Source organism: Uranotaenia lowii, chromosome 2, assembly GCF_029784155.1.
Source record: "Uranotaenia lowii strain MFRU-FL chromosome 2, ASM2978415v1, whole genome shotgun sequence".
Taxonomy (NCBI): domain Eukaryota; kingdom Metazoa; phylum Arthropoda; class Insecta; order Diptera; family Culicidae; genus Uranotaenia; species Uranotaenia lowii.
In genome coordinates, this window is record NC_073692.1 from 388,502,031 (window position 1) to 388,779,789 (window position 277,759).

At 36.3% G+C, this 277,759-nt stretch overlaps 6 protein-coding genes and 2 non-coding genes across 41 annotated transcripts in view; 4 read left to right on the forward strand and 4 right to left on the reverse strand.

Moving 5' to 3' along the window:
• The window catches only part of LOC129750061 (nephrin), a 690,512-nt gene extending 630,899 nt beyond the window's left edge, over positions 1 to 59,613 (forward strand). Inside the window, exons 16-24 of one of the 5 annotated variants that reach the window (XM_055745260.1) lie at positions 21,189 to 21,269; positions 32,683 to 32,883; positions 33,324 to 33,914; positions 37,703 to 37,924; positions 47,946 to 48,092; positions 48,837 to 48,985; positions 49,067 to 49,181; positions 49,272 to 49,447; positions 57,214 to 59,613. In XM_055745260.1, coding sequence (XP_055601235.1) covers positions 21,189 to 21,269; positions 32,683 to 32,883; positions 33,324 to 33,914; positions 37,703 to 37,924; positions 47,946 to 48,092; positions 48,837 to 48,985; positions 49,067 to 49,181; positions 49,272 to 49,447; positions 57,214 to 57,768 — 2,237 coding nt within the window. In that variant the 3' untranslated portion in view covers positions 57,769 to 59,613. The remainder of the gene's footprint in view (positions 1 to 21,188; positions 21,270 to 32,682; positions 32,884 to 33,323; positions 33,915 to 37,702; positions 37,925 to 47,945; positions 48,093 to 48,836; positions 48,986 to 49,066; positions 49,182 to 49,271; positions 49,448 to 57,213) is intronic. The other 4 variants (XM_055745255.1, XM_055745256.1, XM_055745258.1 and 1 more) reach the window with 4 other exon arrangements.
• A 22,257-nt stretch (positions 59,614 to 81,870) lies between these two features.
• On the reverse strand, positions 81,871 to 81,942 carry Trnae-uuc (transfer RNA glutamic acid (anticodon UUC)). The gene has a single exon. It is a non-coding gene; the product is annotated as a tRNA-Glu (tRNA).
• Positions 81,943 to 82,674: 732 nt separating this feature from the next.
• On the reverse strand, positions 82,675 to 82,746 carry Trnae-uuc (transfer RNA glutamic acid (anticodon UUC)). Its single transcript has one exon. It is a non-coding gene; the product is annotated as a tRNA-Glu (tRNA).
• A 14,451-nt stretch (positions 82,747 to 97,197) lies between these two features.
• LOC129746673 (ryanodine receptor) lies at positions 97,198 to 243,236 on the forward strand. Of its 30 annotated transcripts, none has more exons than XM_055740499.1 (31): positions 97,198 to 97,215; positions 149,730 to 150,271; positions 163,429 to 163,632; positions 182,561 to 182,575; positions 193,387 to 193,464; positions 203,861 to 204,049; positions 204,278 to 204,477; positions 204,538 to 205,062; positions 205,122 to 207,192; positions 207,255 to 207,335; positions 208,357 to 208,456; positions 210,412 to 210,521; positions 210,588 to 210,685; positions 210,750 to 210,974; positions 211,070 to 211,831; positions 211,893 to 212,624; positions 212,688 to 212,825; positions 213,141 to 213,350; positions 213,415 to 213,708; positions 213,778 to 216,358; positions 216,420 to 216,557; positions 216,783 to 217,072; positions 217,134 to 217,801; positions 217,861 to 219,041; positions 219,108 to 219,344; positions 219,589 to 219,701; positions 232,479 to 232,572; positions 232,634 to 232,888; positions 232,965 to 232,982; positions 238,802 to 242,305; positions 242,374 to 243,236. In XM_055740499.1, exons 2-31 carry the CDS (start codon positions 150,218 to 150,220, stop codon positions 242,590 to 242,592), a joined length of 15,384 nt encoding a protein of 5,127 aa, XP_055596474.1. In that variant the 5' UTR covers positions 97,198 to 97,215; positions 149,730 to 150,217; the 3' UTR covers positions 242,593 to 243,236. The 30 variants fall into 30 exon arrangements, with proteins under 30 accessions (XP_055596474.1, XP_055596473.1, XP_055596476.1 ...); XM_055740498.1 differs by lacking the exon at positions 97,198 to 97,215 and adding an exon at positions 97,231 to 97,353; XM_055740501.1 differs by lacking the exons at positions 97,198 to 97,215; positions 219,589 to 219,701 and adding exons at positions 97,406 to 97,731; positions 231,995 to 232,104.
• LOC129743257 (uncharacterized) lies at positions 118,890 to 120,944 on the forward strand. Its single transcript, XM_055735241.1, has one exon. It carries the CDS (start codon positions 118,890 to 118,892, stop codon positions 120,942 to 120,944), a length of 2,055 nt encoding a protein of 684 aa, XP_055591216.1.
• A 19,557-nt stretch (positions 243,237 to 262,793) lies between the features above and the next one.
• Positions 262,794 to 263,878, reverse strand: LOC129747355 (39S ribosomal protein L15, mitochondrial). The gene is made up of 2 exons (XM_055741508.1): positions 263,661 to 263,878; positions 262,794 to 263,594 (listed from the first exon to the last, which is right to left on the reverse strand). The coding sequence occupies exons 1-2, from the start codon at positions 263,772 to 263,774 to the stop codon at positions 262,833 to 262,835; spliced, it is 876 nt and encodes a 291-aa protein (XP_055597483.1). The 5' UTR covers positions 263,775 to 263,878; the 3' UTR covers positions 262,794 to 262,832.
• Positions 263,879 to 265,894: 2,016 nt separating this feature from the next.
• LOC129745855 (alsin homolog) overlaps positions 265,895 to 277,759 on the forward strand; it is a 15,470-nt gene continuing 3,605 nt past the window's right edge. Inside the window, exons 1-2 of the mRNA XM_055739216.1 lie at positions 265,895 to 266,923; positions 269,124 to 270,659. Of these exons, the coding sequence (XP_055595191.1) occupies positions 266,206 to 266,923; positions 269,124 to 270,659 (2,254 nt within the window). The 5' untranslated portion in view covers positions 265,895 to 266,205. The remainder of the gene's footprint in view (positions 266,924 to 269,123; positions 270,660 to 277,759) is intronic.
• On the reverse strand, positions 267,262 to 268,003 carry LOC129745856 (ATPase inhibitor mai-2, mitochondrial). Its single transcript, XM_055739217.1, has 2 exons — positions 267,816 to 268,003; positions 267,262 to 267,602 (listed from the first exon to the last, which is right to left on the reverse strand). The coding sequence occupies exons 1-2, from the start codon at positions 267,863 to 267,865 to the stop codon at positions 267,374 to 267,376; spliced, it is 279 nt and encodes a 92-aa protein (XP_055595192.1). The 5' UTR covers positions 267,866 to 268,003; the 3' UTR covers positions 267,262 to 267,373.

Below are 277,759 nucleotides of genomic sequence, written 5' to 3' on the forward strand. Positions count from 1 at the left end.
GAATCTGTTTCCGAATTTCTACACGTTTTCTGAAATGTACAAAAAGATCAAAATATTATGAGCCAAGTTTTAGAGCTCATCATGAATTCATGAATTTCTAATTTCAATTCTGTAGTGCTGGTTTAATCTTAATTCATTATTTCAATTATTTATTTTTAATTTTTTTTGTAAATCTAAATAAGAATTTGAATTTCGAATGATGAATTTGGATCTAAGTTTTCTATTTCAAATCGCCACTTTAGAGCTTTAAATGTTTAAATTTTTTGTTAGAATAAAGTTTTAGAACTTTGAATTTGAATATAAAACAAAATTCTTCTTTTTTTCATATTCGGAAAACTATTATCAAAACATTGAAAATGCATGATTCTAATTTGATATAAAATGCAAAACCGAATTTGAATAATTTCAAAACAGCTTTTCATTCCTAATTTATTATGATTATTCGAACTGAAAATCAAGAATCCTATACTTGATACAGAATCAGAAATACAAAAATATGTATAAATACAATTTTGGTGATGGGAATATGGAACCAGAACCTTCAAAATGGGTTTAATTCAAAATTTAATATTCAGATCTGAGATTCTATGATAAAGTTGCAGATTGCCCGGTTTTAACCGGGTTATCCTGGATAAATAATATAAAATTTGGGAAAAGTCAGGTTTGTCCCGGTGGCCCGGATTTCATTGGAAAAGCCCGAATTTTTCTCGAGTTTATTCTCATTCGCATTCTTAAATCAAATTAAAAAAAAATGTCTTTGAAATATTTTTTATTTATGCGTCCAAAACTTTTGGAGCAAGTTTAAAAAAAGACTCATGAAAGGATTTTTTAAGTTTTTTTTTCTTGATTTTTGATGAGTAATTCCTAGGTTTTGACCAAAATTTCCCGGATGTAGCTTGGATTTTTGACGACAATTTAGAAATCCAATACCCGGAATTTGCAAGGTTTTTAAACAAAACAGTCCGGATTTTTCTGGCCTGGATACGTGACGATAAAATTCTATCAACTTTATTTTATGAACAAATGAGGAAATTTTGAGAGGTTTTTGAGGTTTTGGCATTAGGTTTCAATCTAGATTGTTACTCTTGAATACCTTAGCGCTATTATTATAATTTGATTATGAATTCAAAATTTTGAGTGTAGAGTATAATACTTCACTTGCTGTTTAGGACTCTCATGGGGGGGGGTTTAACCCCCAAAACCCCCCCCGTTCCTACGGCCATGTATCTCCCTCTAACAAGACACACAACATCAGCAACTACCGAGGACATTGTTCGGTATGCGCTAATAACCCGCAGGTTCATAAGTCGCTGCACGCAGTAAAGCTTTTGAAGATTACACTACCTTGACCCTTCTTCAGCTGGAGTTGACCGCTGAGTTGTTCGACAAGGCCCGCGAGAGGGCTGCTGTTATTATCACCCTTTTGCAGGCTTAGTCGACGTTAAACTCAGCTGATCGTCGATCAACACCCCCAGGTACTTGATCACACGCTTGGATTCGATTGCGCACGGTCCAGCTACAATCGTCAGGTTTGTGATCAGCACCATCTCGGTCTGGTGTGGTGAGCCAAATGCAAGCTCTTGGAGCGCATCCAACTTTCCACCTTCTCGATTGCTACTGTGTGGCGAGTAGCTGGACCACTTCGGTTGATGGGCCCGATGCCAGGAGAACCACGTCGTCGGCGAATCCCTAACTTCTCTCCAGTAGGGAGACGCAGTCTCAGCATTTCGTCGTAAACGATGTTTCACAATACCGGGCCAAGTATCGATCCTAGTGGAACCCCTGCCGAGACACTCATTATTTTGAGACCCTCGCTGGTCATATGCTGTAGTTTTCGGTTACGGAATCAACACTCCACCATCCTACAGATATGTGCCGGAATCCTAATACGAATGAGCAACGACACAATCGCTGCTCAACTGACGCTATTGAAGGCGTTCTCCACGTCAAGGGTGACCACTGCGCAAAACCGGTCTCCTCTACTCTTTTTCAGTCTGGCTTCGCCTGCCGCTTCGATGACTAATCGAACGGCATCCACCGCTCACTCCCTCGGTGTATCTTGGTGTATAGTTGTATCCTGCTCTGGACCACCTTCTCTAGCACTTTGACAGCAATATCCAAGAGACATATCGGGCGATATACTGATGGGTCATCTGGAGACTTTCCCGGTTTTGGCAGGAGCACCAATCCCTGCCGCTTCCACACGTCTGGGAAGACCCTCTCATCTACATACTTTTACAGTGATGACCGGAACATTTCAGGGTGTTCCATGTGCGCGGTTGTCACTGCTACTTTAGGGATGCCATCCGGACCCGGAGCTTCGTTCAACTGAAGGGATCAAGCAATATCTCGCAATTAGGATATATTGACAGTTCTACACAAACACCACCTTAGCAGGTGACCTCAGCCCTAACCTCTAACCATGGGAGAACAGAATCGATTTTTGAGAAAGGCGCACGATAAACGCGATTTTTCGGTACTAATATCGACAAATTCACCCTGTGGAAAAGCGATACACAGATGTTCGTGTTTTGATTTTTTTGGGTGTTCAGGGGTGCCAAGTGCATTGAGATTTGGAAAATGTTTATATTTTTTTAATTGCATTGTTATTGAAACACTTTTTCATTAGTACTGAGGATTTGAAACTTCCCGTAGATTTCTATTCGAATGTGAAATTAAAAGCATAATTTATCTGAACGAAATAACAACTTACTGTATCGCACACTTAAACGATGTAGCGAATTATGTGGATATGATTAAAATATTTTCAAAGATTATTTTCAAAGTCAACATAGACGGGACTTTCATTAATTTACTTGTTTGTAACAGTGAATGATTTTGCATTCGTTTAGAAGTTAGAAACAACTCTTTTTTAATCTACCAAGCTGTACATGAAAATATATTTCAGATGTTTTGAATTCACCTTGAAAGTTCATTAGCCGAAGATTGCTTATTTACATCCATTTAGGGACGCCCCGTAATGAATTGAAATTTAGCTATTGATAGTTACAAAATTTAATCTATTCAGAAAAAACATATTATAATTAGTATACTCTATTACTATACAAGCAAATACTGATAAAATAACGCACCTAGCATCACTGGTGAGGCCGCCAGCAAATCCAAATTTGTGGTTTATTTATTTATTGATGATGATCCTAGGCTAAAGCCTTTTATCTGAATTTGAACTTAAAAATTAACATCGATCATAATTTTATGTAAAACACTTCTTAATACTATCTTTGATTTGGTTTCTGGACATATTAAGATTAATTTCTTCTACGTATGCATTGTAAAGTGTCATCATCCTGTACATGGGTTCGTTTCTCGCGTAATTCTGTATTCTGTTTAAAAGCTGGAATGGCCTTACGCTGCGTAGATTACTGCGTCCTTCGTTGGGGGATATTTGCGAAAGCATGTACGGCGAATAAAATCTTCCACTTGTCAAATCCTTGAAAAATAATGCATCGTTTGATTTCCTGAGATTTTCTAACGAATCCAACCCGACCAGCATGCACTGGGCTCGGTAATCCGGCATTTCATCTTGCCATCCAAGATTCTCCAGAGCGTATTTGAGAAATTTCTTTTGAACTCTGGTTATGGCTGAGGCCAATTTTTCGCCAATACTATCGTCCGTATATACCCTTATTCCTTCAGCAAAATCTGCACCTCCTCACGCGTATCCTAGTCATATGGGACCCTCGGCCATGTGACTTCCTTGTGCTCGTCCTCGGCGTGACGGGTGGCAACTAAAATTTTACTGTTTCGAGTTGCGAAAAAACTAAAGTCTACTTGAAGAAAATTTGATTTATTGAAATAACGGCCTTGATATACGGCCGTAGTACGGCCTTCATGTCAACCTTGTGAATACATCTCTTGATTCTACCAATCAATTGTTTGCAGTTCTTGGTTCTCCAAGTATTTTTGAACACCAATGAGCTCAGAGTTACGAAAAAATCTTCGATTGGGCGACACTAAGGTAGATTTGTCGGGTTGTGGTTCTTGGGTACACATGGGATCGAATGATGTACGAATCTGCATGATGTATGTGTAGAAACGGCATCAAAATTTTCTTCAACTATTCATCCTGGTACACATCTTGATTGATTGTAAAACCAGACGGCTTGAAATATGGATTAGAAATACTTTTCTCTGTAGTAAAACTATCCTTGGTTAGTATCGATCGTTTCCAGGGCGTCTTCGAAAGTGGGAAGTAACTTTCGTCGTCCAAAACAAAACAGTTTCCGGAAAATTTTTGTTTTATCATCCAGCAGCATTGGGATTTAAAACGAACACACACATATAGGATCTCAGTGAACTTCATGTTTCTTTGAAGAGATCTAATTTACTTAACTGCAGGAACATCTTTCAAGGATATTATGGCTAGCATCTTACAAATGCTTAAACCACCAGACCACAGAAAGAACACTATATGTACCGTGATCGGGATTCGATATCTTGGACTCTGGCTTAGAAGACTGGAATGCTATACTCTAGGCCACGACCGGTGGCAAATTTCAGAGTCGAAATCAGATTCTCAGTGCATTCTGGGGCTCTTGCTTTCTTCCGGCACTCAATTCCAACTTTTTTCAATGTCAATGTTCAATGGTGAGAGCAATTGAACTTTTTGGCTCAGTGAATCCTTGTTGTTGAAGGCACGAGAAAAACAACGAAGTCCTTTTGCGTCCATAATTTTCGCTGGTCTGCCACTACCTTGTTTGCGAGTAGTTGTTGGGGATTTTAGGATATTGTAACTGTAGTTACTGCAGTTCGTAGAACTGTACAAGGCGCTCGCGAAACGCTTCTTGTATCGACGGCATTTTGAGCGAAACTAGGCAAACAAGAACAAAACAAAAAATACTGACGAAAAGAGGAGAAAAAAAGCTAACACATACACACTCTCGTTTTTCTCTGAGCTCGTTTATGTTTGAGTATTAAGGCCTCGCAAAAATTCCAGAATTCTAGTTGCCACCAGTTAGTTTAGCCGCTGAAATACGCACAGATGACAAGAAACTCAGGCTCATTATGAGAAGCGCAGTGCATATTAGGTGTGTTCAACGGAACTCAATCGAAATCAATTGAAACGGATTGACAGCTGATCAGCTGTTTTTCCAATTGACTTTGATCGATTTCTATCAGGCTGCTGAATGAACAGCCAGACACTTATACTAATGCGCTTAGTTTGTTTTCATTTTTTATTCGGCTGCGCGCTTCAAGCACTCGTCCACAAATTTTGCGGACAGCACACGCTGAGGCTGAGATGCGACGTCGTGATCGCGCAACTGGAATTCATCTAGACGATCGGGAACTTTTCTACGAAAAGTATGACGATGACGATTATGTGCCCCGAGCAGGGACGGAATAATGTCATAGTTATGAGCCAAAAATTGCGACTAGTGACCCATTCTTTTCCTCACATGTCGTTAGTTGAAGATTTTTTTTAAATGAAAGCATGCTATGAATGATTATTTTGGTAAAGAAAGATTTTTCCATTCTGTCATTGATCATTGAAATCTCCAATATATCGGTCATAACATGATAGTTAAAATGGGTCATGAAAAATATCACCAATGCATTTTTTTGCAACTTTGTTTGCCAAGATGATTTTCAAATGATATACTATGACAAATGCTAACTAACAATAGTATAAAAATGAAAATAGAGATATCTAAACGTTTCTAGACGCCTTTTTTTCTTATTCCATTTGGTCCCCAAATTTCATTCATTGCCCACTCTTCTCATACGTGAAATTTATTTACAACACGTGAATATGAATGGTATTTACATTCACATTATCAGAATATTTCTGTCATGACATGACCCATGACCAAGGTTGCCGAAAAAAATTCTGTGTTTTTGAGAAAAAAAATTCTGACTTTCTGTGATTTTACCCAAAAATTCTGTGATGGATTTCTGTGATGCTATTTCCTTGAATTTCATAGAAAGTTCATGATAAATTGGGATCTTTTTCACAATTTAGTTGGGCAAAATCAATTAACATAACCAATCTTATCATATTTTTCTAATTCAAAGTAAGAAATCTAAATTTTATATTGTCAAAAAAATAAGAAATCCATTCAAAATACAAAAATTCTGTAAAATCTGTGAAAATTTCAAAATTCTGTGTTCTGTGACACAGATTCTGTGATGAAAATTTGCTCAAAATTCTGTGGAATTACAGATTTTTCTGTGATTTCGGCAACCTTGCCCATGACTGATCATATTTTCTTGGGTATAGTGATCCAAAATAAATTTAGCCGTCCACGTGAATGAATGAAAACTTTCATGCCTGGCCCCTAGCCAAGCGGCTGAAGGAGTGGCGGAAAACTTGGAAGATACCAAGGGGCAGCATCAAGGAATGGGTTTCTATGTTGGGTTCACGTACCGAAATCGCTAACCGATTTAACAGCAAGGGCCAGTATGTCTACCGCGATAAAGTCCGACGGATGTGCGAACAGAACAAATCGAGTTTTGTTGCTGCTTATCCGGATTTGGCGAACAACCAACATGTTTTGGCCTATTTTCTTCCAGAAACAACTTTTCAAATATTGGAAATTAATGATAAAGTTGTCAGGGAAATGGTGTTGAGCATCTATCCCACATACAAACATAATATTAAATATGGCACGACTCACATCACAACAGAAACTGAAAACAAATCGAACCAGCTGTTTTTGACAGTAAACAACTGCATGTGTTTTAGTGTAATAGAATTCGATAGAAACGAATCCTGCCTCCGAGCTTGATCGATTGGCTTCATTGAACGTCAATTGGATTAGTTTCGACCAAAACATTGGCAGAGTGAACTGTGGCTATTGAACGGGCCTATTACAAGACACTCCTACGCGCAAAAGCACGTGGTCGTTAACTATGGCTAGCGCAATTGACCTCTCAAGTACATATGGATACACCGTGGGCGTATCTATATCGCCACTTTGGCATAAGGTGGTTCCAGCGTTGCCAACCTTCCCGATTTTTCTAAAATCTTCCAGATTTTTATGTGTCATCCAGAAATACAGACCTCATTTCATCCAGATTTTTCATAAATTATCCAGATTTGTCCAGAAATTTCTATAAGCTCAACGTTTCAATAAAAAAAATACTATTGAAATCCAATAGCTCATAACGGCAACACTGAATTTACTGTGAAGCAGAATACAGAAGTTTTTTTTACAGCTGAATGAGTCTAAGCTTTCGGTTGTTCAAACTATCGATCACATAGAATTCGCGCCCGTTCGCCGCTGATTGTGTTAGTGCTATGAATGAATCTTTTTTTAAATAGAGGAAATCACGTGTGGGTGTATAAGTGCTTTTCGCGAGAGTATGGTAGAGGGGTTTGAGGGAAAACAACTTTTCCCCATACAGTCATCCTTCCATGTGAGCCTTTTTAACTATTCAGACAAATCCAGACTTTTTTATTGCCAACTTCCAGAATTTACTAGAAAACACTTGGCAACCCTGGGTGGTTCCCACATTTGGCGATCCTTCCTGGAGCTGATTTTTGGGCCAAATTGAGATATAGAGTTTTCTTTTAAAATTTTTGAATATAAAGTTTTTGTGGGCTGAATATGCTCCACCATACTGCGAGCCTGGTGTTCTGCGCCTGCGCACTAACTGGGTTGCGCTGAATTGCGAGCTAGACTGGAAAGCTGCGCCTGCGAGCCAAGTGTGATGTGCCGAATTACAAGCTGAAAAAACTGTGCCTGCGAGCCGAGTGTGCTGCGCCGAAGGGCGGGAAAAGTGAGTGTGCCTGAATGCAAGCTTTGTGCTGCGCCAAATGCGAGTCGAGTGTGCCGCACCGAATTGCGAGCCGAGTGTGCAGTTTCAAATTGCGAACTTTGTACTGCGCCAAATGCGAGCCAAGTAAGCTGCGCCGAATTGTGAGCTGAAAAAGCTGCGTCGAGCCGAGTGTGCTGCGCAAAAAAAGCTGAAAAAACTACGCCTGTGAGCCGAGTAAGCTGCGCCAAATACAAGCCGAGTGTGTTGCGCCGAATCGCGAGCTGAAAAAACTGTGCCTGCGAGCCGAGTGTGCTGCGCCGAATTGCGAGCTGAAAAAGCTGCGCCTGTGAGCCGAATGTGCTGCACCGAATTGCGAGTCGAGTGGGCAGCGCCCGAATGCGAGCTTTGTGCTGCGCCTATGCCAGCCAAGTAGCTGTGCCTGAATGCGAGCCAAGTAGGATGCGCCTAAATGCAAGTTTTGTGCTGCGCCAAATCAAGCCAAGTGTGATGTGCCAAATTGCGAGCTAGAAATGCTGCGCCAAATGCGATTCAAGTGTGTTACGCCCAAATACGAGCTTTATGCTCTGCCGAATTCCGAGTCGAGCGTGCTGCGCCAAATTGCGAGCTGAAATAACTGCGCTTTCGAGCCAAGTGGCTGCTCCTGAATGCGAGTCAAGTAGGCTGCGCCTGAAAGCAAGCTTTATGAGAGCCAAGTGTGCTGCGCCTGAATGTAAGCTTTGTGCTGCGACTAATGCGAGCCAAATAAGCTGCACCGAAATGCGAGCTGTGTACTACGCTAAATGCGAATCGAATGAGCTACGCCTGAATGCGAATCATGTGCTGCACCTAGTTTATGTGAGCTGTATGGGCTATAAGCTTAGTTGCTCCGAATACGAGGTGGCGGGAATGTGTGAGTCAGGCTCAATATGAGAAGCGCAGTTACACGACACTCCTAAGGGCATAGACTATTGTGATGAGCTAGTCGTTATCTATCGCTAGCGCAATGAAACTCTCTCGTACCTATAAACCGCGGGCGTATGTATACCGCCACTTTGGCATTAGGTGGTTCCCACAGGTAGGTAGTAAGGCCATTATAATGGTTCTCTTGAGTGCAATGAGCTGCTGACATCATCAGTACTAAGTCACTGCAGGAATCAGATGTGCTAGCGATGGCTATCGCTGATATTGAGAGAATGCCTCCTAATATTGTTGTGGCAGTGGAACTCAGAGTCATATCTAGAATGCCACAGCAATCATATTCCAAGAAGTAGCTTGTCAAAATGAAATCCTTAAACAGTTTGGAGCTCCGTGAGCCAGGAATGGCGAAATTAATTGCTATTTTAGTGCTCGTATCTACATCTCTGAGTATCTGAAGTTCAGTGATTTTGGATTTTCTTGAATAGACCTTTCCTACAAAAAAATAAATAGTAGAGCAATGGAAATTCCTTTCCAAAATCCATCGACATAACAGTAAAAATTACTTTTTGTTTCCTCAATCTAAATTGATCAGACAACCACTTTATCAAGTTTAAATTTTAAAATTTTATTCAAGAAAACCGTTTGTTTTTGGAATGTTTTTAGTTTTATTGATGAAAAAAATAGTGGCAAACTTCAAATTAAGAACGGCAGATTACTTCTTTCTAGTAGGTACACGATCATTTTCCCCGTTTCTATCTCTCTCGGTCCATCATCCGTCATCGTCATAGTGACGAATCTCAGTTACGAACGCGACCAGGCCAAACCGGGAGACAATGAACGACTTCCCATTTCGGTGTATCATATTTGCTCTGATTCAAGCCGGGCAGGCTCCTGTGAGACAAATTTGCCATGCCGGTGCCCTCCCAGAGGGCAGCACTTTGGAAATGAATACCGAACGACGTCGTGGTCTGGTCTGGTCTGGTCTGGTCTGGTAGTCCACATGGATGGCCCCGTGGATTCAGATGCCCGGATGCCCGGAATGGATGGATAGATGGATAGATGGATGGATGGTTGGATGGATGAATGGATATGTGTAGGGCCCTGTTTTTTACTTCCGTTTTTCCCGGGTACAAAACGCGATATTCAGGAGGAAAAAACATACATTCAAAACACGCCGGAATGAACAGTTTCTAGGTACAGGCTCACGTATTTGCTGATACAAATACGCAACACACTCGCTAGCGAGCTAGCTGGCTTGTCGGTAATCCATCTTGTTGCGTTACCATGGATTGGATCTTTTTCCACGAACCCACCCTCATCTCATCTGAACCCACCCACACAACAAGTTGCTGTGATGCCTCTGATTGTCTCTATTCGAGCGCTAAGACGGGGAAAAACGGCACAGCGAGCGGAAAATCCCGAAAGGTTTCAATTTCATTAGGCCAAGTGTTGTGGGATCTAAACAGTCACAAATCTGGTCGGGTTTTGCAGCCAATTTGTGAGCTCAGATTTGCTCCGCTTCGAAAAGAAAACCAACTCACATAATACGTACAATCCTTCCACACGAAAATGGGGGTTTTGAAAAAGGTGAAAAGATTCCATTTATAAATTGATCTTTTCGAAAAGTTGAATGGGCGTTCATTTGTCTGACTATTCGGGAGGGAAAGGTTCATGGTTTTTGGGACTCCCAACATTGACCTTTTTTATTTTAACATACTTCTTTGTTTGAGCTCATATTTCATTTTCTGAGAATGGGAACAGTGTTCTTCATTACTTGTTAATATTCTAAAATCAGGTTTATTTTTGAGATAATTTTTCCTTTTTGTGATATATTTTTTAACATAAAGATTATTCAGACATGTGCTCAAACTTGAAACAGAGAGCAATTTTCGTTATCTCAATCACGTGAGTGGTTTTCCACTCATCAATAACCATTACTGATTTTTATAATTTTATTACGTAGACCACTTTTTAGAGTGGTGAAACCATTATTGATAAAAAAAAACCCTTCAGGACTCTACTGGAAAGAAACAATTTTTCCATTGCTATCGGGCAGAGGATGGGAAAAAGTTAACACACTCCCCCGCACAACGACGAATAAAAAACTTCGAAACAACAAAAGCATCAACCATCCAGACAGAAGTCCATTTTCACACAATTGAGTTTGATAAAAATTAAATTGCTGTTCATTCTCAACGTGCCCTCTACTCTCGTCCGATACACTTCGCTTTCATTATAGTGTTTCCGATTCACAAGTTGAGACAAGGAACAAAAAAGTTTGGAACATACCGATCACTATTGAATGTTTGCAAAACTGACCAATGCGATGTTTTTTAGAAATTTTTCAAAAAGTCGGAAGATGAAGCCTGAATTAGGATTTCAAGATAAAAATGAAAGATTTCAGATTCAGATTTCAGATTCAGATTTCAGATTCAGATTTCAGATTCAGATTTCAGATTCAGATTTCAGATTCAGATTTCAGATTCAGATTTCAGATTCAGATTTCAGATTCAGATTTCAGATTCAGATTTCAGATTCAGATTTCAGATTCAGATTTCAGATTCAGATTTCAGATTCAGATTTCAGATTCAGATTTCAGATTCAGATTTCAGATTCAGATTTCAGATTCAGATTTCAGATTCAGATTTCAGATTCAGATTTCAGATTCAGATTTCAGATTCAGATTTCAGATTCAGATTTCAGATTCAGATTTCAGATTCAGATTCAGATTTCAGATTCAGATTTCAGATTCAGATTTCAGATTCAGATTTCAGATTCAGATTTCAGATTCAGATTTCAGATTCAGATTTCAGATTCAGATTTCAGATTCAGATTTCAGATTCAGATTTCAGATTCAGATTTCAGATTCAGATTTCAGATTCAGATTTCAGATTCAGATTTCAGATTCAGATTTCAGATTCAGATTTCAGATTCAGATTTCAGATTCAGATTTCAGATTCAGATTTCAGATTCAGATTTCAGATTCAGATTTCAGATTCAGATTTCAGATTCAGATTTCGGATTTCAGATGTTTATTTAGAATTTTAGTTGGAAATTTCAGGCTTAAAATTCAAGCATATAATTAGCATTCCAAATATCGAATTCTTTATTTAGAATTCACATTAAGATATTTGAGTACTGAAATCTTCTCATTTGTTCGTTCGGTTTGATATGGGACATTTCTTCAAAAAGCTTTTCCAACTTTGTTTGACATCAGTTTTTATCTCGCCTGATTTTTCGAGGACGACTTAAAAACACTGCAAGTGACAATGGCAAAAAGTGCAGCAGCTTCATTTTACCCTTTTTCCGATACACACAAACCGAATTCCATTTGCTCCAACCAGAGAAGGAGATTGATAAAAAAACGAGGTCCGGAAAAAAGAAAAGTACTGCAAATAATATGACAACAAGCGATTTCGTATGTCTGGGAAGAGTTTTTCACCGAACCGAAAGCTGGTGCATTAAGATCTCACAATGCACTAATGTTCTCCCCGGATCTCGATTCCGGGAAGAGGGTCTCCGGGAAAATTGGGCTCTCTTGAAAAACTTCACCTTAAGTATTTGGTTTTTCCAGATAAAAGCAAGAAAAAAAAACTGCTGCTGATTGGGTTTGTCTGGAATAACGAGCAATCGAATTTGCTTGATTGAACATACTTAAGCAATTTGGGAAATCGGTTTAATGTTGAATTTGGCGTGTTGATTTCTTTTTTTTTTGCAAACAAAAAACTTAAAATTATGATTCTTAGATTTTGGAATTTCAGTCTGAATTCAAATTTAGATTTTTTTACCTAACTAAAGGCGTTTTTCTTCTCTTTGAAAAAAATTGCATCTAACTTTAGGCGTTTATTTTTACACTCTAAACTTTTTGACGTATTTTCTATTTAGAAACTTCACTCAAAAACTTTTTCACATAATTTCTAGATGAAAAATGCATTTGCTTTTCAAAACTCCAAAATTTAAAAGAGATGCTGTCCCATTTCGTTTGATCGCTCGGAGTGTCAGCAATTCGAAACAACATGGGATTCCGGTTTCAACTTAATCTTCGCATACCATCAGTCATTTTGCCTGCACCGAGACGTCGATCTTAAAATTCCGAGCATCGTTGGCGTTTCATTTCAATAGAAAACACACATTTAGCATCCATTCGTCCGTCGTCCTAGAACATGAACTTTCAAATCACAGTCAAAGGAACAACGTCGTCGGAATGATTCCGGGCATTCATTCACCTTCCAGTAGGACACTCACACCAAACAAAAGACAAAACCACAATGGCATTTACCCGCATCTTGTAATTTGAACCGACTAACTAGGGGTTTGAGGAAAGCGGAATCTTAGTAGAATTCCCTTCTTAGTGAGTCTCAAGCTCAAAGCGAACGGAAAACGTGTCGCAATGACCGAGTATGTGTCATTTTCTTCTCCCATTCCAAGATGGCGGCCCACTACACATCCCCCCACCAACCTAGCCAGGAGGGACCATAACTTGACTCCGAAATTTGACCCGTTTATTGTTTCTCCGGTTCTGAAGCTCTCTGGTGGTGTCGAAAGCAATTTGGCCCCGAATGTCCTTTCCAGTTTTCAGATGTTCCGAAAGCCAGCATCTTGGTTGGACTTGAATTTGGACAATTGGCATCTTGTGGCATCTTACGACCAAACGATGGAACAACTGAACCTCCCTAAATTTGGATTAAATTCTCCGATTTCCATGCCGCTTTTCGTTGCTGTTATTGTTGTCGTTTGTGTTGTTTTGGATGACTGGAAGGAGTTTGAGATAGAATTTTAGTAGGTTCCTATAGGGATGTTTGCCGCCTGAAGGAGAAAGTTTTCCCTATGCAATCTGTCGGGTTTCTTCTTCTGGGGCAAGACTAATGTTGCGTACAACTACTTTCTTCATACCCTACTACATAAAACTATACCTTCTTAGTGATGTCGATGTGGTGGAAAGATTTCGCTTTGTTTCCCCGGGATAAGCTAAGGAACTGCTGGGGAATGCTAAGGATTCAAAATTTGAGCCTCCGTGTGTGTTTGGCGAAAGTGTGTTTCTGTTCCCCAATGCAAAGAGCTGGTTGGCTGAAATTGTTTCCGACTAGCTATATTAACTAATGCGAGTGTACGTTGAAGTTTAAGTGAGATTTACATTATTCCGAACATCATTTGAACGAAAACCGTTTTGAAAAATAAAAAATGTTTTGAAAAATCTCTTCAATTGAAAAGTAAAAAACTAATAAAAAACATCCAGATCAAGATTTCCGAAATCACAGAAAAATCTATAATTTCACAGGTTTTGAGCAAAATTTGCTCACAGATTCTCTGTCTCAGAAAACTTTGGAAATATTCACAGAGCTTTTATATTTTGTTCGTATTTCTACATTAATTATTTTTATAACAACATAAATTTTGGATTTTTAACTTTTGGAAAATCATGAGAATATTGATGATGATTATTAGTTTTTCACAAGTAAAATGTAATAAAAAACTTAATTTCTCAAAGAATTTTATGCTATTTCCATCACAGAAATCCATCACAGATTTTTTTTAGGTTAAATCACTGAGAGTCAGAATTTATTTCGAATACAAATACAGATACGAATACAGATTTTTTTTCGGCAACCTTAATCCAGAAACCGAAATTACATCTATCAACAATAATTATTCATTGAATAGGTCTAGACGAGGAATCATCAAATAATTTTTAATTGAAAAGTTAAAGTTAAATAGTGTTCATATAAAGACAACAAGTCGTGTTTATCTAGAACAAAATAAATTATCTAAATTTTTGACAATAACAGGCAAACAAATGGAAAATTTTCGAAGAATTATAAGAAATCTAGATTCAAGTGTAAAATTAATTTTCTAAAAACCAACGACTTTTCTGAAACTATATGAAAGACTGTTTAAAATTTCGTGAAATATCACTCAGAGTCATTCAAATTCCAGATATAGATCAATTCTTTATTGGTCTCACACTGGATCATTTTTTTCAAATAGGTGAATATTCCAGGCATCTTCATTTAGAGCCTTTGGATAGATTAAGGTTGCAGATTTTTTCCGCACGTATCTGGGCCGGGAAAATCCTAGCAATTTTATATAAAAACCTAGCAAAATCCAGGCATTCCATTTAAAAATGAATGATAAAAAACCAAGCAATATCCGGGAAAACTTGGTCAAAACCCTGAAATCACTCAACAAAAATCAAGAAAAAAAAATTGAAAATGAATTTTGTCGTCAAAATCCATCGACAGTTTTAAAATCGTATTCAAAGCTTTAGAAAAACTTTTCATGATTATCTTAATGAAACTTGCTTAAGACATTTCCTTAGAAATTTCGGCAAAAATAAAAAAATTAACAACATAATTTCTTTTTATTCTGTTTGATTTGCCAAAAAGTGAATAAATCCGGGCAAAATCCGGGCATTTTTCGATGAAACCCGGGGAACGAAGGATTTTTTTTAACGATTAAAACTCTTTTTTTTTTTAAATCAGCTACGTCTCAATTCGTCAAAAAATTTACCTGTTCCAAGTAAATTCATGGGTACAAGCTATCATCGAAAGGTTTGGATACTTCTAAGTCGAATTCTGGCGAAAATCTGAAGTCCTAATCTTCCATAAATAACCTTAAGGTTCCTTATTTCTTGCACATTTTAAAGTGCTCCTGTTTCAGAAAAGGGTTAGACAAGCTTAATAGCGGCACGTTATTCAATCTTACGGGAAAAATCTGCAAAAAATCTTTTCCTTCAAAAATTCCTAAAAAAATCCCAAATTTTCTGTGAGTGAGGCTAGTCTTAGATGATGAAACTGCAAAAAAAAAATCTTTGGAATGTTAAAATATCTTATTTTTTAGTATATTATCAAAAGATCAAATAAAAATTTAACCATGTCCTTTCATTTTTCTGAATCAAAGTTAAACTGCAAGCCTTAGAATCAAACTCAAATTATTATTTCGACAAAAAGGGAATAAAAAACTATTTCGAAATTCCCAATAATTCTAATTAAAAATTTCAAAACTACCTGAAAATTACCAGAGAAACGCGTTTCAAGCCTACAGGGCAGTTTAACAGCGGTTTTCCTTAGTTCTTTTTCTATACTAAGATCGTCCTGCAATTCCAGCTGTTAAAAGTATAGGACGAAATCGTCCCGACCACAGGAGAAAAAATAAAGTGCGTAGAGGGTAGCTTCAATTTTCTAAAAAAGTTTTACGTACTTTATTCTAGCCTAAGATTGCTTGAATTTTTTCAGCACGTATTCGAGCCGGACAATATCCGGGCAAATTTTGTCGAAACCCAGAATTTACTCGACAAAATTTTAAAAAAATTTAAGAAATATTTTTTTTATCAAAATTCATTGACAAATTTCAAATCGTATTTTAGGATTTCATTCATGATTATTTTTATTAAACCTGCTCAACAAATTTCGTTTTGGAGGCATAAATTTTTTTTTAAGTTTTTACAAATTTTTCGATTTTTTTTTGTTTGATTTGTGAATAAATCCGGGCAAAATCTAGCATTTTTTAAAATATCCGGACAACCGGGCCAGGCCGAACGGTTCGCAAATTTTTAAACAAATCTCCGGGCAAACACAGATAGAACCGGGTAATCTGGCAACCTTATTCTGGCCTAAGGTTGCCAGACTTTTCTCAATCCATCTTCGAGTCAGGAAAATCCGGGCTATTATATCTAAAAACCTGGCAAAATTCTGCCATCTGATTTCCAAATTTTTCAAGCCCAAATCCGGGCAATATCAAAATGATTACAATCAAAATCCAGGAATTAAACATCAAAAATCAAGAAGATGAACGCTTGAAACAATTTTGGTTTTCAACGAAACATATCAGCAGTCGCAACGATATAAACAAATTAAGGACTCGATCTGAGTTTTTTGCCTTATTTTGTAAGTATAGTGAATAAAATAAAATCTGGGCAACCAGGCCGGACCAGACTATTCCTAAATTTTGTTTCAATAATGCAAGCTCGGATTAAACCTGGCAATCTAGAAAGCTCTTTCTAATCGAAATCAACCTTGTTGGCTCTATTTTTTAAGCTCATTGCTCAAAATTGGACTTAATTCCAATAATTTTGTTTGAAGAATGAAGGCTAGGCAAGGCCGTATTAATTGGAGAGCTAAAGGGGGCAATTAAAAAAAAATCTAGAATCAAGAATGAAGCTATGAAGATAGTTGCTAAAAATATGTAAAATTGAAGATTTTTCTGTGATTTCGACAACCTTACTCTACATCTCAATGCAATGATCCAATACATAACATAAATTTTTAAAACGGCTTGTGGGCCATTTGTAGAAAAATAATCCAGGCTTAAAAAACCAGTGTTAAATTTTGGAAAAAAAAAATCACAGAAAGTCAATTTGCTGGTCAACTTCCAACGAAGAAGACGTTGATTTTTTTTTAAATATATTGTTCCCACTCTTAATTATCACTGTAGTAAGCTCCAGAAGATTTTTAAATGGATGTGATTACGAAAAGTACCATCGGTTTGAACAAGAAAGTTGTAAGAATGAATAATCCCAACAATTGAAAAATGACAAACATCTAGTTATGTACTTTTTTCAATATCGGGTATTTAAAAAAATCCTGTTCCTGAATTTCCATCCATATGAATTCGTTTTATTTTTCCTATTTCTGATTTGTTTTCGTCAAAAATTTGTAGTTTTAAAAAATGTCGTGAAGCTCTGCTATTATTTAAAATAAAGTTATTTTAAGAGCGGCCCACCGACAGGATTTCAAATTCAAAATGGCCCGTTGGATCAAAAGGTTGCTAACCCGGACCTAAGCCACTATTCCAAAGTCGCTGGCTTGTCAACATTAGGAATAAATCTGGAGAATCTTGAATGCTTGAATTTAAAAAAAAAATACGGCTTTTACCGCCCTTGCCGCTAGAATAACTTTTTCTTAGCATTGTCTAAATTTGAATTAATTTTAGCAAATATCATTTTTGAACGAAGATTTGCAGCAAAGAAAAGTAGAATAAAGCAAAACATCTCTCATTTTCAATAAGGCCGGAACAAATTAAGTATTTTTTAATCGAAAAAATCAAGAAAATCAATAATACAAATGGTGATAAGACACCCATCTTGCATAATTTGTTTTTTACTTTTGTAATTTTCGGAAATTTGATCAATCCTTCGAAATTTCCATAGGAAAAAACAAACTTTATTAATTCCCCCTTCTGGTTTTTTGAAAATTTCGAAGGGGGGAGGGGGGAGGTTACAAAAGAATAAATTGATATTTGCTCCGGCATAACTATAGTCGTCTTGCACAAACCAATTTTGAAAAAAATATCAAGAATACAAAGAGCTACTGCTTAAATTGAACAAATTTTGAGTTTTTCTATTGAGTTTCTACAAGAATTTTAGTTCAGTTCTTCGGATTAAAAGTTTTGAGTTTCTCTATTGAGGTTACATTAAAATTTCAGCTCAAGAATTGAAAATTTTATTGAAAATTTCCAACTGATTAAACCGAAGTTTCATACTGAAGAATCTGGAGTACATTTTAAAATTATACTCTACTAAAGTTAAATTCCTGAATGTGGCATCATTTTGTTATTAATCGTTTACAAATATTTAATTTTGTTTCGATTATAGTCGTTCTACCATCTTTATAGCATTTGCGACTTTATCAACGTTGCAGTTGGCGGATCGTTATTGAAAAACTTATTCGGTACAACTGCGTTCGATATTTACTCTTGGGCTCGAACTCATGGACATCGGCTCAGGAGATAACAGACTTGCCAACTGAGCTATATCACAAGCCACAAATAATTTTAAATAAAGAAAACATTCTCATAGTTGAATCGCGAATTTCAACGAAAGATTCTCTAAACATAAATATTCCAATGTTTTTAATCTTATCTTCTTTCAACTTTAAGTGTGGAGATTCAAATCATTCAGATGATCAAATTTTGTGTTGTTTTATTTCAGTTTCATGTTTTTTCTGAGTTTTAAGAACTCATCTTATTTTTTAGTGATTACTAACTGTGTGTTTTAAACATATCATCAGGTTACATAACTACTTTCTACATAATGGTTATTTGAAGGCAAAAAATAGAACTTATATTCAGTTAGTTTGTATGGTTGAAATATTGAGTTTTCTCTGGGATGGCATACGAAAAAAAATCGAATAATAGGGCCTCCCGAGAAAAATTTCCCGGGCCTCCATATGGCTCAAAGCGGTCCTGGAGCTAGGACAAAAAAATGAGTGGAATAATGAGAAATCATTTTCATATTAGCAAGAACAAATTATGTCAACATTCTCTACAAATCTTCACGTTCGTTGAGTGACTTCTTGGATTTTTTAAAGTTGATTTTGTAATTTAAAATAATCATCCTTAATATTTTATTGGTGGGAATGAGTTATGTTAAAGGAAAAGGAATCACCCAGCGACAAGACTTCAGCAACAGTTCAGCATTGTAAAAAACTAATTTTTAATCCAATAAAATGGATGTTAGATGTTGAATTATTTGGAACGATTGTATCTAGTTCACCCGAAAACCCCGAATTCGCCTAGAATGACGAATACCTGAAATCAAACCCCATACCTAATGAATCAATTCCCAGAAAAAATATCCCCAGAATGCACCATTTACCAGTTTTTTTTCCCAGAATGGATCATTTCTCAAAAGGTTTTTCCCTGGAATGGAACATTTTCAGGAATGGTACAAATCCCAGTTTTTTCCTCTAGTCAACTTATTTCTAAGACTTCAAAGGATTCGAATTTTTTTTTTTTTAAGATGAATTTAATATGAATCACTTGTTTGAAACCACCAAACTCATATTCTTATATGAATATTGTATTTTGTTTAAGTTTTTTATTGATTTTATGCTAACCAGTTTGCTCTTGAAAAATCGTTTGTATAGCTGACTCCCCTCGCTGCGCGTTCTAATTATGACATAATGGTATTCACGTTAATTGTTTAGGAAACATTTTTTTTTACAAATTCCTGTTTGGATAAATGTATTGAATTCCATGAGAAATGGTTCCTCTGGTAAAAATTTTTTGTAAGTTGTCCTTCTGGCGATAAAATTTTTAGAAACAATTCATTCTGGTGGAAAAAATCTGGTGATTTTCCATTCTGGGAAATTGTTTCCGGGTAAATTGAATACTTTTTTGTTTGACAGTAAAACAAATTTTGAGAATAATTGCATGAAAATCTCATCTTAAATCATCCATCATTCAAATTTGTTATAATTACTTTCAAGTCCAAGCCCGTCTTTCAGTAAAATTTTCGGACTATCCAAATTCGGGAAAATGCGATTCGCGGAGCCGACTAGCTGGCTTGGGCGGAGCGATAAAGCAAATCTGCTGCTCCAGTCAAGAGGGTTTCATATGCTGTGCAGCATCACCTTTCTCGGTGGTGCCCTCTTGAATGGCAACAAACACCACTTAATTTGAGTAATATTGCCGGGGCATCATAGTTCACAGCCAGCCATAAGAAAACTGGTTGAGGGACTTTATGAGACGATCAGTAGACGACACTAAACCAGAAACACCAAAATGGGGCGGAAACTCAGCTGGATACTTTCTGCCTTCCTTATCATATGCACCGGGCCATATGAGTCAACACAAGGGGAGGGTTCAGTTGAGTAGGGGGAGCTGTATTCTTACCCGAAACTATTATTAGTCCACAACAGGAAATTTGGGCCAAAGAGAAACTTTTCCCAAGGATCAAATAGCAAACATACGGATCACAATCCAGGAGTAGAACAACCCACAGATCTCCAGCAACGGGGGGCGGGCGTTCGGTAGTTTTCATTGATCAAATTTCAACATCTGAACAACAACTGGCAAGAAGATCACAGGGAAAGGGGGGATGAACACAAAACCGGCTGCAGTCAGGACCTTTATTGATTTAACTTTATTTGTTTCGGGACCACCTTCCCTGTGGAGCTTCTCGGTGGCCAAGGTGCGGTTAAGGTTTACACATATTCTCGCTTCTCTACGGCCACTTTCTTCCCCAAAACCTTTTACCCCCCTGTAATAAAGCAATATATGTACAAACCTATGCCCAGGAACAGGTTAAACCCGGTGAGTTAGTACCCGGTGGGGGAGAAAGCCAGCTTGTAGGTAGGATGTCTGGTTTTTATTTTATTTTATTAGAGATATCCGCTTGCCGTTGTTGGTCAAGAAAAGCTGGTCTCAGCTTTAGGGAAAGAGGAAAGGTCCCCAGGATGTAAGTGAGTGAGTGTGTGTGTGTGTATGTGGTCAACCAGGACTTTTTGGTTACATTTTTATTGTCGTTTTGGGTTTGGACAGTTGGACATTGTTACTGTTTATGGCAGGGGGAAAATTTATAGCAAACGAAATCGGTACCCAAGTTCAAAACAACTGTTCCCGGGTGTATTGCACAAAAGTGGGGGGAATTTTCGACCACAGTTTGAGTTGAGAATTTTCCCGTTTTTTGGTTGAAAAAACAACATAGGTTAGAATCCGATTCATTCAAAAAGCAAAAATTAAAATTCGCCAAAAAAACCGCACAACTGTCAGCAAACATAAATCATGAAATCTGATCTTCAAAAAATAATTTATATTCTCAAATCTCATTCCAGATGGCGCATCGATAAAATCCATCTCCGAAAACGTGATCGTAAATCCTGGCGAGGATGCGATGCTTTCATGCACTGTTGAAGGTAAGTGTTGTTCTTTACTTTAACCTTCAGGGGGGGATACCCGAAGAAAAAGATGAAAAAAACTCCGTTGTTTGCGAAGGAACAACCGGGGCAAATAAAAATAACTGCGCGAGGAGCCAGCGAAAAATAAAACATGGGGCATGCACTTCCGGGAAAGCTTTTTCCTTCAACCGGAGCCATAAGACGCACTTTTATCCCTCACTTTTTTCTGTTTGCCCTCAAAAAAACCCCATCCGGTGGATGTTGAAAAGTATAAGAAAATCAACCACTTTGTGGGAAATAAAAACAAGATAAGCGAAAGCGTAGGTAACAATGACTGCGGGACTCCGGCAAAAGGGGTTGAAAACGGGTGGAAGTAATGCAGTTATTATATTTTTTGTTCCTCGCAACCGGAACACTTTCCACGAATTTGGTGCTTTCACTGCACTTGTTCAAGAATTTTTGGGAAAATAAAATTCCTTTCCAAGAGAGAAAGGCACAAAAACACACAAGGAAAAAATGTAAATATTCCTTCGGTGGGTAAAAAATTGTTTTGTTTCGAGGGTTTTTCCGCTTTTACACTTCCTTCATTGAAGAGAGAAAAAAAACAACTTTTCGACCAGGGTGAGTAGTTTTTCATAATTTTATTCTTCTCGAATATTTTTTGGGGAAAAAAATAACCAATAAACCACTCCTAGCATGAACAGAGGAAAAAAAACTTTCCCATGAAATTCCTTTAAGGAACCAGTAGCAGAAAGGGGGGATGAATGAGGAATTATAGTCAACGGATTTTAGTTATCATTCATCTCATTTTCCGTTGATTTTTCCTCCAAAGGCAAACAACTCAAAAAATGGATGTAAGCAAAAAGTTTAAAATCTAATAGAAGTGCTTAAATTATTTCGAAGATAATCAAAAACATAAACACCGAATCTCTCATAAGGATTCTGAACCAAAATCAAAATCGAACAAACACGAAAATGACAAAAATGACATGACAAAAATGACAAAAATGACAAAAATGACAAAAATGACAAAAATGACAAAAATGACAAAAATGACAAAAATGACAAAAATGACAAAAATGACAAAAATGACAAAAATGACAAAAATGACAAAAATGACAAAAATGACAAAAATGACAAAAATGACAAAAATGACAAAAATGACAAAAATGACAAAAATGACAAAAATGACAAAAATGACAAAAATGACAAAAATGACAAAAATGACAAAAATGACAAAAATGACAAAAATGACAAAAATGACAAAAATGACAAAAATGACAAAAATGACAAAAATGACAAAAATGACAAAAATGACAAAAATGACAAAAATGACAAAAATGACAAAAATGACAAAAATGACAAAAATGACAAAAATGACAAAAATGACAAAAATGACAAAAATGACAAAAATGACAAAAATGACAAAAATGACAAAAATGACAAAAATGGCAAAAATGACAAAAATGACAAAAATGACAAAAAAATGACACAAAAATGACACAAAAATGACACAAAAATGACACAAAAATGACACAAAAATGACACAAAAATGACACAAAAATGACACAAAAATGACACAAAAATGACACAAAAATGACACAAAAATGACACAAAAATGACACAAAAATGACACAAAAATGACACAAAAATGACACAAAAATGACACAAAAATGACACAAAAATGACACAAAAATGACACAAAAATGACACAAAAATGACACAAAAATGACACAAAAATGACACAAAAATGACACAAAAATGACACAAAAATGACACAAAAATGACACAAAAATAACAAAAAAATGACACAAAAATAAAACAAAAATGGCACAAAAATAACATAAAAAATGACACAGAAATGACACAAAAATGACACAAAAATGGCACAAAAGAGACACAAAAATGACACAAAAATGACACAAAAATGACACAAAACTAACACAAAAATGACATAAAAATGACACAAAAATGACACAAAAATGACACAATAATGCCACAATAATTCCACGAAAATGATACAAAAATGACACAAAAATGACACAAAAATGACTCAAAAATGACACAGTAATAACACAAAAATAACACAAAATTGACACAAAAATGACACAAAAAATGGCCCAATAACGACACTAAAATGACACAAAAATGGCATAAAAAATGACACAGAAATATTACATAACTGACACAATTATAAAAATGAACACCCAAAAATACGCTAAAGTGACCTAAATATGGCAGAAAACTGACACAAAAATGGCACAAAAATGATACAAAAATAACACATAAGTGACACAAAAATGACACAAAAATTACACAGAAATGCCTAACACAAAAATACAAAAATGACACAAAATGACACCAAAATTAAAAAATGACATCAAAATGACACAGTAAAAACACAAAAATGACACAAAAATACACAAAAATGACACAAATATGGATAAAAACTGACACATAAATGGCTCAAAAATGGCACAAAAGTGACACAAAAATGAAACAAAAATGACATAAAAATGAAACAAAAATTACACAAAAAATGATGCATAAAAATACAAAATGATACAAAAATGATAAAAAAATGACACAAAATTGACAAAGATTTGACATCTTTCTTTGTCAATTTTGTGTCAGCCAAAAATGATACAAAAATTGCATTATACTCAAAATTAACTGTACGGACACAAAAATGACTCAGTAAATCATACAGAAATTACACCAACAACCACAAAAATTATACAAAAATGACACAAAAATGGCCAAGGAAGAAAATAATTTAAAAAAATATACATTTAAAATGGCATCAAAATGCCAAAAAACACACAAAAATTATTCAAAAATAAAATTTAAGTGGTTTAAATCTGCCATAAAAAACATCAAAACACGATTTAAAAAAACACATAAACTACATTTAAAAAACGATTTTAAAATGACACCAAATAAAAAATAAAGGTTTAAAATTAAAAAAAAAACTTTAAATCGAAAAAAATATTTGAAAAAATCACATGGGTTTGAGAAAAAAATTACAAAAGTTACACACTAAATTGAAACAAAAATGTCACAAAAATGACTCCAAACTGAAATAATAGATTAAGAATTCAGTTCCAATTTTGTTTAACTTTAGAATTCCTTAAGTTATTTTTTTTCTATAATTTAGGATTGAGGATCTCAAACTTAACTGTTTTTTTTTTTTTTGAAAATTTTGAAGTAAGATTTTAGTTGGTTCATTAGTTTTGCAGAACTTCCCACATTTCAACAAACTACCAAACTAGAACTCAAAAAGTCAAAAATTAAAAAAAAAATCACTGCACAACTTTCGGTGAAAGAAATAATTTTCATTCATATGGTGCCTGCTGAGCCTCTTCTTCGTCTGCCCAATGGATGAAAATCTGCTTTCGGCAAACAATCTAAACCGGAGGAAAAACAAATATCCATTTAAAGAACAGAAGGGGAAAAAATCGCCATTCGCACTCAACTCAACTCCAGCCAGCAGCAGAATCAGGAACCAACAGTCGTACTCTGCTACCATTCTGACTGAACTGAACTGAGTTTTGAGTTATGGAAACCTGAAACGATGGGTGTTGAAAAACAACAGACAGAAAAAAAACTAACCTAAAAAAGAAGTGCATATTTTTCTACCACCGCCACCGCCTGCAAAACTCTTCTGAAACGCAATGGACTCTGAGTCCCATCTATGGACCTGTATCTGTTCAAATCTACAAGCTAGGGCTGGTCAAATTTGGGAAATAAAATTTCTAGCTAGCTGCTGGTGCTGCTGCTGCTAGGAGCAGTAAAAAACTTTGGCAAACTGATGCTTCAAAGCTGTCCAGTTCCGGTTCGTTTGGCTTCTGGCGAAATTCGATTTTTTTTCCCAAGCCTCAAAACCCTCCTCGAGGGGAAAACCCTCCTCGAGAGAGTCTGGAAAAGCTCCAAACACTGCAGCCAGATAAAAAGCAGAAGGGAGTTTTTTTTCGGTGAGACGCAGCATCCTTTGGTATAGATCTGCGTTTGGTTTGGATGTTGTTTTTTTTTGTGTTTTTGCTTTCTCTCTATCTATTGGTTCACTTCAACATAGAAAGATTTCCGGAACTGGATTTAGCTTACCTTCCAGTTGTAGTGCCAAGTTGCGAAATGGCAAAAAAACGGGGTGAGTTGGTCCAAATCCACCCAATTTTTCTCACCGGGCCACTTCATTTTCATTTTCCCTTATTCTGGCTTATTTTTGAGTTGTTTTTGTTATAATTTAACTCTTTAAAAAGACTTTCGATGAATTCTGACTTTTTAAAATTAGATGTTTAATATTTTAAAAACTAACCTGGAAATCTGAACATTAAACAAACAAGGCACAAAAACAAAACCGAAAGCACTCTTAATTTTCTAAAAAATAACCCAAAAATAACAAACAAGACTACACAAAAATGTCACAAAGATGAAACAAAACATGACACAAGACAAGAAAAATGGGACATAAAAAAATGAATCAAAAATGATGTTAAAATGACACAAAATGGAACAAGAACAATATTTTGAAGATAAAAGATGACACATAAGTTACATAAAAATTACACAAAAATTTATTAGAAATATCGCGTTAGTGACAAACAAAAGAGTCACAAAAGTGACAAAAAAATCATACAAATTTACATAAAAATAACACAAATTTGATCGAAATTACTAAATATCACAAAAACGAATTTCCCAAAAAAAGAGTCAAAACATACACGAAAACAACAAAAAAAATGTGTTTATTATGTTTGCAAATTAGCTTATCGGGCTTATCGGTCAAAAGTGATGTCCTTTTTAGTAAAAACATTTCGAGATTATGAAATTTTATAGACGGATAGAAAATAAGACGAAATGAAAGATGATGAAAATGAGGGAGTAGAATTTTATTAACAAGCATCATTTATCATCACATAGCTTACAAATTTTTGTCCAGCATGGTTCAACTTTTATGTATAGGTAAATATATCTTGAAATGTTCTTACTTAAAAGGACATCACTTTTCACCTCACAGTGAGTAAAATTCATCATGTTGAATTTTTATGTATTTTTTATTTTTACATGCACAAATGTTTTGACACATGGTACAAAATGAACACGAAAATAACACAACAATGGAAGAAATATTATGTAAGAACTATTGGATTACATAATAAAAATGCTAAAAAAAACTACAAAAATAATTGTTATTTTGGAGCAACTTAAAGGAAATGAAATAAAAACGAATGATAACTGACATAAAAATGTCCCAAAAATCACAATAAAGAAAACAAAAATACAAAAATCACACATTGTAATAACATATAAATTCTACAAAAATGCCACAAAAATGGCACAAAATAACATAACATAACAAAAATTAATCAAAATTATCTATTAATTTAAAAAAAAATCACAAATGACAAAAAAAAATAACACAGAAACGAGACAAAAGTGAAACTTAAATTGACACAAAAATTACAAAAAATGACACTTAAACGAGTCTAACAGGTACAAAAAATACCCATAAAGGGCTTAAAAATGGCCCATAAAACCCCTAAAAAATATTATTTAGGTATAACACAAAAATGGTGAAATATTGATTCTTGCACAAGAAATAAGTAACATCCGACATAAAAAAAACTTAAAACAGACGCACAAATGACTTAAAAGTAGCACATAAATAAGACAAAACTGAAACCAAATATCACAAAACTTACACTAAATATAAAAAAAACACAAATGGGGCAAAAAATGACAAATCTTCAACGATACAATATAGACAAAAACCAATCCTGAAAATTAAATAAGAAAACCAAAATGGTACAAAATTTCCTCAAAAGTGGCACAATAATTGCAAAAGAATTGAGCCGAAAAAAGTTACAAGGAAAATCAATAAAAATCACAAATTATACAAAATAATAGAAAAATGACACAAACATAACACTAAAACTGTTCAAGAACAACACCAAAATTGACAAAAAATTACAAAAAAACTGTTTGAGACAAAAAAAAATACACAAATGAGACCAGAGCTAAAAAAAAGTGGCAAATAACACTATAAAAAATGTCAAAAATAAGAAACAAAATTCGCAAAAACGTGCTACAAAAATTACTCATAAGTAACACAAAACTTTGTTAAAACTAAACAATACTGAAAAATTTATAACTTGGCACACAAAAACTAAAAGAACAAAAATGGCACAAAATTCACACAAAAATGCACAAGACAAGCTCAAAAATAGTACAAAATGACACACAAAAAAAAATTTTGCAACTTTTTCTTAAAAAAAACACAAATGTGTTAAAAATGACAAATCGCCCACATGACACAAAATTGACAAAAAAAATTTCCAAAAAAGTAATTTTTCAGGATGTTTATCTCTAAGGTTAATTTATCTCTTTAAAGATAACATAAAAAGATCAAAATGTTACAAATTCACACATTTTGTGACACAAAATTAGCATAACCATTGTTAAAAAAAGACAAAAAATTTACAAATATGAAAGAAAAATTTAACAAAAATCAAACGAAATCCAAAATTTTACAAAACAACAGCCAAATAACACAAGTATAGCAAAAAAAATGTTCAAAACTAAAATTGCACGAAAATTACAGAAAACCGATTCAGACAAAACTGAGAAAAAAATACACAAATAAGACCAACGCAACTTAACTAATATCAATTAAAAATGACACAAGAACGATTAAAAAATGACACAAATATTACACAAGACTGACGAATAAAAAAATAAATAACAAAATTCGCTCAAAAGTTACGCAAAAATTACACCTAAGTAGCACAAAACTTTGTAAAATAAAACAAAACTAAAAAAAATCGTTATTTGGCAAAAAAAAACTATAACAACAAAAATGGCACAAAATTTACACAACAAATGCACAAAAAATTGTTCAAAATGACACACAAAAAGCTACATTTTTGCAACTTCGTACTAAAGTTTTTGTTTTTCGTAATAAAAACACAAATGTGTCCAAAAATGACAAAAAATCCCCATGAAACAAAATTGAAAAAAAAAACAAAAAAGGCATTTTTTCAGGATTTCTATCCCTTAGGATGATTCATCTGATCAAAGATAACATTAACTGACCAAAATGTTACAAAATTTACACATAAGAGTCACAAAAATTATGTAAGAATTTAACAAAAAAGGAACAAAAATGTAACAAACATTTTGGAAAAATTAAATAAAACCATAAATTATATACAGCAACAGCGAAATCACACAAGTATAACACAGAACTGTAAAAAATAACACAAAAATTGCACGAAAATTACAGAAAACTAATTCAGACAAAACTGAGAGAAAAAAAACACAAATGAGACCAAAGCCAAACAAAAGCTAAAGCAATATCAATTTAAAAAGACACAAAAACGACTCAAAAATGACACAAATACTACACAAGACCGACGAATTAAAAAATAAAAATTCGCTCAAAAGTTACGCAAAAATTACACCTAAATAACGAAAAACTTTTAAAATTAAACAAAAATAAATAATTTGTTACTTGGCACTTGGAAAATTCACACAACAAATGCACAAAAATTGCCCAAAAATAGTTCAAAATGACACACAAAAAAATTGCATTTTTGCGACTTTCCACTTAAATGTTTGTTTTTTGTAATAAAAACACAAATTTGTCCAAAAATGACAAAAAGCCCACATGACACAGAATTGACAAAAAAAAACAAAAAGAATGCATTTTTTCAAGATTTATATTCCTTAGGATGATAACACAAAATGATTAAAATATTTATTAGTTTATTTATTCAAATCTTCACAAAAGAGTCACGAAAATTATCTAAGAATTTATCAAAAAAAGAACAAAAATGTTGCAAACATCAAAGAAGTATTAAACAAAAATTAAACAAAACCATAAATTATACCAAACAACAGCCAAATATGACAAATATAAAAAAAATTAACACAAAAAAGCACGAAAATTGGCACGACAAAACTGAGGGAAAAAATAATACACAAATGAGGCCAAAGCTAAATAAAAAATTAACCAATATCAATTGAAAAGGACACAGAAATACTCAAAAATGACACAAATATAACACAAGAATTACTAAAAATGTCGAAAGTAAGAAACAAAATTTGCACAAAAGTTAAAAAAAATAACACAAACAAGTAACCCAAAACTTTTAAAGATGAAACAAAAATGAAATATTTGTTACTTGGCACAAAACACCACAAAAATCAAAAATGGTACACAATTCACAATTAAAAATGCACAAGACAAGCGTAAAAATGGTTCAAAATGACACACACAAAAAAATACATTTTTGCAACTTTGCACTAAAATGTTTGTTTTTTGTAACAAAGTTTGGTTCTGAAAAGGCCTATTTTTCCTACCAGTAAAAGAAAATGTCAAAAAGTTGTACTTTTTTGTACAGTTTTTAAAACATTTTAGAAAACTGCTATTTTTCGACACTGTTTCAATTAAGGGGGAAAAACTACAATCTGTTTCTCAAGATTCAAAACTTTGGTTCTGAAGGGTGTTTTGCGGTTTTGCAAGAAATCTGTGTGCAAACTAGTTGCAAAACTCGATTTTTTCAGCACTCGACGAAATTATCCAAATCGCCGAGCATCGTTGGATAAATTTAGGAGTCCTAAATAAGCACACTGCGGTTCTTTAAATTTTCAAAAAATACTGACACCTCTGACGTCTGATTTCCGACGCCTGACTTCTGACGTCTGTCTTTTGATGTTTGACTTGTGATGTCTGACTTCTGATGGCTGACGTTTGACTTCAGACTTTTGATTTCCATCTTTTGACGTCTGACGTCTGACTTCTGACGTTTGACTTCCAACGTTCGCTTTTTTAAGTCTGACTTCTGACGTCTGACTTCCAACATCTGCCTTCTGATGTCTGACTTGTGATGTCTGACTTGAGATGTTTGACTTCTAAAGTCTGACTTCCGACTTTGACGTCTGATGTCTGACGTCTGACTTCTGACGTCTAATGGCTGACCTCTGAGGTCCGATTTCTGACATCTGACTTTTGACGTCTGACTTCTGGCATCTGACTCCTGATATCTGACTTGAAATGTCTGACTTGTGGTTATATCTGACTTCTCATGTCTGACGTCAGACTTCTAACGTCTGATTTCCGACTTTTGACTCCCGGCTTCTGACATTTGACTGACGGGGGATTTCTGACTTCCAATTTCTGACTTCTGACGTTGGACTTTTAACGTCAAACTTTAGATTTCTGATTTCTGGACTCTGATGTCTGACGTCTGACTGCTGACTTCTTACGTCTAGCTTCTGACCTATGACTTCCGACGTTTAACTTCTGACGTCTGACATCTGACATTCGATTTCTGACGTCTGACTTTTGACTGCTGAATTCTGACGTCTGCCTTCTGATGTCTGACTTGTGATGTCTGACTTCTGATGTCTGACTTCTATTGTTCGACTTCTGACGTCTGACTTCTGATGTCTGACTTTTGTTGTTCAATTTTTGACTTCTGACGTCGGACTTTAGGCATCAAACTTTTGATGTTTGATTTCCGATTTCTGCATTCTGACGTCTGACTTCTGACTTCTGACTTCTAACGTCTGACTTCCGACGTTTGACTTCTGACGTTAGATTTTTTCTGAAGGGTGTTTGGTGGTTTTGCGAAAACTTGGGTGACTCGTACATCGGTGAACTGCGGCTCGTTAAATTATTCAAAAATACAAACACCTCTGACGTCTAATTTCTGACGTTCGATTTCTGACGTCTGACTTTTGACGTCTGACTTCTGACGTCTAACTTCCGACGTTTGTCTTCTGACGTCTGACTTCTGGCATCTGCCTTCCGACGGTGCCTTCTAACGTTAAATTTCTGAAATCTGACTTCCGACGTCTTACTTCTGACATCTTACTTTTGATGTCTGACTTCTGACGTCTGACTTCTAATGTCTGACCCCTGTGGTCCGATTTCTGACGTCTGACTTTTGACGTCTGACTTCTGGCATCTACTTTCTGATGTCTGATTTGTGGTGATGTCTGACTTCAGATGTCTGACTTCTAACGTCTGATTTCCGACTTTTGACTCCCGGCTTCCTACTTTTGACTACTGACGCCTGAGTTCTGACGGGGGATTTCTGACCTCCAATTTCTGACTTCTGACGTCGGACTTCTAACGTTAAACTTTAGATTTCTGATTTCTGGACTCTGACGTCTGACTTCTGACTTCTTACGTTTGACTTCTGACGTCTGACTTCCGACGTTTCACTTCTGACTTCTGACGTTCGATTTTTGACGTCTGACTTTTGACGTCTGAATTCTCACATCTGCCTCTGATGTCTGACTTCTGATGTCTGACTTCTGACATCTCACTTCTGACATCTGACTTCTGACGCCTGACTTCCGACGTCGATTTATATAGTTCTTCTGACGTTCGATTTATATAGTTCGACTCGTGCTAAGAAAAACTCACCCTTTGCAACTTGTTGCATAAATTGCATAAATTGCTGACAACCCAGTGTTTTTTGGCCCTCCCAAGCAAAATACCCTATATCTCCTCACGCTTGAGGCTCAAGTAATCCATTGCCATTGTCAGATCTTGCTGTAATTTGGCACGTGGCCTTCAAGTAAGCTTATGATCAATTTAAGCTTGAGCGAGTGAGATTTATCATGTTTAATCTTCCTATACTAAGATTACTACACTGCGTTAAATTATTCGAAAATGCGAACATTACTGTTATTGTAAGATTACCATAACTTCTTCAATTTTCAATCAATTTTGATAAATAACAACTCGAAATGTTAGTTTTAATTTGACATTTAAGACCCATGGAAAATCATATTTTTAAAATATTATCATCGAGTCTAAAGCTGTCGTCAAAAAAAAACTCTATAAATATACATTTTTATCATTCTTCTATCATAAATTAACTAATAACAACAAAACTAATGATCGTACGCAAAAATGTAGTTCAAATATCATTTTAGGGCTCAACGCAGCGTTTTTATATTAAAATTTTTCTTCAGTTTACTAAGCACAAAAATGCTTTAAATTAATGTTATTTTAAAATCTAACACATTTCAAAGTTTTAAAACTTCAATGATTTAAAAGTAAACAAGAAAAATCAAGAATTTTAATAGTTGTGTGAATTTAAAAAATTCTAAATATTTTGTAAATTTCTAAAAGTTTGAAAAACTTAAAAATCTATCAAACATTTGGAGTGTTTCATTTTTTTTTCAAAAATCTAGACTTATCTAAACATCGTACACTGCATTACTCAATCCATTCGTGCTAGAGAGAAACGCACCAAAAAAACAATCACACCGAAAGCTGCAGATGTTGATTCCGAATCGGATTTTTTACCATTTCTTCTTTTTCTCATCTCTTGTTCTCGGTATCTTCCGTTTGCCGATTCCGTTTTTCCGTCTGCTGGATCTGGTCCATTCCTTCTCTGACCCAACAACACAGGCAAACCATTGAACGAGGAGCACATTCGCTGGGAACGCATCGGCTACGACATGACGATAAAAACGTCGACGACCTACGCCAACGGAACCAGCTATCTGCACATCAAGGACGCCCGCCGCGAGGATGTTGGCAATTTCCGGTGCATCGCCGACAATCGCGTTGCCAACCCGACCAGCCGTGATGTTTTATTGATTGTGAAATGTAAGTATCGTAGCCGTATCGTTGCTATCGTTTTTTTTTTGCTCTTTGCTAGGTTCTGCTGCGTTGCAGCTGCTTTCACCTATAGAATGGTGCGCCGGCAATGTTCTGCTCTCTATGGAGCCACCAGCCGCCATTGTGCTTAATGAGTTCGTGGAACTCATTTGTTCCGTCAATGGCGCAGCAGATAGTTTTGTTTTAATGCTAAGATTGACGCGGGAAAAAGTTGAAACCTCCTTCTAGTTGATACAGGGTTATTAAGGAAAACTTCTTTCTGGAACTATACAACACCACTTACTATACAACCTTTACTAGCGGATTTACATTTAATTTCTTCTATCAGATTTAATTTTAGGCTGTTAAAATAATTCATAAACGAGTGATTCCCATCAATTCCCTCAATGCAAAATCAACAACAATTTCTCTTTTTCCCCTCTGGACAGTCATCCCGGAGATCGACAAATCACCTCCGATGCTCCGAGCCGCTGCCAGTGCCGGAGAACGAGGTCGGCTTCCATGCCGGGCCCAATCGGCGCCCCGCCCCCGCTTCCAGTGGTCCCGGGACGGCAAGAACCTCAACGTCAACCAAACTGCCAAATACTACGTAGAAAACAAACAAATCGATTCGCTGACCTATGAATCGATTCTGCTGATCGAGAAGGTCGGATCCTCGGATTACGGTATTTATGAATGTACTGCTCGGAATGAACTTGGGCAGGTTAAGGAAATTGTAAGGTTGGATGTCACTTCGCCTCCGGATTCGCCGCTTAGTTTGAATGTTTTGAACGTTACCCACGATTCGGTGACGGTGGCTTGGACACCCGGATTCGACGGAGGAATGAAGGCCAACTATCGGATTCGGTACCGAGAGGCCAGCAGCGAACACTACCGGTACGAGGACAGTTTGCCGAATTCCCACAAGCTGACGATTGCCGGACTGAGGATGAACACGGTTTACTTGTTCTCGGTGATGGCCTCGAACTCGCTGGGCTCCAGCAAGTACCTTCCGGATCTGACCAGAGCGCAAACCAAAGGTAGGATTTGTACTGTTTTTTTTTGTAGGGTCAGGACAAACGGAGTGACTTTTGAATTGTGGAGTCTGACTTCTGACGTCTAACTTCTGACGTCTGACTTCTGACGTTTGACTTCTGACGTCTGACTTCTGACGTCTGACTTCTGACGACTGACTTCTGACGTCTGACTTCTGACTTCTGACTTCTGACATCTGACGTCTGACTTCTGACTTCTGACGTCTGACTTCTGACGTCTGACTTCTGACGTCTGACTTTTGACTTCTGACGTCTGACTTCTGACGTCAAACTTCTGTCGTCTGACTTCTGACTTCTGACTTCTGACTTCTGACTTCTGACTTCTGCCGTCTGACTTCTGACTTCTGACGTCTAACTTCTGACGTCTGACTTCTGACGTCTGACTTCTGACGTCTGACTTCTGAGGTCTGACATCTGACGTCTGACTTCTGATTTCTGACGTCTGACTTCTGACGTCTGACTTCTGACTTCTGACGTCTGACTTCTGACGTCAAACTTCTGACGTCTGACGTCTGACTTCTAACGTCTGACTTCTGACGTCTGACTTCTGACGTCTGACTTCTGACGTTTGACTTCTGACGTCTGACTTCTGACGTCTGACTTCTGACGTCTAACTTCTGACGTCTGACGTCTGACTTCTGACGTCTGACTTCTGACGTCTGACTTCTGACGTCTGACTTCTGACGTCTGACTTCTGACGTCTGACTTCTGACGTCTGACTTCTGACGTCTGACTTCTGACGTCTGACTTCTGACGTCTGACTTCTGACGTCTGACTTCTGACGTCTCACATCTGACGTCTGACTTCTGACTTCTGACGTCTGACTTCTGACGTCTGACTTCTGACGTCTGACTTCTGACGTCTGACTTCTGACTTCTGACGTCTGACTTCTGACGTCAAACTTCTGACTTCTGACGTCAAACTTCTGACTTCTGACTTCTGACTTCTGACTTCTGACGTCTGACGTCTGACTTCTGACGTCTGACTTCTGACGTCTGCCTTCTGACGTCTGCCTTCTGACGTCTGACTTGTTACTTCTGGCATCTGATGTTTGACTTCTGACGTTTGACTTTTGACGTCTGACTTCTGACGTCTGACTTCTGACGTCTGACTTCTGACGTCTGACTTCTGACGTCTGACATCTGACGTCTGACGTCTGACGTCTGACGTCTGACTTCTAACGTCTGACTTCTGACGTCTGACTTCTGACGTCTGACTTCTGACGTCTGCCGTCTGACGTCTGACTTCTGACGTCTGACTTCTGACGTCTGACTTCTGACGTCTGACTTCTGACGTCTGACTTCTGACGTCTGACTTCTGACGTCTGACTTCTGACGTCTGACTTCTGACGTCTGACATCTGACGTCTGACTTTTGACTTCTGACGTCTGACTTCTGACGTCTGACTTCTGACGTCTGACTTCTGACGTCTTGCTTCTGACGTCTGACTTCTGACGTCTGACTTCTGACTTCTGACTTCTGACTTCTGACTTCTGACTTCTGACGTCTGACTTCTGACTTCTGACGTCTGACTTCTGACGTCTGACTTCTGACGTCTGACTTCTAACGTCTGACTTCTGACGTCTAACTTCTGACGTCTGACTTCTGACGTTTGACTACTGACGTCTGACTTCTGACGTCTGACTTCTGACGTCTGACTTCTGACGTCTGACTTCTGACTTCTGACGTCTTGCTTCTGACGTCTGACTTCTGACGTCTGACTTCTGACTTCTGACTTCTGACTTCTGACTTCTGACGTCTGACTTCTGACTTCTGACGTCTGACTTCTGACGTCTGACTTCTGACGTCTGACTTCTAACGTCTGACTTCTGACGTCTAACTTCTGACGTCTGACTTCTGACGTTTGACTACTGACGTTTGACTTCTGACGTCTGATTTCTGACGTCTGACTTCTGACGTCTGACTTCTGACAACTGACTTCTGACTTCTGACGTCTGACTTCTGTTGTCTGACGTCTGACGTCTGACTTCTGACGTCTGACGTCTGACTTCTGACGTCTGACTTCTGACGTCTGACTTCTGACGTCTGACTTCTGACGTCTGACTTCTGACGTTGGATTTCTGACGTCTGACTTCTGAAGTTGGACTTCTGACGTCTGACTTCTGACGTCTGCATCTGACGTCTGACTTGTGACTTCTGGTTTCTGATGTTTGACTTCTAACGTCCGATTTCTGACGTCTGACTTCTGACGTCTGACTTCTGACGTTTGACTTCTGATTTCTGACTTCTGACGTCTGACTTCTGAAGTCTGACTTCTGACGTCTGACTTCTAACGTCTGACTTCTGATGTCTACCTTCTGATGTCTTCCTTCTGATGTCTGACTTCCGATTTTTGACTTCTGGCATCTGGTTTTTGAATGGTGATTTCTGACGTCATATTTCTGACGCCGACCTTTCAACGTCAAACTTTTGATTTCTGATTTCCAATTTTTGGATTCAGACATCTGACTCCTGACGTTTGACTTCAGGAGTCTGCCTTCTGATTCTATCGTTTGATTTCTGCCGTCTAACTTGTGACGTCTGACTTCTAGCGTCTGACTTCTGTCGGGTGAATTCTGTCTTCTGACGTCGGAATTATGACGTCAATATTTTCATTTCTGATTTCTGCATTCTGACATCTGACTTCTGACGTCTGATTTCCAAGGTTTGACTCCTGATGTCTGACTTCCGACGTCTAACCCCTGACGTCTGACTTTTATCGTCCGGTGTCTGACGTCTGACTTCTGACGTCTGCCTTCTGATGTCTGACTTCTGACGTCCGTTTTCTGACGTCGGACTACTGACGTCCGATTTCTGACTTCTGACGACTGACTTCTGATGTCTGATTTCTGACGTCTGATTTCTGACGTCTGACTTCTGACGTCTGCCATCTGAGACTGACTTCGGATGACTGACTTCTGAATTTTTACTTCTGACGTTTGACTTTTGACGGTTGTTTTTTCTAATGTCCATTTCTGACATCCGACGTCGCACATTCGACGTTAACATTTTGATTCCTGTTTTTCGATTTCTGAATTCTGACATCTGACTTCTGACGTCCGACTTCCAACGTATGACTTCTGACGTTTGATTAAAACATATGACTTCTGAAGTCTGACTTTTGACATAAGGAATTTGATTTCTGATATCTGAGTTCTGATTTCCGATGTCTAACTTCCAACGTCCGACTTCTGACGCCCGACTCATGGTGTCTGACTTCTGACATCTGACTGCTAACATCTTACGTCTGATTACTGACGTTCGATTTATGATTTCTGATTCTTATTTTTTGACTTTCTGACTTGTCATCTGGAGTCTGACTTTTGGTGCCTGAGTTCTAACGACTGACTTCTGACTGATGTAATTTGGCTTCAAACGTCTGATTTCTGTAGTTAAAATTCTGCCGCCTGACATCTTTATTCTGACGCATGACTTCCAACTTCTTTAACCGACTTCTGTCTCTGACCATTTTTTCCGACTTTTCAATTATCAATCTTAAACGACCATCAAAAACTTCCACAAGCCTCAAAGGTCATCCGTTTGCGTCATTGCCCGAATTTTAATTAAAAAAACACAGGAATTAATCATGAATATCTCTCTCCAACACTTTGCCTCGGGAAAAATCTGTGGAAAACCTTCTGTCCCATTTGAAAAAAAAACCTGACCCCTTAAACCTACTATCCAACCCATGGAAACCTTCGTTATCCTAATCTTCCGGTCACCGACGACGACGACGACAAACAAAATTTTTCGTTCGCCAAAAAAAACAAATAGACACCCCTCCGTCCCAGCCATTTTCCTCGCTCGGCAGCAAACCGCCCAACTCGGCCGGCACTGCTGGGGGTTCTCAGGCGGCCACCTCCTCCTCCACGATCGGGGCTTCCGGGCTGTTACTGCTGATCGGGGTCGCGGCCGGCATCTGCCTGGTTCTGCTCAATATCCTGCTCATTGGCTGTTGCATCCACCGGCGAACTAGCCACAAGCGCGTGAAACGTGGTATGAAACCCAAGGAAAAGATGTTTCCGTTTTTCTCTTTTTTTTTTTTGGTTTCGAATTTTTCGTTCATTTTACATGATGATGTTCTCAATTTCCGAGGTGTAACACGTGTGAATTTCTATTAATGTTGTCTGCCAATTTTTAGATTCACCTCGGAAAAAATAACATCCCTTGTTTCGTAAATGATTTGCTCCTGGAAATTTGAACTAAAATTAAAATCATGTTGGAGGCCATAAAATCTCAATTTTATAAAAAAAATAGTCAAATTTTTGAGAAAAATTCAAAATAGGACAGTCCAATTCAACTTCCTCAAATTGACAAAGGCAGCAGATGGCTACAAATTTTGCAATTTTTTTGCAAGTCCGACCTTTGTACACCCGTGAAAGCCTCAAAAATATTCCATACATAGTCCACCGTACGATGAACATTGACAATTAAACTCATGTGTATTTGAGCAGACTTCTCCCCAGAAGAAAAAATAAACCTCCACCAGTTTCGGAGCAGTTTTCGTGGAACCAGTCCAAGCAGCTAATTATCTTTTAATGGTAGGTCCTGTTCAACGTTTTCGTGGAATAACAGCCGCACACATACATACGAAAGGATAACACGCACACATACATTCAGACAGGCGAATTTCGTCGCCGTCCAAAAACGGCAATATTTTCGTCCCGACGACTTTTTTTCGGTCCTCAAAGAGTTGGTCGAGGCCAGATGATGAGGACCGACCCAAACTTTTTAACTGAAAAGGGTGGAATAAAATATTTTATTTATTTTTTTTTTTTGGGAGGATTTTCTGTTCTTCAATTTAGAGTTTGAACTGCGATATGCTCGCAGCAAATTTTTGAGTGGTTTCGAAGAAGACAACGCGCAATTTGCACAAGTACAACTCTCAAGCCCGGGGTTGAAATTTGGTTCTCTCAGCTTAACTGTGAATTTTTAATTGCTCGAAACAATGATCCGGTGCAGTGTGGAATGTGGATTCACTGAACTGTTCAGAGCTGTAGGTCTTGTTATTTGAAAAAAATATAGAGCACACTTTTTCTGGAAGGACTCGTGGAGTTGAGTCTCAATGAATTTTTGTCACATTTGTAACATAAAAGTTCTTAATTGCAAGTAATTTTGAGTGACCCCCGAAGTTAGGCAACATTTCTAAAGCATTTTAAGCTTTAAATTATGTTTTAATAAATTTAATTTTTCGGAAATTTTTAAACCTCAAACATTTTTCATATAACGTTTATAAATTTCTCACATCTATCAAATCTTTGATACCTTTTCAATTCTGAAATCTCTCAAATCTCTGTAATTTGTCAAAACTCTAAAATCTTTTAATTCTCTCAAATCTCTAAAATTTCTCAAATTAATCAAATCCCTCATATCACTTAAATCTCTATTATCTCGAAAGTTCTCAAACCTCCCAAATCGATGAAATTTCCATAATTCTTAAATTCGCTTGGCATTTTCAAATCTCACAAATCCCTTCAATCCCTTCAAATTCCAAATCAGAAATATTCTCACATCTATCAAATCCTTCAAACCTCTGAAATTTTCTGAAATTTACAAATTTTTCCAATCTCTCCAAGAACCAAAATTTTGTAAATCTCCCAAATCTCTGAAATCTATCAAATCGATCAAAACTCTTGTCAAAATTTCTCAAATTTCTAAAATTTCTCATATCTTTCGATTTTTTCTAGTCTCCGCAGTTCATGTGATCTCTCTAATCTATGACAACTTTTCAACCTTTGAAACTCTCCAATTTCCTTACTCTCATGAAATTCTCAATATTTCAAAATTCTCAAGTTTCCCAAATTTATCGTATATCTTAAATTTCCTAATTATATCAATTTCTTAAATCTCTAAAATTATCAAATTTATCAAATTTGACGAATCTTTCAAGTCATTGGAATTTCTTCCGGATCTCAAAAATCTATTCAATGTATTAAACCTTTAAAATTTCATAAAATCTCTAAAATCTCTAATCTAAATTTTGTTTTTTGAAAATCAAATCTCTCAGATTATCAAGCATTAAAATCTGTCACTTCTTTCTAAAATTCGTAAATTTCTAAAATCACTCCAATCTCTCAAACCTTCCAAATATTTCAAATCCTTAAGGCGCTCTCAAATCTTTCTAATTTCTTAAATCTTTCAAATCCCTCAAATCTCTCAATCACTGCAATCCCTCAAAATTCTCAAATCTTTCAAGCATCTAAAATCTGTCGAATCTCTCAAATCTGCCTTACCGAATTAATCAGATCTTTCAAAACTCTCACATCTCTTAAATCCCTCAGAGCTCTCAAATCTCCCCATTCTCAAATCTGTAAACCTCCAAAAAACGTCAAATTTCCCAAACCTCCAATCTCTCCATATCCTAAAATCATCAAATCTCTCGACTTTCACAAATCTCACAATGTGCAATTCTTTTCAATCTCGAAATTTTTATTTCTCCAAATCTGAAACTTTTAAAATCTCCGAATTCTAAATCTTGGGAATTCTCCAGAATCAAATTTTTAACTCTTTGATAACTCCAAATCTTATAAAAACTAAGTAAACAAATTTACAAACATAAAAATCACCAATCCTCAAAATTTGTAAATCTCCTTATCTCTAAAACTTCAAATTTTTAATAACAAACCTTAAAATCTCCATGTACTCAATATTCTCTTGATTCTGAATCCCTTTTCACACAATCTCTCAATCTAAAAATCATCTAAAAATCATGTCAAAGAAATATAACATGTGGACACAAAATTTAAAAAATTGAAAACTTGAAGATTTCAAGAAATCCAAAATTTGAGATTTGAAGATTTGGAATTTTGAAACTTTCAGATATGAATATTTTGAGACATTTGGAGATTTCGGAGGTTTTGCGATATAAGGATTTTAAGGCTTGATTATAAGAAGATATGAAGATTTGTAGCTTTGTAAATTTTAGAATACGGAATTCGAAGATTTGGAGTTATAAATTGGAGCCAAAAAGATTTGGATATTTTGGGACTTTGAGATTTTTCTCTCAAATCTCTCTGACTTCTTAAATTTTCCAAATCCATCAAATCTCCCAAATTCTCAAACCTCTCATGCATCTAAAATCTGTCAAATCTTTTAAATCTATCACATTCATCCCATATTTTACATCTCTTAAATCTCTCCCTTAAATCTCTCCAATCACAAATCTGTCAATCTCTCGAAAACAAATTCTCATTTTGTCATCTCTCAAATCTCCATTCCCAAAAATTAAAAAAAAAACCATAAAATCTCTCAAATTTCGCAAAATTACAGCTTTTCAACTCTCCAAATTTCAAATTTACGATTTTGGAAATCCATCAGAATCAAATTTTCTAATCTTCGATAACAAAAATACTCTTACACACGAATAAAAAAAGTTACAATCTTAAAAATTTTCAACCTTCAAAATTGCAAATATGCTTACCTCTAGCATTTCAAATCTTCAAATCACAAAGAACTAAATCTTAAAATCCATTTTTTTTTTCAATATTCTGAAAAGATTTGAAGATTTGAAGATTTGAAGATTTGAAGATTTGAAGATTTGAAGATTTGAAGATTTGAAGATTTGAAGATTTGAAGATTTGAAGATTTGAAGATTTGAAGATTTGAAGATTTGAAGATTTGAAGATTTGAAGATTTGAAGATTTGAAGATTTGAAGATTTGAAGATTTGAAGATTTGAAGATTTGAAGATTTGAAGATTTGAAGATTTGAAGATTTGAAGATTTGAAGATTTGAAGATTTGAAGATTTGAAGATTTGAGGATTTGAACATTTGAAGATTTTAAGATTTTAGGATTTGAAGATTTGAAGATTTGAAGATTTGAAGATTTGAAGATTTGAAGATTTGAAGATTTGAAGATTTGAAGATTTGAAGATTTGAAGATTTGGAGATTTGAAGATTTGAAGATTTAAAGATTTGAAGATTTGAAGATTTGAAGATTTGAAGATTTGAAGATTTGAAGATTTGAAGATTTGAAGATTTGAAGATTTGAAGATTTGAAGATTTGAAGATTTGAAGATTTGAAGATTTGAAGATTTGAAGATTTGAAGATTTGAAGATTTGAAGATTTGAAGATTTGAAGATTTGAAGATTTGAAGATTTGAAGATTTGAAGATTTGAAGATTTGAAGATTTGAAGATTTGAAGATTTGAAGATTTGAAGATTTGAAGATTTGAAGATTTGAAGATTTGAAGATTTGAAGATTTGAAGATTTGAAGATTTGAAGATTTGAAGATTTGAAGATTTGAAGATTTGAAGATTTGAAGATTTGAAGATTTGAAGATTTGAAGATTTGAAGATTTGAAGATTTGAAGATTTGAAGATTTGAAGATTTGAAGATTTGAAGATTTGAAGATTTGAAGATTTGAAGATTTGAAGATTTGAAGATTTGAAGATTTGAAGATTTGAAGATTTGAAGATTTGAATCTATAGAATTTGATGATTTGAAGATTTGAAGATTTGAAGATTTGAAGATTTGAAGATTTGAAGATTTGAAGATTTGAAGATTTGAAGATTTGAAGATTTGAAGATTTGAAGATTTGAAGATTTGAAGATTTGAAGATTTGAAGATTTGAAGATTTGAAGATTTGAAGATTTGAAGATTTGAAGATTTGAAGATTTGAAGATTTGAAGATTTGAAGATTTGAAGATTTGAAGATTTGAAGATTTGAAGATTTGAAGATTTGAAGATTTGAAGATTTGAAGATTTGAAGATTTGAAGATTTGAAGATTTGAAGATTTGAAGATTTGAAGATTTGAAGATTTGAAGATTTGAAGATTTGAAGATTTGAAGATTTGAAGATTTGAAGATTTGAAGATTTGAAGATTTGAAGATTTGAAGATTTGAAGATTTGAAGATTTGAAGATTTGAAGATTTGAAGATTTGAAGATTTGAAGATTTGAAGATTTGAAGATTTGAAGATTTGAAGATTTGAAGATTTGAAGATTTGAAGATTTGAAGATTTCAAAATTTGAAGATTTGAAGATTTGAAGATTTGAAGATTTGAAGATTTCAAGATTTGAAGATTTGAAGATTTCAAGATTTCAAGATTTCAAGATTTGAAGATTTGAAGATTTGAAGATTTGAAGATTTGAAGATTTGAAGATTTGAAGATTTGAAGATTTGAAGATTTGAAGATTTGAAGATTTGAAGATTTGAAGATTTGAAGATTTGAAGATTTGAAGATTTGAAGATTTGAAGATTTGAAGATTTGAAGATTTGAAGATTTGAAGATTTGAAGATTTGAAGATTTGAAGATTTGAAGATTTGAAGATTTGAAGATTTGAAGATTTGAAGATTTGAAGATTTGAAGATTTGAAGATTTGAAGATTTGAAGATTTGAAGATTTGAAGATTTGAAGATTTGAAGATTTGAAGATTTGAAGATTTGAAGATTTGAAGATTTGAAGATTTGAAGATTTGAAGATTTGAAGATTTGAAGATTTGAAGATTTGAAGATTTGAAGATTTGAAGATTTGAAGATTTGAAGATTTGAAGATTTGAAGATTTGAAGATTTGAAGATTTGAAGATTTGAAGATTTGAAGATTTGAAGATTTGAAGATTTGAAGATTTGAAGATTTGAAGATTTGAAGATTTGAAGATTGGAAGATTTGAAGATTTGAAGATTTGAAGATTTGAAGATTTGAAGATTTGAAGATTTGAAGATTTGAAGATTTGAAGATTTGAAGATTTGAAGATTTGAAGATTTGAAGATTTGAAGATTTGAAGATTTGAAGATTTGAAGATTTGAAGATTTGAAGATTTGAAGATTTGAAGATTTGAAGATTTGAAGATTTGAAGATTTGAAGATTTGAAGATTTGAAGATTTGAAGATTTGAAGATTTGAAGATTTGAAGATTTGAAGATTTGAAGATTTGAAGATTTGAAGATTTGAAGATTTGAAGATTTGAAGATTTGAAGATTTGAAGATTTGAAGATTTGAAGATTTGAAGATTTGAAGATTTGAAGATTTGAAGATTTGAAGATTTGAAGATTTGAAGATTTGAAGATTTGAAGATTTGAAGATTTGAAGATTTGAAGATTTGAAGATTTGAAGATTTGAAGATTTGAAGATTTGAAGATTTGAAGATTTGAAGATTTGAAGATTTGAAGATTTGAATATTTGAAGATTTGAAGATTTGAAGATTTGAAGATTTGACGATTTGAAGATTTGAAGATTTGAAGATTTGAAGATTTGAAGATTTGAAGGCAAGCAGATTCTAGGATTTTGAGCATTTAAAATTGTAGGATTGGAAGTTTTAGAAATTTATTTAAATATTTTTTCATTTGAAAGAAAAATTCAAACTCTCGGAAAATATATGGAAAATTGCTAAACACAACAACTTAAAAGTGTGATTTCTCGAATTAAGCTTTCATGCACTTGAATCCCATGGGCCTCATTTGGAAATTTGAAGGTGTTAAAATTTCAAACTCGTCAAGTCTTCAAGATTCTCAATCTAAAAAGCTGCTTATCGCAAATCTTCTTAATCAAAAATGCCCCAATCTTTTCATTTCTTATTTCCAAATCTCTCAACCTCTTAATATAAAAATATTCAAATCTCAAAATCCCTATCTCATTGAGTGTCCAAATCTCCAAGTCTCCTGAGCTCCTACCTTCAACACATCTTCTTCTTGAATCTTAAGATCTCCATAACTCTAAATCCCCAACTATCTAAATTTGAAAACTTCCAGATCTTCAAATCTTCAAGTATCAGTCTCCATATATCTAAATTTTTAAATATCCAAATCATCAATTCTGGAAAATTGCCTATCTCAAATATCCAATTTTCCAGATCTATGAATTTTCAAATCTTTAAATCATCTTATTATCAAATTTGAGAATCCCCGAATCTTCATATCTCTAACCTCAAATCTGGACTCTGTGAAAAAAAAAATTAGTTTGTTTTCCTTAGTTTCTTCCCAGTTTTTTTAGTCAATAAAAATTTATATAATTTAATTTCAGATTCATAAACCAGACAATTATTTACAAATAGACTAATTCTGTCAATCTAATAACTCTGAAAATGTTTGAAGATCGCAGCGCCATCAGTTCCGCTCCAATTGGTTTAGCTTCAATAATGTCCCCCCAACATGGTCCATAAAAACTTATATTTCCCCATAACTTGGTGTTGATTTCGCTGATGTTGGACTGTTTCTCCATGTACAATGAAGTTCCGAGCCGAAGTTCACCAGTCCACAACAAACTGTGCCCTCGTGAAAGCTCCTGGACTCGACTCGAACTCAAACTGGACCCGTTCCCCACCAGATGAAAAGTCATTTTCATTTTGACATTCCGAGAGAAATTAATTTGAAACTATTTACCATCATCCCCCCTTACCACCTTTTTTGGGGTCGCTTCTTGTCGCGCTTCCTGACTGGCAGCAAACGGCTGGATGGGTGATTTCCCACTTTTTTTTTCTTGTTCCAAATGGACCGCAATTCGTTCGAAGTTAATTTGATAAAAGCGGAATGAAATTTTACCCCGTTAACGGGTTTAAATTTTTTAAATTAAAATAAATTGGGATTATTCTTCCTTCAGTCAGTTTCATCTTCCTAGTTCTCCTGAGAGATACAAGTCATCCGAGTTATTTGAAGTTCAAGCAAAGGACCACATACCCTCAGAAAATACTGTTTCTGTTGACAAATATCACCTAGCACAAGAGCAAACAGCGGGTCGTTTCTTTTTCGTGCTTCCATAAAATATTTTCCCCATTGCAACTTATTGTGCCCCGGCGATGAGTTTTCGCGTTTCTGTTTGCTTTCTCTTTAGTTTTGTTTAATGTTGCCGGCAACAACTTACCCCCATCACACTGGTTTTCCGGAAAACTTTCTGATGAAAAAGATTTTCCCGACCGGTCATTTCCAGACTACATTGTATAAGTCAGAGCTGACAACAAACCGAATTTTGTTGGTGCCCTTTCCGGTTCACCGATTTATTGCTAAACATAAAAATCTGAAAACCGCTGCAAGTCATTTGGAGTTGGTTTCTCTTTTTTCTGACAGTAATTTACGCTGAATTGAAAGAAGGAAATTAAATAAATCATAATTTTGTGTCAGAAGGTAGCAACAAAGTCGCAACAAAGTTTGACAACGTCAAAGGATTACAGAACACAAACAGCTAATATTGAAAAAAGTTAGCGATTTTTTATTTCCATTTTCCAAACTTATAGTTGACGAGTTATGAAGTTTTCACTACATTGTACAAATTGTCGAATTGTCAAAATCGTGAAAATCGTGAAAATTGTCAAAATTGTCAAAATTGTCAAAATTGTCAAAATTGTCAAAATTGTCAAAATTGTTAAAATTGTCAAAATTGTCAAAATTGTCAAAATTGTCAAAATTGTCAAAATTGTCAAAATTGTCAAAATTGTCAAAATTGTCAAAATTGTCAAAATTGTCAAATTGTTAAAATTGTCAAAATTGTCAAAATTGTCAAAATTGTCAAAATTGTGAAAATTGTCAAAATTGTCAAAACTGTCAAAATTGTCAAAATCGTCAAAATTGTCAAAATTGTAAAAATTGTAAAAATTGTCAAAATTGTCAAAATTGTCAAAATTGTCAAAATTGTCAAAATTGTCAAAATTGTCAAAATTGTCAAAATTGTCAAAATTGTCAAAATTGTCAAAATTGCCAAAATTGTCAAAATTGTCAAAACTGTCAAAATTGTCAAAATTGTCAAAATTGTCAAAATTGTCAAAATTGTCAAAATTGTCAAAATTGTCAAAATTGTCAAAATTGTCAAAATTGTCAAAATTGTCAAAATTGTCAAAATTGTCAAAATTGTCAAAATTGTCAAAATTGTCAAAATTGTCAAAATTGTCAAAATTGTCAAAATTGTCAAAATTGTCAAAATTGTCAAAATTGTCAAAATTGTCAAAATTGTCAAAATTGTCAAAATTGTCAAAATTGTCAAAATTGTCAAAATTGTCAAAATTGTCAAAATTGTCAAAATTGTCAAAATTGTCAAAATTGTCAAAATTGTCAAAATTGTCAAAATTCTCAAAATTCTCAAAATTCTCAAAATTCTCAAAATTCTCAAAATTCTCAAAATTCTCAAAATTCTCAAAATTCTCAAAATTGTCAAAATTGTCAAAATTGTAAAAATTGTCAAAATTGTCAAAATTGTCAAAATTGTCAAAGTTGTCAAAATGGTCAAAATGGTCAAAATTGTCAAAACTTTCAAAATTGTCAAAACCTTCAAAAGTGTCAAAATTGTGAAATTTTTTGAGTTTTTCAAAATTGTCAAAATCGTCACTATTGTTTAAATTGTCCAAGATTTTCAAAATTCAAATTCAAAAATTCAAAATTAAAAAAATACCTGTAAATTTGAATTTTCTCAGAATGTGGTCCCAAGACCAATTTCCCGGAAAAGTCTCAAAAAAATTATTTTGCTTTTAATAACTTCCCCTTCTCCTCAAACTTCTTCGCACCGGAGAAGAAAAGCTGTCTCGGCAGCGATATTTAATTCATCCCCCCTTTCCCCATTTCAAAACAATGAATGTTCCCGGGCGTTGGGTTGGTACTTTTCCCGAGTATTTGTCATTGCTTGACTTTCGTCAGCTTCGTCAAACTTCCTCCTTCCGGCACGGCGCAATCCAATTCCTAAAAATTCCCTTGCTACCCGTTTCCCTATTTCCCTTTTTCCCACTAACGCAACCATCGTTTTTTACCCGATTTACCACACTACTGGCACTGCGGAAAATGGGCAGAAGGCAGAGTTTTAAAAATGAAGGCCGAAAAAAGTACCCGGCCTTCGTACCGGATACATTTCTGCCGTCGTGCGTAACTTTTCATTTTAATTTAATTTTCCGTTTTATTTATCTTTTATTTACTTCCATGTTTTAATTTCGTCCTCGACGTCGACGACGACGACGCACCGGTTCATCGTTGGAATTTCCACCGGAATGAATGAAAATCTTGTAAATCCGGCTACCGCTTGTTGGATTGCTTCATTTTGATCCCGATTTGTTTCTTGTTACTCTTGTGTTGCTGTTCTAAAAAATCGGTTTCAATCAACCAGGCCTAGAACCCCAGATGCCCTCGGAGCTGGCGGAAAAGGCGGAACTTCCAAGTTTCGTCATTTTCTGTATCGCCCTAGCTGGGCTATGTCTGCTGGTGGTCAATGCCGGACTCGTGGCCTGGTTCATCATCAAGAAACGCTCCAAAGGTAATTTTATGTTTTTTTTTTCATTTTTTGTGTTTTTTAAGTTGTTTCAAGGTTTGCATATTTTTCTCATTAGTTTATGATTTGCTTCGTTCTTTACGTTTAGGTTTGTAAAAAAAAGAACTTCTTTTCGTTATGTTTGATTAAAGCGGCCACCAACACATGGTGGCCATAAATTTCTATCGTCCAAAGGTGCCAGTCCTGCCTGCCAGGAAACGGTAAAAAAGTAATTATATTAATCTAGATTATTTTTCTGGCTGGCACCCAGCTGAGAGCTTTGGAGGGATCCGGAATCTTATTAACGTTTTTCAGTCACCAAAGCCTGACACAGTTTTTCGTTGCTAATGAAAATTTAATGAATACTTCCAACTGGAAGAGAGCAGGGAATGGAAATGTAGGCAATAGCTTAATGAAATCTACTATTCCTGCGGGATCAATTCCGGGGAAGTTGTTTTTGCGTTTTACTACAGAATACTGATTTCAAGATTCTCAAATTTCTATGAAGTTCTCCAAATTTACAGAACAAACTTTCCCATGCCGAGTTCTGAGAACCATGTTGCTAAAATAGGAACATGTAGTTTGATGTTTAAATCCAAATGTCGATAGTCACATTTCGTGGAACCCAATCGAGGGTGTAGAACAGGAGCAAATCATAGAACTTGGAACTCAACGAACGATTCTGCGGAATCCCTATCCGCAGCCACCAGTTTTAATGTTTAACATTTTCCTTCCTCCTACGCCCAAAAGCAGACTCATCGAACCAGAACAGCAAATCGGCCACCATCGAGATGTACGCGCCAAGTTCGTACAACGACACGGTTACCGGAGAAACTTTGTCCAGCGTTTCGGAGAAGAGTGATTCCTACTCGAACGATGGCAGCCAGCCGGACTACATGGTAAGTTTTTCGAAACGACGAGCTTTTTCCCCTTAAATAAGTTCTACTAACGCCATCTGTTTTTTCCGCCTTCATCAACAGGATGAAACTCGCAAGAAAGCTGCCTCAACATATCTGGTGGAAAATCCGGACATGCCACCGCCTCGTTATCAGAAAGATGGCACCCTGCCCCACTATCCGAACAACATCAATGCAGGTTTGTGTCTCGACTATCCTAGACACTCCCTGAGGCATGCGCACCAACCACCTTTGACGTTTTGTTTTTCTTTTACTCCCGATTTTGCAGCTCACACCCGGACCCTGCCCCATCCGAGGCACCAGAATATGGCCCAGGAACTGCGCAGCCGGGACGATCAGTTGCTGGGGAAGAATCATTATGTGACTGCTCCCTCTCCAGGGCCACCGCTAGATGGCAGCTACTACAACATGAACAGCGACCGGTACCTGTCCTATCCGCCAATGGTGAGTTTTTTTTTAAATTTTGACGAATCGTTGAAAACATGTTTTAAAAACAGCACTTGGACCACCACCTGTATACCTGGGGGAGGAAGACTGAAATTTGCTGTATCGTTTTTTTACTGTTCGTCAAAAAGCCAGCAATTGTTGAAAAGATTTGTAATCGTTCAAATTTTAACTTTAGAAGATCAGTTTCGTGTAGCGAGTCATGTAACTCAGTTGTTTAGGTGCTAAATTTAGATTTGGCTTTATTTTTAGAACAACCATTAATCAAACCATTTTTATTTATCAACTTCAAAACTTTGACGATATTTGAGCGACTCAATACGCCTGATCATGCAAGAATTTGCCAGAGCAAAGCAAAACCTAATTAAATCATTGTTTTATGCAAAACAAGTGCATTTCAGCATAAAAAAAGTTTTATTAAAAATCTCTAAATAAGAAAGTAAAATTTTGAACCTTCGCACTGGTCGGTAGATTGATGAGAGAAATTTGACGTTTGAAACATTTTTTTCTATTTTTATTCAGTCTTCCTCCCCCAGCTGTATACGAATGCCATCTTTCAAAGATTCATAAATCTACCAATCGTTGACAAAAAATAATGTAACACACACAAACCGTTTAAAACAAATTATCATTAAATTCAAGTAGGGTAATTATGATAAAAAAACACTAAGTTTTTTCACTAGCTAATCTACGCTTGCTAAGCCAATCCGTCTTTTTCAACCGGAAGGCCAAATCAATGCAAACAATCAGCTGCAGCAGCTCCAAAAATCAGCGACTTCTAAGCCAATCAATTTTTTCACCGGAAGGCCATTTCAAAACAATCAGCAGCAGCCTTAACAGTCTGCGCTTTTTCATCCAAACCGCCTTTTCCACCGGAAGGCCAAATCATAACTAACAACCGGCACATAGTGGTCCAAAACGATTTTTGTCCAAGCCGATTTTTGAAGCGCTCATAATTATCTATCCAAATATTTTATCGTGTTCCGGCATTTTTAGGCTACATGAAACCATGAAAATGATAGTCATAAGTTTACCCGTATAGCAGTTCTGAAAGAAATGTTAAAAAAAAGTTTGAATATTTTTTGAAAATTTCGCAAAGATTGGCTTACATTTAAATACAAATAGATTTTCAAATCGCGAATATACTTTGCTTTGCAATTATTTTTATATTTTTGTTAGACATATTTTACACCTTATCTTATAAAAACTTGTGTTTTGGAATAAACTTGAAATTTTTTATATGGAATCTAGTTGCAAAAAACGATAAATATCTCGAATTTCATAACTTCAACTAGAGATTTAAAAAAAACTCCACATAACTGCACTCTAATTTTACGTTGGATAGATTCCCACACTTTTGAACTACAAAATATTGCAAAATGGGCTGCTTTTTTTGCCATTTTTGGAGAACGACGTCAAAGAGTGGAATCACTTTTTTCTTCAAATTTGACTTCTAAGCCAATAATCACCCGGAGCACGAACTGAATTGATATTTGATTGGATTTCTAGGTTGAATTTTCTCAAAAATTCATTCATAAAACATCTTTTTCATATTTTGAAGCACTATCGGTATGCATTTCTGTGTTATTTTTTTAATTAGGAATAACTCCCAAAACATAATTTAATTACGGTTTTTCAAACATCCTTCTGATTATTGATCAATTTATAGAACCTTGTTTGCTGTTCAAAATCCATGAGAACTAACTGAAACTTGAAAAGTAGTTAGAAACTTTTATGGTGTTATTTTAAAAATATGAAGTGTGAATTAAAATCAAAAATAAAAATTAAAAGTTAAAAGCTAAATTAAAAAGTAAGAAAATATGAAGTACAAAGTTGTTCTGCTGAAAACTTTTTTGTCCAATAAGATACGAAGTTACAATCTTCGACAAAGTTGCTTAGAGGAAAATTTCCTTTAGGAATTTTATAAATTGGCACATAAACCATGAGCAGGCTTGGTAACATAGAAGAAACAAAACTGATGTTGATTTTTCAGTACAAAATATTTAATTTTCCCATACAAACCTAAATATTCAAATTTACTCATGTAAACGTTACTTAAAAATTCTACAAAAAATCATGGATGAGTTTTGGACCAAAACGAATCTTCTTAGACCCCACGGTTTGAGAAATTCAAAAATGACCCCAAATCGACTCAGCCTACTGTAGCAGTCTCAAAAAATTGCGCTTCCGAAGCTAATCCATCTTTTTCACCGGAAGGTCAAAACAAAACAAACAATCAGCAGCAGCTTGAAAAGTTTGCGCTTTCTCATCCAAACCGCCTTTTCCACCGGAAAGCCAAATCATAATAAACAATTCCGCAGCAGCCAAAAAATCTGTGTTTGAAACCAATCCGTCTTTTTCTACCGGAAGGCCGAATCAAAACCAACAATCAGCAGCAGCCTCAAAAATTTGCGTTTAAAGCCAATCCATCTTTTTCCACCGGAAGGCTAAATCAAATCAATAAATCAGCAGCATTCTTAAAAATCGGCACTTCCTAAGCCAATCCGTCTTACCGGAAGGCCAAATCAAAACAAACAATCGGCAGCAACCTTAGAAATCTGCGCTCCCTATGCCAATCCGTCTTTCTACTGGAGACCGAATCATAAGAAAAAATTCGTGGCAGCAGCCTAAGCCTGCAAAGACTGATAGGGTGATTAATTTGAGTACTTAATCATTGAATTTCAACATACTGAGGACCAAATTGAAGGTTTATCGACTTTTGCTTCACGCTTTTCGCTACACTGCGTCCGCACTACTTTTCTAAAACTTTAAATTTATTTATCAAATAATATTATTAGAAATGAAAAACGACCCTTTTATAAGCTCAGGAATATAAAATCTAAATATTTGGTCCATTTTATATCGGAAAAAGGCACGGCGTACTCCAGAAATCTCTCATTGTGTGTATTTCGCGGTTCTGAATGTGATAAAAAACCTAAGAAAAAAGTTAAATTGAGAATTTTTTTTATAGATCGTGATGTGTTATCATTATAAATCATTTATCCACCCAGTTTTATGTAAATCATCTGATTATTCAGTAAACAAAACAATGGTTGTCAAGAAAAAAAATTGGCTGATTTTTCAGTGTTTTGTATTGGAAACAAAAAACATTTATTACTTTGAATGAATTTTTTATTCAGCTTGATTATAGCTAACAAAGATAAATTTCATTATCCGAATCAGGAAGGTCACGGGCAATGTTAAAAACGCCATCTCTTTTTGGCAATTTCATCATTCGGCTTAATTTTCAGACGACACCAAAATAATAACAATATTTATATTCAGATAGGGAACATGGAGACGATTCCAAAAGGAAATGATAAATGAAAATCAGTTCAGTAGTTTTGAAGATACAAAATAGTTATCCAGGTCTATACGACCCTGACCGACGAATTGTCGATTTTTTACCCGCAAAAGGATAGTTAAGCAACCATTCAGAATCACTACCGAAAACCAATTCTTAATCACCCCAAAATACCGATTTTCATACCGATTTTTCGGATTTCCATACCAAAGAAAGATTTTTTTGAGTTCAAACATAGCGATTTAAGTGTTGCATTACTGGTTGTGATCCTTGTGGCGTTCTGTGTTTGTCTCTAATATTGGAGTCATTAAAGGGCATGAGAGACAACATGAACATTATTATATGATATAAATCGCGGTAACTTTTATGATTATAATTTTAATGGCATGTTCGGCAGAATGAAAAACAAGAGAGAATTTTATTTTATAGAAATTGAAAGAAAGGTGGATAGACAGGCATTAGTGCGCCAATAGGAGAAAGCTCGCTTCGAAAAAAAAGTTAAACGAATTTTTCGTTTTTCTTAGGGTAGTTTTGTCTTTAAAACATGTTGCTTTGACGTCTTCAACAAAGTAAAATGTGATGATCTACAACTTTTTTGAAGAAAGTGATAAAATGATAAATATAAAAAAAAATTATTTCACTTATAGGTGGATTTATCAGGAAAAAAATTACAATAAAATATGCGCATTTTAAAATGATGAAACATTGAAGAACAAATCATAAGGCTTTTTTGACGTTTAAGCCTTCAAAAAGCCCATGACCACGTTTTTTTTAGTTTTAAACCACTGCGCACTGTGCAATCGAAAGATTCCCTTAAATTCCCTTTTTAAGTAAGCATCAAAGGGAATCTTTCGATTGCTTTGATTCAGCCAAAATTTCACTTTTTAACTTCAGCCCTTACTACCTATTAGAGCAAGTTCACTGGTGTTGGGAAAAAGTGGTAGAAATTTTGACATTTTGAAAATTTTACCATGCAAAAATGTTTTCAAGATCTTGGGGCGATGTATTTTTTTACAACACTGTTTCTATTTCAGCCGTATTTGATAGAAAAATTGCTATTTTTGCATCACAGCATGCGAACAAAGCTGGCAAAATCGCTAAAAGTTGCCAAATCAACCGTTAAAAATGTAATTAAAGTGTTTGGGGAACGTTTGTCGACAGCCAGGAAGTCTGGATCGAGGAGAAATCGGAAACCGGAAGCCGCTAAGACGACAAAGAGAGTTGCCGGTAGTTTCAAGTGAAACCCTAACCTCTTGTAAAAAAACTAGAAGTCCACAGATCTTGAAAATGTTTTTGCTTGGAAAAAATTCCAAAATGCGCCGTAAGTGTCAAAATTTCTACCACTTTTTTCCAACACCAATGAACTTGCTCTTATTCATCACATTCGCAAAAAATCAGGCAAAATCAGGCATAAAGGGTGATACGGTCAAAATTTGGTCAATATCAACTTGAAGTATTTCTTTCAATTTTGCATTTAAATAACCTGAACACCCCTCATTTTGAAGGTGTGTGTGTGTGTAGAATGTTGCTCCTATTTTGATTTTGGAATTCACTCTTCAGTTGTCAAAATGCCGTCGAAGAAAGAAGAGCAGCGTATCAAAATTTTGCTCGCACATCGCGAAAATCCGAACTACTCGCACGCAAAGCTGGCAAAATCGCTAAAAGTTGCCAAATCAACCGTTAAAAATGTAATTAAAGTGTTTGGGGAACGTTTGTCGACAGCCAGGAAGTCTGGATCGAGGAGAAATCGGAAACCGGAAGCCGCTAAGACGACAAAGAGAGTTGCCGGTAGTTTCAAGTGAAACCCTAACCTCTCTCTCCGAAATGCCGCAAATAAGCTGAGTGTATTGTCTATGGGGCTGTTCACTAATTACGTAAGCACATAGGGGGGGTGGGAGGGTTTCACATTTGCTTACGATCTCTTACTAGGGGGGTAGGGGGAGTTTCCAAAAATCTTACGTAAGAAATGTTACATTAAAAATTCATCACAGCTGCAGCCATACGAAACCATACTACTCAGGTTTTTTTTACTCAATACCTACATATTTGTTGGTTAATTTTGATGTTATGTTTTTTATCTTTTAATGTCTTTGAACTAATAAAAAAATTGCAGGTTCTATAAAATTCATAGAGAACCAATTCAAACCAACATGCCAACACAACCAGTTATTCACATTATTGAAAAACATCATCAATTATCGCTTTCCATCATAACAATCTTTTTAATTGAGAAATTTATTGAAACAAAAAGGAAAATGGCGCGTTGTGACACCACGATTTGAATCCATCATATTTCGAAAATGACTTCAGCCAGAAAAAATCTTTAAAAATCAATATAAGACGCTTTGAATAATGAATTTCTAGACAGTTTTTTCAGTGATGGACACTACCAACTCTAAATTTTACAAACTATTTTCCAAAAAAATCCTAAAACTTTATCGCTTACCGCTGAATAAGTATGAGCTTTTTGTTTAGTTAACAACGTGATTGTTATTAAACCTTTTTGCCCCAATGCTAGTACTTCGTAAAGAATGATATTACTTTTTAGATTTTTTTGATTTGCAGGTAAAAAACATAACAATTTTTTATGGTACCTTGTGCTAATCTGATCTCTCTTTTTTAAATCGGAATTTAGATTTTATATTGTTTATTCGATTGTGGAATTTTTTTTAAAAATTATTGTTACCCCAAACATGCAAAGTCTTGAATAATGATTTCTATAATCGTTTATGACATTCCATTTGTTGTTTTGTACAGATTTTGCTTTTAAAATACTGTTTTTAAATTTCACTTAAAAAATGCTTTTCTTTGAAGCCTGTATGTCACATTTTTAATATTTTCAAGCTATTTAAAAAAAACGTGTCAATTTCTCAAAGAATAAAAAACGTAAAATCTTACTAGGGGGGGGGGGTTTGAAAAATCTTACTTTGTCTTACCAGGGGGGGAGGGAGGGTTGAAAATTTCCAAAATCGTGCTTACGTAATAAGTGAACGGCCCCTATAACCGTGCATCGAGCCAAAAAACGAGCCGGACTATCGACTAACAAGAAGATAGTGACTCCAAATCGCGATGATAAACAAAAATACGACGCCCAAAGCGCGATCCCGGAGGCTGTACACGACGATGCTGACGAAGTTTGACTGCTTGATAATGGACGACGAAACCTACGTCAAAGCCGACTACAAGCAGCTTCCGGAACAGGAGTTTTACACGGCAAAAGGAAGGGGAAGGTAGCAGATATTTTCAAGCACATGAAACTGTTAAAGTTCGCGAAGAAATATCTGGTTTGGCAAGCCATCTGTACCTGCGGCTTGAAAAGCAGCATTTTCATAGCTTCCGGGACTGTCAACCAAGAAATTTACGTGAAAGAGTGTTTGAATAAACGTCTGCTGCCTTTCTTGAAGAAACACGGTTGTTCCGTACTGTTTTGGCTGGTTTTGGCATCTTGCCATTACGGTAAAAAGGCCATGGAGTGTACGCCGCCAACAACGTGCAGGTGGTTCCCAAGGACAAGAACCCTCCCAACACGCCAGAGCTCCGCCCAATTGAGAAATACTGGGCTATTGGCAAGCGGAACCTAAACAAGACCAAAAAAACTGCTAAGGACGAGCAGCAGTTCAAGGCAAACTGGCTTTCTGCGGCGAAGAAGGTGGACAAGGTGGCAGTACAAAATCTGATGGCAGGGATTAAGCGTAAGGCCCGGCAATTCGGATTTGGAAAAGCGGAAGCTTTACTGAATATTTTTCCTGAATTTTATTCTAATTAAACTTGAAAATGAAATTTAATTCGATTTTTTAAATAAACGATTTCACCGATTTACACGCGTTTTCCCTTGACCAAATTTTGACCGTATCACCCTTTAGTGCGCAGTTAAGTGTAGATTTTCCCAGAATTATAATAACTACGTCGTTTGCAAAGCCAATAACTTCGAATCTCATAGATCGGGTTTGTTCAGGAGGACGGAGGGTTGTTTTTGTTGAGTAGAGTGTTTTTCCGTCTGGATGTGAGCAAAAATTTTCAGCTCACCTGATGAGCTCAACCGACAACATGTAAACAATACACTTCTTACTATTCGAACGCAATATTTCAATTGATTTTATCTACAGTAAAAGCAATATCTGTGTGTACAGATTTGAGAAAAAAAAGATAAATCTGATCACTTAAACGTATTGGAAAATCGCAAAATACCTACACTTTCTTCATTTTGTCATGAACGGAGACAGTTGAAGGTCCTGTATTGAAATGTCTAAAGAAAATCTTAAGAACTACTCAAAATCGGAAGATTTGCGAGGAAATCTTCAGATTTTTAAAACATATGCTCATTGGAAAATCTGTAGATTTGCCAATTATTTTTTAAACAATAATCAACCTATTTTTAACGAAAATTTAACATAATTAGCAAAAAAAATCCGTTTTATGTATGATCTAAATCCCAAACAAATCTTTCCATTTCCATCAACAGGACTACCCGCCAATGGAATTCTCCACCCCGCCTCTCCCGGTGATACCGGCTCTGCCCACGAACGGAACCCTGAGGAGGGGAACCCGCGCTGCCGTCCCACCCCCGGATGTAACGCACCACACGCAGCACACCGTCAAGTCGCTGCACGATTCGTCCGCCTCGTCCGGAGGCCTCATGAACATCAGCCAGGTATCGCAGTCGACTCCGAAGCAACCGCAGAGCATCCTGAAGGACCCGAACAAGCCTCGGAACAACCTGCAACAGCAACAACAGCAACAGCAGCTGCAGCAACAATCCGGGCTTCCGACGGTGAATCACCTGAACAGTATCGGCGGTGGCCTTACGATGCTGGGCGTCACCCAGAACCCATCGCCGGTTCCCATGGTCGGAGGCCTAGTGGTTCCGGTTCCGGGTGGAGGAGGATCCGTGATGGGCCCCGGGCCCGGTAGTTTAGGAAACAATTTACTGATCGGAACGTACGATCCGAGCAGTACCAATCTGAGCTCGTTCAACGCGTCCCTTGGCTATACGGACGCCGACGGACATCTAGTGTAGGACAATTACACGTGTGTACACGAACTTAAGCTAATGCTGGTAGTCTAAAGAAACAAAAAAAAACACGTAGTCTAGGGAGGCAAGCCAAATTTGTGAGCGAGAGAGCGAGAGAGCGTAACCGAATATTCTAACAACCACTCAAAGAAACAAAAAAAACGAATAACGAAAGAGATTTTAAAGAATAAATTAGGCAAAAATCAACAAAACGAAAATGACAAAAAAAAACAAAACTCACACAAGAATAGAGGAAAAAACGCAGCATACTTATGAAGTTGGAAAAGGAAGAGTTCGAAAGGGGAAAATCGCGAAAGCGAACTAGTTAAGTACACGGCTTCCGGGCGAATGAAGCAAAACAGTCGAGAAAACACGAAACACAAAGAGAATTAAGACAAAGATAATTCTATTAATTAAAACAAAAAAAACGCAAGAAACACAAAAACAATCTTTTTAACTTTAATCGTAAATTATCGTAACGGTAAACACAATTTAATTGTTGAGTTTTAAGCAGTTGGGTGAACTAATGGGAGCGATTCGAGTGAGAGAGTCAAACATTTTTGAACGAGAGAATTCGAACGGACGAGTCAAGCGCATGTTACAAAACATATGAATCACAATCTCTTATCGATCATTGCGTCGTCGTTTTGTTAAATGCTAGTGATAATATTAATGTTTTACTTTTAGTTTCCTTTTACTGACAGTTAGTTTTAAACGGAACCGAAAACCACAAAATAAGGTGTGTGAATAACGCGACGGGTTTTTTTAGTGTGAAAAATTAAGCGGAAAACCAAGTCTTCTCAGTTGAAAACAGTTTTTTTAACAAAGGAAATCTATTCTGTTTTAACGTTTTTTTTATTTTTTGCATGTTTTTTTTTTGCTTTTGTTTGTTTTAAAATGAACTCAGTGATAGATTAATTCTACTATACGTACTTTACTTTTGAAAAAAAGTTCGATGTTGGTTTGTGGTTCGAGTTTCAAATTTTATCAAATGAATCGCCTTCCACAAAGAGGAAAAAAATGATTTAAGAATCTAAGAAAAAACTGAAAGATTCAGAAAACCAGCAACAAATTATAAAGAAAACCAAAATGAGAAATCAGGAACACAACTCAGATATTAGACATCAGAATCAACAATTGAAAACCTAAATCAGATATCAGATACAAGAATAAGAAATCAGAAACAATAAGGAACAGAAATTCGAAAAATACGAGAAATCAGAGGAATCAGAGAAATCATAGAAATCAGAAAAATCAAAGAAATCATAAATCAGAGAAATCCGAGGAAACCAAGAAATCCGAGAAAACCAAGAAATACGAGAAATCCGAGGAATCCGAGTAATTTTAGAAATCAGAAAAATCCGAGAGATCCGAGACATCCGAAAAATGAGGGAAATCAATGAAATCAAAGAAATCAGAGAATTCAAAGAAATCGGGAAAATCCAAAAAATCCGAGAAATCTGAAAAAAATAAAAAATCCAAGAAATCAGAGGAATAGGAGAAATCCGAGAAATTCGAGAAAATTTGAAAAATCCGAGCGATCCGAGAAATCCGAGAAATCCGAGAAAACTGAGAAGTTTGAGAAATCCAAGAAATCGAAGAAATCCGAGAAACCCGAAAAATTTAAGAAATCCGAGAAATCAGAGGAATCCGAGATATCCGAAGAATCCGAGAAATCCGAAAAATCTGAAAATCCGAGAAATCCGAGGAATCCAAGAAATCCGGGAAATCCAAGAATTTCAAGAAATCTGTGAAATCCGCAAAATCCGAGAAAACCGAAAAATTGAAGAAATTTGAGAAATCCGGAAAATCCGAGAAATTCAAGAAATTTGAGAAATCCGAGAAATCCGAGCGATCCAAGAAATACCGAGAAATTTGAGAAATTTGAGAAATCCAAGAAATTCGAGAATCCGATAAATCCGAGAAATCCAAGAAATTTAAGAAATCAGAGAAATCAAAGAAATTTAAGAAATCCGAGAAATTTGAGAAATCCGAGAAATCTGAAAAATCCGAGAAATCCGGGAATCCGAGAAAACCGGGAAATCAAAGAAAGTCGAGAAATCAAAAAAATCCTAGAAATTTGAGAAATCAGATAAATCCGAGAAATCCCAAAATACCCAAGAAATAAGAGAAATCCGAGAAATCCAAGAAATCCGAGAAATCCAAGAAATCCGAGAAATCCGAGGAATCCGAGGACTCCGAGAAATACGAGGAACCCGAGAAATCTGAGAAATCCGAGAAAACCGGGAGATCCGAAAAATGCGAGAAAATCGAGAATTTCGGAAAATCCGAGAATACCGAGTAATTCCAGAAATCTGAGAAATCCAAGAAATCCAAGAAATCCGAGAAATCCGAGAGTCCGGGAAATCCAAGAAATCAGAGAAACCCAAGAAATCCTAGAAATCAGAAAAATTTGAAAAATCCGAAAAATCCGATGTATCCGAGAAATCCGAAATCCTGAAAAATCCGAGAAATCAGAGAGATTAGAGAAATTCGAGAAATCCAAGAATTTCAAGAATTTCAAGAAATCTTAGAAATCCGAAAAATCTTAAAAATCCGAGAAATCTGAGAAATAAGAAATCAGAAATCAGAAATCGAAGATCGGAAATCAGAAATCGGTAATCGAAAATCGGAAATCAGCAATCAGAAATCAGAAATCAGAAATCAGAAATCAGAAATCTGAAATCAGAGATCAGAAATCAGAAATCAGAAATCAGAAATCAGAAATCAGAAATCAGAAATCAGAAATCAGAAATCAGAAATCAGAAATCAGAAATCAGAAATCAGAAATCAGAAATCAGAAATCAGAAATCAGAAATCAGAAATCAGAAATCAGAAATCAGAAATCAGAAATCAGAAATCAGAAATCAGAAATCAGAAATCAGAAATCAGAAATCAGAAATCAGAAATCAGAAATCAGAAATCAGAAATCAGAAATCAGAAATCAGAAATCAGAAATCAGAAATCAGAAATCAGAAATCAGAAATCAGAAATCAGAAATCAGAAATCAGAAATCAGAAATCAGAAATCAGAAATCAGAAATCAGAAATCAGAAATCAGAAATCAGAAATCAGAAATCAGAAATCAGAAATCAGAAATCAGAAATCAGAAATCAGAAATCAGAAATCAGAAATCAGAAATCAGAAATCAGAAATCAGAAATCAGAAATCAGAAATCAGAAATCAGAAATCAGAAATCAGAAATCAGAAATCAGAAATCAGAAATCAGAAATCAGAAATCAGAAATCAGAAATCAGAAATCAGAAATCAGAAATCAGAAATCAGAAATCAGAAATCAGAAATCAGAAATCAGAAATCAGAAATCAGAAATCAGAAATCAGAAATCAGAAATCAGAAATCAGAAATCAGAAATCAGAAATCAGAAATCAGAAATCAGAAATCAGAAATCAGAAATCAGAAATCAGAAATCAGAAATCAGAAATCAGAAATCAGAAATCAGAAATCAGAGAAATCAGAGAAATCCGAGAAATCTGAGAAATCTGAGAAATCAGTGCAATCAAAGAAATCAAAGAAATCAAAGAAATCAAAAAAATCAAAAAAATCAAAGAAATCAAAGAAATCAAAGAAATCAAAGATATCAAAGATATCAAAGAAATCAAAGAAATCAAAGAAATCTGAGGAATCAAAAATATCAAAGAAATCAAAGAAATCAAAGAAATCGAAGATATCAAAGAAATCGAAGAAATCAAAGAAATCGAAGAAATCAAAGAAATCTAAGAAATCTAAGAAATCAAAGAAATCGAAGAAATCGAAGAAATCAGAAAAATCTGAGAAATCTGAGAAATCAGAGAAATCAGAAAAATCCGAGAAATCCAAGAAATCAGACAAATCAGAGAAAGGAAAGAAATCAGAGAAATATGAGAAACCCGGGAAATCCGAGAAATCCGAGAAACTCTTGAAATCCGAGAAACCCTAAAAATCCGAGAATTCTGAGAAATACGAAAAATCCGAGAAATTTGTGAAATAAGATAAATCCGAGAAATCGAAGGATTCCAAGAAATCCGAGGAATCCGAGGAATCCGAGGAATCCGAGGAATCCGAAAATCCGAGAATCCGAGGAATCCGAGAAATCCGAGAAATTCGAGAAATCCGATAAATCCGATAAATCAGAGTAATCCGAGAATTCCAAGAAATCTGCGAGATCCGAGAATACCGAGAAATCCGAGAAATATGAGAAATCCGAGCAATCCGAGAAATTCAAAAAATTCGAGAAATCCGAAAAATTTTAAAAATCCGAAAAACCCGAGTAATTTGAGAAATCGGAAAAATCATAGAAATACGGTAATCAGAAAAATCCGAGAATTCCGAAAAATCAGAGAATTTCGAGAAATCCGAGAAATCCGAAGAATCCGAGCAATACGAGAAATCAGATAAATCAGAGAAATTAGAGGAATCCCAAAAATCCAAGAAATTCAAGAAATCAGAGAAATCAGAAAAATCTGAGAAATCTGAAACATCAGAGAAATCTGAGCAATTCGAGAAATCCGAAAAATTCGAGGAACCCTAGAAATCCAAAAAATTCGAGAAATTCGAGAAATCCGAAGAATCCGAGAATCTGAGAATCCGAGAAATCCGAGGAATCCGAGAAATTTTACAAATCCAACAAATCCGAAAAATTTAAGAAATCTTGGACTCCGAGAGGAATCCAAAACATTCCGACAAATCTGGAAAAATCAAGAAATCCGAGGAATTCGATGAATCCGAGAATTCGAAAAATCTGAGAAATCCGAGAAATCCAAAAAATCCGAGGAATCCGAGAAATCAGAGAAATCCGAGAAATTCGAAGAATTCGAGTAATCCGAGAAATTCGAGAAATCCGAGAAATCTGAGCAATCCGAGCTATCAGAAAAATCTGAAAAATCAGAGAAATATCCGAGAAATTCAAGGATTTCAAAAATTTCAAGAAATCTAAGAAATCCGAGAAATCCGACAAATTGGAGAAAGTCGAGAAATCCGAGAAATCCGACATATCAGAGAAATCAGAGAGATCAGAAATCAGAAATCGGAGATCGGATATCAGAAATCAAAAATTGATTGTGATTATCTGAAAATTTGAGTATCTGATGATCTTAAATTCTGAGAATCTAAGATTCTCTGAATCTCTCTGATTCTCTAAGAATCTATAAATTTGAAAATTTGACAATTTGAAAATATCAAATTCTGAAAATCTGAATTCCGTGAATCAAATATCTTGAGAATATGAGAAACTGAAAATTTTAGAATCTGAGAATCAGAAAATCTGATATTCAGTAAATCAAATCATCTGAGAATCATGCAATCACAGAATCTGAGAATCAGAGAAACTGGAAATCGGACAATCTGAGAATCTGATTATCAGAGAATAAAGGATTTTGAGAATCTATGAATCTGAGAATCGGTCAATCTGAAAATCGGTTATTCTGAGAAACTGAGAACCTGAGAATCATAGAATCATAGAGTCTGAGATCTTAGAATTTGAAAATCTTAGAATCTAAGAATCTGAAAATCTGAGAATCTAAGAAACTATGAATCTCAGAAATTGAGATACTGTGGATCTGAAAATCTGAAAATTTGAGAATCTGAGAATCACAAAATTAAAAATCAGAAAATCTGAGAGTCAGAGAATAAAAATCAGAAATCTGAGATGATGAGATTCAGATGTTCCAAAAATCTAAAAATTTGAAAATCTGACAATTTGAAAATATCGAATTCTGAAAATCTGATTTTTAAGAATCAGATAATCTGAGAATCAGAAATTAAGAATTCGAGAATATTTGAACCTGAGAATTTTCTTATCAACGAATCTGAAATTTTTGGAAACTAAGATTTTGAGAACCTGAGAATCAGAAAATCAGATTATCAGAAAATCATAAAATCTGAGTACTAGAAAAACTTAAAATCGCAAAATATGAAAATCTTATTATCTGAAAATATAGGAATCTGAGAATCTAAGAATTTGTAAGAACTAAGAATTTGATAATCTGAAAATCAAAGAATCTGAGAATCTCAGAGACAGTGAATCTGAAAAACTCAGAATCTGAGAATCAGAAAATTTGTGAATCTGAGATCTATAAAATCAAAATAAGGAAACCCGAGCATCAGAGATTCAAAAAAAAATTAAAATTTGAGAGTCACAGAGTTTTAAATTTATTAAATCAGAGATTCGTAATAGTTGTAATAATTTAAAAACAGATAATAATTGAATCAGGAAATCAAAGAACCAGAGAATTAGAGAATCAGAGTATTAGCGAATAAGAACTTAGAATCAGAAATCCGAATTCGAGATTTAATCTGAATTCGAGCTGAAATCCGAATTTAAATTCGAAAATGGAACGAAGAAAAATCTCAATAAGCAAAATATTTTTTTTCAGTTTTTTGAACACAAACCAACACAGCCTTTTCTTAACAAAAATAATTCAACCTATTTTGTTACAAACCTATCGTTAATCTGTTTTTACAATGCTAAGTTTGTTAACCAGTTTGTGGAAAACACTTTTAAGAAACCGTCTGATGGAGTGAAAAACAAAAACAACCAAGGGATATAAGAAGAATATTCGGAAACTGAAAGTGAGAAACGCAGAGAGAACTCAACCATGGAATCAAAAAGTGAACCAGAGCCAGAACGTTGTTGATGAATTTGCGCGTGAGCGTTGCATAGTTAAACTCTAGGAAAAGTGAGAATCACAAATCACGCTCTGTAAGATAGAATCATGTTTTGAAACTTAATGAAAGAAAACAGAAAACGAAAATTAAAAAAAAAACAACATAACTAACATTAAAAAAAGAGAGTCAGAGATTGAAATTTATCAAGTTTAAATTAATATAAAATTAAACGAAAAAAATCAACAGAGCTACGGCATTAAAGTAAAAAAAAAACAAAAACATGCGATTAAAAAGTATCCTTTGGGTTGAACTTGGGGAGACTGGAGTCGTTTAAAACGACTCTAGCAGAGGCTTTCACAAAAAGCGTGAAAGCAGCGAGGAAGGTGAGAATCGAAAGAAAGAAGCTCACTCACATTATGCCAATTATTAAGTTTAAATCAAAAAAAGAAGTTTAAGATGATGGAAAATCAATCACTCACGTGTGATGCAAGTGAAACTTTACTTGAAGTGAAACAACAAAACACAACACTGTGTAAATATAGACTCTAAGCTTGGAGGTTATGAAGTTGGCGACACAACAGGAAAACAGGTGAAGCGAAGGTGGAGAAATCTTTTATTTATAGATAAAGTCATTAAACAAAAAAGTATAAATAAAATTGATTTTTTAAATCTTCTAATAACTTAGGGAATAACAGAATAGCGAAATATAAACTCAAAGGTAAAAGAAGACAGACACGAGAGAATAAGAACTGTACATATTTCTTGTATTATATTATTGACTCTATAAATATAACAAAACGAAAATACTTTCAAAAAGTTTTTTAAGAAGAGAAACACGAAAACAAAATTTATATACATGTAATATACTGAGAGTAAAGAAAAAAGAGAGCGAGAGAGCGCGAAAAACCAACACACAGGAGAACATTAAGCGTTTGATTTTTTCCTTCAGGCTATCAAAACAAAAACAAAAATCATCTCGTAGAATCGGAGCAGAAAATTAAAAAGAAAATCAGGGATTATTCACTTAACAGGAGAGAAAAAACCAACAGACAAGAACGAAAGTATAACAGCAGCTCATCATCAATATGTATTTCGAGAATAACGGCAGAAGAGAAAAGTCAATTTGTTTGATCCATATTTTTTCGGTATGTTTTATTTACCTTCGGCTTCGTGCATGAAGAGGCGTGTCCAAAAAAGTTATTTCAAAATCTCACGAAACGAGAAGAGAAGATAAAGCTGGAAATTGAACTCAAACATACTAACAACAAAGTTTTAGCGAATTTCTTAACTTCTTAGACAATAATCAATTAACCAAGAGAACGAAAGTTGAAAAATAACACAGGAAAAATACAAAACACAAATACCAACAGCGAAATGTTTGAAAAAAAAAATAAACAAACGATAAGCAAGCGGTGATCACACACAAACACAATTGCAGAAATAAGCAGGCCAAACGATTTTCGAAAAAAATTCCGTTTTAAGTGGTCACGACTAGTTTTACACTCAAAAATAAGAATACCTCAATTTGACAGAATTGCTAACCGAAATGTGTTCGAGTTTTTCGAGAAACATACTGGACTAAATGGATTGATGATGATCACTACCACTTCATAACCGTTTCACTCTGCATTTTCCTGGTCATTTTAGCGATTTTTTTTTGTTTTGTGTATACAGGTATAAAGTTTATTATTTAACTTTCTTTTTTTAAGGACGACCGCAACAGCAAAACAGCAAAGCCACTCCATCAAATTGTTTGCCAAAGAAAAACACTGACAAATGTTGTCGTTTATTATTTAAACTTATTTAATCAAACCTTTCGAATGTAAGTCACACAATTACATAGCGTCACAAGTCCTCGGCTCGTAAGATTAGCTTCGATTTTATTTCTTGATAAGTATTACCTGTTAGTCACTACCTTTTAAGTTACTCTACATTTATCCATGTAAAATTTGGATTGAGTTGCCGCAACCGAGAGCTTAACCGTACTAAAAATACTCTTACAAAACCACGCAACCCGTTGTCACGATTGCGTTTTAATATTAGTAAATTTTAAGAACTCATCTAACCAATCTCAAACCGATACATACAATCGCTCGTAAGCAGTAGTCGATTAATTTATTATTTTTTTATAAAATAAAACCCAACCCCAATGCAAGCCCCGATTAAGTTTTTCTTAAAGTATGATCTCATTAAAGGAAGCAAATAAAAACAAATCAAAGTCAACTGCACAGAAACGTAAACAAAATCATCACCTTTATCCTACCTTAGTTTCGGCTGACATCCCAGAGGCAGCACCACTTTCGAACAGCCTACCTTGATTTTACCTGACACCGACAACACACACACCCAATATAAATTAGCAGAACAAAAACGAAACTAAACTCAACAAATCTCCTTAGATAGTCAAATAATAAGAAAGTAAAAAAAATCGAAAATCAATACTCCACTCCAGAAGGTGAATTCACTCAAGACACATGAAACTTTACAATCATGACGAAACGAAAAGCCAAATTGTAGAACAGCGAGCAGAAAGAGAGAGAGTCACATTAGGCAAAACGGTTTGTTATTGTTTACATGTTAAACGGAACCATTTTTTCAGTTTTTTTGCTCAGTTTTGAATCCTAAACCTTAATCAACCAACGACTAATTTTGAATCATACTGATCGTTCAAACACTTTGGAAGTGTTCCCAGAAATGAAAATCAAATTTAATTTCAGCCCTGCAGCTAGACAGGCTTAAACGTGAGCAAAAACAGAACAAAAAAGTTGTACTTGTTGTGAAACATAGAAAAAAAAACGTAAGAACAAGAACAAAAAGCCGTTGGTAGGATAAAATGATGTGAAGGTGAAAACATCCAAACACTCAAACACAGCAAAAAAAACGAAACCTGAACATACGAAATGCATGGCAAATCCGATGTAAAACCGATGATTGGAGAGCAAGGAAATACAAACCGATTAGGAAAATGAAAACAAAAGAAAACAATGGAACCGCGAGAAAGAGAGAGGAAAAGAGAGGAAGGAAGGAGAGAACAAATTTTCTGTCAAGTATATATATATACATTGAATAATTTTTAATAAATTTAATTATTTTTCATTACAAATTAATCGATTTGTGGGTGAGTAGTCTATTTAATTCTGAACGTGAATATCACAGTTCCTTGAAATATTCATTGGCTTTAGAGCACCTGTATCCGTGGTCCACACAGCCGGTTTAGACCCAAATTCCGACCCGAGCAACCGCACTGGTGATCCATTATACCAGTTTCAACTCAACTTTTTTTAGAGCTGGTATAAGGATTGATCCAAAACTGATGAGATTTGGATCCAATTTGACGCAGTTCTAAATCGTTTGACAATTAATGTTAATGAACACGAGTGCAGTTGCCCTCCCGCATAAACCAGGATTGTAACCAAACGTTTTCTAAAACAATCGCAAACGATTTGATGAGGCGTAGCTAGAACTTTAGGCAAACTATTAAAGAAATTGTTAAATACATTACATGAATCGTGAATTCCGAATTGATTGTATTTTTAATATGTTGTTAGGTTATGTAACTGTTAAAAACTGTTCAAACTCTTATATGGGAGAACTGTTCTCCAAACAGTTACGATAACGTTCGAAAACCACTCATGAATAACGTTTTTGTGCATCGAACTGTTGTTGTTACAGTTATTCTTAAAATTTACTTGTAACTGCACATTAACAGTAATAGTTGTAGAACGATTCGAAATGACGTTCTTCCAACGTTATGCGTAACGTATTCTGAATAGTAAGGGAAAGTAACACGCACACATACAAAAGAAAATTTTCTTATTTTATTAAAAAAATAAACTCAATTTGAAATTTTATGAAATTCTATTTTATTCACTATAGTACAATATTATTTATTTTCACATTAGCTCCTCCATCAGGAGGTGGTTTAATTTCTCTGTGGTTTAATTTCCATCACACGGGCGGGATGTTGGCGTAGCTTCTCCAGCTCCTTGCTCCTCCAGCTCCCGGCGCTGCAATGAAAATAAACCTTTTTAGTATATTTGGATCGATACATTTCTAATGTTAAATAAACTTACCTGTTGCGAACATCGCTGGTGTCCTTCTTCCAGTTTGATTTAAAAACTGTGTGACCGTATGTCGGACCCTGATCGAAGAGGACATTTTTGTTGCTGCTGGGAGTTGAACTTCATGGGGAAACACGAAAAACGAAAAGTTTTTGTTTTTTTTTCTCTTCCAGTTGTCGGCCTGTCCAGTGGTGCCGCCTAGAGCGATTTTTCAAAATTGTACCAACATGAAATCAAAAAGTTAAAACAAAAAAGATTTATAACTTTGATGTTTCTATGTCGCCTGTTTGCATGTATGCTAGCCTACACATCAAATTTGCTGGTTACTTTTTAACATGCATTTTATTCAATGACAAATGATTGACAAATGATGTAATAAGTGACATGGAGTCGTAAAGAAACATTCATATTTATATTGTAAATTGAAGAGCTATAAGCGGCCAGATACCACGTGTACAACAAAATGAGATTTTCAACCCCCTCCTCCCCCTCCGTGGACAAGCGTGGACATTTGGCAAACCCCTACCCCCCTCCCCGGATGTCCACGTGGACAGATTTGAAATTTGTTTTATTTTAAAAAACAAATTTGACAGTTAGAAAACACCACTTATTGCCTTTTTGTTATTGAAATGGCTTATTTAGAAAAAAAAAACGAATAAGCATTTCCTGAAATAAAGTAACTTTAAAAATTTTTAATTTTCAAATAATCATATTAATCACTTGCTTTCAAGTGGCTACTAATTGTTTAAACTTAAACTGGAAAGCTTTGAAATTTTAAGATTTTGATTGTAACATTTTAATATTTATTCACCTTTAGAAAATATTTTGAAAGTAAGTGTGTCCACGTGGACATTACCCAAACCCCTATCCCCCTCTCCGCGGACAAGTGTGGACATTTTCATAACCCCCTCCCCCCCCCCCCCTAAGTTGTCCACGTGGTAACTGAACGGCCCCATATGACCCTCTCTTAGTATCATGAAAATAATAAAAACTAAAACTTTTTTCGTAAATTTGAACTAAGATGTTTTTAAAAACCATCTGGCATCTCTGACAGGGCGTTTCGTTCATTTTTATGACAGAAAGGATGAACGGTATGTGTAACGGTTCGAGTTTGGTTTTACGATTAAAGAAAAATTGACGGTAATCGTTCATATCATTCTATGACCTTTCCAGATACCATCACGTTTTCACATAAACGTTCATGTTTCGTTCTTATCGTTTGCAAAGTAAAGTTTGGAAGAACAGCTACGTTAACACATAAAATCACTTTTTCTGAAACCGTAGATGTATCGTATAGACTGTTTGAGATATGGTTTTTTAGTATGCGGGCTTTTTTTCATTGGATCGGATCTAATTTCCTTGGTTCAGTTATTGTATAAATTAGATCCAAGAATAGACCACGAATACAGATGCTCTTAGAGCATTGGTATCCGTGGTCCAAACAGCCGGTATTGACCCAAATTCCGACCCAAGCAACCGCATCCGTGTTCCATTATACCAGTTTCAGCTCAACATTTTTTAGAACCGGTATAAGGATTGATCCAAAACTGGTGAGATTTGGATCCAATTTGACTCAGTTCTAATCCATTTGACAGTTAGTGGGGTTGCAGTTTTTTCACTGGATTGGATCTAATTTTTTGGTTCAATTCTTCTTTCAATTAGACCCAAAAATAGACCACGGATACAGGTGCTCTTATAGCTTGATCAGAGACTTCATTTGTTGAAGTAATCAGCGGACTACGGCAAGACCGTATTAGCGCTAAGAAGGGCTTTCCTAGAGAATTAGAGACTTAGAAAAACATGAGGTTCCGAGAGATGGGCCTTCTTTAGAGCACCTGTATCCGTGGTCCAAACAGACCCAAATTCCGACCCGAGCAACCGCACTGGTGTTCCATTATACCAGTTTCAACCCAACTTTGTTTACAGCTGGTATAAGATCCAAAACTGATGAGATTTTAATCCAATTTGATGCAGTTATTAACTGTTTGTCAGTTAATGGAGCACGAGTGGGGTTGCCAGTTTCTTTACTGGATTGGATCCTAGATATTATCCAAACAGTAGCGCTACAAAGTGCTCCATACAAGAGTTTAGAGAATTTGGGAAGCTTTTAGGAACAGGCATATGAATAAAAGGGAATTAGCTCCTAACGTTATTTTTTTTAAAATTATTGGGCAAAATTTTGTCATGAAAAGGTACTTACAAGACACGCCGACAGAAATACATTCGATTTTTTACAAAAATTTCCGAAAATGTGCAAACAGCTCTTATATAAGAGCAGACATTCCAGAAGTGCGTTTTTCGTAAATGAAATATCACTCTTAAATAAATTTATAAAAAATCTAAATCATTTTAAATCTTCTTCCAGTACAAAAAAAACAACTCGAACACTCCATTGATTCGAGAAAAAACCATCAAATTTGTTACTTTGGTTAACAGAAAACAGGATCAAATGCCAGTTTTTTGAACCAGGTTTTTTCCTTGTTAGAATGCTTTCCAAAACAGAACTTTCGTAAACTTAGCTTACAAATATCTCCAACAATATATTTTTTTTTTTATTTCATATCTACATTTATTTGGCCTTTTGCTATAGCCCTATTCGCCAAGCTTCGTAAGAAAATACAGGTTAAATATCAATATTATTTAACATTATAAAGCTACAAAGTTTTTTCAAGATCACTATGTTGAATGGATGGAAGTCTGGAGTGGTTACTAAACAGTTTGCTAAGTATCACAATTTCACGTCTGTTTAGATTAGGTGTACTGAACCAGGCAACCGGGTTGACCTGTGGGATCAAGTAATAGCAGTACCGGCCCATGGTACCGTCGTTCCATTGCTGTTGCCAGTTTTGTATAGCTCGCTGTTTGCTGGGATAGACGATGTCGTGGTATGTAAGCTGAAAGTTAATTTCTTCACCATACACTGTTGATTGTTTGGCATGCCTATCAGCTTCCTCATTCCAAAAAACATTTTTGTGCGCTGGAACCCACATAAAAACGACGGTGTAGCTTGTTGTTTTTAAAATCCGGTTTTTCCGGTAAAGCGGATCGGGGTTTGATGTTGAGTAAACTCTCTAGGACACTTCTGCTGTCTGTTAGGACTAAGTATGCTCCTTGGGGCATGGTGCGGATAGCGTTTGTAGCTTCGAGCAACGCAAACATTTCTGCCATGTAAACAGAACATTCAGTAGGGAGTTTTTTCCTGGAAACCATAGAATCGACAGTAGAAACTACAGCATATCCCACGCCTTCTTGCGTTTTCGATCTATCCGTAGCCAAAATGTTGAAATCTCGATATTTCCGGTCGATGATTTGTTGTACACAATCAGATGCAGTTAACAATCGGTTTTGTTGTAACTCAGTTGTCACTGAAAGATCAAAATCAATTGATCCATGTTGTATTTCTAACGGGTACTTGAAACATGGCAAAACACTGTGCTGGTTTGTAAAAGGAGCATATAGAGAGAGCCTAGCTATGCATTTTTCTAAATTTGTTATCGGAGCTCGTTGTTGTAGACCAGCTGCATAGAGATCAAACCAACTTCGAAGAGCAATTTTGCGATTTACATATTTTTCAGTGATCATCGTTCTTCTTATGTTCATCGGCATAATCCCACAGAGAACCTCGAGTGATCCTGTGTGGCAAGTTTTAGTTGCACCAACACAAATTCTTAGGCATCTCCATTGTAAGCGTTCTAACTGAATGAGTACACTTTGTGCGCCGTCAGCGAAAAATATTCCTGCGTATTCCATTATTGGACGAATACACGATTTGTAAATGGTCAACAATGCCGATGGATGTGCCCCCAACCTTGCGAAGCAACACTTTTCATCAAATTAATGTATGGTAAAGCTTTACGTTTGATTTCATTCACATGCGGGCCAAGACAGCTTCGGTGTCATGTGTAAACCGAGTAATCTAATACGCTTGTCGAAAGGAATTTCCACTCCTTCTATTTGTAGTCTATCCAACCTGTTGATCCAACGTCTGGTAAACACGATTGCGTTACATTTCGTCGGTGATAACGAAAGCCCTAGTTGAAACATACTGCTAGAGATGATGTTTACTCCTGCTTGAACGCGAGCTACAGCTGTGTTTCCGTCTTTGTTCCGACACAACAATGATATGTCGTCTGCATATCCCACCAACTTTACTGTAGATTTAGCTTCCCGAATAGCTCGTGTTAAGTAGATGTTAAAACACAAGGGGCTAAGCGGGGAACCTTGAGGTAGACCACGCCACGTTGTTCTCTGAGTAAGATTTTGACCATCCATACATATGCAAATATTTCTCTCTCGAAACAGCATATACACAGCACGTATCCAATACATATCTACGCCTAGCATTTTCATTTCTTCAACCAAGAGATGAATGTTGACGTTATCATATGCACCCTCGATATCCAAATTACACATCACGGCATACTCTGCTTGATTAATTGCATGTTGAGCTTCACGGATTACAACATGCAGAGCATCAACAGTTCCGCAGTTTTTTCGAAATCCGAACATCTCCTGTGGGAACGAACTTGATGACTCCAAAAACCACTGGACCTTATTTTTGATGATGATCTCCAACAGTTTTCGGAAGCACGATGCCAGCGCAATAGGGCGGTAAGACAACACCTCAGACGGTGATTTGCCCGGTTTCAAGATAGGAAAAATTTGAAATGTTTTCCACTCTTGGGGTATGAGCTTGATTTCCAAAATCTGGTTATAAATTCTCGTTAGGCATAGCTTCGCGTTCAACGGTAGATTTTTTATCGCAACATACGGAACAAGGTCTGTGCCAGGAGATGAATTCGAAACTCCCCCCAAGGCAGCCTGAAGATCGAAGATAGTTATATTCGGCTTGTCAATCCTATCTGCTCGTTCGAAGTAAGGTGTAGTGATTTCTTTCTCCGGACATGATTTCGGAGCTAAGCGATCCAAAATACCTTCCAACACCTCTTGATCTCTTAGTTGAGTCGATGTTTTTCTGCTTCCTTTGTATCGTTTCGCCATATTCCAGAGTGTCGTAACTGATGTTTGACTGTCCAGAGAATCGCAAAAAGATTGCCAGCTTTGTCTCTTCTTTTCTCTTAGTAGTTGTTTAAACTTTTTTTCCGCATCCATGTATTTGAGATATAGACTGTACTAAAAGTGTCCACGTTTCCATGCTTTGAAGTGTGCAGATTTGAGTTCCACAGCCTCGGTGAGCTCATGATCCCAAAAAGGCTGTGAGACTTTTTGTTCTTGTCGAGGTCTGTGTTGTATAGAATTCTCTATAGCTGCCCAGAGAGTTTGGATGAATTCGTCGTACGACATATTGCTGTTTCTACTGATCATTTCTTCCCAATAGTCGTTATATTGCTGTCAGTTAACACGGTTTATATTTAGCTTTGGTGCGGCTGTTTCTGTTCGACGACAGTTGAGATTAAACAATATTGGAAGATGGTCGCTTAGATGTGGACAATCTAACGTCTCCCAAACAGCGGATAAACTTAATTCTGGTGACACTATAGTTAAATCGATAGCAGTTGGAGTACGGTTGCTATCGAATCTTGTGAAATGGCCGTTCTTTATGACTACTAATTCAGTTTCATTAAGAGCTTCAGCCAAAGAATTTCCCAGATTGTTAGTGGTGCAGTCACCCCACAAAGGATTACGTGCATTCCAATCTCCCGCAATCACACACGGAGAAGGTATGCTTTCTAGGAAGTATTCGAATGCATGCTTGGATACTCTGCACTGTGAATTTATGTACAAGGACACGATTGTAGTTAGGCTATCTAGGAATTGCACCTCACAAGCTACTGTTTGAATTTCTGGCGGACTATTTATTCGTTTTATTTTGGGTTTCAGATTTTTGTTGATTACGATTGCTACTCCTCCAGAGCTACGACTTCTGTCTGCTCTGAAGAGGAAGTGGTTAGGAATATCAAAACGAACTGATTCATCGAAATGTGTTTCGGAGAGAAGGGCAATTTCTACGTCGTGAGTTGTGATTAAGTTGATGAGTTCTGATTTTTTTCTCATGGCCCCTCGACAATTCCACTGCAAGAATTGCAAGGGATTCCCATTTCCCGGAGAGCCCGATGCAGATTATTATAACCGCTTACTCAGGTACTTTCTGACCCGAGATGAAATAACGGTTTTTGCACACTCTTGCATTTGATCGTAGATTTTTTTCCGCGAACTCTATATGTTCATCAGGTAGCTGGGAGACTTTTTCTAGAATGCTTCCTGTGAACTCTTCAGAAACGATGGACTTCTCGATAATATCACACACAACGTTGGCAAGAGAATCATCAGATTCTTCAACGTCTGCATCACTTTCAGGTTTCATTTTCTTTGGAGGACATTCAAGGCGTTCCGCTGTTGTGTTAGACTCTTCTACAGAGACAAGAGTTGGAGGTGTTGTAGTTTCGACCGCGTCCACAGCAGCCAACGCAGTGAACCAGTCGGTTGTTCCTTGTGAGAAGGTTGTTTGGCGCGATTTTTCTTCAGCTTTACGCTTTATTATTTGCGGGCAGCTCTTATCATCCGATTGGTGAGGACCTGCGCAGTTTGCACACTTGATCACCGAATTTTCACATACATGTTCATCGTTTATATTTTTCTCTGAGCACATTCGACACCTTTTAACACTTTTACAGTTTTGAGTACCATGACCCAATTTCCAGCAGTTACGACACTGCCGTATTGGGTACACATACTGTTTCACAGAGTACAAAACATTTCCAAACTCCACGTGGGATGGCAGAACAGTGCCTTCGAATGTGAAGACGACTGTCCATAGCGGATTGTCAATTTCATCGACTTTTTTTGTCATACGACGCACTTCGAGAATCTCGGGATTATTGGATTGAACCAAGCTTTGTTTGTTGAAGGCACGGGCCAACATTAATTCTTCGTCAATAATTTCAATGTCCATGTAAGCTATTCCCAGACATTCAGTAAGCCTTTGTGGGATAGAAAACTTCCTTTTTTTCTCAGGGATTTTAAACCAAGTAGGTTTATTCATCCCAATAGAAAACTTCACATTTTCAATTTCCATAGAAATTAAAGCATTCGCCGCCATACGATTGCCCATAAGCACTTTAACTTTGCGCTTGGACAGAGAAACAGCTTTTAAATACTCAGGACCAAATTTTTCGATGATTTTGTTAGACAACTTAATGGCCGAGATATTTCCACTAACGGCCTCAGCAATCACGATAAATGGTCCATTGTACCTTGAACCATAGGTTCTGGTACGTTTGGCCGGCTTCGACATTCCGAAAGTTTTATCACACGACGATAGACTCAAATAACGATGCGTTCTATACGAAGGCTGTGAGTAAACTGTCCAACAATATTTTTGAATGAATGTTTTTGTAAAAATATCACTTTTTCATTCAAAAACTTTTAAAATACTTAAGTGTGTTTTCAATCGCAAGAAAAACACCAGTTTTTGAAACTCAATTTATCGCTTAGTAGCTATCAATATTATTTTCAAAAAATATTTAAAACACTAGAAGAAGACATAAAAGTTGATTCTACTTACTTTTTAAGAGATCTCTGAAGTAATAAACCGTTGTAAAATGAGTTTTAAATTCATCGAAAATGTACACTCTTTTGTTTACCTTTTTCCCTAACTACAAAACGTCAAACATTTACCTGGCATCGCGTATCTAATTTCTTTGGTCCAATTGATTCACCGCATGCTTTGGGAAATTCTCAATTGGTGATTGCCAAATAATAGAATAGTGAATAAACAATAGACAGCACATTTTTTTCAACTTATGCTATTAAAATATGTTTCAAATATCTTTAATCAAGTAAAATAAAAAAAAAGCATTTAAAAGTTGTAAAGTTCCAGAGTTTGAAAAGAATTGACTTATGGTATTTCTAATACTTTATTTCAATATGTAAAACAACTCTAATCGAAACAATAAAAAGATTTAGAGTTGCTTGCGATTTTTCCTTTTGAAATTCCCAAGTTTTTCTCGGTTTTTCTTGGTAAAAAATTATAATTATTCTGACTTTTATTTCATTAGTCTTTAATATGAAAACATGATTTATCAAAAATTTAAACAATTTTAAGAAAACGAGATTCGACTCAAACGTATATTGAAATTTTAATAATTTTAGATTTCTTTCGAGTCACATAACAAAAGTAAAAATTAAGGCATCTGAAAATTTTTCAGAGCTGACCTAAAAAAGTAATTAGCTGAAAATATTCGAAAATGTATCACGTGAAGGAAAGACTTCTTCAGAAAATCATGATGGCCTATCGTTATATTAAAAACACATGAAGTGAATATTATCTAAAACAGGAAAGGAAATAAAAAATCGCGAAAATTCTAAAATAAATCATTCATAAGCATAGTAATTCGAATGGAATAAGCGTAAAATCAAATTTAAATAATTCCAACAATACAATAAATCCTCCTCACACTTTTATTTTACAAAATTTATCTTGAAGATTTATCTTCGGAAGTACATACCAACGTATAAATAGAAACTTAAAAAAATAATATTTTTGTTAAAATTTTCTTCCAAAACTTAAAATTTTCAGATAATATGAAATAAAGCAATTTTAGAGCGACGAATGAAGATATCTAAAATTATTCTTTTGCGAAATTTGTTTCCTTTTCGATAGAAAATATCATAACCTTAAAAACTATGCAGGATAAAAGTCTTTGAGTGAGAATTATTTCTCCAAAGATGTGAAAATGTTCTCATGTTTTTTAAGGAAAAATTAAACCTGGATGATTTTAAGCCGAATTTCGTACAAATCAGTTTATTCACACGTCAGAAGTTGAATTCTGTAAACTTTCAAAAATTCTGATGAAAAATATTTCTTTGCTATTGAAGGAGCTTTGTTTTTATCACATTTAGTTAAACCTTCTAACTTTCTACATTCTTCATAGGAAATATTTTTTAAATTTCTAGTAAAATTCCCTAAAAATGTCAATTTTTCTGGTTTTGTGCTGAAATTTTCAGTTTTTATGGTTTCCTGGTGAAGGAATGACATTCAAAACTTTTTCCAAATTCGCTAGCAACCCATCATCAACAAACCAAGTTTATAAAATGATGCTTCACCTCATACAAATTTGTATTACGAAGCCGTTCCAGACCAAACTGATGACATTTTTTCTTCAACTGGGTTTCACAGCACATTTTGCGGTGCTCCATGTGTAATAATTCTGGAAATTAGCTTACGTTAACGGAAAATTGTTTTCTAAATGCACAGAAAAACACACAATGCTTTCTGTTGTCAAATTCAAGTCGAAAACCCAGTGTATATTGGCAGTTTGGTTATGCTTGACTTTAAATTCAAGCTTTTAAATTAATTTATGCGTTGAAAGTTCGCTTGGATTTTCAAGTCTAATGAAACTTTTTACTGCCGGCTACGAAATTATTTGATTCAAATTCTTAAGAGCGAAAATTAGAAATAAATTGGAAGATTTTACTAATGTTATGATCTTGCTCTGTTTTATACATAAGTATAATTCTTTTTTTTATAACATTGAAACTTGTTAAAGCTCCGCGGGCCGAATGTGGCTGCGGGCCACGGTTTAGCCACCCATGCAATAGACAGTATAAATGTTTACATCGTCACGCGGTTAAGCGAGACTACTCAAATTACGTTCACTACTCAAATCAACAGTGTTGCCAGATATTCTGGGTAAATGTATCATTTTACTCATTAAGAAATGAGTACTTTCCCGCCAGGGAACCCAAGTGTGAATAGTGAAAAAAAAGTTATAGCTTATAATACAAGTAACATTGTAACAAGTAGACGAAGAATGAGAATAAAGGTTAACTCTATTCCACCACTCAAACCTGCGTTTTGAACAAACTCATTTAGGCGCATTATTTCTCCTTGCATGCAGCCTACAAGCATTCGGTCTTCCAAATAGTCTTGGTTGCAGACTTGCTGACCAAAATACCACATGCCCAATTGAAATCTAACAACAATTGTATTAGTTAAAAACTATTTTATAAACGTTTATTCGACTGACCAGTCTTGTGAAAGGGTTTGACGAAAATTAGTGTCACGAATTCGCTAGTAAAAGATACTTGTGTTTGTACCGGTAGATAGTAGTTAAGCTCCGATTTCAACTTGCGACCCGACTAGTGAAAGGGTTGACTTGAAGGTGAACAAAATTAGTGCCGTGAGTTCGCTAGAACAAGGTACTTTTATTTGTGACGGTTGATATTAGTTTAGCTCCGATTTCGTCTGGTGACCCCTCTAGTGAAAGTGTTTGATTTATAGGTGACAAAAATAAGTGTCGTGAGTTCGTTTATACAAGCTACTAGTATAAGTACCGGTTTAGCGAACTCGCGGCACTAATTTTCGTAACCTTCAGGTCAAACCCTTTCACTAGTCGTGTCGCAAGTTCAAACACAGCTTAAATTATTTGTAGTGGTACTAACACTAGTAGATTGTACTAGCGAACTCACGACACTAATTTTTGCCACCTTCAAGTCAAACAAGCTATTGGTGTTAGTACTGGTAAATATTAGTTTAGCTCCGATTTCAATCAGCGACCCCTCGAAATGGTTTGACTTGTTGGTAACAAAAATTAGTGTTGCGATCTCGCTAGTACAAGTTATATGTGTTTATAACAATAGATATTAGTTTAGCACCGATTTCAACTTGCGACCCTTCTAGTGAAAGGGTTTGACGTGTAGATGACAAAAATTAGTGCCGTGAGTTCGCTAGTATAGACTACTAGTGTAAATAGTTTCTTGTAAACATCATATGCGAGCCAAAATTCTCCGAAAGTAACGAATTGATTTTTGTCATTGTTTTCATTTTTGTCTTTTTTGTCATTTTTGTCCTTTTTGTCATTTTTGTCATTTTTGTCATTTTTGTCATTTTTGTCATTTTTGTCATTTTTGTCATTTTTGTCATTTTTGTCATTTTTGTCATTTTTGTCATTTTTGTCATTTTTGTCATTTTTGTCATTTTTGTCATTTTTGTCATTATTGTCATTTTTGTCATTTTTGTCATTTTTGTCATTTTTGTCATTTTTGTCATTTTTGTCATTTTTGTCATTTTTGTCATTTTTGTCATTTTTGTCATTTTTGTCATTTTTGTCATTTTTGTCATTTTTGTCATTTTTGTCATTTTTGTCATTTTTGTCATTTTTGTCATTTTTGTCATTTTTGTCATTTTTGTCATTTTTGTCAGTTTTGTCATTTTTGTCATTTTTGTCATTTTTGTCATTTTTGTCATTTTTGTCATTTTTGTCATTTTTGTCATTTTTGTCATTTTTGAAATTTTTGTCATTTTTGTCATTTTTGTCATTTTTGTCATTTTTGTCATTTTTGTCATTTTTGTCATTTTTGTCATTTTTGTCCTTTTTGTCATTTTTGTCATTTTTGTCATTTTTGTCATTTTTGTCATTTTTGTCATTTTTGTCATTTTTGTCATTTTTGTCATTTTTGTCATTTTTGTCATTTTTGTCATTTTTGTCATTTTTGTCATTTTTGTCATTTTTGTCATTTTTGTCATTTTTGTCATTTTTGTCATTTTTGTCATTTTTGTCATTTTTGTCATTTTTGTCATTTTTGTCATTTTTGTCATTTTTGTCATTTTTGTCATTTTTGTCATTTTTGTCATTTTTGTCATTTTTGTCATTTTTGTCATTTTTGTCATTTTTGTCATTTTTGTCATTTTTGTCATTTTTGTCATTTTTGTCATTTTTGTCATTTTTGTCATTTTTGTCATTTTTGTCATTTTTGTCATTTTTGTCATTTTTGTAATTTTTGTAATTTTTGTAATTTTTGTAATTTTTGTAATTTTTGTAATTTTTGTCATTTTTGTCATTTTTGTCATTTTTGTCATTTTTGTCATTTTTGTCATTTTTGTCATTTTTGTCATTTTTGTCATTTTTGTCATTTTTGTCATTTTTGTCATTTTTGTCATTTTTGTCATTTTTGTCATTTTTGTCATTTTTGTCATTTTTGTCATTTTTGTCATTTTTGTCATTTTTGTCATTTTTGTCATTTTTGTCATTTTTGTCATTTTTGTCATTTTTGTCATTTTTGTCATTTTTGTCATTTTTGTCATTTTTGTCATTTTTGTCATTTTTGTCATTTTTGTCATTTTTGTCATTTTTGTCATTTTTGTCATTTTTGTCATTTTTGTCATTTTTGTCATTTTTGTCATTTTTGTCATTTTTGTCATTTTTGTCATTTTTGTCATTTTTGTCATTTTTGTCATTTTTGTCATTTTTGTCATTTTTGTCATTTTTGTCATTTTTGTCATTTTTGTCATTTTTGTCATTTTTGTCATTTTTGTCATTTTTGTCATTTGTTTCATTTTTGTCATTTGTTTCATTTTTGTCATTTTTGTCATTTTTGTCATTTTTGTCATTTTTGTCATTTTTGTCATTTTTGTCATTTTTGTCATTTTTGTCATTTTTGTCATTTTTGTCATTTTTGTCATTTTTGTCATTTTTGTTATTTTTGTCATTTTTGTCATTTTTATCATTTTTGTCAATTTTGTTATTTTTGTCATTTTTGTCATTTTTGTTAATTTTGTCATTTTTGTCATTTTTGTCATTTTTGTCATTTTTGTCATTTTTGTCATTTTTGTCATTTTTGTCATTTTTGTCATTTTTGTCATTTTTGTCATTTTTGTCATTTTTGTCATTTTTGTCATTTTTGTCATTTTTGTCATTTTTGTCATTTTTGTCATTTTTGTCATTTTTGTCATTTTTGTCATTTTTGTCATTTTTGTCATTTTTGTCATTTTTGTCATTTTTGTCATTTTTGTCATTTTTGTCATTTTTGTCATTTTTGTCATTTTTGTCATTTTTGTCATTTTTGTCATTTTTGTCATTTTTGTCATTTTTGTCATTTTTGTCATTTTTGTCATTTTTGTATTTTTTGTAATTTTTGTAGCTTTTGTAATTTTTGTAGTTTTTGTATTTTTTTTAATTTCTTTAATTTTGTTATTTTTGTAATTTTTGTCATTTTTGTAATTTTTGTAATTTTTGTAATTTTTTTAATTTTGGTAATTTTTGTAAGTTTTGTAATTTTTGTCATTATTGTAATTTTCGTTATTTTTGTTTTTTTTTTACTTTGTCATTGTTGTCATTTTTGTCACTTCTGTATTTTTTCCCCTTTTTTGTCATTTTTGTGTCATTTTTGTGTCACTTTTGTGTAAATTTTTTGCCATTTTTGTGTCATTTTTTTTGTCATTTGTGTGTTTTTGTGTCGTTTTTGTGTCATTTTTGTGTCATTTTTGTATGATTTTTATGTCATTTTCGTGTCATTTGTGTGTTATTTTTGTGTCATTTTTTTATAATTTTTGTCATTTTTGTCATTTTTGCCGTTCAAAGTTGAATTTTCAAACTAAAACATTCCTTGAGATGGTGTTGATCAACTCCGAAATGATAGACATTGGAACATGGAAAGTAAGTTGAAAATATCTATTAATTACGATCAAATTATTCCAAAAAACTTTCCCATACCGGGAATCGAACCCGGGCCTTCTGGGTGAAAGCCAGATATCCTAGCCACTAGACCATATGGGATGCTGTGTAGACCTGAGTAGTCTCACATATGTGAACCTTTATCGATTTTATATCATCATCTTGATGATTTCTCCCACAGCGCATGTGCTCAAACGGTTAGCCTGTTGATTCACTCGGGCCCGGCGTTTTTTTTTTCGACTACCCGGCAACACGACTTGTTGAATTTTGCCGGACATCATAACCACCTACTCAACCAAAACCACCTACTCAACCAAAACACGGCTGAAAGGCAGAAGAAGGTCAGCTACATTTACATTTTACAGCTTCTGCAACACTCGAGTCAGTGAGATATAATTGGAATGGTAGAAAATGGAAAATTTTTTTTGTTGCTTACGATGGTAAATGGAAAACTAAAAAAATGAAAGAAATTTAATGAGTGAATGGATTGTCTCTTTATAACCTAAGAAATGCATTCAATTATCCAGTATCTCAGTCAAATAATGAAAAACACATTCAAATTCGAATTACATTTTTTTAAATACAACTTTGTATATTATTTAAAAAACTCAAACTTAAAACTATGTAGTATTCTGAATCAATATGTTATAGTCAAATAAGATTACCCATTTCCGATTTTTAAACATATCCCTAGTGCGTAACTTATAATTTAAATCATTTTAATATGAAATTTAAAATCTGTCATGAAAAGGGAAGTTTTTTTTTGCATTTTATTTAGATTGATCAGATTATTTCCTATTTTCCAGTAAATACTATTATGAACAGTAAAATATTTTCCCATACCAGGAATCGAACCCGGGCCTTCTGGGTGAAAGCCAGATATCCTAGCCACTAGACCATATGGGAGACGTTAGGAATATCAATAAGTTATTTTCATTTCAAACTTTTCATACAGTGAAATTCTTTAGCTTTAAAAAAAACTGCGGTTATTCGACCTTCACCGAGAAATACCCCATATCAAACATTCATATGTGTTTATAGATCGTTAAAAATCAGTGAGTTACTCGGTGTCACTATTAATTTGTCATTTGAGTCTCGCCGACAGAAAATTAAGGACATATTATTGTTTGACGATATGACAAAACCGTCCAAGTCGGGCGATCGAACGCTGAAATGAGCAAAATATTTGGCCCAAAATTACAGCAACATCGTTCGAAGCGAAGTTCATCTGTTGGTGCTGACAGTCTGAGATTAAAGAGGACAACAGTAAAATAAACCTGAATTGAGAGCTGAAAGAATACGACAAGAAACATCGGAAAGAGACATTTATGAAGGTTGTTGGTGTTCAAAACATTTTTATCAGTTTCGTTAACTGAAAAAAGTTGATCTGCAAAATAGAAAAATGAACATGAATTGAATTACTAACGCAAGCAAACGAAATCAACAGATTAGGCGTGTTTGATATACAAAACAAAAATATACTACTGAAATCAGTTGGACACTTGTAGATTTTTCAGCTTCATAAAACAGGCTCTTTTAAACACATTTTTTGTAATTAAATAAAACTTGATTTTATGAATAGCTTTCCAAGGCTATCAATCTAAGTCCATCATAAAAATACTAATTAAAACGTTCAGCATTCGAATTTGTTGCTTTGCTGCAATGCAAAATATTTTCGCATGCGCTTCCCCCGAAGAAAAACGGTGGAAAGCTACCAATACAGAGGCAAAGCATAACGAATCAACCATCACCGCATAGCATAGATTTGAAAACAAAGAGGGTCCACATGAGATTTTCGATGCAGCATGTTGCTGGCAGCTTCTAAAAAACAGCTGTTTTCCTCACAACTTCGGTTGGCCGATGTTTGTGTTCGAAAGCGTACACGGAAAATTTCAATCCGAGTGTTGTTCGAAAAAACACAAAATCTAATGCTTGGTAAAACGATTGAAAGTAGGGTAGGTGTACCCTCCTCCGTCGTATCCCTCTGATTCGTCGCAATTCAAGAATGCATGTTTTAGAGCCGAAAAATCACTTTCCACTTTAATTGGCTACTTCACATGATAAACTTAAGCTTGTGAATTTATTTTCTATCACAAATTTGTCACTTTTAAAACTATTTCTTAATTTATTTCATATTGAAATCGCGAAGTGAATTGAATTATTGACGCACTCCGCCATATTGTAAAACGAACTTAGTGATCCCCCCAACGTGTTTCTTTGTTTTATCGCTTCCTGTCAATGCATATAACGATCAAAACCATAAAATTTGACAGAAAAGTGTTGAAATAAAATTAGAAAAATGATTTCAAACTAATCTAAACTATATAAATTTGTCAATATTCGATTGAAATCGAATCACTCGGGCCCCATAATTCGTCGTAATTTTGCGACAGGAATAGGAAACCGTTTTGCAAGAATTGGAATTAGACCGGTTCATTTTTACTATTTTTTGCTGAACACAATCAGACTCATAGAGAATGAACATAATGGATTTCCAAGTAATCACAACACAATACAGTAATTTTGTTTATTTTGAAGCTAGGAACTTGATGTGCTGGGAGATAAGTGCAAAAAGTCTATTTATATTAATAAATTAATTGAATGTATTCAGCATTGCTTATAATGCATGGTTTCAAATGAACAAAGAATTTATGGATTTTTTAGTTTAGTGGTTGATGTTTTACAAATTATTTACTAACAGTATCGTGCATAATTTAATAAACGTTTGAATGCACGCAAGAATATCTCCAACTTTACACATTTCTAACGTTCAATTCCAATGAAATTGTTTCTTCAAAATTATTTCATATTTTAATATTTGATTATTTTCGGTTCTATTATCTGATGACACTAAACCTTTCTCAAGTGTTTGAAACTTGAGATACATCAATTATTTGAAAAGACGTTTTAAGCTTCTTGCATTCAAACTGCAATATCGCACATACGACCAAACGCTTTGCTCTACTGAATGGTCACTGAGAGATCCTTGAAAACTAAAACTAAAACTTCTCCAGTTTTCAGAAATTCTCTAAATGGGGATCAACTCGAGGAAAAAATTTCAATTCCTGGACCGAAAACCTCGATTTTTATTGAATCTTTACGATGCATGGAAAAACGATGAAAAAAATCCCGTTGAAGGTCAAAATGACAAGAGAATTTGGATCATTTTAACTTTGAAATAAGAGTTCATGAGTCTCTGGTTTGGATCTCAATACAAGTTTGGATAAAAAATCGGTAGATATGATTTTTTGTACATATAGTCGTTTAAAATTCAACAAAATCAAACCCGCTTATATTCTGATTTCAACCATATAAGTTTTAATACTTGACTCGTGTTTGCTGCATTTTTATAAATTCTCAGTGAATTTTCAACAAAAGATGTCGTTTTTGACATATTACAATTTGAATGAAAAAAGTCGAATATTGAAGCGTCAATTTCCGAAAAAAAAACATTTTTGCAAAAACTTTTATCGCTCGCAAAAAAAACCTGAATAGATGAGCTGAACCAGTCTAATGCGCATTACACCCATCAACGTGGAGTTGCTTTGTGTCGATATCCTTCGCCAGGGTTCCCACATGTATAAGAATACACATGTTGACAAAACTCAAGTGTGATTTTGCCTCTCCTCAAATGTCTTACTATTCAGTCTCATTGCGTAGAAAACTGTTAAAAATGTTGATGTTCTTTAAATATATGCAGTTACTTTGTAAATTTGTGCCATGTAATTTGTGAAAAATGTCTGTTTGAATGTTATAAAATTTTATTTTACAGACAAATCCTGGATCATGGCAGCCCAGTCCGTTGGAGAGTGTGTTGGTACAAAATACATTTGCAGGGTGGATTCAATTTGTAAGGTCTAATATTGTGCTGCATGCAATTGCCTTAGCCAAGCAATGGTAGGGGAGATGAGGGCATAACGAGCACCCGAGGCATAATGAGAACTACGCTTTTCTACGAAAGTGCGTATTTTCTTAAATAAATTTTCATGGGGATTTGTTTCATACTTCCTATAGTATTAATTTTTCACAAAAAAAGGAATCTCCTTATCATCTTTACAGAGATATTTAAAAAAAACTAGCTTGGTTCTCAAGTTACGAAAATATTATAATTTTTGAGCACCACGAAATAAGCTCTTATGATCTTAAAATAACCTTGATCTATAATGTACGCACTGCAACATGATGTACACATTGTTTCTCAATTTTTACCATCATAAAATTTTTGATTTTTCACTTTTATCAATTTTAAAACACGTTTTTACTTAAATTTGTTGACTAGGGGCATATAGAGCACCATATTATCGAGGCATAATGAGCATTTTCTGCCGTAGAATCTAGCAGCGAATTAAAATTGATTTATAGCGCCACACCTAGACTAGTTTTCATCCGACAATTTAGCCTATTGGTAAGGTGTCGGAGAGGTAATCAAAAGACTAGAGTTAGATTTCTGTTCGAGGTGATTTTTTCCCATTCACAATTCATGATCGATTTTTTTTATTGTTACATTATACGGCTAGTAGCATCATCCTCCGAACAAAGCACTTAATGTATGAGCGTGCGTGAATTGACAAACAGACCTAGATTATTTTGTTATTGCTTCCCGCATACTAAAAAACCATATCTCAAACAGTCTATACGATACATCTACGGTTTCAGAAAAAGTGATTTTATGTGTTAACGTAGCTGTTCTTCCAAACTTTACTTTGCAAACGATAAGAACGAAACATGAACGTTTATGTGAAAACGTGATGGTATCTGGAAAGGTCATAGAATGATATGAACGATTACCGTCAATTTTTCTTTAATCGTAAAACCAAACTCGAACCGTTACACATACCGTTCATCCTTTCTGTCATAAAAATGAACGAAACGCCCTGTCAGAGATGCCAGATGGTTTTTAAAAACATCTTAGTTCAAATTTACGAAAAAAGTTTTAGTTTTTATTATTTTCATGATACTAAGAGAGGGTCATATGGGGCCGTTCAGTTACCACGTGGACAACTTAGGGGGGGGGGGGGAGGGGGTTATGAAAATGTCCACACTTGTCCGCGGAGAGGGGGATAGGGGTTTGGGTAATGTCCACGTGGACACACTTACTTTCAAAATATTTTCTAAAGGTGAATAAATATTAAAATGTTACAATCAAAATCTTAAAATTTCAAAGCTTTCCAGTTTAAGTTTAAACAATTAGTAGCCACTTGAAAGCAAGTGATTAATATGATTATTTGAAAATTAAAAATTTTTAAAGTTACTTTATTTCAGGAAATGCTTATTCGTTTTTTTTTTCTAAATAAGCCATTTCAATAACAAAAAGGCAATAAGTGGTGTTTTCTAACTGTCAAATTTGTTTTTTAAAATAAAACAAATTTCAAATCTGTCCACGTGGACATCCGGGGAGGGGGGTAGGGGTTTGCCAAATGTCCACGCTTGTCCACGGAGGGGGAGGAGGGGGTTGAAAATCTCATTTTGTTGTACACGTGGTATCTGGCCGCTTATAGCTCTTCAATTTACAATATAAATATGAATGTTTCTTTACGACTCCATGTCACTTATTACATCATTTGTCAATCATTTGTCATTGAATAAAATGCATGTTAAAAAGTAACCAGCAAATTTGATGTGTAGGCTAGCATACATGCAAACAGGCGACATAGAAACATCAAAGTTATAAATCTTTTTTGTTTTAACTTTTTGATTTCATGTTGGTACAATTTTGAAAAATCGCTCTAGGCGGCACCACTGGACAGGCCGACAACTGGAAGAGAAAAAAAAACAAAAACTTTTCGTTTTTCGTGTTTCCCCATGAAGTTCAACTCCCAGCAGCAACAAAAATGTCCTCTTCGATCAGGGTCCGACATACGGTCACACAGTTTTTAAATCAAACTGGAAGAAGGACACCAGCGATGTTCGCAACAGGTAAGTTTATTTAACATTAGAAATGTATCGATCCAAATATACTAAAAAGGTTTATTTTCATTGCAGCGCCGGGAGCTGGAGGAGCAAGGAGCTGGAGAAGCTACGCCAACATCCCGCCCGTGTGATGGAAATTAAACCACAGAGAAATTAAACCACCTCCTGATGGAGGAGCTAATGTGAAAATAAATAATATTGTACTATAGTGAATAAAATAGAATTTCATAAAATTTCAAATTGAGTTTATTTTTTTAATAAAATAAGAAAATTTTCTTTTGTATGTGTGCGTGTTACTTTCCCTTACTATTCAGAATACGGTACGCATAACGTTGGAAGAACGTCATTTCGAATCGTTCTACAACTATTACTGTTAATGTGCAGTTACAAGTAAATTTTAAGAATAACTGTAACAACAACAGTTCGATGCACAAAAACGTTATTCATGAGTGGTTTTCGAACGTTATCGTAACTGTTTGGAGAACAGTTCTCCCATATAAGAGTTTGAACAGTTTTTAACAGTTACATAACCTAACAACATATTAAAAATACAATCAATTCGGAATTCACGATTCATGTAATGTATTTAACAATTTCTTTAATAGTTTGCCTAAAGTTCTAGCTACGCCTCATCAAATCGTTTGCGATTGTTTTAGAAAACGTTTGGTTACAATCCTGGTTTATGCGGGTTTGTTTGATGAATCTACGACTCACCTGACTTCATCGAATTGAATTCGCTGCTAGATTCCCCGGCAAAAAAGCACATCTTGCTCTGATTAATGGTGCTCATACTGCCTCAGGGGGGGTTCTCATTATGCCTCCACAGTGGCTGGTTTTCAGCTTTTGGCAAAATTTTTTAAAATGCATTTTTTAACGTTTTCATCTAGTTTTTCACGTTTCAGCCCGTTAGGGAATAGGCTTTTCAAGTGTCTGAACACGAAACAATAATGTAACCTCCATATTATAGCTATTTTCTATGGTTAAATAACCGTTTTCCTTAAGGTGGCCATTATGCCCCCATCTCCCCTACCTAGCTACAAAATCGCTACCTTGGGATTTCTTGGCAAGTCCATTTTATTGCGACTTAGATCTCATTCGAACTTTGCAGTTATCCTGCGCGGTTGATCCGTGCGAAGTAAATAATCGCATTTGTATGAACCGCAACCGCAAAATTTCAAATCTATCCCTCATGAGGGAGGAATAGTTTGAGACAATTTCGGTAGAGTTGAATAGAAGGTATAATACTTTGTTGCCTGCAGGTGCATTAGCCAAGCAATGGTAGACCTGTTTAGAATAAAGCTATCCTAGTTTCATAGCTTATTGCGACTGGTTACTCGAGAGAACTCCTGCTGTTATCCTGCGCGGTTGATCCGTTCGATGTAAGCTGATGCTAATTGCATGAACCGCAACCGCAAAATTTTAAGTGTATTTCTGAAGAGGGTGGAATAAATTGAGACAATTCCGGTCTCCTTGTACGACGGAATTAGGGACCTGGTACGACAATGGAGGAACTTGAATGAGAAAAATAAATCATTAATTGACTCAAAAGTACGTAATGGTTTGATCTAATCCCTACATAGTTTCATAAAACAGTATTCGAAATAAAGTTTAATGAATAAATATCAGTTTCAAATCAACATGCAAGGCAATTCTATTGAATTAATGAAAAAAGCTTCCTTAAGCCGTTGTCTTAGGTACACTCACCCTACTACTTATGATTAGAATCATAAATATTATTATATATTACTGAATATTTACAATAATAATAACACTAGTAAACAGCAATTTTTAACTAACTGAACTGAAGATCACTTTCAATGTGAAATCGGGCGCTGAGTCCGAAAATGACAATCAAAAAAATCTCAGTAGAACAGGTTCCAAGCTCTGGTTAAATATCTTTTTTACATAACGAAGGTGAATAAATTAACTATCGATTATCTGAACTTAACTTTTTCGTAAGCTCAACAGTATTGTTGATATTAGGGAATAAATGATCGAAAAAACAATAAAAACGCATTTTTAGAGAAAATATTGTTTCATCGACGGATTTAAACTTGATGGTAACACTGGTTCGCACTGGTTCGATTTTTGCAAAAAAAAGGCCCTTTCTACATATTTTCCTAAAAAAATTCTCAGGTATTCAAAAGGTTACAAAAATGTGTCTCATGAATTGTTTGAATTGTTTTGCCTTTCTTTCAGAAAGGTGTAGTTACCGGTCGATTTGGGAGATAATTAATTATGGTTCTTAGATATACCTGTATAGGTACCTATCGAATCAGCTCGACGAGTTCAGACGATGTCTGTGTGTTTGTGTGTATTAGTGTGATTTTTTGTAAACTTTGTTCTCCACTTTTTTGCGAAACTGGACAGTACAATAAAAATGATTTTTATCTTAAAAAAATTGAAATTTTTCCCTCTTCAATCTATAAAAGAACGAAAAAATAACAAAATAGTTAAAAAAAAATTTCATAGTAAATTTCATAAAATGTTCGCTCCAAAAAACGTATCCAGTTGGGTTGCCAACAACATCCAGCAATCACTAATCAAGATGATCAAAACTATGACGTCATTTTTTTATGCCGTCATAGATAAAGCGTCATAGACAGGCGACGGGTGCGCTCGCTCTCAATTTCCCGAGAGGGGGCGTCAAATACAATATGATAAACATGGCATATATTTGGCAATGTTGTCTACATTATTTTTATTTTATTTTATTTATTTACATAGTATTCCGTCTTACGACATAACTTGACGAACATAATTCCTAAAATTCACTCGGTCCATGGCAACCGTTCTCCAATTCCTCGGTCACCCCACGTTCGCCAGATCACGCTCCACTTGGTCTAACCACCTCGCTCGTTGCGCCCCCGCTCGTCTTGTTCCTACCGGATTCGTGGCGAACACCTGTTTTGCAGGACAGTCATCCGGCATTCTCGCAACATGTCCCGCCCAGCGTATCCGGCCAGCCTTCACCACCTTCTGGATACTGGGTTCGCCGTAGAGTCGCGCGAGCTCGTGGTTCATCCTTCGCCTCCACACTCCGTTCTCCTGTACGCCGCCAAAGATGGTTCTTAACACTCGTCGCTCGAATACTCCGAGTGTACGCGGGTCCTCCTCGAGCAATATCCATGTCTCGTGCCCGTAGAGAACAACCGGTCTAATAAGCGTCGTATACAGGTTACACTTCGTGCGAGGGCTAAGTCTTCTCGACCGCAGTTGCTTGTGGAGTCCATAGTAGGCACGACTTCCGCTGATAATTCGCCTCCGGATCTCACGGCTGGTGTCATTGTCTGCGGTCACCAGTGAGCCGAGATAGACAAAGTCTTCGACTATCTCCAGCTCGTCGCCGTCGATCGTGACCTTGTTATTACTGACCTTGTTGTCTACATAGCACATTTGATTTCATAACCAGATAAAAGTTTTGGATTCGAATTATTTACCGGTTCAGCTTTTGGGCCGAACCGGTTCAAAAATATCGGAATTGAATTCCCGATACACTTTAGCTCGTTATGGATTGCATCGAAGGGTACAACCAGGGGTGTCAGGTGTCCTGATTTATCAGGATTTGTCCTGATTCTCGAGAGACCGTCCTGATTTTTCAAAAACGCTTGAATTGTCCTGATTTTTGAAAAATGGCCCTTAAAATGTCCTGATTTGTCCTGATTTTTAAAAAATATCCTAAATATAACTAAATTTATTGTTAAATGATGAGAACATCAAACAAATCTTAAATAAAATAGTTAAACCAGTTAAACTAATGAGATTCTTCGATTCAAATGACATTTAAATGAGGTTTTTTGATATTAACTGCAGTCCAGCCCAGGTTATTCTCGCTTCAGTTGCATAATTCGAGTCGTCTTCAGCACCTATATTTCGCCTCAGTTATGCAATCTAAGCAAAACTGCATTTTGTTTTCACCAATTTGGTGGTGTCCTGAAAAATCCTGATTTTTTCTTCGCGGTGTCCTGATTTTTGACAAAACGACCTGGCACCTTTGGGTACAACCACGAAATTCGGCGTGTCCATCGTAGGGACTTGACTCTCATAAGGTAGACAACGATAGCGATTGTAAGTCCCATCCCCATCCTTCGCCCAACGCTATATTCTCAAGCACAGATTAATCTGAGAAGGGGAAAACGACATGGCGTCGCGGCGAAGGATAGTTTACGGTATGAGAGCCAAGTCCCTATGTTAAACCTTTGTTAGATATTAGACTATTAGCACAGCTATGAAACGGAAGTTTTTCCTAATATGAACAATAATATGTCTGATGTATGCTTGCTAATCGGGAACTTAATCCTGTAACTTTTGATCCGATACGGCCAAAAGCTGAATTGGAATTTAAATCTAGCTAGTATGCGAACAAATGGCGCACCATGTGAGATGGGAAGAGGTTAAAAGGTGGAAGAAAGATGTCACATTAGGATCGTGCATGGATGATTTTGAAAAACGAAAATTATGATTTTTGATAATAATTCGCCCGCTTGCAATTCCTGTATATGACTTCTCATGTGTTGAACAGATTTTTGAAAAATACCATAAATGACATAAATAACTTAAATGACAAAATTTACTACAATAACAAAATTGACAGAATTCATTAAACTGACAAAACTAATAAAATTAATGAATTTTGTTATGTAAATAATGCTTTTTTTTCAATTTTGTAATTTTGTCCGTTTTGAAAATTTCGCCATTCTGGTCAATTTTGTTAATTTTATCACTTTATTGCATTTCATTAATTTGATCAATTTTGCCAATATTGTAAATTTGGTCAGTTTTGTCAATTTTGTCGAAAAAGGCAATTTTTAAAATTTTATTAAATTTGGTAAATTTTATCATTTTGTAATTTTTTTCATTTTTGTGAATTTCTTGATAATATTGCAGCATGACCCGGCATGACCCTCTCAATTGCAAAATGATCAATTGCTTCTTAGTTTAGAAAATTAAATGATAGTTTTGAGACAATTTTAAAAAAAATTGACACAAATAACAAAAATGATAAAAATGACTAATTTGACAAAAATGAGAAAATAAATGGATTGACATGAATGATAACATTTACAAAATTGGCAAAACTGAATAGATCAAATTAATATAAATCATATCACTGAAAAAATATGCAAAATTGACTGAACAGTGAAAAAAATTAAAGAATTTAAACAAATTTACAAAACCGACATAATTGACAAAAATGTCAAAATAGTCAATTATTACAAAAATGACATAATTGTTTAAATTTTCTTAAATTACAAAGTGGACCAAATTTGCATAATTGACAAAATTGATAAAAATTACAAAATAGACAACTTTTACAAACTTTTATCAAGTTTTAACAAACCTGACAAATTTCGCAAATATGGCAAAAATTGACAAAAATTTTCCAAAATTGACCAATTTTGAATGCATTGACATAAATATTAACATTTAGAAAATTGGCTAAACTGGATAGATGAAATGAATATAAATAATAGATAAAATGAATATATTAACTGAAAAAATTGTCAAAATATGTAAAATTAACAGAATCAATATAGAAAAAAAATAAACAAATTTACAAAACTAACATAATTTACAAAAATTTCAAAATAGTCAATAATTACAAAAATGACATAATTATTAAAATTGTCAAAAATTACAAAGTGGAACAAATTTGCATAGTTGACAAAATTGATAAAAAATACAAAAAAAAACAAAATGACAACATTCACAAACTTGATAAATTTTACAAACCTGACAAATTTTGCAAACATGGCAAACATTGTGCCCTTTTCAAAAATCGACCTCACGTTGCTCGTCATTCGTTGGCATTCGCATTGTTATACATTTACGTACATAAGGGGTGCCAGATAGTATTGTCATAAATCAGGACGTAACAGATTTGTTCGTTGTTTTCATATTTCAGTTACAAATTCGATTGTGATTTGAGATTTTTTTGACAATCAGGACAATTCAGAAAATTTTGAAAACAATTTTTCAAAAATCAGGACAATTCGAAAGTTTTAGAAAAATCAGGACAACCTCTCGAAAGTCAAGACAAGTCCTGACAAATCAAGACACCTGGCACCTCTGACGTGCAATATAATTGTTCAGTTGTTGTTGTTGTTTCTCTTGTGCTCAGAGGTGCCAAGTAACCTGATTTATCAAGATTTGTCCTGATTTTCGAGAGACCGTCCTAATTTTTTTTAAACTCTCGAGTTGTCCTGATTTTTAAAAATTTGTGCCTAAATGTCCTGAATTGTTCCGGTTTTTATGAAAACCTCTAAAATTTAATCAAATTTTTAGTTAAACTATGAGAAAATCTAATAAATCTATTATAAAATGGTTAAACCTTTTTAACAGATGGTAATCTTCGGTTCAGATGATATTTAAATGGTGTTTTTTTCATTATGAACTGCAGGCCAGCCAAAAAGCTGCGTACTGTTGTTGCATAAATCAAGGCGTTTACAGCACCTGTATTATGTCTTTTTTTAATGCAATTTAAGCAGAGCTGCTTATTATTTTTATGAATCAAGAGGTGTCCTGAAAAATCCTGATTTTTAGCTTCACGTTATCCTGATTCTTGACGAAAATACCTGGCTTGTGCTAAGCTTGAAGATAATTCCCTCTATATCCATTTTAACTGGATGCTAGGTATACTATTCCGTAAATGAGAAGGGCTCAAATTCACCAGATGTGCAGCAAAATTCATCAGATTGCGGCAGAATTCATCAAGTGTCACCAAGTGTGCAGAAAAGTTCAGCAGATGTGCGTTCCAGCATTGATTTTCGATTTACAGGGGATTCGATGAATACTTTATACCTCTGATAAAAATAAATACATACCTAATAAACATGTAGTCGAGATACATATATGATAAGATTTTTTCGTAAATAATATCAGCATATTCCATAAACACATAATTTGTTATTTTTCATCTAAAACCAGATAAAAACAAACGAAAATGCAATAACTCAAATGGCACAATTAAAAAATTTGTAAAAAAAAAAGTTGACAAAACATAAAGAAAATGAACTGAGATGACTAAAATTATTAAATTGACAAAAATGACTATATTGACAAAAAGTCAAATAATAGTGAAAATGAATACATATGACAGCAATGTCAAAAATGTGAATAAATACGAAAATGAATGACATGATCAAAATACCAAATGACGAAAGTGCCAAAAATGATGAACATGTAAATAGTAAAAAGGACAAAGATGACAAAAAGTGAGAAAATCAACATAATTGAATTAATTAACAAAATTGACATTATTGACAAAGGTTACAAAATACCTAGATAAATTTGACAAGAACCCGCAGCGAGAAAAAAATTTCAAGACAAATTAATTTTCCTTTGTTTAGTCGCCAAAAAAAGGATTTTTTTTTATTCTGGGACAAACTTAAATTCCTTTGTTTCTAATCGGTTTTCTTTTACTTCAAAAAATTTTTCTTCTTTGAAATTAAAACAAATTCTTTGATTTAAAGTTTTTTTTTGTTCAAAAAATAAATCCTTTGTTTGAAAATTTTTTCTTCAGAATCAAACTCATAATACATTGTTTCAAATAAAAAGAAGTTTGTTTCAATAGAACTTTTTTTTTAATCAAAATTAATTTTTTTTGGTTCAAACACCAAGTTTTCTCTGAGTGAATGAAAAATCTTTGAATATGTTTCAACTAACAAAATTGACAAATTCTTAAACTTGACAAATTATACCAAAATGACAAATATGACAAATTTGAAAAAGAAATGAAAAATATAACCAAAATGGCGAAATTGACAAAACGACAAATTTCACATAATTGACCAAATTCGCAAATTTGACCAAAATGCAAAATCTGTTAAATTTTCTAAATTTGACAAAACTGACCAAAATCGCAATCGCATTACTTTTTTTTATAAAAATCAATCAAATAACAGATCTTACAGAACTGACTGCGTTCTTCTAAAACAAATCTTGGGGGCGGGGACTACAGGGACTTGCATAGTGAGTTAGTTTTATATTCGGCAATAACATCTCGAGATCAATCGATCCTAACCCTTCGGTTATCGTAAGTTACTCTACTTACGAATCCAGCTGTCGTCAGCGAACGTCTCATCCAGCTGTTATTAAATGGATATATGGTAGTTTACGGTGACTTGTTGAAGAAGCCTTAGCCACAACTGCACCCACCGTGCACCCAAGGTGGCTACCATACATACATACATACATAAAAACAAAATTAACCAAAATTACATTAATTGTCAATATTCACAAATCTGACAAATTGGGTAACAATGACAAAAATGACCAAAACTATACAAACTTAATTTACACAATTGACAAACTTTTCAATATGCCTTACTTGACAAAACTGACACAATTATGACTAATAGATATATCATGATTGAGAGTAAGTGAGATGCACATATGCTTCCACCCAACTAATGTTTGCAAATCCCCGTATCCTGCACTCCAGAGGATTCTCAGAATAAACATTGAATTGTTTGAAACACATGGCTGGCCATCCTTTTTTTTAAACAGTATTCTTTAATATTTTTTCCTGTTTATATTAGGAATTATTTTGTGTCTTGCATATGCATCCAGAGATAATTTACACTCTGTAAGAAAGGCTACAATCCACTGTCAAGTGTATTAAATCGGGTTGTCGAACGAAAAAACATGTTTTTATCAAATTCAATGTTTTAACCAGTTTTTAGAAAAAAAAAGTTATTGCCATGTATCGAAGTAGAACTATCATTTACCTAGCTCAATCTGATCCATTCTTGCAATTTAGATCGTGTAAAATTTTAGTAATTTAGCATTTTTGATTGACGTCGGGAATTGCCGGAGTTTTCAGTGTTTCCCGGGATTCGGGAATTCACGATTTTTTTTAATTCCCGGTCAAGAAATCCCAGGGAGAACAATTTAAATGCGACGAAACTTAGTAGCCAATAAAAATTTATTTTGCATTTGTTCCTTATAAAGTGGATGTTTAATGAAAAAATCTATATCACTGACTACTAAAAAAAGAACGAACCTTTATAAATGGTTAATTTACCTGGCCATGCAACCAACAGCTCCACAACGAAAATCTAAAGCTTTTTCTGCCAAAAACTGTTTTATGAAAGCATCCGAGGTTCAAATATCTGCCTCACCAACTACATCCCTGCTGCTGTTCGAAACATACACGTCAAAAACATTTCCCGCCAACATTTTCCACCGCCGACAAAGCGTTCTGTACAGGAACGCGCAACTGTTGCCCCAGTAGTCGGATTCCTGTACAAGTATGAGTGAACTGGCAGGCTCGGAAAATTCGCTTTCCCACTTCGGGAAAATCAGCCGGTGTGGCTGGCATTCCACCAAACACAAACCGTCAGTCGGATCAGTCGAGTACAAACCACGGTGGTGTGAAGAAAACCAACGACCACGTTTCTTCTTAACCTCTTCGATTGAGAGAAAGCAGCAACAATTTTCCCGCGTTGTTGCACACACACACAGGTGCACATAGGATTTATTTTTCAGTAACCGGCTCTCGAGACGAGGGATTTTCCTGTTACTTTTGGGGTTTTCCTCGTTTCCTTTTTGAATCGTCCGTCGGTGACCACTTGATGAAAAGTGATTAAAACGGCGTGATCGGTGAGTCGAGGGGTTGTTAGTGTTGTTGTGAGGAAAAGCGCGATCTTACTTTTTGCTGTTAGTCTGATGGTGAATGTTGCATTTGTTCCTCGCCTTAAGGAAAGTCGTGTTTGTGTTTGAGTTCGTGTTAAATTTAGCCACTTTTCCGAGCGGACAGGCGACAGAACCGTCGAAACCGTCGCCTCGAAACGAACGTTTTTCCGCTGTAGTGTCCGAGTCCCGAGTTTTAGTTCTTCTTCGGTTCAAAGAAGATTTCCTTTGCCTGCGGTGTGGATTTTCTTTTTTTTTTTTTTCTTGTGTGGATTGAATTTTCCATCTGATCGATTAGTGATAGTGATTGGTTTTATTTTTTCTGCTCTCGATCGTGCTCTCTCTGGTGTAAGTAGTTGGGAATGGAGTTTTGGGGTTGTGGGGCAGTTGATTTGGGGAATATTTTCCGGAAAAGGTGAACAAGTTGCAGTTTGTCAGTCGATTGAAAGCGTGCAAGAAGAATCGAGAAGAATGTCGAATTTGCCATTTGCCCGGGTCGCTAAGTGATATTTCTGGTGTGTCTGCGCTTCGAACTGTTAGGGGCGAACTGATTCGCTCGGATCTTAAAATATCTTCAGTTGTTTGCAGTGGGACCAGCCGTTAGGATCGTTTCGAAGATCGTCTCGGGTTGTTCAATTTCGGAGCAAAAACCGGGCCGTGGATTACGGTTTTTGCTTTGGGGACAGTGCTCCGTTTGAAACTTCCAAATTGCTGGAGAAATCCGTTCGGACGCCATTTTTGTTCGAGTCAAGGTGAAGTTCTATTACAGTGTGGAAAAGCTCCAAAGTCACGTTTTTCACCAGAAGAAAATTTCTTGCGGATTAGGTAATCCATGAGCTCCAAAACTCGTTAAACTGAAGAGTTCCAGAGACCACCAGCTACTGGAAGTGTTAGTTATCAAAAATTCAACGTCAAACAACTCCCGGAAGCAAGATTAACAGGAAAAATCAAAATTTTCCAACCATCCCGGGCCAACAATTTCCTTAAACAGCTGAAATCCGCCATTATAGGAAAACCAGAAAAAGTTTTTCATTTCAAGAAAAATCTCGTTCGAAAAAACGACTGATGTGGAAAAGTGCGAGAAGAATTGCAAAAGCGACGCGCGCACCTTTCGACCCTTAACATAGCTTTCGGATCGTGGTATGAGTGTCGCTTTTTTGTCCGATTGACTTCGGCTCGAATCAAACAAACGAAGTGGGATCAACAAAAGATCGATCGGCTCTGAATCGTGAATAAGTGAAACCGAAGTCATTCGCCGATCGGTGAGAAACCCGAAGCCGAAAGAGAAAAACAGTGCTCAAAACATAAACAGCAAAAGGAAAAACAAGCTGTTTTTGATAAACAAACCAGTGTTTAGGGAAAAAACAGTGAGAAAATTTTCAAACTCACCGAACTCATTCAATCGAGTGTAAGTGAGAAAACCAATTCACTAAAGATCACTAAGTCACTGTCAGACTTCCGATCGAATGTTTACTTGTAGTGGTGTCTTCCGATGTTTTAAAAATACACGCACTTGTTTCGCGAAGTTTGGCCATCAACGATCACGATTGTTGCTTGCGCGAAATTGATCAAAAGAAATCGAAAAAAAGAAGAGGAACGACAAACCGCCGACAAAGTAATGTCACCAAGTTGCGAAATTTCAAACACGGAGGCGGATTAAGTGAATAATTGATTTTATTTTTACTGGGACTGCGCCTTGGGTTGGCAAAATAAGTCGTTGCAAATTAATGAAGATAAATCTGTTCTCATGTCAAAGTTAGCAAATAAAAACAGGTAAGTGAATTACACAAAAAAAACATTCCATTTTGAAAAAAAAAACTACACAATAAACCAATTCAAATTTTGGAAAATATCTCTTTAGAAAATATCAGTCTTTAGAAAAAATAAAATTGAAACTCTCTAAAAGTGATTTAAAAACCCCCAAAACAAGTCTCATTTTAAAAAAACTCAATCTTATTGTTAGTAATTAATAATTCTGAATCTGAATCTGAAATCTGAATCTGAAATCTGAATCTGAAATCTGAATCTGAATCTGAAATCTGAAATCTGAATCTGAATCTGAAATCTGAATTCCGAAATCTGAAATCTGAAATCTGAAATCTGAAATCTGAAATCTGAAATCTGAAATCTGAAATCTGAATCTGAAATCTGAATCAGAAATCTGAATCTGAAATCTGAATCTGAAATCTGAATCTGAAATATGAATCTGAAATCTGAATCTGAAATCTGAATCTGAAATCTGAATCTGAAATCTGAATCTGAAATCTGAATCTGAAATCTGAATCTGAAATCTGAATCTGAAATCTGAATCTGAAATCTGAATCTGAAATCTGAATCTGAAATCTGAATCTGAAATCTGAATCTGAAATCTGAATCTGAAATCTGAATCTGAAATCTGAATCTGAAATCTGAATCTGAAATCTGAATCTGAAATCTGAATCTGAAATCTGAATCTGAAATCTGAATCTGAAATCTGAATCTGAAATCTGAATCTGAAATCTGAATCTGAAATCTGAATCTGAAATCTGAATCTGAAATCTGAATCTGAAATCTGAATCTGAAATCTGAATCTGAAATCTGAATCTGAAATCTGAATCTGAAATCTGAATCTGAAATCTGAATCTGAAATCTGAATCTGAAATCTGAATCTGAAATCTGAATCTGAAATCTGAATCTGAAATCTGAATCTGAAATCTGAATCTGAAATCTGAATCTGAAATCTGAATCTGAAATCTGAATCTGAAATCTGAATCTGAAATCTGAATCAGAAATCTGAATCAGAAATCTGAATCTGAAATCTGAATCTGAAATCTGAATCTGAACTCTGAATATCAATGATGTATCTTTATTGGAGAGTTTTTGAACAGATTCTGCTTTACTCTTTTAGCAGTAAAAACGCCATGAAACAAAATTAACAATTTGTTATTCTAATCTTTTAGTAGTCTAGCGTCTCGCTTACAAATCGTTTAATCTTATCTTCTTCTAGCCCTCAAGAAGCTCGGTACTAAACCACTGAAAAGGCGACGTAGATTTTTCTTGGTCGCTTTTCCTTTTTCAGTCCAACAGCTTTCGTTTGCCTTTGTCCAATTTGGCCTAAAGCAAATTTTCCTATATTTAACCAAATGAACGTTTGTGAGAATCGACAAGAAAAATAACTATAGTCGAGCACCAAGTTTTTCACCATCACTGCTTGTGAATTATGATAGACTGACTGGCTGGGTCCGCTTATTTTATTTCTTCCAACTGAGAAAGTGAAAAAAAAAAATTACAACGAAATGCAAACCAACCACCAGCTCCATTTTCATTTCATGCATAGGCAAGTTTTATGATCTCTGTTCTTTCTCAATTTTACTGGCGGCAGCTGAAATTGAGCAGTGTTCTTGGTAATCTCCTAAATGGCGATTAAGTTAAGCTCGGCCATACTTACTGGTTGAATTAAATATAAAAAAAAATGTTCAACCGATTTTTCAACCTTTTTCCGTCAATAAAATAATAGAAAGACAAAATTAAAAACGAACTTTTTACTGATCCCTTAGCTTATGGACTTTGAACAGGTTCTAAGGTCAAAGCAAAAGTCGGTCCAAAAAGTTCCCCTTTTATGTCATTGACAAAGTTTTCCGAAATAGGGAAACTTTTTTTCGGAACAGGTAGCAACAGGCTTTTGTGATTATTTACCCAAGTTGAAACAAAAAGTCTTCCGCAGCTCACAGGTCAGATGCAGTTGATTTTCGGACATAACCGGAAAAGTTTTTCTTCTTTCCGTTTCCGGTCAAGGGAACAATTTTCACATGGCTCAACTATTCGAAGAGAGAGTTTTTGTAGAAATTGCACAAAAGGAGTTAATGATAGCAACAAATTTTTCAATCAAAATGCCAACAATATCGACAATTTTTTCTCATTTAGAAGCGAAAACTCTTAAAAAATTTGAAAAATTATGGTCTGTCTCGGACCAAATAAATTGTTCTGTCTGGATGAAGTGACTTGTCACCAAGAGAAAAGCCACACACCAAAAGAGACATTACGTTTTGCATCAATCTTCATTTATCAACACATTTGGAGTGGACCGCATTTGTGGGTGGAAGAAGCAGCTGGAAACTTTGGGAGCTTTCAGCGAGTTGCTCTGTTTTCCCCTACATCATCATTATCAACGCCGTTTTCGACGACGGCTTGTGGTTGGTAATTCGATTTTTCAGAAAAAAAAACTTTTGATTATGACTGCCTTTTTCAGCTTTCAGGGATAAAAAGCCAAAAAATATCATCAAACTTTGAGTAACATCGCCAAATTAAAAATCAACTGCCAAAAAATTTGTTAACTTTTTCAACCGAAAAAGCATAATATACGCTAATTCATGTTATGCGTTGCCTAAAGCAATTTTAATAAAGGGAAATTCCGCCCAAAGTTATGCTCCAAGCAAAGCACCATAAAAAGCGTACATAAATGCCGTAATGGAAAATGCTAAAGAGCCCTGATATATCCCCAGACAAGAACCACCGTGCCGGAACAACAAAATCATCTCCATCAGCTGAGCTGAGCTGAACCGAGCTAAGCAGAAAAGCGGAAGGTAGTGGCCAGACCTTTGGCTCTGTCGAAAATGTCGCAACATAATGTTCCCGGCTCACGATATTTACTGAGTGTGAAACAGGCCGCCAATGCTAAACAGAAAAAGCGGATGTGTGCCGAATCCCTCCCCTTTCCGGTGCCAAATGTGTTGCACACCGCATTGCGAGCCATTTTTCCGACTTCTCACACTAACACTTCAACCAATACACACAGAAACATTTGCGTGTTCCTCGACACCATGCGTAAAAACTAGCACAGCCCCGAGAAGATCAATTTTGCTTCCCAGCTCAGCCAGTCGTCTGGCTATCCGGGTGTATGTTGGGAAAAATTTATACCTGCCGAAAAAGCGTGACCACCGAGTCCGCTTAACGTTTTTCCTAAACGTGTGCGAGAGGAAAAACTCATCGACCATCGGCATCGGTTGGGGAAAACCCCAGGGCACACCTGTGTAGTTGATTGGAGCAGTTTTTAGTGTTTGGGATTACACGTGGTGGCTTTCGTGAGGAACAGTTGGTAAATAGTTTTGTAAATTATTAATTTGCCTTTGAAAAGACTAAATCTGAACTTTTATCAGACAACGAAAATGTAACCATACTGTCATTAGGCAGCCAAATCGATCATGGCGAACTTTGAAGTCCAACCATAAATATATTGTAGATTAGTCTAAAAAACTGACCTGTGCGAAATTTCAGCTCAATCGGACTTGATTTAGGAGTGCCTCAAAAGGCCCTAAATTTCGTTTTTAACCCTAAAAAATCACCGAAGGAATTCGAAAAAATCTTCATTTTATCAAATGACTTGAAAATGCGTAAAACGTCGACATCTGGTGTTATTAAAAAAAATGTTTGGCCGAAAAAACAACTTTCTGGAAATTGACCGTATTTCGGAAAACCGATTGAGACTTAGAAATTCGATTTTCGGCAAAATATTTAAACGAGATAACACTTTTGCATTTGCTCTTCGCGAATGGATAATGGGTCGATTCACGCTCTGGCTGACCTCACTGTTTTTGACACTTCGCAGTTTCTATTTTGATTCCTCATTTTGCAATTCTACACGCTGTGTGAACAACGCAAACATTTGGGTCCTCATTTAATATTCACTAACACGTTTTAATAAAAGGATCTCAGCTCAATTATGGAATGGAAAAAAATTTGAAAAGGCAATTCGTTGTTAAGAAATTAGATATTTTGTTTGTTAATCCTTCTGAAAACAGAAACATTGGAATAAATGGATTTAAACTTAGGAGTTAAACTATCCGACGTTATTTTTATTTCTCGGAAATATCATACCGCACAAATTTAGAATAGTTTAGCCTTTTCTTTCAGTACGTTTATCGAACGATTTTTTCTATTGAATCTCCTGCTCCTGAATAGTGTCGTCATACAATTAAAGGGTGATACGGTCAAAATATGATAAAAGGAAAACGCCTATAAATCGGTGAAATCGTTTATTTTAAAAATCAAATTAAATTTATTTTTCAAGTTCAACTAGTATAAAATTCAGGAAAAATATTCAGTTAGGCTTCCGCATTTCAAATCCGATTTGCCGGGCCTTACGCTTAACCCCTGCCATCAGATTTTGTACAGTACCTTGTCCACCTTCTTCGCCGCAGAAAGCCAGTTTGCCTTCAAATGCTGCTTTTCAAGCCACAGGTACAGATGGCATGCCAAACCAGATATTTCTTCGCGAACTTTGACAGTTTCATGTGCTTGAAAATATCTGCTACCTTTCCCCTTCCTTTTGCCGTATAAAACTCCTGTCCCGGAAGCTGCTTGTAGTCGGCTTTGACGTAGGTTTCGTCGTCCATTATCACGCAGTCAAACTTCGTCAGCATCGTCGTATACAGCCTCCGGGATCGTGCTTTGGCCGTCGTATTTGATTTATCATCGCGATTTGGAGTCACTACCTTCTTGTAAGTCGAAAGTCCGGCTCGTTTTTTGGCTCGATGCACGGTTGTAGACGATACATCCAGCTTATTTGCGGCATCTCGGAGCAAGAGGTTAGGGTTTCGCTTGAAACTACCGGCAACTCTCTTTGTCGTCTCAGCGGCTTCCGGTTTTCGATTTCCCTCCGATCCAGACTTCCTGGCTGTCGACAAACGTTCCCCAAACACTTTAATTACATTTGCTATATGATTTTAATCGCCGTAATTTGTATGATTGTAATTTTAATGGCATGTGCGGCGGAATGAAAACTAGAGAGAATTTATTGTATAGAAATTTGAAAGAAAGGTGGATAGACAGGCATTAGTGCGCCAATAGGAAAAAGCTTGATAGGTGTTGAAATTTTAGGCTAGAGGGCATGTTGATGAAAAGCTCCCATGAATTGCTCCCGCCTTTACTCTACACTAGCTAATTATACATGAGAAACTCAGAAAGAGAATTCCCATGTATAGCGAGCCCAGTGGTTTGAGAGCGTGTCTTACTTTTTGGCCAAGTGTCAATTTTTGAACCGTATTTTCTTGCTGTATTTTTTCTTTTTGCCAATGAATGTTTGTTATATGATTTTAATCGCCGTAATTTGTATGATTATAATTTTAATGGCATGTGCGGCGGAATGAAAACTAGAGAGAATTTATTGTATAGAAATTTGAAAGAAAGGTGGATAGACAGGCAAATTACGGCGATTAAAATCATATAACAAACAATCATTGGCAAAAAGAAAAAATACAACAAGAAAATACGGTTCAAAAATTGACACTTGGCCAAAAAGTAAGAACGCGGAATAGATAAAATGTGAAATGCGAAAAAATCGACAAGTAGCAACTATTCGCAGCGAATCTGAAGAGATGGCAACGTCGCTAGAACTGTTCTCGCATAAGGAAAGCTCAGAAGGCCCATGGGTTGCTACGTTTTTGCTCGTATGAAATGTGGGATTCTCTTACATGGGAATTCTCTTTCTGAGTTTCTCATGTATAGTTAGCTAGTGTAGAGTTAAGGCGGGAGCAATTCATGGGAGCTTTTCATCAACATGCCCTCTAGCCTAAAATTTCAACACCTATCAAGCTTTCTCCTATCGGCGCACTAATGCCTGTCTATCCACCTTTCTTTCAAATTTCTATACAATAAATTCTCTCTAGTTTTCATTCCGCCGCACATGCCATTAAAATTATAATCATTTAATTACATTTGTAACGGTTGATTTGGCAACTTCTAGCGATTTTGCCAGCTTTGCGTGCGAGTAGCTCGGATTTTCGCGATGCGCGAGCAAAATTTTGATACGCTGCTCTTCTTCCTTGGACGACATTTTGACAACATCAGTTGTGCGGCGGTCTGGAATATAACCTAAAAAGGGATGAATACTGGGACTCCACATTGGCGAACCTTGCGAGTGTCTTTTTGGCATTTCCCCTCCCTCAGGGAGAAGGGAGGAATGAGGCCAGTGCTTGCGCGAAACATACCAAGCCTTTGAGGCAAGAGGTATTCGACCGCCCGTCAGGGCATGGTGTTCGACCGCCCATTAGGGCAAAGAGGAATCCGACCGCCCACCAGAGCAAATGTGTTTTGTATTTAAGATTTTTATAGGTTTAAATCAATCCGCCAGCCTATTAGGGCATCAGAGGGATTCGACCGCCTAATAAGGCAAATGTGTTTTAATTTTGAGATTATAATAGGTTTTGTAGAACCATCAGCCTGCAATGGTCAAGCTCTGCATTTGTGTTTTTAATTTTAGAAGAAAATTGTATTATAATTTGAAATTCAAATTTGTGTTTTTGAGATTAAAATAAATACAGAATTGACAGTTGCCGGGTTTCAGCCCAAGGTCATCGAGAATAAACGAGAAATATAACAGTTAGCAACATAGCCGAGCCCATGGCCATCAGCAAAAGATTATAGCCGGGTTTGTGCTCATGGCAACCGATAGTAAGACGGGTTTTATCCCGTGGCCATCGATAGTAGATTGTTGCCGGGTTTAAACTATGGTTGCAGAATTTTTTCAGCACGTATCCGGGCCGGACAAACCGGGCAATTTTTATATAAAAACCTGGCAAAATCCGGGCATCCGATTTTAAATTGACGACCATAAATCCGGGCAATATCCGGGCAAATTTTGTCAAAACTCAGAAATTTCTCAAAAAAAATCAAGAAAAAAAATTAAAAAAAATTTTTTTTCATCATAACTTTTCGATAAATTTTGAACAATATTTCAGGCTTCCAAAAAACCTTTCATGATTAATTTTATAAAACTTGCTCAAAAAATTTCGTTTTGAAGGTGTTTGTTGTTTTTTTTTTTTGTTTAATTTTCCAAATAAAGTGAATAAATCCGGGCATTTTTAAATAAAATTCGGGCAACAGGGCCGGGCCGGACTGTTCTTAAATTTAGTATTGAATTTCCGGGCACACCCGGATAAAACCGGGCAATCTGGCAACCTTAGTTTAAATCCATGGCAATATAAAAATTAGAAAACTAATAATAATAACGAAGCAATTATTGAAAAGGGTAGAATGTGATATATGCACTCTTTGCGCTCCCTCATTACAGAGAACGTGTGAGAGTAAAACTCAACCAAAGGTGTTAAGCAATTGCTAGCCCAACTGACCTTTTCAGAGTCTAGCCAGCTATCAGGTCAGTTGTACGGCAGTCTGGAATATAACCTAAAAAGGGTTAAAGTCCGGGATTCCACAACAACTACCTCTTGGGGTGATACGCCTTCACATGATGGTTGCTTTGTTTCCAACAATTTATTTCCATTGGAAGATTGCATAAATGGTTATTCTTATCGAAGGATCCATTCCATCCTCGTTGCCAGATGTAAGGATCCGGATTCCCGGATCACAATATATTTCACTTCGCCATTTGGCCTACGTATCTATTGCACTTTTTCCTCCACGCTAGCTTAAACCGGGGGCGTGAGATAAAGAGAGAGAAGATACGTCAATGATCACACAAATTGTACAGCCAATGATTGAAATTGTGGCAAATTTTGGCCATTGGGTGGGAAAATGAGTAAATTTGAGTTAAAATTAGAGAAACTATTGTGTAGAGAGTGAGAGAGAAAATGTGCGAATTGCTGCAAAACGTTGCAAATTGTGAAGCAATTGTGCAATTTTGATCATTACCAAAGAACTCTCTACCTATTGAGATTCCCCGGACGTATCCAGATAAGCGACATGTCTAAAGAAGGTTGGTCCACGATTGAAGTAAACAACAGGCCGGTTTACTCCACTTACGAGTGTGTAGCACGATATCCACGAGGAAACCACCCATCATAATAGCTGACGACACTTCGCCTTAGCAGCCTGTTCCCTAGGCTGACCTGACGCGTTCCTGCTGACGCGGACACTCAAGCAAACTCTGCGTGTGACGCTTACCCACACAGCCGTATAATATGCGTCGACTACCAAACACACTGCGTCACCAACACCAAGCTGAAGCCTACCGGTTGCGCTATCACTTTCATACTGGAGGAGCTTGAGCGCCGCTCGGGAGAGCTTCATAGTTGTGCTGACTAAACGGGACATTGGCGCCCCACACAACGAGAAAATCCGAGTAGTGTAGTTACCTACATGTGATTGAAGCTAACGGAGATAAAAGTAAATTTTCTCGACAATTGAAATTTTAAAGGGTCCGGCAATTGAACGAAGCATGAAAAAGCGAATTTGATAACACCTTGTAGCTTGGTTTCTGCACTAGTTCCAATTGCAGAATGTAGTCCACCGTCTACTAATATCCACGTGCCTACATTTCTTCAAGGGTCTTCGATGAGAAACCTTGTAAAGTACCATGAGCTTTTTGCATTTTATAGAAATTGCTAGGCCTGAAGCAATAAAAAAAAAGTTTCAAGAGGTTGTCATAGATGGAACATTTAGGGTGTACAATTATGTCTAAGCATGATTAAAAATTAACAGTGCAAGCAGAATTTAGGAGAAAATATAATTTTGTTTTCACTTTTTTTATCTCCATAGTCTTCTTAGATTCCAGTCTATTGTAGGTCAGTGATCTAATTTTTGATCGAAACTGCTCATTGCTTTATCACGGGCTGATTTGGGATGATTTTGACCACTTTTCTCAGTCTTTTTCAAAGTTTTCATCTCATGGTGGTGGATTCATCTCATTCGGGACGATCTGGACTTTGTTGGATTTTTTCGGTAAAAATTAAAGTCTCCGTGTCGTTACCACTTTGGTCATCTCTAACAGTGTAACACTGGTCACCCGGAAGCGTTTTGTAATCAAACTTGCAATAGGTTTTGTCACCGATTTTACACAAAGCAGTTGAGCTCACGCGCTCTTGGTTTTACAGAAACAGCTTGTTGTTGACTCCGCTTCGGCTTATGCTGCTTCTCAGTCGTTAGACGCAATCTTACCTTGTTACGATGGACGGTACGGAGAGGAGATCCTACTTTTGTGGCCACATCCCGAATTGGGGCAGTCTTCCTACTGGCGTAAATGCGCATGATTTCCCGGTCCAAAGTTTTGTTCACCTGACCTGGGTTCATTTCAGATATTTTTGGTCCACGAAACTGCTTTCCTCCCCATACTTCCAAATTGCATTTCTACCACCTTCTTCCTTCTACCATTTCCGCCAACTGACTCAGTGAAATGTTGGAGAAAGTGCACCATTTTTGCACGATAGTTTTGCGGTTTCACGAGAATTATGAAAACTGGAGCTCACGATACACAGAGTATTAAGTTGAACTTTATACAACAACACACAACAGAAATAAGCTGTTGTAACGTCATCCGGAATGAGCAGGGATGTATAAAAATCGTGCTTAGACTTAATGGGACACCCTTTATTATCGATAGCTTTAAATTTTGTCCACTGCTTTCCAACTATCAACTCACTGTGCTCAATTATATTGTGCACACCTGGCCAATGTTTTAGGACCAGGTCTGAGCGCTAGCCAAGTTGGATTATCCGTCCAGTATTCGACCTTCATATTTACCTTGCAGCTTTACAGTCCCAGCCAGCAGGCAGACCCAGCAGTAGTGGGACAACAAGTGGAAATTCGCATTTTCTTGAATGGTAGCTAGGTAGTTTTTCTTCTAGAAGCCGAACAAAAAACCCCCAAGAAAAACACAACCAAATCGTTTTGACTTTTCCACCGGCACAGCACAAACACGAAGGTGAAAACAAAAGGATTCATAAAAGGTTAGAGACTGGGAACCTGGAAAAGGCGTGAGACCTTTCCAGGTTTTATCTTAATATCCGTGACCGTAGTTTGATTGTTACGGTTTTCGGTGTGCCGCCATCATCGCTTTAAGTGGTTTACGCGAGCTTTTGACAAATGGACGACGTCCTCTCCTAGCTTTGTGTCAAGCGTCGCCGTCGTCGTTTCCCGAAAGTGGTGCAGCATTTGTCATTCCAGATGATACTTTATGAATACTGGTTTTTTTACCTTTTTTTTGGCTTGTGGTATAAAAAATAGCTGTGAAAGGACTAAAGTGTGTATCGTAAATTATGAGCTGAAAAGGGGGTTTAAATCATGATGACAATCTCGCAAATTGGCTGACTTTTTAACCGGAAGTGTAGTGGTGGAATTTACTTTATGGGAAAAAGGATTAACTAGAGATATGCTACTAAATTCCAACAGAACACATAGGATTACGCAATGAAAAATATCAATGAAACCTACTTTTTCGATCGAAAACCAAAATGATAAAAAAAATAAAAATAACCAAAATGTTAACAAGGAAAAAGGTTAAATATGCCAAAAAAAAACAAAAATCGCAAAATGACAAAAATGACTGAAGCGACAAAATGAAAAAAACAGACAAAAAAATGGAACAAATGAATAAGTTCATAAAAATGGCCAAAACGACAAAAATGATAAAAATAACAAAAAAAAATGACAAAAATAACACAAATGGAAAAATGACAAAAATGAAAGAATTGACACGAATGACAAAAATAAACGAATATGCTAAAAACCAACGAAATAACAATAATGACAAAAATGACATAATTTACAAAAAAATACAAAAATAACAAAAAATTACAAAAATGACAAAAAAAACGAAAACGATCAAAAAGATAAATATGATAGAAATGACAAAAACGATGAAATGACAAAAATGACACAAACAACAAAAATGACAAAAAATGGCAAAAATGACAAAAAATATAAAAAATTGCAAAAGTGACAAAACTGACAAATATGACAAAAATGAATATTATTATGTACTAAAAACAACCATATGACAAAAATGATGAAAACTACCAAAATGATCAAACGATAAAAATGACAATAAATGACAAAAATGACAAATATGACAAAAATGAAAATAATGACAAAAAAAAAACGACCTGACCAAAATCATGAAAACCAACAAAATGATAAATATGATAAAAATAACAGAAATGACAAAGTTGACAAAAATAACAAAAATGACCAAAAAAATGACAAAAATGAAAAAAATTACAAAAATAAAAATAAAAAACCACGTTATTACAAAAATAACAAAAATAAAATAAAACGGCAAAAATGGAACAAATGACAAAAGTAATAAAAATGACAAAAAAGATAAAAATGACCAAAAACGCCAAAATAAACAAAAAATAAAAAAATAAAAAAAACCGACAAAATTGACAAGGAATATGCTTAAAACCACGGAAATAACAGTAATGACAAAAATAGCAAAAATGACAAAAATGACAAAAATGACAAAAACGACAAAAACGGCAAAAATGAGACAAATGACAAAAACGACAATCATGATAAAAATGACAAAAATGACAAAAATTGCAAAATCGACAAAATATGGCATAAATGACAAAAATGTCAAAAATGATAGAAATAACAAAAAATGACAAAAATGACATAATTGACAAAAATTACAAAACTGACAAAAATTACAAAATTGACAAAAATTACAAAAATTAAAAAACTACAAAAATAATAAAAATGACAAAAGTAACAAAATGGCAAAAATGACCAAAATGATGAAAATGATAAAAATAACAAAAATAATAAAATGAGAAAATTTAAAAAAAAATGATAAAAATAACAAAAATGATAAAAATGGAAAAATGTAAAGGAAAAACGAAAATTATTGAAATAATTGGAATAACAAAAATGAAAAAATAAAATATAATATCAAACAAACAAAAAATACAAAAATGACAAATTTAATTAAATGAAAGAAATTTCAAATGTGTACAACAGACATAGAAATCACCAAAACAAAATGATAAAAATGTCAAAAATACAACGATGACAACAATATCAAAAATGATAAAAATGATAAAAATTACAAAAATGACGAAAATAACAATAATGATTAAAATGACAAAAATGCCAAAAATAACAAAACTAACAAGAATGACAAAAATTATAAAAATGGCAGAAATGTCAATAAAAGTAAAAATGACAAAGATGACAAAAATGACATTAACAACATAAATGACAAAAATGACAAAACTGGTAAAACTCATGAAAATGACAAAAATGATAAAAATGACCAATGTCAAATTAAAAAAAAAAACAAATTAAAAATATTTACCATATTGGAAGATTGAAAAAAATTGACCCAATTTAAAAATAAAAAAAAATAGACCAAATTGACAATATTGGCTATTTTTACTGCATGTATAGTTCGGAATTTGTGAATAAAATTGAAAAAAAAAATGACAAAATTTAAAAAAATCGAATAAATTGACATAATTTATAAACCTTGATTACAAAACTGACAAAATTGAAAAAAGATACAAAATTCCTAAAATTTTATCAATTTTGTCCATCTTATTAATTCGTAATTTTCAACAATTTTAGTCATTTTTGTCAGTTTGGTCATTTTTTCATTTGTCAATTTGATCAAAATTATCGGCTTTGTCATTTTTGTTCATTTGGCAAATCTTGTAAATTTCGTCAAGATTTTAAATTTTGCCAGTTCTGTCAATGTTGTAAATTTACGAAATTTGGTAGTTTTTGACAATTTGCAGTTACTCTAAACAAACATTGAATTATTCAAAACACATGGTTGGTAATCTGTTTTTAAATTTTATTCTTTATTTTTTATGTATCTTCTTTATTTTGAACATATCGTATGTTGTAACTCCAAAAAGAAAACCTTGAGATTAAATTTATTTCACCAAATTTCATATTTCAGGACCCAGTCATTCAAAAACCACCAATTTGTTACGAACTATGTAAATATGAAAATTATGATAAGTTTAAAATATTACCTATTAACAATTTCACTCATATTCACTCATTCAATTTTTTTTTTTTCATATCATTCTGGATCTACTGCATTTGAAATTTTTTAATCATAATTTAATGATTCAGAATATAAAAATCTATAACTTGTTTATTATTTTGAGTCATATGTATTCATACATAATTAACAGCCTGGTTAGAAAAGCTACAATCCACTGTCAAGTGTATTAAATCGGGTTTTGAAAACTGATTTTGGAAGATTTCAAACATTTGTCAGAGGTGATTGACCTCTGGTTTTGGTGATATGGCGTGTGGAAATTTTAAAATTTGTCAGTTAAGGTAAAAATTGACCTAAGTTAACTGATAAACTAATAAACCTACATGAAAACTGTAGTGAATATAATTTAGCCAATAGATAAATTGAAATGATTCACAAAGAAATTATTCTCAAAATGGAAAAAATAGAAGATTTCTTGCTTATCTTGCTGCGTTTATCGAAACTAAAGTTAAAAATTTCAAAAAAAAAATCAGAAAACATTTTTTTTTGTCCAAAAATGAATGAAAAATCGTTAGCGTGCAAGCGTCGCACGAAACACACACTTAAAATGAAAAAAATCATTCTGTGGATTAAATTCTAAAAGTTGATTTTGAATCAATGTATTTTCTTGAATATCCAGGAAATAAAACATGCCGAAATATTTTTGTTTCAGAGATACAACGCTTTAAAAAAATAAATTCTACAATTTTGGAAAATTTGAATAGATATGATTACAACTAATTCTAACATATTTAAAGAAAGTCATTGAGCATTTGATGTTTAAGATTTGAACTCATTTTACAACCTTGTTGGAGACTGCAAACCGGTTTAACTAGGGGCTTTAAAAATATCGAAGATTTGTCTTCTTTAAAATTTAGTCAAAATTTTAATAACTTTTTTTTCAGAAGTCAAACTTATTCGCGGTCTTCGAGAAAGTTGATAATTAAGTTAAAACCTTTATTTTCAAAATAATTGTAATGTCTTACAGTTTTGCCAAAAAAGTGCACAAATTTGTTCAGCTAAATTTTACCAATTTTCAAAAGTTATCTGAAAAACAAGAGCTTATGGAAATAAAATGAATATTTCTAATCAGTGCCCCCAAGTTGGTCAAAATGAGTTATTATATTCTTTGCGCCTTGGAAAAATGTTTATTTTGTTGCCTTTTGCTATCAAAGATAAACAAAACAAACATTTCTCGAACTGACAATCCAAACTCTTCAATAAATAGTTATATAATACTAAAAGATTGTATGATATGCCCGCTAACTTATAAGTGTACCTTAGAAAGCATACATTTGACGCCATTCTTCTATAAATCACTTTTAATTAAGATAACGAATATAAAACGCTTAATTCGCTGTTTCGAATATGCTTTCGCTTTTACTTGATCCTAATGCAAAGAAGGGCCTATTCTGCTTTTAGTAGACCGGTGGGTGTAATTTGGTCGGGTGGTTTATTTCCATTTGAAGCCATAAATTGAGCCTGCATTAATGGCGGAACAACAATTAATTGCTTCATGGCGCCCGGTCTGATTCAGCGAAATCGTTCTGTATTCGCGTATTAAGATTAGTGCTGGTGTTTTATGGAAAATGCTTTCATCCTGTTTTTTTGAAACTATAAGCTTAGTGAAATTTTTTAACTATTAAAACTTTTTGGAACCCCAAAAGTCAGATTTAGAATCAGAATTCAAGCTAAGGGCTCAGAATTCAAAGTATTCACATTCTCCACTTAGGTTCGATCTAGAACGAAAAATATAGGAACAAAACCACAAACGATGAGAACGTGAGCTCGGAACAGAAAAAATTGATTCAACTAGATTCCAAATCCCTGAGGCTGTTAAAATCCGAAAACAGCCATTCCGCCATCAAATTCACTCACCAGAATACTCCGAGAAAAGCCACTAAAGCCGGGGAGCATCAATTCAGGGCACGTTTCATGACAATGACTAGGATTTCCCCCAGATACCTGCTTTTTCCTGTGCAAACATTTTAGGTGAGCTGAATTTTGAAGATGGCCCTCAACTTTAAAGAGTAATGAAAGATTTAATAATAAAATTTTGACGAAAATAATTAAATCATTCATGACGGTTAGGCTGTTGATGTCGTTGGCCCGAAAAGTTCGTTCAAACATCAAAACAGTAACGTTCCGTGAAACAGTCTGTGTCAGCAAGTTCAAAAACTCTAAAAATAATTTCAACCGTAAGACAAACGGTCATCCTCTCAACAATAGAGAAAAATCGAAACGATAAAAAAAACATTAAACCACCATTACTTTTCCGAACACCGCCGATGTCCATCTTTTGAAAAATGGCTGGTGCCGCCCGAAATGTGGATGGTGCCAAATTCGAGGAACATTTTTTCCTCGCGACGCCCCGTCGTCGCTATTTTCATTTTTTTTTTTTTTTCATATTCCAACTTGGTACTGGATGGGTCTAAAAACGAATAACAGGTAGGTAGGTTGCAATAACCTCAAACTGAATCATTTCGACCGGATGATGGTCATGCATATTTAAACGGATTGGCAGGTTCCCCAAAAAGTCGGACACACGAGGAACCTGACTGGTCTAATCAACTACAATAAGGTAATTTATTTGATGAATATTCAACCGTGACCTCGGTTGGCGGATGACGAATTTTGATGATCGAAGGCTTTTTTAAACTTTTGAGTATCTAATTAAAAGAAATAAATGAAAAAATAAAAATAAAGAGTACATACTTCAAAGGAAACTTCCTCACAGAGAATATCCTCACAAAATGTCATATCCAGAAATAAAATTGCGGACAGGGAATATTCTCAAAGAATTTTTAGTTTAGGGTTGTTCTTATTTCTAGTTTAATATCAAGTTCAGCAACAGTTGTAGAGTTGCAGTAGGAGAGTTGCTCACATGGAAAAACCCGTCAACAAGTGACCGAAATTACTCACGAAATTTATATTCGCATCGGTACTTGCACACAAACAACTTTCTCACTCAGCGCATCAAATCTGTCCCTGAATCAAATCTGTTTCAACGAGATATATGAAATCTTTTAAAATACAGTTCACCATAATAAGAACAACACAATTTCTTAAACAGCTTTGTTGCGCTTTACAGGGAATCTTATCCTTCAAATATGTTTTTCCATTTTAATTCAGCTTTTTAGAACAGATTGCTTGCTGCTGTATTATTTGAAATGTCGTTACGGCGAACATCCTTACATTGAAATAGCATTAATGAAAATTCCTCACAGGGAAAGTTTGATCATGAAATTTACATACAGTGAATGACAGTGGTCGCAGCTTGTGACGTAGAGGGTAGCCTTGAAGTCTTATAAGCTAACAGTCATGAGATCGAATCTCGGTCACGTGCATACATTGTACACTTTCTGTAATTTGTTTGTTTAGCTTTTGTAAGATGCGAGCCATCATATCCTCGAAAGATATACGTTCAAAGTTAAAAAGAATCTCTTTGGGATAACATCAAGTTTCATTGAGATACTGTATGTGTTTGTGTTCTCACACTGGATGGCAATACAGGAAATATGTCCTTAAAGAAAATGCCTTCTTAGCAGAGAACAACCTCTCAGAGATTTACCTCATAAGCGGAGATGCCAGCTGTTTTTTCAAAAATTCTGGAATATTTTGAAAAAATATCTGGAAAAGTCCTAATAACGAACTTTGTAGGTGGCGGTCTTTTTTTGGTCAGCAGATCATAATTTTGCGGATTGACGGTATACTGCTCTACGCTCGTACAATAATCAAGTATTGATGACAAACACTATCCTTGCCTTGGACTTTTTGATAGTAGGGTTAGTTACACATACATCTACGCAGCATTTCCCATTATAAACAGTCTGTAAACACTTCTCAATAACGAATTCGGGTCATTCAAGGCCATTTTGCCAAGAACATTGAAAAAAATTCATTATTTTGTAGTACAATTTTCGTTCTAAAATTCTGGAATTGTCTGGAAGAAATGTCAAAAGTCTAGAAGTCTGGAAACCTGTAAAAATGTCTGACGAAAGTATAAAAAGTTGGGAAAATCCAGACAAAATCTGGAAGGTTGACATCACTACTTACTAGTAATGTTCTCTCAAGGAAAGCCCCCAAAAGAAACGTCCTATCAAGAAGTTCCTCACAGAGAATCCTTTTAGGAAATGTCGCACGAAAAAAGTTCCTACAATATTTATCATAAGAAGCCGTACCAGAATAAAATATCGAAAAAAATTAAGGACATTTGGTACTACAAACTATCAAAAATTAAGGCACTTTTTAATCAAAAGAAGAACTAAGAGTAGGAAGATATTTATCACTTTTTCACACTTCGTTACTATATTAACTTTTTTCGTGGATCCAAGAGTTTCAGAGAACATTTTGGTTAATTTGGAGGGGTCCTGATTTCAGAAGTGCAATCAGTTTTTTCTATCAGCTTTAATTATTGATATTTTTTTCTTGTTTCGATCATAGTCGTTTTACTATCTTTATGGCATTCGTGACTTTATATCCGGTCAACTGTTGGCCTCGAACTCGCGAACATCTGCTTAGCAGAGAAAACTAACTTGCAAGCTGAGCTATATCACAAGCTCACTTTAGATAGTGTATTTTGTCGACATTCACAAATCTCATTCAAAGCTCAAATGCTAAGTTGGTCTAGCGGATAGGCTGGCACGAGTCTGGTAAGCCAAGAGTACTGGGTTCGATTCCTGGTATCGGCGATAAAACTTTTCGGTTCGAATCCCATCTCAAGTAACACAGATTTAGCCTATTTGCTTTTTTGAGTATTTTCATTGTTTTATGAAGACTTTTGAATGGCATCCAATTTTCAAAACGATTTTATTGTAACACAGGAAATGCTTCTATAACGTGTGTTTTAAAAAAGCCCGGAAAGTTTTGCTAAAATTTGAATCAAACACTATCTTAAGAGTATTGTAAAAAGGTTGCAAAAGTATTGCTAAAGCTTCAATAAAACAAATACTTTCCTGTTTTTATAAGTGCTTTGGGACCTGTTTTAATAAGGCACTCAATGCGCTTTCAAAACTAGCGTTCAAGCCAAGTTGAAAAACTGTTTCATTAATTAGAACAGTGTATGTAGGCATGATAAAACTAAGTGACAGGTAATTTGACAGTCGAGAAGAACATATACATGCTTAAACTTTTTTACCTCTTTTCGAGATAGCATAACCTGTTTTGAAAGGATTTTGAGTGATGGCTTTGAGAAAAACGGGCTCTCAAAATGATATAAATTAACACAGCTAAATTTATCTGAATAATTTAAACAACTTTGTTGTATCCGCATTCATATTTAGAAAGACCGTAAATCAGTCCACATCATTAATCGCTGAATTCTTATGGTTCGAATAAAAGCACTAGCTGTGAATAAACTTTTTTTTTGTGATTCGATAAGAATAAATGTATAAGACAATTGAATAATATTTAAACTCTTTTTATGCTTTGAATAATAGTATACTCTTTCAGTTAAATAAAAAAACAGTATTTGTAGTATCCATAGACTAGAATCCAGTGCGAAGGGAGTTTAATCCTGAAGACACAATCTGTTCTGAAATGAAACTTGATTCCGTTGTTTGTGGAACCCCCAGCAGTGAGACGTGCTAACAGGCATAACTACTCAATTTCTCACGTCTCACTGCTACACCGCCTAGCAAAAGAAGAGAACCAGAGAGCCGAACTGGTAATGAAAAACAAACGGCAATAAAAGCATAAGTTCGTACCCAACCACAACCGAGAGTAGTCGCGATTTTTTAACTCGTCCGAAAAACCATCATAATTGGGCAAACTAAATTGGTCCCCCAGCGTCGGAACGGGGTGAAGTTTTGGTGTCGTGTTTGCTGAAAGCCTATGAAAGAGTGTTTACAGTCCACTCTAGTGCATTATAAAACATTTCTGGTCCTTCGAACCGGATCGAACAGTGAATTTGTTGAACATTTTGGACAGTTCAGCGGTGGTTTTGTGTTGCCATTTCGTACCGGACATTTTGTGCTTGCTGTGGGACGCTCCAATTGTTTAAGGAGCCGTCATTTTGGACGCGCACAAGACAAAAAAAGCGCTATTCTCGAGGAGGATCGCCATCGCGGATTCCTGATTACATCGGACGCTAGTGATTGGGCCTAGCAAAGAGGACGGTGCCAGTGGATCCCAAGCAGAATTGCCGTTTTGGAGTTTTTTGGTCGAACCTTTGGATAATCGGACGGATTATTGGACAGTTTTGGCTGGATATTGGAAAACAAGGATAAGTAGCGCATGTCTGTGGTTGTTGGTGTGTGATTTTTGGTTTTGAGATAGTGGCTAAAAATAAAATTTGGAATTTTCATTGTATTTGGGTAGTTGATTTATACTTTGTGCACTTCCCTGAGGTATTCGATACTCTTGTTTTCGAATTGTTGATTCCGCTTTGGCTGTCAAGTCGCGATTCCCAGTCAAGGTCGGTTTTGTGAAACGTCGAGCGATTGTGAGTCAGTTTTAGTCTGAATATTGGTTGGATTTTGAGAAAATCCATTGAAGTTTGAGTCAGATCGGTTATCTGAAATTGGTCAAAGATTGTGTTTGGATTCAAGTGAATCAAATAAGTCAGATTGTGTTAGATCCTAAGTGAATCAAATTGGTGATTCAGTCAGTTTTTGTGTCGGATCGGAATTATTGGTAGAATTCATTTTGATTCAGATCCAATAAAGTGATATCACAGACGGATCGATTAGTGCTGTGATTGTGTGAAATTTATTGTGGATTTTCACTCACGTTGTGGGCTGTGAATTATTGAATTCTTCAGCAAATCTTGAATTACTTTACTATTAAGTGAAAAGTGTGAGTGGAAATGGAGGATTTCAGCATCTTGAAGAAACAAGAGCGTCAGTTGCGAGCCTCCATTAAGGGAGTTGCTAATTTTGTCAGTAATTTCAATCTTGAGCTGCATGAGAGCCAGATTGAAGTCAGATTGAGTCTGCTTGAGTCGGTAATAAAGAGATACTATTTGGTAAGGCAAAAACTGGAAGTAATTTTGGATGCAGCTGATAGTGACGGGGAGAAGGACGATGCCAAGGAGTCAGATGCAGCTAGGAAACGGCGATTGCAGAGGCAGGCTGCTGAGCGCGAAGCAAAATTCGACGAGGAAACGCTGGAGGTCGAAGAGCAGTACTGTACCGTAAAAGCAGCACTCCTTGCCCTCCGTCCGAAGAAGATCGAATCGTCAAGTTCTTCTGGATCTGCAGGAAGAGCTGACACTATGTCGCGTGTTAAGCTGCCGGACATCAAGTTGCCAGTTTTCGACGGAAAACTGAGGGATTGGATCCCATTCCGGGATATGTTTGATAGTTTGATCCACAACAATGAACACCTCTCCGAAGTCGACAAATTCACATACCTGCGATCAGCGTTAAGCGGAGAGGCACATCAGGAAATCAGCTCCATCGAACTGTCTGCCGATAATTACCAGATAGCCTGCCATATGCTAGAGAAGAGGTACGAAAATAAGAAGCTAATCGTGAAGGCGTATTTGGACGCACTTTTTGCCATCGAACCTCTTAAGAAAGAAAGCGGAGAAGCTTTGAATCGCTTGGTCAGTGATTTCGACAGAAATATTCAGATGCTGGGCAAGATAGGCGAAGACACAGAGAAGTGGTCGACGATTCTGGCATACATGGTTTGCGCTCGCCTAGATTCGGTCACCCTTCGTCAGTGGGAGAGTCATCATAACTCTAAAGACGTGCCGACATTCCGGAAAGTGATGGACTTTCTGAGAGATCAAGCGTTGGTTCTGCAATCGATTGTGCCGAGTAGGCATGAAGACACCGAGATTCGTCGACAGCGGACAACAGTACATACTTCGTCAAGATTCCAGAACAACTGTGTGTTCTGTGAAAATTCGTTTCATTCAGCTTCTGCGTGCAGCAAATTTAGAGCTATGTCGGTGCCTCAGCGTTTTGAAGTGGTTAAGATGAAGCGACTCTGCATCAATTGTTTGGGTTCCGGTCACTTTGCGGATCGTTGTAGCAAAGGACCATGTCGTGAGTGCAACAGAAAGCACCATTCGATGTTGCACAAAAATTTGAACAGTTTTTCGAGTCAGAGCTCCGTTTCACAAAACCAGTCGACAGTCAACAGTCAATCATATCGTAATAATAATCGCTCAGGACCTTCTGGTCAAGGTCAAGAACAAGAGTTGATTAGACAGGATCAACAAAGTCAGGCTTCGTACACAAATCCTCAAGCACAAGAGAATTCCACTAATTCCTACCCCATAATACAAACACGCATTCGCCACACTCAACCACAACACACCACAGACAATTCTTTTACTTTTAATGCGGCACCAAGGCCGAAAAGCGCTAAATTTCGTTCGCCTCGAGTTTTGATGTCAACCGCTGTAGTGCGTGTTGAAGATCGTTTTGGTAATCATTCGTTTGCGAGAACACTGTTGGATTCGTGTTCTGAATATTGCTATGTTACGAAAAGCTTTGCGAAAAGATTGAATCTCCGAAGAAGTCGGAATGTTTTGAGAGTCCAAGGCATTGGAAATGAGTCAGCTAAATCGATTGAGTCAGTTGAGGCGAGAGTTCGGCCTCGTGTGTCAGAAATTTCTTCGTTTTCGGAAGATATAAGTTTCCATGTGTTGCCTAAGATCACGAGTAATCTGCCCACCACCAAAGTATCGCTTAGTGGGATCAAGATTCCTCATGATTTGGTATTGGCGGACCCTGAATTTTGGAACCCGGGTCCGATAGATATGATTATTGGGGCAGAATACTTCTACAATTTGTTGCGTTCAGGCAAATGTAAATTTTTGGACGATGGTCCAACCCTGCAAGAAACTGAGTTTGGATGGGTTGTTTCCGGGAGAGTTCCGGATAGTTCCTTTGAAACTGTTGCGTAGACAAAAATGTTATTTGTACTGAGAATTTGGAAGACATTGGACAAATTATGGGAGTTAGAACTGTGTAGTATTTTGTCAGTTTTTGAAAAGAGATTCGAAGGAATCACAGTGAGAAATTCGGAAGGTAAATTCGTCGTCACCTTACCGAAAAACAACCTGAACCAATTTAGTAAATCTGCCGGAAAAGCGACAAGTCGGTTCCTCAGTTTGGAAGAAAGGCAATCTGCAAAGGGCAGAACTTAAGTCCTTGTTTTGAAAGTTTTTTCAATGAGAATTTGTCGATGGGAAATATGAGCGGATGCTCAGAAGATGTGTCAGTTGATATTTGTCAGAATGGTCCTATCTAAGTAGGAAAAGTCGGAAAACGATTCATTATGTGTCAGAAATTCGAATTTGGTCATTATCTTCCTCATCACGAAGTGTTGAAACCGGAAAGTATATCTACAATGCTACCAGTAGTGTTTGATGCGTCGTGTCGCACCTCAACGGTCGTTTCGATAAACGATGTTTTGATGGTGGGGCCTACTGTGCAGAACGATTTGTTGTCGATCATCATGCACTTCCGTTTGCACCGATATGTCATCAGTGCCGATGTCGAGAAGGTGTACAGCATGGTACAAGTTCAGCAACCGGATCAACAGCTTCCACGGATTTGGTGACGAGAGGCATTAGATGAATCATTAAAGACCTACGAATTAATGACGGTTACATACGGAGCTGGGTGTTTTCCGTATTTGGCGGAAAAGTGTCTGAAACAGCTGACTAAAGACGGAAAAGTAAGTGTTGGAAAGATTTTCTGAAAATGATAAAGATTTTGAGTCAGGCTTTGAGTACGATTTGTCAGATGTTCAGATTTTTGGTGTTGGTCATTGGCTCATTTGAAAATTTTAAAGCGGCAGACATCTGCTGAGCAATATTGGCCTCATCGAACTACAGAAGGCCAAGAAAAAAATTTCAATGACTATGAACTAAGAGCAAAATGTAAACCCCGAATGAAAATAATGGTCTTACGAGTTTGGTCGGTAATATCGCATTGACTCTTCACTTCAGATTAAACGTTCAGCATGTCAATCAGCTGTGTCGACGAGATGGTCCGTTGACACCTCAGGAATTTGCTATTGTAAATTTGATTCGCACTTTTTAGAGTTAGTCGTTTGAATCAGCGTTTCTAAGATCTGAGAGAGTATGTTCATCCTCTGCCGGTCTGTTGTTGATGATTGCCACGTGCGTTAGCTTGATGCAAGACAGCAGTCACTTATCGCCTTCTACTTTACTCTAGATCCCTAGATAAAGCTACATTCACCCAGAGCCCAGAGCCTCCAATAACGACAGCATGATTGGAGTAAATACAGCATTTCTGGAGGTCGGTTTGTTCGGCTACCTTTGTCGACTAACAACACCCGTTTGGACAATCGAGGAAAGGAAAGACGTGCGAGTAGTTAGTGTTCACAATACAGTTCAAATTTTTATCACATATAGTTTAAAAAATTACCTCTGCCTGATCAAACCAACGAGTAGCATGGAACATGAAAAATAGATAAATGGAGAAGTCGGACTTTAAAATTGCGAAGTCTAGAGTCAGAATAATTGGTTTTGCTATTTAATAGCCTCTGAATATTGTCGGAAATGGTCAATGCGGGCCTAAATTGAAATTGTGTCAGTAAGTCGGAGTCAGATAAGTTTCCGGACTATCAAAATTATTCGCGGTGAATTTTTGTACGATATATAAGTTTAAATTTTGGCAAAACTCCCTAAATTAGTCGACATATTGTGGAAGCCGTTTACAATTACAATCGGTTTTTGTCATGCCACATATTTTCCTGTGAGCTGTTGAGTTCATATTAATTCATAGTTGATCGTTTCACCGTTTTGCATGAATGAAAAATTGGGTTAAAATGGTCTGTCCTGGTGATGTTGCAAATAACCGTTTGATATGGTCATTGACGTTTATTTATTTCGTTTCATGCGAGCCTTAAAGTAACGTGAACTACACTTCAAAAGACCTCTGCATTGGATCGGTCTCCCTTGGATTGATCTCCCAAGGCGGATCTGAGCTGTTTGACCCATGTAGCTCCGTTTGGCAGCAAAGATGTTTGTGGCCACGACATCTGAAACGAATGGTTTCCGGTCAACATTGAGCACTATGCACATCACTGAATCCAAAACAACCTACCTGAAGGACATCGTAGCAGACCAATTTTCAATATTTGGTGTCTGATTCACACATTGCATCGCATCGTAACCCACAGTATCGCATTGGCTGGGACAGGTGTACCGAACGCTGGAAAAATAAGGTGACATTATCACCACACCGGTCTCTGTATGTGGATCCAACTAACTCACCTGAACATCATTGTGTGACGCGGCTTCAGTTACCACTGATTTCCAAGTCCGGGAACCTCACAAAACAGCTGAAAATCAAAGTTTTCAGCAAAAAAGGTTGCAAAAAGTGAAGAAAACCTCAACATGCAACCAACACGAAGTTGCAAAGCAAAACAAAAAACATAAAACGGTATTGAAATTGGGAGAGAGAAGTTCCCCATGGGCGTACGGGAATGGGAAATAGATGGGTTCATCACCCTTAAAAGATGTAGAATTTTTTAGCAACAAAGTTGCATTGGCATTGTATAGAGTAGCTTAGTAGGATAATTTGTTGATATTGATGAATTGTAATAGTTTGTAAGAATTTAAATTGAAATCCGGCTGGTTTCAAGGGGGCCGGAATGTTCTGAAATGAAACTTGATTCCGTTGTTTGTGGAACCCCCAGCAGTGAGACGTGCTAACAGGCATAACTACTCAATTTCTCACGTCTCACTGCTACACCGCCTAGCAAAAGAAGAGAACCAGAGAGCCGAACTGGTAATGAAAAACAAACGGCAATAAAAGCATAAGTTCGTACCCAACCACAACCGAGAGTAGTCGCGATTTTTTAACTCGTCCGTCCCAGCGTCGGAACGGGGTGAAGTTTTGGTGTCGTGTTTGCTGAAAGCCTATGAAAGAGTGTTTACAGTCCACTCTAGTGCATTATAAAACACAATCCTCAGAAAACGCTTCATTCAACGTCGAATAAAATACCGTTAACTGGGGGAACTTTGATCACCGGGGTAACTTGGATCAACATGAAATTTTTGCAGATAATCATCATCAACTAAGTCTGGAGCCAAAATATCTGAAAACTGTTTTCTACGTTTGAATAAATTAAGTTTTAAATAGGCTTTATTTTGGTTTGTAGTTGGAGATTTTTTATATAACTTAAAATGTAGTTTTAAAGTTTTAAAATATCTGTTTTTTCGAAGACTCACAAACAAACACCTCTCCTGATAAATTGATAGCATTTAGAAGCAAATGGGTTGTTTTATATGAAAGTTTAACTTTTTTCCTTTGTAGGGCTAGGTGGGGTAATTATGAACAAAATTACTCAGTTTTGCATACTATCAGCTCAAACAAGTAGCTCTTTAAAGTTGAAATTCTGGAAAGTAACAAAAAATGAATGACTGGTTCCCTTCTTCATTTTAAGAATTTTATTCTGTTTTTAAAGTTGTAGCTTGTGGGCGTGAAACGCTTGTTCATAATTACCCCGTTTGTTCATAATTACCCCCTTGTCTATGGTGTAATTATGAACACTGTAACAATTCTTGTTATGTTAGGACTTTTGATATTGGCTTTATTCCTAGATTGCACCACATCTACTAAACAGTGCGTTGTTGTGAGATTTGTTGATTTTTTTAATTTACTGTTGAGAAGTTATAGGTTATTTTCAGTTTTACATAACTGGAAGGCATCTTTTCGTATATGTAATCACAGATCCAAAATTCTAAAAAAAATATAAAGTAATATTTTAGGCTTATTTTCAAGATTTGAATGGTTACCGTGATTTTGAAGGTAAAAAGTAAATTTTAATCATAAACCAATACTGAGAAAACAAGTGTTCAAAATTACCCCGCATCTTGAAAAGTATGGGGTAAATATGAACACTTCTTTGTGCGTGGGTGGAAATTTTTTTCAACATAAAATCATATCACACCGCTAGGAGCATCAATTATCAACCGTAAAACTTTCAAAAATAACATTTTATTTCCATTCACATTGACGAGGGAGTCAATTGATGAGACACGTCTCAAAACGATTTTCGTTTCTCAGAGACATAAATTTTGTTAATAACTGTAACTACAAAATTTATACAGTTAGGTTTGCAAGTTATAACTGTAACTTATCAATGGAATGACATACTATCACATTTGATCAGTTTTGAAACCCTACTATGATTCTAACGGCGCTTACGACGTTTGTTCGGAATAACCCCTTGTTCATAATTACCCCACTCAACCCCTATAGGTATAGTTTTAGCACTGACAATACTGACTGGACAGTCGATTTCGTTTTTTGGATAATTTTTCCAACAGTACGCAATATCGATTCCAGAGTGCGCATCGATTGATTTGAAGAAATGCTATCCCAGTTAGAAAGTGCCACCCGACTTTCGCAAAAAAAACAGGCAATTCTGTCGATAAAATCGTGCAAAACAGGTACATTTTTCCTACTGGGCATTTCTATCGGAAAAATTGTAGGTTCGCCACCTGCCGTCGGTATTGCGAACCTGCTAAATTAGACGAAAAAAAATAGGCACAAAATGATCGAATTTTTGTTCTAAGTGTCCTGTCAATATTATCAGTGGTTTTAGAGTTATTTTTATGGTCATTCTATGATAATTTTCGGATATGAAAAAAACGGACATTTTCTATGAGAAAGCCTGTATAGAACAAATGGCTAAGTTTGAATAAAAAAAAGAACACAGGAATACTGGGAGGACTTGGGAATTGCATGACGGTAAAGTTTCATGTGTTTTTGAGACCAAAAAATATTTAGAAATGTTTATAATTTTTGCCCCTAAATATATGCAGCAACATTGTCCATCTTTTGATTCTGTATCAAAAATTTGGATGTTATAAACCATTAAAATCAAAGATCTTGATTGAACTAACCGTTCATGAACCGTTGATTGAACTAACAGTTCACCATTAGTTTGATCTAAATATTTTTTATGGAGAAAATAAAAGTTATGATTAGATATACATAAAAAAAATTAATTATCAGTTTTTGAAAGAAATTTTTCTACTTTAATCTTGGTATCTCCCATCGGCCGGCGCACACTTTTTCAGTCATGTTATTGATCAGTTTTTTCCACTTATAGGGGGAAGTGTTCCTAAATGCGCATGTTGGGTAATATGCGCATACAGCCTATTGCCGATATGGCTAGAGATTCATCATATCTAATCAGTGCAGTTTGAGGGTAATACGCTTTTAGCACATGGCATGAAAAAAATAAATTGTTATATAAAGTCGAAAAAATTTAAAAATTCAAACAAGATTTTTGTCAGTTTTGTTATAATATATTGAACTTTAATTATTGTGCGTACAGATTCTGCGAACAAAAATTTTAATGGTTTTTCTTTCTTATTCATCTGGAAATCGGAAATTCAACAAATTCAAGCTTTTGGCAAAGTTGTAGATGATAAGATATTGGAATAAGAGACAGGTTCTGAATGCCCATATCAAGGCAGGTTAAATGCCTATATCATGAAAAATAGATTATTCTTATAAATTTTTTACTTTCTATCATTTAAACATTAAATCTACGCTCAAATCACGATCTTACAGCGAAAAAAGAAAAACTTCATACTGATCGGATAGAAATACAATATGAACAAAATATTACCACGAAATATGGCCATATGGCATACTTAACTATGTTTCATGCAAAAGAACTAGTGATGTAAAAAATTTCACCAAAATTTCAGCCTTGACGTATGCTTAACATCCGTTTCTACCCTTTTTAATTAAATAATTTCAAAATATTGCAAGTGTAAATGAAATATAGCTTAAAACATAAATATGCGCATTTAGCCCGCCGGTTTAGGAAATCGGCTATTTTGACTTCTTTTACTATAAAATTAATTTCACAAAAACTGTAAGAGATTTTAACAGGAAAATTGCTCTTACGTATAGAAAACAGATGTCCGCTCATGTGCATATAGTTTTCAGGCTCCTATCTATCGGAATATGGGAGAAAATGAGTGTTTTCCTTAATATGCGCATATAGCCCGCTTCTCCCCTACTTCGTCAAATCTGTATTTTGGGTGGCTTCATTCTCTTCCTTCGTTTTCCGTTACTTTTCGGCCAAATTCCAGTCTTTGAAAGAAAATGAGGACAATTTGGTGGATTCAGCTATTTCGAAATTATAAAACTTGATTATTTTTGTGCCACAAAACACGTTTTTACTGGTATGTCTGATGGAAAAATCTGCCACAACCGAAGAAAAACCATTATGAGATTGAACTTCAAGTACATATAATCGGTTAGTTAACATCGTAGGTTGCGAAATATAGATAAACAAGAGTTCTTTTTTAAACTTTTAAAACAGTGAAAACCAAAGTTTGGTTTTGAAAATTGTTGTTTTTTCCACAGGAGCAGAGTCTTGGCAAATATTTATATTTTTAACCAAACAACCAGCAAATATGTACTTCAATCTGAGAGGGACCTTGCCACGATTAGAAATGTTATAAGATTCAACCACTGAAATTTGTTTAAATAGGGTTTTTCACAAATTTTGTCGTCCATCAGAAATCACCTGTGTCAAGCTAAAATAGCTAAAATTTTTTGTTTGAGGTTGGGTTTTAATAGTTATAGCTAGGCAAACTTGAAAACTTTGCAGGACATTTCAGCGATCTACACTTAGTTTTTCACTCATTAAAAATTAAAAAAAAATCTGGTATGACTTCTCTGATGACCCTTAACCGTAGTTGCCGATCATGTGCTTCACTCCAACGCATGATTCGAGCTTTATGGACTTTTTTCACAGTGTTTGCATACATTTCCACCACTCACGCACAGACATTTTATGAATAATCAACGGGTTTATCAGCTATCCATTTGATAATGATGGATTTTGAAGTAAACTATGCAACTCTTTTTTTCTTTTTCTCTTGCGTAAATATCTTGGAACCACGTAAATTCTTAAATTTGAAAAAGATGGGTCTGATAGTATTTTTTACAGGCAACAAATTGCTGTCAAAATTGTTTATGTCTGATAACTAGTAAATTCACAACCAGCAAATGAAAGTGTCCCATTTCTAAAAGAGCTAAGTTTTATATTAATTATACTTAAATGTGTTTTTTTTTGCAATGAATCAGGGACTTATTAGTCTAAAACAAAAATGAAAATATTTGTATTTGGTTATCAGATAATTGAATCATAACAACTTTCCCATCATCTGTCCCAATTTATCTCCATATTCCTATTCCGCTCATTTTACGATATGATCAAATTGATGGCTTAAAATCTATAATCAAGTTTCTCGGACACCGCAGGTAAATTTGACTACTGAGAAAAAAGCTAAAAATGTTTTATTTTCGTTTTTTTCCTTTTGAATTAAAAATGAGAATTTTAAGAAAAATTGAAAGGCCTTTGAAAGTTCTTCAAAGTGATCTTCAAAAAACTTGTTACATGAATTCAAGCTTTTAAGATCAAAAGCTTAGAAAAATAATACCAGAAATAATTTAATTTTTTTTAAGATTATAAAATTTTTGCTCAAAAAGCCTTACCCATATCTCTGAAGCCACAATATTTAAGGTAAATTTCAACCCTGTTTTAAATAAGGTTTGTTCGTTTATCAGTTATCAAATATTGTTTATTCTAACAGAAAAAATGTGTCTGTCACACACGACATTCTAAGGAGAAGTTTCTTGGTTTAACCTCCATGCAAAAGCTAGACAAGTTTCTAAAGTTCGTATCGCGATTTCGTCTTTTTTATTATTGGTTATTCTCAAGATGTGTCAAACGTCTTATTGTAGTTTCATGTACCTCACATGTCGCAGTATGCTTCTTTTTTTTGTTTCAATCAGGCTCTTTAACACATTTTTTTCAATCTCTCGTGAATATAATTTGGTGATGAATTAGCGTTGCAATTTTCTAACCTGTTCTTTTTATCAAAAAACTTTTCTCATCTGTACCATTTCAGCACCAACATGTGAAAAGGGTATAAAAGAAAAAGGTAAACAAAATCCGTTTTTAGAAAAAGTAAACAAAATCCGTTTTTAGTGGATTCGAATAGCCCAACATAAGCTCTACTTAACACAAAAACCGTTCTTAGTTTTTCAGTTTTCGTAAGATTTATAATGCAGCTTGAGCAAACAATCTAAAAAATTTAGAGCCATAAAATGGCATTATCCCCACACAGATTGTTTTATACACCCTTTACTCCACAACAAAGCAAACGGTCTAGATGCTAAACATTATAGTGAGAATCATAAGCATTTGTCAAAAAATAGGGGAAATTTTATCTCCATCTCGCTCACACATATGAGGCATACAGTACAAAGCAAAGGGTGTATAAAACATTTAGACGAATTTCATACTCCAGCTAGGGTCTATAAACAATTGCTAGCTGTTTTTCCATGATAACACCGTCGTATCGATAAAAACATATTTAGAATTATCCTACGCACTGTTTTGACCATAAAGACTTGCAAGATTACTCGTGAAATTTAATTAGCGATTTAAAAAAGATTGCAAAATTTTCAAACGCATTTTTCTCGAAACGTCATAAATGAACATAGACCCTTTTCACGTGTTGGTGCTGATTTGAACACAAATCCGTGTCAAAAACGACGAAGATCTCAATTGAAAAGTTATAGAAACATCTATTTTTCCTTGGTTTTTGAGCAGAATTTGTGTTCTCGAAACGTATAAATCAACAGACTCATCATCCAAAAACACTTGAAGAAGTTTTTCATAGTTAATTGAAACTCTGTAACTTTATCAATGACCTTAGGTCATGATATGAATACCTATACTATTTTTATTTAGGACTTTTCGGCTTCTCAGTCAGTTGAAATATTATTAAAAACAGCACATTTACTCAATGTCCAACGTTTCGGCTATGATCTTGGCCATCGTCAGGGAAAATAGAGTGTGTACTGTTTGTGGCTCTTGGATTTTTAATGGCTGGGTTGAGGTTGGATTTTTACGAACCAGAATGATTAATAATTTAAACACTGGATTAATCTAATCTAACCACTTTTTGTGTCTATTTTAAAATGTCTGTCTCCTAGCGATCACTTCTTATTATTATTATTCTTATTATTATTCTTATTATTAATCATTCTGGTTCGGAAAAATCCAACATCAACCCAGCCATTAAAAATCCAACAGACACAAACAATACACACTCTATTTTCCCTGATGATGGCCAAGATCATAGCCGAAACGTTGGACATTGAGTAAATGTGCTGTTTTAAATAATATTTCAACTGACTGAGAAGCCGAAACGTCCTAAATTAGACTACATTCATCAGTCGCAGATCCAACAATATACTATTCTACATGGTTGACAATTTTATTTTGAATCATAATCCTTATCTTTTTTCATACAACATTCGTTTTTTTTTATTTATTAGCTATGAAATCAAGTTTTTTAACTATTTTTTTTCTGAAAAGTGTCTGTACTCTTCGAATAAATCGAGATATTTTACCAATCGGAATAAATATTCTATGCGTTAAATGTAAATCTAATACGCAATACCAATGATTTCAGATAAAGGTTATGAATTAGGACATGGTTGAGGGAGGGTTTTCGTCTGTCAAAATAAATTGGCAACACATAAATACAATTTATAAATCAATTTATAACAGTTGGACAGACATCGACATAGAATATCGTTCAAAGGACTAAAAAAATTTAAAAAATTATGATTTTACTTCCACGAAACAGGAACATAGTGGAATCAATATTGTGACCAATTTATTTAATTTTTGTTCGTGGTAATTCGATGGGGTGTGTGTTTGTTCAAGTGTACATGTTCGTGTGCCCGAAAACGCCATGAAATTAGTTAGTTCATCATCACGCCAGATGCCATAAATGTGTCGTAAGATCCCATAAAGTAATTCGTCAAACGAGCCAGTAGGTCTCCACTTTTTGGCTTTTTACTGAGTAGCACCATCTCCTTCAGCGGCAACTTCGTAAACAATTTCTTTTTTTTTTTGGGTTAATAAATGTTGCGAAGTATGTTTTCATTAGGGTGTAAATCTAGCATTGACTTCTGTCTAACTTTATTTTCAATTCAAGATTTCAAAGTAGAATAACAAATTTTCACTGGACCCTTTTTGAACTAAGTCAAAGTAAAAATACAAGGTTCTGTTCGAAAAAAAAATTATACTCTTTCAGGAACATTTACAGGACAAAAATCAATATATTCGCAAAATCCCATGAACCACTCTATAGAAGAACCCTTTCATACATTATGAATTAGAGGCAACACTACCCCCGATGATGGGCGGAAGGCCTAATGCTTGATGGGATGGGTGCTTTTCGGTTGTTATCCATCTGGAGCCGGAATTTATCAAGCCGAAATCAAACAGATCCGAAAAAGGTGGTTGAATTTAGGGGTAGGGAGACAGCTGGGATTACAAAGGTGTTGGCGCGGTTTGTTGATTAGCATTTCGGTTACGGCGAAACACTAACGAGCTCGCGCGGTGTTGCCGTTGATGCGGGAAGTTGCCCTTCTGTCAGAAATGATTCATCTTTTAATCCGGGGAATGCCGAATGTGTGGCACCGAAAATCTGATAAGGGCCGGGTTTTTGGTTGGTTTAATTTGATTCGATAATCAACACCAGTCCTTTTTAACCGTCAAGCTTCAGAAAGAGGTCTGAGTATTTGTATTGGCATACAAATCAATCCATCCAAGTTTGAGAACTTGAGTCACAGAGAACAGACGTACAAGCTCGAACAAAAAATCGTCAAAAAAGTGTGTAAAATTTCAAATGCTTTCACCAAAAAAATACGTTAGAAATCGACTACAAACAGTGCCATCTATTGCGCCGTTCAAAAGTCACAATTCAACTTTAAAGTGCCCAGTTTTCGAAAAAGCGTAATCATATATCAACTCACAAAAAATCAAAAAGGGTCTTGGGATTTTTACACAAGTTTCGTGGGCTAGCTTGTACGTCTGTTCTCTATGCTTGAGTAGCCTTCATAATCAATTTAAATGGATTCATAGTTCAAAGTGCATTGATAAGGAATGTATATACCTGTGAGAAGATTGAACAGATATGTTTTTTTTTGTGGGAAATGCAAGCTTATATCAACCAGGTGATTTACTAGTATTCAATCTGAAATCTATTTAAATTAGCAATCGAGTCAAGTGTTACAAAATTCTGAGAAGTTTAGTCAACCTGACCTGAAAGCTGGTTCGTTCGAAAATTTGACTAAACAAAATTTATGTTCAAATCAAAAATTACTGACACGGTTGCACCCACTTGATGATTTTTTATTAAATCAACCATAATTACGAGGCCAATTTAACCTATAATCAGCTGTTGACTGTTGAAAAACCCTGCATTTTCCAATCGAATTCACATGCATTTTTAGAACAACTTTGAAGTATTTTCTGTATCTGAAGAAACCTCCCATAAATAAAAAGCCCGAAATGGATTTTTGTCATGTTTGTTATTTTTTGTCATTTTTATTTTTTTTTGTCAATTTCGTATTTTTTTTATCATTTTCGTCATTTTTGTCATTTTTGTTATTTTTGTCATTTTTGTCATTTTTGTCATTTTTGTCATTTTTGTCATTTTTGTCATTTTTGTCATTTTTGTCATTTTTGTCATTTTTGTCATTTTTATCATTTTTATCATTTATGTCATTTTTGTCATTTTTGTCCTTTTTGTCATTTTTGTCATTTTTGTCATTTTTGTCTTTTTTGTCATTTTTGTCATTTTTGTCATTTAGTCATTTAGTCATTTAGTCATTTTCGTCATTTTGGTCATTTTTGTCATATTTGTCATTTTTATCATTTTTGTCATTTCTGTCATTTTTGTCATTTTTGTCATTTTTGTCATTCCTGTCATTCCTGGCATTTTTGTCATTTTTGTCATTTTTGTCCTTTTTGTCGTTTTTTGTCATTTTTGTCATTTTGTCATTTTTGTCATTTTTGTCATTTTTGTCATTTTTGTCATTTTTGTCATTTTTGTCATTTTTGTCATTTTTGTCATTTTTGTCATTTTTGTTATTTTTGTCATTTGAAGCTTTGAAGAAAAATACCAATGAATTTCTGGATAGAATAGCATTTGTCTGATCAAATCAAATCGTGTTGATGAATATCTCAAAAACTTGGTAAGTCAGTGGACATAGGACTTCAAAGATATATCCACTGCATTTCAATCCAAAAAAAAACCTCCATCGTCTGAAAAGGGAACAGCTTATAGTCGTGGTAAAATACACAGCGATGTAAAATTTTAGATTTTTTTTCAGAATATTTGCAGTTTTTATAAAATACCGAGATATTGTGAGTTTTTTTTTTTTTTAAACCTACGCTAGTTAACATTTATTATTAAAAATTCGTAAATATTCAAAGAATTGCTTTGAAACATCAGGATTTACCGGTCCGTGTCACCTTGACTTGAATTGTTCTGGCGAGAGTTTTTCCGGATAATCACTGTCTGAGTTGAAAATTTCATCTTTATTTGAATTACATTTGAGAAATTAAAGATCCCTCTTGTTTAAGATGCCGTATACCTACATCGAGAAATTTTTTACTGTGTGTATGGAATCCTCCCTTATAGAGGTGGAGAGTAATTTTTTTGTAAATATTTACACTATTTGAATTAATCTAAACTTGTAGGCGTTTCAAAGCTTGTTTTAAAGTGGGAGAATTTTCCAAATATTTTGAAAAATCTCGTTAAATTGCTTGAATCATGTCATGTCTTATTGTTTTTTTTTTTAATTTGGTCCCAAAATAAAGTATGATAGCACGATTAGGTGTTGATTTTCCAACAAAAGCTAAACCAGGCATCATTAAGGTCTCGATCATTTTAAAGGTCAGAAAAATGAGATGGTAGCATGAATTAATACCTAATCGTATTTTTTCTCCGACGAAAAATCAAGGTTATTCAGGTGTTTGAATTTCAATCGAACTGAAAGCAAATAATGCCAAATTTTGCTATCAAGTCGTTTGAGCAAAATTTGGTGTCTTTATGCTAGAATAAAAGTGGTGAAATGCCAAAATTTGGCCCACATTTTGTATAAGCAGGTAGCACAGTTCTGCTAAATATTGGTTTCACTAAAAGTGTTTTGGCAAAATTTTCCCGTTTGTTTGGATAACGTGCCGCTATTAAGCCTATCTCTTTTCTGAACCTGCACTTTGCACTATTGAGATATACGTGTATAAGGAATTTGACATCCAATTTTTGGCTTTGTACTACCTTAATCGGACAAAATGATACCAAATTTTACTTTCAAGGCATGATAGCAAAATTAAGTATAAGTATTTCCTGCTTGAGTAGGGTTAGGCACAATTTTCCCGTATGTTTGGATAACGTGCCGCTATTAAGCCTACCCCCATTCTGAGGGTCGTATTTCATATTGATTTTGTATGGAAGCACTTCAAATTTCGTTCAAATTAGTGTTTCAAATTTGAAATAAATCACTTGAAAACAATTACAATTTTACCCAAGCTCGCATTACATTGTACGAGACAATTTCGTTTTGGAAAAAGGAAGGATCTCTAAGCATAATATATTATCTCGTTATGTACAAACCTTTTTTTGTTCCACTTGTGTTCAAAGTCATTTGAAAACAACTCGATTTATGGAGTATTTCATTTTCTTTGGAATGGAAAGTTAGTTGAGTCATGCGGTGGGATGCATCTTCTTGATATGTCAAATCATACATGTTTACTAAAGTTCATCATCAAAGTGTTATCTCGTTATGTCGCTTTTCCTCTGAATTCTTTATAATGTAGTTTATACGAGTTGGTGTAACTAAGAAAATGCCGCCATTTTTGTTCAGGAAATCACTGTTGTTGAATAATTTTTAATTTTATTCGCAACCTTAGAATTGCTTCTTTATTAAAAACAAAAAAGAAAACTATTGTTCACCGTTATATCGAAGAAAACTTTGATAAATCTACTCAGTTATTTACATCCTGCTCATCTGTTAGTTTCAATTTCGATTTTTCACTAGATGCTATGCTATACGTTTAGATATATAATTTCGATAACTAATATGGTTTTTTTCTATCTACTTACAGGTATGTGTAATTTTGCCTCTAATAATTTTTGTAAGTTCAAACGTCAGTCAGTTAATTGATTTAGAAAAGAATCGTAGTTGATTCATATCAATTCTTTACCAGAACAAACTTAAATTGAACTAATAGTAGATCATCGTCCCTATTAGCTTGATGTCAAAAACAAATCAGACGCATCATTTCATTTTGCGGGTTCTTAACTGGCTAAAAGCTGGTCCCGCTTAAATCTCGTGATAAAAACCCGAAACATTTATATCCCAGATAAGCTTCCAGGGGCAGCGGCAGAGCAAAACATTTCGCCGGCCAAATGGACACCCCACTCATTTGTATTCACAGCAGAAAGCTTCGGAAGTTGGAAGTCAAAGTTTGTTTGGATTCGATACGGACCGGCAACGATCCCTCCCATAAGTATAACAAAGTGCGGTCAAACCCCTTAAAATTCCTTTGACCGGGTCATTATAGTTTTTTTTTGGGTTTAGCAGCTGTAAGCTGCCGATTGATATAAACTTTGTTTTGTTGTGAATCGGATTGGCTGTCAGCAGCAGCCAGCAGTAGAAGCAAATATCTTACGACTTATTGTTTGGTTCGTTTCATTTATAGAGGTCAGGGAAACTTTGCCACTATCGTAACTTATTGAAAGTTTTGTAAAATGTAGTAAATTAGTGCCTTATAATCCTCAAGAATGTTCCATAAAAACGTACATCCTGATATGCGATATGTTTAAAAGTTCAAGCGAAAAAGGATAAAATTTGCATTTAGTAACTAATGTAATTAAAAGAAAAAAAACAGACATTTTCAAAGCTTCATCTTCAATTTCTTCCCTACCATTTTACGTGTTTCACAAAAAGTAGGTACAATGTGAAATGCATACCCACGATATCTGTTGCCTAAATGCAAATTTCATGTTAATCCTTCAACACAAAGTCCTCTAGGCTCTTTTTACCTTCATCTCCCACTACCAGATGATGTAGGTCAACATCGTAAAACAAAGTTGACAACCTACTCAGTCAAACCAAGCCAGAGTATGGAAATCGTCATTTCCAAAACTGCAACTGTCGAAAACTGTTTCCATTCATGAATAATTTCATGGAATATTTATGCCTGGAAAACAAAAAAAACAAATGTTATGACTATGAATTATTTATCTTATCATCTGCTGACCAATGGTGGTTTCAAACGATATGAGTTCGCTTATGTTTCACTAAGAGTTATGAATTGCATCTATTTAATTGTTTCAGATTTTATAATACAAAAAAAGTTTCAAGACAGAATATGAATAATAGGGTGACAGCAATATGCATTTTGCAGAATGGCCCAAAAAACTGATCTGTATAAAATTTCAGCTCAATCGGACTTGATTTAGGATTGCCTCAAACCGCTCATTGCCACCCTAGTGTGAACATACATAACTGAAATTTGAATTCAAAGATTCAGTTAACAGTAAAGTTCAATCAAAATTGAAAAAAAGTTTTCTTAATGCCTTCAATAAAAACCAAAGGTTTCAAATTTTCAATTCCGATCGGAGCTAACTAAAGCTATGGTCATTTAGTATTCGGACACTTTATTTCGGTGATGGCTACGTTACTAGAGCTCGGATATGCAAAATTTTAGTAGCGTTGAGTTGGTTATGAAAAGGACTATCTTGCCTATTTTTTTTTCAGATTTTTAGAATAACGTGTGGTTGAGATATTTACGGTGCAAAAAGACATGGTAAAAATAATTTTGCACAATCGCCTCGGAAATTCTTCATTTGTCGACTTGAAAACTCATGACAATGACAACTAATGACAATTCAAACTGTTGATTTTTTCTGATTTTCTTTTGGCCCCAAATGGTTTGAATTAAACTAAAAACAGATCTAAAAAATTTCAAATTGATTCAAATTTCAACAGAGTAGGGGAGATAATGGCATAACGAGCACCCAGGGCATAATCAGCACTCCTTTTTCTACAAAAGTACGTATTTTCTTAAACAAATTTTCATGAGGATTTGTTTCAAACTACCTATAGTATTCATTTTTCACCAAAAAATAAATACCCTTTTGCATTCTTTACAGAAATATTAAATAATAACCAGCTAGGTTCGCAAGTGACGAAAATATTATAACTTTTGAGCCCCACCAAATAAGCTTTTAAGACCTTTAAATCATCTTGATCTGAATTGTATGTACTGCAACATGATTTACACATTATTTTACAATTTTCACCATCATAAAATTTTTGATTTTTCACTTTAATCAATTTTATAACGCGTTTTTACTTAAATTTGTTGACCTGGGGCGAACAGAGCACTTTTAATCAGGGCAGGATGAGCGTTTTCTGCCGTATATTTAATCTAATCTGAATTCAACTCGATGAAGTCAACTGAATAATAGAACTACAGCTTGACTTGTTTCAGGACATCTTGTGCCTCTCCGGGGCCCATGTATTAACATTCTACTAGGAGACAACCTGGCGTATGAACATTATACTGGTCGAGTGTCGAGGTCTATCGGAATGAAGGGAATGGTTCTCCCGCGGCCCCGGAGAGGCGCAAGATGTGGATTCAAGTCCTACCGGGAGACAAGGCGAATTTTTTTCGCATGTTTTTGACATAAATTTTCATCTTAGCTAGTCCCTGAAATTTCAACTTACACAGTTGGATTCGTTTCTCTACAAAAAAGTTTCGCTGACTGAATGTTTGAATCAAGACCCATCTCTGGGTCGCAGTTTAAAAATTATTCGGAATTTTCATTCAGATCGACTAGTTAAATTATGAATAAATAATTGAAAAAAGAATTCAAACAGAAAATCCAAGATTTAAATTCAAATAAGAGATTTCTGGTTCAGGATTCTTTTATAAAATGCCTTTTTGGTTAATAATTATTGGGAATTTTGGTGTGCAATTTAGATTCAAAAATTGATTTCAAATAAGAAAAATTTTAAATTTTTATTCAGTTTAAAATGCAGAATTCAGAATCGGAATTAAAATTCACAACAGCCCAAAAAACACACCACACTGCACTATGGGTCAGGTCCATACAAAGAGTTGTAAAAAAATATTATTTGATGTTTTGGACTCTTTGGTAAATTTTGAATAATTATTTAAATTAATTTTATATAAATTCATACAAAAATTGTTTTAAAACAACTTTTAAAGTTCTTTTAAAAGCCGTTTATTGAACTAATCGATAGGTAAATGATAAATATTATAAATTTTTTTTTTAACAAATCAGCAAAAACTTTGCTGAATTTATACTCATTAATGGGTAAACATTACCTATTTGCATGATATTTTCAGCTTTATTTGACTATAACTCTAAAAACGGTACTTTAGAAACCTGGAAACTCTTTTATTATATTTTTATGACCTTGAACTAGAACTTGAAAATGAAAAGAATATACGGCAATGCGGAACTTTTTTGGCAAAGCTTTAATGTTTATGACTTTTGAAAAAATTGTTTATTTACTAATATTTATCATAATTCATTTTAGTGTGTAAAAACTTTGAATGGTTCAATTAAAAGCTTTTTATATAAGCTTTCATATGGTGTACTTCAAATTTAAGAAAAAATATTTCCCATAGAAATATATGTAATTTAATTTTTTTTCCTTCATCATATATATTTTTCAATTTTTCAAAGTCTGATGTCTGTAGTGCTATTAGTATCCAAGATAATGAGTTGAAAAACTGGGGATATCTTAGTCAAATATTAAGTTCAACCAGTAAAAATAAAGAAGCCATCCGATTAAGTTCAGTTTTTGACTTTTTGCCGCCTCAAACCCTATAGTGCACAGGTGAAAACCATCTTTTTTAAAATAAGATCTGAATTCTAAATAATCTAAAATTTAATTTTATTCATAGAGTATTAATAATGAAATGAATTATTAAAGATAATTAGGTGTTGATAAAATAAACTTGAACTTAATCTAGAGCTTCAGAAAAAATTAAGATGGAAATATATTTTATTGGTTTGTTGTTTAACATAATTTATACTGTAGATATTTCAAAAAGAAAGATTTTAACTAAAATTTGAATGTATCGAGTTTTAAGAGTTGAAAAAAAAATTAGATTTGAACCTCATACTTTTACTTTTGTTCCATAATAATGGATAAATTTTCACCAAAGTTTTTCTTTCAAATGAAGCCTTCAAGATCCCTCATTTATATTTTAAGGCTTCAAAATTTTAAGAATTATTTTCGAAAGTAATAATTTTAAATGAATAACTATTATTATTTTTTCTAAAAGCCATTAATCTGAGTCTATAATTCTTTTCATATTTTCCTATCTATTTCCTGTTACCTTCAAAAAGTTATAATCTAGACCTAAGCAAACAATTGTAAACATCAATTGTAAACAGCCGCAAGGTATGAGCCGTTTAAAATAAAGAAATAACAAAAAAAACTATTATTATAAAAGAACTTGAACCCAAATAATGAGATACTCTTAGTATTTTTTTTAATCTATTCTTCCAACGGCCCTGACCACAACAATACATTTATTGAAGAATGAGTTTTGAAATCAAACATTTGAGAGATTTAAAGAATAGTTTGAAAAACTTAAGAGAATTAGACTTACAAAATTTCTTTTTATGTTCATTTCGCAAAAGTGAAGAACAATTAATTGATCAATATAATCAATACCGAAACAAAAAAAGAAGGAATTTCGAATTTGAAATGAACCAAATTATGAAACGTTACAGAATACATTGTGAAAATAACTGCATTTATTTTGAACAAATTGTACATTCAAAAAAAATTAATGGATTTATCAAGTAACTCGTTTGTAAGAATATGAAAAGTAAAATACGGGAAATAATTCATATGAAAATGGACAAAGATTGTAAAAAAGTATTAATAAAAATACAAACTACAAATCAACATTTACCAACAAAGAAAATCGCAACAAACAAGGTGAACCCAGTGATTCGAATGCGAACAAAACAATAAGTCTTTCAAGAAATCAGAACTCAGATTGAGAAAGATATCACATGTAGAATTTAGATTAAGATTTCAGATCCCGATTCAGATTTCAGATACAAAATTCCGATTCGCAGTTCACAACCAAATTTCAGATTTATGAAGATTTTGCAGTTCAGTTTTTCTTAAATTCTACAGTTTTGCAGTCTTGAATTTTGCATTTCCCAATCCAATCTCCAATCGTTACTATAACCAAACTAAAACCAAAATTCTTTGACAATTTTTTTTCATTATTCTGTGAAATTATAGTTTTTATTGGATATCGACAGCTCTTGCTCATCATCTTATTACGAGATTCATGACAAATAAATGTTTCTTTCATCGTTTAAAGGAAAAAAAACCAGGGCTTAGATAGATTTATTTATTTTTTAAACCACGAGCTATAAATAAAGACAGCGGTTTCGGAAAAAAATTACCTTGGAAAATTTCCGGTTTTGAGAAAGAAAAATTAGCGAATGATATTTACGATTAAAAAGACGACAAAAAATAACCTTTCTGAAAAAAAATATTTTAAAATGACCACCAAAACTGAGTTTAATTTAGTGATCTTACCAATCTCGGCTGATATTGGCTGTTAAATTTGTTATATTATGTGTTATTCTTTTGATTTTTCCTTTTTTTTTCCTTTTTTTCCTTTTTTTTTATAGATACCGTGAAAGCAACAATGGCCGCGCACTTTCAACATTAATCTTTATTTTCTCCGGAATTGAACACGAAAATTTCTATGTTTCGCATTTTCTGATACCTACGCTAGGTATCTTTCACTTGCCGTACTAGAAATAAATTTATTCTGCTTCTTGAGGTCATAAAAAAATCAAAACAAACATCGTTTTTGTCGGATGCCATTTTTTCTGTAGTCCTCAACAAGTAAGCTAAGTGGGTCCCTTTTTGATCGTAAGTTATTTGTAGATTTACAATGAATCATTTATGAAGAAAAGTGAACAGTTTGAAGATTGTGTGGCGGAAAAAATGACAATTTTGTTGGGATTTTTGAATGTTTCTATCGCCGCGCACGGAAAGTCTTCTAGTATTTATCAGCAGTTAAACGTAGAAAAGTTCTTCGAGAAGTTCACAAAGGTTACATAAGATTAACAGACAGGCTTTCCAATCTATATTTTCCATCATATAACGGACTTAAAAAAAACCCGTTTTAGAAACAATATCACAAGAAACGATTATCTAATGAAAATTGCTACAAACTTGAGGTTAGATAGCAATTCGGACTTGTTTAGTTTTAGTTGGTCAGTTTTGTCGTAGATTTTTAAGACAGCTCGCCGAATGTGTGATGATTTATCCAAATCGAGACCGAAAACATTGTTCCAAAATATCTTCCGGCAAAATAATGCTTTGTAAAAATGGCGTCTCATACTAATTCAGCATCAGACTAGTTTCACAAACAATGGAGACAAATCGGTGTTTGATGTATGAATCATAAAAATCCTTACCTATGAATATGCCTGAGAGCCATGTAAACAACTGTTTCAATACCTTATATACTGTTAAATCCTAATTAAAAAATGCGCGTCCATTGGTACACTTGTGAGCGGCGATTGGAACAAGCACCATATGCGTATGCGGCCATTGGCACACCGGCACTTTTTACAAATTCCCGTTTTTTGTGGCGATGCAATGAAAAATTTCTCGCTTTTAAATTTTTCCCTTAAAGTACGTAAGTTTAACTGCGTGTCAGTGCCTATCTTTTAAGAATCGCACAAAAAAATTATATTTGTACGGCACATAGAACATTCATCATAGTTTAAATGCGCGGCCATTGGTGCCTTCACGGTATTTGTAGTTATAAAAATAAATGATCTTATGTTCACACGAACTACTGATTATCTGCAGTGTTATTTCAAATGGACCGCATTATAAAATTTCGAACCCACATTGGCCCGTACGCTCAAAAGGTTGCTCACCCCTGTTCTAAATGATTAATGTATGAAAAGAGCAATCAAATGTTTGAAACCAAACATAAGACTTTAAGCAGAACATTGTTGTTCTCAAAGAAAAGGGTTAACGATAAATGAGTAAGAAAGCACTTAAATCGAAATTAAGTCACAAGTTCCCGAATCAACATAACATTAATGCTTTTTGAGATACTCGAACGGATACAGTAAGCCATTTAACGTGCCAAATCCAAGTCGTTAACTTAGAGCACTTGTACACCCCTTCTAGCTGCAGCCAGAACCAAGGCCAAACGACGAAATAAACTTGGTCTCTAATTATGAAACTTTTGCCACTTCTTCAGTTACTTGCATACGGATGTCCTAGTTAGGAGTTTTCCTTCAACACAATAATGACAGCCCAGCCAGGACCCCTTCTAAGGAGAGAAAAAAGGCCCTGGGCACGATAAAAAGATCGACAATAACCGGCGATAATTAAGCGTGCTTCGGTCGGGAACGTGATTATCCTTTTTCGTTGAGAAGGCAATGGTAAATAAGGACTTTGTCGTGACGAAAACAAAGTTCGCTGTCATCCTGCGACCAACTTTTTCATGGCTCTCCGCACCCCCTAAGAGAAGAAAACAAATTTGGGCTTCAAGTGTTTCGTTTTGGTGACTTGACTTAAAGAATCTTTATGCCATTCTCTGATTCTTTTTTTTAAATTTTAATATTTTAAGCTATTGGAAAAAAGAGGCTCAAGAAAAAAAACATCAGGTTTTTCCAGTCATAATTATGAAAACTTAATTTTCGAAAATATCAGATCTAAAAGCACTCGTAAGTAGATTGAACCGTCTTCGTACAAAATCAAAATCAACGATGGTGGCAACTTTCCGGTAAGCGGTAATAAAGCAAATTGAAATCTGTTTCCTGTTTTCGACGTTCCCTACTTTTGGGCGTCTTCAGCAGGATCTGCCTTCAGCAAATTTAGGGAGACATGTCACAGCGATCTAAAATTGGTCCTCGAAAATAGAGCTTCATAAGTTATCAAGGATGCCAAGGATATTGAAAGTTTATTAAATTTTCTTGGAAAAGCCTGAAGGCATGACTGATATTGATTCTGCTGGTTTCAAATTTGACAACCAAAACAGTTTATCTCACAAGTGGGGAATTATTGTAGCAAAATTTTTGGAACTCATGTTGATTCTTGCTTGAATGAAATCTATCCACAGGTACGGAAATCACTCAATTCAAACAGGGAAATTTTTGACAAATGAGGTGCCTTTATGGTTCCGGCTAGTTTTCCACCTTTATTCAGATGAATAAAAGGTCTCTTAAACTAGGGTGGTTTTAATTTGGCGATAGTGAAATTCTTTTTCAAATTCAGCAAAAATCCAAACAAAAATAAAACAAAAATTTCGAATATAATATTTGAATCTGAATTCTGATTCAGATTTATTTCCCCTAAAAACATAAATTTAAGTCAGCTTAAGCTTACACATATTTTCAATGAAACCACCTACTTCATGCAATAATTTACGACCCACCGACGAAAGTCCTTTTCGGATTTTCTTCCGTAAAAATTTTCCGGGTTGTTCATTGAGCATCAGCCTTGTCGGAATGTATAGCACAAGCCATAGAAAATAAACTGGAGCCGGTAAGCACCATCTGGTTTGGCCAGTAACTGTTGCTCTTTGGTGGGTGGACGTGAATGGATTTTTTATGTTTTGTGTTCACGTCTCCCAAGCACCTTGTATAGGGGGTACCCGCAACAAGAAAGGAAAAAGTTGCAAATATTGAATCAACAGCTTGAATTTGTTGATGGAAAATCAGTACTGAAGAAGATCTTCCGAAGCCTTTGTTGAGGCCATTAACTCATTTTTGTTTTCATTCGAATAAACTTTTTTTACAGATTTTTTAATTTGGAGTTGAATATTTCATTATATTAAGCATTGAAGCTGAATTCAGATTTCTTGAATTTACAATATTTATTGTTCAACCTAATGAATTGATGAATTCATAAATCAATGTAAAAACAGAGCAGGCTTATATCGTCCAAAACTATCATTCATCAGGGAAAGAGATTCATAATTCATGAAATTTGAATTTTGCTTTCCAGTCATAAATATTCAACGTTGTGATTCATAAATAGAAACATTTTTTGGGAGTTTGCAGCGTCAAAAACTGGAGATTCGCAAATCTTGGCCTGATTTTGCTCTTCCTTGTCAACATGATTGTTTTTAAGCAGCCCTGTCATTTGTGAGTGGATGAGAAAAGGTAGAAAAAACCCTGAAGGACTATGTTTATGAGGTAACATTAAATTATCATTTGGGAAACAGATAAAATTGGTGTGCATTTGACATTTTACTCCACCTGTTCCACGAAACGTAATTGAAGGAACCAACTGATCTTGAATTTTTGAAAAAAATGTTATGGTATACTCCAGTTTTCAAAAAAATTTTGATAGTGGCTAATTTTTTCCAAACCTCGATAAACGAAACGAACCAAATAAAATGTTCTGACGACGAAATCTCTTTACCCAAATTTTGTCATGTGCAACTCTTGAAATTGTTTGCGATATGATGAAAATTACTTGAGGAAAATTCAAATTCGTGAGAACAACTTTTTTTTATTTTCTTGAAAAACTAGAATTTTACAGTGTTGACTGATTTTATCTACGTTCGATTTCTGACTGACAATCTACAATCTGAGTCTTATTATGGTTTTTTTTATTCTAAGGCCAAAAGTACAAGAGGACATCTAGAGACAAAAGTGTGAAATTTCACATTACACTTTATGAGAACCCTTTTAGCCAACATCGACCCATTTCGAATGCAATACACTTTTTCATCCTTCCCCAGAGTTTTGCACTGACCTGTCATACATGAACGACGATATCATATAAAATTTGAATTTTGAAATGACGGTGAAATGGTTATATACAGTCGACTTCTTCTCCCATTTATAGACCTGATACTCAACACTAAAAATCAATCAAGACTGTTACGAAGTTTTGCTTTGATGATTCTCACATCGATTCTGTGTGCCTACCGACCTTTGACCATCGAGTTCTGGTTTGCTACCAAATTTGAAAAAAAATATGAACCGATAAAAAACAACAACCGTCAAAGTCATACACGCAAAGAAAATTTTACCAATAGTCGGAAAAATATTAAAAAGTTTTAAAATAATTAAATTATGATAAAAAGCGAAGAGTAAATTAGGCCTCATTTTAAATGTAATGGAATGCTATTCTGGATGAAAAATATAAAGAACAGAAAAATAAACATAACAACAGGTAAAATAATTTAAAATAGAATCACCAGAGCGAGTTAAGAAGACAGCTTAGTGCCAGAAAAATATTCAAGCGAATTGTGAGTAGAGCTTGTTATAGACGAAAAAGTACCGAAAATCGAGTTGAGAGGACAGCTTGGTGATGAAGCGGGTTTGGAGAACAACTTGACACCTATAAGCGAGATGAGATGACAGTTCGGTAATCAAGTGGGTTAAGTGAACAGCTTAATATAAATTAAAAGAAAAAAAACGAGTTGAGAGGACAGCTTGGTAATCAAGCAGGTTGAGAGGACAGAAATGAAAAAAAAAATCACCGGTAAGTGAGTTGAAAGGACGGCTTGATGATCAAGCGGGTTGAAAAGTCAACTTGGTATAAATGAAAAAGCACCTATAAGCAAGTTGAGAGGACAGCTTGGTGATCAAGCTGGTTGAGAGGACAGCTTGAAATAAATGAAAAATAAATCACCCATGTGCGAGTTGAGAGGACAGCTTGGTGATCAAGCGGGTTGAGAGGACAGCTTGACAGAAATGGAAAAAAAAATCACTGATAAGCTAGTTGAGAGGACAATTTGGGGATTAAGCGGGTTGAGAGAACAGCTTAGTACAAATTTAAAAAAAAAAATCACCAATTATTGAGTTGAGAGGACAGCTTGGTGATCAAGCGGGTTGAGATAACACATAACATAAATGAAAAAAATCACTGATTGACGAGCTGAGAAGACAGCTTGGTGATCAAGCGGGTTGAGAGGACAGCTGGACGGAAATGAAAATAAAATGATCGACATACGAATTGAGACGACAGCTTGAGGATCAAGTGGGTTGAAAGGACACTTGACAGAAACTTTTAAAAAAAAACACCAAAAAGCGAATTGAGATCAAGTGCTTGGTGATCAAACAGGTTGAGAGGACAGCTGTAATGATAAATAAAAAATCATCGAAAAGCGAGTTGATCAAGCGGGTTCAGAGAACAGCTTGATATAAATTTAAAAAAAATATCACCGAAAAGCGAGTGGAGAGGACAGCTTGACGTAAATGAAAAAAAATCCCCGATAACCGAGTTGAGAGGACGGCTTGGTGATCAAACGGGTTGTGAGGACAGTTTGACATAAATGAAGGAATAATCACCGATAAGCGAGTTGAGAGGGCAGCTTGGTCATCAAGTGGGTTGAGAGAACCGCATGATATATATTAAAAAGCACCAACAAGCGAGTTTAAAGGACAGCTTGGTGATCAAGTGGGTAGAGGACAGCTTGATGAATTAAAAAAAACACCCAAAAGCAAGTTGAGAGAACTGCTTGGTGATCAGGGGAGTTGAGAGGACAGATTGACCAAAATGGAAAAAAAATCACCGATAAGCGAGTTGAGGGGACAGCAAGGTGATCAAGCGAGCAGAGAGGACAGCTTTATATAAATTTAAAAAAAAATCACCGATGTGCTAGTTGAGAGGGCAGCTTGGTGGTCCAGCGGGTTGAGAGAAAGCTTGATATAAGTTTTAAAAAATTACCAATAAGCTAGTTGAGAGGACAGCTTGGTGATCAAGCGAATTGAGAGGACAGCTTGATGTAAATGAAAAAATCACCAATTAACGAGCTGAGAAAACAGTTTGGACAGGACAGAGGACAGTTTGACGCAAATGATAAAAAATCACCAATAAGTGAGTTGAGAGGACATCTTGAAGATCAAGCGAGTTGAGAGGACAGCTTGATATAATTGAAAAAAAAATCATCAATAAGCAAGTTGAGAGGACAGCTAGGTGATCTAGCGGGTTGAGAGAACAGCTTGATATAAATGAAAAATATTACCGATGAGCGAGTTGGAAGGACAGCCTGATGATCGGGCGGGTTTAGAGGTCAGCTTGACAGAAATGGAAAAAAACCATCAATAAGTGAGTTGAGAGGACAGCTTGGAGATCAAGTTGGTCGAGAGGACAGCTTGATAGAAATGAAAAAAAACCATCGATAAGCGAGTTTAGCGGACAGCTTGATTTAAATGGAAAAAAAAATCACCGATATGCGAGTTGAGAGGACAGCCTAAAAAAAATTTAAAATAAATTACCGATAAGCGAGTTGAGAGGACAGCTTGATATAACTAAATGAAAAAATCACCGATAAGCGAGTTGAGAGAACAGCTTGATATGAATTTTAAACAAATTACAGATAAGCGAGTTGAGAGGGAAGTTTGATATAAATTTAAAAAAATCAAAACAAACAGAATTTCAAACTCCGTGTAGGGTGAAGTCTCAAATTGCCTCAAAACTGTCAAAAAAATAAAATTACTCAATCTGCAGTCAAAGTCAATTCATTAGCAGAATTCGCAGTCAGCTTGAAATTCTTCATCAGCAGACATCTTAATCTGCTTCAACAGGTACTCCCACGGCGAAAGAACTGAAGTCTCAACCTACTGTTACAATTAATTCGCAAGCAGAAGTCCCAATCTCCTTGAGCAGTCTCTGATAAGCAGAAGTATGAAACCACTGATAGCAGAAGTCTCAATTCACTTCAAAATTATAAGCATATGCAGCAGTCGCAATCCGTTAATATCATCAGCAGTAGTTTTAATCGACCTCGATAGTTACATCCTGCATAAGTCTCAATCCACTTTAAAACATTCATCATATGGAGGAGTATCAATCCATTTAAAACAGTTATTTCACAGTGAATGAAGTCTCAATCAGATGAAATCACTTTTAACATCAGCAGAAAACACAATCTTCTTTAACAGTAAAAGTCTTAATTCGTTTATACATCAGTAGCAGAAGTCTCAAGTCACTGTCACACTGTGATAGTGTAACAGTTTGTCATAAGTAGAAGTCTCAATCAGCTGAAAAATCTTAAGGAAGGTTAGCGTGGCATCTAAGCACTCCTAATCTACTGAAACGATTATTCGATCAACAAAAATCTCAGTCCGATGTAGCATTTATTTATTACATAAATAATTTTAAGTAATTTTAAACAATATTCAATCTTAAATTAAATGAGAATTTGACATTTTGTTGGAAGAACTGCTATCTCTAGAAAAAAAATGCAAATTTCTGTTATTAAGTCATGTGTTCAGTAGTTGTGTTATTTCCATGAAAAATGTGAAAAATTTTGTATAATTTTGTTTTAAATTTTAAAACAAAATTATAGAAAAAGTACCATCTTTAAGAGGCGCGAAACTGACCAATAACTCTTAATTCACCGGTGCTGATAGGATTTTTCCTTCCCATTTCCGAGATATTACCAAAAACACAATTTCCTCAAACGATGGAAGATATTCTTTATCGGCCCAGCCATATCTCGAAATAGTGTCAAGAGTATGATGCTCTCAAGAAGTCTGCTTAGCTTCATCGCATCATCACGTCTCGTAGAAAGCAGCAGTAGCTGTGAAAATGTCCCCAGAAAAAGGGCTTTCTCGAAGACGATAAATAAATTATTCATCTGCTATGTGTTGTATAGGCGAGGCCGAATGCGCTAGGGATGGCTTCCTTCAGCTTTTTAGGGGGACGTTTTAGCCTCTAGTTAACATATAGTGTTCCGGAGATATAGAAGATGATCGAAATGTGACAAAAATCTTCTTTCCGCACCGGTGAAACAGGTGTGCAAGGCTATTTATGTTTCTTCACACTTACATATGTGTCTTCTGAGCCTGTCAATATGTGGAAAATGTAAGCCTCCTGTAGAATGAAGCGGTTGAAGAAATTCTGATTTTTGGCTTTCTTTCAACGGAATTTTAAATCGAGAAACTTTATCAAAAAGAATTTTCGATGAATTCCTAAGTCGGTTTAAAAACACGTTCAACTTTCCCAGATGCCAAGATTTTTTTGTTCCGAGAAGACAAATCAAGGTCGTTCCCGGGAAAAGAACATCCCAAACCACTGGCAGCATCACAACCAAACCAATGCAAATGGCTTAGTGGCTCCAGAGAGTAGATATGTTCCAAGAAAATCCCTTCCAACAGTCTTCAAAGCAAAAGGTGACACCAGCAGAGTGTTGAACGAAACACTGTCTTTATGGCCTGAAGAAACAGATAGGTATCGTATTTTGGGGACGACGAAACAACAGCAAAATATTAGCGCTGTTTATTTGTTTTTTTTTTCTAAGAGATGGTGTTGAGCCGATCTGATGAGATGGTTTGTATCCAATAAAGGTGACTCTTTCGAAGGACGATGAAAACCAACATGATGGAAGATTTTCAAGGTTGATAATCGGATTAGCCGGCTTTTCCGGAAGACTGGAAGTGAACAACAGCTATACGTGAGGGCAAATGCTCTTTGGTCGAAGTGCCTCTTGATGGCGGATTTTCAGCACGTTTTGAATTCTTTGGCGTCTCAAAATGGATAAATGTAGTATTAGGAATAAGAGGATTTTTGACAAGATATAGGTATACAATCATTTTTGTGCTTAAATTTAAAATCAATGCACAAACTTCTCATATTTAAACTACACTTAAAATTTAAAATTTTAATAAATTTCCCTTCTCTCTTTTTTTTTCAGATCTAACCTCATCAACTGCGACCTTATTAGCGGGATATTATGCGACTACACTTATGTCTACTTTTTCCATAATTTATGTCTTTTCATCTTTCAGGTTACATAAATATTAGCACAAGAAGCACGAATTAAAATATTTGTCTGGGTACAAGGCAGAACCAAATTTTCAGATCACACATTTTTCATGGTTTATTGTTTGTTGGTGTGATATTATTCAAACGAGACGACTTAGTAGAAAGCAAAAAGACTGCATCGAATATTAGGAAGTAAAAAAAAGTGAAAGGAAATTTATTCCTCCAAAGTGATTTCAAACGTATGTGAATTGTGTCACCTGTGAGAAACACCATCAGCCAAATTGTAGGAGCAGGGAGGCTAGAAAGTAGCTTTCTTCCATTATTTACAAACCACCGAGAGCAGAAGAAGAAGTGGAAGCAAACAGGTACCGCGCACCGATGAAGTAACCACACGACAATCCGGGGCAGCCTCTTAAGTTTTTTTTTCGGCTAGTGGTATGTTGAAATAAGTAAAGTGCTTTGAAGGAAACGAAAATTTTGCCGCTGAAGGAGCGGAACAACAGAAGCAATCATGGCGGAAGCGGAAGGAGGGTCGGAGCAGGATGATGTTTCATTTCTGCGGACGGTAAGTTTTTCACGGGGTTTTTGGGAATCAGTTCCATACCGAGAGAGAGAAAAAAAAAAGTTCACCGTCACTTGATCATCAAAACATGCCGAACAATAATGAACTTTTACGAAAGAAGAAAAGCTCATTTGGAATAATTTTGTGGGAACAAAACAACAAAGGAAGAAAATGAAATAATCAAAAAACTTTGAACTAAGCTAAATCTCTGTAAATATAAAAGATCAAAGTAAGAAAACATTCAAAAATTCCATCTTATTTACAGTCATATGTCACGTTTGAAATTTTTTTCTCATTTCTGTCTCATTTTTATCTTATTTAAAATCATTTTTTTCTCAAATTTTGGACTATTTTTAAATAAAAGAAAAATAAAAAAATATAACATTTTTTTGGATTTTTGTCACCTTCAGAATGACAAAAAAATCATTATCATTAAAGAATATATTTTGCTATTTTTTTTTCTTTTTGCCAAATTTGATAACTCAATCTATTTTGAATATTTTCACAACTTTTAGAGTTTTAAAAGTTTTGTCAATTCCGAAAATATTGAAAATTTCGGAAAGATGGACCATTTTGACCATTTTAACAACAATGATCTTTTGAAATATCTAAAAAAATAGTGACTATTAGACAATGTTAAAAATTTTCAAATTAAAAAAAATAAGATCCTTCTATATTTATGTAATTTCCATCATTTTTTTAACAGTATTTTTGTTGTAATCATTTGTCGTTTAAGTAATTTTTGAAAATCATATTGACAGAGAAACTTTTTTGTATTTTTCGTCATCTTTATTCCTTTTATATAAATAACAAATATCTAAAAAAAAAAACAAATCAAAAAAATTACAAAAATTACAAGAATGACAAAAAATAAAAAAAAAAATGACAAAAATGACAAAAATGATAAAAATAAAGAAAATGACAAAAATAACATAAACAACATAAATCAATTGAATGACAAAAATGACTAACAAAAATGACGAAAATGACAAAAATGGCAAAAATGGCAAAAATGAAAAAAATGACACAAATGACACAAATGACAAAAATGACAAAATGGCAAAAATGACAAAAATGACAAAAATGACATAAATGACAAAAAATGACAAAAATGACGAAAATGACAAAAATGACAAAAATGACAAAAATGACAAAAATGACAAAAATGACAAAAATGACAAAAATGACGAAAATGACAAAAATGATAAAAATGACAAAAATGAAAAAAATGACGAAAATGACAAAAATGACAAAAATGACAAAAATGAAAAACACAACAAAAACCACAAAAATGACAAAAATGAAAAACACAACAAAAACCACAAAAATGACAAAAATTACAAAAATACTTAAAATGACAAAAATGGCAAAAATGACAGAAATGACAAAAATGACAAAAATGACAAAATGGCAAAAATGACAAAAACGAAAAAATTGACAAAAATGACAAAAATGACAAAAATGACAAAAATGACAAAAATTACAAAAATGACAAAAATGACAAAAAATGACAAAAATGACAAAAATGCAGGGTGGCCAGCGAGTTTCCATTTTTAAATTCCCGGTTTCCCGAATGAAATTTTATGGTTTTCCTCGTTTTAAAATGCGCGAATAAATATGTCCATTTGACCAAAACAGAAGATATGTTTATGCAAGTTGAATGTAAAAGAGTGAGAGGACTTTGTAATACGGGAAAAAAATCTAGGTGTCCGAACCTTAACCGAAAATTTTTACTTTCTTTTCAGTCTTTCATACCATCTTCGTTTTTTATAAGAGAAACTGCTATATTTTCATTATTCGCATAGATAAATCATAGTTTTGATATGATGCCATATAATACTTTTAAAATTTCAAGTTGAAATTCAAAATTTTTCTATTGAAAACTACTGACTGACATTCTGATATTTTTTTCTTCTAAAGCTCTTAAAACAGATTCAGATGAACCTTATTCATGATAAGCTATCTGATATTTTATTTCGGTTCTCATATTGAATACTGAATCAATTGGATACCTTTAACATTTTTATTAGAATGTGCTGAGTTCTAGATTATTTGTCCTATCTCAAAAATGCATGTTTTTATTCGATTTTTTTACGTAATGTTAACAAGAATCACACAAAAACTTGTTCTCGTGTTACATCTTCCGTCTTCTGTGCATTTATCAATAAACCGAATAAAATGGTGGCATCTTTTTACTTGGGTTTTCCCGCATGGGACAATTCCCAATTTTCAAAAGTTAAAATTGAGCTAAATATTAAAACAAAATTGAAATTGAAAACAGCCGAAAATAAGTAATAACGTCAAGTCACGTAAAAAAAATCTCATTGTTCAATCTATTTAAAAACTACCATTTATCATCAGATTTTTGTAAAAAAAGCTTTTCAGTAAATTTGTAGACCGAGGTAAGACTTCATGGCTGAATAACTGAATTCATATCTCTCGTTTAACGTTCTATTAAAATTAAATTTAAATAATCATAATAATTTAAATAATAATAAAAATTGAATAATCCGATATTTTAGTCGGACTCTTCAAAATAACTCCCCCAGTGTGTGATTGATGTGTTTGATGATGTGTTTGATAGATTTCTGCTAATTTTTCCAAGTTTCTTTTCAGAATAACGTGTTTTTCTGAAAAAAAAATTAGCTCCTTATGCCGATTCGAACTTCATCAATTCTGGACTAGTGTACAATTCGCTAAGAAAGTGCACAATGGTAAAAATCTTAAATAAATTAAAGCTATAAAAATTAACTACCAAGACTTAACGTATTAAATCTTCACAGTTGTGAAACTTTTATTTAATTTAAAAACATTTTGATATTCTCTGCAATGCACAATATGCTTGAGCAAAGAAATTAGCTAAGTTTGTGGTCGAGACATCTCGATTTTTCAAATATTCTCGACTTCTCCCGGCATTTTACTCATTTATATAAAATCCCGACATTTTCATGCTCCTCCCAAATAATTAACAATCCTGGAATAAAGGATTATAGATTTTAAATTTTCTGAGAGAAAGTTCTGTCATGATGAAATAAGTATATGTTAGGATTTCATAGTATTTAGTAATCCATAAATTTTTTTCCCGGTTTTGATTTGAAATTCCCGGTTTTTTCCCGGTTTTCCCGGTCTCATTTTAAATTCCCGGTATTTTCCCGGTTTTCCCGGTTTTCCCGGTTCGCTGGCCACCCTGCAAAAATGACAAAAATGACAAAAATTACAAAAATGACAAAAATGACAAAATTGACAAAAATGACATAAATGACAAAAATGGGTTTTTTGTCATTTAAGTCTTCCTGTCAATTTGGTCATTTATGTCATTTTTGTCATTTTTGTCATTTTTGTCATTTTTGTCATTTTTGTCATTTTTGTCATTTTTGTCATTTCTGCCATTTTTATCATATTTGTCATTTGTATCATTTTTGTCATATCTGTCATTTTTGTAATTTTTGTAAGTTTTGCCAGTTTTGCCATTTTTGCCATTTTTGCCATTTGTGTATTTTTTGTCATTTTTGTCATTTTTGTTATTTATGTCATTTATGTCATTTTTTCATCTTTGTTTTTTTTTGTCATTTTTGTCATTTTTGTCATTTCTGCCATTTTTGTCATATTTGTCATTTGTATCATTTTTGTCATATCTGTCATTTTTGTCATTTTTGTAAGTTTTGCCAGTTTTGCCATTTTTGTCATTTGTGTATTTTTTGTCATTTTTGTCATTTATGTCATTTTTGTCATTTTTGTCATTTTTGTCATTTTGGTCATTTTTGTCGTTTTGATCATTTTTGTCATTTTTGTCATTTTTGTCATTTTTGTTATTTTTGTAATTTTGGTCATTTTTGTCATTTTTGTCATTTTTGTCATTTTTGTCATATTTGTCATTTTTGTCATTTTTGTCATTTTTGCCATTTTTGTCATTTTTGCCATTTTTTTCATTTCGTCATTTTTGTCATTTTTGGCATTTTTGTCATTTTTATCTTTTTTTTTTATTTTTGTGAGATTAAACGTTTTACGCTACTGTTTAATTTTCACTGTTTTGACAATTTTGACTGTTCGGCTTCTATGACAATTATGTGTTTGATATAATTTGGAATATAATAAATGTGTAAAAATAAAGAAATTTCAAAGATTTGGAGATTTCCAAAATTGGTAGAATTTTAACAATTTTTCTGATCTTCAAATTTTAAATTTTTTTGACTATTTTCAAAGTTTTTTTTCTTTTGAAAACAGATATGATATTGTCTTGTTATCAAGTCTCCATTTTCATTGTATTGCTTTTTTACGGAAAATTTTTTTAGTGCAAGCAAATACCTTCAAACGGAACAGAATCGACTTGTGAAAGGTGACTCAGAAAAAGGTGAACTTAAATTTTTCAACAAAATGTCATAAAAAAGCCATAAAAACCGGCTGCCCCAATTCAATCATACATATCGTAACCGAGAACCCTTGAAATCAAATTTAGGTCAAAGTTCTAAGCTGCAAACACAAGCGTGGATCAAGCACGAGACCCATAAAGCACCGGGAGAAAACGAAAAACAGCTGCAGTAAATCTCCCAAGATGAACGGAAAAGTGACGAAAATTCATTAAATATCCGGTCCGGAAACGGACCGAAAATAGAGAAGATGTGCTTGATAATTTCCTGACAGCGTCTTTTTTCGGAAGATGGAAAAAAAACGTCACTTGAACCAAATACAAGTAGGAACACAACAAATATCAACACAACTCAAGAACTACCGTCGAATTCAGATTAAAAATGTGGTGGAGACGAGCAGGTTTTGGGGGATCAAAATAATTCGACCGGTCTGGAGGAGATTGTTAATATTTGATTCGCGTACCTACGTAAGTAAATGTGTTTGTGTCTGCGTGCTTCCGGAGGATTTTCACTCCGGTTGATGGCTGCTGCGGAAAAGCCATTAATCTCATTGGATTACCCCCGGGGATTAGGATCGTCAGATTCAATTTCGTGGCAATCATTTTGTAACGCGATTATTGTCTGTGTATACCTACATACTTTGAAGTGGGCCATAAGCATTGGGTTCCAATGAATTTTAAATGCTGATGACGTTTGTAAATCGTTATGGCTTCTGTTGCGGCGCCACGTGAATTGAATTTTATACAAATTTGAGAACCTAAGTTAACGTGTTTTTCGTTTTTTTGTTTGAGTTGCTTTAAAATTAAAAATTACAGATTCACCTCAATTGAAAGAAACCTCCAATCAGTTCAATGCCGATTCAAAATAATTCGCCTGATTTAAAAAATAAAATAAAAACAAGTGCTAGAACCATTACCATAACGTTAAGTTTCCTGTGAGCACACAAGATAATGCCGAATAATGATCACGATTACGCACAAGATAATGGAGGAAGCTGCAAACATAGGGGCTCCTGTAACATTTACACACCATTTCCATCGTTAAGGATTATTGTTGTGATTACTGTCGAGGGAACGAATAAATATCGTTCTTTTTTCTTGCAATTTGACTAATGCTGGCAATAAAGTATCAAAGCGAAGAGTCTTAGAGTACTGAATTAATTTGCAGCTAGTAATCAAGTATTTTTTGTGACAGCATCACTTAAAAACAGGTGGTTAGAATGACGTGAATTTTGATACCCGTAGGGTTTTTTGGGCAAGGATAGTTTGTCTAATAGTTTCAAGACTCAAACTTTATAGAAAGGAGGCTCCCATACAAATGTAACTTGAAATATGAAACATCTCGAACGATTTTCTGGTCATTTTTATAAAAAGTGTTTCACAAGTATGGTTTTACGCAAGAAGTTGAATTATTTTGAAGAACAACTCTTATCGATTACGAAACGGGGAGCTCACATATAAATTTCACAAAAAAAAAACTACATAATTCATGTAATTTTAAATTGATATCCATGTAATTTGGTACACGTGCAAGTTTAGGCAAGACAAGATATTTAATTGTAATGTGTGACCTTTTATTTTTTTTAATAACGGGGTGGTCCCATACAAAATCCACATGTAACATAAAATAACTATCACAAGTGTTGAGCGATTTTGACGCTAGAAAATTATTGTAATGAATGCCCTCTCCACTTTTGAAGTGAAGGTAGGGGTGCATACAAATTTTAATGTTAAAAAATGTAATTATTTCAACGGGACAACCAGAATGACGTGAAATCTGGTACCCGATGGTTTTTGGATCTATTATAGCCTTAAAATTTTGAGGAGGGCCTTCCATACAAATAAATGTAATTTGACACAAATTTAAAAATATTCAGTTGATTTTCATTTAAAAAAAAATTCACAGTCATAATTTGACACAACAAGGTGATTTAATATACAAAATGAACTCTCTCGCTTTTGAAACATGGAGCTCCCATACAAATTCACATTCATCAGAAGTTACATGTACAACGTTATTCATTATTCGTTATTCATTTAAAAAAGACATAAAACGATGATTTATTTCACTTTTGATAGAGGGGATCTCATACAAAATCGATTAATCAAATCAATTAAAATACTTTAAAATAGATGATTCACTGTATTTAAAAAAAAACTCCTTTCCCTTTGCAACCAGAACCAATTAAAATTATGACACATCTCGATTTTTTTTATTTTTTTCATCTAATTTCCTAAATAGCCAAGTTTTGACCTAGCCTACATATTACTTTCAGGAGGACAATTCTTACACATCTACTCTTTTTCGAGGGCTTTGCAGTAAATTGGCTCAACACTCACCGCCACGCCCCCTGTCTCGATGTTTAAGAGCTCATCGCCCCACTTAAGGCATTTTGAAACAAATTTGTTCCGAAATACAACGAAAATTGGCAATTCTTAGCTCTTAAATCGCTACCTTGAAGGCTTCCAACGCCCCCTGGGAGGGGTAGGGACCACTTTAAAAACCACTCATTTACCTCAACCGCCTTACAAATCTGCGCTCCCTCAGCCAATCCGCCTTTCCATCGGTGGCCAAATCATAAGCAAACAATCTCAGTAGCAGTCTTAAAAATCTGCGCTCCCTTTGCCAATAAACAAACAACCGTAGCAGCAGCTTAAAAAATCTGCGCTCTCTGAGCTTAACCGGTGGCCGAACCAGAAACAATTTTTTCGTAGCAGCAGCCTTACAAACCTGCGCACCCTCAGCCAGTCGGTCTTTTCACCGCAGGCCAAATCATAAACAAACAATCGTAGCAGCAGCCTTAGAAATCTACGCTCCTTTTGCTAATCTGCTTTTCATGGGTGGCCGAATCATAAACAACAAACAATCGTTGCAAGCCTTGAAAATCTGCGCTCTTTGTGCTTACTCTACAAACTACGCCAATGTAGTGATTTTATGATTCTTATGAATCTCAATTCAGAGATTCGTTCAGACACGTCTGTTAATCACAAGAATAGATACTGACTTTGACTGACTTTGTTTTGTTTGTTATGCATGTTTTTGTTAGTGATATAATAATACCGAAGCATGAATTTTCAGCGGGCTGTTCAAAAATATATAATAATAATCAATTAAGGATAATCCAAAGACATGCTTAATTATACTTGCTGTGAGAATGTTAAGCAAGTTTCCACAAAGTGAAGTTTTAGAAATTCTGGCGATTTCTAAGACATGTTGGATTTAAAAAAAACTGTGTCCTTATGAAGATGTTATCGTTTGCCTAGGTCATGATTTTTCAATAGACACTCGATAATATTTCTGAGCATGAGGCCGGAACAAATGTCAATTTCTTCTTTTGTCTTCCCCCCCCCCCCCCTTCGAAATTGCCAAAAAATCCGAAGGGGGGAATAAATAAAGTTATAGGTATTTTACGGAAACTTCGAAAAATTTATCAAATATTTGAAAGATTTCAAGAGCAAAAATCAAATTCTGGAAGATGGGAGTTTTATCACCTTTTATATTATTGGTTTTAATAAATTTTCCGATAAAAAATTACTCGATTTATAGGTTTTGTGCGATGATATAGTATGCAATTTTGTTGCATACAAGCTTTCGTGCAATTTATTCCAATTTATTAGTTTTTTTCATTATTTTTTATTATCCCACCCCCCCTCGCGATGTTTCAACTCCGGGTGACAAAAGAAGGATTTGAAATTTGTTACGGCCTAACAGATAAGTCTACATAAGTCTATGCTTTCTTCAACTACATACATATATATTTTTTTTTTTTTTTTTTTTTTTTTTTTTTTTTTTTTTCTGTGATGGTCCCTTAGGCCCATTTGGGTCCTTCCTCCACCCCATACGCATCTTTAGAAGTGGGAGGGACTGTTTATCCTATGGATAATTTTGTTTGCATTAGTTTATTCAATTTCAGTACGACTTGTTCGTCTAACTCCCGCGTATGTCCATCACCGTACAATTTTATATCTGATGTATCCTCAGATCTTCATCACTTTTATATGATCCTTTTTAGGATTTGTCATTATTTCAAAATATCTGCTTAACGTGTTGTATCGCCTGTTTCTTGAAAGTATTTATGTTTGCACTATCTTTGATGCTCTGTGGTAAGCTGTTAAACATTTTCAGTCCGTTGTAGAAAATTGATCGTTTAGTCATATCCTTTCTCGCACTTGGAAGTCTGAAATCTTGAGCTCTTCTTGTATTGTAGCTATGTACATCATTGCCATACTGCAAACCGTCTAGTAGATAGGATGGTAACATTCCGCTCTTCATTTTATAAATAAAAATCAAACTGTTATATGCAATCCTCTGTTTGACTGACAACCATTGGAGAATATCGAGCATTAGTGCACTTGGGGTGTATCGGTTGCATCGTATCACTACTCGCATTATCTTATTTTGAATTCTCTGCAGCCGTTTCGTTTGTGTATCTGATGCATGAAGTAATATTGTAGCACAGTAATCGAAGTGCGGCATAATAACAGATTTCACGTAGATTATTTTTGACCAGAAAGTCATATATCTGTTTATTCTACAAAGTACGCCATATTTCACAGCAATTTTCTTGATTATGTAGTCTATGTGGGCTATGAAGTTCAATTTTTCATCAACTTGTATTCCTAGGTACTTGACTTGACGAACTCTTTCGATCTCACATCCATCAATGAGCAACTTTGGACTAACTCCTATTTTGCGATTCCCAATAATCATCCAACAGGTTTTATCGAGATTCAGGCACAATTTTCTTTGTTTCAAAAAATCAGCTATATTTTTCAAATCTGCATTTGCTTCTTGAATAACGAGTCCTATGTCCTTTCCACTCCAATAGGAGACTGAATCATCTGCAAAAAGTTTTAGATGTCCGTGATGTAAACACCTTTTCATGTCATTGATGTATAGGATGAATAACAAAGGGCCTAATACGCTTCCTTGGGGAACTCCCAAATTGTTTTCCCTGTATCGTGAGTACGATGAACCATATTTTGTTCGTTGCATTCTGTTATCCAAATAACTCTTGAACCAATTTAAAACCGTACCATTGATGCCAATTCTAACCAAAACTTCTAAGAGTTGTAGCCGATCAATTGTTTCAAATGCTCTCTTGAAGTCTAGAATATATATGGGAGATGCAATAATGTAGCTATTCGGACTAAAATATATCGTAATGTAGAATAATAAAGGTGTTGTTTCTTGAAGTTTGAGAAAATTTAATAGTTTGACGAATATATAAATTTAGCTCCGTTATTTAAATGACCTTAAAGTAGATAAAAAGGAAATGGGTACATTGATAATCTATTTTGATATCGGTTGAATTGCCTGAACATCTGCCAATAAATATATCGCATATTTAAAAAAAATCTTTTATATGTAGAAGTTTTCATAAGTAAAAGAAGTGTCCATGAAAAAATGATGAGACAATGTCTATTTCAGATTTATTGGCTTACTTATAACGGAGATTTTCTAAAACTCCGATAATGCTTGCTGAACAGAGAGAGAGTGTAGGGCTAAGTGGGGTAATTCCGAACAAACGCCGTAAGCGCGGTAAGAGTCATAGTAGGGTTTTTAAAACTGATCAAATGTGATAGTCTATCATTCTATTGATAAATTACAGTTAAAACTTGCAAACCTAACTTTATAAATTTTGTAGTTACAGTTATTAACAAAATTCATGTCTCTGAGAAAGGAAAATCGCTTTGAGACGTCAATTTGAATGGAGATAAAATGTTGATTTTGAAAGTTTTACGTTTAGTGCTCCATGAGGTGTGACATGATTTTCTGTTGAAGAAAATTTCCACCCACGCATAAAGAAGTGTTCATATTCATCCCATATTTTTCAAAAACATAAACGGGGTAATTATGAACATGATTTTTCTGAGCAATGGTTGAAAGTCAAAATTACGATATCTAACCATAAAAATCTTCAAAATAAGTCTAAAACATTTCTTTAAAAGCTTTTTAGAATTGTGTATCTGTGATTATATGAAAAGATGCCTATGTAAAACTGAAAATTACCCATTACTTTTTAACAGTGAGTTTTAAAAATCAACAAATCTCACTAAAATGCACTGTTTAGATGTGGTTTGAATCCAGGAATATAGCCAATATAAAAAGTCGTCACATAACGAAAATCGTAAAAGTGTTCATACCTACCCCATAGACAAGGGGGTAATTATGAACAAATGTGGGAAATTATGAACAAGCGCTTTACGCCCACAAGCTGCGACTTAAAAATAACCAAAAAAGCTTAAAATGAAGCAGAGAACCATTTATTTTGGGAATACTTTTCAGAATTTGAAAGTAAGAGAGCTGATAGTATAAAAAACTGACTGATTATGTTCATAATTACCTCACTTAGCCCTACTCGGGGAATGTACTGGGAGAATGTATCATCTCAGCAATTGTTCTGCTGGCGTAAAACTAGTATAAAGTTTTGAAACTTGTTTTGTAGCTAGCTTAAAACTATTAGTTGCTGGCCAAATAACGCCTTGTTGGTGGCCGTATGAAATCGAAATTTATGACGTGCTGGATTCACCACTTTAAATAATTCAATCGATATCTCAAAGTTTTTATGTCTTTCTGTGGCTTTTTTCCAGGGAAGCCCTTTTATTTTCTATCTGTCTGCCTATCTTTCTGTCTGTCTGTCTGTTCCCTGTTGAATCGGAAACTACTAGACCAATTTGCTTGAAAGTTAGCAGGTGAGGGTATTGGAGGCCGGGGAAGATTTCTATAATAGTTTGAGACCCTTCCCCCTCTCTAGAAGGAGATAGGGGATCTCAGAAACAAACGAAACATGTTTGAATAACTCGAGAACTGATCATGCAAATCGAACCAAATTTAGAACGCAAGGTTATTTGGATAGGTAAAAGATTTAAGCAATGGTTCAAGGCCCTTCCCTTTCTTCAGTGTGGAGATAGAAAGGAGATGGGGAACCCATACATTTTTTTTGCACAATTCGAGAACTTATCAAGCAAATGGAAGCAAATTTGACATGGGTGGTTATTTCAGGACGAGAAATGTTTTTATGATTATTTCAGATCCCTTCCTTTTTCGTTTGGAAAGATAGGAAGAGGGGACCCCCACAGAATATTTTTTTTTTTTTCAATATTTCAAAAGCTTATCAAGCTAAAGGTATCTAATTTGACATGGCTAGGCAAGTGGGTACGAGAAATTTTTCCAGTATTATCTGGAACTACTCTTTTCTTCCGTTGAGCAGATAGGAAAGGGAGGGGGGGGCGGTCACTTATTCATTTTTTGCATATTTTGAGAACTAATTAAGTTAATGAAACCAACTGTGACATAGGAAGGTATTTATGAAATAAAAAATTTTTTACGATGTTTTCAGACCCTCCTTTCCTATCACTAGGGAGATAAGAAGGGGAAAGAGATCTCCCATACATTTTCCCATAAATCGAGAACTATTCGAGAATCAATCGAGTAAAAGAAACCTTATTTAGCATGGGAGTATATTTGAGTTCGAGAAATCTTTTTCTAAATGTTTTGAGATCCCATTCTCTCTCCAAAGGGGAAAGGGGAAGAGGGAGACTTCCATACAACTGGAAATGGAACAGAACTATACAGCCAAGAGTACTTGAGAACCAATTATATTCCAAATGATTATTTGGGGCTTCTCTCTCCTTTCACTGGGGTAAAAGGAAGGGGAAGGGAGCTCCAATCCGAATTTTGGCATAACTCGAGAACGTATCGAGCAGATGGATATAAATACGAAAAAAGAGAGTATTCAGGTACAAGACATATTTCTTTGAAGATTTGGTCCCCTCACGGATAGGAAGGAAGAGGAAGGTGTTCATACATTTAGTTTGTATAACTCAAAAGCTTATCAAATAACTGAAACCAAATTTTATAGGAGAGAGTACACGGGTACAAGAAATGATTCTATGGTTATTTGAAAACCCTTCCCTCCTCCCAATACCACGCATTATCAAGCAAATGGATCAAGACTTTACAGGAAAAAGTATTTGAGTTCAAAGAATGTACTAATTCTTTTCGAGATACCTGCTTGGAAGGTGATGATCTTTTTTCGCATTGTCTGAGAACTGTTCAAGCAATCCATTTTTGAATCCATCGAATTTTAAGTCGCAGCTTTCATTGTAAAGATATCGAAAATAAATTAAAAATTAAAATCATTTTCCTAAATTTCATTACTTTTTGGAAAGTGGAGCATTTAGCCGCAGCCCGTGGCGTAGAGGACAGCCTTCAAGTCTTCTAAGCTAGTGGGTATGAGATCGAATCTCGGTCACGGCATGCATAGTACACTTTCTGTAAGTTGGTGGTTTTAGCATTTGTAAGATGCTGTTTGCTAAAGCAAACAATGCACTTTGGCTTTCAAAATAGTTTAAAGCGCTTGTTTTAAGGGAGTTGTGCAAGCTGGGATAAAGTTCAAATTATGAGAGGGATGTCCTTTTCGCCCTAGGTGCTTGTTATGGTCTTATTTCCTCTACAGTTTGAGTAATATAGATCGTAACCCAAAAGAAATATAGGGTTCTGAAAGGATTAACGATAGTATACAATGGTAGGGATTTTAAGTATTTACTATTGTGCTGTCACTTTCGTTTGATAAACCTGGGTTGTGATTCAAACAGTTTTGTGACTTTATTGATTTCGGTAGGCATACTGCTAATTTATGAACCGAATTAGGAAAGTTACGAACCAAATGAATACCAGAAACCGCACTCAACAGCCATAAAACCTCCACGGATTTTTATGACCACCTCGCAGCGTTAGAAACTCATTTGTTTATTTTTTTGTTTCTTTCCCATCTCGTTCCCCAAACAGGAAGACATGGTCTGTCTGTCCTGCACCGCGACCGGGGAGCGTGTCTGCCTGGCGGCCGAGGGATTCGGCAATCGGCACTGCTTCCTCGAGAACATCGCTGACAAGAACATCCCGCCGGACCTTTCGCAGTGCGTGTTCGTCATCGAGCAGGCGCTCTCGGTTCGGGCCCTGCAGGAGCTGGTCACGGCCGCCGGTTCCGAAACGGTAAGTGTTGCTGCCTTTCCAGGGGCGGGGAGGGGGGGGGAGTCTCTGACTGGGGATACACACTTTTACACAAACACACACACGCACACACACACACACACACTAGGGGTGGCCAACCAAGTGCCAACGTGACACGAGTTTTGCACTGCAAAAAGTACGATACCACTCCGTGTTAAGACTGTGCAAACAAAACAGTTCGAAATAGCTACAGGTTGGGAGGTGAAAATGAGCACTCTGCACCATTGTTGATGCTGATGATGTTGTTAATGCACACAAGTTGTGTTAATTTTTTTTTTTGTTGGATGCGTATGAGTAGCTCGAAACGACAGCAGAATGCTAAAATACACATAGACTTTAAGGATCGTACTTTGAAAAAAAAAATCATTTTAAATGTCATTTCTACAGACCAATATGGAATTCTACTCCAAACAATACCTACATATAAACAGCGAATTGAATAAAACTTCTTTTCGAGGATTCTATCTTTGAACAATATGGATTTTGTCAGCAGAATCCTGAAAAAAGTTGTCTTAGTTTAAATATTCAATTTTAAAATAAACAACAAAATTCTTCGATTCGTAAGCAGAGATAAAAAAAAAATATTTAGTATACCAACCCCTTAAATCAGTTGCCATTCAGGATTAACTTTTTGGAAACATAAAACAAATGAAAACTGCATAAACCGCAACTTTTAAGAGAACGCCCTTCACAGTTTCCAGGTTACGAAATTTCGTATATTTGTATTGAAGAGTCTAAAGATTTATTCAGTCAGAAAAATTGTAAGAATAAATTCTACTCACCTGAAAATAACGACTAGATTTAGTTATGAATTTTTACTTCTCTCCAGTGGACCTTGAGTTAAATTCCATTTAACAAGTCTATTTAGAACTCTACTACTTACAAGGGTGTCCCATAATTGCATAATGTCTGGAAGTCTAGAGGCTCACCCTTCAAATGGTAGATTTGCATGTGAAGATCGAACTTTTGTATGAGGGGTTAGCTAAAAAAATCATGTTTAGAGGATCCGCAAACGTGATCTTTGAAAAATGTCCACTTTTTAAAGAATTGATTGTAAATAAATTCTGGGTCAAAAAATTTTTACAAAATTTGTGAATTTCATATTTTTTAATTTTTTTTTTGTATTAAATGTTACACGTAAAAAATAAAAAATGAATCAAACTTGTATCAAAATTAAAAATTAGCAAGCGATTTTCCAGGAAAAAAAAATTTTTTGTTCAAACATTTTGTATTCAACTGACCAAATGTCTACCTAGCGTAAAATTTAATTAGCATCAATGCCATCAAAAAATGCGCAAAGAAAAGACTAAGATGATTTAAGGGCATCACCAGAAGGCCGTATGCCAAATTTGAGCTGAATTTGATAACGGGATGGGGCTGCACTGAATCTCAAGTGTGAAAGGGATTCTGAGACAACGTGCTCTGAAGAAGCATAACAAACTAGGTTTTCATCAAATACTTTTTTTCTTTACCAATCGATTGCTTATTTTATAAGAATTTCAACTAAGACTAACATGCATTCTCTCTCCAGACTGCAACACGATTGGACTTAAAACAAAAAAGTTATTGCGGTTCAAAGATTGTGTTTTGGTCGCAAATTGTCGTTTAACACGCAATGAGTACATTTTACTCATTACTTTTCATATGACAATTTGCGACCAAAACACAATCTTTTAACCGCCATAACGTTTTTGTTTTAAGTCCAGTCGAATTGCAGTCTTCGACTGAAATGTTAGTCTTAATAAAATTTTAATAAAATCAACATAAATAAGCAATCGATTGGCAAAGAAAAAAGTATTTGATGAAAACACAGTTTTTTATGCTTCATCAGAGCACATCGTCTCAGAATCCCTTTCATTCTTGAGATTCAGTGCAACCCCTTTTTGTTATCAGATTCAGCTCAAATTTTTACTATGGCCTTCTTATAATTCCCTTAAAACATCTATGTCTTATCTTTGCAAGTTGTTTGATTCTAAAGTAGGTATTTATTAAGACAAATTTGATAAATTAAATAAAAAATATCCTAAATTATGATTTTTAATAGGGGTTGAACCGTAAATACCTCTTCAAACAATAATACAAACAACATACTTTGTTCAGCAAAGTTTAATCTGCATCTTTTGAATTACGCTAGGCACACATTTTGGTCAGTTGAATACAACATTTTTGAACAAAAAAAATTTCTGGAAAAAGCTTGCTGATTTTAAATTTCGATACAAATTTGGATAATTCTTTTTTTTTTATTTTTTAAGTGTAGTATTTAGTTCAAACAGAATTTAAAAAACTAAAAAATTTATTAATATTGTGAACATTTTTGGACCCAGACCCAAATCAAATCTTTAAAAAGTGGACATTTTTCAAAGATCACGTTTGCGGAGCCTCTAAACATGATTTTTTTTTAGTTAAACCAAACAAAAGTTGATTCTCCACATCCAAATCTACCATTTGGAGGGTGTGCCCCCAGATTTCTAGATATTATGCAATTTTGGGACACCCTACTGCCTGTTCACTGTTCACTATTGATATTTTGTTTACATTTCTCTGTCAGTGTATTGATCTTAGAGGTTTATTGTTGGCAATATAGCAACACTGCTTTGCCATCCCCGTTAAGTCGATTGGCAAATAGCAAAGCAGAAGAAGATTGATCTTAGGTAAAATGAAGTTGTAGGCTTATTTAAAATTAGTAGATTCTTTCTATTTGCTGACATCGTCGTTGTCGTCTCTTTAATTTTAGTACTATTTGATTATACATTTGTAAATTTGAAAAGTTATTTTCAACTAGAATAGATATTTTACAACCTGTTAATGAAGCATTTCGAGTTCAATGATTTAAGGTGGATATGAGTAGTCAATCAAGCTAAGCTAAGCTATTTGATTTACATTTGTAAGTTTGTTTGAATAAATTGATTTTCGTATTAAATAGTAACTTTTGAAAATATATCCATGAATCTGGAAAATTTGAAGCTTAATTTGCATAATGAAGTCTTCAGTAGCAAAAATAAGGAACTTTCATCGATGATAAAATCTTTGAACTTGCTCAAGAGTCTGGTCGATTAAGATTATTTTATTTAAGCATAGAATAAGTTTAAATATTTTGAAAATGCCTCCAATTTGAAAAAAAGTTTTATGCTCAAATTCAAATAAACCTAAATCTTGAGAAAATTTTAAAGATTTGAATTATCGACCAGAATAAATCAAATTTTCAAAAGTAAAAGTAAGCAATTAAAATTTTGCGGAAAAAAGTCTTTTTCGTACAATTCTAAACGAAATTTAAGTTTATAAATTAAAGAAAGGTTCTTGAAAAAAATTCAATATTAAACCTCTAGAACCTATTTTTTTCGCTTCAAAATTTACTGAAGTTGCATTTTGTGATTATAAACAACTTTTATTTAAAAAAAAAACTGTATTGCTGGAAAATATTGGATTCATCAAACAAAATATTTTGGGCAACTTTTTCAATTCATCATTTTTAACTAAGTTCGGGCATTTTTTTTATTACAACAATATGAAATTATGATTTCTGAGGCCTCGAAAAATAATAATTTATGGTAAAATGGGCCATTTTTTCGTTTTTATTTGTTTTTAAGCTTCTCTTAGCTATAGCGAATATCATGCACATTCCAAAAAGCCGTATGAATTATTACGGAATCCTAAAATAACATCTTTTAAGTCTTGTAACGAAAAAATACTGCAAAAATAACTATTCGATGCAGTTTTATGACAATTTCGGTAAAGGCTTAAGAGGGTTAATAATGTTAAACTATACACTAAAAAATGTGAAATTTCGTGCAATTTTTTTTTTGTTTCTTCATCTCCAATTATTTTGCACTAAAAATCAATTCCACGATTAAAATCCTGTTAATGATTAACAAAAAACATTTTTTTTTCTTATTTAACAAAACTTTTAAAATTAAATTAAAAATTTCTTTATATTTGTTATAAGTATGCAATCTCTTGCGATTTAAATTCCTTAGCTTGTTTATACAACTCATTTACGAGCTAAATCTGAATTTGGAATATTAATTCTGTTTCCAAATTTTGCATTTCCGATTTCCTCAATTCAATACGATTTCTGAAATTTAAAAAAAAAAAAAAAGATGTATGAATCTTAATTCCAGATCAGATTATAAAATGTGAGCTGAAGAGTGAGTTTTATTTCATGAATCTATTATTCAAATTCTAATGTTTAGGATTTCAATCTGAATTTATTTTTAATCCGACTTGTAAATCTAAATAAATATATAAGTTTCGTTTAATGAATCTGATTGTGAGTTTTCAAATCTGTATCACCATTTTAAATCTTCTTTATGTTTGAATTCGGCATAAAATTAAGTTCAAGAACTTCGAATCTAAATATAAAATAAAAACTCAGGATTGTTTCTGTTTTTCTATTTTATCTTAATATTGATAATATCTATTAGTTTCAAAAATCTTGAATCAAATTTTAAACGATATGCGAAACTAAATTTGAACTAGCTTTTTATATCTAATTTCTATTGATGTTTCGAAATGGAAATCAAGAATCTTAAACTGGATTTAAATTTAAAATTTTACAACAGTAATACAATGAGTTAAATCTTTTTTTGAAAAGTAGTATTCTGAACTGAATTTCTTACAACAAGTGAGAGTCGCAGTTGAAGGCTTAAATCCTCTTCAAATAAACTTTCAACAACATCAACAAATGAGAACATTTTAAAAATCTGTGACAAAATTCAGAACTTGGGATTAGGTTTAGGCTTCAGCTCTGAATCAATATTGTTACTCTTGAATAACCTTATTCAATCATGAATTCAAATATGATAAGGATTTAAAAATTTAGAGTGTAGAGTAGAATACCCCAGCAAACATTTCTGTAGCTATATTTTATTGCTGTTTTGATATACGTTCCATTATAGAATGATCGTATGAATGTTGAAACACAGCATTTACCAACCAAAGTGGAGAGTTTCACTTTTTTCTAAAACGATGAAAACTACACCAATTGGGCATTATCTGACACCTTATTCGTACCTATCGGAAGAATGCAAGATTTTGCTATCATAGCCAGAGATGCCAATGTGCCTGATTTTTGAGGATTTGCCTGATTTTTCGAGACTCAGCCTGACATCCTGATTAGCCATTGAATTTCCCTGATTTTTTTAAAATATGCCTGACTTTGCCTGATATTTGCGAATATGATGGAAAAGGGTTGGATTAGGTACCATTGCTGAAGTGAAAAAGTGGCTGAATCAAAGCAATCGAAAGATTCCCTTTAATTCTTATTAAAAAAAAAAAAGGAATTAAAGAGAATCTTTCGATTGCTTTGATTCAGTAGAATTATTCAACCAAGTAGGCTCACAACACATATTAGAGTGAAAATGTGGAGCGATGACCAAAAAAAAAAGGTCATAACTACCCTGATCTAAAAAAAAAGATGGCAACGATTTTCTCACTTGAAGCCAAAGTAGTTTCAAAACTATTATTTAGATATATGACATCATAAATTTTAGATTTGTTTTTAGTTGGTAAAGTTTGGTAAAGTTTTATGGTTTTTCTCAAAGTAAAAGACTCAATTTTTCAAAGAAATTTATGCTATTTCCATCAAAGAACTTTTGGGTAAAATCACAGAAAGTCAGAATTTCTATTCGCAAAAACACAAATTTTTTTTCGGCAACCTTGCTTGAAGCCCGCGCGGGAGCAAAATCATTTCAAAATTTACAAACATAGCGGACTTTCTATCATATCCGATTTAAACTAACTTCAAACAACATTTTATACGAACTTTATACTATGAAGTTGGAATTGCGATTTGCAATACCATTGTAAATGACTTAAGTTATCATTCTTTATACAATTTCTTGTATGCTGGGACCTCCCTTGCTTTTTCTGGTCTCTCAAAGCCCGGATTATGCCGGATTTATTCACTTTATTTGCAAAATGTTATAAAAAAAAAGACTCAAATTGAGTACTATTTTTGCATCCTAAGACGAATTTTTTTTGAGCAAGTTTTATCTGAATAATCAAGATCGGTTCCTTGGAAGCCTATGCTTGTGAAATGTTCTGTATCTAAGTGCATGGAATTTTCTAAGCTCTACTCTATTTTCTAACAAGGGGAGAATATGATAAAGCAACGAAAACTTCAACAGAACACTAAGAATGTCGAATACTTATGTCCATCAATGCATTTTGTTGTTAAAAAAAAACAATATTTGAAGTGTTGATTTTATTGTATCTCGCGTGAGCTTTCATTGCGTCGTATGAAACAAAATGTAATCAAACAGTTTTATTACAAAAAAAATACAAAAGCTGACATAAACTAGCCGCAACTTTTGTCCATTAGAATATTTGTAGTCTGGACAACATATTCTATATGTGAGATACAAATTTTAAAGTTGTTTTGATAACTATTGCAGCAGTTTTCTCTGAATTCCTAATATGTTTCATACGACCTGATGAAAGCTCACGCGAGGTATGATTTTGAGTTTTGAAATCAATAGCCCGGATATTGCCTGGTTTTTAGCTAAAATTGCCCGGATTTGGCCGGTCCGTATACGTCCGGGAAAAAATTCGGGCAACCTTACCTTAACTTACCTTTGATGTTTTACTGAAACCATAAGTTTTGGATTATTTTGTAGCCTTTTCAAAATTTCTTTCGAATGTTTTATAGTTTATCCAACGAATTTGTTGAATAAATTTAAAAAATAAATATTCACCCTATTCGGCCAAACGTTTTTCGGGCAGAAATTCGATACATATCTAGTTTTTTTACAAAATAGATTAAAAAACAATGTAAGAAACAAGAAGATCAAAACACGTTTTTGACACAACAAAAACTGAAACAAAATCCCAATATACAGTGAGCGAAATAAGAATAGCACCACTATATGTTTTGCTTGTTAAAATATGAATGATTGAAAATTACGAAAATTTGCTTCCACAGTTTGTTCTGAATTGCTTAACGGATAAATCCAGCATAAGTTTACCTTTTTTGGACGAAGCAATTGGCGTTGAGGACCAAAAATGTGAAAAAAGGGGTGCGAAATAAGAATAGCAACACTTGAGTTTTTCGACAAAAAACAGATTATTTTTGAAAATTTACTGTGTAAAAGTGAATAATTATGCTTCTACGAATTATTTAAATAGATAACTGCATTTTAAGGAGTTTTCCAAAATGCCAAAGGCTTTCAAAGGTTTACAAAGGGGGTTTTAAGAGATGCTCCTCTAGCGTTAAGGAATCTGATATTTGAACTGTAATTCTTTACCATTACCAAACTACTTATTTTCTTCAATAAAATGACGTGAAATGATGATACAAACATTCGGGATTAATTTTGAATTAGAAAAAAGTTGGAAATCAAAAACTTTGATTTTGTTCAGTAAACCACACTTTTTCCAGTTTCAAGTCGTAGATGGCAGCACTATCTTGCAGTTAACACCAAATTTAGTCTCAATATTGATTTTTCAGGTTTATTTAGGCCCATATTCATCATTTTGAGGTATTTTCCCATCACAGTTTTGTGGAAGTTCACGCTGCAGAAAGCTTTTCCGGATTTGCAAAAAAATCACCAGCACAAAAATGTACAACCGCCAGAATTCCTGCTCATCTCAACTTCCGATTCAATTGCAAATCATGTCAATAATAGTGCTAGCCGTCTGGTCCATGAAGCTCCATCTCAAAGTATAGCTTTATTCTGATAATCGTTACAAAAAATTCACTTTTAGTGACCTTAATGCAATTCTAATTTTTTTTGGATTTAGTGAATTCCCAAAGCGTTCACACGGTACATGCATTTATTTCTTGACCAAAATCATCCAGCACTCCATAATTATTCCCGGATATTCGAAAATGGGCATGAATTTAGTTAAATGGCAAGAAAGTGCTGCGATCTATGACTTAAAACTAGAGAAATAGTGTTTGACTATTAAAAAACATTAGTATTTTTGAATTCCAACCTGCTTTTTGGATTCAAACTCAGCCTTAAATCTATGTTTCATCATTTTGCATCATACTTATAAATGTTAATGAAGAAATCAAGCAGTTTGATAAAGTTTTATAACTCAAATTTCAAATTCCTTAACGCTAGAGGAGCATCTCTTAAAACCCCCTTTTTAAACCTTTGAAAACCTTTGGAATTCTGGAAAACTCCTTAAAATGCAGTTATCTATTCAAATGATTCGTAGAAGCATTATTATTCACTTTTACACAGTAAATTTTCAAAAATAATGTTGTTAATGTTGAAAAACTCTAGTGGTGCTATTCTTATTTCGCACCCCTTTTTCACATTTTTGGTCCTCAACGCCAATTGCTACGTCCAAAAAAAGTAAACTTATGCTTGATTTATCCGTTAAGCAATTCAGAACAAACTGTGGAAGAAAATTTTCGTAATTTTCAATCATTCAAATTTGAACAAGCAAAACACATAGTGGTGCCATTCTTATTTAGCTCACTGTAACACAAAAATTTGTGCAGAAATGTTCCACATTAAAAAAAATATTTATTTGGAGTCTTTAACTACTATCATACAGACTTAATATTAAAACTAACTTATCTATAAGATTACAATTAAAGTAAAAGACGACAACGATGTTGCCAACAATTTTTCATTTAAATCAACCTAAAACTTCTTTTTACCTAAGATTTTGACACTGACATAATAAAAATACTTAAATTTAATTTAAATACAACTGAAGAGGATTGGAAAGCCAAAAGTAATTCGAAACGTTTCAACCAACTGGCAAGTAATTCTGTTGTTATTTATTTGCAAAAAAAAACCTATAGAAACCAAACATATTTGGATTCAGCGCCTCCAATTTAGTACAAACAAGCTCGGCAACTGATTTTAAGTCTCTTTTTCTTACGAATTCCAGGCACTAATCGTAAATAAACCATAAATTGTATTTTGTTTTTCTCAGAAAACCATGGTTTTCGTAACAATTTTGATTACCAAGGTTCAGCACATACAAGGAAACGTTAAATGACGAAATTCGGGATCAATTACAAATGTATTTGTGATTTAATCGAAAATGGTGTGAATATCCTAATTCCTCGCGTTTATTTTACGTAAAACATATGGTTTGCTCGAAATTCTTCTATGTGGTAGTTCAAATTTCCAAAAAAAAACCAATAACAACTTGTACTTCCGAAAGATAACATTTTACAGTCAATTTGCCCAGTTCAAATTTGTGGAGGGCGTATTGAACAGTATACAAAAAAAATCCATTCATGGCCAATCTTACCGTAGGTTATCTTTGCCAAAAAACCACCTTTCAGCCCGAACTCGTTTCTTGCCCACATTTTATGGTGATGAAATTGCCCCCAACACACCAGCCAATCGGAACTTTTGCCAATGCAGCTTTAAAGAAGCTAGCCACAACAAGTCTTTTGGCATTTTGGCATCACCATCGCAGAGAGAGTGAAATTCAGTATCAAATGCTTTTCAACCTGTTGAGTTCAAAGTTGCTCCATTATGCTGGATTCCGAATCGAGGGATGGTGCAAGAAAAATGCAAGAAAATAACTTTGGAGTGAACCAATTCGGGCTGAAAGGAGGGCTGCAGAATCATCCCCCCATTCCTTCATTTCTTACTTTTACTCAGTTCAACATTAACAGAGCACAGTCGTTTACACTTCTTCATTCGCCTTTTTTCCTTGATTGGGAAATGTTCTTTGCTCACTGCCTCTAGAACTGGTAGAACAAAGAAAGAATATTCCACAGGTTCACACTTTGAAGTTTCTTTGGACTTCCTTTTTAATCGAAGCTTTTTTTCCGTTGTTATAATTTTTAACGACCTGTTCAATGCCGTTATTGCTTTTTGGTTTTTGTTTTTTGACGGCAATTCAATTGGTGGAGCGAGAATATAAACTTTTAAAATAACCGAATTGTTAAAATTATTTTGGATTTTTGGATTTATATTCTCGACTCGAACCAAGCACCTACAAGACCAGATTCAAGACTGAGCATTTTTGAAAACGCAAAAACCGTTCCCTTTTTTGTTTGTGTTATGTTGCTTTGAATTGAAGAAGTCTTTGGATCCACCCTCGTTCTCAGAGACCCATAAAAGCCACAATAACCATTTACGATCCTTCAGCACCGAAACCACTGCTTGGAAATTTTTGCGATACTCTATATTCACAACACAAAAACCACATCATAACGGGGGAGAAACAAAGTGGGAAAAAAGAACCAACAACATGCAATCAGGCGTATTTTAACGATCCAAAAAGAATACTGTTTACAAAATATCTTTTAAGTTTATTGGTATGAAGGACATAAACAAAGATTACTTTTCACTGTACTGTTATTAAAAATCAATCATCTACGAAGATAATTCAAACGGTTATAGGTACTCGATTTCAAATCTGGAACGGAATTCAAAATTGGGAATTTCATTTTCAATTACAATGTTCTCAAACCAAGCGATTGTGAATTCTCAGAAAAAGTCAAGAATTACTAAACTCTACACTCAAAAAATTTGCGCTATTCTCCAAAAATAATAATTTTAGCAATTGGACTTCAAAGCTTGATAATCCAACATTTATTTCGAAATCCAAATTTTGTTCAGTAATTTCAAAATTCTGAACTTCTGATTTTCCCATCCCGAAACATTGAAAAAATCAAACTCTAATCTTGCGATTCTAAAGTTTTAAAAATATTTAATCAAGACTCAAATTCTTTAGTTTTTAGTTTATTTATCACTCAAGATATTTCCAAGGTTCAAAAATTAAAAAAAAAACCCCTAAATATAAATAAATTTTGCTCTTTCTGATTTTTTTTATTTGGAAGAATTCTGGATTTTTTACTTCCGGTAATTCAATTAAAAAAAGCTCTAAATTTTGGAATTTTGACTTCAAATTTCGAGTTTCAGATTTTGGTGCAAAAATTTCGATATTCTGGATCCGATTAATTAGGGTTTTTAATTTCAAAGTTATGGAATGAATAATTTTTAAATTCAAAAAGACCGAACTTCTCAATATTTTCAAATATTAGAATTTCCAAACATTATTTTATGAAACTCACAACATTAAATCATCAAAGTTTTTAAAATAATTCATCATCAAGCTTTCGATATTCGGAAATCAAATCCAATAAAATCGAAAATTTCAATTTTTTTTCCAATCAACTAAAACAATGGATTTCGGTTTGAATTTTGATTTGAAAAATTTCAAATTTCAGATTCCTTGACATTTAAATATTGGAATTTCGAAATTTTATTTTTCAAAAGTTTACGATTTGTAGTTGTAGTTGTAGTTTATTTGGGAGAAAATTTGTAAATAACGTTAAACATAAGTAGACAATTACTTATTCATCAATTGTTGTTATTAAATTTAAAAAGTTCAAATTTTTTTTTCACATTTAAAAATTGAATCATTTAGAAATTTTTATTTGAAAATATAAAACTGTGGAAATGTTCATCTTCATAGTTTTTTATTATGAATTTCATGTTTGAAACATGATTAAACTTAAATTTAAAAAAAACTCATTTCCAGGAGTTTTAATAAATAACAAAAAAATCCAAATTGAAATTTGAAAATAATTTTCGGTCGGTTTCGCAGTTCAAATTTTCCAAGTTTATATATTACACCAGTGAATATTTTTGATAACGAAATCGATTTTTTTTAATTCTAAATAATATTTATTGATAAGTTAGATGATTTCCGAGTTATGAGTGCATTAAGCTATTCAAAAATTTTGAATCTAAAAAAATGTGATTTTGAAGTTTTGATTTATTTTTAATATAAATTGGCACTTATTTGTTTATTAACAATCTGCAATTCTTAATAGCAATTTTCTTAAATTAAAAAAAAAATCACACTATATTTCAAAACAGCGAAACCCAAAATTTATTTTTTAAATACAAATAAAAGAATAACAATTTGAACAAAAATTTATTAAATTGGAGATTCGAAAAACCGAGTTAAAATTAAAGACTTCAGAACTCACATTTCTTATGATTTTTAAGATAAGTTAAGCACCGTTCAGTTGATTTCGTAAATTTTAGTATTGAATTCTCATCTGAAATTTTAAGTTCAGTATTTTGAATCTGATTTCAAAATCTTGATTCCGAATTTTGACCCTGATTTCTAAAATTCTAGTATAACATTGATTCTGAATCTAAGTTTTTTATTTTGGATTCTGAAATTTCAAAATCTGAATTTTTAAAATTGAAATTAGAATTTTAGCTTATTTATTTGAATTTAAAATGTGGATTAGAACTTTTTGTTTATAAAAATTTTAAATCTTCAATCGATTTCTAAAATTGAAGATGAGGAGATAGAGATATTTTTAAGCATGAAACTTGGAAATTTTAAATTTAAAAATCCCGCCCGATATTGAGAAACTTAAGAGATTTCAATTTTTCTTTTTAATAAATATCATCCTACTCAAATTTAAAAAAATACTTGAAATTTTGAACTAAGAATTTTAGTTTATTTTCCAAAATTTGAAGCCTAAATTAGAAATTTCTGTTTTGAAAAATTTTAAATCTTCATTCGAAATCTGAAATTGAAGATGGAAGAAAGATAGAGATTTTTGCATAAAACTTGAAAATTTTTAATTGAAAAATCCCGTTTTTAAGGAACTTAAGAGATTTCAATCTTTCGTATTGTCAAATTCCATACTACTCAAATTAAAAAAAAAATGATATTTTGAAATTGATTTTCTCTTATTCTGTGCGTCCAAATTCCAAATTGAGAAAACTTGTTTTTGATTTTAGATGTACGAGTTTCGGGTTGAAAATTCTTCATTCCAACATCCCGAATTCTGAATTTAAAATGCCAAATCTTATATCACTAATCAAAATCTAAATTTAAAAAATTCAAATTTTAAAAATTAAACATTTACAGCATGGGTGGCCAAACCATGGCCCGCGTCTTTCTTTTTGTGGCCCGCGAAGTTTTTTTTTCAGAATTATCATTTTAAAATCCCGACAATATCAAGCAAATGAGAAACATTTTTATACTCTTAATTTTTATAACATTTTACATATTGTTTGTACTTTACAATCACGTATTATGCAATAAATATTTGTTAATTATTAAATTATTAATATTTAGTTACTTCATACAAGTGGTATTGAAAGTCTTCAAGCGAAAACTAGTATAATTTTGAAGAGTTTGGAAGGCGTCAGGGAGATGTGCTTATAAATTATGAAAAAACTCGAATAACTCTGTACACTAAAATGATAATGAGAAAGTAAAAAAATATTTATGATTATTTTGAGCTGAAATTTCACCGTACTCACAATCACTCACAAGATAAATCTAAATTTAAAACATAAATTTATTATTTTTTAGACTTTGTAGTCCGAAATTTCATTTGTCAGCTTCGAATGAAACAAATCAAACAGGAAAACAGAAGCTCGAAATAATAAAAATCTAGTTTGTAAAATTATTATTATCATATTGTTATCACACCATTATCAGAGTTATATTGGTACAAAATTGTTAAAATTGATTTAAAAATTGAAAAAAAACTCTGCACTTTTTTTTAAATCAACTTCAACAGAAAAAGATAACATTTTTTTAAATTAAATCGAAATGATGTATCATAGTATCTATAACGTATATTCAGTTTATGTACCATGATATATAAACTAATAGATAGCGTTGGGCATTAAAACACTGATCGTGCATTGTTTTTGTTAGAAAATTCATTTTCAAACCAAATTTGTGCCAAACATAAGCTCCACCAAAGACAATTTGACAAGCGAGATGACTGATTTGAAGTTTCCCTCAGATTGTGAAGATTTTTTTTTATCTGTATGTTCAGCAAAAATTAAGAGAGAAAATAATTTAGAAAATATAAAATTAGCGGTCTAGTAAGTGATCAAATTTTTAAAGCCAGACTCTGCAATAAAACTTTCCAGTTAAGTAAAATGAATCTAAATTTTAACTTGAACTAATTACTTACAAATTACGGAGAACAGGGACTTTATTAAAAATATATTTTTCCATAGTAACTTGATTTTTATTTTCTTTTTTTTTCAAAAAGTTAAAATAACTATGATAATTTGAAAAAAAAATCAAATTATTTTAATTCTTTTCATGAACGCCTTTCCCGCCAATTGAATTTAAATTTGATCAAATGGAAAATTTAAAAAAAAACGATCATTAAAATTTTAAACTTTTAGATAAGGTATGAGCAAATTTTGAAAGTTTCCCAAAGGACAACACGAAAACATAACACGGAAGAGCTCTTTTTTGTATATTTTTTTGTATTGTAATCAAAGAGCGTAAGAACATTTCATCTGAAATGCTAAACGCTTAGGAAAGGTATTTTGTTTTCAACAATCCCGTCCTGCAGAGTGATCCTTATGGGATGAATAAACCCAGAAAGTTTAAAATCTCTTCAAAACGCTATGTGTGTGTGAAGTATTGTCGAGGAAATTAAATTTTATTCATAACCCATGTATTGAATCTGAGTTGAAAGGCATAAACTTGTCTGTTAGCCCGTTAAAAGTATATTAAACACTTTTAAATTTTTGTTTTGATCAAATGAAACAACTGGTATAAATCTGTACTGGATTTCTTAAATCTTTATTTTTAAAATAGGTAAAAAAAATATTTGGCGTTATTTATTCTTAAGGTAACCCACTGAAATTCTTTTGCATTTTGCATACTTTGGAAAAAAATGCTGTGCGGCCCGCAAGCAAGTCTCAGTACTAAAATTTGGCCCGCCTGTTGAAAATCTTGGCCACCCCTGATTTACAGTTTCGTTAAACAATCAATGCCAAAACTTTGACGATTTGATTTTCAGAAAAACATTGAATTTTAATTTGAAACATTTTAGATCTCAGTTCTTGGAATTCTCGAAATATTTTTGTTTTCTATTCGCAATTTTAGAATTTTGAAATCTGATGAATTTTTAAGTTAAGGTTCTTTAAAATATACCGAAAGTCTCTTCAAATCTAAAAAGTTTCAAAATTGAGTCTTGATTTTCAAAATATTAAATTTTTACGCTTGATAAATTCCAAAAGAAAACATTGTTTAATCACATATTTCAAAATAAAATTCTCAAAGTTTCAAAATATCAAAATTTATAAATTCAGTTTCAACGATGTTCAGAAGTTTAATATTTTCAAACTCTAAAGAAATACGAAAACTTTTGAAAAACTTCCAACCCTAAAACTCTAAAATTTGGATGACTCCCGAAATTCATCTTTTTATTTTGTTTTTAAAATAAAAATATGAAATTCCGCAGTTTTGTAATTCCGAAACTCTAGAACATTGTATTTTTTATAACGTTAAGTCCGAAATTCTTGAATAATGAAATCGTAAATCTATTAAGTATAGAATTTTAAAATATCCAATTTCCAAACCCATTCCAAAAGTCCCAGTATTTTAAATTTTATTCAAAATACTGAAAATTCACAATAGTCGTTTTTCCTTTTTTTTATAATCAAGTTTTCTGTTGCAGATATTATCATCAACAAAGATTTATATTTTTTTTTTGTATTCTGATCTTCGTTTTCTGGATTCTGAGTTCCGAATCTGAATCCCTTATCTAATTTCTAAATTCTATATTAAAAAATTCGAATCTGGATTTTGAACTCCAAGTTCTTTATGAATGGAACGACTGTTTTGGTTGAATTTTTTTAAGGATTTTTAACGGCTATCAGTCTTGGATTTTTAAGTAAAAACAACTGTGGTTTACTCCAACGTTTTAGAAGCTTAAATTTATTGCTAATTTAGTGAAAATCGACAAATTTCGTTGATTCTTACCAATAAAGCATCGTTTTCTTGTTAAGTTTGATTCCACTTATCTTGAACTGCTGTCATTGGTTTTATGTGTTGGATTATGCTGGCTATAATATTGAGTTTTATGAATTTTAGAGTTTTAAATTAATGACCATCTCCCAAAATAGATATCAATTTTGAGGCAGCAAACAGCAATATTAGAACATGAAGCAGCTATGCACCACCTGTTTAATATCATCAAAATTTTAAGTCAATTTTCAGTAAATTTGCAATAAATTCAATCCCTTGATGAAGATCCAATGTGGATCGAAACGTTTAAGTATGAAACAGTCGTTTTTACTTGAAAATCCGAGACTGACAGCCGATTAAATCCATTTAAAAAAAGACTCTAATTTCAAAATCTGTTTTTTGATTCCATTCTTTGTTGCCTGGTTGACAAATTGCCTGATTTTATCCGGGTTTGCCCGAATATTAATATGAAATTTAGGAACAGTCCACCCCGGCCCGGTTTCCCGGATTTATTCCCTTTATTTGGCAAATCAAACAAAAAAAAAACTAATTGTGTTGTTTTTTTTTTATTTATGCATAAAAACGAAATATTTTGAGCAAGTTTTATAGAAACAACCATGAAAATTTTTTGGAAGGCTTAACACTAGAAAGACCGCACCAGTCAAAATGACTGGTTGGACACTTTGTTTGTTGAATATCTTTTGAATGCTTCGCTTTAAAAATTCGCAAAAAATATGACTTTTCATGAATTTTGAATCTCTACAAAACTGTGTATTTTTTATTTCACTAGCTCTTTAAATAAGCGAGATAAATTTCGCCATGGACACTCGGACCGTGACCAGTCAAAATGACTGGTAAAATTCACAACCCCATAACTCAAACTAGATAAATTTTTTTCGCTTGCTTTTGGTTTCATTTGCAATCTACATTCAAGACAATGAGCCCTAGTTGATTTATGGTGGGCAGAAGTATGTCATTCGTTATGAAATTATTGATTTTCGATGCAAAGTCATGAAAATTTGTAGAAAAAGTTCTCGGATTGGCCACTGTGTGGCGCTTCAAGCACTCGACTCCCATTTTTTTTGGTCTGTTTTGTTGCCTAACTTTATTCGAACTTTCTGTCAAAATTTGACGAAATTTCATCAAGATTTGTAAAAGTTATGTTAGATTTAATACATGTACATTCGAGTAATCGAGTAGTTTAGGTGATAAATATGTTTTATACTAAACCAGAATGAGTAAAATAATTATGAATTGTGTGCTCATTTATTCAAATTTGAAGACAACAGCTATAAAACTGAATAATTTAAATGATATTTCAACATGAGTGCACGGAATATTTTTTATATGTTGGTTATCCACCATGGGTGCACGAATTCACCGCAGTTTCTGCCCAAGTATGTATTCACATGCCTTCTTAGATTATTAGGCTCGACAAATTTCCAATGCAAGTTCACTTACAGGTATTCCGGCACCCGGCCCCTGGGCAGTTGGCAACTGATTGGACATTTTTATTATAAGAGGAAACACATCTTACCTGTCGGCAACTTATGGGCTTTGAACCCAAGAGTTTTCTTGCCGATACCGGGAATCGAACCCAGTACGCCTGGCATACCTAGACCAGACTCGCGCAAGCCTATCTGATACACCACAACGGCGCTAAGATATTTCAACATGGGTGCACAGAAAGGCAGTAAATTCGCCGTTGTAAATTATATAGAAATAAATTGTTCTCAACTTGCTTCAGAACACAAAATATTTTTGAGTTAAATAGATATGATAGGTATTTAAAATGCAATATTGGTCAATCGAAAAACTTATCAACGTGTACATTTGACAATGTTGATTCATTATTTTTATTTTCACTGCTTTCCGTCACACGACATAACTTGATGCATATAATTCTCAAAATTCACTCGGTCCATGGTAACCGTTTTCCAATTTCTTGGATGTTGATCAGATCTTATCAGATAAATATACGATTGAAAAAACCTTTTTTTTAGTAATAATTAAATAAATTTATTATTTCAAGATATTTTTAAAATATTTCTTTTCCAGGAATGAAAAAAACGGAACTTAAAATAAAAATCATTATTTAAATGTTTATATCTCAACATGAAAGACATAGTTTCGACTTTGGTTTAGTTCAGATTTGTAAAAATGCTTTTTCATAATTTCCAAAAAGTCCAATATTTGATAAAAACGTGGTGAATCCGTGCACCCATAGCGAAAACCCATGTCTATAACACAATTTTCATTTGAATCTATAAAAGTTTTTATTCATGCTAAAGGCATGCTAAAAAAATTGATTTTGGATAAATGGCGGTGAATCCGTGCACCCATGGTAAATTGCTCTACTTATAGATAAAATATGCTTCAAAACCTACAATATCAGGTATAATTTATAGGAAACGTGTTGAAAAATTTCAGAGTGATGGATGCTTGAAAATATCTACTAAAACAAAATTGAAGTGAAACCGTGCACCCATGGTCAATACCCATAGCCATCTAACATGATTTTATAATTAGATTGATAATGTGTTTTAATTTTTTGATAATTAATTGAAATATTCATGTTATGACATACACGCATTCGTCAACTATGCCAAAGTGAGGTGATTCCGTGCACCCATGGTGAAAAAATATTTCCATTTTATAACAAAAATGTTATCGAATTAATAACAAAATAATGTCAAAAGAAAAAAATTGAAAATATCGTGATATAAAGAATTTCCCCTTTACCAGTCATTTTGACTGGTCACGGTCCGAATAGGTATATTCAATTTGCCGGTCCTTCTAGTGTTAAATTCTATTTTAAATCTGTCGATAAATTTTGATGAAAAAATTTTCTTTCCAATTTTTAATTTTTGAAATTTTTGTTGAGAAATTTCTGGGTTTGACCAAATTAGCCAGTATATTGCCCGGATTTTGCTGTGCTGATAAATTATGGCAACCTTAGATTTGACCAATGAGCGCTATAGAGCTCTAATCATTTAGGTTTCTATCAAATATTTGCTGCTATGGTGAAAAGGAAGCGAAAGTGACTTACTGGTACTTTGCAAGACAAATCTCATAAATAGTCGTAAAAATTAGGTTAAAAATAGCTTACATCAACAAGATCTGCGCCTTATTAAAAAAAAAAACAAAAACCAACAAACTTCGAAATTCGGAACAACCGGCATTCATCCAACGACACATTTCTCTTTTTGGCTTCTCTCCATTTCAGGGCAATGAATCGGTAGTAAGTACATACACAGATATGATGCAGATTTCATCCCGCAACAGCGATCGAGTTCGACTCTCCGTTTCATTCTGTGATCTAATAACGTTTCTCATTAATTTGTATCTTCATTTTTCTTTTATTTTATTTTTTCGTTGACTGTACTCATTTTGGATCAATTGGATGTTTCTACTTTTAATTTCTGATGTAATAATTCAAATTTGTGTAATGATTTCACTTTTTATTTTGGTCTTTTCGTTTTTTTTGTCGGTTTTCTCTTTCATTTGGCTTGGATTTGTCAAAATTTATTATTTGTTCGGCATTCGTTTTTCTCGTTGTCATTTTCTAAAATTACTCATTTGTCTGTTGTGGTGGATGTAAACGCGGAATGAATAAAACCAAACCCAATCAACACAGAACAAACTACAGCAAAACCAATTTTGAATCGAATGTTGCCAATTGAGAACAAGAGAATGCTCCAACTGCTTCTGGATGAAATCTAATACCCGAATGGAAATCGTTAACAGCTAAACCAAAAAAAACTCCAAAAACAAATCAGTAACATGATGTCGAAACAAATTTGGCATTGATTTTCATTCAACCTTTTTTGCATAAAACACGCTGATGTTACAGCAACCTTGAGCGAGAAAATCTCTTAACTAACAATAAAGACGTCTGGGAGGGAAACATTACATTTTTTTCCAAACATTTTACTGTTAAGCAAACAAAGTGGCACTATTTATGGCCCTGGGATAGTTATACAGAAAACAAAAGCAGCGCTGGTCATGACACATTGAACCAAAACAAAGAGGATCGAAACAACTCTCAAGGGTGCACTAAAAGCGTGTCCCTAAACGTGTTGTAACGAAAAAGCTGTCACAAAACAGTAGCGACGAGAAAGCACTGACACCGAGGCCGGCAAAAGCGAAAAAATACTGCATTTCGTTTCAGTTTAGGTGGTCCAGCTGCTATAGATACACAATTTAACTTTCCAGTCAGGCGAAACCACTTTAAGCGCTAACTTTTCTCATTTCAATTTCAAGTTTATTCTTTCCACTAACCGTTGAGCATGCACCGGTGTACTCACTAATATTTGTAACTTCTTAAAATTTACGCTCTTGCTAACTTTTCGTCTTCCATATGTTGGATTTAGGTTCGAAAATAACGTATTCGGTTAATTTTTGACGGAAAGCGGAAAATTTGTTCCGAATCTAATCGTTATTTTACACTTAAGTTTAAAGTTAAGCTAGAGAAACTTGTCTCCGTTGATATCTTAGTGTTTTTCTTTATAAAGACATAGTTTTCAGTATAACGACACAATTTGATGAACATAATTCCTGGACATGAACACGGTCCATGGCAACAGTTCTCCAATTTCTCGGGCTTCCTGCCCAGCGTATCCGTCCAGCCTTCACCACCTTCTGGATACTAGGTTCGCCGTAAAGTCGCGCGAGCTCGTGGTTCATCTTTTTCCTCCCCACTCTGTTCTCCTGCACGCCGCCAAAGATGATTCTTAACACTCGTCGCTCGAATACTCTGAGTGTACCCAGGTCCTCCCCCAGCAATATCCATGTCTCGTGTCCGTAGAGGACAACCAGTCTTATGAGCGTTGTGTACAGGTTACACTTTGTGTGAGCAGTAGGCACAACTTCCGCCGATCATTCGCAGCCGGAACTCACGGCTGGTGTCATTGTCTGCGGTCACCAGTGAGCCGAGATAGACAAAGTCTTCGACTATATCGTCGATTGTTACCTTGTTATGACTGGATAAGCGGGTTCGGTCGGTCGCGGATCCGCAGGCTAGCATATACTTCGTCTTGGACGTATTAATCATTAATCCAATTCTTCCTACTTCGCGTTTTAGTATGCGGTAGATCTCCTTCAACGCCGCAGATGATCTGCCGGCTATATCAATGTCGTCGGTAAAGCAGAAAAGTTGACAGGACCTGTTGAAAATCGTGCCCCACTGTTCAGGTGTTCATCGAAGTGCTGTTTCCAATTTTTTTTTCACCTCACGATTGTTCGTCAGGATACCTCCGTTCTTATCCCAGCCCATTTCGGCTTGCAGCACGAAGCCTTTACGAGATAGGTTTAGTTTCTGATAGAACTTTCGTGTTTCTTGGAAACGAAGCAGCTGCTCCAGCTCCTCGAGCTCCTCCTTCTCCAGGTGGCACTTTTTCCGTGGAAAATTCAGACTCGACGGGTTCTTCTTTACACTACTGCTACCCATGCGGCATTCTTTTCGTCCACCATACTCCTCGTTGAACCAGTCGTTCCGTTCAATTCATTCCACATGCCCGATGACGTTTTCCGCAACGCTGTTGATGGCTGTCTTGATTCTGTACCTATAGTCATCGAGAGGAGCTTCGTTCGGCTCGCCCTCTACCGGCAGCGCTGCCTCGAGCGATTGCGCGTAGTCCGCTGCGATCTTAGTATCTTATAGATTATTTTAGTGCTATAGAGTGTCCCACTATGTCCAAGCAAGATTTAAAATTAACGGTATAAACACAATTCAGAAGCAAATCCATTTTTTCTTTTCACTTTTATGCTCTCTATTGTCTTCTTTACAGTGAATCAATAAAAACAAATGATTCCAGTCATTCGTAGGACCTTGAACGAATTTTTGATAGAAGACTAGTCATTAGCTCTACCACAGACTGATTTGCAATGATTTGACTACTTTTTCATTATTTTAGTAAGTTTTCGATGGAATCTGCAGGCTTCACATGTTTCCTCAACTACGATTTGGTATGGGTTCAAACCGATCTCGCTTGAGGTCAATTTGACGAATTCATCTCATTCGGTACGATCTGGACTTTGTTGTGCCATCGTGTCATTTGAGTAGTGAACTGATGGAAAATCAGGCCAAAACTGTACTGGATGATCATGGACAGCAGGCGACGGTTTTTTTAGTTGGTAAACACAGGTGGAAAATCCAGGTTTACGGATTGTATTCCAAGGCACAGCGAGCCACCGCGTCCCCCCAGTTTGCTACTCTGGGTCCATGGGTATAATGGGAAGACACATGATATACTCCGTGTATACCCCCTACTCTCTAAACCCAATCTGGGGCCGCAGACCTAGTTTCCACCTCGAACTGTTTAACACACTATACTTCAATCGCCGCGTACCTGGTTCCCACCTCGAACTGTTTAGCACACTATACTTCAATAGTGGGAGGTCTATTCGCTAGTGCGCTCCATGGCAATACACGTCAACGAGACTACTTTCAGCAAAATTTCTTATCCTTACGACTCGACGCCTAATTCTCCTCCAACGACTTGAGAACTGACATCTCCTCACAATTACTCGAGATTCCCACACAAACCTCTCCTCTTTGAGACTTGAGGCCTGGTCTCCTCTAACGACTCGAGATCCGACCCCTCCTCGCATCGACTCGAGGTCGACCTCTCCTCTGCCCGATTTAAGACCCGATCTCTCCTCTAACAACTTGAGATCTGACCTCTTCTCGTAATGACTCGAGGTGATCACTTGTACCCCTCCTCTTGTTGATTAAGAGCCTGATCCCTCCTCTTACGACTCGAGACCCGACCCCTTTTCATAAAGACTCGGGGTTGACCACACAAACCTCTCCTCCTGGAGGTTCGAGGCCTGACCTCTCCTCTAACGACTCGAAGCCCGACCTCTTTATCTCCAGAATTCGAGTTTTGCCACATTGACCGTCGTGTGCCAGATCGAGAGAAGCTTATCCTAGACTCGCGCCTGTCACGGCACACGCGCCTGACTTAACGCAACGACTCATATGATTCCCGACGAGTACGTCATCCTACTCCGACTCGAATGGCTCAGCCGGCGTCGAGGCCACTCTATCCGTGGGTATTCTCCAATCGTGGAATAACCCTTTCCCAACGACTTCCTCTGCGAAGAAGGTATAGTCTTATTCCCGCAGCTTCGATTGTTGGGAACCGCCCTACTCGGATACTCCCCAAAGACGGCGCACCCACGGCACCCGCTACGCAGAAGGTGTTGCCTTATCTTTGTAGCTTCAAATTGGGGATCGGACGCACTCTACTCGACAGCCCCTCGTCGATGGAGTCAGTCTACTCCGACCGTTGTCCGGTCTTCTTTATCCCCTTTGGCTGGCCAGATCGAGAGCAGCTTGTCCTGGACTCGCACCTGTCACGGCACACATTCGGGACTTTGAACGCTACGACTCGGATGTTTCCCGACGGTGACGATATCCTACACCGACTCGAGAGACTCGCCCGGCATCGAGAGCCTCTCTACCTCTAGGAGTCCCCCGAAATTGGTTAATTCTCTTCCTTCGAGATTTGCTACGACAACGGTAAAGTCTTATCCCCGAAGTTTCCCCCTTAGGGAGCGGCACTACTCGGATAACCCCCGACATTGGGGTATCCTACAGACATTCGCGGCGCACCCCTGACCTCCGCTACGCAGAAGATGATGTCTTATCTTTGTAGCTTCGATCAAGGGATCGGACGCACACTACTCAGATGCTCCATGACAGTTCGCGGACTGCCGTTGGTTTCAGCTCCTCTGCAGGGCAGTCATGATCCGGATAACCACGTTGTCTGCTGTGTCGGGCCCATAGGCGGCAAATATGGAAGTACGTATCGCCGCAAACCTCGGACAGACACGCACCACATATTCGGGTGTTTCCTCTACGTCTCCACAAACTGGGCAATATGGCGAAGCCACATGTCCAAACAGGTAGTGGTACTTCATGACATCAGTACATCAGACAGGAATTGCGTCATACGGAAGTCCACTTCACCGTGTCTTTCTCCGATCCAACTCCCGATGTGCGGAATCAGACGATGGGTCCACTTTGCTCTCGCTAAGCTGTTCCATAGCTGCTGCCAGTCAAACATGGAGTCCTCATTGGCGAGATCTCGTACGTTGGGCGTGTCCTTGTTGTCGTAGCAATAGACATCCTCCTCTAGCAAGATGGGAATGACGCCCGCCCCTACACAAGCTGCTTCGGACATCATGGTCCGGTATCCGCTGATAACCCGCAGGTTCATCAGCCGCTGGACGCTGCTAAGTCGCTGCAGGTTACAGTGTCTTCCCAGGGCCTGCCTCCAGGCCGCTGCTCCGTACCGCAAGATTGACGTGGTCGCATTTGCCAGTATCCTCCTTTTCCTACTGCGGATTGCCGAGGAGTTCGGCATCATCCGTGAGAGTGCGGCCGTGGCTATTGCCGCTCTCTTGCACACGTAGTCGACATGACTCGTAAAGCTGAGTCTGTCATCTATCATCACCCCTAAGTACTTGATTGCGCGTTTGGACACGATATTGCACGGTCCAACTGCAATGGTACCCGTTTGGGGTTAGATCAGGTTGGTGATTAGCACCATTTCGGATTTGTGGTGGGCTAGATGCAGGCACTTGGAGTGCATTCTGCTTTCCACTAACTGGATAGCTACCGTGGCCCCAGTAGCTCAACCTCCGCTGTTGAGGAGCCTCTCGACAAGAGGACTACATCGTCCGCAAATCCTACGAGTTCAGCTCCCGATGGCAGGCTCGTTCGTAGGAGCTCATCGTATGTGATGTTCCACAGGACCGGGCCGAGTATTGACCCCTGTGAAACACCCGCCGAAACCTCTTGTGTTCGTAATCCCTCACCGGTCATATACTGTAGTTGGAGATTGTGGAAGTAACTTTCCACAAGCCTATACAGATATGCCGGGATCCTCATCTGGATGAGCGACAACGCAATCGCTGTCCAACTGACACTGTTGAAGGCGTTCTTCATATCTAGAGAGCAGGCGACGGTTTAGGCACTCTCGGACGTAAACAGCTGTATTCATTGCATGCCACACTGGATTGACAAACCATTGCACTTTCACCATATTTTTCTGTAAAAATTGATTACTTCATCTCGTCAACACTGTGGTCATCCCGAACAGCGACAATAGGTTTTATCGACGATGATAAGGTACACCAATTTTCCACACAGCAATTGATCATATTATTTACGAGCTCTTGGTTTGACAGAAGTCTTTGAACGCAATCTTACCTTGGCATGATGGTTGGTGCTGAGAGGGGATCCCATATTTTTGGCCACACCTCGACTGAGGCAGTCTTCTTACTGACGAAAACACGCATGACTTTCCTGTACAAAGTTTTGTCCACCGGGCCCGGTTTCTGAAGCTGTTTTCCTCTCCATACTTCCGAAACGCATTTATACCGCCAACATGCTTAATTCTTCCATTTTCGCCAACTTGGGAACAAATGGCTCGTTCCGCCTGGCTTAAGGTAAAATTTTCAAAATGTGCAACAAGAGTCAAAATTTCTACCACTCTCTTCCAACACGAGCGAACTTGCTCTAAAGGTTCCTAAAGGTTCTTACGGTGAGCTAGTGAACCTGCATACAAGAGAAGCGACATCTGTTTCCTTTTGAAATAAAACATCTGGCCACATCGCCGAAAGCTTGGACAGACAAATTTTCAGCACTGTTTTGTGGCTCAATGATCAAGCTCTAAAGTGAACGCTTAGTAAATCCAACAAAACAATATTGAATTTGATGCCCGGTGGATTGCGATAAACGGTATGAAAGACTCGAATTTTGTTAAAAATCACATAGTTTTCTCACTTCGAACATGAACCACCAGAGTAGTGAAAAAAATTGCTTCTCATCATACATTCATATCACAAGCTTTAAAATTATTTGCTTGAACTACAACAGCAACAAAAGCTCGAATCGATTGCAATGAACTTTGACAGTTCTTTTGCATCGATTGGAATTTTGTGTTTCAGACGTCGCTTCTCTTACATGTAGGGAAAAACTGTACAAGACGCACCAGTTAAGCATAATCGCTGTTTACGGCGATACCCATCATCTATGAACCAAATTGAAAGTTCACGACGATTCAGGGATCACATTTACATCTTATCAAAAAGAAATAATACCCAGCACTGGTCATACAAAGCCGTATTGGCAAGAGGGATTCGACCGCCCGCCAGGGCATTAGCGGTGTACGACTGCCCATTAGGGCAAAGAGGGATCCGACCGCCGAAAAGGGCAATTGTGTTTTGTATTTGAGAGTAATATAGGTTTAAAACAAACCGCCAGCCCATTAGGGCATCAGAGGGATTCGATCGCCTAATAAGGCGAATATGTTATAAATTTGAGATTGTAATATGCTTGGTAGAACCACCAGCCCGCAATGGTTAAGCCTTGCATTTGTGTTGTTTATTTGAAAGTTAAATTGTGTTTAATTTGAGAGGAAAATTGTGTTTTAATTTGAGATTATAAATTGTGTTTTAATTTGAGATTAATATAAATACTAAATCGATAGTGAGCCGGGTTTCAACCCATGGCCGTCGAATTATTAATAGCCGGGTTTCAGCCCATGGCAACCGATAGTAAGCCGGGTATTAGCCCATGGCCATCGGTAAAGGATGAATAGCCGGGTTTCAGCCCATGGCAACTAATAGTAAGCCGGGTATTAGCCCATGGTCATCGGTAGAAGAATAATAGCCGGGTTTCAGCCCATGGCAACCGATAGTTAGCCGGGTTTTAGCCCATGGCAACCGATAGTTAGCCGGGTTTTAGCCCATGGCCGTCGGTATAATGTTAAGAGCCGGGTTCAGCCCATGGCAATATAAAAATAACATAATGATAATAATAATGAAGCAATTATTAAGAACGGGGAGAATGTGGTATCTTGATATAAATCGTCTTTGCGCTCCCACCATACAGACCATACAGACAATATATGAGAGCCCAACTCAACCGACGATGTTTAGCAATCGGTAGCACAACTGACCTTTGTAGAGTGTAGCAAGCAATCAAGTCAGTTGTGCGGCAGTCTCGGGATGAATCATCCAAACGGATGAAAATCCTTGCAAAAAAAAAAAAAAAAAAAGTTGTGTGGCAGTCTGGATTTGGATCTTAATAAGGTCTAGACCCGGGACTCCACAGGCGGCAGATAATTTTTTCGAGTCAAATATTGGTGCTTCTTTTTTACTCAAACAAGGACGAAATTTGTTATAATTATGCATTCTTATCGTAATTTGGGAGTCAGCAAATAAAAAGAAAGACATTTTGTTTTGACATTTCATTTTTCTCAAAATTTAACAGCATTCAAAATTTGAGCCTAAAACACGTGGTTTTGCGGGCATTCTGCCCCAGTTTTGATAGGATTAATTTCAGTTAAAATTTGCGGAAAGTTAGTGAAATATAATAAAATATTAATAGTCATCCGAAAGTGCGTACGAGTGTTATAACGAAAAGCTGCAGTTGGATCAGATAGCGCAGTCTGGCATACCATAAAACCTTATATGTTAACCATAAAAAATAACAAGTTTTAAGCAGAATCCATTAATCCTTCTGCTCGTTTGCTACAATTAAAATTAAGAAAAACACCATTCGGAGCCAAAGGTTAGTGTATTTTTTAGAAAGAATGGCATGGGTCATTTTACCTCGCTGGTGCGTCTTGTACAGTTCTCCCCTAGGTTCATTACTGTGAGCTAAAATTTGAATTAAAATTAAGGTGATTGAATTCGATGAATGCAAGGAATGTGAAAGTTTTGACCAAGCGCAACCCGGGATTTCGATTGAAAAAGTAGTAAAGAAGTTGAATTTTCTGTCTGGTCCTTCCCGCCGATAAAAACAGGCCGGACTTCATGTCTACATGTAAAAAAAGCTGTGCACCAATAATGTAAACAAATACGGTGGTCAAATCGTGCGGTAAATAGTTGACCCGCTCTAGCTAGGTGAAGTTTGGAAGAATTTTGTAATGCACTTCAAAACGAACTTTTGCGCAGACATCTGGCAGACTTTTGAACAAAAAGTGGGGGCGGTCCGGTGGAGGACAACGGAAAAAAATAAAAATGTCATGAACTTGAAGAGGCTGCCGATCTGTGGAAGCAGGAAATTAATTTTGAAGGTGCATAACGATTGGCACAAACCATATTATTTTAATGTCAAAGGTGGGAAAATCACCTAAACTTGTCATAAACTTCGATCTCATGTAAAGTTTTAAGTAGTTTTGAAGATAAAGCTCCAGGAAATAGCGCCTTGATTTTGAAAAACCGTTATTAAAGTGTGCCACAGAGATGTCCTCAAATTCTACTCGCTTCCGGTGGTTCGAACCACATTGCCCGGAGGTAAATAAATCATTTTCATCAGGCTCTTCCTTCGAAAGTCAAAGGACGTCTCCTGACCAAAATAGCCCCTCGCATCTCACCCTGACGAAGGGCGCAAAGTCCAACAAAATCCACTCGTGACCGTCGAACCGGACCAAAGGCAATCAATAGGTTTTCATCACTTTTTCGCAATTTTGAAATTCCCTGGAGCCGCAGAAGAAAAATCCACAAATCACACCTCAGCTCAGCAGCTTTGATGATTTTTCTCAACCTATCTGACACTCAAGTCTAGCTGCCGTTTGAAAAATCGATCATCCTCTCACTAAACAAATCCATATGTGTAGATATGCAGTGCAGTAAGGCAACCTTGACTTGACGACGGAAGTAGCACCAGCAAAAGGTTCTACTTTACTGGTACATAACATCCGAATGGCAGAGCACAAAACTGCACAATCATGAATGCACTTCATCTTTTCAATTACGACTTCCGCGGGACTAGAGCAATGGAGAGAAATTGTGCCACCCCGACCGGTTGAATGATTTATTCATGTATACGCTTTGTTATGGTTTTGCATCGGAGAAACCATCTGGGTTTACTGACTTAGTTGATGGCTACTGCAAAATATTTAGGGACAAACGTCAAAATAGTTGAGAAAATAAAAATGTAGAAGTAATAAGCAAATGTCTAAATTTGAAAATCAGTACTTTTCATTCAAAAATCACCTAGAAGACGGTGATCCTCAAGTAATACAGTCCAAGTTTCGTGGGTGATCAAATGTTCTTCTTATTTTATAGCTTTATAATTCTTAAAATTTTGTATGAAAACAAAAGCTTACACAATATTTGCTCATCATACCCTATCTTCCTATGGCTATATCACATTCATGTAATAAATGTCCCAGGGTACTGACAACCGAAAAACAACCCCCTACTGTATGTGGATTGCATGTAACAGAAGCTTAAAAAATCTGTTGTTCTTGTGAAACCTTCGAGATTGACGAAAACTAACTGAAAGCATGCGACTGCCAATCTCAATCTTTTTCACCCAGACTGCAACAACAAAAACCTTTAAAAAAATAACACTTTTCCACCGTCTATGCACGAAGCCTCAAATCTCAGTTGAGTTGAGCTACACTAGTTTCAACCGAAAACAGAACACAAATGGAGCAAAAGCAAAATATACACTGTCAGATGATGGACACGCTACGATCACGAATACATGATGAGAGTTTGAAAAAAAAAAATTTGATTATTTTTTGTTCTCTATTCCGTCCTCGAATGTCGAGAGTTTTACTTTGTTTCGATAGTGTTGATACCAGTTAATGGATAATCCTCCCGAATACCAACACCGGAATGTATATTAAAATTTGAGTAAAAACCAGTAGAATAGTAAACGTGCTGTGTATTGGAATGCGTTAACCCCCGAAAATGCATAAATTTAAAAAAACAAAAAAACTTTAAACCAAAAGAATATTTTGTTGTGCGGAATGTTTACCAAACCATCGATTTGATTTTTTTTTTATGATTTCGATAAAATCTAAACCCCTGTTATGATAAATGAAGTGAAAAAAAAACAAATGACAAGTTTTAACAGCTTTTCCTAAAATTTTACCGTGTGCTGCAGCAAGATTGTAAGAATATCGTACTAATTCATGACTTTATTTTTTTCTCTTACCCACTTCTACTTTCACCAAACTTTACCTCATTTTTCCCTTCCGATTGCATTGTGATGCAAAACTGGGAAACATAAAAATCTAGGGCAAAGGAACGGGATCCGGACACCGAACGTTGCTGTACGGCAATGCCATCCTGCTGCGTCACAACAACAGTGATATGGTGAGTTCTTAGAGCACTTTCATGCATATATATTTCAGGACTTCGGGGTGCAGGAAAAGAGCGATGGGAAAGTACCTTAGCCGTGGTCTAGATTCTATTCATAAAAAAGGAAGTGGAGAGAAAACAGTTATCCTTTTATGCGGAAGAACATATCAGTGACAGAAGCTGGAGCAAAAGCAATGAAAATAATTGCGTTGGGAATATATCGAGTATGAAACAAAAGCCAATAAAAGATGCAAAATTGACTGAAAAGAATCTACATTCGATTAGATAAAAATTCCTATAGGTAACCCTTCATGAAAATTTAGGATGTTTTCGTTTGAAATAATGGGAATTCTAAAGTTGAAAACTATATAACATGAAAGTTCAATTGATTTTTGTATCCCAAATTTGAATTTTACATTCCCAAAGAAAAATTAAAAATCACAGTTCAATATGTGGAACTGTGAATTTTGTTAGAAATCATGCATTTATAGTAAAATCTGTCTTATTCAAAGTTTCAAAAAGAATATTAATTTATATGTCGAGAATTAAAAATAGGCTTGAAGGAATTAGAGAAAAAAAATTAATAAGAAAGGGATTCTTAAAGAGTTCTTATGTTACTTTTAGTTCTTAAAAAAATAAGTAAAATTTTAAAGAATGGATAAACTAGGAGATGATTAAAAAATTATTAAGATATATAGAAATTTAGTAAATAAAGAAGTTCAAAAATAACCCAATTTGATATTCTAAATATCAACACTTGAAATCATGAATACGAAATCTGCTTCATGAGCCGTTTCTCGAGGTTAGAGGGTTTGGAGTGTTAATTTGACACTCCTGACTACCACTATATATCTCTTGTTTCTCAACCGATTTTTACCAAATTTATAATTTTGAAACCTAGTAATGTAACTCAGATGTTTTTTTCAGACAATATTCAGCTACAACACTTCAGTTTTCCGTTACTCAATGTCTAAAAACAAAAATCAAAGAAATCAGCTAGGGAATGTTTAAAAAAAATAACTTTGTGTCCAAAAAAGCTGAAGTTAGAAAGCTATACGCTGCGCCCAAGGATATATTTTTTTGAACATTCTAAGATCATGGTCACAAAAATGCAAAAAAATAGTTTAAACCCCTACTTTTTAATCAATGAACCATCAAAATTGTGTGAGTCACACCAGATAAATTTTGAAAAAAAGTTGAGAAGGTAGTTATTTAGCTTAAACCACTAAACGTAAAATTACGCTTTTTTCATGTCAATGTATAGCTTGTTTAGAATAGGTGAACTTATGGTCTATTCTCGTCAAGATCAACACGTGACAATGTCAAAATGGCAATATCTGACTGTATGACAAATTTTAACCATATAACAGAATTCAACAATGTGACATAATCTAATCATAAGACATAATCTGAGCATGCAACATTATCAGTCCATGTGACATAATCGAAAAATGTAACATAATCAGCCCATGTGACATAATCTGACCATGCAAGAATATCAACCGTGTGACATATTTCGACCATGCAACATAATCCGACTAGGTAATATAATCAGACCGTGCAACATAATCGACCTTGTAGCAGAATCAGACCATGCAATATAATCGACCATGCTACATAATCCGACCTTGTGACATAATCAGACCATGCAACATATTCAACCACGTGACAAAATCAGACCATGCAACATAATCTTACCATGCAACATAATCGGATCATGTAACCTAATTTGATTATGCAACATAATCTGACCATGTGACATAATCAGACCATGCAACATAATCCGACCGCGTGATATAATCAGACTATGTAACATAATCGACATGCAATACAAGCCGACCATGTGACATAATCTGACCACGAAACATAATCGTAACATTCGATGACATGTAAAAAACTCCCTGTCACTACATGGGGTCCCTCGCCACTGAAGCCCTCTGACATTGGCCTGTGTACGCTGCTGGCCGTCATCGCTGCTCGCTGTCTCTTCAACTGAACTAAAGCAAACCGATATCTGAGTTGGATTACCAGTCCTGGTGGGGTCCAAACTCAGATCGACGCGGAGCAAAGTCTGTTTAATTCGACGGCAAACAGAGAATGAAACCGAGTCGACCGACGAGCCCTTTCTTTTATACCCTAAGCAGGCAGGGAAAATCAAAATCCATCAAGAGACGGAGCTTCCGTGTTTTCTTTCTTTTTCTTTTTTTTTATTTTGGCTTGTCGATGCGTCATAATTCTTTAGATATGATGTCCATTAATGAGTCTATTTTCGTGACGCGAGATTCGTTTTGCAAATTTCAATTTGTCCCCCTATAGTGTTGCCGTACGTCTACGTCAGAAAAATTAGAAAGATGACGTTATTTGGCACATTTTCGCATCTTCAGATTTTTAAAATACGAAACACACTTTTTTTATTGATATCACCGCACGTACCGTAAACTGGGGGAACTTGGATCAGCGGCGTAACTTTGATCAACATGATATTTTTGCAGGTAATGGTAAAGGTATTACAAAAAAGCCACCCCTTCAAAAATAATTAAAAAATTAATGAAAAAAGTGATCAAAGTTCCCCCAGTTTACGATGCTTATAATCTTTTTTGATTGTTATTTTTCGGTGAGCGTGAGACGAAATTAAAATTCTGTTTTTAACGATTTCGGCCTACTTATCTTTCGGCCATCCTCAGAAACACAGAATTTCTGACGAAATTTCATAGGCAGCAATTTTTTTTTGTCAATTTGCAATTTGTCAAATTTTCTAACGCTTAAATTCAACTTTGCATTTTGAGTATGTTTTTTCGGATATTTTTCTTAGGCTTTGAATGACGGAAAACTGAAGAATTATAGCTAAATATTGCTTGAAACAGTTAAACACTTATTGGTGGACCGCAGGAAGTACGACATCCAAAGATCTAATCTTTTTCCAGAAGCCGAAGGAGGACTTGTAAATATGTTAAAAAACAACGAAGAATTTTAAAAAATAGTGATAAAATTCCTTAATCAAAGTGCATTGTATGACCAAATTTAAAAAACTGTAACGTCCTGTATTTATATATATAAATCCAGAGAGTGAAAACTAAAGGTTAATCTCTCATTAAAAAAAAGCGTAAAAATGGGTTTTTTTTGTCTGGGCTTTCAGGTTGCGTCCATAAAAAAAGTAATGTTGCAAAATTAAAGATTTCAGTTTAAAATTGATTGAGAGTCCACATTATTTTTTTATTTGCATGCACTCGAATAAAGTTACAAGCCGCCGAACTTTCAATAGTGAAATAATGACACTCAAGAGTGTATAAGGGTATAAAGGAAATTGAAATTTTTATTTTAATTCAATTTAATTGAAATTTAAATTTTTAAGAGGAGAAATCACCGTGAATTTGTTTTATGAAATGAATTTGCGGCCTTATCGGTGAGGGTTAAAGAGTTGAAATGAAAGACGGATAGAAGATCAGAAGAAAATTCTAAAGTGGTGAAAAGAGCGAAGAGCATTTGAAATAGAAGCTTGACCACATGCTAAATTCTTTGTCCCGCATCAATTAACTGTATTGAAGAAGTAGTACCCAATAGAGAAGGCACTACATTTTTCGATGCCTAAAAATGTAGTGCCTTCTCTATTGGGTACTACTTCTTCAATACAGTTAATTGATGCGGGACAAAGAATTTAGCATGTGGTCAAGCTTCTATTTCAAATGCTCTTCGCTCTTTTCACCACCTTAGAATTTTCTTCTGATCTTCTATCCGTCTTTCATTTCAACTCTTTAACCCTCACCGATAAAGCCGCAAATTCATTTCATGAAATTTAAATTTGAAATTATTTTGTGCCCCCGACCGTGTTCTAGAGGATAGCGTTGAAGTTTTCTTAGCCAGAGGTCATGAGACCGAGAAAAAGCTATTCTTATATATTCTCATTTTTTTTTCTTCAAAATAAGACAGTCTAGAACACAGCTTTAACAAAAAAAAGAAATATTAGAAAGTAGAGAAAAAAAATGAAAAAAACTTATTTACTTATTTGAAATTTAATCGAAAAAAAAACAGACGTAGAACAAAAAGCACCTGAAAAAGTCGAAATTAGTGATCCATTACTCTTTAATATAAAAATTGAAGAAAAACCGAATGATATCCAAATTCGAAAATTTAAACAGTCTACTTATTCTAACACCAATAAAACTATTATTTCTGAAATTTCCAAATTCCTTTCCAAGTTATCAAAAGGAGAAGAACTCATCCGATGATGATACTCCAAATAACGAGCTTTTTTTATTTTTTTTATAATCACGAGCATCCATTTTAATGCAAAAATGAGTAAAACTTGTAAAAATTTATATTTTACATCTTGACGAAAGTTTCAATTATATTTTAAGAAAAAAAGTGTAAACAAGAAAAAAACCCAGAGAGTTTCATAACTTCCAGAACATATGAGGAAGCATTGATAAAACATGATAATCTTATTTCACTTTTTCATTTTATTTTCAAGATGGTTAAAGTAAAATTTAAAAAATAATAAAAGGGCCAGATGGTATACCCACAATAGTGCTAAAAAACTGCGCCCATGTTCTCTGTAAACCATTGACGATTCTTTTCAACCGTTCGCTGCAGACATCTACGTTTCCTTCACGATGGAAAAATTCGACAATGTTTCCCGCATTTAAAAAAGGAGATAAACAGGACGTTCGGAACTACAGAGGCGTTACCTCACTCTGTGCATGTTCTAAGCTCTTGGAAATACTGATATCAACGACAATTCTCACAAATGTCAAAGTATACATATCATTAGACCAACACGGATTCTACCCAGGACGCTCAACAACTACGAATCTTCTGCTGTTTACTTCGACCTGTCTGAAAGCAATTGAGGATGGGTTTCAGATCGACACAATATATACAGATCTGAAAGCCGCCTTTGATAGAGTCAACCATCATCTTCTACTAGCCAAGCTACAACGACTGGGATTCCTACCTGGACTGGACGACTGGAAATCCTACCTAACAGACAGGAAAATGACCGTTAAATTAGGCAGCTGTGAGTCCAGTGAATTCACCAACTTTTCTGGAGTCCCACAAGGCAGCAACCTAGGTCCTCTGTTGTTCTCATTTTTTTTTTTCAATGATGTACACTTGCTGCTCCCACAAGAATGCAGGATGTCTTACGCAGATGATCTTAAAATTTTTGCTAAAATCAGATCTGATGCTGACTGCTTCACATTACAAACTCTCATTGATAAATTCATCAAATGGTGTGAAACAAACTGTCTCTGCGTTAGTGTTAACAAATGCGCTATTATATCGTTCAACCGAAGAGTCGATCCGATACAGTTTCCTTATCATATTTGTAATACACAAATCGAAAGAGTGGTTGCTTTTAAGGACCTCGGAGTGCTTCTAGACTCGAAATTGACCTTTCGCGATCACTATTCTCATATAATCTCCAGAGCAAATCGCAATCTCGGATGCCTCAAAAGAGTATCGAAAGAGTTCCGAGACCCTTACTGCCTTCGATCCTTATACTGCTCCCTAGTGTGCTCATTACTAGAGTATGCCTCGGAAGTTTGGTCTCCTTATACGATGGTTTGGTCCAAAAGACTTGAAGCTGTTCAATCGAGATTTGTGAAGTACGCACTCAGATTCCTGCCGTGGAACCACCCCAGGAGCTCACTGACTACAGCGAACGTTGCAGACTGCTTGGTCTAGACACTCTTCTGGAGAGAAAAGTCACAGCACGAGTTTTACTTGTGAACAAGATCTTCACGGGCACTATCGACTGCCCGGAATTACTCAGCTCCTTTAATATCAACGTTCCGGTAAGAACATTAAGGCAACGAGTTTTCCTTCAAATCGACTTCCGACGAACTAATTACGGACAACATGAACCAATAAGAAGCATGAGTCGGATCTTCAACTGGTTTTTTGAACTTTACGAATTTGGCATTACAACTAACTGTTTTAGATCTAGAATAAGAAATTCGCCACAACTTAGAAATCTGATTGTCTCGATAGAAAATTATACATTTTAGTGAATTATATTTGTAATGTTTCCGTTAAACTTAGATTTAATCTTTCATGTAGACTATTCAGTCAGATGAAATGTGATAATAAATGTAAATGTAAATGTAAATGTAAAGCTTAGTTAGTATTTAAAACCAGACATTGATAGTAAAGGAATGAAAAAAATTGTTTGAGAAAGAGCTTCATAAAAAAAGTTTGAAAAAAAGTACTGAAAATTCACATTAGAAGATGAAAATATCAAAATCAAACTTAGTAAAATTCAGAAGTTTAAGAAATCACGATTCATCTTGTTAGAAATCTAACACATATGCAAAACTAGATTCCAAAACATAGGTATAACAAGGAAGGTTATTCTCTTTTACTTTTCAATTTGGTTTAAACAATTTCGAGAAAAGTTTTAAGAAAAAAATTAATGAAAAAATAACAATCGAATATGTTGGCAATCCAGAAAACTGAAAATGTGAAAAAAGAATTAAATAAACAGAAATGGCAAAAATCGCGAAACACTGGAAATCTTTAGAGTTAAAACAGTAAAACATTGACAAGAAAAGTCAAAGCGAACCCATGATATAAATTAATCCTTTAATGCATAGTGTTGTTTCAAAACAAAACTAATTTAAATCCAAATATCTCGGAAACGCGTGAGAATTTTTTAGTAACGATTTCACAAAAAACATTTTCGAGATCAAAAGAAGTTCACCCATGATATTTTTATCACTGCTGTTAGCTGTTATTTCTTCAAATTTGGAAATTCTAACAAATGTTTTAATCTCAATCTCAAACATCTTGCTGCACCTAATGAACAATGTTTAACAGAAATTTGCAAAATCGTATCAAAATAAATCAACAATTTCAAACATTATTTTCCATCTTTGATGAGTCATAGCTAAGGATGCCAGATTGCCCGGTTTTATCCGGGTTTGCCCGGATATTTAATATTAAATTTGGGAAAAGTCCGGTCCGTCGCGGTTGCCCGGATTTCATTGGAAAAGTCAGGATTTTGCCCAGGTTTATTCTCATTCTCAAATCAATCTAAAAAACAAATTCTGTTGTTAAATGCGCAAAAAAACGAAATTTTCCGAGCAAACTTCATAAAAATAAAAATTAAAGGTTTTTTGAAAGCCTGAAATACGATATAATTCTGCTGTTAAACTTTAATAAAAACAATTTAAAAAAAAAAAATTTATTTATTTTCGATGAGTAATTTCTACGTTTTGAACAAATTTGCCCGGATACTGCCCGGATTTTTATCGACAATTTTGAAATAAAATGCCCGGATTTTGCCAGGTTTTAAGACAAAATAGCCCGGATTGTCCGGCCCGGATACGTGCTGAAAAAATTCTGGCAACCTTAGCCATAGCTCTTATAAGACTCACTAAACTATTTCAAAAGCTTGAAATAAATTATATGATTTAAAATTGTGAATTTTTCGTTTGAAATATATTATATGATTTAAAATTGTGAATTCTTCGTTTCTTTAAAATCCAGAATAAAGAATAAATTGAAAACAATTGAAGTAAAATTTAAGCGCTTTTATTACTTCAGAGTTTTTTTTAAGTTTTTATAAAATATGGCGAGGAAGTTAAAAAAAGCCAGTGAATAAACAGCTATTTTAATTCAAAGTTGCAAATTTTTCAGGTAAAAATCTTGAGGTTTCGAAAACACTCAATGACTGCTGTGAACTTCTAAAATAAATTAAAATTTAGGAACATTACCATCGTGATTTCAATCAAACCAAATTGAAATATGAAAATAAAAAAAATAAAATTGTGGGAGCAAGTGAAAAATGTGAAAAAAAGTCATAGAAAACAACCAAATAATCCAAACTTAAAAATAGTTCAAAATTAAAAATTCATGAAAATAAAGAATATAAAGCAATGATATTTGGAAAAAAAATCAAAATCAAGCCGTTTCAAATAAACGAATTGTTGAAAAAAGAAAATAGATTTCAAATATATACCTTAATAAATTAACCAACGTTTTCGAAGCCACATTTTCAAACATAGGCAGGTATTCAAGTCATGTATTCAAAGGAAGTGAATAAACAAATCACTAAATAGGTATAAGTATAAGTAGGCATAAGTAGGTAAGAGTAAAACATAGGAATCAAACGCAAGAAGTGAGATTCCTCGTTTTAAGTCCCGAATTCTCGGGATTCTTGAACTGTGAAGCAAGGTTATCGAGACCACAGAAAAATCTATAATTTCACAGAATTTTAGGCAAATTTTTATCACAGATTCTGTGTCACTGAACCCAGATTTTTGGAAATATTCACAGATTTCACAGATTTTTAATTTAAACTTGTTATTTCAAAAACTATTATCTTTCCCAACTTAAATTTTGGATGTTTAACTTTGTTTTGGGAAAACTTGATAATACTGGAAATGTTTACTGAATTTTCTCAAGTAAAATGTAAAAAAAGATTCAATTTTTCATGATTGAATCATGAATCAATGTATGCTATTTTCATCACAGAAATCCATGATTAGGTAAAATTTAAGAAAATCAGAATTTTTCTTGAAAATGTTTCACGGTTATTTCAGTCTCGAAAAATCATAAAACGATGATCATTTACTACATCCGACGTTTCGGCATGTTAATTTTACCTTTATCAAGGAATCTAGCGAGTTGGAAAAAGTTTACAATTTTTTTTTCGATTAATTATATTATTATATCAGCTAATCTGATTCCTTACTTCTAATTGTCTTAATATTATGAGGACAAGCCAAATAAATATTATTTAATTAAATGTTGAGGACTGTACAAATCAAACGAGGAAAAGTTGATATAATAGAAAGCTGTATGTTAAAAATTGTTAATTCTACTTACAGTAATTTTTCGTTTTAATTGTTCAGAATGATTTTTTGATTCTATGAAACTGTCAAGAAGAAAAAGTAGTCTCATCTTTTTACACCACCGGCAACGAGACGACTTTTTCTTCAAGACAGTTTCATAAATTTAAAAAAACATTCTGGACAATTAAAACCAAAAAATGACTGTATGTAGAATTAACAATTTTTAACATACTCATTGCCTTACATTATATAATTTTTTACTAATTTGATTTGTATTGTTCTCAACATTTTGTTGTATAATATTTATTTTGTCTTGTCCTTTTAATATTAAAACAATTAGAAGTAAGGAGTCAGATTAGCTGATTTGATAATTAATCATTTTTTGTAAACTTTTTCCAACTCGCCATATTCCTTGAAAAAGACTAAATAAACATGCCGAAACGTCGGATTTAGTAAATAAACATCGATTTGTTAATTTCGAGACTGAAATCGCCAAGAAACTTTTTCAACATTTTTGAATCAGTCGTTAGGAATTTTAAATAGTCAGAATTATCGAAAACACAGAATATTTTTTTCGATAACCTTGCTCTGAGGTCAGAATTTGAATGTATCTTTAATTCTGAATCTTGAATTCTGGATCCTAAATGTTGTACTGTTGTACTTTCTTATACTTTGGAAAATATTCTTCTAAATAATTTCAAGCACTCAATTTAAAACCTGAGTTCAGAATTTCAAATCCATGAGTTTTAAATCCTGACCCTAGAATTCTGATTACTGAATCCTGTGTTCTGAATCCTGAAATTCAGTATCCTCAATTATGGATCCTGGTACTGTCCTGAATCCGGACTTCTGATACCTAAATCTTGTATTCTTGCTACTAATTAAATTCATGGTTTTAAAAATTTGAAATTTTTAACCCTGGTTCTTGAATTTTGAATTCTGAATTCAGAATCTTGTGTTCAGAACTCTTGATCCTTTCTTTCGATTTTTATATTCTGTGTTCTTAATTTTGAATTCTCAATTCTAAATTCTCACTCTCAATTCTGATTCATGAATCCTGATTCCTTATTCTGACTTATTCGTACTCAATCTCTAATGGTGAACTCTAAATTTTGAATAATTTTCCTATGGAAATTTCAATGTTCAAATCAGTTAAATCAACAAGCCAAGAATCCTAAAAAATTAAATGTTTCCAAAAACTTGGATCAGAAAAAAAATGATAAATTAAAAAGTTAGAATACAGTATTTAAATAATAAATTTCAGAACTGAAAATTTACCATCCAAATTAATCTTATCGCAAATAAGAAATTCAGGATAAACTCTGAGGAGCATGAATTTGGATTGATTAAATGCAGTCCTAAATAAGTATAACGTGTTCAAGCGTCATAAAACTAAATTCTTCCATCACCGATAGTGCGGAAAAACAAACGACGACGACGACGATGCCGACGCGGCGGAAAGAAAAATAGAACCTAAATATCCGCATCTTATCTCATAATTGAAATCGCTTCACCCCACCCCCACCTCAATAATAATAACAACAACGACACTAATCGATTGTATCGTTTCGCTTCACCGTTTATCGTTTGTCGTAATCTTCCGGCTGCTACTACTACAGTACCTAGCGTGCCTTTCAACCTCGTCCTCGAACGATAAGTTGTCCTTTGATGTCGGTCTGCAGGAGCACAGCCAGGGCGAGGCCTGCTGGTGGACGGTACATCCGGCGAGCAAACAGCGTTCCGAGGGTGAGAAGGTTCGCGTCGGTGACGATTTGATTCTGGTATCGGTTGCCACTGAGCGGTATCTGGTAAGTGTGATGTCTTACTCCGGAGGTTGGGTTCTGAGAGATTGATCTTTTTATTAGGAAATATTAAGCAAAAAAACTTTGGACAACCCCGTCTTGAAACCTTGTCTGGAAATCTCACATTCAGATTTGTCAACCATAAATTTTTGTCTCGGGAGTTGTCCAGAGCCACCTTTGAACTTGTCTATCTAAATAACGATTATAACGCTAATCGACCTTCTCCATCGCTAGCATACCACCAAGGAGAACGACCTCTCGGTTGTGAACGCGAGCTTCCACGTCACCCACTGGAGCGTTCAGCCGTACGGCACTGGCATTTCCCGTATGAAGTATGTAGGTTACGTATTCGGAGGCGACGTACTTCGGTTCTACCACGGAGGCGACGAATGTCTTACGATACCCAGTACATGGAGTCAGGAGGAAGGGCAGAAGTAAGATCACCATAACCTTTGAACCCTAGCAGAAGTCCTTAAAACTTAGTATCTTTGCAGTATGGTGGTTTACGAGGGTGGTTCGGTAATGTCCCAGGCGCGATCACTGTGGCGGTTGGAGTTAGCCCGGACAAAGTGGGCCGGAGGCTTCATCAACTGGTCCCACCCGATGAGGATTCGTCACTTGACCACCGGTCGCTATTTGGGTGTTAATGAGAACAACGAGTTGATACTGATGCCAAGGGACCAAGCGACGACCACCACTACGGCGTTCGTGTTGCGATCGGAGAAAGACGATCAGAAGGTGGTTCTTGAGGACAAGGATTTGGAAATTATCGGTGCTCCAATCGTCAAATACGGTGACTCTACGGTCATCATGCAGCACCACGAATCGGGACTCTGGGTCAGCTACAAGAGCTACGAAACCAAGAAGAAGGGCGTCGGCAAGGTCGAGGAGAAGCAGGCCATCTTACACGAGGAAGGAAAGATGGACGACGGCTTGGACTTCTCTCGATCCCAGGAGGAAGAGTCCAGGACGGCTCGGGTTATTCGCAAGTGTAGCTCGCTGTTCACCAAGTTCATTAGGTAAGAACAACCATGGTTTTGGTCAAACAGGTGTTAAAATCGGTTTCTAATTTTTTTAGCGGCCTCGAAACCCTGCAGCAGAACCGTCGTCACTCGATTTTCCTGCAGACAGTCAACCTAGGAGAAGTCGTTATGTGCCTGGAGGATTTGATCAACTACTTCGCGCAACCGGAAGATGACATGGAACATGAAGAACGACAGAACAGGCTTCGTGCCTTGCGTAACCGACAGGACTTGTTCCAGGAGGAAGGTGTTCTTAACCTGATCCTGGAGGCAATCGACAAAATGAACGTCATATCCTCGCAAGGCTTCTTGACATCCTTCCTGGCCAGTGAAGATACCGGTCAAAGCTGGGAAATGATCTCCGGCTATCTGTACCAACTGTTGGCAGCCATCATCAAGGGCAACCATACCAATTGTGCCCAATTCGCTAACGCTAATCGTTTGAACTGGCTTTTCTCCCGTTTGGGGTCCCAAGCCTCAAGTGAAGGTTCCGGTATGTTGGATGTACTCCACTGCGTTCTGATAGATTCGCCAGAGGCCTTGAACATGATGCGTGACGAACACATCAAGGTCATCATTTCTCTGCTCGAAAAGCACGGTCGCGATCCGAAAGTATTGGATGTGCTTTGTTCGCTTTGCGTCGGTAACGGAGTAGCTGTACGTTCTTCGCAGAACAACATTTGCGACTTCCTGCTTCCGGGCAAAAATCTGCTGCTACAAACGAGTTTGGTCGACCACGTAGCTAGCATCCGTCCAAATATTTTTGTTGGACGCGTCGAAGGATCTGCCGTGTATCAGAAGTGGTACTTTGAAGTCACCATGGACCATATCGAACAAACTACGCACATGTTCCCGCATCTAAGGATTGGTTGGGCTAACACCTCGGGCTACGTACCATATCCAGGTGGCGGTGAAAAGTGGGGTGGTAACGGAGTCGGTGATGATCTGTACTCGTATGGCTTCGATGGTGTATACTTTTGGTCCGCTGGACGAAAAACTCGCATTGCCAACGGGGAAATCACCGAACCTTTTATCAAAAAGAATGATGTTATTGGCTGTACTCTGGATTTGAGCGTACCGGTAATCCGTTTCACCTTTAACGGAGAACCTGTCCAGGGTTGCTTTACCGATTTCAACCTCAATGGAATGTTCTTCCCGGTCATGAGCTGTTCGTCAAAGCTGAGTTGTCGCTTCCTATTTGGAGGTGATCACGGAAGGCTGAAATACACTCCACCGGTAGGATTCTCCCCCCTAGTTCAATCCCTGATGCCTACCCAGAACCTCAGCTTGGATCCTTGTTTTTATTTTGGAAATCTGAGCAAGAACGTTTTGGCTGGACCATGGATGATTGAAGACGATTCGGCTTTCGTCCCGAAGCCGGTAGACACTTCAAGCGTTACGCTTCCGGCTTCGGTTGAAACCATCAAGGATAAGCTGGCCGAAAACATCCACGAAATGTGGGCCCTCAACAAAATTGAAGCCGGCTGGACTTGGGGTGAACGTCGCGACGACATGTACAGAATCCACCCATGTCTCACGTCGTTCGAAAAGTTACCAGCAGCCGAAAAACGTTACGACTGTCAACTGGCAGTTCAGACCCTAAAAACCATCCTATCCCTCGGATACTACATTTCTCTCGACAAACCACCGGCACGTATTCGTCCAATTCGACTGCCCAACGACCCATACATGCAGGGCAACGGCTACAAACCGGCGCCATTAGATTTGACAGCAGCCGTTCTAAACCCGAAAATGGAAGAACTCATCGATCTGCTGGCAGAAAATACCCACAACCTGTGGGCCAAGGAACGTATCCAGCAGGGTTGGACGTACGGCCTCAACGAAGACGGCGAAAATCGTCGCAGTCCGCATCTGGTACCGTACAGCAAGGTCGACGAAGCGATCAAGAAGGCTAACCGCGATACGGCCTCGGAAACCGTTCGCACTCTACTGATCTACGGCTACAACCTGGATCCACCGACTGGTGAAGCGAACGAAGCCCTGGCCGCGGAAGCTCTACGCCAGAAGTTTGCCGCCTTCAGAACCTACCGAGCGGAGAAGACCTACGCCGTAACTTCCGGGAAGTGGTACTTTGAGTTCGAAGTGCTGACTGCTGGACCAATGAGGGTTTGTTGAATACCTTAATCCTCTTTATCTTCAAGAAGTAATTCTTCTAACTTTGGTTTTAGGTCGGTTGGGCTCGGGCCGATTGTAATCCAGGTACCATGTTGGGAAGTGACGAATGTTCTTGGGCATTCGACGGCTACAATGTAAGTATAGAGCTAGCTTTTGCCGCAAAACTCTCCCTAGTCCTTCACACAATGACGCACACACACTTCTTTTATCGCAAAACACGGACACATATCACCTAAAGCCATAATTTAAACGATTTCGGATACCGTTAACAGAACAAAGCTCCCTTCACATTAAAAACATTTAATAAAAAAAACCACTTGATTGATGATCGAAGAACTAGAATAAATCTCAAATGGAAGTTTGTTTGACAATCCTCACCAACCCGAACCCTCAACAACTTGTAACTTCTGTTTCCCGTGCTTGGGTCCTTCTTTGGCCTCTTCGCACCACCAAAACAAACGCGCGCGCGCCCTGTCGAACGCAAGAGTAGGCACGTAAGCTACACCTGCACACGGTCGAAGACTTCGGTAGGCACTACCTGGTCGGAGACATCATCGGTTGCTTCATAGACGTCCATAATAAGAGCATGAGTAAGCACACAAACCCCCACAGATCATATCAGCTTCCAAGGGCTGAATGTTCTACGTTAATTTTGGTTTTTGTAACAGCTGTTTTGTAACGATTCGTTCGCGTTTATTTTTGTTCACCAACAACTCTGGTAATCATCCGACTGTGCCGTGAAACTCTCTCATCCACCTTTGTTTTTTGTATTTTGATCAATGACCTGGGTTTAGCAAATCAAACTTTGGACGTCCTATTTGAATTTTAAAAAAATGAGACACCCGGTCCCAAATCCTTCGATGTTCTTCGTTTAGCTACAATCTCCTCATCTCGATCAACTCACTACTGTTCTCTTTATCTCTTCTTCTCTTTTCTCACTTCACTCTATGTCTACAAACTATCAAAAACCTTAAACGACAACAACCAATTACAACCGAACCTATCAAACCTATACTCAAGCACAACTCTTTCACTCTCTCGAAAAAAAACCAACAACCAAAACCACATCCGCAAACGATTGGCTAATCCATGTTTTCCAAAATCGTTTCCCCCCGAAAAAAAAATTGTCCTAACCCTACGTCTAAAAATTTATAGGAAGAAAAAGTGTCTGGAGGTGCGACGGAATCATTCGGCAAACAGTGGGTACCAGGCGATATCGTTGGTGTATTTCTTGACTTAGTGGATCATACGATCAGTAAGAAATTTTGATCAAATTTTCCGAACCAAAACAAACAGCAAAACGAGCAAGCAAGCTAGCAAACAAGCAAACGCAAAATTTGTACTAAAACATTTTTCTGTTTCGGTTTTTTTTTAAATAATAATATATCGCAAACCTATAAGCAACTTTTCGTTTTTGGTATGGCAAAATCAGAACTACGGCTGCCTTACTACTACATATTTTTGTATAGATTTACTAGTTTATTCGACAAGCTCCATTTTTTTAAGATAAACAGTTTATCTTGCTTTGAACGATTATTGTAGTTAATACGTACGACAAAATCTTGGATAAGATGTTGTTCAACGATAGAAACAACGTTTGGATTTTTTTTTCAGACTGAGACCGGTTATCTTTTCGTCAATTTTCGCAAGGTCCGATTCAATTTTTCTCCTACTGACTGAAGACTGATTTTTGTCAAATTTTCTTCGAATACTTTTATTACACTTTTATATTCCGCAGTTTTTATGGTGCTGCAGAATCCGGTTCGAAGGACTAGTGCTAATACACCCCGAACATTGATTTTTCTCATTTCGAGGCATTTTAACCAATAATGGATGGCAAGATAAGGTTGAGAGTGTACTTTTTTCCACGTGAGCTAGTGGCCATGTAAAAATCGACCATACACATTTTGTTGGTTGGTCGGACTTGATTTATGGCTGCCTCAAAGTGCTTAAAATTTCAATTTTTACCCTTAAAAATAACCTATGGGGAAAGTGATGGAAACCGAAGATTGATTTTATTGCCAACTGGCTTGAAAATGCATAAACTTCAGCCGCAGCCCGTGGCATAGAGGATTGCCTTCAAGTCTTCTAAGCCAGCGGGCATGAGATCGAATCCCGGTCACTAAACTTTGTACGTTTTGAGGCACCTCTAAATCAAGTCTGATAGATGCAAATTTTGCACAGGTCAGTCTTCCCACTCCTTCTAAAAACTAGAATAACTTTTATGGAATTTAAAAAAAATAATAACTTATCAAATACAATAATCAGGCTTTATCTAAGCAAGATAAACTTATTTTCAAACATTAAACTGAGGCTAGCGAAATATCATCAAACTCAAATGGAGCACTTCATTGTAAAGTTTGAACCACAAACCTTTTGAGTAGTTGCCGATTGTTTTTTTCTGTTCAATTGCTCTGATTGGTCAGCGCTTTTTCTGATTTCTGATGGATTGAAACACCTTCACCCTTTCTTTCTCTATTGAATTTCGGCTCCCTCTAATTTGGCTAATTTTGTTTTGTATGGGTTTTCTCTTCAATTTTGGCATTATACTTTGATTTTATTTTTACCGTTTTCACCACCCGTTACCCTTGCACTCTAGCAACATATGTATACTTCCTTCTTCGCGCGGATAAACGCTGCAACTCTCAACTCAGTTCTGCTGTACCGAGAAAAGTAGAAGAGATTGTGATTGAATGAAATGCAAAAATATAGTGCCAATTGTGCATGCTATTTAGGCAATTTGGTTTGAAATTATCCACCTCATCTGCGACATGTACTTGAAAATTCACTTTAATCACTGTGTATTGTTAATCATTCATTCAGTATAATCTTGCTAACATTCGGTAATGATTGTAAATATTAACATTCCAGCTAACCATGATGCTTTGGGTAGTTTAATCCGCATTTTCGAATGATAGTTTTAATAATTTTACTAGAGTTTTTCCAAGGATTACATGATTTATTCGCTTGTAAAAAGTTTTGTTGGGATTTAAAACTCGCGTTTCTAATCAGTTCAAAAGTTTACTAGAAAGCTAAACCATAGTTTAAATCGATGCTACCTTATGCGCATGTCAGTAGAAAAGCTTCCAACTAACCAACTAACATCGTTATCTCAGAAGCTTCTCAGTGCTGCTAATGTGTGCCCAAAACTAACCGAACAGTTAAATCGTGTTAGCAGATCATTTACAAAATTTTCTCGAACTACTCCAGGTTTTTCACTGAATGGCGAACTGTTGATGGATGCCCTCGGTGGTGAAACCACTTTTGCCGATGTGAATGCTCCGGAAGGGGTTGGTTTTGTACCGGCCTGCACCATCGGAGTAAGTTCATGCGACCCGTTGAAAAAAAAAAATGACGCCTAAAGTTATGTTTCCGTCCTATTTTAGATTGGCCAGAAAGCCCGCGTCGTCTACGGTCAGGACGTCGATTCGCTAAAGTGGTTCACCACTTGCGGTCTGCAAGAAGGTTACGAACCGTTCTGTGTGTAAGTTTAACCTTTTCATGATGTTCTTGAAAGCTGTCTTCAATCCGACTTTTTCCTCATCCAGTAACATGAAACGTGCCGTCACGCACTGGTACACCAAGGACCAGCCGATCTTCGAGAACACCGAAGATATTCCGGACTGCAAGATCGATGTCACGCGTATACCAGGCGGTGCCGATCAGCCGCCGTGCATGAAGATCTCCCACAACACCTTCGAAACGATGGAGAAGGCGAACTGGGAGTTCCTGAGACTGTCTTTGCCGGTGACCTGCGATGCGAGCTTCATTGAGTAAGTAGAACTAAATTTGGGAAAAGGAATTTGCAAATTGTGATGAACAAAAACTAGCTTGTACCGATTGACCATTTTCCACCCTACCATTCCAGTGAACACGAAAAAATGCGCCGCTGGGAGGAGATCCGCATCCGGCAGCATCGGTTGTTGGCCGAAATTGACCACCAGCAGCCGGCTCACTTCGACCATATCATGAAGAGTGGATTCACCATGAACGATTTGAAGGGTCTGCAACGCAACTACTCGGACGATGCCGCCGAAGCCGACGAGGCGATGCGCAATGGACCCCAACGTCCTACACGGGTCACCCGCCGTGGAGTCGGCCTCAGCCCACCGGGTATCGAGATTAACGGCGAAACGCAACTATCCGACGGAGAAAACGCATACTCCGACAACGAACTGGAAGGCGACGAGCGCAAGAAGCGCGGCCGTAGTCCATTCCGACTGTTCAGCAAAAAACGCGACGCCAGCAAGGATAAGCCGAAGGATCGGCGAACCCCGGAACCGGATCCACGTAGAGCAGCTGCCCAGCCACGGGCCGTAGCTCGTAATGCTACTGGTCGTGCTTCGACGGCGGATATACGTGGCCAGCAGACTCCGACAGATCCTCGCAAGGCGATGACAAGCCCGCAAGGCGTCGAAACATCTGGTAGCGAAATCTACGACTCCGAGTGCTTGAAGCTTATCAACGAATACTTCTACGGTGTTCGTATCTTCCCTGGTCAAGATCCAACACACGTTTACGTCGGTTGGGTCACTACCCAGTACCATGTTCATAGCAAAGACTTCAGCAGGGATAAGGTTCGCCATGCGTCGATTTTTGTTGAAGACATCAATGGAAAAACCACCGAAGTGTAAGATTTCATTTATCATTTCTAAATGTAACCTTATATTAATCCAAATCTTCACTCACAGGGTGAATCGCCAATCCTGCTACATGGTTCGTGCCGATGAGCTCTTCAACGAAGTTTCTCAAGATGCATCAGGAAAGGGAGCTTCGCAAGGCATGTTCGTCGGTTGTTTCGTCGATACAGCCACTGGAACCATTCGGTTCACCTGTGAAGGAAAGGAAACCTCTCATGTTTTCCTTATGGAGCCAGAAACTAAACTCTTCCCTGCCATCTTTGTGGAAGCCACTAGTAAAGAAATTCTGCAAATTGAGCTTGGTAGAACACCGACCACTTTGCCTCTGTCGGCAGCTGTTCTTCCGACCAGCGATAAACATATCAATCCACAGTTCCCACCAAGATTGAAGGTCCAATGCCTTAAACCACATCAATGGGCTCGTGTACCGAACACTGCCCTGCAAGTGCATGCGCTGAAACTGTCCGACATCCGTGGATGGTCAATGCTTTGCGAAGATCCGTTATCGATGCTGGCTCTGCATATTCCTGAAGAAGATCGTTGCATCGACATCCTTGAGTTGATCGAAATGGATCGATTACTGTCTTTCCACGCGCATTCTCTTACGTTGTATTCGGCCTTGTGCTTCCAATCCAATTATAGAGCAGCGCACGCCTTATGCTCACACGTAGACCAAAAACAACTGCTGTACGCCATCCAATCGGAGTACATGAGCGGTCCACTACGTTTAGGTTTCTACGACCTGCTGATCTCGTTGCATCTCGAATCTCACGCTACCACAATGTAAAACGAATGCCTACTTAATCTTCCTAAATATTTCTAACGCATTTCTTTTTCATAATACAGGGAAGCCTGCAAGAACGAATTCATCATCCCGCTTGGCCCGGACCTCAAGGAACTGTACGCTGATCCGGAAATGTGCCACTCGCTACGTTCCCTTCAAACCCTTTCCGTTCAACCGGAACTGCACATGACTGAGATAGCGTAAGTTACTTCTGAACCAAGATAACGTATTAATCTGTCAACTTCCAACTCGACCCTAGCCCGATTGTGTCACGTGTGAACACTAGGGTCTTTTTTCATAGTAGAGCACTAAAGCAAGCACTTACCAATAATGCTTTTCATACTCTCGGAGTACTAAAAGTTCCCGCTCGTATACCTCGCTTATAGTTATTGTACATTTGCTTGAAACAATTTTTCAGTTGCGTTTGCCGATTGTGAAACAATAAAAATGTCTTTAGTTCGCCACCCTGTCCTATATCTCTTCTCTTGATGGGCATGCACTTCTCTCCCCTCCAGATCATCCAATACCCCACAATCGCATTGTACAACCTTAGTAGCACCAGATTCTTCCAGTGAACCGATCCCGGCGATTGATTCGCTCTATTCGCCGAAATTCCCATTGGAGGTGGTTCGAGAGTTTGTGATGGCCGCCCTCGACGAGGCGGTCCAGATCAATCAGGTACACAATCGCGATCCTATCGGTGGATCGAACGAAAATCTGTTCCTGTAAGTATTCCACTATACCTCACTAGCTTAGAACTAACTCTAAACGAAAATCTCTCAATCAAAGGCCGCTTATCAAGCTGACCGATCGTCTGCTTCTGGTGGGCACCATCACAAACGAAGACGTCGAGAAGCTGCTCATTATGATAGATCCGGAAACGTGGGATTCAAACTTTGAGAAGGAGGGCAAAGACGAACATCGCAAGGGTCTGCTGACGATGAAGATGGCTGAGGGAGCCAAGCTCCAAATGTGCTACCTTTTGCACCATCTATACGATGTACAGCTACGTCACAGAACCGAAAGTATCGTGGCTTTTGCTCACGATTACGTTTTCGATCTACAGCAGGATCAGCTGAGACGGTATGTTTGGTTATCTAACAGAATAAAAATTTAACATCAAATATAATTCCCGCGTTTTCTCCCGTACAGTTACATCGAAATCAAGCACTCCGATATGCCTAGTGCTGTGGCAGCGAAGAAGACTCGAGAGTTCCGTTGTCCACCACGAGAGCAGATGAATGCTATTTTGAACTTCAAGAACCTGGAAGGCGAAGACTTGGAGAATTGTTCCATTGGAAATGAGCTCCGTAGTACGCTGGGAGATTTTCATGATTCACTGATGGGCAAAGTATCTCTGAACGCCTTACAGGAGCCGGAAGAAGAGTCAAGCGATGCTCTCGACGATTCCAAGCCAGGTGCTCTGAAGAAATTGTACAGCTTTATCAATACCGTCAAGGAGCTGGAGGAAGATCCTAAAGAACCAGAAGAGGTTGAAAAGAAGACTCCAGAAGAAGTGTTTAGAAAGGTTCTTATCAAGCAACTGGTGTCCTGGGCCGAGGAATCCCAAATCGAAAATCCCAAATTGGTTAGGGAAATGTTCAGCTTGCTCGTTCGTCAATACGACACCATTGGTGAGATGATCAGCGCTTTGAACAAAACGTACGTCATTAATTCGAAAACTAAGGGCGACGTAGCGAACATGTGGATTGGTTTGAGCCAGATCCGTGCCCTTCTGCCTGTTCAGATGAGTCAAGAAGAGGAAGAGCTTATGCGAAAACGATTGTGGAAGCTGGTAAACAACCACACATTCTTCCAGCATCCTGATCTTATCAGAATTCTCAGAGTTCACGAAAACGTTATGGCAGTAATGATGAACACTCTAGGTCGTCGAGCTCAAGCACAAAGTGATGCTCCGGTGCAATCGTCCGAAGGTGAGGAAGCTCCTCCTAAGGAAAAGGACACATCACATCAGATGGTAGTAGCTTGCTGTCGTTTCCTGTGTTACTTCTGTCGCACAGGTCGTCAGAATCAGCGGGCTATGTTTGATCACTTCGACTTTTTGTTGGAGAACTCTAACATTTTACTGTCGCGTCCAAGCCTTCGAGGCTCTACACCACTTGATGTAGCCTATTCAAGTTTGATGGACAATACGGAGCTGGCATTGGCTCTTCGTGAGCATTACCTGGAAAAAATTGCAGTATACCTATCTCGTTGTGGCCTGCAGAGCAATTCTGAGCTGGTAGAACGTGGATATCCTGACTTGGGTTGGGATCCGGTGGAAGGTGAACGTTATCTTGATTTCCTGCGGTTCTGCGTCTGGGTCAATGGTGAAAGCGTCGAAGAAAATGCTAACCTGGTAATTCGCTTGTTGATTCGTCGTCCGGAGTGTTTGGGACCCGCGCTGCGTGGTGAAGGTGAAGGTCTTCTGAAGGCCATCACCGATGCCAACAAAATGTCTGAGAAGATCTCCGAGCGTAGAAAGATGCATGATGAGGCCGAAGGAACGATTTCTGGCTTGGGTTTCTCGCATCCTCTTCCAGAGGGAGACGATGATGAGGACTATATCGATACTGGAGCCGCAATTCTTAGCTTCTATTGTACGCTGGTTGATCTGTTGGGACGATGCGCTCCGGACGCATCCGTCATTGAGCTGGGTAAAAACGAATCGCTCAGAGCACGTGCCATTTTGCGTTCTCTTGTACCATTGGAAGATCTACAAGGAGTGCTGAGTCTCAAGTTCACCCTTAAAAACCCAGCCGCTGGTGAAGAACGACCCAAGTCTGATGTGCCATCTGGATTGGTGCCTGGACATAAGCAGAGTGTCGTCTTATTCTTAGAACGTGTCTATGGAATCGAAACGCATGAACTCTTCTTCCGTCTGCTAGAAGACTCCTTCTTGCCAGATCTTCGTACTGCCACAATGCTGGATCGTAGCGACGGTTCTGAAAGTGACATGGCTTTGTCCATGAATCGTTACATTGGTAACTCTATTCTTCCACTACTGATCAAGCACAGCAAATTCTACAACGAGGCAGAAAACTACGCCAGTCTGTTAGACGCAACTTTACATACAGTGTACCGCATGTCTAAGAACCGTATGCTCACTAAAGGTCAACGTGAGGCTGTATCGGACTTCTTGGTGGCCCTTACTTCGGCTATGCATCCAGCTATGTTGCTGAAGCTTTTGCGTAAACTTACCGTTGATGTATCCAAACTATCAGAGTATACAACTGTCGCACTGCGTTTGTTGACTTTACACTACGATCGCTGTGCCAAGTACTACGGCACTACTGGAAGTGGACAGGCTACTCAATTCGGAGCATCATCTGATGAGGAAAAACGCCTTACCATGCTGTTGTTCTCCAACATCTTCGATTCTCTCAGCAATATGGATTATGATCCAGAGTTGTTCGGTAAGGCCTTACCTTGTCTCATTGCAATCGGATGTGCTCTGCCTCCAGATTACAGTTTGTCCAAGACTTCGGATGACGACTTGTATGGAAAACCTACGAGCAACCCCGATCAACCACACTACAATCCGCAACCAATTGACACCAGCATTGTGCAGTTGACAAACGACCTTAACTCAATCGTTCAGAAGTTCAGCGAACACTATCATGATGCCTGGGCCAGCAGAAAATTGGAGAATGGATGGAGCTACGGCGATCAGTGGTCTGATTCTAACAAGACCCACCCGCGTTTGAAGCCGTATAACATGCTTAGCGAATACGTAAGACTATCATTTGCTCGAAATCCAAAATCTTAACATTATTCTTGCTTTACTTTGATAGGAAAAAGAACGCTACAAGGAACCGGTACGTGAAAGTCTCAAGGCACTTTTGGCTCTCAATTGGCGCGTTGAACACTCCGAAGGAGACGTTCCACTTTCGAACCGTGGATCCATGCGTAGGCAATCCAAACCAAATCTTGTAAGTTTACTTTTCTCCCCAACCCCACAAACCTTAATATCTAACACGAAACCCTCATTCTTGAAATTCAAAATTCTGATTCACCACTATTTGGAATATGCGTTACCCTCGAAAAAACCACAATCACACCTGCCGTCCTATTTGGAATACTGGGCGATACTGAACTCCAAACACCACGGTATCCTCTGTGTGTCCCCTGTAAACGTACACTGCTAACACCCATAGGAATTACAGCTGGATACTTCTGGTTCTCCGTTCAACTACAACCCGCATCCGGTTGACATGACCAACTTGACGCTGAGCAGAGAGATGCAAAACATGGCCGAACGTCTGGCAGAAAATGCACATGACATCTGGGCCAAGAAGAAGTTCGAAGAGTTGAACAAATGTGGAGGAGCGGTTCATGCCCAACTGGTTCCCTACGATCTGCTTACGGACAAAGAGAAGCGTAAGGATCGCGAACGTTCTCAGGAATTCCTGAAGTATCTGCAGTACCAGGGATTGAAGCTACACAAGTAAGAGGTGCAACAAGTTCACCCGTATATTTAGTCATTCACATTCTTCTCTCTTCAACAGGCCAACTCGTGGTATGACCGAGGAGCCGGGTATCACTGCTGCCGCCATCGAAGCTCGCTTTGCCTACTCACTGTTGGAGAAATTGATTTCGTACATTGATCGTGCAACGATCAACATGAAACTGCTGAAACCATCGACCACCTTCAGCAGACGGTCGTCATTTAAGACCTGCACCAGAGATATCAAATTCTTCTCGAAGGTGGTGCTACCTTTAATTGAGAAATATTTCTCGAGCAATCGTAACTACTTCATTGCGATTGCTACCGCTACCAATAACATTGGCGCTGCGTCCCTCAAGGAGAAGGAAATGGTTGCGGCACTGTTCTGTAAACTGGCTAACTTGCTGCGTAACCGCATGGCAGCTTTCGGTGCCGACGTTAGGATCACTGTCCGGTGTTTGCAAGTCCTCGTTAAGAGCATTGACGCAAAAACTTTGGTCAAGAACTGTCCCGAGTTTATTCGTACTTCTATGTTGACGTTCTTCAACAACACGGCCGATGACTTGGGTCAAACGATAGTGAATCTGACTGATGGTAAATATGATCGACTTCGTGGTACGCACTTGAAAACGTCGACTTCGTTAGCCTACGTTAATCAGGTAATATTACCGGTGTTGACGGCTCTGTTCGATCATCTAGCAGCGTGCGAGTACGGCAGCGATCTTCTTCGTAAGTACCTTCTAGTAAAATAATGATATCCTAATTCTAAGGTTTTTTTTTTAATTCAGTGGATGAAATCCAGGTAGCGTCTTATAAGATCTTATCCGCCTTGTACACATTAGGAACGGATGGCACACTTACGCGTGATCGTAAATATTTGAAAACCGAGATTGAACGCCACAAACCAGCGTTGGGATCATGTTTAGGAGCCTTCAGTTCCTGTTTCCCGGTGGCTTTCCTCGAACCACATGCCAACAAGCACAATCCATTCTCGCTGTTGAATCGTATCGCGGATACATCACTGGAAGCGCAAGATATCATGACCAAAATGGAAGGTTCTATGCCTACTCTGGAGGCCATTCTGACCGAGGTGGATCATTTCGTGAACTCTGAAAAGACCTATCATGATGCGCAATATATTATCGACGTTATTTTGCCGCTACTTTGTTCGTATCTTCCGTTCTGGTGGAACCAAGGACCCGATAATGTGAGTCCACAGTCTGGTAATCACGTCACCATGGTTACAGCGGAGCACATGAATCTTCTGCTGAAGAACGTGTTGAAGATGATCAGAAAGGCTATCGCCAACGAGAACGCTCCGTGGATGACCCGTATTGCAAGCTTCACACAACAGATCATCATCAACAGTTCCGAAGAGTTGCTGAAGGATGTGTTCCTACCCCTTGCAGAACGCGTCAAAAAGCGTGTGGACAGTTTGTTCCACAAAGAGGAGAGCTTGCGAGGCTTCCTCAAGTCTTCCACGGACGATACATCACAAATCGAGGCTCAAATTCAAGAGGATTGGCAACTGTTGGTTCGTGATATCTACTCGTTCTATCCGCTGCTGATCAAGTACGTCGATCTTCAACGTAATCACTGGCTGAAGGATAACATTTCCGAGGCCGAAGAGCTCTACAACTACGTTGCGGAGATCTTCAATGTGTGGTCCAAGAGCCAATACTTCCTCAAGGAAGAACAGAACTTCATTTCGGCCAACGAAATTGACAACATGGCGTTGATCATGCCTACGGCCACCCGAAGATCTGCCAATGTTTCCGGAGATGTTCCTGCAGCTGGAGGTAAAATTAAGAAGAAGAAACGATCGCGCGATAAAAAACGCGACAAGGATAAGGAGATCCAGTCCAGCTTGATGGTAGCCTGCTTGAAGCGTCTGCTTCCAGTTGGGTTGAACTTGTTTGCCGGTAAGGAGCAGGAATTGGTGCAGCATTGCAAGGATCGTTACCTCAAGGTATGGTTGTCCCTCAGCTTGAAATAAAGTTTTGAAAACTATTAAGTTGAGTAATCGCTATTTTAGAAAATGCAAGAATACGAGGTGATCGAGTTTGCCCGGACACAGCTGACTCTTCCGGATAAACTTGATCCAGCTGACGAAATGTCCTGGCAGCACTATCTGTACTCGAAGCTAGGCAAGAAGGAAGAAGTGGTCGTGCAGGAATCGTTGGAGAAGGTAGACAAGAAACAGGGCAACAAGATTGAGGATACCGTCGAACGGATCGTCGCCATGGCCAAGGTTCTATACGGATTGCATATGGTAAGTGTTCCGATTGTCCAATTTGATCCCCCATGCGCGCCCCATCTTCTTGTGTCGTACTACATCCACTCTACCTCTCGAGATCAGCCCCAAATCATTCCAGTACATTTAAAAAAAAAAGTTGATCTGTTCAACATCCACATCCTCGTAGATCGCCAATGTTTAAAAATCCAAAATGTTAAGCCATTCAAGAAGTTACATATTGTTTTCTAAAATACACTATTATTTCCGGTATATATCGTAGATCGACCATCCACAACAGCAAAGTAAAAATGTTTATAGAAGTTGTGTCTCGATACAGAGAAAGCGAGCGGTTATTGCTTGTTTCAGACATGTCTCCTTACATTCACTGCCAAGGTTTATAGTTTATATTTTGTTGCTCGAAAAAATCTTAATTCTATTTGTTTTTTTTTTAATTTTTGTGAGTTATTGTTTTTTACTTCACTGCCGTAATAGTTGTTGTACTGCCAAAACGAGAATTGTTAAAAACTATAATCTTCTCGAATTTACCATATTAATGCATACAATCAATTAGTTTTGTTTCTCTCACATTTCTTTTCCAAAACTAACAAATACTGAAGCCAAGCCAGCGCAAAATTTCACCATTACACCAGATCATCCATCCGACCGTTGGAATTCATCCGTTGAAAGATTCTGTAGAAGAACCCTTTCCACATCCTGATCATTGCATTAACACGCATAGAAAGGACATTCCATTTCCTTTCCTGTATTTTACAAAAACAGATATTCCCAGAAAAAATATCCTTAAAAAATTATCTTGCCTATGGATAATCACAAGCTAGCTAGTCAGCTCTTTGGTTTATTTCCCAAAAACTGTCAAAACTTCAGCAAAAAATAATAAAACAATCAATTCACTAGTTACCGATTCTACTAGCACTTCTACTAGATAATAAATACATTGTAGAACTACCGTTGCAACCTTGGTTGGAATTTCATATTAATCCAAAGCTAATCCAATTCAGGATCAATGGTTCAGTTTCAAAACCAATCACACACAAGCCGACTGCACGTTGCATTCCAGAAGTTAATCGTTCAAATTACAATATTGTTCTCGACGCAAAACAGTCTCTGTCTATCTGTCTATTTTAAAATGAAAACCGAGTAAATGTAAATGAGATCTAACTTCGCACTTTTTGTCCATTAATCTCGATCCAATCTTTTACGTACCGCCATCATTGATTCATTTCTCTACTATTTTCCCATCCAGATAATTTGCATTTGTTCTAGTTTGAATGTTTCCTTTGTTGATAATTTTTTTTTCAACTAATTGTTTTTGAATGTTTAAATGGTTTAAAAAAACTGCATTTAAAATTGAAGTATTTCTGATACATTTTTTTGAAATCATAAGTTCCGAAGACTCTTGAGTCTCAAAAAGATAGCCAGTAATCATTGTTTAATTCTTCATTGCGTTCTAAGGGTATGTATTCAAAGGAGGTAATCATATTGAAAATACCAGCACCTATTCCTATCAAGGTGCGAACAGGTTCCATATTGGTCGCATAGGGAACAAAAATTTTGACTTAAGGTTCATTCAGAAACACGTCGATCTTCTACCAATGTGAAATTGATTCATAAAACAAACATACGTTGCTAGATTTTTTATGAAATTTTCAAAACCTTGAGGGCTGAAATAGTCCCTTAGCTTGCGAAAAGGCCCTATGCCAAATTTCAGCTCATTTTAATTATTCTAAGCGGTCGCTCAACGCTCAACTTCAATTAGTTTTGCTAAATTACCCAGCAAACATTTTTGTAGGTATATTATTCTGCTGTTTTGATATACGTTCCATATACATTATTATATGTAGAATGATCGTATGAAAGTTGAAAAAATAACATTTACCTACCAAAGTGGAGACAATATACATACATACATAAATTTCATTCCTTTCTAGAGCGACGAAAACTATACCAATTAGGCGTTATCCGACATCTTATTCGTACCTATCCGAAGTTAGCAAGAGAGCGCAAGATTTTGCTCTCATAGCCTTCAAATTGTTTTTTTTTTTTTTTTTAATTAATTTATTAACTAAATCTGACCTTTACGTGTACCGCCTTATTTGGTCAAGCGTTGTTTGTTTGTTTTTTTTTGTGTTACATATCAATATTACAATTCATTATTATTTGACACACACTTTTATAGAGATTGTAATTCTTCTGTTGTAAAATACTTTTTATATCTGGAGGAACACCGAATTTCCTCAATTCAATCCAAAGAAGTCGCCTGTCCCTCGATTCAAAGTTACAGCATTCGAAGATCATGTGATTCGGTGTTGCCTCTGCACTCCCACACGAACAAGATGCTGAAGTAACAATGTTGTTCCTGTACAGGTGTGCTGGTAGTTTCGAGTGATTGGAGATTAGTTTCGATAGGATGATAACTTCTCGTCTGGTAAGATCATACGTCACGAACCATGGATTATCTTGCACTTCAGGAATGATGTCATAGCAGAATCTTCCTTTACTTCCAGTACTCCACTGATGTTGCCACTCATGCAGTGCATTCCGTTTAGATGGAAAATGGAAATCGAACTTTGACAATTCCGCTGTGTTGGGAGTTCCATGCTCAGCTGCGTATTTCGCAGCCGTATCAGCCGATTCGTTTAAAGTAATTCCTTTATGTGCTGGAACCCACAATAGAACAATTTCGTATCCCAGGTCTGACAGATTAGCAATACATTTTCTTATGCGAAACCACATTTCGCCCATAGCACTAACAACCTTATTATTCTGTAGGTACATTAAACTGCTTTTACTATCTGACATAATCAGATATTTGCTTTGAGGCTGGGTTGCAATTATTTCAAGAGCGCATTGAAGCGCAAACAACTCAGCGTTGAAGACTGAAACCACTTTTGGAAGTTTGTAGTGTATGGGATGAATACCAAAATTTGTCACTAATCCTGCTCCGACATTCTCTCCGCTCTTAGATCCATCTGTTGCAATCTGCCTAAAATTTTCGTATTTTGAAAGCACCAACTGGCTCAAAACACGATTCCACTCATCGCTGCGTAACACTCGTTTTTTAGTAAGTGTAAGGTCGATGGTCGGGGTACAATTACTAATTTCTCTCTCGTAGATGAAACAGGGTAATGTCGGTAGTATATTTGCATTAGGTTCGTGGTTATTTATTTCCAGTATGCTACGTTGTATTTGTGTAACAGGCGTTGTTCCCAGTACAACAGGTCTGACATACTCGTTATGCCAGTTTTCAAAAGAAAATCTTTTGTTTACGAATTTGTCCGAGGTAATGATTCGCCTATGCCTAAGAGGCATCAAACCAGCGATAACCTCTAGAGATGAAGTGTGTGTAGTTTTGGTAGCACCTATGCACACTCTTATACACTTCCATTGGATACGGTCAAGTTGAATAGCAATCCATTCCGGGCAGTCTCCCAGTAAGAGGCCTCCGTACTCTAGAATTGCTCGGATATTTGATTTATAGACCTTCAGAAGCACAGATGGATGGGAACCCCATTTCTGACCAGCCACACTTCGCAGAAAATTTATGTAAGGAGCTGTGCGTTTTTTTAAATAGCAAACATGTCGATTCCACGATAAAGTTGTAGTTAAATACATTCCAAGAAATTTGGCAGATACGTCATACTGTGCAACATATGCATTGATTCTCAACACAGGGAGGTGGCGTGGTTTTCTACTTGCAAACATCAATGCTTTGCATTTCTGAGGAGAAAGCGCTAAGCCCAGATCGTCTATCAGATTGGAGAAACATGAAATTCCGTTTTGAACAGTCGATCCGATTTGTTCAATATCAGTTCCCTTTGCAATGAGCGAAACATCGTCGGCATAGTTCACCACAATGAGTCCAGGAATAGCAGCGGTTGTCCGGATTGCATTGTTGATGAAAATGTTGAAGCATATTGGGCTCAACGGAGAACCTTGTGGAAGTCCAACCCAAGTAGTCCTGTGTATCACTGTTGAAGCATCCAAAGTGACTGCCAGACGCCTTTCACGAAACAGTTCGTAAACCGCTCTGACGATTTGTGGAGGAATCTCCCACCTTAAGAGCTCATCGACTAGTTTGTTTATGTTCACACAATCGTACGCACTTTTGATATCGAGCATACAGAAAAGAGATCGTTGTCTGGTAGTGAGAGCTTGTTTGGCAGTATTTACAACCACATGTAAAGCATCTTGAGTCCCCCGCCCCTTTCGAAAGCCATACATCTCGTTAGCAAAAAGACCCCTTGATTCCATATGCCACTCCAGACGAGATTTTAGCATACCTTCGTATAGTTTCCGCAAACATGAAGCTAAAGCTATAGGTCTGTACGATTTAGCTTCAGTAGACGGCTGATCGGGCTTTAAAATAGTCACTATGCGAAACGTTTTCCATTCTTCCGGAATAAATCCAGAGTTGAAAATTGCGTTGAACGTTTGCAGCAATATTTTCTTAGCAGCATATGGCAATTTCCGAATGGCGATGTATGGGACTAAGTCAAGACCAGGAGAAGTATTTTTGGTTTGGTCTATAGTATTCGTAAGATCACTCATCGAGAATATGTCAGATGTTGAGGCTCGTTGTCCAATACACGACATGTGGTAGGGTTCAAGAACTGAGGGGGGAGCAAGGTTATTTACTATTTGTTCTACTAGTAGAGGATCTCTTAGTTTATTGGATTCTCCAGTTCTCCCTTTGAAACGTTTTGCCATTCTCCAAAGACTCGATAGAGAGGTTTCGCCTGTGAGAGAATCACAAAAACTTTCCCACGAAGCTCTTTTCTTTTTCTTGGTGAGGATTTTCAGCTCCTTTTCTTCCTTTTTATAACTTTCGTATAAACTGTATGTGTATCCGTTTTCTCTCCATCTCCTGAACTTCGATTTCACTATCACTACTTTGGATTCCAACTCTGAATCCCACCATGGTTGGAGTTTTCTCCGAGTATTGTTTTGAGTTGGGGAGATGGAAGAACCCATCATAGCGTCAGTGATCACACCCCTAAAGCCCTCGTAGGTCAGTTCACTGTTTTCACTCACTTTATCGTTCACTATTTCACTGTATTTGTTCCAGTCAATCTTCTTGAAACTGTTCACATAGCTCATTCCAACTAAAGTGTCAGTTTCGATCAGGATAGGGATGTGATCACTACCATATGGAGAATCCAGAGTATTCCAGGTAAACTGCAAGCTAATTTCCGGCGACACCACCGTTATATCGATAGCGCTGGGTAGATGTGATCGGTCGAATCGGGTGAAGTTTCCATTATTCAGCACCACAAGGCCTACGTCGTCTACAGCCTCATGCATGATTTCACCCCTCCTGTTGTTCTCTCTGTTGCCCCAAACCGTGTGTTTCGCATTCCAATCACCACCAATGATACATGGCTTAGGTACAGTAGTTAGAAATTCGGTCATTTCATGGCTGCTAACAGTCGCTTGTGGGTGGATGTACAATGACACAACATATAATTTCCCAATGGAAGTAGTTATACTACAGCAGACAGCTTGTATTGTTCTTGGACTAGGGATGGTCAACGCAATTGGAGATAAATTGTTTCTTGCAGCGATAAGAACTCCCATCGAGTTTCTTCGGTTGTCCAATCTGAAAACGCAGTGATCTTTGATGTTAAAATTTGTGGTGGTGTCAAGGTGTGTTTCCGAAAGAAGAAGTAAGTTTGATTGCTGATCGTTGATGAGACTTTCAATAGCGTTTTTCTTGGTTAATGCTCCCCTACAATTCCATTGAATGCACCGTATAGGAACAGAAACAGCTAGGGTGCCTTGCGTGACCATTATAACCTATTGGGGATTGTTTTAGGATCAGTTCTCTCCTCGTTCTCTGTTTCAACCAGCCACGTCTCCACCACCGGCCGTGGACCGTCGTTATCGTTGAGCTCCTGAGCATCGAATTCTACTTCGTTCTCTTCTACAATCATCTCCTTTTCTGTGGAGTTGGTAGGAAACGACGTTCCACCACTACACGCATTTGCCTCACCAGCATTAGTATTGACATCGGAGCTTACACTGATGGTATCTTCGTCTACTGTACGTATCTTTATCGGCGGGAATTCCTCATCATAGTCACTTATATCTTCAGTGCGATCAGCGCTCTTCCTTTTACTTGCGGGCTCGATAGACACGGTTGTTACAAGAGAATGTTGTTGAGAAGTGGGAGTTAGCGCTGCAAACCAGTCAGTTTTTCCTTGGGAAAAACTGCTCTCACGCTTTTTCTCTTCTTCTTTCTTTTGTGCAAAAAGAGGGCATTTACTCCGATCGTTGGCTCTGTGGTTACCAGAGCAGTTGATACAAATCGGATTACCACCGCACTCATGTGTTTCAGCAACTTCTTTTTCTTTGCAGGAACTGCATCTTTTGTTACTCTTGCACTGATTTGTCACGTGACCGAACCGCCAACATTTTTGGCATTGTCGCACAGCAAAAATATATTTTCTTACTGGATATAGAACATTATCCAGTTCAACATGGGATGGTAGTTCATTGCCCAGGAAAGTAAATACAATCAGGGAAAGAGGCTTGAACCCCGATTCTTCTTTTTTCTTCATCCGCCTTGTTTCGACAATTGGTGGATTGTAGAGTTGCATTGATTTTGATTTTTCGAAAACTTTTACACGATCCATATCCGCGTCATCTACGCCTTCCATGGACACTACCCCAAGACATTCGACAAGTCTTTGAGGGATGTTGAAGGTAACGTTCGGATACACTTTTTTAACCAGTTCATTTGCAGCAGAAGCCGATGCCATGAGCACTTTCATCTTTTTCCGCGACATACTAATAGCTTTCACATATGAGTTATTAAAGTCTTTTATGATACGTTTCGAGATCTTAGATTTTTCTAGATTGTCCTTAGTAGATTCCGCGATTACTATAAACGGTCCAGTATGCAACTGGCCGTATTGACGAATCCGGCGGGGCTTTTCTCTTTCGACGCTAGACATTATCTCAAGGTCACCGATTGGAAACGAATGTAAAAACACGTCTGTCTCCTAAGAAGGTTCGATAGAAACTCAGCCTTCAAATTGTTGCCAGCAACAATATTTTCCAGTTCCATCATTGATCAATATTACTCAATGTCCATCTGATTTTAGCCATCTGGATGCACTGCTGGTTGCAGAGAGAACAGGACGTTGATTTTCTCTCTCGAAGACCAAGCGGGAGCAAAATCATTTGAAAATTTACAAACATGACGGACTTTCTGTCATATGCGATTTAAACTGACTTCAGACGACATTTTATACGAGTTACGATTCCCAACACTATCGTAAACGACTTAAGTTATCATTTCTGATACGATTTCATGTTTGCTGGGTACATTATCCACATTTTTTATGTTAACACGTGTCCAACTCACTCTTTAAACTCTATCTTTGGGCACATGCATCGATTGCTCTAAAAATTTGTTTTCCTGCCTCAAAACATAATTTCACATAAGAACGATTCCAGTCCCAAATGTTCAGAATTTTGGACCATTAGGATGGTCCTTTTTAGTGCCCAAATAATGATATTAATTTCCAGAGCATCCCGTTGGGGTGAAATTTAACACCCAACACTTTTCAACGAAGAATGTTGTGTAGCCGTCTGAAAAAACAACAGAACTAAGACTGAATGTCAACAAAACTGCCTTTTCGCAACTTTCTAGGAAACATTCTTCAAAAATATTGGTTCTTCGAGTTTTATTCGAAACTATAAAGATTTATCATCGTTAACTCATTTTGAATACTTTTCAGTTTTCACAATTTTTACAAGAAAACTTAAGTTTAGCAATGATAATTTAAAAAAAACTTTCACTTATAGAGGTTTTTCATTCCTATTTACAGAGGTTCGATACAAATCATGAAATATGGCGTTTTCATTTACTTATAGAGGTTTCTTGCTTGACCAGATCTCGCTTATCCAGGTTAAACTGTATTTTTAATATGGAAAAATGTGTGGCAGCAAATGACTCTGTTCAACCCAAAACTTCCAGCAAAGTCTATTTATACAAATCTTTGAAAGTTTTGACCTAAGGGATATGATGGTTCTTTGGGATGTTGCCGATCATTTTTCAAGCAAAAATTTTCTTCTGAGAGGCTGTTAAAGTTTGTACTAACTGGTGTATGTATGCAAATACACCCACGGAGGAGGTTGCAAAATTTTAATGCCGCCTGGCACAAACTCTATGCCAAAAATGCACTGAAACATGCATCGTACCCATGATGATATGATTGAAAAAGCACGACTGGCATGAAGACTCGAGCTCCCGTGCAAAATGGTGTAAAAAATAAAAGTGCCCTCGGGAAGTGAGAATTTAACTTAGAAAACCATTTATATATCATCTTGCCAATCCGACATTTTAACCAGTCTCACTGGTTCTTGGGGATGCATTCCAAGTTGCATCCACGATCTCTCCTCTAGCGACTCGAGATCTGACCTCTCCTCGTAATGACTCGAGGTAACCATCCTCCTCTTGTTGATTAAAAACCTCATTTCTCCTCTTGCGACTCGAGACCCGATTTCTTATCGTAAACGACTCGGAGTAGACCGCACAAACCTCTCCTCCTGAATACTCGAGGCCTGACCTCTCCTCTAACGACACGAAGCCCGACCTCTTATCTCCAGGATTCGAGGTTTAACAATTTTATGCCCGTGGTGTGCCGATCGAGAGTAGCTTATCCTAGACTCGCTCCTGTCCCAACACACGCGAGGGACTTAACGCAACTACTCGGATTATTCCCGATGAAGACGTCATCCTACTCCGAATCGAATGGCTCACCCGGCATCGAGAGCCAATCTACCCGTGGGTATTCCCACCGATTTCCACTGCGAAGAAATTTGAGTCTTCTCCCCGCAGCTTGGGTCGTTGAGAACCGCACTTCTCGTAGGTGGAGCATTCTACGCATGAACGCGGCGTACCTATAACCTCCACTACGCAGAAGCTGATGCCTTATCTTTGAAGCTTCGATCAAGCGACCGAACGCACGCTACTCAGATGCTCCCCGTCGATGGAATCATCCTACACCGTTCGCGGACTGCCGTTGACTCCAGCTCCTCTGCAGGGCAGTCATGATGCGGGTGAACTCATCGCTGATCGCATGCTAAGTGTTGGAGTCCGTACACATCCTCTGCAACACGTTGTCTGCTGTCGTGTCGGGCCCACAGATGGCAAGTATGACGCAAACCACGGACAGACAAACGCCACGTGCTCGAGTCTTTCCTCTTCGTCACCACGATCTGGGCAATATGGCGAAGCCACATGTCCAAACCGGTAGTGGTACTTCATGAAGCATCCATGACCAGTCAGGAATTGCGTCATACGAAATTCTCTCGCTGAGCTGTCCCACAGCTGCTGCCAGTTGGACATCGAATCCTCATTGGAGAGATCTAGTACGCTGGGCGTGTCTTTATTGTCGTAACAGTAGACATCCCCCTCTAACAAAATGGAGATGGGCATGACCAAAGCGCCATGTTTGTAGTTTTGCAATCAGTTGTTCTTAATTCGACAGCCGCCAAGTACCTGAAGGCAATATAATCGTTAAATTTAATTATAAATTACTAAAATGAAAATGAAAAATGGAGAATTACATGGAGAACGTGTCTACACAGACTAAAACCTCACCAGATTTGCAGCATTTGTCATGGCCCATCTGGTAATTCTCGACAGGTCAATAGGATTTGAGGGTTCTGCTTGGAGACTACTATGCAAGTCTTACACAAATAACTCGATGTTTTTTCCCATTTCCGGCCACCAAAAATACTCCCTCAAGACCCGTTTCATGGCCGCACAACCTATGTGGCCTTGATGCGCTGTATCCAAAGCCCTTACACGAAGTCGCACAAGGAGCACTATTCTTTTGACGTTGAAGACAATGGGTCCTAACTATGTCAGATGTTTAGCTTGTGCTTCGTATTGACGGAGATATTTGGAACATACTCTAGAGCTCATAGAAGCTTTGATTTCAAGTAAATCCGGGTCACATTCTGAAGCAGCTTCGACGTCTTTCCAAGTGATATTCATGAATCTTCCGTCGATGGCATAGAGGAGATGCCTGTCGTTGTGTTCGTCGAAGGGTTCATCAGGCTGCGTTCCTATCAACCGACATAGAGCGTCGCCCATATTTAAATGGCTTGGAGCTTTTGAGGCGCAGGATATTATCCTCGGAATTCTAGCTTGGTTAAATTGGATAAGCACTGCGCCCAAATCAATGGGCGAAGCATCCACGTAGAACTCCGTTTCATCTGATACACTAAAATAACCCTAGTGAAGAAATTGACGTGAGGGATTCGTGCTTTAGGAAAAGAAATTCTTTTTCTTCGTCTTCCGTCCAGTAAAAGGTGTCCGATTTTGACAGTAACCGGTGAAGTTCATCAATCCCAAAAAACTCTTAACTTTGAGCTGAGTAACTGGCCTACGGAACTCCTTTATAGCTCTTAGCTTCTCTTCTTCGACTCGCATACTGTCGTGAGTCAGCGAAAAACCGCGAAACTTCACTGACTGTTGTCGTATTACGCTTTATTCTTCGTTGATACTAACATTATAATTTCGTTGCGGGAAAGTACCTCCTGCCAATTTTGATCGTGCTCTGCTTTCGTCCTTCCGTGCACGATTATGTCATCTAAGCAGTTGCGAACGCCTCGACAACATGCAAGAACCTTAGTCTGAAGCGTTTCCTGGAATATGTCGGGTGCATTGCAAAGCCCGAACGGAAGTCTTCTGAAGCGGAAGATAGCATTTCCCGCGTAGAAGTTTGTAAGGTGTCTCGACTCTTCAGCGAGTTCCACGTGGAAGAACATGCTTCTCAAATCAATGGTAGAGAACCACTTCGAGTCGTGTAAGTCTGTCAATATCTCCTCTAAAGTTGGCATTCGAAATGGAGTCCTTATTATTGACTTGTTCGGACCTCTCAGATCCACAACTAGACGTATATCGTCCTTCCCTTTGAGGACGACCAAGAGCGACCAACAAAACGATCTATCTATCGAATCTATTACTTCTTCAATAAAACTCATCCAACTCATGTATTCGGAAATATTCAAGAAAATTAACTGTTTTTTACAAAAGCTCATTGCGTAGAACAAAGATAAGTTCAAAAAATCTCAAACTTGGTAAAAATACTTGGAAATACATGAGAAACAACCCATTTGAGTCCGGTTTTGATCTGCGAAAAAAGCCGAAAAGTAAACTAGTCTAATAAACAATAATTAAGAGATTTCGAGCTTGGGATTTGGAAACGATGTTCATTTTTTTCATTTATTTTCAAGTATTTATTTATAGAACATTGTACAGTAAAGCCAAGAGCACAAAATGCAATTAAATCAATGATTGTTTTCTTTTTGTTCCTTGTATTACGAACTTTCACCATAAGTGCCCATATCTTCAAACCTGGAGATCTGACGCTGAATTAGAAAACAGTACAATGCATTTATTTTAAAATCATGTTTTATTTCACCTCAAATATGTAAATCAAACGCTTTTACTCATTATTTTTGTTGTTTTAGTTTGTTGAAAATGTTGATTCAGTTTTTTTATCACAATGTCAAAATATTGTTAAAATGTCAAATCATTCCAAGGAAACTTTTAACAGCAAATTTTCATATTTATTATCACCCGTGATGGAATTTTAAAGCCACGTTTAAACTACTGAATTGAACCTTATAAAGTTCAAAGCTTCAAATCACATTTAACTATTATTAACCACAAAAACACCAAGTGCGAAGTTAGATCCATCTGTTCAAAAATAAAACCTATTGATAGACAAATTTAACCATCCATAACTGCATTTCTAACTCCGTTTCAGACATTGTTAGTTTTGGAAAATTTTATCTTTTGATTTGTTTTGATTCGTTTGAATTTTGCTCGTCTACTCTTAAAAAAAACAAAATCTAACGTCTTCCAGTATGTAAATGTTGTTCCGATTTTTAGGATTTCAAACCGCAGGGCGCAGTCTGAAACAAAACATCCGGTAGCCTCTATTACTTTGACTTAACCCCTTCTTAGTACAGTTCCGATTGAGGATTCTCGATTCGAGCTTTTTGTTAAGAGGAAATCGGAAATTGTCTTTCGCGAATGACTTACGGCTGTAATCTTGCAAGCAAGTGCAACAAGTTTTTGAGAAATAAACCATAGCCAAAACTTTTAAAACCAAATTAAACAAAAATAAACTACACTCAAACCAAATTTCCCAGTAAAACAGCAACCAATTCCGACTAAGCATCAATACTGCTGCTCGCAAATCTATTCAATATGTACTACACGAATTATTAAACTTAGAAAACTATAAATCTATGTTTTCACACGAGAAAAAAATGGCACGTATTTACGAATGCTCAAGGTAGTCGTATACTCACACATTTAGATCTACTAACAGATGACGCAACAGCACAGAGAACATACGCTCATCTAACAGACACCGAGAACGCCTACCCGAACTTCCTTCCCACTGTCCTAACGGCCACTAGGCATAAACTAGGTATCATTTCCGGACCTAACGCTTGCCAGCCACCCCCAACCGATTCATGTTGTCACGCACACCAGCATCTCCACCTTCATCTATTGGCTCCCGAAAAAAAATAGAAAAAAAACCGTACTGATAATGTGAACTGAAAACAATGATGATGTACTAACCGCATTCTAATCCACTAACCTGGAACTACCATCGGTCTCTTATAAATAGGCATGCCGACCGAATCACCACGGTCTAAATGTGAAACAAGTTTTGTCACAAGCACGGCGTAAAATGGCTGTTGCATGCATAAGATCCACACCAATGTATAAAATGAGCAGGTGACTTGTCTCTACTTCTATTCTCTACTGTAATAATATCCTGAACAAACTGTCTTTGTACAAGCTGATTTACTTACTTTTCTGTTTAAGTTCAACCTTTATTTTCGTTCGCTGTGTTCGTGCGTTTTCTCCCTTGTTTTTGGTAGCAATCCCAAAATTACGTTTGGAGTTTTACTTTTGAGTTTTCTGAACTTTTACGTTTATGTTTCCTTTTTTTCTACTATCTCTGTTAGTTTAACATTTTCTTAAATAATGGTTGCATTTTGATTACTGAGATTTTATTGTTTTTACGAATTTTGTGTGCTCTTGAGGAACCCATAATAATATTTTATTCTTTCCTTTCCACGGGGATTCTTGGGTACCAAACCTTACAGACATAAAGCGTGTAACATCTTCGCTAGGACTTACTCTGAACTATGGCTCGGGGAAGAAAACGTAGGCCAAGAGGTCATGATTGAAGACCTGACTGTAAGTTCCCCCTTTCTACAATTAATTTGGAACGAATCATAACCACGCTCTTTCCTTGTAGCAAACCTTTGAAGACGCGGAAAAGAAGAAGAAGGAGGAGGAAGAGGAAGAGGGTAAGCCGGATCCGTTGACGCAGATGGTGACCACGTTCTGCCGGGGGGCGATGACCGAAAGGAGCGGCGCCCTGCAGGAAGATCCACTGTACATGTCCTACGCGAGCATCATGGCTCGATCCTGCGGTGAAGAGGAAGAGGAAGGCGGCGAAGAGGAGGAAGGTGGCGGAGGAGGCGAGGATGAGGGTGGAGCCAGTATTCATGTGAGTATAGATAAGTCTTGGAAGGAAAAAAGACTCAAATCTAACAAACTTAATCATACGCACGCTAACCTCAAAGAAAATGGACAAACTCATGGTAAGATCTGGGAAGTAACTCGAATGAACTATCAACCAATTTAATCAATACATTAAACGATCGAAAATAAGTACGATTTGCTCACCAAATAAACTTTACTCTGAATGTCGAAAGGCCACATCAGGTCGAATAGATTCTTAGTCGATTATACATTAGAAGGAAGCAGCAGAAGCTCAAGCGCCAGTGACTGAGTTAATCCATCAAGATTACGAGCAAATGATATTGTTTTGGAAGCCATAAGAACCTAAATAAGACTGAATGGACAATAACAAAGGTTCTTCAGTCAAATAAGATAGAACAAGTCCATAAGGATTGTTATGCATTTTTTTTTGCGATTGCGATTATAGTCGTTTTACCATTATTTTATTCATTTATTACTTAGTCTTTGGATAAGGAATTACTCCATACAGATAAATTTCTTAAAAACTAAGTTATTTTACTTATTTCTAGTTTAAATCTACGTTTACACACATTGAAATCAAACAGATGGTACACTACATTGAAACGTTCACATCATTTGTCGATCGAGTGGTTTCGACCATACGCAGTGTAAGGTTTCTAGAGAAACTGGCGTTTTCGGAGTGTCCTCGTGGATACGAATAAATTGACACGCTGGTATATGTAAGAGGAGTCCACACGATAAGTCAGGGTGTCAAAAAACAGTTTGCTGAAGTTCGGTACAACGTTTTTCAAGCGTGGCAAGATTTACAAGGGCGCATCTTTGTTCGTAAGACGAAGCGGTTCAGTCCAGGGAAGGCTTCGTAAAGCATACCTTACAAAACTACGTTGAACTCGTTCAGGCGGTAACACTGTGTGCTCGGAAAGGGAACCCATATCTGATGCGCAGTTTTTTTTTATAAGTTGTTAACCCAGGTGGTAAATCCAATTTACGGATTGCATTCCAAGGCGCGGCGAGCCACCGCGTCCCCCCAGTTTGCTACTCTGGATCCATGGGTGCAATTGGAAGACTCATGATACAATGCTTAGGAACACTGTACCCCCTACGCCATAAAGTCCACCTGGGGCCACTGACCTTTGTTCCCACCTCGAACTGTTTGACACACTTTGCTTCAATAGTGGGAGGTCAATTCGCGCTAGTGCGCTCCAAGGCAATACTCGTTTCCGAATCCTCTATAAGCAATACCTCATTCTAACACAACTCGATGCGCAACCCCTCCTCTGACGAGTTAGGACCCCTCATCGTGTGAATGAGGTCCCCACGCAGCGCAACTACTAGCTTTGTGAATCCAGTCCAAGATCCAGAAACACAAAGCGAGTTGTCGACGACACTTTCTCTGTTCAAACACGCGGGTAGGAGGGGTAAGCCCCCTAAGCCACGTGTAGGACTCAGACTCCTCCGAACTCACAAATAGTGTTGACTTAAGTCACTACTCAGCGCAACAACTCAATCTTCAAGTCGGGCGCTTGACCACCCGAAGCGCAGATCGAGCTATAGACCGCCCTCATCAGGTCACACTCGCAGTTCAGGAGCAACAATTCCCGAAACGCGTGTCGAACCCTGACACCTCCGGCAAACTGTGCCTCTCAGATACTGACGTGTTAACACGTCCCTAAGTGATCGGCCCACCATTGGCCACCACTTTGCGCATCTACTCATTTTGCGAATCGGGTCTATACCCACCGAAGCGCAAAACGAGTTGGCGATCGCTCTCCCTCCGGTCACGTCCGCATATCAGGGCCATGACCCCCCGAAAGCGTGTTGGACCATCACGCACACACCCAAGTACTGGTACCTAAGTACCCGGATGCACCACTTCTTCCGCGCTGGTTTGGCAGACCCGTCGACAGCCTCTAGTGGGTTTGGTGTAGTTCTCTTGGCCGTACATCTGCAATACGCCGGACTTGCAGACACGTTTCCACTCTGCGCCACGGAGAGGTGGAACTACGTCGCAGAGCCGATGATGCGCAGTAAACAGCTTTCAACGTATAGATGTCGTCAAAATTCTCGGTATTTCGACGCAGAAATCATAATGCAGAAAACCTTTTGAGGAAGTAATTGCAACGTGTTCAGCAAATGTGAACCAGTTATCAATCTTTACTCCGATATCTAATATGGACTTCACGTTTTCTAGATAGCTACCAGATATGCGGTAATCAAAATTGACGATGTTTTGTGTGCGGGTAAAATTCACTACCTTACTTTTTTTGCATTAGCCTGCATCCCGTTCAAGCGGCAACAGCTTTCAAACTAGCGATATCAGCTTGCTGTGCCATACAATCTATACTTCTTTGAATCCTCCTAAAAAGCTTCAGATCGTCAGCATAGATGAACTTGTCAGAGTGGAGTGTTTCACATAGAACATTCACAAATGTAATGAAAAATAGCGGGCCGAGGTGGATTCCTTGGGGTACTTCTGAGGGGGTTTCGAATATACCAGATCGTGAAAGCGCAGCGATTTGTAGGATACGACTTGATCCACTCGAGCGACCAAGTTAGAAAACCAAGTCGGTCAAACTTTCCGATAAGTATATCGTGCGGGACTCAGTCGAAAGCTTTTGCAAAATCTAGTCAACCAGACAACCTTTTTCTATGCTATTACTGATAGAGCTCACGTTGCACAACAAGTTGCTAACAGTCGATCTTTTCTTCGCAAAGCCTTGTTGTGATTCGGTTCGACATTGTGCGCATTTCCCGATTTGTGTATTGGAGAACCGACCGAGCCCGCAGACAATGACACCAGCCGTGAGATCCGGCGGCGAATTATCAGCGGAAGTCGTGCCTACTATGGACTCCACAAACGACTGCGGTCGAGAAGACTTAGCCCCCGCAAAAAGTGTTACTTGTACACAACGCTCATTAGACCGGTTGTCCTCGACGGGCACGAGACGTGGATATTTCTCGATGAGGACCTGCGCACACTCGGAGTATTCGAGCGACGAGTGTTAAGAACCATGTTTGACAACGTGCAGGAGAACGGAGTGTGGAGGCGAAGGATGAACCACGAGCTCTCGCGACTCTACGACGAACCCAGTATCCAGAAGGTGAAGGATACGCTGGGCAGGACATGTTGCAAGAATGCTGGACGACCGTCCTGCAAAACAGGTGTTCGCTACCAATCCGGTAGGAACGAGACGAGCAGGGGCGCAACGAGCGAGGTGGTTAGACCAAATGGAGCGTGATCTGGCGAATGTGGGATGTCCGAGAAGTCGGAGAACAGTCGCCATGAACCGAGTAAATTGAAGGAATATTGTTCATCAGGTTATGTCATAAGACGGAATACCAAATAAATAAAATAAAAATATTGGAGAAATAGCCGCAATTTTCCACGTGCTAGGGAACGATCATTCATTAAGTGACCAGCAGAACAATATTTGAAAATCGATGGCGGTATGTAGTCAGGACCTGAACCTTTAGTTGGGTCAACAGTAGACAACCTTTTGTAAACATATTGTTCAAAGAAGCGCGGTAAGGGCAAATAATGTAATAGGACGGCAAAGAGTCTAGGTAGTTGTTGTCTTGGCATATATCAGCAGGGCAATACACACTTCGGGAATAGTCTGATTACTAGCAGTGCTACCAACAAAAAAACGCTTATACGATATGTAATGGTTGATTACATTGTTGGACAAGTTTTGATACATTCAAATGATTTATTGTATAGAAACCTCCCGGCCATTGTTGAAAAGGAGGGGGTTCCAATATAAAATCCCATTACCAGGTGGAAGAACTCGAAGAATTTTTAAAATATTTTGGTAAAATTAGGCACATATTGAATTTAAAAAATGATAAGATAAATTAATATGTCATATGAAGGCATGGCCGTAGGAACGAAGGGAGGGGAAGTTTGGCGGTCAAACCCCCATCCCCCCTCCATGAGGATTCAAAAATGTTACGCAAAATGTCTTTTTCAAAATTTAAAATTCTTTATCAAATTTTATTGATCGACTAAATTGAATCAAGAGTAACAATCTCAGAACCAAGAAAAAACTTCGAAATCTTATCCCAGGTCCATAATTCTACTGTAGTATTAAAAATGTTCTCACTTGTTGATAGATATGTAAACACTGTACTCAACCATTGCTATCAAAAGTTACTCGCAAAAGACGTTGGTGAATGAAATTTGGTTACAGTACTTATCCCAAATATCGAATTTCCAAAAAGATTGCCATTAACAATTGTAAACAACCAAAATCGATTTTGGCTTTTTAAAACCTAAAGGCATCGTTCCATCGCTAAAACGTTGGGAATCGCGAATTCACGGTGTTGCGAGTGATTAAGCGATTCGAGGAACGATTGGTCACCGATCGGAAGCCCAGAAGTGAAGGAAAAAGTACAACACCAAAAATCACAAGCGCGTATTTGGTGCTTTCAACCGAAACCCTAACGCCTCCGTTCGGGATGTGGCTAATAAGCTGCACCTAAGCCGAAGTTTTGTCCAGAAGGCCGAAACTAAGGCTGGGCTTCGAACGTTTAAGGTACAAAAGGCCACTAATCGCGACGAGAAGCAGAACAAGTCCGCCAAAACCCGTGCCAAGAAGTTATACCTCAACATGCTGACGAAAGTTGAAAGCTGCATCATGGACGACGAAACATATGTGAAGGCCGATGTCAAACAGATCCCTGGCAAGGGTAAGTTCAGCGTTCCGGAGCATGTCCGCACTCAGAAGATGTTCAAATTTGCGAATAAATTCCTGGTTTGGCAAGCTATCTGCACGTGCGGGAAGAGGACCCAGGACACGATGAACGGACAGACGGACAAGTGTACATGAAAGTGCGGCTGCTTCCTCCTCTGAAGGCCCACAACGTCCCAACAATCTTCTGGCCGAATTTAGCCTCATGCCACTACTCCAAGGATGTGCTGAAGTAGTATACAAACCATGAGGTCAATTTTGTGCCAAAAATCTTAAACCCTCCCAACACTCCGGAGCTCCACCCATCGAGAAGTACTGGGCGATTATGATGCAGCACCTTCTTAAACGACCTAAGGTAGTGAAGACTGTCGAAGAACTGAAGAAAGTTTGAGTTTACATGCTAAAAACGGTTGATTCACAGGTTGTGCAGAATCTTGTTAAGTTAAGTTCAAGGTGCGGAATTTTTCGTATGGACTGTATATAAAATACGAGTAAAATGGTAATAAATGAAGTTTACTAGTTATTTTTTAATCCCGAAAATTTGATGACAATCGGATAAAAACTCAAATTTTGCGAATCAATTTTGTGTGTGGCAATTTCAACGTAACGAAAAAAATGACAGAAATTACACAAATGACAAAATTGACAAAACTGACAAAAATGACGAAAATTGCAAAAATGACAAGAATTACAAAAATGACAATCATCATAAAAAACAGTCTTTATGCTTAATTTTATGTTAATTTTGTAAGAAAGCCCTCATTGTGTAAGTGATAAAAAATTGTCAATGAAACAAATAATTCTGATGCATGAAAACTTCGAAAAAAAAATCACTCAAAGATTGTCCATGCTATGTGATACTTTTTAGCTTTTTTTGTATGGGAAATCCCGCTCTTTGCACAAAATAATCTCCGTTTGTCTAAATTTTCTTAAGTTGATAACAATCTCTTTAAAGTAGTTCGAGTGATTTCGAGTTGATTTTGTATGCCCTCTCTGCCTCAACTGAAACTCAACTCAACTAAATTTTCGTTGTTATGAACAAGAAACTTCAGCTGAGTAATCCATCAAAGTTTAGTTGGTTCTGCAAATTGCAAATCGTACTTATACTTAATGGAGTACCTCAAATTTAATCTCGTAATTATTCAAGAATGCATTCAATCTTTTCATTTTTTTTTAACAATACCACCAAAAACTAATATTCGTTTTTTCATCCCCTCGTGGTGCAGGAGCAAGAAATGGAGAAGCAGAAGCTGCTGTTCCACCAGGCGCGTCTATCGAACCGAGGCGTGGCCGAAATGGTACTGCTGCACATTTCCGCCTCCAAGGGTATCCCGTCGGACATGGTGATGCACACCCTGCAGCTCGGAATCGCGATCTTGCGCGGTGGTAACATCGACATCCAGATGGGAATGTTGAACCATTTGAAGGAGAAGAAGGATGTCGGGTTCTTCACTTCGATTGCCGGGCTGATGAATTCCTGCAGTGTGCTGGATTTGGACGCCTTCGAACGTAACACCAAAGCCGAAGGTCTGGGAGTGGGAGCGGATGGAGCGGCAGGCGAGAAAAATATGCACGATGCGGAGTTCACATGTGCTCTGTTCCGATTTATCCAACTGACTTGTGAAGGTCACAATCTCGATTGGCAGAACTACCTTAGAACGCAGGCCGGAAACACCACCACCGTCAACGTAGTCATTTGTACCGTCGATTACCTGCTTCGACTTCAGGAATCCATCATGGACTTCTACTGGCATTACTCGAGCAAGGAGCTGATCGATCCGGCTGGTAAAGCCAATTTCTTCAAAGCCATCGGAGTCGCCAGTCAAGTATTTAACACACTCACTGAAGTTATTCAGGGTCCTTGTACGCAGAATCAGCAAGCTTTGGCTCACTCCCGTCTGTGGGATGCCGTCGGTGGTTTCCTGTTCCTGTTCTCACATATGCAAGACAAACTGTCCAAGCATTCGAGCCAGGTAGATCTGTTGAAGGAATTGTTGAATCTCCAAAAGGACATGATCACCATGATGTTGTCCATGCTTGAAGGTAACGTTGTCAACGGTACGATCGGTAAACAGATGGTTGACACCCTGGTAGAATCGGCTTCCAATGTGGAACTTATTCTGAAGTACTTCGACATGTTCTTGAAGCTCAAGGATCTCACTTCATCGGCAAGCTTTACCGAAATCGATCCCAATGGAGATGGTTGGATCCTGCCGAAGGACTTCCGCGATAAGATGGAGCAGCAGAAGAGTTACACACCAGAAGAGATCGACTTCCTACTGGCATGTTGTGAAATGAACCATGATGGTAAAATCGATTACATTGGTTTTGTGGACCGTTTCCATGAACCAGCCAAAGAAATTGGTTTCAATTTGGCTGTACTGTTAACGAACCTTTCCGAGCACATGCCAAACGAACCTCGATTGGCGCGTTTCCTCGAAACTGCCGGTTCGGTATTGAACTATTTCGAAGCGTTCCTGGGACGTATCGAAATTCTGGGATCCTCGAAGAAAATTGAACGAGTATACTTCGAAATCAAGGAAGCTAACATCGAGCAATGGGAAAAGCCACAGATTAAAGAATCCAAGCGAGCGTTCTTCTATTCGATCGTAACGGAAGGTGGTGATAAGGAGAAGCTGGAAGCATTCGTTAACTTCTGCGAAGACGCCATCTTTGAAATGACTCATGCTTCCGGACTTATGGCTAGTGACGACGACGGTGGCAATGTGAGACGTGAGGCTTCGTTCACCTACATCAGTGAAGAGGAGGAAGAGCAACGAGCACGGGATCCAGTCAAGCGAACAATCCAGGCTGTCAAGGACGGTCTAGCGTACTCGGTCTATATGATCTCACCGTCGAACATCAAACACCAGATTGCGGTGCTGCAAACGAAATCATTCCCTGAACTCATCGTCGGCTTTTTCAAGATGATCTTCTATGCATTCTACTATTCTGGCTTCGGAGTGTCGATAATTTTCAAGTACTTGATCAATGTGCTAATGTCGTTGATGCGTGGATCGACGCAGGAAGAGGAAGAAGTTATCCCGGAAAGCGAACCTATGCGAGCACTACCTGCATTACCTGCCGAACAACCTACGGGAACGGTGCAAGCATTCGGACTCGATATAAGCAAGGAAGAAAATGGTCAATTCCGTGTGGCACCTCACGAGTCTCCTGGTTTGAGTCCATCTTCGTCGCTGGATGAAACCGGTGAAAGCAGCCCGGAGGAAGGTGGTGCTGAACCGACTGCCGATGCATCTAGCACTGAGCCTCCAATGACACTGGTAGACTTACTTGGCGGCGAAGCAGCTAAACGTGCTGCCCAGGAACGATCAGAAGCACAGAAGGCACAAGAAGCTACCCTTGCCAGTATAGAGGCTGAATCGAAGAAGACATCTAGCGAACCAAAGGATCCGGCTGCCGTCAATCAGATTGATTTCTCCAAGTACACGAAGAAGGCCGTCAGCTATCTGGCAAGAAATTTCTACAATCTAAAGTACGTGGCATTGGTTTTGGCATTCGGCATCAACTTCATGCTTCTGTTCTACAAGGTAACGACATTCGGAGACGATGAGGAATCAGCAGAAGGATCTGGCGGAGATGATATGATGGAACTGGCTTCGGGTCTAATGGAAGCGGCAATGGACGGCGGAAGCGGCGGTGAAGGAGGAAGCGGAGAAGGTGGAGAGGAAGGCGAAGGCGAAGATCCGTTGGAAAAGGTTGAAGTGGATGAAGACTTCTTCTACATGGAACACGTTATGCGAGTAGCTGCCTGTCTGCATAGTTTGGTTTCGCTTTGCATGTTGATCGCTTACTACCACCTCAAGGTTCCACTGGCTATCTTCAAGCGCGAAAAGGAAATTGCCCGACGTCTGGAATTTGACGGTTTGTTCATCGCTGAACAACCTGAGGATGATGATATCAAATCGCACTGGGACAAGCTAGTTATTTCTGCCAAGACCTTCCCCGTCAACTACTGGGACAAATTCGTTAAGAAGAAGGTCCGTCAAAAGTACAGCGAAACCTATGATTTCGATTCCATTTCGAACCTGCTAGGCATGGAGAAGAATGCATTCGCTGCCCAGGAAGGTGCGGAAGGTGGTGGATTCTTCCATTTCATAGCTAACATCGACTGGCGCTACCAGATCTGGAAGGCCGGTGTTACCATCACAGACAATGCCTTCTTGTACTCGCTGTGGTATTTCATTTTCTCGGTCATGGGTAACTTCAACAACTTCTTCTTCGCGGCTCATTTGCTTGATGTGGCCGTCGGTTTCAAAACTCTGCGTACCATCTTGCAGTCCGTAACGCACAACGGCAAACAGCTGGTGCTCACGGTGATGTTGCTCACAATTATCGTATACATCTACACGGTCATTGCGTTCAACTTCTTCCGTAAGTTCTACATACAGGAGGACGACGAAGGCGAAGAAGGAGACCGGAAGTGTCACGACATGGGCACCTGCTTCGTGTTCCATCTGTACAAGGGTGTAAGAGCTGGTGGCGGTATCGGTGACGAAATTGGGGATCCAGATGGCGACGAGTACGAGGTCTATCGTATCCTGTTCGACATCTCGTTCTTCTTCTTCGTTATTGTCATCCTGTTGGCCATCATCCAAGGTTTGATCATTGACGCTTTCGGTGAGCTTCGTGATCAGTTGGAGTCGGTCAAAGAAGACATGGAGTCTAATTGCTTCATTTGCGGTATAGGCAAGGACTACTTTGATAAAGTAAGTTTGCGTTTTAAGTGGTTGACGTCCAGCTAAGGAATTCAAAAATTTTCATCTTTTTTCCACAGGTACCCCACGGGTTCGATACGCACGTGGCACAAGAACATAATTTGGCCAACTACATGTTCTTCCTTATGCATTTAATCAACAAACCGGACACGGAGTACACCGGTCAGGAAACGTACGTGTGGAATATGTACCAACAGCGATGCTGGGACTTCTTCCCAGTGGGTGACTGCTTCAGGAAGCAATATGAGGACGAATTAGGCGGCGGCGGAGGCAGCTAATCTGCAACGTCGTTGTGATTAAATATCGCACAAACTCAAACGAACAGATATCAAAAGCAACAAACAATCATCGGACGATTTATAAAGACATTTTCCCCGAAACCATCAATATTGAAACAGTAGTAAATATTCCAGAATAAATCCTTAACATCGCTGAAACAATCCAACTAAAGTTAAAAAATCAAGAAATCTTTTTGGAGAAAAAAGAAAGAACAAAATACTACGACTCGAGACCAAAAACCTAATCAAGTGGACATATTCATAACATAACAAAACAGTTCGCAAAATCAACAGTAGGTTAACCGCAGGAAAATACCAATCGGAGAAACCCCAATCCCGGGTAGAAGATACAAGAAAACAAAACTCCTACGAATGTAACATATTGGCGAAACGATTGAAAGAATGACTTCCGGCGTGAAGTATTGCGAACGAAGAATTGAAGATACAAGCTATTTACATATGCTACAACACAAACAATGAAAGACACCAAATGCGGTCAGAAACTGATTTTAGTTCATTTCTCGTTTGCCTAATTTTATGGGATGAGCAAAAAAAACGGGCGTGAACGTTTTATTTCTCTTTAATTTATTTTGTTGTGAAACAAACTTTTTTGATTAAAAACGAAAATTAAAAAATGTATAAAACTTAAAAAAAGAAGAAAAAAACATGTAAACATTTAGACATAACGCTAGTTAATATCTTACACATTTTACCTAGTTGAGAAGATTTTATTAATTAAACAGATCGATTACTTATGAGAAAACAAGCTGACGCTTCGCCCTCTTTATCTGTATTGCGTCCGAAAATCCTTCAGAACCATGCTCCGTAGTTTTACGTGTAATACCACCCCTGACTACAATGACGTGACAATTCGAACAAAAATCCGATCATTATCTGGCTAATTTAGTCATCTGCGAACCGACAAAATTTGACAAAAAAAAAGCGGTTGAAAAAAATCTGATGTACCTGTTAAAATAGCACGATTGTATTGGCCATTTTTCCTTGAAAGTTAGGTAATACGTTCCAACTGGAATAAATAGCATTTTATCAAAAACGATCGATGCGCACTCTGGAATCGATATTATGTACTGCTGGAAAAATTATCCAACAAACGAAATCGAGTTTCCCGTCAGTGTAGTCAGTGCTAAAACTCCAACTTTGAACTTATACACGCAAAATAATTTAGAAATTATTTTTACGGGATTTTTCACGTTAACTAAAACTGTGTTGCATCATATCGATTCTACGTGAATCTTGTAGTTACAACAGTGTTTCAAGTGCGCCCTGGTAGTAACTTCTTTACTGCCACATTATTTCCTCATAATTTCATGTAAAATCTTCCACTTAGATCGGTTTGGAGTAAATTTTTGTTCGTTGATTTTGTTCGTTCTCGTTGTTTGTTTGTTGATTTTGTTCGTTCTGGGATAAATGTTTCAGAAAGTTTTGTTTAGTTTTCGCTAGGATTACACCGAAAACTGCGACTTCTGTCAGTTGCCTCAGGATCTTTTGGAAGGTGAGTTTTCACAATATTCGGGTTTCGTGGCCGAATAGATTTACCGAATCAAACAGGTTGTTGCAGATTTTTTTTGTGATATAATGTTTGGGTAAAATTCTGTTTGTGTTGCGCAAAATAAAATTTTGAATAAACTTTCTTTACATTTTTTTTTTTGTTTTAATTTAAATCAAAATGAAAAGAAAAACAAAATCAACGAGCAAATCCATTAAAATTACATTTCAAAACTATATGAATTTCACGAATCTTTTTTGTTCACATCATGTAGAACTCACTAAAAAATCACGTAAATTCTAGTTGATATTTATCATGCACCGATTCTTATAGGAGCGCGTTTACATATTTATTCTGTAGCATCTATGGCCCTCTACGTAAAAATCAATTAGGTAAAAATTATGTTAATTTCCACGTAGCCGCTACGTGCACATTATTTTACATGCATAATTTTACACTCTGGCAGTATTTTTTGTTCAAACTGTCTTTTCGAAACAGAATAACTTCTATAAGAGCAAGTTCACTGGTGTTGGGAAAAGTGGTAGAAATTTTGACATATTGGAAATTTTGCCATGCAAAAATGTTTTCAAGATATTTGGGCGTTATATTTTTTAACAGCACTGTTTCTATTTCAGCCGTATGTGATAGAAATATTGCTATTTTTGCATCACAGCATGCGAAACTACAACACTTGTTGTTGAAAAACTTTAAAGCCACAGATCTTGAAAATGTTTTTGCATGGTAAAGTTTTCAAAATGTGCTAAATGTGTCAAAATTCCTACCACTTTTTTCCAAACACGGGCGAACTTGCTCTAATAGTTTTATCTGACGAAACTGTAAGTTTCTAAAATATTAATGAAATTGTATTAACGATTGCCAAACACCTTCTTTTTTTTACTTTTCTGGGATTTTCAACTTGTGCGGATGATTCATCCCTAGAATTTGCCAACCAACAAGAACTTTCATGAATATTTAACAAAAATGACCTGTACATTGCTTCAAAAATTATAGAAACGACCAGCTGATCCCATACGAACTCCGTTTCGCTTTCAATTTAGAATATGTCATGAACAGTTTGAATGAATGTCAATTGTCAAGCATCTGTGTTCAATCACTTTGACCTTGCCAAAAAAAACCCGTATATGAATTTTCGTCTTGATGCGATGCAAACTCACGTAATTTTTGCTGAAACAAATTTAACATTTAATATGGAATACCCTCTTTTTTATCCTTTGATATAAATATTGAAATCAGAAATAAATTGACCGTTCCAACCCCCGTGCATAAATTTCGACGCGATCAATGCAGATCGGTAGCCTCTTTTACGAAATTTGATTTCAGAAATCTATTGCACTGACCAAAAATTGGATAATTAAAATAATTGTTCGTCCTTCATAATTCCTATGTACAAATTTTCACCTCAATCCGATGTATAATAATGTAAATATCACAAAAAATAAATTGAAAAGGTAATATGGATGACCCCTTTTGCCGATCACTTACACTGAATTTGATACCTGAAATCGTTTGCACGTCATTAAAAATTCTCTTCCAGTTTTCTCCAATTTTCATCTGAATCCGATTCATAATAACGTCAATATCGCAAAAATAGTGAACAGTCAATATGGACAACCCCTTTGGCTGGTAATTTACACAAAATTTGATACCAGCAATCAATTGCATGTCCCTAAAAACTAGGGGAGATGAGGGCATAACGAGCACCCAGGGCATAATGAGCACTACTCTTTTCTACGAAAATACGTATTTTCTTAAATAAATTTTCATGAGGATTTGTTTCGTACTTCCTATAGTATTATTTTTTCGCAAAAAAAGGAATCTCCTTATCATCTTTACAGAGATATTTAAAAAAAACTAGCTTGGTTCTCAAGTTACGAAAATATTATAATTTTTGAGCACCACGAAATAAGCTCTTATGATCTTAAAATAACCTTGATCTATAATGTACGCACTGCAACATGATGTACACATTGTTTCTCAATTTCTACCATCATAAAATTTTTGATTTTTCACTTTTATCAATTTTAAAACACGTTTTTAGTTAAATTTGTTGACTAGGGGCATATAGAGCACCATATTATCGAGGCATAATGAGCATTTTCTGCCGTTGAATCTAGTAGCGAATTAAAATTGATTTATAGCGCCACACCTTGACTAGTTTTCATCCGACGATTTAGCCTATTGGTAAGGTGTCGGAGAGGTAATCAAAAGACTAGCGTTAGATTTCTGTTCGAGGTGATTTTTTTCCATTTACAATTCATGATCGATTTTTTTATTGTTACATTATACGGCTAGTAGCATCATCCTCCGAACAAAGCACATAATGTATGAGCGTGCGTGAATTGTTTGTATTCTACAAACAGACCTAGATTATTTTGTTATTGCTTTTTTTGATGAATCTACGACTCACCTGACTTCATCGAATTGAATTCGCTGCTAGATTCCCCGGCAGAAAACGCACATCTTGCCCTGATTAATGGTGCTCATACTGCCTCAGGGGGGGTTCTCATCATGCCTCCACAGTGGCTGGTTTTAAGCTTTTGGCAAAAATTTTTTAAAATGCATTTTTTAACGTTTTCATCTAGTTTTTCACGTTTCAGCCCATTAGGGAATAGGCTTTTCAAGTGTCTGAACACGAAACAATAATGTAACCTCCATATTATAGCTATTTTCTATGGTTAAATAACCGTTTTCCTTAAGGTGGCCATTATGCCCCCATCTCCCCTACCAACGCAAATTTTCTTCTCAATCCGATGAATAATAACGTCAATATTACAAAAATATTGAAAAGTTAATATGGACGAACCCTTTTGCCGACCCCTTACACTAAATTCGATACCTGAAATCGATTGCTTGCCATTCAAAACTCTCGTGTACCAATTTTCATCTGAATCCGATGTATAATAACGTCAATATCGCAAAAATAGCGAACAGTTTATATGGACGACCCCCTTGGTTGGTCCCTCATACGAAATTTGATACCGGCAATCAATTGCATGTTCCTCAAAAATATCCGAGTACAAATTTTCTTCTCAATCCGATGAATAATAACGTCAATATCACAAAAATATTGAAAAGTTAATATGGACGACCCCTTTTGCCGACCCCTGACGCTAAATTCAATACCTGAAATCGATTTTTTATCTTTCAAAACCCCTATGTGCAAATTTTCATCACGATCCGACGAAAAATAACGTCAATAATGCGAAAACAATATTTGTCTTGTATGGACGACCCCCTTCAGAAGGGGTCAACAGAAATTCTGAAAACATTTTTCATCATTCCTGGTCCTAATGAGCATCCATGCCAAATTTCAGCTTTCTAGCTCTTAAGACGGCTGAGTCTATAGAGGACAAACAAACAAACAAACAAACCCACAGAAATTGCTTTTTATATATATAGACTAGCTGATCCCGTACGAACTTCGTTTCGTTTTTAAGTTTAAAGCTGATGATTTTATATTTGGTTGGTAATTTGGACGCATTTTCACCAAAAAATTTCTTAAAATACTAAACTAAATTCGCAAGCGACCTATTCGCTTGTCTACCAAAAGGAAATTTGAAATAAGAAATTGATTGACCGTCGAAAAGAACACCCGTGTACGAGTTTTTGTCTTTTTTGGATGCATAACAACGAAATTATGATCTGATTATCGTCTGATTAAAAATTTTTATTCATAAATCAATTGTCCGTTTTGTCAAACACCCGTGATTGAATTTTTGTCTGGATCTCATGCATAATTATTGCAAAAACATTTAACAATAAATGTGGACGACCACTTTTTCTGTCGTCTAATAAAAAGTTTGTTATCAGGAATCGATTACGCGTCCTGCAAAACTCTCGTGTTTAAATTTTTGCCTCGGTTTGATGCCTAACTACGTAATTATTACACAAAACAAAAATCGAATATATTACGACCCTTTTACTGATTCCTTGTCAAAATTTGACACGTGAAATCAATTACATGTGTTGTAAAACCCCCATGTGCAAATTTTCATTATAATCTGATGTATAATCAAGACAGTGGGGCTTTTTCTGAGAGTCACGTCACGTGATGTGTAAATAGTCACATCGTTGTGCCGACTCCAGAAAACACTCTAGGCTAGAAGTTTCCGCTCAAATGTTCTGTGATCGATTTTTGGACCTCATTCCTACTAACGTTTCTTCTCTGAAACATTTCCTGAAGTCAGGATAAAGAAGTGAAATTTTATGAGTCACGTCACTCGACTCGCAGATTAACCCCCAATATAGCAAAAACAGTGAACAAATAATATGGACGACCAATTTTGCGACCCCTGACCCGAGATTTGAAATCCGAAACAACTGAGCGTCCCTCAAAACATCTATGTGGAAATTTTCATCTCAATCCAATGCATAAAAACGTCAATACCGCAAAAACATTGAACAGTTTATATGGACGACCCCTTTCGCAGACCTCTGAATAAAAATTTGACTCCTGAAATCAATTACTCGTTCCTTGGAACTCCCAGGCACCAAGTTTCCATCTTAATCCAATGTATTTAAGCATTAATATCGCAAAAACAGTGTTAATATGGAAGACCCCTTTGGCCGATCTTTGACCCTGAGTTTGAAACCTGGAATCGATTGATCGTTCCTCAAAATACTCTTATGCAAATTTTCATCAAGAACAAATCTATAATAACGCCAATATCGCAAAAACATTGAACAGTTGATATGGACAACCCATTTTGCCGACCCCTTCTACAAAATTTGATAACTGGAATCGATTGTCCGTTCCTTAAAACCCCCGTCTGCAAATTTCCATCTCAATACAATGCATAAGTACGCCAATATCGTAAAAACATTAAAAAGTTGATATGGATGACCCCTTTGGTCGACCCCTGTCCCTGAATTTAATACCTGTAATCGATTGCTCGTCCCTAAAAACACTCATGTGCAAATTTTCATATCAATCCAATGCATAATAACGTCAATATAGTAAAAACACTGAACAGTTCATATGGACGACCCCTTTGGCCGACCCCTGACACGAAATTCAATACCCGGAATCAATTTCTCATCTCTCAAAACCCCAATGTGCAAATTTTTGTCACAATCAGACGATAAATAACGTCAATATCGCGAAAACAATATTTGTCTTGTATGGACGACCCCCTTTAGAAGGGGTCATCCAAAAATCTGAAAACATTTTTCATCATTCCTGGTCCTAATGAGTATCCATGCCAAATTTCAGCGCTCTAGCTCTTAAGATGGCTGCGCCTATAGTGGACAAACAAACAAACAAACAAACCCACAGAAATTGCTTTTTATATATATAGACTAGCTGATCCCGTACGAACTTCGTTTCGCTTTAAATCATTGGTACGTCAAAATGAGTTTAGAAAATGAATTTGAAACTTTTTTTCGACAATTTTGGGGAAAAAATTCAACATTGTTTAAAGTCGCTACTGTTACTATTACTTGAAATTCAAATTAAACGGTTGATTGGCTTTTTATTAAAATTTATGTGAGAGTGTTTTCTTCTCGATCGGTTGCAAAATCTAGACATTATAGCAGAAACATGTACTATTTGTTTATGTGCACGACTCTTTTGCTTGACCTTCACACTTAAATTGGTATCAATTAACTGCCTCCAACAAAATTATTGCACAAAACACTGAACTTTCAATGAAACCCTCTTTTTCTGTCCCATGGCCCGAAATTCGATAATTGAAACCAATTTTACGTTCCTCAAAACTCCCTTTTGCCATATTTTCTTTTCAATTTATATGTAAAATAACGTCAGGAACTTGAAAACAGTGAACAGTGAATATAGACGCCCCTTTCGCCGACCCTTGACACGGAACATGCTACCTGGAGTCAATTGCTTATAGTTTATAACCCTTATCTGAACATTTTCATCTCAATCCGATGCAGGATCACGGCAATATAGCGAAAACAGTGAGCAACTAACATGGACGGCCTTGTTTTGACCACGATTCAAAACTTGACACCTGAAATCAATTATCTTTTCTGTTAACCTCCCATGAGTCAATTTTCATTACAATTCTATGCTCATTCAAGAGAATATCGTAAAATCAGTGAACAGATAATAACCCCTTTTGCCGACCCCTGAGTCAAGATTTGAAACCTGAAAGCAAAAGAACGTCCCTCAAAACTCCTAAGCGGAAATTTTCATTTCAATCCAATGTAGAATAACGTCAAAATCGCAAAAACATTAAAGTTGGGTATGGACGACTCCTTCAGCCAACTTCTGATCCGCAATTCGAAACTTGAAATCGATTGCTGGTCCCTCAAAACACTCATGTGCTAATTTTCATCACATTACGATCTATAATAACGCCAATATCACAAAAAATTAATCAGTGAATATGGACGACCCCTTTGGCCGACCCCTGTCCCTAAATTTGATAACTGTAATCGTCTCTGTTCGTCTCTCAAAACACTCATGTGCAAATTTTCATCACAATCCAATATAAAATAAAGCCAATATCGCAAAAACATTAATCAGTGGATATGGACGACCCCTTTTGCCGACCCTAACCCTAAATTTGATAACTGTAATCCATTGCTCGTCTCTCAAAACACGCATGTGCAAATTTTCATCACAAACCGATGTATAATAACGCCAATATCGCAAAAACATTAATCAGTGGATATGGACGACCCCTTTGGCCGACCCCTGATCCTAAATTTGATAACTGTAATCGATTGTTCGTCTCTCAAAACACTCATGTGCAAAATGTCATCACAATCCAATGTAAAATAAATCCAATATCGCAAAAACATTAATCAGTGGATATGGACGACCCATTTTGCCGACCCTAACCCTAAATTTGATAACTGTAATCCATTGCTCGTCTCTCAAAACACTCATGTGCAAATTTTCATCACAATCCGATGTTTAATAACGCCAATATCGCAAAAACATTAATCAGTGGATATGGACGACCCCTGATCCTAAATTTGATAACTGTAATCGATTGTTCGTCTCTCAAAACACTCATGTGCAAATTGTCATCACAATCCAATGTAAAATAAATCCAATATCGCAAAAACATTGATCAGTGGATATGGACGACCCCTTTTGCCGACCCCTAACCCTAAATTTGATAACTGTAATCCATTGCTCGTCTCTCAAAACACTCATGTGCAAATTTCCATCACAATCCGGTGTACAATAACGCCAATATCGCAAAAACATTAATCAGTGGATATGGACGACCCCTTTGGCCGACCCCTAACTCTAAATTTGATAACTGTAATCGATTGCTCGTCCCTAAAAACACTCATGTGCAAATTTTCATCACAATCCGATGTATAATAACGCCAATATCGCAAAAACATTAATCAGTGAATATGGAAGACCCCTTTGGCCGACCCCTAACCCTAAATTTGATAACTGTAATCGATTGCTCGTCTCTCTAAACACTCATGTGCAAATTTTCATCACAATCCGATGTATAATAACGCCAATATCACAAAAACATTAATCAGTGGATATGGACGACCCCTTTGGCCGATCCCTGATCCTAAATTTGATAACTGTAATCGATTGCTCGTCTCACCAAACACTCATGTGCAAATTTTCATCACAATCCGGCGGAAAATAACGTCAATAACGTGAAAACAATATTTGTCTGGTATGGACGACCCCCTTCAGAAGGGGTCGTCCAAAAATCAAAAAACATTTTTCATCATTCCTAGTCCTAATGAGCATCCATGCCAAATTTCAGATCTCTAGCTCTTAAGACGGCTGAGTCTATAGAGGACAAACAAACAAACAAACAAACAAACAAACAGAGAATTGCTTTATATATATATATATATATATATATATATATATATATATATATATATATATATATATATATATATATATATATATATGTATATATATATATATATATATATATATATATATATATATATTTATATATATATATATATATATATATATATATATTTATATATATATATATATATATATATATATATATATATATATATATATATATATATATATATATATATATATATATATATATATATTTATATATATATATATATATATATATATATATATATATATATATATATATATATATATATTTATATATATATATATATATATATATATATATATATATATATATATATATAATATATATATATATATATATATATATATATATATATATATATATATATATATATATATATATATATATATGATATATATATATATATATATATATATATATATATATATATATATTATATATATATATATATATATATATATATATATATATATATATATATATATATATATATATATATATATATATATATATATATATATATATATATATATATATATATATATATATATATATATATATATATATATATATATATATATATATATATATATATATATATATATATATATATATATATATATATATATATATATATATATATATATAGATAAATGAAATCCCATAATAATCAAGATTTTCGAACTTAAACGAATTAACATTTGACTTAGTTATCCTTTTTGGATTTTTTATATTGGTTTGCAATTTATGTTTTCGCGGACGTTTTAGTAATATTTGTCAATTTAGCAAATTTGGTTATATTTACAGTGACCGAAACAAGAATAGTACTATCATTTGTTGTTGAGATTTGTCTCAGATCGTAGCAATCGATGGGACAAATAACAACATACACACAATTAATAAACAACTAAATATGTAACCAAAGAAACGGTTTTCCAATAAATACGATGTTAAGATAGAAAATAAAGTATTATAGGGAAGAATGCCACCTAGTGGTAAATTTCTGGAAATATAAAAAATAAAAATAAAGTATTCCAAGTTCTATCTCCTCCAAACAGAAAAGTCTCTCCTTCCCACTGCCCAAGGGCTGCTACAACAGGTTATGAGCCCGGCACTAGTAGAAAGGAGGAGAATCAGAATCTCTAGGAATCAATAGTGGCAAGGGGAGCCAGCGTCGAAGGAAGGACAACAAGCCAAAAACCATTGGGAGGTCATCGAGACAGAAACCAGAACCACTGGAAGGTCATCGGTGCAGAGCCATTGGGAGTTCGTTGTGCCATTGGAAAGTCGGCGAGTCGGGAATCATGGAAAGTTGTCGAAACAGGAGCCAACTGGAAGGTCTCCGGATCGGGAAGCCAGGTGAAAATCGACAAGCCAGGAAACACGGAAGGTCGTCGGACAGGTGCCCTGGAAGGTCGTTTGGTCGGATCATTAGAAGGTTGACCAAAATAAGGCCGTCGGGCCAAAATAAGAGCGTCGAGCCGGAACCAAACAAGGTCGTCGGAACGGAGCCACTGGGAGGTCATCGAACCAGTGTCATGGAAGGTCGTTGCGTTGGAGCCATGAGGAGCGGCACAGAATCACTGGTAGGTCGATGAACCGGAAGCCATGGAAGGTTTGCGGGCCGGTATCATGAAAGATCGTTAAGTCAGGAACCAGGAGGAGGTCGTCGGGCCAAAAGCCACTGGAGGACTTACGAGCGGGGTACCACGAAAGGTCGTCAGGTCGGTGCCATGGATGGTCGTCGGACTGGAAAGCCAAGTAAAAGTCGTCAAGCTAGACCGCTAGAGGCGCCAGGCATCTGGAAAGGCATGGAGGCGAAAGCGAAGCTTCGAGCCGCAGGAAGAGCTCCGAGACCAGAGCCATGGAAGGTCGTCGGGCCAGAGCGATTGGGAGGTCGTCGCACCGGAATCCACTAGAGATCGTCGTGCTAGACCCCGGTTGAGGTCGACGTGCCAGATCCCGGTGGAGGTCGTCAACTGGTGCCATGGAAGGTCATCGAGTTGCAACAGGGGCTAGAGCGTGTTCTACACACAACGAAAAAAATCTGTAAAATCACATCACATGTGATGTAAATAAAAAGAAGCATCATATATGACGGAATTTTCAGTGCTAGTTGGAAATTACACGCCAGTGAAATTTAGCAACGTGTAAAATAGAAATGATGTAAAATTTTGCAACGTGTAAAATGAAAATGATGTAAATTATAATCTCACTGAATATTGGAAGAGATACTTTCCAATTGGAATTAGTTTTGTTTTATTTTTGTTTATATGATTCAATAATAAAATTTTCTCATCTCTTCATAAAAATTAAACTTTTTTATAACTAATTGAATTTATTTTATTTTTTTATTTACAACTAGTTTATTAAAGGCCTTTTACTTTTATAAAGTTTAAATGTGCCGAGGGTATCTGTTTCACTGGTTAGTAGGGAAGGGGGCCGTAATAGTCGCGGCGACTCAACTGTTAAAAAAAAAAAACTTTAAATAATGGAAAAGGAAGGGGTTTATAGGGTTTATTCTCCAATATCAGTTTTCCATTAGGGTCCGGTGGTGGCCTCCTGTAGCTGTGGTTTCGGGAGCTACGGTTTGGTATCGGTTTCCGATTTTCTGGCCAACCTTCTTCAGGAATGTGTCGGACCCGTTGGATGAGAGGTGGTACTAATAAATAAACAACAAAACAGACATTAAATGAAGAACACACAAGGGGAAAGTTTACGTGGGTAAGCGGACTAAACGACCGAATCAGACAGCTTGAGATATTTGTAAATTGGGAACAAATATCCAAAATCTAAGTTTGCCAAAATGTCTCGAATTGGAACACCAGGTAGTCTACCTCGGGCCCTAAGGGTATCCAGTAGCCAAGCCCTCGTTTGACCATACCTTTCACACGTCCATACAACATGATCGATGTCGTGGTAGCCATCCCCACAAACGCAAACATTGGTTGCAGCGAGATTAATACGAAACAAGTGCGCGTCAAGCCAGCAGTGATTTGACATGAGCCGAGAAATCACGCGAATGAAGTCGCGACTCAAGTTAAAATGCTTAAACCATGCCTTCGTCGGAACCTTAGGGATAATCGTATGGAGCCAACGTCCCTTTGTGCCATTATCCCAGCTAGACTGCCAAGCGTTAATCGCTAAATTGCGAGGTATTGAAAAGTATTCATTGTAAGTTATAATCCTCTCAAAGATTTCACCTTGTAACGCGCCCACCTTAGCCAATGAGTCCGCCTTCTCATTGCCTTGTATAAGACAATGAGACGGGATCCAAGCTAAGGTAATCCTATACGAATTTTCGATCAGAGCGCCCAATATCCCAGAAATTTCCAGCAAGAAATGGGAAGAGCGCTTCATCAGTTTCATCGATCGAATCGCCTCAACGGAGCTGAGACTATCCGAGTAAATGAAATAGTGGTCTATGGGCAGTGTGCGAATGTGTTCCAAGGTGCAGTAAATAGCGGCTAGCTCAGCAGTGTAAACAGAGCATGGCTCTCGAAGCTTGAACGAAGCTTCAAAGCCCTCATTATACACTGCGAAGCCAGTCGCGTTGTCGATTCTAGAACCATCAGTAAAGAACATTTTTATAGGATCAATTTCACGTACTTTTGAAGCAAAGATTGAAGGAATAATGTTGGGTCGGACGTGATCTGGTATTCCACGGATGTCAGCGGTCATGGACAGATCGAATCTTATCAAGGAACTGCTACTCGGGTAAAAGTGACTCGTGTCCGAATTTATTAAAGAAGGATTTATTTCTAATTGACTAAAAGTTTTATAATCATTTACATATTTTACTTGCGGATTAATATTCATAAGCCTTTCCAAATTTTCTATCACCAAAGGATTCATAGTTTCACTTCGAATTAGGAAACGTAGCGATAAATCGAAGAACCGATTTTTCAACGGCATTACTCCCGCCAGTACTTCGAGACCCATCGTATGTGTCGATTGCATACAACCCATGGCAATACGCAAACAACGATACTGTATTCGTTCTAGTTTAATCAAGTGGGTATCCGCGGCTGACCCAAAGCAAAAGCTTCCGTATTCTATGACCGACAGTATCGTTGTTTGGTATAACCTGATGAGGTCCTGTGGATGAGCACCCCACCAGGTTCCAGTAATCGTTCGAAGAAAATTGATTCTCTTTTGGCATTTTTGTGTCAAGTACCTAATATGTTTTCCCCAGAGGCATTTAGAGTCGAACCAGACACCCAAATATTTAAAACTAAGAGATTGAGTTAGAGTTCTACCCATCATAAGGAGCTCTATTTGAGGAGGGGAATGCTTCCTTGAAAAAACTACTAACTCGGTTTTACTAGGTGAAAACTCGATACCTAGATTCCTGGCCCAATGTGATAAGTTATTTAGAGTTTCTTGCAAAGGAGGTTTTATTTGAGTGTCTGTTTTACCTGTGATATGAACAACACAGTCATCCGCAAGCTGTCGTAGCGTGCAATTTTGTGCCATACAACTATCGATTTCTCGGACATAAAAGTTGTATAGCAGGGGGCTTAAACATGAGCCTTGGGGTAGACCCATGTAACTTATTCGTTCAACTTTGGTTTCTCCATGGCTAAAATGCATGATTTTTTCAGACAACAGGTTATATAGAAAATTGTTCAAAATTGGTGAAAGTCCGCAAGAGTTAAGATTACTAGATAGCACTTCTATGGACACCGAGAATTTATTTTATTTAGCGACAAAAATTTGTTTAGCATTAGCACGCAATTTTTTTTTATTAGGATTCACTTCACTCTTTCATTTTCTTCCCCGGATCCTAAGTTCAGTAACGTGGAGCCGCTTATGGAACCGCATCCCTGCTTTACGAAGATCTCCGGGAACCTCACTCGCGGGAAAACTGCTTAAAACAAATACTTTGGTGCACAACTTGACTTGACACTTTGTTTACAGTTTATAATTTTACATGACATTATCATGTTCAGGGTATGTAATATTGATTAAACACAAATTCAATGTCGTTATCACATTCCATGACGTGTAATTTTAATAAACTTCTTATTCAGTGTTGTTAAGAATTGTGTGCGACCAAAAACATTTGTAAAATTACATCACATATGATGTAACGAAAAAGAAGCAACACATATGATGGAATTTTCTGAGCGAGTTGAATATCACACGTCTATGAATTTCAAAAGACGTGTAAAATTTGAAAGACATGTAAATATTTAAAACGTGTAATATTTAATTCGCACTGAAAATTCCGTCATATGTGATGCTTCTTTTTATTTGCATCATATGTGATGTAAATTTACATCAAGTAATCGCGTTCCGTGTCAAGTAAAATTCATGTCATTCGAATTCAGTGCTATTATGGTTTCAACTTTTTTCAATCTATAAATTTACATCAATAAATTGCGTTCAACGTCATGTAATGTTAAAGGTTTTTCAATTTCAGTGTTGTTAAGGATTCAGATTTTTTTGCTGTGTAGTATGTGCGTTGAAGAAGAGAAGCCCCATCTTCAGGAGGAGCCGCCGAAGGCAGTGAGGAAACTGCGAACGTGTATGTTGAGGAGGAGAGTTGAGATTTGTCTCATCGCAGCAATCGATGGGACAAATAACACCATACACATAAAATATAAACATTTAGTAAAGTAACCATGTGTAGTATTCGACCAAATTGCTATTCGACCTGTAGATAGAATTCCATTCAGGAAATCCTCGCTGGCGAGTCTCTGCGTAACACTCAATAAAAGAATCAGGTCTTCTACTCCTGACTTGCAACCAAACAAGACGTGTGTCCGTTGTTTTATTTTTATTAGAAGAAACCCAAGTTAATAATAATGTATAAATATAATATCTATGTTAAACTATTACTCCTTTAAACTTTTACCGGTTACTTCAAGTGGCGACGAGGATGCAGGAGCGACTAGTTCAAAGTTAATTTTTACTTTCGAACTGTCGCATTGTAAGTAGGTTTGGTACTATTGAGAATTTGAAAGCGTTGCTACTATTACTGGCTTTTAAATAGTGGTTTTATTCCTTTCCTATTACAATGTACCATTTTTTACAGCGTTTTTCTTTTCTACGCTTAGACGTTTTGATGGTGACTTTCCATTTGGTTTTTTTAAATAACTAACAGAAGTTTTTTTTTAGGAAAGCACATTTTTGGCTGTTGAGAGCCATTTTGTTTTTTCTTTCTCTATTTTTTATGATTTTCGTTTTGTTCTTCTATTTTTTTTTTCCAACAGCTTTGTGTCAAGTGATGAGTTCTCCACTTATAGCTTTTTTACCAAATTCCTGGGAGCACTGCCATTGAGTGCTGTTTACATCGCCGGCACTCAACTTCCGAAGAAATGTCACGTCAACGATGATGAGTTTTCTGGACCGCAAAATGCATGTGATTGCATCGACGGCAACAGTTTTGTTGAAATGTATCGTGGCAGTTTTCTGTTTAGAATTTCTTCGATCAGAAAAGCTTGCTTTTAAAAGCCGAAGTCGAGTGTGATTTTGCGGTTTGATGTGCCAGGAGGTGTTTTGCCGTTGTGCCCGGAGTTTTGCTTTGCTGCTGTTGTGTTTTGAAGAAGTGGTTTTTGGTTTTCGGAGCAGAATTTTGCCGCACATTTACGTTTGCTCAGCGAATAAATTTTATTTTTCGTTTGACGATTTTGGAACACCAGTCGAATATCCTGGTGAGTGGTATGTAATTTTGTTACCCTTTCTGTTGTTTTTATACTCAAACTTTTGATATTTTTGAGATTATTTTCAAATACACTATGGAATTATTCTTATCACCCTATTTTCAAATTGATTATTAAATTCCGTTCATTGATATTTTTATTTAAAAAAAAAAAAACAAATCAGTGAATCCGTTTTGTCTTGCTCAAAGTTTTTTCTTATCTTGTGTGATATTTCAATAACATCAAAATACAGTTGATCAGCGATTTATAACCAAAAAGTAACATAACTCGAAGCTTCATAGTTTTTGTTTCTGGAAAGAAGATTCAAAGAAAAGCGGATCCTTTAGAGTACAAGTTTCGTTTTTTTAACAAGATTGAAGTGAAATTTTTCACCAATTTCATTGATTCATGAAATTTGTAGGTTTTGCGAAAAAGTTTATTGATTTTGATTTTCCATATTGGTGATTTTGGTTATATTTGTAAATCGTTTCACAAGATGTTTAACTTTATCATTGACAAGATTATTGACATCACGATATTTCGAAGTTTCGGGTGTGATTTTTATTTGATTGTTTTAACTGGATTTATCACTGATAGTATTTCTAACCTCATTGAAAGGGGAAAATTCATATGAACGTGTTTTACATACCTATACTGACGTTGGAAGCATAAATGTAACATGCTACATTTTGACATACGTGATATTTTGGTTTGTATTGTAATAAAAAAAAAATCAATAAGAGCATTATTTAACAAGATATGAGTTGAATTTAAAAAAAAAAAATTATGCTATATTATTCCAAAACTGGCAGTTAAGCTTAACGTTATTTCATAGATTTATTCTGAATGTAAGGGAAAGACGTACAAAATCATTTAACTTTAATTTTGAAGATGTTATGCAGTTTTTGTTTGATAAGCTCGGTTTTCTACAAATATTTTCCAGGTGTTTTTGGAGCAAAAAAAAAAAACACTGTGAACAAAGCATCGGCGTCGCAGGGACGCTGCGTGAAGTGTTAAAGATTCAAGAAAACAAGGACATTTCCCATTCTCCACGATGAGAACTTTTGTAGTTGCAGGAGCAACCTCATGATCTTTTCCAGTACCGTGATTTTTTACTCTCTGGACATTTTGGTACTCGCTACGGTCGGAATGAAGATGGAGGAAATAGATTTCATTTCAAAGATGATTTTGCCATTTTGTAGCTGTTTTGTTTCACCTTTCGGGAGGAGGATAGCTGTCGGTGAAAACCTTGGAGCAGTGAAAATTAAAAAAAAAAATACATAAAAGAATTTCTTTAATATTGTATAACCTTTAGATAGGTATCGAATTGAATAGAAGAATTTCGTTAATATTGTATAACCTTTAGATAGGTATCAAATTGAATAGTTTGTCAAGTGAATTTTGTATTAGAAAAATATGTTCGAAGAAAAGTTTAAAACTAGATAGTTTTTTTTAGATTTATTTTCGAATGTTTAGTTAAGGTAGAAACCTTCTATTAAAGGGTGGAGGAATTGTAGTATTCGACCAAATTGCTATTCGACCTGTAGATAGAATTCCATTCAGGAAAATACTAAAATGAGATCCTCGCTGGCGAGTCTCTGCGTAACACTCAATAAAAGAATCAGGTCTTCTACTCCTGACTTGCAACCAAACAAGACGTGTGTCCGTTGTTTTATTTTTATTAGAAGAAACCCAAGTTAATAATAATGTATAAATATAATATGTTAAACTATTACTCCTTTAAACTTTTACCGGTTACTTCACCATGGAGATGGTTTTTGTAGAAAAGACAGTTAGGTGAAGTGCAATAAATTCCAGCTTCTACTATCAAGAACAGAACAGAAGAATCTCTCCTTTCCACTGTCCAAAGTGCTTCCAACCCCAAGCAACCAAAAGTCGCTTTTTTTTTTCAAAGATGGAACTCCGAAGTTCACATTTGGCTGAAAAAATGTTTTACGGGAACTTCAGGTGACTCTTGTCGCGTAAAAGTTACTCAGGAACTTCCATCGCCCTTTGAAAGACTAAACTATCGATAACAGAACTTCTAAGCGCTTTAAATGGAACTTCTTTTAAGAAGGTCGATAACATTCGCGTAACATTTTAAAATGCACCATTAAGATACTTGAAGGTGTTTAAAAGAACCTATATGGGAATTCTAAGCGACATGTCAAAAATGTCTGTCAATTTCTTGTCATGGTATTTGTTTTGTTTATATCTGTACTGATATTTACAAATGGAATTCAACATTTTTTCGAATATTTCTCATACATGTTATTCGAATAAATTTTCGATGATGCGAATTTTTGTTATTATTCATATTGTGTACTGAAAATCCTTTAAACGAAATAAGGTACAATCTTTTGACCAATCTATTCAATCATCTCAAATGACATTAAGTTTAAATACTTATTATTACAGTGGCAATGAACTATTGCTGGGTTGGTCGAGCAGCTGTAGGTTTCATTGCAACCTAGAGAGCAGCGGTTCAATTCTCTAGGCGTAAGCAGCTTTTGTAATCAAAACAATATAATTAAAACCTATGAGATAGACCAGGATAGACCGGCAACCTAAGAATCTGGCATCTGGTTGTCAGAGCAATCTGTCAATCGGATTTTTTTTCGGCGCGTAGAAGTTTTTGACATTCTCTTAGAAGCTAAATAGCGTTCTCTACAGCCACCTAAACTAACTTGAAAGTAGCTTCAAGAACTTAAATTTTGAACTGATTAGCATTCTCTTCAGATACAAACGAGAGCAGATTAAGCTTCTATGGAATCTTTTTGAGAGAATTCTGGTTGATTGGGACAACATGTGTTTTTACTTGTTAAAATATGAATGATTGAAAATCATTTTAGGTTATTTTTGCTATTTTCATTAAATTTGTAACTTTTTATAATTTTGTTATTTTTAACGTTATTTTTTATATTTTTTGTCATAGTTGTCTTTTTTATATTTGTTATTTTTGATTTTTTTTTGTCTTTTTTTTTTGCAATATTTGTCATTTTTGTCAGTTCTGTCATTTTTGTTATTTTGTACTTTTTATATTTTTTGTAATTTTCGTTATTTTTGTAATAAAACTTAAAAAGCTTAAATATCAGTTAAAAGGATCAGTTATCTTTACGTATTCAGTAAGCGCCTTGAAAGCACTCGAAACCGGTCGATCAAAACATGCTTGGATAAAAACACTAGATTCGAAAAACCTCTCAAAAATCACCTTTTTTTGGGTCCCGGGACATAACGGTATAACAGGTAACGAGGAAGCCGACAAATCAGCCGGCGCCGGATATAACAACAATTTTTGGAAAACAGACGTCCCTGGGGATGATCTTAAGAAATGGATTGACAACGTAGCAAAGCATTCATGGGAATCGTCATGGAATCTGGAGAGGAACCTATTTACAAGGAAGATCAAGGGAACTATTTCGAGTTGGATAGACCGTGACAGTCGAAGAGAGCAACGAGTACTTTCGAGAATGCGTGTGGGTCATACCAGAGTCACCCATAGTCACTACACAGGAGCAGCAAACCAACAACCAATATGCGATATCTGCAACATTTAGCTGACGGTCGAGCACATCCTTACAGACTGTACTGCTTATGAAAATCAGCGTTCTGTGAATTAACTACCAAAGGAATACGAAACATCCTGGCCAACGACAAGAAAACCTAAGAAAAATTACTAATATTTTTAAGAGCAACAGACTTATTGAGTAAAATTTGATTTACATTAGTATTACCAAATCTTGTAATGAGATTATCTTTCTCATTCAAAAGAGGCGAATGAATTCAAAATTTAAAGTCTCTATAAAAATAAACAAAACAAACAAATAAATAGCTTAAGTGAACCCGATTGATAAAAAAAGGTCCTTAATTAAAAAATAGCTTAAGTAACTTAAATATTGACATCAGCTCAATTTATTACTTAGAAATTCATAATGAAAATATACAAAAATAACCGATTTTGTTTAAAAATAAACAAAAGTTGAATGAACTCATAAGCAGTGGTTTAAAATCCAGTTGGCAGAGAAATGAGCCTTTTCTGTAATGTGCCGAATACTTTGGTCCAACGAAAAATGGAGATTTTCATCTTCTTTTAACCTTCTTGTAATGGAAGCAGAGTAGTAATTTTTATGTAGGAGGTATTTTGAAAACATGAAGATAGCAAACAAGGCATTCTTTCATCAGTTATTGAAAAAAAAACCATAGTTAAACGTAGAACAAAATCTATTACCTTCAAAATCCACCTCATGAGCTAGCCTTCTGCTTGATGATGGCTTGATCTTTCAAACTCACGACCCAGCCCGGATGCAAACCCAGGAAGATCTGCCTCGGATCTTTGGTTTGAGATAGCATCTCGAAATCGGGATCCTTCTCGATCTGTGGCAACTCGTAACCGTACTTCTGTGCCAACGCCAACCTTTCCCGGCTAATTTCTTCCGGATCGGCCAAATAGCCGCGGTTCTTTGCATCGGTATAATACTCCACGGCATCCTGAGGAGGCAGCATCCGTCTTGGAATCGGAACTCCCTTCTCGAACCACTTTTTCGGATTAACCACCGCAAACAAACTGTGCGGGTCGTAATATGCCGTTCGGATGACACCTCCGTTACGTTCCACAGCCGCAATCACCAACTCCGAAGCGTGCTGAACCTCCAAGTTAACTTTCGCTCGAAATTCATCCGCTCCTTCGTCTGTCAGCTGAACTCCGTAATGCAAACGTTCCGGTTGGATCTGGAACAGTCCGGTGTTGCAGATTGTGGTCAGATCGATCGGTTGGGTCTTATCGATCCGGTTCGTGTCAATCAGTTTCTGAAGCTTGTGCAAACTTATCGGCGGATATTCACGCTTCAGATGGTGGCCCTTATAGTACGGTTCGTAGCCAAACCGGAGATAGAACGGGGTGTTTCCGGTTTCGTAGCCGAGACGCATATAATTTTGACGTTGGCCCGAACCCTTGTTTCCGGCACCGTGTTTGTCTCCCCCGTGTTGAGCACGGCCTCGTTTAGTCTATGAAAAAAAAATTAAGGGAAGATCTAGATTATGTAAACATTGTGTATATTTTTCCAAGCTTACCGGCTGTTTCGAGTTTGGGTTGTCCCGTATGTTGGCCAGAGAAACACGTGGGAGGGTTCTGAGCATTTGCAATGCTTTCTCGGTGGTATGCTTCACTGGTCCAGCCATTTTCATGGGTTTTTTGTAATGAGCTAGTTTAAATAATAAAACACCAAAGTTTTCAGAAAACCATTGCGGATCACACGCGACGGACGACTTTTGAATAAATCGAATGCGAATGTGGGAGAATGGAAGATTTGGCTGACAATTTCAATTGCAGCGATGACACTTCCTAATACAACACGATCAGATGAAAATAATAAAGAAGCGCACATAAACTAAATTTATTATGCACAGCAAGAAAAATTCGTGTAATTTTAGATTGAAAACGATGCACGAAAACGGAACATCGTTTATAATCTAAAATTACATCATCATTACATTGAGGCGTGTAAATTTAGACCAAAAACGATGCACGGAAAGAAAACAGCTTATTGTCGTGTAAAAATACACAGCGATGTAGATTTTGTTTCGGAATATAATAGCGCCAGCACTAAATTTTACTTAGGAAGTCCGGACTTCCGACTTCCGAAAGACTTCCGACAAAGAAAAGTGAAGTACTAGATTGTCGGAAGTCTGTGTTTTGTTGCTAGTTCACCAGCGACGTTTCTAAAATTTTTATTTAAATTCACAATACTTGCACTTTTATGGAATAATGAGATATGATGAGCCTTTTGAAAAGAAAAATTACACTAGTTTACTACTATTAAACATTTATTTAAAAAAAAAACATGAATAGTGAAAAAAAACAAAGTACATCCACCATCACGAGCACCGCCATGCTGTGGCATTCTGCTGATATTCTATCCGGTCAGCGTCACTGGGGGACCAAAGGGAATCCGTTCCGGACTGTCATGGTCCTGATTCATACGTCACTGTCGGATGGATTTTGCTCAAAAATGCCTCGGATTGTTCAGGAAAATTCCTCTCCTGGCAATCAAATTCCGGATCCCTGCCAATGCCTTGCCGTCGCTGTAACCGAGAAACAAATAATTAATTTCAATAACATCATTTGTTTGTTTATTAATTAAAAAACCTACCACTTTTATCATAGAGATGATGGAGCTTCGTCGTGGAACGACACTCGGTTTCCGAAAAATGACTCGACTGGCAAATGGCACGAACAAACAGTTTCTGTCAATTTTAAATCAAACAGATATAATTTTACACTGCTTGTGATATAAATTTCATTGGATGCTTTATTTTTACATCACGGAATGTAAAATTATACCGAAACAATTTATCTTTATTCGCTTTTTGAAAAAAGACTAAAATTACATCGAAAGGAGTGGAAAACTGGGAAAACTACATCATTTTTTAATTACACTTGTGAAAAAATAGATCACTTGCGTTTTAGATTCCGTATACTTTTAGAATTTTTTTGCTGTGTGGTTAAAACGAAGCACCCAAAAGCAGCAAAAACGTAATTTTTCCGCCGATCGATAGCGATGCAAATGTATATCAAAAAGCTTAACAAACGTGTTAATAAGGATATGCCAATCAGTTAAATTTTAGTTACATTGAAAATTTAGAGAAAAATAAAAACATTTATTGCGACAAACGGTTAAAATATTTAATATCCGAATGCAATTTACAGCGAACTTCACTTTTATTTATATCGAATAAATCTTATACCTTAAATGTATAAATTTAAAACTATTCCCATTTTTTAAGGCGACAGCAAAAATTTGCACAAAATGCCTAAAGCCCCTTGTAATTTTAAAATTCTTAAGATTCACTTTTTTCTAGCTATTTTCGTCATTACAAAGGCAGCCAAAATATTTAAGCGATGGAAGATTTTTATACTTCTCCAACGAAAAGTGGCGCCTCAGGTTGTGGCCAGAAATGTCCAGGTGGATTCCAAGTGGTCCCTCCCAGAAAGCAATAATTCCAGATTTCTAATTTCCGTGGATAGGATGGATAGGATTTTCATACATAAACTAGGAATTAAAAAAGTGATTCGTAATTCCAACATCGATTTTTTCAAAACATGCCGAGTAACATGACCTTTAATCAAAAAAAACTCTAGAATTTATCAAAAAAAGATTTGGGGGTTTATCGCTTGATCGGGTTGATCACTTTAAATTTTATGTGTAGACCTGTAAGTGTATAAGTGAAAGTATTTCACAAACACAACTTTCGCTCGTAATTTTTCGAAGGAGATCAAAAGAAAATCAACGATAACACCAAGTCACAAATCAAAACAATTTTGCTGCGGGTTGCTTTCGATTTTCTCGTATTTTTGCACTTTGCGTATAGATAACAGCGTAATATTTTGTGATTTTGCAGAGTTTTCATTGTGTGCTTATCGGAGTTAAAATCTTATCTTCCGAAAGAGTGTGAAAAAGTTACAAGAAAACCAGCTTGTCCGTAATAATAAAACAAGAAAGGTATCCATAAAGATGTGATATCATGTACAGGAGTTTTCCCGGAAGTGAAATAACATTTTCATAATGGTTTAGAAGATAAATTAAAATAGGTGATTCTCATAAATTTGACTACAAAGATGTCCGAGATCTCTTGGTTTTCAGCTTTCGCAGAGCTGAACGAAGAGGGCAGGCTCCGAGTTGTTCCGGACGTAGATCATCCCCTTCGATATGCTACCAAGCTAAAGACATCCGGAGAGTATCAATTGTTGCTAACCGTAGACGGAAATTTATTTATCGGGGAGCATCACGTTCGCGAGAAAAGCATTCAATTCGTCCTGCTCCGGTCAGACGTGTCCGACTTCGATACCGAAGGCAACTGGATCTATGTGGTAGATCGAGCGGAAGGAAAAGTGTTCCAGGGAAAAAATGACTCGATTGGCGAATGGACTCCCCTTTTCGAAGAGTGCAATGAGAAGTTCAATCATATTTGCTGCAACAACAATGGGCTGCTGCTGACAACATCCGTATCCGGTCAGCTCTGCGCCATGGGAGATTTCGGGAATGTGTTCCAGCATGAGGCACTTGCTCCGGTCAAAGAAACCTCCAACATGACGGTGGTTCAGATGTCCGCCGGAATTGATTTCGTTGTACTCTGCCATCGGAATCGGTCCAAAACGCAGGACAGTCGCAGCCCTTCTATCGCAGAAAAGAAACAGATTGGGTGTATGGATTGGAGAAATATTTACGAAGATCGTCAGTTTGGCAAACCGTCAGCCGGATATGACGAATCGGGCAGTGCCTTTGGCCGGATGATTCACGAAACAGGTGTGGCGAGCTTCGGTAAAGTTAATAAAGGTGAGTAATTTTACATCTGTTTTGCACAATCATTTCAACATCTTTTAAAAAAGTTCCTTATTTAATGTTCTCAAATGAACTTCAACATTTGAGTTCTGATAAAATACAATCACAGGGAAATACAACGAAGATCTAAATTTATGGTCTGAAAAGTAAGTTCACGTTTAAAGGCTGAGTCGTTCCTTTTATTTCTTTTTTGACCGTTCGAATATTTCAGCACAAGCCCAACATTAATGAATTTATTTTTAAGAACATCTTTTTTATGACAGGTCTTTTATTTAAGTGTTTATATGACCTGATGACTTCGAATATTTAAAAAAAATAACTACACAGCTGGATTTTTTTTAATGAGATTGATTCAATTTTGATTTAATGTATCATAATAACCTAAAAAGAAGGATTCAATTCGACAAACGATAATGCACCCACATTCGGCCAAACTAGCATCATCTACTTCTTAGCTCCGGCTCCGGACTTTCCGTCAGCACCAGCGCTTCCGCTGTCAGTCTTCGTTTTTAGCTGCTGTAGCTGTTCCCTCTGCTGTTTGTAGAAGTATTCCTCCTCGTGGGCCGCTTCCATTTTGCCGAAAGATCCTCCCGCTTCACGGATCGATCCGCCACCGCCACCTCCCTTGCCGGCACCGGCACCCAAATCTCCGACCTGGCTCATTTTAGCAATCCTGAATCGGTAAAATGTGTTGATTCCGGGTTATTTCAAAATAATATTGTAAAAAGCTACAATCTTTGGTCTTAGGGAAACTTTTTTGGATTTAGTAGACTTTCTTAAAGTTAGTAAACACTGATGGGTATCACCTAAAGCCCTACATTTTAGGGCTTTAGTATCACCGGGTTATGTAATTCCGAAGAAGCAACACTCGACAAATAAGATGTACCTTAATGCACTTGGATAGAGACGAGTTGTATTCCGTTGGATTGAAAACATTATCTGATGCAACAAGGTCGGCAAACGTTAATATTTATACGTAGAAAGAATAATTTTCCAGAATACACGATGGATGACAAAGTGCGACTTGTCCTGATTGTTTTTCTCAGAGCCCCTTCGAACCGGGACAAATTTACCGTGACTCACTTAAATTTTTCTCACTTGCATCATGTTCTCTCACTAACGGTGTTCTATTTTTATTTTCGTTTCATTTTGATAAGGAACATTGGGATAGGAAGAGAGACAGGTGTCAGAGTCAAGTACTATAAAGAAGTTGTCAGTTTAACCTAACACAAAAATTGCTCAAACTTGTTGAAAAAATAATATCGCACAGTTTTTACCTTTACCTTTACTTTATAAATTTTAACTCCTCATTTTACCCTAACATGTTCTTAACACTATACACAAAATGTGAGAGAAAGGTGAAATTTAGGGGTGGTTTGTTTTGGTTTTTTACGCGACTTTGCTTTTGAGTTGCATCAAAATTGCGATACTCACTTTTTGAGAGAGAAAAAGTGAGAAAGATATTGTTGGTGAGAAGAGACATTCTAATTTCAATATGATAGGGTAAATCAACCAGATTTTGACAGTCATTGAAATATGATTAGACCAAAAAATAAAGTAAAATCAATTTTAATTTATGCAAAATTTGGAGTTCAGATTCAGACATCTGATTAAGATTTCAGATTCAGACATCTGATTAAGATTTCAGATTTAGATTTCAGATTCAGATTTCAGATTCAGATTTAAGATTCAGATTTCAGGTTCAGATTCAGATTTCAGATTCAAATTCAGATCTCAGATATCTTATTCAAATTTCAGAATTTTGGAGAAGAGAGACATACTTGAGACCTGAGACATGACATGAGACCTGAGAACTGGAAGGGGTTCTTAAACTTGGGACATGAGACTTGAGACATGGAACCTGAAACACGGGTCACAAGACTTGATACCTACCTGAAACTTCAGTTCTCAGATCTCATGTTTCATGTTTCAGGTCTCAGTTTCTAGGTGCCAGGTCTCAGGTTTCGGATTTCAGGTCTCGTGTCTCAGGTTTCAATTACAGGCCTCAGGTGTCAGGTCTCATGTCCAAGCTCATATCCCTAATTAAAAAAAACTGAAACAGATATTGGAAGTAGCACGTTTCTCAACACGCAAGGTGTATCATTCATTTAAAAAAAACCTAGTGTTTCTCTGTTTTGAATTTGAACTTAGTTATGTATGTAGCTAATTTCCTTCCATTCTTATCTTTCAACAGGACAACTAGGCACTGGAGACCACATACGCCGGGACAAAATCGTCCACCTGAAACTGAACAACGTTGCCAAGCTGGTAACCGGTTGTGTCCACTCGGCGGCTCTCACCGTCGAAGGATCTCTCTACCTCTGGGGTGATTCCGAAATAAACCAAGCCACCCCGGCTCCAGATTCCAGCAGCGCATCCTCGCTAACCAGTGGCAGCACCCCATCCATGTTCGGAAAGTCCAAGCAAATGCTCGACGTGGCATGTGCCAACTTTCAAACCTGTGTCGTAACAAATGATCTGCAGATCTGTGATATTCGATCAGATGAGGCGCGCATGAACTACGAATGCGCCGATAGGAAACGCTTCGGGGAAATGCTCGATGGGTTGAATTTGGATGACGTCCCGCTCGTTTTGACGAGTCACAGTTTGGTTATAGTAAATCACATGCCAATCAATAAAGAGGGCTTGAAAATTTACAGTAAGGAACAGCAAACGGTTCAGAAATTGCTAAAGCAAAACTTTCTCGCGAAAAAGTTAGGCCAGGAACCCTCTCTTCGCGTCTTCTACAAAGCATGTGCTCAAATGTTTTACTTGTATTTAGTAAATCTCAAAGCGCTGAAAAAATTCCTGTTCGAGAATGATCTTACCAAGATCGTGTCACTACTTCTACATGACGAATATTTGCACCTGTATAGAATCGTTGTCAAAAGCTTCTGCGACAGTGAATGTCTCGGACTGATTGGGGAACAGGAAGAAACACTGCTACAAACATTCCTAGAAAATGTAAAAAATTCTATCGAGTTGATCGAAATTCTAGTCAATGGAAACAAAAATCTGAACGAAGAAATTGAAACAAGGTTGCTCAACATTAAAAGCGATTGGCTGAAATTCACCAACGAAGAAGTCCCGGAACAAATGGGCAAACTCATGAAAATGACCAAAGACTTTTGGTGTAAAGACGATAATCTGAGGTGGTTTTCTCTTAAACAAGCCGACCGAAGGGTTGTCCTGGACTCGGTCCAAGTTCCTCTGAAGTTGCTCGAAGTAAATCTTTTTTCGTCATCGCCACGTTTTGTTCTTTTTTCCGACGTACTGACCTACCTGTCCGGGATCAATCTAATCATTTATCCGTTGAGACTGATATGGATATCGACCGCCGTTAGAACTGTGCTCAAAAATAGAGACAAGGACAAGCTGCGATTCATAGTTAATATAATAACCCCGGAGGAAGTAATCCACTGTTACACGCTTAACTCTTCCGATAAGCTAGTCTGGATGAACAGTTTGAAAACGCACATAATGAGAAATTTGGAGAAGGATCCAACCGAAAAACAATCCATGTACCGTTGGGAAAAGTACAAGTTCAGTGCGAAGCATCCAAAGTTCAGCGACATGGAATACACCGGAATATGGAAGATGGGACAGGTGGATGGCATTGGAGAGCTGCGATCTACGGAACGCACTTACAAAGGCGAGCTATATCGCGGGGACATTACCGGGTACGGTTGCATGAACCGGACCCAATGTGGCATTGGGACCATTTATGAAGGTAATTTACTATTTTTCTAAGTTAAAAATGTTTTTTTTTTATTTCTACTTTAATCATAAAATCCTGAATTTCGTAACCTCATGGTATGATCGAAACGTATGTGGCCATAGACGAAGCAACAGTTCACGGTGGGTGCCTGGAAACTGAATGGATAAGCGCACGGTCCCGTATTGCAGGGGATGTTAGGGCCACAGGATCCACACGGTCCAATGATGTTCGGTAGCGCTCCTCCTGGATACATTTTTTTCGTTTTTTTGAGACTTTTTCGGCTTGAAATTTAGAAGCTGACCTTTGATTCCGTTGACAGTTGAAATAAAAATGACTGACGACAGAGCATGGCCAACTGATGCGCTCACTTGAAAAAGGAGATTTTCGTTTTAGTTAATTTCTGAAACGAGGTGTTCACTTTGGTCTGTGAGCACATGACCTGTGTGGTGCGCCACTGTCCAAATAATAACAGCTCCGATGAGCCGTCACACACACTACCAGACTAGCTGCATGATTCCTGCGCAAGCGTCGATGCGTCCTCTCGTGTAGCAACATTTGATCGGACAAGACGTGTTTATCGGTATTGTACTGCCCTCGTGTTAAGGGTGATTTCCCTCTGGTAATTTAAGCCTGCACATTGGCGACCGTGACAGTTTTGTCGCAATCGGCAAAGGAGAAGAAAAACAATGAAGGAAATCACCCTTTCACGAGGGTTTAATCGTTAATTATATTGAAAATCAGTGATTTGTGTTGTGAAAGTGTTTGTTTTTTTTTCTGAAGGCAATAAGAACAGCGAGACGAGAGTCCGCTTGAGCTAGAGAGCCGAGAGAGGCTGTTGTGCTTTTGAATATATAGCGTGCTGGGAGTCCGCTGGTTTATTTGAAAGAGGAAAAGTGATGGAAATACAAGCGCGTTGAGAGTCCGCTTGTCCATCAGTAAACAAAGCGTGTTGGGAGTCCGCTAGTAGAATTTTGAGAGAGCAGGTGCGTTGAGAGTCCGCTTGCCTCTCGTTAAAAAGCAGCGTGACGGGAGTCCGCTGGTAAACCTAATTAAAGAGCAAGCGCGCTGAGAGTCCGTTTGTTTTCGAATAAGCCTAGCGTGCTGGCGCTCTACTGCTGGTTCATTTAAAAGGAAAAAAAGCGATGGAAATACAAGCGCGTTGAGAGTCCGCTTGGCTATCAGTAATCAAAACGTGCTGGAAGTCCGTTAGTAGTCCGTTAGTAGAATTTTGGGAAGAAAAGAAAAGACGTGGATCGCTTGCCCTCCTTGGAAAACAAGCATGCTGGAAGTCCGCTTGTCAGATAGAAAAGAAGCAAGAAGGAAGAACAAGCGTGTTGGGAAACCGCTTGCCTTCCAGTTAGTGAAGTGTGTTTGGATGCCGCTTTATTTATGTATGAAAGTTAACTGAGAAAGTGGAAGATGATAAAGGACACTGAGTGTGTGCTAAGAACTGAGTGAAAGAAATGCTAGCTACAAGTCAACTTTAAAATGCGTCGAAAAAAAGGGTGCTGAAATAAATTTAGTCAAATCGAAAAATATTGTATGTTGAAAGAAAAAGAATAAGCATGATGGCAGAATGATGAATTAATAATTTCAGAAAAAGGCTACAGAAACTGATACTGAGCTAATGAAAAAAAAAAACTATTTCAAACATTTAAACATATTCACTTAAGGACTGGGGAGTTTTAAAATTGGACGAATCGGAAAGGAACTAATAATGCAAATGTTATTAAAATGAAATCTGAACCTAAAATAAAGAAAACTAAATAAGTATTGAGAAAAACAACATTGATCTCGAAAACGACTAAAACTCTAGTTTAAACCTTTTATTTAAATATCGATAAATTCTTGGGCGCTTGTTCTTGTTAATGAAGAAAACAGACAGGCGCAAAACAGTTAAAAGGAGAAAGGCAATATGATAGGCATATCAGCCTTTGATAGAACAAACTTGAAAGGAGTCAGTGGAAAAGAGATATTCAGCAGCTCGTGTGTAAGAGATCTTAATGGGTACATGGTTTAAGGTGTTTGTAATAACTTGACGCTTACCTTTCTCCATTGAATAATGTGATAGAATTTTACATTTGAATGCAATTTGGACGTAAGCCTTTTGGGTTCCCGCATACTAAAAAACTATAGCTTAAACAGTCTATACCAAACATCAACAGTTCTAGAAATAGTGATGGTCTCTGTAAAAATAGCTGTAATATTAAACTTTACTTCGACAATGTTAAAAAACGAAAAATGAACGTTCGTGTGGAAAAGTAATGGTATTAGGAAAGGTGAACGAATGGTATATGCACGATTAACTTTAAATTTTCTTGAATCGTCAAAATTATCCCGAACCGTTACCCACAGCGTTCATGTCTTCTGTCAAACCCACGTCAAAAATGACCGAAATGCGAATCAAAGATGCCAGATGATTTTGCAAGAAATCAGTACTTTTATTAAAACTTTTATGAAATTATTTTATCGGCTATATCGGTGAAATTTTATATTCTTTGAGAAAGAATATTTTAGAATTGAACGAATATAGACGGATAGAAGATTAAAATAAGGTGAAAGATGTTGGAAATGAGCAGAAGGGTAATTTTAATTTGAAAAACTTTTCATCACATTTCATCGTTTTGTTCCTCACGGGCCTACTACCTTGCAGTGGTTGATACTGATAGAGCTGTAGCAACCACCACACAATAGTAGGCCTAGCGTGGTTCGTCCCACAAGCGGAAACTTGCAGTACGAACGAACGTCCGCCAGTTTTAATTTTTTTATATTCCGATACGGCTCTAGAGTAGTTTCAATGACATTAATTGAACTTGGATGCTACATATCACATCACAATAAGGAGGTTCGGCACTTGAATAACAGTTTGTTTTTAACAATAATTATAATATGAAAATTTCTATGCGAATCTATGGACTTGATTAACTTAAGCGATTCTAATATACATATTCCATAAAACATCAATTGCAGTAAATGCCTTTCTCTACAAAATCCACATTATTCAAACAAGTCAAAAGGAATCATATTAGAAGCAAACATTCCAACTGCTGCTCTTGATGCAAATTTTTGGCTGTTACTTCTGGTAGGGGTACAGCTTGAAGTTTCGATGGTGTTTTTATTACTGTTTTACCCAGCATTCGTTTTTTTATGATATTTGTGAGAACTATGGTTATTTTTTAATGTAGGCTAGCATTCATGCAGTCAGGTGTTATAGAATCATCGATTCGAATAAATTCATTAAAATTTATAACGAAACAAAATTTAATTAACTTGAATGTGTAACATTTTCTAAATTTTTAAGTTCAGTGCACCTGGCATCCCTGGTCGTTTTTGTCCGTTGTTTGTTTTTTGCGCTGAAATTTCGCTAGCTCGTCGCGTCTTTTTCTCCTTTCCCCGGGAAAAAGTTAATTTACCGGATTCTGTATCGAAATACCCGGTATTGTGGCTTCCACTGCCGATCCGTTCCGACCGGGGATTGTTCAGTTGCGGCAGCGTGCTACAACACCGGGAATTGGAGTTTCTGCTCAAAATGGATAATTTAAATCCGTGCGCTTTTCAGGTAGGTGAAATTTAGTGTTTTGTTCTTCTTATTGCTTAATTTTTGAAAAAAATTACATATGCACCTACTGATAACTAATTTTATTTCTATTCCAGCGCCTCCCACAAATAAATACAGCAGTTTTCGTGCAGCGGCAACGTTATGTTGCGTGTGAGTGGCGCCCCGGAAAATCGTCCTGATCCGCCGGCTAAATCTTTCATATTAGGAATATCCGATAGAACAGGCGCTGGAGCTCCGATTGCAAAATTATGGTGTACAGTTTCGCTATGTAAGTACCTAATAAAATCTCGATAAAGATAAGTTGAAAATTGAATTTATAAAATAATTAACATCCGAAAATCCCCTAAATATTTTCATCAATGTGTGGGTGAGGGTCGAAAAAGGCTTTGAGGCTATCGTCTCTTATCAGTTTAACGATATAATCCAATAGTTTTTTCAATGGTTACGTTAATTGAAGCACCATCACAGAAACAGTAATCTCAGTACAAACGGTTCGTAAAATAATTATTCCGATTTCCGTAACAGTTCTATTAACGGTTTGATGAATCGTTTAAAATATGCCTACACATGTTCATTCTAGAAACAGTTCAATGTCCTAAAAACGTTATTCATAAGCGTTTCATAAACCATACCCTAACTGTTCCTAGAACAGTGTCTCCATATAGAGGTTTTAATAGTTTTAAACAGTAACATAACTTAACGCCATATTCACCAGACCGTCGTTTTGGAATTCAAGATAAGTGCAATGTTTTTTATGGTTTCAGATAGCATCGCCTAAACGTTTTTTTACGCTGTTTCTAATCGTTTTATAACTGCTACAGAAACTGTTATGTTACAATATTTTCGTATTCGGGTTGTGCAAATGAAGAAACTCTACAATAGTAGATATAATATGAAACTGTGAATTCAGATACAATTTGAAGAAATGTAAAACATTGGAAATTGAACGAAGATGAAGTAAGTCTTGAAGGTTACCTTGAATTTATTTTTCGATTGTGATAAGCTACGTTTGGTGTGGTTTTGATTATTGAACAGTTATTCTTTCTACTTCCTAGGCCAGTGCAACAGTTGAATGGAACCGTACAGAAAAGCGAACGGTATTTCGTTCACTTTCAGTATTTCAGCTCTAATCGATTTCAGTGGCAAAGAGAATAAATTGAATAGTTTAGATGATTACAACCGCAGTTAAATTCGTATTCGCTTTTGTATGTCATCAGTCTTTCATTGAAAACTACGGAGAAGAAGGGCTATAATAATCGGAGTTTCATGAAAGTAATGTTGATGATCAAAGAATAGTCATAAATTGAAAAAAGATTATTTTTATTTTTTTAGTTTTGTTAGAAATCATTTGTTTGAAAACAATAAAGGTCAATGTTAGAATAAAAAGAGTACCATCACATATCCATTATCCTTGAGATAACGGCGTGGGCCAAATACGAAGTAGCGAAAAGGCTGGCGTTCCTGAACGTGATCATGCCATGCCAGACCTGATTTTATGACTTATAGCTATTTATGAAATTTATGTTTAAATTCAGACTCTTAAATTCGTATATTACATCACTTTCGAAGTCTTCATCTAAAAAGGCAGAGAGTGGAAAACAGAATACAGGACTAAAGAGAGAAGGATAAGAAAGGTGATAAGGAGACAGAACACTGGGTAAGGAATAAATAAATAAATGAAGGGAAAAGTAGTCGATTGAAAGCGAACTAGCAGACTGAAGATTGAAAAAAATGATTAGCAGAAAACATAATACTAGAGACAGATGATTAGAGGAGGTATAACGATATTTTGTTTGCTTGCAAAACCCTAAGCAAACTCGTTGGCGATTCGCCTTATCCGTGGCTATTCGGTTTTATCTAACCTCATAGTCTATTTTGGAAAATGAGCCCCGTAGTATTTTCGTCTAAGCCCAGCTAAAGCACTCTCAATGATTTTGAGGTACTCAAATTACTAAATAGCGCAAATGAGAAGGTTTGATTGCATGTTCATGAAGGTTCAATTGTATTCATGCAAAATCCACATTTTCTTACAATTACTAAGATTTTACTTAAATCTACTTACGTACTACACACAAACACATCGATCAGTAATGGTAAGCAGTTAATTTATCGCCATCGACGGTGCTTCGCTACCGGGGCAATATTCGAATGCGCTTGGGTGCGATCGTGATACCTGCTGCTGTCGTTTCACCTCAACTAGCGCGCTAGCTGCTTTCCGCATGCATCCGTTGGCTGCTGATTCGACCGCGCTGGTTAAATCTCTCTCGATTTTCCCGTCTCTCGCTACTAGTGGGCGATTCGCACCTCGCTCTCCTGCTAGCTGCTCTATGCTGGTTATTTGGCGCAATTTTCCGATGATGCACACGAAGCTCGCATGCACTGTGCTTCACGTGTCCGTCTGCACCAACTTTCCTCCTACGATTGGAAGTTCGCATGCACCAAACTTCTCCCTATCGACTTGCCCAAACTTTCGAAAGAAGAACGTAAAGTGCTTGGATTGATGAAGTCGCTCTCATGCAATCACGACAGTTCCTACGATTTCGATAATCGTCTACCTCTGCGTCCCTTCCTGTTCTGAGCTCTCGGCACAGCCACGATTTCGGAAATGTTGGAATTCGACGATTCGGAATTGTTGTTGGAGTTCGAAGATTTAGCGCTGGAAGAAGTATCTCAAGCTCCCAAAAAACGGCCCTATGGTGTAGGTTGAACAAAGTGTGTTAGGCCAAGAAATGTGAGTTGGTGATTTTTAACTTACTTCGCAGAGAAGGCCGTTATCATTCACGGAGCTAAGTTTGCAGCTCAAGACGATGGCACCAGGGCCCTTCTTCTTTGTACCTCCTGTTATTGTCACTTATGTTGACTTTGAGTCTGAAGAAAACGTGGAACAATTTAGATGAGGATTTGTTATCAATTTTGTTTTCTTACATTCACGCAGGTCACTTGTTATTAGGCGCTTCGTTGATCAGTAAACGTTGATCGGTAACCGGTAGATGTAAGGTGTTATAGCTGTAATTTGGAATTTTAGTGGTTTTGTGAAAGTTGTTAAAGAGCTTCATTTCTCGCTTGGAGTTTACGCAGATCCACTTATTATCGGATGTTTCATCTCGTGATCGGTGAACGTTCGTCGTTCAAGCTGTAATTTTGCATGAACTACATTTAGTTGAAATGCTTAAAGTCGTGTTAAACAAGAATCTTACAAGTTTCGACGAGGTCAATGCCATGCAGCATGCAACTCGAAGAACACTTTCTTTAACTGCGCAAACGACTATAATCACGGTTTTACGTTACAGCTCCCGATCACTCGAAGTTTTCTGGCCTTCTTGCCGATCCAACTCGGATCAATTTCACAATCCGCGTATTAATTTTCGCGATGACTTGGCGAGTAGAATAACACCGACGTTCTCGACTGTTTGCCGTACCGATCAATTCTGCTTTCTACCGGAAGCAGTTGTCCGAGAGCTGATGGATTATTCCTTCTCGAGATTATTTCCAGAAAATTGTTTTCCTGAAGCTTATTTTCAAGCAAGTGAGGTGTGCTCAATTTTTTTGGTAA

Coding starts and splice junctions, on each gene's coding strand:
- LOC129743257 (XM_055735241.1), top strand. CDS start 118,890: ATGGAGGATTTCAGCATCTTGAAGAAACAAGAGCGTCAGTTGCGAGCC.
- LOC129746673 (XM_055740499.1), top strand. CDS start 150,218: ATGGCGGAAGCGGAAGGAGGGTCGGAGCAGGATGATGTTTCATTTCTG. Junction 210,522..210,587: donor TACCGGCCTGCACCATCGGA/GTAAGTTCATGC, acceptor GTCCTATTTTAG/ATTGGCCAGAAAGCCCGCGT. Junction 219,345..219,588: donor TTCTATACGGATTGCATATG/GTAAGTGTTCCG, acceptor TATATATCGTAG/ATCGACCATCCACAACAGCA.
- LOC129747355 (XM_055741508.1), bottom strand. CDS start 263,774: ATGAAAATGGCTGGACCAGTGAAGCATACCACCGAGAAAGCATTGCAA. Junction 263,595..263,660: donor ACCCAAACTCGAAACAGCCG/GTAAGCTTGGAA, acceptor TTTTTTTCATAG/ACTAAACGAGGCCGTGCTCA.
- LOC129745856 (XM_055739217.1), bottom strand. CDS start 267,865: ATGTTTTCAATCCAACGGAATACAACTCGTCTCTATCCAAGTGCATTA. Junction 267,603..267,815: donor CTCTATCCAAGTGCATTAAG/GTACATCTTATT, acceptor TTACCGATTCAG/GATTGCTAAAATGAGCCAGG.